General features: G+C 38.6%; 7 protein-coding genes across 13 annotated transcripts; 4 read left to right on the top strand and 3 right to left on the bottom strand.

Moving 5' to 3' along the window:
- Nucleotides 1–3,131: 3,131 nt before the first annotated feature.
- LOC114363234 (acyl-CoA Delta(11) desaturase) lies at nucleotides 3,132–5,683 on the bottom strand. 2 transcript variants are annotated; one of them, XM_028318908.1, is made up of 7 exons: nucleotides 5,599–5,683; nucleotides 5,119–5,347; nucleotides 4,838–4,968; nucleotides 4,397–4,602; nucleotides 3,938–4,123; nucleotides 3,606–3,762; nucleotides 3,132–3,440 (listed from the first exon to the last, which is right to left on the bottom strand). In XM_028318908.1, the coding sequence occupies exons 2-7, from the start codon at nucleotides 5,342–5,344 to the stop codon at nucleotides 3,267–3,269; spliced, it is 1,080 nt and encodes a 359-aa protein (XP_028174709.1). In that variant the 5' UTR covers nucleotides 5,345–5,347; nucleotides 5,599–5,683; the 3' UTR covers nucleotides 3,132–3,266. The 2 variants fall into 2 exon arrangements, with proteins under 2 accessions (XP_028174709.1, XP_028174717.1); XM_028318916.1 differs by lacking the exon at nucleotides 5,599–5,683 and adding an exon at nucleotides 5,516–5,534.
- A 10,976-nt stretch (nucleotides 5,684–16,659) lies between these two features.
- Liprin-gamma (liprin protein kazrin) lies at nucleotides 16,660–127,307 on the top strand. Of its 6 annotated transcripts, none has more exons than XM_028318852.1 (14): nucleotides 16,660–16,825; nucleotides 43,755–43,790; nucleotides 103,684–103,885; nucleotides 106,150–106,417; nucleotides 107,088–107,351; nucleotides 111,510–111,631; nucleotides 113,451–113,616; nucleotides 117,640–117,767; nucleotides 118,030–118,206; nucleotides 121,712–121,853; nucleotides 122,259–122,420; nucleotides 123,826–123,916; nucleotides 126,273–126,460; nucleotides 127,102–127,307. In XM_028318852.1, exons 3-14 carry the CDS (start codon nucleotides 103,850–103,852, stop codon nucleotides 127,305–127,307), a joined length of 1,950 nt encoding a protein of 649 aa, XP_028174653.1. In that variant the 5' UTR covers nucleotides 16,660–16,825; nucleotides 43,755–43,790; nucleotides 103,684–103,849. The 6 variants fall into 6 exon arrangements, with proteins under 6 accessions (XP_028174653.1, XP_028174676.1, XP_028174662.1 ...); XM_028318875.1 differs by having other exon boundaries at nucleotides 103,680–103,885; nucleotides 111,513–111,631; nucleotides 122,277–122,420; XM_028318861.1 differs by having other exon boundaries at nucleotides 103,680–103,885; nucleotides 111,513–111,631.
- Nucleotides 46,988–48,571, top strand: LOC114363226 (uncharacterized). Its single transcript, XM_028318895.1, has 2 exons — nucleotides 46,988–47,901; nucleotides 48,107–48,571. Exons 1-2 carry the CDS (start codon nucleotides 47,128–47,130, stop codon nucleotides 48,560–48,562), a joined length of 1,230 nt encoding a protein of 409 aa, XP_028174696.1. The 5' UTR covers nucleotides 46,988–47,127; the 3' UTR covers nucleotides 48,563–48,571.
- Nucleotides 127,308–129,757: 2,450 nt separating the features above from the next.
- Txl (Thioredoxin-like) lies at nucleotides 129,758–131,800 on the top strand. Its single transcript, XM_028318833.1, has 6 exons — nucleotides 129,758–129,941; nucleotides 130,026–130,182; nucleotides 130,332–130,442; nucleotides 130,532–130,681; nucleotides 130,829–130,962; nucleotides 131,175–131,800. The coding sequence occupies exons 1-6, from the start codon at nucleotides 129,844–129,846 to the stop codon at nucleotides 131,383–131,385; spliced, it is 861 nt and encodes a 286-aa protein (XP_028174634.1). The 5' UTR covers nucleotides 129,758–129,843; the 3' UTR covers nucleotides 131,386–131,800.
- On the bottom strand, nucleotides 131,704–134,599 carry Usp39 (ubiquitin specific protease 39). The gene is made up of 10 exons (XM_028318826.1): nucleotides 134,466–134,599; nucleotides 134,246–134,394; nucleotides 134,027–134,141; nucleotides 133,772–133,947; nucleotides 133,417–133,642; nucleotides 133,136–133,259; nucleotides 132,618–132,777; nucleotides 132,351–132,541; nucleotides 132,093–132,245; nucleotides 131,704–131,957 (listed from the first exon to the last, which is right to left on the bottom strand). Exons 1-10 carry the CDS (start codon nucleotides 134,524–134,526, stop codon nucleotides 131,861–131,863), a joined length of 1,452 nt encoding a protein of 483 aa, XP_028174627.1. The 5' UTR covers nucleotides 134,527–134,599; the 3' UTR covers nucleotides 131,704–131,860.
- Nucleotides 134,600–134,843: 244 nt separating this feature from the next.
- Nucleotides 134,844–197,878, top strand: LOC114363167 (E3 ubiquitin-protein ligase-like protein poe). The gene is made up of 92 exons (XM_028318814.1): nucleotides 134,844–134,991; nucleotides 135,528–135,625; nucleotides 136,094–136,230; nucleotides 136,463–136,583; nucleotides 136,919–137,190; nucleotides 137,448–137,641; nucleotides 138,068–138,203; nucleotides 138,715–138,837; nucleotides 139,331–139,473; nucleotides 139,926–140,127; nucleotides 141,398–141,557; nucleotides 142,130–142,296; nucleotides 142,884–143,049; nucleotides 144,928–145,106; nucleotides 145,573–145,729; nucleotides 146,248–146,351; nucleotides 146,440–146,583; nucleotides 146,757–146,972; nucleotides 147,331–147,518; nucleotides 148,741–148,921; nucleotides 149,179–149,284; nucleotides 149,518–149,671; nucleotides 149,988–150,213; nucleotides 151,925–152,143; nucleotides 153,228–153,398; nucleotides 154,058–154,206; nucleotides 154,288–154,427; nucleotides 154,649–154,850; nucleotides 154,922–154,965; nucleotides 155,463–155,616; nucleotides 156,678–156,842; nucleotides 157,355–157,503; nucleotides 157,578–157,684; nucleotides 157,991–158,205; nucleotides 158,857–159,032; nucleotides 159,958–160,170; nucleotides 160,865–161,029; nucleotides 161,455–161,649; nucleotides 162,908–163,092; nucleotides 163,531–163,692; nucleotides 164,726–164,858; nucleotides 167,493–167,695; nucleotides 168,298–168,531; nucleotides 169,002–169,152; nucleotides 169,433–169,566; nucleotides 169,647–169,802; nucleotides 169,876–169,962; nucleotides 170,075–170,320; nucleotides 171,000–171,180; nucleotides 171,762–171,991; nucleotides 172,409–172,556; nucleotides 172,769–172,930; nucleotides 173,496–173,661; nucleotides 174,245–174,378; nucleotides 174,922–174,993; nucleotides 175,483–175,655; nucleotides 176,156–176,432; nucleotides 176,865–177,053; nucleotides 178,435–178,533; nucleotides 178,794–178,953; nucleotides 179,416–179,578; nucleotides 179,873–180,061; nucleotides 180,521–180,637; nucleotides 180,719–180,822; nucleotides 181,318–181,462; nucleotides 181,785–181,976; nucleotides 183,052–183,226; nucleotides 183,588–183,722; nucleotides 183,979–184,078; nucleotides 184,384–184,603; nucleotides 185,001–185,194; nucleotides 185,365–185,471; nucleotides 185,675–185,835; nucleotides 185,918–186,058; nucleotides 186,199–186,299; nucleotides 186,379–186,488; nucleotides 186,786–186,925; nucleotides 187,246–187,491; nucleotides 188,279–188,428; nucleotides 189,047–189,128; nucleotides 189,210–189,347; nucleotides 189,587–189,784; nucleotides 190,314–190,504; nucleotides 191,031–191,219; nucleotides 191,456–191,624; nucleotides 191,998–192,233; nucleotides 192,827–192,947; nucleotides 193,119–193,393; nucleotides 193,904–194,038; nucleotides 195,608–195,766; nucleotides 196,191–196,373; nucleotides 197,645–197,878. Exons 1-92 carry the CDS (start codon nucleotides 134,870–134,872, stop codon nucleotides 197,861–197,863), a joined length of 15,027 nt encoding a protein of 5,008 aa, XP_028174615.1. The 5' UTR covers nucleotides 134,844–134,869; the 3' UTR covers nucleotides 197,864–197,878.
- A 4,116-nt stretch (nucleotides 197,879–201,994) lies between these two features.
- On the bottom strand, nucleotides 201,995–204,575 carry LOC114363268 (tubulin alpha chain). Its single transcript, XM_028318948.1, has 3 exons — nucleotides 204,453–204,575; nucleotides 203,328–203,550; nucleotides 201,995–203,172 (listed from the first exon to the last, which is right to left on the bottom strand). The coding sequence occupies exons 1-3, from the start codon at nucleotides 204,453–204,455 to the stop codon at nucleotides 202,046–202,048; spliced, it is 1,353 nt and encodes a 450-aa protein (XP_028174749.1). The 5' UTR covers nucleotides 204,456–204,575; the 3' UTR covers nucleotides 201,995–202,045.
- Nucleotides 204,576–248,896: the final 44,321 nt, after the last annotated feature.

Below are 248,896 nucleotides of genomic sequence, written 5' to 3'. Positions count from 1 at the left end.
CTACTACTCTATTATGTAAATTATAACAAAAATGTCAATGTTCAGTTTTAAACTAAAACAAATTAATTTCATTTAAAAAAAGTTTTCACATTGTAATTAACAATATTCTCAAATATATTTTAATTAAGAAAAAAATGAAAATATGAAGGAAACAGGAGCAGCGACATCTAGAGCGTTTTAGGGTAGTTAAAAAGTATTTGAATTTATTCATCGATGTCGCTGTTTGGAAGCAAGTTTCACTTCGATGACCGTTGTATGGAAGTTTCTTCACCCTGCTTTCATTCATTTGACCCACAGAACCACAGATTTGACCACACATTTGGCAACATCACAGATATGGATTAGAGTACATAGATACAGCAAGTTGATCGTCAAAGCGTGCCATTCCGATATGTCCAAATGGACATACATGGTCGAGTGATGTTCATGTAATCCGATTACAACAATCGGTTACGATGATCTTACGAGGACAGTAGTACGAACACGGTAGAAAGAAGAAATTATTTACGGATTGAGAATTGTAATTAACAGCACAAGTAACAAATAATTAATTAGAATAAAGTAGCAGTAGAAGAAGTATAAAAAAGCATTGTTTTTAATACTTATCCTGCGATGTACTCTTAAGAGTTAAAACCATGGTCCCTGTATGTGGTGCACTCATACCGATCCCAAGGAACCGTACTTACTCATAACAATAAGACACACACTGATTTGTAATCGGATTACATGAACATCACTCGACCATGTATGTCCATTTGGACATATCGGAATGGCACGCTTTGACGATCAACTTGCTGTATCTACTCTAATCCATATCTGTGCTTGAAACGCTGGTAGGGTAAAAAAAATAACGAGATTTGACGATTTGTAAGAATTAATTTATTTTAAAAAGGTAAATAAAGATGTTTTTGGTTTTGTATTTAACAAATTATCAGTTTTATCGGAATTAATTAATTTTCGAATCGAGTCGCACGATATCATTCGATGACTTTGCAAATGCAGTACGATGATACGATTACTTTTACGTTGCGGCAATCACTAAAATTCGCTAAAATGACACTAATGACGTTTAAAAAGTGGCACGCTCGGCTTCATACAATTTTTGACACATGCTGCATCTATCCATATCTGTGGGTCTAGACAAAGTGCCATTATAATCGCAAACCAGTCGAAAAGTGGTCGAAAAGCCCCTTTTTTGTATGGAATTTGACGGATTCGATTTTCGATTCGATCAAAAAGTGCGTTTTGTCTAGGGGGGCTGTGGGCAACATCAATCTCTGACAGACCAACACACTGACATTGACGTATAAACATTCGTTTAGAAACTCACCAAACCGATGAATTTCCGTGGAGGGTAGTTAAACGAAAAGTTCCGATTTTTTTATACAAATAATGTGTTTTAGAGTGTAGTGAAGTGAAACAGTAGCGGCGTAAGGGGGGGGCGGTGGGGGCGATCCGCCCCGGGTGCCAAGCATCAGGGGGTGACACAAGTCGCGCAGATTAGTACTCACTGGCACATCTGCATGGCAAATNGTCGCGCAGATTAGTACTCACTGGCACATCTGCATGGCAAATCTGCGGTCTATGTCATGATACGGGGGGTGGGGGGTGTGATTGTCTTTCAATCTTCGAATCGGTAGGTAACCCCAAAATCCTGGGAAGGTAGGTACCAGGGGGTGCCATAGGACTTGTGACGGGGCGGGGGGGGTGTTATCGCCCCGGGTACCAACCCATGCTACGCCGCCACTGAAGTGAAATAGAAGTATTGAAACACTTTGAATTTGAGCGGGTATCGTGTCAACGGTAAATTAATTGACACAAAATAAATCTCAAGAGGTTTGTTGATTGATTGCCACAAAACCAAAGAAGAAGAACTCACCACCATTGTTCTAAATTAACGCTGATTAGGTACCTAAGTAAGGCTTGAAACTACGCTAAGCCGACAAGAAGCCTAAGCCTTATAGTAAGTTTGGTCCAACATGAATTTTATCCAATATCTATTAGCTACTTTAATCAGGTACGTTACTTACGTTATTTTATACGTGTCGCTTAACTTCAAACGGAGGTAACTCCATCTTAATACAAGCTCTTAAATGCTCTATCAGCTCGTGATTGCTCAAATGGACCCACTCACCTTAACAGCCACTTCGGATGCCTCTTCACAGGTAATAGCTGTTGAGTTATGTTTCAACGAGAGTGTAACAGCCTATTTGATACATAAGTAATGCATGGTGCTTACCAAACGCTATAGCACTGAGCGTATGATTGCACTGCATTAATTATACTGGGCTAATGGAGGAGCCATCGATTTTCGCTTATCGTTTACGACGCCGCCAGCTGTGTTCGGCATTGGAAAAAGATTTCCGGGCTTGTTTCAATTTGCTCATTTATTTTTTAAAAGTGGAGTGGACAGACTTGCATTTGGAATAAGTTCTATAAATTCCGATGAGAATAAGTTATAAGTAGTAACCTACTACACATTTATAAACGTTTTTTTTACTACCTGTTTATATGCTTTTCAGGTAATTCAGAGTTAAATTCATCCCATTTTTATACTTCAGTCACTAAGTAATTCGCGAGTTTTTAGCTCTCTATATTCTTTCACAATAATTACCACAAGCAAAATAATAAATAAAAATATCTTCAGCTTGTATTCAGCTGTCCAATTGGAAATTTTGTAATACCTACCTACACTGTTGTCTACATCCAGGCAAACCTCAGGCACAATAATCATATTAAGGGATTTAATTCCCCCGTTTACCGAAGCGACGTATGTTAATTTGGATTTACCCTCTTTACATGCGTGGGTTTAAAGAATACATTTTGTGATGGAGGAAAATCTTATGCCGTGAATCTGAAACCTGTGTGCTTAATATATTTTGTCATTATTATGACTAGGTACCAGTTTTCAGTACCTACCTATCTGGACATTATAATTTTTCCATCACGCTGTATTCTTCTGGAAATTGATATTGTTCTTAGTGCAGGCAAATTGTAATAGTTCAGCTGTTAAATTTTTTCAGTAGAATTATTGAGAATTTTCTCGATAATTTCATGACTGAAAAGTTTTTAATAGGTAGGTAAGCTGTATTTGATGGAGTGGTCGTGTTCATCATTAAAAAAAAAAGAAATAAACATAAAATGAAACCTTTATTTCGAAATAACGATTGCATGAATTCCCTCTAAATCGAATTAATATTTACAAATCTAAAAGTAAGTTAGTAGGTGTACATTTTAGGAGTTATTTCAGACTCTTGTTATAATTCTCATTCTATTTTCTTATCTTCTGGGTTAGTGACCTGCCCGTACTGGGATTTTAGCTTTTCAGTAAACTCTGGGTCGTCCCAGCCCCATAGATAGTGGGTTCCGTCCCCTGTGCGATGCGCGCGTTGCTTGATGATGTCAGGAGATACGCTCTTCAGGTCATAAGCTTGGCCAATCTATAGAAATATGAGAAAGTTTTATGTTTTTATTATGCAATAAAAATATTGAGCAGTGTGATTGTTCATAGGATACAAATGTCTGAAAAACCTTTTTGGTGAAACGCTAATTAGAAAAGCTATTCATGAACTGGGCTACAGGAAAAAGAAGAACGAAGTGCTTACTTTAGCCATAAGGTCAATGAACACGATGGTAGGCGTCAGCATGTTGTACAGAGGGTATTCAGTCGCCCTGTAGTCCCATGGGAACGTGTGGTGGTAGTTGTGGAAACCTTCCACGCAGATCATCCAGGTGCCGATGTTGTCGCGTGGATTCAAAGACCTGACAATACGAAAAAACAATTTGTAGATGTTTTGTAAAACAAATATCTGCAAAGCAAGAAAAAACAAAAGGTGACACATAGTTTGTTACTAGGATATCAGAGTTACCAAAGATAGTTTATAATCTGGCCAACAAAATACTATGAATGTTTTCTCTTTTTCAATGGGAAACGTACTTATCATAAGGCCGGTATCCGAAGGTATGCGCGAAGCTGTTGATGGACCAGACTACGTTGATGCCGCAGGTGTATCGCAGGATGGTGGGCACACAGAAGGAGTTCAGCCAGGTCTCGCCCCAGAAGTACACGGGGATGATCGTCGGCAAAACGAAGCAGAGGATTGGCATCATCTTCATGTAGTGTCTAGGAAAGATATTACAGTAAATTAATTAAGTTGTAGCCTGTGAATTCCTGTTTTAAGCAGCAGTAAAAATGTTTAAAGCATTAGAGTGTCGGGTCACCGGTTGATCGTATTACTGCGCCTTAACTTAACGGGTCGGACACCGGTGACCAGGCACACTATAGGACAATAGAAGATACAACATGCAAGAACACGAGAAGCATCGTTTGCAATAGAATAAGAACAAAAATTTGAAGAAAAAGATACTTGGAATAAAAATAAAGATGTATTATTACTTTTTCTGGAACATCACCACAGGATCGGCATAGAGGTCGGACACATCGATCCTCTTTCCACCCTCAATGACTTCGGGACTCTTCTTGCAGCACAGCCAGCCCATGTGCGAGAAGAACAAGCCTCTCTCTGCATTGTGAGGATCAGCGTCGGTGTCGGCGTACTTGTGGTGAGTGCGGTGGTCTCGTGCCCACTCGAAGATGCAGTCCTGTAATATAACTGATCTTAAAATGATGATCAACTAAGTACTATAGCTTTTTGTTCTGAACTATTCTGACATGGACATCGTTTGTAGATTAGTGACGTAAACTTGCAAAAATAAGAGTGCAGAAAACTTGATGCAATCCTTTCAGAGCCACAACAACTCAGCTATCTATGGAGGGGATCAGCACAACAGTATGAAATTCTAGTGGTGATGATGAAAAGAAGGGTTAGATACTAGCCTGGAATCCCATAGTCTGCCAGATCATAAGAAGGATGCGCAATGGAGTGCGAGCTTTGAAACATCTGTGGGTCCATAGTCGGTGAGATCCAGCGCCAATACCGATTGCACACATGAGATGAACGGCAAATGCTAAAAGAAAGAAAAGGTGTTAAAAATGCTAAGAAGAAAATTAACTTCTTTCATCATTGAATCAAATCTGATAAGAAAGGAAATGGATTTCTTTTTGATTGAGAGGGTAATATGAAGGATTCTCGTGAGAGAAAAGTAACCAAAACTAACCGAAAACATTCGTCTGCCATTTCGCCGACGTGAAGACTAAGTAGAGGCCATACAGTGAGGTGATGTGCAGAAAAAGGAACCATGCAATGTTGCCCCAGACATATTCATACTTCTTCGGAGCCGCCTTCTTTAGAACTGAGACATCTTTGTCGAGCCCCAAGTCAGGTGTCTGCGTGTCGGTTTCGAATAGCACCCCGCTAACGACCGGGTCGACTTGAGGCGGCATAATCTGTAATTCAGGACTATGTTAAGGTTCATCTAAGTAAAGGTTCTATTATTCGTTCTCGTCACGTCACATATTCGTTAATGTCAGAATGTAAGTAGGTAGGTATTTTACATTGTGGATTGTCTGAAAAGTGACTGAAAAATACAATAAAATAAAATCACTTAAAATTACATTTTCGGCTTTTTCAGTTGCGATGTAAGATTACGTCTATTTATAAAAAATAACCCATTTTTCGCTTAAATATTTCTACTTACTTTGCCGGTTGTGCTGTGAACGGACTCCTAACACAGACTAATTTATAATTAAACAATTAAATTTTATTTATACGGTCTCATTACGCGGGTCACGTCACGGGTTAAACAAAATCGGCCATCAATTCCCTATTTCCAAATCATGTTATTGTTTAAATGTTTATTACTTGAAATGCTAATAAGGCTGACTTTGGATTATGTCACAATAAGATCATTTAATTAAAATTATTCGTTTATAAATTACTAGCTTTCTGCCCGCGGCTTCGCCCGCGTGGAATTTTGTCTGTCACAAAAAAACCTTATCGCGCGCGTCCCTGTTTCAAAAACCGGGATAAAAACTATTCTATGTCCTTTCCCGGGACTCCAACTATCTCTATGCCAAATTTCATCAAAATCGCTTCAGTGGTTTAGGCGTGAAAGCGTGACAGACAGAGTTACTTTCGCATATATAATGTTAGTATACTTTATATTAGTATCTTGTTACCACTTTCTAAGAAATAAATGTTTTTGATTTGATTTAGATTTAGATTTGGAAATACTTACCTACCTACAAATGTATCAGTCATTGATTAATACTACCTACATAGTACTAAATTCAAAATCAAAAAATCAAAATCAAAATCCACCACATTATACCTAAGTACCTACTTCTTTATTAAACTTTTCCGAGTTCTTCAGGCCCATTTCAGGTTAAGGCCATGCAGCTGCTCATCGACCACCGAGGCGCCATCTTAAGCAACATCGCTTTATTCATTCATTGTAAAAAACTGAGTGTTGTATGAAAATGTATCAAGGAAATACGAGTCATGAGCACCAGTAGGTAGGTCTACAATATCGCATAAAATTAATTAGAATTTTGTCACAACTATTGTATAGTTACAAGACCCAAATTAAACAATAGGCTTCTAAAATAACTTCGATAACATTATCACCACTCAGCGCACTTTTCTGTGGAGGGGTCATCCCCGCTAAGCGTCCTACTTACCGCCACCCGATTACCAGTATTGTGGTTTAAAATGGCTTCCGATCTGGAAAAACGATTCAATCCGACCACCAATTGAATTCCGCCTTGCCCGCTGGGTGAAATGTAGATTGAATTTGCCTCTCAAATACTCGTAACTGGCCGTCCGATTAACTTTTGCTCTTAACTTATATACTTGGTCAGGGCAACGGCATTTTGGTCAGTCTATATTTGTTTTGAATATACAGAATCACAATACCCTGTACCTAACGCTGTCATCATTTATCTTACAACTGAGTGTACTTAATTTCTTCATATACGTAAGCAAGTGTACCTACCTACCTAATGTTAGGTACCTAAGCTATAAATAAAAAGTGTTTTGTTCCAAAGGTTCAATTTTGTAAAAACTGATTTTCGTCTAAGTGCCTCCTGAAAATGGGGCTCAAACTTAAATCCACTTGACCTTTCGTTCAGAAAGAAATATGGCCGAAGTGGTTGTTATTACATCTTTGTGTACTTTCATCGTCTCAAACAGGGTAAATGTAGTTTACCTTAATGCCTACTCCAGCGGATTATGTGTGTTTGATATGGTTCATAATATAGGTAGTACTTCAGTTTTCAGGTTAATGGATAAAAGGGCCAAACGTAACAAGTTAAACGTGACAAAAATATTTTATAATACCAATATAAATATTTTCTGACTTTCTGAGAATGGAAAGGACGTAAACTTTTCCATTTCCCAGGAATTTTCCCAATGATAAGACACTTTATTCCTCAATGCAGCAACACAGACACAGGTGCTTTGTTTGAGGATTAGATAAGTACTCGTATAATGTCACAATCGTCAGAAATCTTAGAAGTAACATCAAACCCAATATTAGTTGAACTTTTCCGTAATATCGTACCTACCTATAATCTCTCTCTGCAATTCCACCAACTACTTTAGCAAACAAGTCCCTAACTTTTCTATCGACAATGGGGTTCTGATTACGTTGAATTTGCGTCTATAAATTGCGAATCAAGCAATAAAGTCTGTATAGCGAGGTAAATGAACGATTCCTGATTGTTCGTGGGGCTAAAAGAGGGTTACCGTGGGTACTTTCCTCTGTGTCCGGCAGAACTCAATTACGCCGAAGTAAAGGCCGGCCGGAGATCCGAAGAACCACAGGGAAGTCAAAATAGCCAGTTGAATCTTTTAATTACGTAAAAAGTAGTCAAATAAAGAGCCGCACCATATTATAGCCACATCTTGTGGCTTGTACACTTCATCTGTTACGACATTATGATACCATCCTCATCATTTATTGTAGATGGTATTGTCGATCGTACTTACATAAAATTATTTCATACATAGTCTAATTACGTTTACCTATAATCAAAAGGATTGGAGGAGTTAGGTCAGTTAAACTAGTCAATACCAAAAGTGTGTTAAACCATTGATATTTCAACAATTTGTGAAATGTAGCTGCTTTATCTCTCTTGTGCTGTGGATAAAGCCACCGCAAATAGTTCCTAAACTATTAACTTCGATTGTGAGGCATTTCGAGAGGCCCCGGCGATTCGGCCCTCGACTCCGCCGAGTGATTAGTTTTGACACTTCTGAAGTGACAGCTGTTAGCGAAATCGTCCAGATAATAAATACTTAGTTGTCACTGTTATGAATTCTACGAAGAGTCGGCGGTTTCTTAATAAATAATAAGAAAATTAATATAGTAAAACAGCCTTAGAAGATAATGTCCTGCCTTTTAGATTGGCTGGAAAATGTTGTTGAATAAGGATAAGATATCAAAAAACATGCTGTGCAATGATCTTGTTGATTATAGTGAGTTTTAATTAATTTAGACATTAAAACACGCGGCGACCCTTTTATTACTTGTAGGTAAACTAATCTTTATTATTACATAATTACTATAGAGTTATCAACTTAAACGATTGAAGACAACCTTTCGATTTATAGGACCTCACGAAAATACGGTGCAAAGTGTGTTTTCTTCCAGTTTATCAGGTGAAGGCACGGCCGTACCATCCTTTTCTCGAAGCAATTCAGGCCATTTTCGACCGCCTGTAACTTCGTTGTGGATAAAACTAGAAGGCTGAATTTTCATTAGCTATGCAGGCATTGTAAAGACACGGTATATTTAAAATTTCATTCAATTTGAATCAGTAGTTTAAGAATTATAACGGGTCAAAGTTACTTAATTTTGTCACTCACTGACTGACCCACTGACTAAGTCACTGACTCACCCTCCCACTGCGCGATTTTCATATCCGTTTTATCCTTAAAACTCGCTCGGTTGCCCTGTTAATGACACGTAAGTAAATCTAAAAGTTCAAAATTACCTGCACCCTAATGCACCCAGAGAACGTTCACAATGTTGCTGCAAGCGCTTAAAGTTTTAACAATCCGATTACCCCGCTTTAGACTTGCTAATGATTTTAGTTTTACGCAGTTTAGCAGTCCGGGGAAAATGCATTAGGCGGTATAAATTTTCCTTTTGGTCGTCCTAGATGAGGGATATAGGTTCATTAAGGGGTTGAAATATACAAATTACAGATTACAGGGTAATATGGACGGGCTGGAAGACGTAGCGTAGGCAGGCCTCCTACTAGGTGTACCGACGATCTTGCAAAGGTCGCGGGAAGAACCTGGATGCGGGCAGCGCAGGACCGTTCAATATGGAAAGCCTTGTGGGAGGCCTTTGTCCAGCAGTGGACGAAACGAACGAATAGTGATTATATTTTCATTATACATTAGACTATAGGTACATATTACATGGTCATTTTCTAGCGGGCGCTCTCGAATATGTTGGTGTGGAGTGAGTAGCTTTTGGTAGGCTTGGGTTCAACCCCCGTTATGGGTTAGTTGGCATACCTAATTAATTATATACCTATTCAAGTTACAAGCTAAAAATAAATGTGAATATTTTTTTTAAATATACATACAATGCCATTTTGGCAAGTAAATGAAGTTTGCTACAGTTTAAATGATATCAGTACAGTGTTTTTAATTAGAAAGATCTATTTTCACAGATTTCACGTTTATTATACCCGTTGAGTAGGTTTTACTCTATGTATCATCATCATCATTTCAGCCATAAGACGTCCACTGCTGAACATAGGCCTCCCCCAATGATTTCCATCGCCCGGTTGGTAGAGGCCTGCATCAAGCGCCTTCCTGCTACCTCCATAATGTTCATAATGTGTTCATTCTTCTGTTAAATTGATTTGTCCGTTTGCTTTCAAAAGCCTTGTAAATAAGCGATATAAATTACAGGGATGATTTACCTACTAAAAGAAAATCCCGTATTGAATTAAACAATAAAGGTTCTTGCTTTAATAACATCACGGTCTACCTAGATGATGATAAATGAGGAGCGAGTGATTGTGTACCCGCGACCCGCGATTTTATTACAAAGCCTTTTTAAATTCCGCCCGCCCTACTAATCCGGCGACGTTGCGCGGATCTTCTAGATTGGCTTCATAACTTTTTCAAAACAAATTTACATATTTTTGGGGGCGTTATTTATCACTTGAATGTTAAGTACCCGCGGAGTGTATTGGGTTTTGCGCGAAGATTGTGATGTTATGGCAGATTAATTTGATTTCTTTTAAAAAGCTTTTATGTTAACGCAGGTTTTTACGTAAGTGGTTGGTTTTATCCGACTGCCTAAGTCCTACCGTTGTTCGAGTTTAAAGAATTTTTACTTAATATTAAATGTAGGATTATGGTGATGTAATTTCCTTTTTTTTCAAAATTCAAAAGTCAACACGTGGTGTCCTTTGATTTAAACCTTTCCTTTTTGATTGTTAATTATTTAAATGCCAAACGGCTGTCCTCTATTTGCGAAAGAACCTTCCAGTGACTAGATTTACCTTTGAAACGAAATTAAAAATTTGCGGAGTTACTCAGGATCGACACGGCGAGTAAAACAACAAGAACATTGCATTAACAGTTGAATAATTCGAGTCATTCAACAGTGACCTTTAATTTGGAGGTCTGACAGACCGAACACGACATTTAGAATATAAACGGCGTTTTAATAAGTGTTTATCTGGTGAACCGAACTCTTGTTATGGTGTTAACAGATTATTTAGGTAATAGATGCCGCATGGTTCATTTGGCATGGTCAAAATAATTACGCTTTGGAAATCTGTGTGGGTGGGTATTCTTCATACTATAATATGCATACGAATAATATATCGCTTGACGAATAGATAATTAATTAACTAGCTACTAAAAATATAAATACCTACTACATACATAAGTCTTAAGGTAATTTATCGAAAGGTCACAAGATCTTCGTCTGGTTTTGAAAATGCTTCAAACGCTCCGTTCTTTAGAACGAAAGAGGGTCTAGTAGTTGATGCAACCATGTTTTCTAACCAGTTCGTTCGTTTCTGCCGAATGACGTCCATTGCTGGATAAAGGCCTTCCCAAGAATTTCCACGACCGGTGTTTTGGTAACGTTACCAAAATTTTTACCGTAGCGTCTATGCTGTTGAGTTCTCCTCGCGGGTACAAGACCAGCTCGGTCAGCGGTCTACGCAATTGTATTTATGCTAATGAACTTCCCCTATAGCTAACAGTTGTAGTTGTTTCGGCAAGACAATTTGCATGTTTGTCGTCTGTTTCGATCGGCGGAGCGAGATATTTACTTAGCTCTTTGTATTTAACTTTCAACGTATTTTAGTAACTTTTTACTCAATTATGTTTTAATCAAATTATGTTCAATAAACGGTTTTACAAATTGTCACCATTGTAGGAATTTGATTGATTGATTAATTGATCAAGATGTTCATCATTTCAGTAAACAACCTAGCAATACCAATAAAATGGTGACCTGCTTTTTTCAGCAAGCTACTGCCAGACGTGACGACACGTATTCTCCACTCTATATCCACATTGCACGTATTCTCCACTCTATATCCAGGTGGAATAACTTATTTACGTAGGTACAATTGGTTTCGCTGATTACGAGTTCGATTTTTCAGTTTTTCAGTCCATTACAATCAGAATTGAGCATGAAAAGATCTTATCATTGATCCCAGCCTACTCCCTCTTTATCATTCAATGTAACTGTAGCGAGATGGAAAATCAATTCAAAGGAACGTCTACGTCACGGAGTCCAATATCGTGTCTTGTAAGCAACCGCAGTATTAGCTCCATAAATCACCACGAGCAAATTGTTATCGGCGACTCTCGGGCTCACACCCTGACAAATGCACATCGGATGGAGTCTCAGCCAAGGGAGGCCTTTGACTTCCGCCTGAAAGCTTTCGAAGATTACCTACCAATGCGTGACTGAATTCAAAGACACGTTTAGATACTTTTTTGCTACGTCAGCGATATTCGCTTTGCTATTTCCGTTTTTATATTGAACGCCTATCAAGGTAAGTTAGTTGTATGTACAGGTTTTGAAAAGATTTAGGTAAACGTAAGAGATAGGTACTTATGTTTTTCGACGGTTTGGAAGGTGGTGTTTTCTTAAATTGTGTTTGTTAACTTACAATTTACTTTTTACTAAGTAGGTATATGAATGTCATGTCTGTGTGTGGCATTCTCTTCCTATCTTATTGTCATGTTAAAACGGAGTAGCGGACGGATTTATGTTTTTTTTTGCATTAATACACTTAGTTTGTGTACAAGAGAGCTCCATCCATCAATTCCATCAATCTGTCCCACAGGAAAATAAAATATCGTGGGCAGACAGCTAGTAGGTAACAAAGTAGGACATCTCTACATATGCCTAAGAAAGAAGTAAGTAGGCTTATGGTAAGTATAAGCCTTTTTATCTGATTTTAGTAGACTGGCATGAAAGTAAACACGTACTTAATGGCGGCACAGAATTTGGTACTTTTGTTGTGATTCACTCAAAACTTTCATCTGAAACTGTGGCAGTATCCACTTTAGCACAGTTTATAAAGCGTCCCTTCCAAACAAGAATACATCATCGTCCCTTTTACGGGTATACATCAATTTGAGAGTGTTATGAGCCACCGGCTTTTAATTTACATGTAAATAACATGTAAAAAGTTCAGTCATCGACAAAGCTAATAACATTTACTTACCAACATACCAATGAGGCCAATTTGTTTGTGTTTTTTTAAATAAAATTTTACTACTGGTAGTATAGTATTCTACTTTTATTTACAACGCGAACGCCTTGATTCAACATTGTGACAAACTTGATAGGATAAGTTTATCTGATTATCCTCTTAAAACTAAGAAAATAAACTGCAGTGTAAGGATTTTAACTCAATGGTACCTATATACGATATGTAGTAAAACCGATACATAATAATACAAATCCAGTCTTCAGGCTTACATTTGGCAACTGTACTTAATTTACTTTTGGTAAAAAATGTCTTAAACTTATTCGTATCTCCAACACATTTATCAGATCTTAAAGCATTAAAATAGCTTCTCTATTTTAATACTTTAGTCATATAAAACCATCGCGTTGAGACACGTGTTTCTCTTTAACATATTTATCTTTTTCCTAGTCTGTCCATTTGGTCATTAGGTAAGTAATCCTTATTTTACAACGCCATTGTGGTTCCCGAGGTTGTCGATAATCCGCGGGGCGAAGCGCCCGATAAATCTTCATTACGGCAGTCGATACAGAGCATTGGTATTGGCAATGCTTACTAATCGGACTCCGCTGAAGCTATTTTTAATTACATTCGTTAGACAGTACATAAAAATAAAATAAATCAAGGAAGTTGTGAAAATCGTGTAAAGATTAATTCGCAATAAAAAGTAATAACAAAAACAAAATACCTACTAAATTGAGTTCCCAACGTGGTTTCTAAAACTGAAATTATAAATAAGAAGCAGAGTTCCTTAAAATATCTATATTCTAAATATTATAATGTAATTAAGACACCCCTTACCATACTTAGGTGTAATGTGCGTACTTTCCTAACAGCCCAACCAAACTATACCGCAAGAAGTCTGTAGTCTGGGGTGTCTAAGTAGAACTAATTTTGGAAACTACACTACAACTATACAGTACCTAATACGAATCGAACTTGTGAAAAGATAGTGCATTTGTATCGCGGCGCCCCATGTTGACAAAAGTGATCGGTGACGAGGCACTCCGTGTCCCGAGACAGAGGGCGCTGCCTGCCGATCGCTGTCGCATTTTTGTTAATAGGTCCCTATTTTCTTTTTGGCCTTAGTTATAAGCTGTAGCGATTTTATGAGTGTTTTCTTTTTCTTTTAATAAAATCATTTAAACTGACAGAAACATAATTCTAACGCGATAACTTAGTGGTAGTGAAAATTGGAGAAAAGTGCATGATGGGAACGTGGAGCATATTTACAAACTTCTAAGAAACCACCTCGTAAGTTAGGCCACAGAATAATAATGTTAGGCGTCTTAGTTCAAACACATGACATGAAATTATGTGCATATTATTTCGGCTTTTTGCGATCTTTAAATAATTTTACTATAGGCTATCTTGTACATGTATTGTTTATCTTATAGTTTTTATTAAATCAAACAATTTATGATGATGGCAAAAAGTGACTGCGAAAGAGAGAGATAATGGAGTAGTAACATAACATCCTACAAAAAATTATGGAAAAGGGGAACGACTCACGACGAAAAAATCTTGTTTGAGGTTATCAAACAAGATTTTTTCTACTTTTACGGCGCGAATATAAACTGTCAAAATATGTATAAAAATAACAAAAGAAAAGTTTTTCCCTTGCACCAAGCGCCAATGTCCCTCCGCCGAGGGTCAGTGTAACAGCGGGGGCCGGCGACAGCCCCGAATAAAAGGGCCCTGAGAAAACTCGCCCCCTTTGAAGCGTACCTACTCGTACAACCCGACCCCATATATCGCGATTTAGCTGCAACTCTGTTTTGTTTTGTGCCGATAATTCTAGTGTAAGTAGTAAAATGAAAGGATATCTGTAGTATTAGTATCGTCTTCTTGTATCTCTTGAATCGCCTGTTTTCTCCCGGTCAGCTTAAAAGCATGCTTCCCTGCAAACGTTTATGCAGATCGGAATATTTGGTTACGAATTTGTTGAACGGCAAACCTTAACAAACGTTTATTCTGAACCTAATAAACACAGTTTTATAAGTTATGGCCCCTAATTCGATTATTGTTTAGTACATTTAATTTTTTTGTCTCAACTCAGCTTTGTCATTACGTTTTTCCTGTTGCAGATCTATCTGTACTAATGAATAAATATCTAAAAATATTTTATCTGCTAGGTACGAGCTATTAAAACTTTACTTACAGTGTTTATTCCTCAGGCCATTTACATAATATTTTTCCAAGAAACATTTATGATAACCTACAGCTATCGGTAAATAATTATTTACCCCGTATTACCGCATTATTTACCCCATTTTTTTCCGGCGACATGATCTAAAGAAAACTTCTCAGAACCCTTCAATATTATTGCAGCATTTTGCGCTATTTACCCGAGATAAGACGTAATGGTGGACATTATTTTCCTGGAACCATTCTCTAATCTAAACTGAGATAAGAAAATAAAAATAGAAAGGATTGAATTGAATGAAATGAGACAGATTATCGAATTGTAGAGTTGTTAGAAATTAGAAAAGAAGATAATAGGTTCTGAAATAACTGGTTTTCCCAGTATTTTATTTACAGATGGCTGTACTTCAAGCTAATCCATATTAATGTTAATTGGTTGGGATCTATTACAAACTATTTATTCGATACTACAGGTTTATGTGCATGGCTTATAATATTATTCAGTCAATAACTAAAACGAACTCTTATTGGAGAACTCTATAATTTGATTACATAACATTTGATAAAGTAATTAAGTATGCCTAACTTCTGAGCAACTCGTGCGTGTTATAAATTTAATTATGAAATTATTTGATCAGCCTTTACATTTGCGTATCTAATCTAATAGGTACATTGTCATGCTAACTTGAGAAACCTATGCAAAATGCATGTAAAAACGATATTCGCGACTTTCGAAATAAAAAATAAATATCACAATAACATACTCTGTGAATAAAATACTAAACGATCACAACATTCGTCAGTAATCGTATTCGTTGCTTTGTTCGAATCCAAACTCGTAATTGTCAACTTTTTGTCCCTATCACAAACAAAAAACTAACCCAGACGGTCGTTAGATACAATATTTAAATAAGTATTCCTTGTCAGGACTACGGAACCCTAAAAATAATGCAGCTCTACATTCATGAAAATGCTCTAATAACTTCTATTTCCAAATAAAATCGATGTTCTTAGAAATCGGATGGAATATTTTGCATAGCTTCCATGTCACAAATATGCCTGAATGGTTGTCAGAACTAACGACAGTTGTATGACTGGTGACAGCGAACGGATGGGAGCGAACGCGCGCGAGCGTGGGCGAGAGAGGGGAGAGGGGGGCGGGGGCGCTGACGTCACGCGCGCATGAGCAGATCGGGACTCCTTGCGGCACAGAGCACGGGAGAGATATAGAGGCGGAATTTATTAACATAGTTGAATATAAATTGTTGTTTTTAAATAAGAAAAACAAAGGAGTTTAATAACTTTGAAATGTTGATGGTCTTTGTCATACTTTGCTAATTAAAACTATATTTTTAAAGTCCAAATCGGGGTATTGAGCAAAAAAATATGTTGGTAAGTATAACGCTGGGTTGCTTGCACCATCTCATTGTAACTTTAACAAACGTCAATAATATGTCAAACTCCATGCAAAAAGCATCGGTTATCTTCATAGTTACGGTCAAGGTTAGCTGGTGCTACTCAGTCTAATATTATAAAAAGTCGCGTTAAATAAAACAGAAGTATTTATTATATTTATTATAGGTACCTACTTTTTGCGTAATAAAATAAAATAAAATTTTGGTTGTTACAAAAATAAATTTCAATTTCGCCTAGTGCCTCTGTTGCCATTGAAATAATTTTCAGAATCTAGAATACGTAACAAACATTTTAACAAAGTCAAAACATACAATAAAAGACTAGATAATATAGACTGATATTTGCTGTTTGACTTTCAACATTAAAACATAAGATGAAAAATGCATTCCCTGATCCTTCTGTGTCGGCCGGGTGCTCTGTGCAGTGCAATCCGTACGCGCTCTCTCCGAGGCAGCAGTCGACTCGCCGCGCGCGCGCTACGAACGCGTCCGCTACGCCGTAGCCGGCTGCGACTACGTACTACGACACCTGTGACTGTGACCTGGTGACGTGTTGTGAAAATACTACCGTGATTTTTATCTGAACTAGTACTTATACAAGTGGGTGGCAAATAAGGTGGGTGTATAATATAATTATGATCATCAACAGATGCCAACATGCTCTAATGTCAAGGACACGGTTATTGATCAAGCTAAGGACCAAACTACGTGTTTATTGTTTGTTTTGTCACTTCCAGAATTTTACTCCGGTGGCGTGCGTGAAGTGTATTGGTAATTAAATATAAGGTTTTTCCGCGAGGGGAAAGGGAATAGCGTAAGGAATAAGCTCAGTAGGCTCATAGAAAGTAATGCGCGACAAAGGGATGGTTGACGGGGCTCGGAATAATTTATAAGATAAGGTGCCACCTTGCGTTACAAGCCTCATGAATTGGGAATGCGTTCTGAATTTTACTAAAAGTGATCCGGTTTTACGGAAGGTACTTAAAGCCATTTTTGTTTAATGCAGCAACTTCTGGACGCTCAGCATTTTATGGAGCCGATATTAAACGGGAATATTGGATAAGTAAATTATGATGGCGTACCTACTTTCCTTGTAATGAAATTCCTTATTACTTTAATCTGGATATTTTAATTTGTTGGACTGTAAGGCGTCCTTAATGCGAATAATAGGAATCTTTTAGACAATTTCATTTACAATAGGAAATTCTCGCTGGTTTCTGTATTATCAAAAAGCCTATGTGAATACTTTTTAAAAGCTTTATAAATGCTGAGTTAATTAAAACTGAAGTCTGTTAGATGGATAGAAGCATCAAGAACAAGGTGAATCAAAAATACCTGTACAATACTATAACAATGGTTTCTCAAATAATAATCTCTTTTAATTTAGGACAAACCATCTTCAACTTAATAGAGAAACTACTCAAGTTAATATTTTACATTTGAGCTAAATATCTCAGAAGTGTCCATTGTGAGATTGGCATTATCCTCTCTTCTGGTTTATTATCCTCAGTGTTCATAATATTTTACTCCTAGCCTTGTGCTTGGATTACAGCCAAGTTATTCATAAGAACTAGCTGAAACTCCAGTAACTCTTAGTTAATTCTATCATGGCTTTATTATTAAAGTATTTCTGCTCTATCTCTGTTCGCTTGATTAATTTCTTAGTTAAAATGTAGGTAGGTACTTTGTCATATGAAAATTAAAGTCTTTGTTTATATCTTTCATAATTATTCTGATGTTATATAATGTCTACATTCTAATATTTGGTCACTTGAGATTTAGGACGTTTGGAACAAAGAACAGACGGTAATGTGGCAGTTAAAAAATAATAAAACTACCTACGCGTTTCTGATTACTCAGTATTAAACTTAAAAGAAAAAAATATATTGCACCTTATTTTATGGTTTTACTAGAGACCCGCTCCAGCTTCGCATGGGTGCTAAGTATACATAAACCTTCCTCTTGAATCACTCTATTTAAAAAAATCTCATCAAAATCCGTTGAGTACTTTTAAAGATCTAAGCATACGAGTAGGGACAGACAGCGGAAAGCGGCTTTGTTTTATACCATGTAGTGAAAACCGACGTCACAACCGGTTGGTCAAACTTTAAGAGCTACCGTAGACATCTGAAATGACTCTACATGTACTAAACCGTCGACTTCACGTTTCAGGTTGATTTTAAAACTTGTCTGACCAAATTGGGAACTGTCTCATTTAAGAATTACAATTACAGACCTTTGGATTGACAGAACTGAACTTTCTACCCACTCTGTCATAATAAGTAGTAGCTGTGGTAGCTGCTGGACAAAGGTTTCCTTAACGACCGGTCCTACGCGGTGGTGTTGTTCTCATCATCATATAATTTAACTTAACTATATATTTAGCATTGAATTTCGTTCCTGACTGGGAGTTTTGTTCCCGTATTCCCTGCGTATTGAATTATTTACTCTTCATACTGCGTAGGTAGGCGTATAACGTGGTTTCTTACACAAATAGAACGCGTAAGCTCCTTTGTAAAACATCTATTCTGATCCAAGCCATCATTAATACATTATATGTATAGTTTTCAGGCACTTACAGCCTTCAGCTAGGTCTTTCGGACCTGGAACTATGCCAGGGGGCAACGCTCCTGACCCCTTATTATGCATGAAATTCTGTTTTGTCTTGAATATTTCTAGGTATTAACAAATTCTTGTGTTTTGGGGGTATGATTGCGTAATTTTTGGCAGCGGCAATCGTATAAATTAGCATATTTAGGATGTTTTCATTTTTTTACACAGTTTTTTGTGGTTTTGTGTTCTAGAACTAATGGAAAGAGATATCTGCTTTACATGAATTAATTTAGGACTTGTATGTTGAATTTGTTCTATTAATTTGTAGTGTTAAATCTATTATAGGCAAATATTTTGTCCAAAACGAATAAATTAATATTAACGACGCTACAAAACATTTAATTTACATCAGCTGATGAAAACACATTGTCACCATTACAGTGTAAACAAAACCTACTATTGCAAACAATCAGACGTACAAATTAGCATTTCATGATGTAGGATATTCATAAATTACAGGGCTGATGGGAAAACGCAAGGAGCGCAGCTGGAATTACAGTATTACAGTATCACGCACGAGCGTATCGCGCCGTAATTAACTATTTGTACCGTTTGCAATCGCAAAATGTACTTTAAAATAGCACAAATTGGTATTTATAGGACTTACAATGACGTGTTTTATTCGTTGGAGCTGTAAAAGTGTTGTAATAAAAAGCTGCCGGCATCTTACGACCACTGTGTATCTACTAAACTGTCTATAAAATGAAACAAACATGTCACAAGGCAAGTTTTTAGTCTTCTTCTGTCATGTAGGTTAATTGTGATGTCTTAATCAAACTTAATGAGGTGAAGCGTGGGATTATTAATTTTATATTTTCACATTAACATTTATGAGATTGAAATGAAATGAAATGAAAAAATAATCAATAATGCGCCCACATTTTTTTTAGAATTGTGTAGAAACAAAGTTTTTCGCACGTTTTAATGACGAAAAGGCTATGAATACTTAATATCATTTATACCACTTTATACTAACTACATTAGTATATGACGTAATACACTTTGAACTAACCTTTTACTGAGCAATATTCGTTTACCGTCAACTGATTTTTACTCTATTACAACTAAGCTAATAATAACATTGCGAGAGCAACCCTTGCTCGCTTCGGCGGATTATGGGAGAAAATATTAAAAGGTTTAAAAAGGTTACGAGACTACGTAAATACTTAATCTTGACAAATTTATGATAATATAATAAAAACAGTAAATAACTTGAAAAAATCGAACTACTTAATGACTATTATATCTATTTATTAGATCTTGGAGAAATGTGTAGTCGTGTTTTTTCTTAGTTTTGTAACTCTTGAAGATTTACTTAAGGCTATTAAGGCTGAGTTGCACCACCTTGCTTTAACGTTAACCATTGCTTTTATTATGAAGTTTGACGGATTTTTGACGTTTGTCAAAGTAAGATGGTGCAATTCAGCCTAACTCTTTTTCACCCTTACTCATTTTGCCACTTTGTATTTCTGAGTATCGTTGGGAGTGGAAAAATCGAAGAATGATTAGTTAATAGAAAAATATTCATCTCAAGTGTCGAATTTCCCGCTGTTTTGTGTAAGGTAGAAAACGTTTGGACGGAGTTGTCTTCTCGTGGTAGATCCATGCTATCGATTGTATAGCCTTCATTTTGCTTTGACGATGCAATTTGTTCAGTTCCCGCAAACCATATACAATCAATTCGGTTCTGTGGCTTTGTCAAACATAGGCGACATGCATACAAAGCAAAACTAGTAGTTATTGAATTTTATGTAGCCTCGAGAATCCAGCTTTGTTCGATCGACCTACAAACGTCTCTATTATAACTGTAATTTCCTTTTGTGGACAATAATATTGTGGTAATCGCTGTAATAATGTCGTTTTTCATGGGCGTAATACTTAATAATTACATTGTGGGAGTATCTTTAGTAATTCCTGTTAATTACGTGTTCAGAAGTTAACTGATCATAAATTACTGTCGAAATTGTGTTTTACGAACACTTTTCTACTCGTTCGTATTAGTTATTAGGTATGTATATATTTTTAAAATATTTACTTTTACTATTCACCAATCAATATCGAAGTTGGGCCTAGCTGATAACTTCATTGGTTGCTACACTGATTTATAAAGATTACCTAAGATATTGTGTGGTTTTGATACAGCGTTGTAAAAAAATCACTGGGATATATGATTTTTTTCTTTTCAATTCAGCACACGCAGACCTTATTTGTTTTAAATATTAGGACGAAGATCATTTTCCTTTACTATAAGGCCTTTTCGTTGCCCCAGGGCACTTAATTGAAGTGACATTTTTGCGCTATTTTTGCATTACCAAGTTATTAATATTCGTTGTGGGCCGTTCATCGTAATAATTAATGTTCCCGGGGTCTCGTAACGGACAATGCCATTAGAATATTAAGAAATGTTTTTGTTTCAAAGCTCTACCTTTATTTGAAAGCAATTTCATGAGGGCTGTTTGTTTGAATAAGTAAAAAGAGTGACGTCATGAATATTTCACGGCATGCCCCGAAGTTTTTTTAACTTCTTTTCAATTTTGCCAGTGATAATATTTTGGCACGACAATTTGTTTGCAAACGGAACGTTTATTGGAATGTCCAAATTGCTTAAACCCATAGCGCTTAGAGAAATTTTAAAAGTATTCCTTTCCTTTTGATAACAATTTAATAATGCAATTGACTTACCCGTAGTCACGCCCAATCTTTTCTAAATTGGGCTAATTTGATTATAAAGATGCGCGCTTTATCATAAATCATAATTAACAGATCTTGCTTCACGTTAAAATACCTACAAGAAATGATAAGCTGCTATCACGTAAAATTCTTTTTCTACAAGTGTTTTCCACGCCACTGTTATCGGAAAACAAAAAAAAAACTTAATATAAAAATTTCTAGCAATTGCTACTTGTTAAAAGTTACGTTACGAAGCAGTTTTTGGCAGCGATGCAGTTCGACGCTCCAAAACTTTGCACCCGCTTTTCATAACTATTATGAATGAATAAAGTATGAGACTAAAAATGGCTTCTAGCCTTCAGAGTGAACTACGAATGTGGTCTGATTGCCCCAGCTCACGGTCCTAAGGGAAATGTGTTTATCTTTGTACGATATGAACACATCCCCTAACATTTACCTACATAAGATAGGTAGCTACGTAATATTTGTGAGGTAGACCCGTACTCCTGGGAAGGGTATCTTGTTTGCGGGTAATATTCTTTGGATAAAATTTAATATCGGATTAAGTTTTCTAGGTCAACCTTCGCTTTACCTTGCTTCTTGATTATGATTAATGTGTTTCGTCGAGTTCAGTTTTGTGAGATTCCCGAAATTTTCTTTGAGTTATAATGCCCGAGTGGATTTGCTTTTAGTATAACTCGTAATGAAGAAACTTGATGTTTCATACGTTAGTGGTTTGACGGTGTCTCTGGAGTTATACGTGACTGAAGTTTGTTATTGGAATTTTCTGAGGAATTACAAATGCATAACGAGTTCATTGGTGTGGAAATGGATTTTGCGGAGCGGTCCGCGATAGTCGGCGGCTAGACGTATTTGAAATTCCTGAGAAGAACGTGCTCCAATGCTTCAGATATCTAAATCGCTGTCTCCTGGCTGAATGCGAGTCGTTACGCGGAGTGCAGCGCCGCCCTACTGGCCCCGAGACGAACTAAGCCGGCATTATTCTGCAGGTAGGACGTCCACTTAGCGATTTTCCGGTATTTCACACATGAATTTTTGAATGACGAGAGTAACGGGAGTGCTTTATTCCTCGGTCTGCCAAAATCAAACAAAAACTAGAATGCTTTTCGAGTAAAAAAGTGCTGACAGTTTACCTGGCGAAATGGAGTTACGCTAGTTTAATTTTTACCGTTATATTTTTAACGCTTTTTGAGAGTGAACCTAGTTGACTGATAGGTAGTATGTTTTCACTCACATTGGAAATATGTTTCCTGTGTAATCTCTTACCTACCTTCAATAATCCAAATTGATTTATTGTGGTTCATGGTAGAGTCAGATTAACATATAATATTAGGAAATAATCTCAAGGTACACAATAAAATCCATTTGTTCCGAGATACTTGCTTAAGTATTAATTTATCATCCCTAACAGATTTACAATATTGATAGTGAGTCCTATTCAAATATTCCAACATTTCTAAAGACAAGGTCGCGGGCACACGCTGTAATTTTCCAAACAGTGGATACGGGTAAAATTGCACGAACATTTTCTGGGTAATTTTCATAAAGTTTTGAGTTTGTAATTAGCATGCTGAAACTGCTGTATTTCAGTTCGCAGTATCGTGGGGCTGTAAACAATATGTCACGTGAGTTTTCGGGAATTTTGTAGTTCACGGGCTTGTTTTGTCGCCTACCAGTTTGGGAAAACCGCTACCGGATTGAAAAATAAAAACGGAAACGTGATACATGAGTTGGAAAACGCTGCAGCGCTAGATGAAATGTGGAAAATATAGCCAAAAAATTTGCGATGCACGACCAAAACATTTTATGGATTTTAAATATTGAAAAATATCAATTTTATTTTGTGTAACATCTCTGGATTTTACATGTCATTGTAAGTTTTAAAAACATAAAATCTTAACTATATTATTACTTTTTTGCATACCGCCTTTAAAATTTTTAGTCATGCTTGTATTGACATTTATTTTTCTCGTAACTTTACAAACTACGTTTTCATGGAATTTGATATAAAATCAACGAGATAGAAACGCCTTGTAAATTATAGAAACTGAATAATTATTCAATGGTAATTTTTATTAATTATTTGTATTGTCACAAGCATTATTACTCGACCCATTAATCTATAATATAAAAATAAATCCCAAAATTCAACAATTTGTTTTATAATATACAATGGTAAGCGCATAACTCTACAACGCCTGGACCAATTTTACCAATCCTTTTTTTGAAATGTTTGTTGATGTCCAGGGATGGTTTTTACGTCGAGAAAAAATCGAATAATTTTCGGGAAAACTACGGGCGAAGGCGCGGGCGGAAAGCTGGTAGGTATTAAATAAACTAGCACTTTTTAAAAACCAGTAATCGTTATAAATAAATGTGCCAGAACTTTCTGCCTAATTTGCGACTTTTCGGCGGTGTTCCCTTTGAATTTTTACTGAAGCGGAGGCGGAGCGGATATGGAATATTAAACGGGGTCAAGTTCAAGTAGATTGGGCCTGAACAACTCCGACTGAAGGAAATTACATAAATGTATAAGTAGCTAATAATACTATTAACGCTATGAGAAAGAAGGCCTTACTAAGTTAAACAGGGGTTTTCCTAACTAATTAGAAGAACTTTGTTTAGCAAATCTCATTTTACTATCTGTTGAAAATTCTATTTGGGTATTGGACGTATAGAAATACAGACTTTGAGACATTATAAATTATTGAGTTATCAAAAAACGCTTTTTTTTTAGTTGCGTCAATTAGAAGTTTCATCGCAGCATTCGAAGCTGTAATGATATATGACTTGCCCAATGGGCCAGAAGCTGGATACACGCCTTTGCTAACTTCTTTTAGTTAGCTATTTACGTTCAGATAAATAACTTATATGTTGCTGTAAGACCTTTGTTCGTTACTCTACATAATATAGTACCTACCCACAAAGATTCCGTTAATAGGTTATTGCCTAGAATGGCACGTTAATAGGCTGTCACATTATCATTACCGAAAAAATTCACGTCCAATTGAACTAATGTGCCTCCAATAGGTTCCTGGAGGGTGCTTAGTCTCATCGCTCGTAATAAGAGCCGTTCAAATAGATTTGCCATCCATCCCACATCAAACGTCGCCGGAGCGCGAAACTCAACATGTACGAGATTGAATTGCACGATATTATTATGAAAGAAGACGTTTTTGGAAGTCGGAACACACCGAAGAAAAGGCGGAACGTTCAGTTTTTAAAAGTGAGTTTGACGATGCAGCGTCTTTTGTCTTATTTGAGTATGTAATGGAATGAAGAAGTACAAAGCGTCAAGATACCGTGTCACTGAAATCATGTCATGTCGTGGAGATATTGTTTTCGGGTATGATATTATGACAACAGTCTCGGGAATAAGAACATTTTTCGTGAGACCGTGAGTCCGTAGCTACGAATAGTCCGTAATAAAACTACAAAATTATGAATACGCAGTCAAAAAAAGCTCAGTATTAAAATTCAACCGCGAAACTACTGCAATAGTTTAATATCACGACTTAGATAACATAACCCAGTGATTTATAAAGTAAACGAAACAGCAATTGAAACTGTACAATGACACTTACCTATCAAGATCGATACTTATCTCAGAGCGTGGCTTTTCTCCCCTAGCTCAATTTCTTTGTGCGGGTTGACCTTTATACCGGGTAGATAGGGGCTATATATGCGTATCATTGGCTGCAGTGTTGCCATATCAAATGGGTTCGATTTATCTTGGGTGCACAAAGACGGGGTGTGCAGCTAGGGCGACGCAACAGGGCTATTCTGACGTTGTTTACGTAGTTTCGGGTCTACCTGTTACCGTCGCTCATGCCGGCATTTCGCTGTGCGTGAGAGGGATGGCAACATTCGAAACTTTTGCGTTTTTCAGAGTAGCCCCGCAGGCTCGCAAACATGGGGCTCTTGCCCCATTTCCATCTAAACTGATTCGGTATTAGTCCGACCCCATGGTCGATTGAATTGTTGATCCCGGAACACTGTAGGTGTTGCCATTCTGGTCAAGGATTTGAGCATTTATGACCTCGTCAAACTCGATTTTAAAGCACTGTTCGACTTTATGTGACATTGATAGAGTTAAAGTAAATAATTTTCTGGGTTTGGGAATTTCCTTATCTTTGTCTTTATTTTAATCTCAACCATGAACGCATTACAATATTTTGAGTAAGTATGTTTCCCTAATTTAATTCAATATATTATAAACTTATCTATACTTATAATAAATCTGTAGAGAGGTCAATTCTGTACATGAAATATATTTTCAAAATAACTATCAGGGGGTGATTAGTGATCGATATTGATGCCAAAAATGCAATCAGTAAAATTTTTGTCTGTCTGTCTGTCTGTCTGTCTGTCTGTCTGTGTTAGTCTAGATATTAGCACGTCACTACCTTGTTTAATATACCACGCAATCTTGTATACCTACCCATTCTTATGAAACACCATACAAGAATGCATGGTAAATTCAGTGAACTGCTCCTGAATCGAATGTACCTACTACTACTATTTCTATTTATTTATATTAACCGGCAGACAGTGGTGACTGAGTTTGTTGCGGCGCTTCTTCTCAGCACTTGCCAAATGTTGGTCTCGAAGCGCTGGTAGGGTAAAAAGATTATGAGACATGTAGAGGCTCCTTAAGAGCATATTTTATGACGATTTGTAAGAACTATTTATTAGTCTAAACAAATAAAGAAATTTTGACTTTGACTAAAATACGGTTTTCTATTTAACTCCTGTTAGTTGGCTGTTTGGGCTTCATTTCTCTTGTAAAGTTCAACGCGGAAGTTTTAACATGAAACTGGTAAGTTAGTAAACGTTCCAAAAGTGAAGACGCCAGCGAAATTACAGGGCGGAGTTCACAACTTATCCTTAGGCTGGGTTGCACCATCTTACTTTAACCTTAACAAACGTCAAAAATCTATCAAACTCCATATAAAACACACCGGTTATTGTTACAGTTACGGTTAAAGTAAGTTGGTGCAACTCAGGCTCAGAAATGTGGGATTTCATACCAAGGGTATTGACCAAAACGTATTTGACTTAGAGAGGGTTTGGACTCCCTTGTCCAATGTTGATTTGATTATAATTAGATAAAGGAGGGACTGTCCCAGGAGTATTGGAGGAGATCAAGTACAAGATCCGTTTGGCTGATTGTTCATTTCTAATTTAGGATAAGAATTGATGAGCAATTAATATTTATACGTAGAAGCAACACGCGTTAAAATAATTAAGATATTATCTATTGAAAGATCCTCAATTTCTGTAATATTGTTAACGTTATGTTACATTTTAACTGCCTACCTATATTTTATAGGTTACATACGAATAATCTATAATATAGTGATACTACAACTCTAGAGTTCGAGTAGTTAAGCGAGTAGGTACCCTTCATATTCAAATATTCAATTAACACAAACTCAAACAAAAGAAAAACATATTCATACGAAAATGCTAGATCGCTGACTAGAGTAGACCTCATAAGTCGTTCGTTGCTTAAAGAGGTGACCTATCACATATGAAATGAAGAATGGGAGACCATGGGAGGAGTCAGCCTATAAAAGCTTAAATGTGATTTGTTCACCATCTCTCTTTTTCGTACCGGATCCGACAAGGATAGCTGAGGTTTACGAGTCGGCAAGAACTGTAAATCGAGAGGTGCTTTACTGTTCAGTGCACTTGAGGGAGTTCGAGATCCTCGGAGACTCTGCAACAGTTTCTATTGAGTTGATACCGTAATTGACGTTTTTAGTGAAATTATTTTGAGGGATGCGAAGTTTCCTCGGGGAACACAATGGAAGTTCGAATAGGGATTTGTTTTATACTGCAAAACGTATTCTTTCAGCTGCGTTGCGTAAGCTTCGTAGCTTACGTTTGACTTATTCACTTTGATGCGTGGGACTAGAAACTCACAATAAAGTCTTCTTACTTATAGAAACTTTAGTAGGTACGAGGGGCGGCTGAAAATTTCGCGGCCTAAGGTACTTAGCGATGAGTAATTAGCTTGTTACTCATATCACTAGTTGCGACACTCAGTAGTATTATAAAAAGCAATCACTAATTAAGTTTGCACTGATAGTTCAATTTCTATCGAACAAATGACATCACCATGTCCGCCGAATCTGGAGATTTGCGGAATTTCGACACCGCGCGCCGCGGACATAATACCTCGTAAAGAAGGAAAATAGACCGAAAGACATTTTTGAAGAGATGTCATTGGTTCTTCAGGATTCTGGACCTTCATATACTATGGTTAAAAAATGGGCCCGACTATTTCAACACGGACGAGAGACCTGTGAAAACGACCCCCGCCCTGTCACGATACTGAGTGAAGGAAACGTTCAAAAGTCGAAAAAATCGTTCCGCCTAACCAAAGAATTAAATCGTGGCAGATAGCTGAAGAATATTTATTTATGTTCGCGAGGTTATTGTACAGAAATGACGGGGGAAACTGACACGCGGATTGCTCTTTCCGCAAGACAACGCGCCCGTTCACGCCGCACGAGTTGCGAGGCCAAGGCCCTGAAAGACACCGGGTTCTCAGAGATTGAACACCCACCATATAGCCAAGACCTATTACCTAGCGATATTTTCCTGTTTTTCGATTTGAAAAAGGACTTACGGGGCCGGAGATATGCAGATGACAACGAAATTAAAGCTGTGGGTAACAGGCATTGTATGCGAGATTTAAGAAATGTATTTCTTTTGAGGGAGATTATATTACAAAATAAAAAATAGAAACCATATATTTTATTTCATTAAGTACCTTAGGCCGCGAAATTATCAGCCGGCCCTCGTACAAGCATTTAGTGTCTCAATACTGTCAATACGATTTTTGCTAGTTCTTTCTATTAATAAATGTAGTAGGTAGAGGAGGCAGTTCTCAAGACCATCTTGACTTGAAACGGCACTTTTCAGGTAATACTTAAACGTCACTTAAAAGGGGATTTTTTGAGAGAGACTGCTGGATATTTAGGCGCTAAGTGGCCCCGTCTCGTTATTTGAATGGAAATTGAAAAAGTTTTATCCCCGACGGACATAACAAGCGTTTTAAGGTATTTTCAGATTTATTTCATCGAGTTTTGGGAGTTTTATACGCGGGCCAGATGTCAGAACACCTGTTCCTTTAAATGGGAATCTGCAAGCGTAACCGATGCTTTAGCCATCAGTATTTCTTTTAAAAATAAGTAAGGCCATGAGTTAAATGAAAAAAAGAGAACATATCACTCTATTTTTGTTGCAAAATACTCGTAACACCAATATCATTAAATTGATTTTGATATTCCTGCATGAAAATAGATGGTAAAACATGACATATAGCCCCAGTAGTTACAGTACCTACCTACCCAAAGTACCTAAATGTAATTTGGACAATAGTAGATACTCGAACGAATGAATCGAACAACTGAAATAATTGCGACTTCAATTAAATGTTTTCCAAAAACTCACACCCAAACGACTATTTCCAACGTGCTCGTAACGGAATAATCGCCAAAAACGTGATTTTGTTTCATTGTGATTGTATTTAAATTTGCCACCGGCGTGATTGAACAAAGGAGAGGTCAATCGCCAATTAAAATTCTGCCATTGTGTAATGACTCGCATTGTTTTGCGAATCGAAATTGTGTAATGATTTATGAAAAATTCGTTATATTTTAAAGCTGAAAATTATTGAATTTGCAGGTATAACAATGTAAATATCGAAACTGAAAAATACAATGAAAAAACGCACGCAAAATAAACGCGATTAATCTACAAAAACTCGATTTAACGGGAGAGTTTTAACGCAATCCTATAAAAACTTTTTGCGTAACAAGCATTCTGTTTCAAATTTGCAATACGACCGTAAACTCCTATTACCTCGGTAAAAGCCATATTTAAATTTCACTGAATCAAAACGCAAACTTTGTATTTCTCGACAGTTAGAATCTTATTTAAAGAAAAAGTAGTAATTTTTATCCACCATTGGATTATTTCACACCTGTAAGTATATACTTTGACAATTTCACAATGCTTTTAGCTTGATAACCCTCGTCTTTCCTTCATATTTGCGTGATGAAATAAGTAAGAAAAGGTAAGTATAGGGTTGCCCATTCAAATACATTTAATATTGTCTTTACCTAATACTACTTCCAACTTCTTAAGACAATTTTCTTTCAAGATTGTATGTATTTGTTTGAAAGAATGATATGTATATTTGAAAGATATGTATGTATTTACAAAAAAAAAAGTATTTAAGTATGTTTATATTCATTGTCTAGTACCCATAGTACAAGCTTTGCTTAGTTTGGGACTAGAAGCGCAGTGTAAAATGTCCAAGGATATTTATTTATTTATTTATTATTTATTTTATTAAGATCGAAAGTCTATATCACTTGGGAGTAGGTAGGTACTTTAGATATTTTATTATTAAATTATTCAAAATAGATCCCTACGCAACTCACGAGATTAGACGTGAAGAAAAGTAGTAATACATTCTACAGGGTGGAAACGATAAGTGATCTCACTAGATTATTTCTAAACTATACAAGATATCGATAAACTGATTACTGATCCTGAAAGTGCTTCACGAGCTCTTTTAAACGATATCAGTTATAGGTTACAGAATTAACTGGATCCATCCGTAAATTCAATGTTTTCAGCCTCCCTAATAAATGTATGCCACTATGCCAACCACACAATATTAGAAGTGTATTTTTATTTTATTTTAAATAATAAACACTTAAAATTAACTCGTAAATTGCATTCTTATTTAAAATTATTCATGGAAAACATTGGTTTTAGGCTTTACTTGCTAAAATGTTATCAAGACTGTAGCAGTACTAAATGTATGGAAGCTGGAAACATAGAATTTTCGGATAGATCCAGTTTATTTTAGAACTTATTATTGGTACCGTTGGATACAACTCGTGAAGCACTTCCAGGATCAGTAACCAGTTTTTGGATATCTTGTATAGTTTTTTAATATTATGTGGCTTTACTAAATGTATGGAGGCCTGAAACATTGAATTTTCAGATAGATCCAGTTTATTTTGTAACCTATTATTGGTACTATTGGATAGAGCTCGTGAAGCACTTTTAGGAACAGAAACCAGTTTTTGGATATCTTGTATAGTTTAGAAATAATCGAGCGAGATCACTTATCGTTTCCACCCTGTATATTCTCTACATACCTACAATACGTGATACATAAAATAAGAATAAGTTTTCTTTCTTGAAAAAGCATTCCTATGCCGCTTTCTTCTTCATTTCTCTACCAAAGAGAAATGAAGAAGAGAAAAAAACTTGAAAAAATCGAAGGTGGGACTCGAACCCACGACCTTCTTCAGAAGATTATACTTTTATTTCTACTTAATATAAAAGCTACCTTAAAACATTAAATTCCATACCATTCATTCCTAAACCATCGTCCACCGTAGAATTTATAGCCTTTTTTCAATTCGCATCCCAAAACCGCAATCTATTTTTAATTTAAAAGCGACAGCCCTACAAGGAAGGGCTTCGGAAAAAATACGCTTATGTACCCTGTACCCAGCGAGGGTTCATAACTCGTGGGGACAAGGGTAACATTTACTTATCGACGTGGAAAGGTACCATAATACATTTCGCCGGATCGCCCGTGTCGGGACGAGGCACGATTTTCATTTGTTTCTCGTATACCTTCGGTATGATGGTGCGGGGCCATAGGTATAGTAGCAGGGTTGTCTGAAGCTGATGTTATTACTTTATTGGAAATATTTATCAATAAGGATTTATTATTTTTTATATCTTTAAGGAAATTGGATAGTTCTATAATAATTATGAGAGCTTTTAAAGTTTACAGTTTACATACTAGACAGGCAGTGAGTCACGGTCAGGATGCTTATTGCGCTTTGTCGTCTTATTACTGTGACCGTGTAGATAGTAACACGTAAAATAGTTAATTTTACATGAACACATCTTCAATATTACAACAACTTAATAAGCTTAACCACCATTTTGTACCTATATCCATTTCAAGTTACAGTTTTATGATTGAAAAGACATTGTAATTCTTTGAGTTTATAAAGTCGAACAGGCGACAACCCTAGCCATTTCTCGAGGGTATTTGCATGAGGTATTTCGGCGCGCCACTGTTGTTCAATGACCGACGCGCAGGCGGCGCTACATGTTCGCTTGCTACCGTCTGACTTCGAATCTGATGCAGTATTCTAAATATTAATATTCGTACTAGGAGTGCTATAAACAAAGATTTCAATGTAGCCACTAGACAGGGTGTGCTGAATTGAGATGTTAATCAAACGTGAAGAGCAGATGTGCTGCAATTAATAGTCNACAACGAGCATAATGTACAATCAGAAAACAATGATACCTACTTGTCTCTTTTAATGTTATTTTAATGTTTCGTGATTTGAAGTTATTAAATAAAAATAACCGTTGTTTTGATGTCGATTTTTCGGCAAAAAAGAAAAAGATATTTTTAAAATAATCTAACTTAAAAAATCGAACTGCCTAAGGGCCGTGGGTGGGTGACACTATTTCGTAACAACGCCAGATAATTTTAATAACTAATAAAATGAGGTTATTAGATGATCGTCAGTGTAAATTCAAATTATATATTTTGCGAAAATGGGTTTACATCTGCATCAGTAGGTGTTACAATTTTTCAAGAAGGTATCTCCATCTTCCACCTTTAGGCATGCAAAATTATGTAGGTTTACATATGACAATCCATCAATGGCAAGTGACTATCGTCACTGATATACATACACGTCAGAATAATTTACAAAAATAGCAATTTCAGTTACAGTATTTTTTTTTTCAGGAAAAATGTTTCCAGTGGCACAGTTATAGTGCGAGGCAAATTTAAATTTTGTGGCAGCAATTTTTTCGGAATGGCATAATTTTAGTAATACGCTAGCGTGGATGGCACCGCTTCATACATATTAGGGATTTCGCGGTTGCCGCGTTTCGTCGTATTTTTAATATGTAGTGTAAAAGTGGGACACATTTGAATAAATGCGAAATTGGATAGTGTAATCGCTGAATGTGGGAATTGGCGAATGGCTGCGTTTTCAGATGAGACAAACCATTGAGATTAATTTGGTAAAAATAGATTGGATAAAAAAAGACATTCCACTAGATCGTTGTCCTCTATTGTGATTAGTCGTGTCAGTCTTGAATGCGACGAACATCGTTTATGATGTTTCAAATAAAATCATTTTTAAATTCCTCAACTTTCAAACACAAATGATTACATCGTTTAATTTAATGTGATGTAATAAAACATCATTGAGGCTCATTTATTTCATTTAACACGAAATCTCTTAAGAGAAATCGTACAACGTTAATCAAATGACTTTTGAACGTGGAGTTAGCATGATTTATGCAATTATGAGGATAATGGAGTCAACGGGCAATGATATCGGTAATTATGGCGGCTCCTCTTCGGCGCAATTTTGAGTTTCAGAACAGATTTTGTTTGAATTTGATTTTGTAATTAGAGCCCATTCGGGGATATAAGCGGTTTGAAGAGTTATGCGTTATTAGCGAACCTCGTAAGTAAGTATGTAAAGTAAATAGGAAGTTGATAAGACGTTAAGCAGAATTGTGGCATCTTATTTCGAAGAAATACGCGTAGATGTTATTTTGGAACTGAAATTTCATAACAATGACAGTAGATACCTAGTTACTAGGTAACTGTACATACATAATCTTAATAGTTAGGTACCTAAGAAATATCCCTTTGATCAAATAATATATAATTCCGAATTGATTACGGTTGGCGGGGAAATAGGCACTTTGTAACTTCATTAGGCGATATATCGACAAATCAGATTTCCCGCCAGTCAAAAGCAAATTACTCGCACAAAGGGCTTATACCTATCAAACGTACGCGTAATAATAAATGGAGCTTAAAATTGATGTATGATTTATCGAAGCTCGACTGTTTCATAACATTTAGGGAGCTCACAGACGAGCGACAGTATACAGGGTGGAAACGTTAAGTGATCTCACTTGATTATTTCTAAACTATACAACATATCGAAAAACTGATTACTGATTCTGAAAGTGCTTTACAAGCTCTTTCAAACGGTACCAATAATAGGTTACAGAATAAACTGGATCTATTCGAAAATTCAATGTTTCCAGCTTCCATACATTTAGTAAAACCACATAATATAAAAAACTATACAAGATATTCAAAAACTGGTTATTAAACCTGAAAGCGCTTCACGAGCTCTATCCAACGGTACCAATAATAAGGTACAAAATAAACTGGATCCATCCGAAAATTCAATGTTTCCAACTTCCATACATTTAGTACTGCCACAGGCATGGCACTCATGTCTTGATAATATTATAGCAAGTAAAGCCTAATAAAACCAATGTTTTCAAAGAATATTATTTTAAGAATGCAATTTACGAGTTCATATTAAGTGTTTATTATTTAATAAAAAAACTTAATACTTTTAATATTGTTTGGCTGGCATACATTTAGTATGGAGGCTGGAAACATTTAATTTTTGGATAGATCCAGTTAATTTTGTAACCTATTATTGGTACCGTTGGATAGAGCTAGTGAAGCACTTTCAGGATCAGTAACCAGCTTTTGGATATCTTGTATAGTTTAGAAATAATCGAATGAGATCACTTATCGTTTCCACCCTGTATAGGCGACTGCTTGTGAAAGCGATAGGCGCGACGGCCAGCGACTGTCGGCGACAGTCTCCGACTCGTGTTTTTCACTGTCATGACATGTTGACACTCTGTCTATACGTTAGTGAATGTCCGTCTTCGAGAGTCGCGATGCGCGATTGATGACTGTGGGCGACCATCGGCGGTATTCGCATGCGTCGGCGACAGTAGTCTAATTTGAATATCTGTGGTCGACGCAGGGCCGGATCGTGAGTTTAGGAGGCCCTGGGCTAATACTACTTAGGGGCCCACCTACTATACTCCTCCCTCCAATATGGTCGAGTGAAGCGATGGCTGGTTCACTCGTCATGTCTGTGAACAGGCGCTGCTTTCGGGGACTGGTCAATCCAAGTTATTCAAATTTATGTATGCGAGTCATTTCTACTAGTATCTTAATATGTAAGTCTAGATATTAGCACGTCACTTTAATATACCACGCAATCTTGTATACCCATTCTTATAAGATACACCATACAAGAATGCATGGTAAATTCAGTGAACTGCTCCTGAATCGAATGTACCTACTACTACTATTTATATTTATTTATATTAACCGGCAGACAGTGGTGACTGAGTTTGTTGCGGCGCTTCTTCTCAGCACTTGCCAAATGTTGGTCTCGAAGCGCTGGTAGGGTAAAAAGATTATGAGACATGTAGAGGCTCCTTAAGAGCAAAATGACGATTTGTAAGAACTATTTATTAGTCTAAACAAATAAAGAAATTTTGACTTTGACTTTGACTCTTTCGTATTATTGTCTATTGTTGACTTTGACCTGACTTAGCTGGTATCCACGGCATTCGACGGGGCTCTGGGTCGACAGTCGTTGCCGACTTAAGTTGCAAGCAGTCGCCGATATACTGTCGCTCGTCTGCGAGCTCTCTTAGTTGCTAAGGGAAGCGTGTGAAAACACGAGTTTGTTTGAATATAAAATAGAGGCAGGAAATGTCTATACGTCGCGTACACATGTTACAATGGAAATGGAAGCACGACGGTTTTGCGGAAGTGTTTTTCTATTAGCGATAAATTGAATTCTCCAATGAAAGTTTTGTGTTCGTTTTGCCTTGATGGAAATAGTTGGAGAGCTTTAATACGGTAAACGTTAAAGAAAATATTTGTTCTTTTGAAGACTCTTTTAATCAATTTAGTAAAGGCTTTCCTACCTGTTACATAATGGGGCAAAATTATTTACCTCACATGGCTCTGATCATAAATCAGTAGGTTTTGTTTATTCTGATTCTGATTCAGTAAACTCCATGCGTAGATTCAGGCTGTAAATTTGTATAAATGAGGAGGTAGTTACTTAACGATCATAATAACAATGTGGATTAAATTGTATTTTATCTAGAGATTTTTATTCTGTGGTTTTAGCCAACATTAAAAAATATCTTATGAATGGTATCAATTCCATCTCGTTTCTTGAACGAAGCCGGAATTACGGAACATGACAATTCGCACCAATTGGAAGTGGCAGTGCACAGCAAATTGTTTTTATAGCCCGCATCAGCTCGGAACAAGGGTCACTTTGGTACCAAACGATTTGGTATTCTTTGGACGGACGATTTACATTCATGTTTAGGCTGTAAATGAGGAGAAAATCTGAGATAGATAGATAGTCTGTAATTATTGTATTCTACAAAATCTCGCCAAAAGTTCCTTTGTTTTTACACTCCATGTTTTATGAGGTGAGAAATTCAATCTAGAATTGTTTTTTAATTTACGAGTAATTGAGAGAATTGCAAACAAGTTTACAATAAGCTTAAAATGAAACATAAAAATTGCTATTTACAATTAAAAAATATTTAATACCTACTTACGTGGTTACAGTTTTGAAGACATACCTACCTATAGTGTAAGTTACGGTGAGTCAGTGATCCATTCAAAACAATGTCTATGTACGAGTATATTTGTGTCCAACGAATGTTACAAAGCAGTCGAGTACGGTATCTACTTATTTTTCAACCGAATATTGAGTTAATACATCATTTATTTGGGTTAATTGAATCGACTTTCCCGTAGCCACTAAAACGAGCTTGTCACGCTACCAAATGGAATTTCAATCGAAACTAATAGTGTTTTAAAATTACCGTCACATTTCGGTGGTCCCGGAGCCAAACAATCAGTAGCGATTGTGTCTCCATTGACTGGATTGCCGCGATTGTCAGTTAATTTAGCTGGCATCTGTCCTGAGCTCACGGACTTTGGCCACGATCCGGCGCATTTGACAACTTCACACGGATTGGACGTTTATTCGTCTTGTTGATGGAGTGATATTGTTACTGAAACCTGATCGTTTTCTGTCTCATATTTACTGGATATTTCTTGAAGTAATAACTAGTGAGAGTTTTAAAAGGGTTTAGAAATAGATAAAACAATAATAGTACTTTATTGGTGACTTCATAAAAACAGGAGATAATACAAGAAACATAAAGTTAAATACCATTTTTAATTACTTTAGGTCTAGAGTGAGGAAACTTGACTAATGACTTTTTTTGGATTCTGCCTAATCCATTAACACTCGTACCTACCTTTAGAAAAATAAATACTTATACCTAACGCCCCCGTTGATATGCCACCATTTATGGTTCTATCTACCACTGAGCTAATACTGTAAAAATCAGTCGTCGTATTAATTTATGAAAGTAAAACAATATTATCTGAAAAGTTCAATAAGTATGTAGGTAGGTAATGTTTAAAATCTATTAATTAAATTAACATTTCCAATACTATACAAATAAAAGCAATCGAAGGGCCGTGTACTCTTACTTCAATTGATGAGGCGCGCGCAGGATTGCGTATTGTCCGCTAATTCGGCGGACAGTCCGATGGTCCGATCAACGTGACATCAATGGACGCTTTGCTTTGTTCACCCGGTAAACAGGACCACAGAATAAGTACAGGTACAGAAGGATTACTCCGCAAGACGATTTAAATAAATGCGAGTCTTGCTACGACGCGATACAGTGGAATTCAGCTCGCACAGCACTAAGTACCTACAATTTTATTCACCTACAAGTTTTGTCTCTTTCTATCGCGTGCCTCTGAACTCTTCTTACGCTGTTAGGGTTGCTGTCTAGTAGTGTCTAGTAAAAAAATAATTAATCTACTTATTTGTAATGAGGTACGTATGTAGGTAAGTACGCATTGATTATGGAAAACATTTGGAGAGGCCTTTGTCCAGTAGTGGACGCCATTTTTGGCTGAAACGAACGAACGCATTCTGAGCAGTAGTCATGGTAGGTTAGGTTCCTATACTATCCTAAGAATTATTGATGTAGGTACATGGCCAACATACCTTTCAGCATCTTTGGGAAGCGAAAAAAAAGATAAATCCGGTAGATTTATTTTCGAATTTAAACACCCGAACGCCGCATAATAATATTTCATTCTCTTTATGTCCATTTTTAAATAATACTTCGATCATAGAATTAGGTACTACAACGCACGCCAACGTCTTGACGGGCGCGCGCGTGACACTCGACTGATATAATACCCGCCGGCGGGGCGCTTCGCTGTAGGTAATTATCGGATGTACCGCGCGGAGTGAGCCAGGCCTGACAGGACATAATTTGATTGGTGCAATCGATTTCATGAAGAGCATCATGGTATTAAATTGACACGTGTGAATTTTCGTTTTGTATTGAGGTTTTAATGACTCTAAATTCATACTTTGCGGTTTTTAGAAGAAATCATTGAGCTATATAACAATGAACAACAACAAATGTACCTACTCCTAAAACCAACTCTTATCTAATTTCTGTAAGTTTTTACTTAGTTAAATAAATTGTGTTGCGGCAAAGTTAAACTAACAATATTTATTGAAATCCTATTTAAATAACAGGTACCTATTAGATTTACCTTCAAATTGAAAGAAAATCCCTTTTAAGATTTTCGTACGCAACAAATTCAAACGACTCGAGTGTATTCCTCCGCCATTTGCAATAGGGCATTCCACTTTTGAATCGTTTACCTTTTATCGTTTACATTTTAAGCGCCCTCAAGGCAAAGACTAGAGTGGTCTTGTAAGTTATATTTATATTGTCTTTGGTCTTTGATGCCAAATATTTTAAAACAATAATCCGGCCGGGCATTGCAATCGTAGCGAAAGGGTGGTTGCGAGTGCAGAGTAATATTGTGTAGTGCCCACGGCGAGGGTGGGCCCAATCGATACGCACCCCTACTGCACGAGGCCTAATATACCCCTGACACGGTGTGCCGTCTCTAGTGAAATATAGGGTGTCTTTAAAGTGATGTCAAGCGGAGTTAGAGATGGTACGATATTTCAAGTAAAGCCATGGAATTTTTTGTATGTTGTACTTGTACCAAATAACATTATTTTCTTTCTTTATTTGAGTGTAAATACCATTAATGACGCTCTATAATTTTACTAAGGTTTATTAACTTTATAAAATATAAAAATAAGTTTATTTGGTGATATTTAAAATCATTAAATGAAAAAGTAGTATATTTTTTAATTTATTTGGTAAGATTAATGCCCGTTTTCACCATCAAACCCTAATTTTTAAGTGATCCCTATGAAAACAAAATTCCTGTTATGTCTTACCATAGGTTCCACTTAAAAATTAGAGATTGATGGTGAAAACGGGCATAAGACTTTTTTAGAAGTACCTACCTACCGTAAGGTATTTAAAAATTTAATATGATTTAAAAGGGAGTAGGTAATTAAAAAAAACACGCTTTATCATACTTGTCCCGAGCAAAAACAGCAAAAATATATATCTAATTATTTAGCCCTATGCCTGTAGTAATAAGGTGCAATAATGTTGCGATGCCCGCTGCCATTTGTAGAGTCATATTCAATAAATATTTCATCCCTTTTCAAATCTAATGACATAGACATAAGGAAAATCATGTCGTAATGCTTTTGAATTCAACTGCATGGCTTAGTGCAAGACTCGAGTGTTGAATCGTGGGGAAACTAGGTCGTTAGTTATGCGGTAGAAAGGGATTATCTTGGTACAGGGAAGTCGGGTTCTTAATTTGAAAAATAAAAAGTATTTTTCAAACCGCAGTTTCACGCTTGCATTTCGATGTTTTTACAATTCCCAATAATTATATTTTCAGCCAGTACGTGATGTTGTATCGAATATCGGGTTCGCGCTCATTTTTCGTGCAAATTTTTTAGTGAGTTCAGCTGTAATTGAGTCGAAATTTTTCAACCGACTTCAAAAAAGGAGGAGGTTATCAATTCGACCCGTATGTTTTTTTTTTTTTCTATGTTTGTTACGCGATAACTCCGCCAATTATGAACCGATTTGAACAAATCTTTTTTCGGCATATAGGTAATACCTCAAGGGTGGTCCCATTTAAATTTAATAATAGAAAAAATAACCCCCAAGGGTGGAAAATTGGGGATGAACTTTTTTATACGCAATATCTCCGCCGATTATAAATCAATTTGAACGATAATTTTTTTGTTGAATAGGTATTATCAAAAGGGTGGTTTCATGCGAATTTGAAGAAAATATTTCACCCCCAAGGGTGGAAAATTGGGGTTGAACTTTTTTATACGCAATATTTTTAATTTTTAGTTTTTTTTTTGTGTTCACGCATTTGAAGTCGGTTTTATTTTTTTAAAAAGTTATTATTAAAATTTGAATTTGGAAAATCGCCGATTTTTTCTTTTAAATAAAACTCAGTTATACTCGTAAAAGAGGTTTGCTATTAATATTCATCCTATTTATGTCTAAGTAAAAAGCAATCAAATTAAATCTTTATTCAATAGCTTTTTTTTTATGCATAACAAGGCAGGTATTTGACCACAATCGCACCTGATGTTAAGTGGGATGCAGTCTAGGGTGGTACATATCTGCCCTGTAAGTGCTTATTCACTCTCGCCTTGTTTTTATGAACGTTTTCATTTTCAACTTAGTGAATTGAATACTGAGTCCAAAGTCTTTGTAGCCGAATGTTTAAATATAAAGCAGGCTTTTAAAGCTCTCCCCAAAGCTTGAATTCGAAATATACCGGAGTTGCAACGCAGCGACGTAGCAGGGGCAGGCCCAAAGCTCTGAGCGGACTAGACAATCTTATTTGGGAGTCAGTTCAAATTCTAGCATAAGTGCTTGTTTATTAACTTTTTCACGTATTTTAAGAGTATCATATTTTAGCAAGAAACTCTTTGACTAAGTCAGTCTTTATGAATAAAATTAGATTTGTGATCGAATCTTAGCTGCATTTAGAACTACCTATTTTTTCAACAATATGAAATTCCAATTAATTCGCAATAAACCGTTGGACCAAGAAGCGATAGAAAAAAATTTTGGAAAAACTTGTTAAAAAAAAACGATTTAAACATACTCGTTTTCCCAAAGTTGCATACTTGAGAATGAGCCAAACAGCCTTGTTGTTGTAGTTATTATGTACGAGTATATGCAACTAGGTGGACCGACGATCTGGTGAAGGTCGCGGGAGGTGCCTGGATGCGAGCAGCACAGGATAGGTCTTCGTGGAAATCCTTGGGGGAGGCCTTTGTTCAGCAGTGGGCGTCTTTCGGCTGAAACGACGACGACGACGATATGCAACTAGGTTTTAATCTTGTTCAGATTCTTTACGTCTAAAATGTTAGATTGGTATTTATGTACGCAAACAATAATGTCATCTTTAACTCTCTGAGTGGGATTAAGAACAAAACCTTTCCCCTCGTACCTACCGCTCTCGTTTCTACGGCCGCTACCTCTCTTGATTGGTATCTTAATTGTATGAAGATTACAAAAGGCAGGTACTTAGACACGGGGTTGTATTGTCCTTTAGAATTTGCATAGAAGTTGTTATGAGTTTGTCACAAATAGTAACTGCTCACTGAGGTGAAATTTTCTACCATCAGAGACGTCTAAAAATTTATGAAAAGTACGTATAGTATGCACTCTAAGGGCTATTGTACAATACGTTTATTTCAGTGTCGAGGTGCGTTTCATGCGACTGGACGCGCTATGTATCTACTCGATGCTATCGTAATCGTTGTAACTAACTTGTCACGTAACGCTGTGATGGCGCCTGAAAAAAACCCGGTGTGTATGGACCTTAACCCTACGGTGGTCGCGCTCTAAAATATTACGTTAATGGTCGCGCGGATTACATGCGTAAGCCATTTTATGGAGTAAAAAAAGAAGACATATCTTTATAAAAACATGTTTCTTTATTTTTTATATTTATTGTTATGTATTAGTTAATGAAATAATCAAACAAAGAAACGAGCAGTTCTTCTCATATTTCATAAATTAACCAAAACATAAAAATCATCATTTTTTATCAAGAAAATGTCAACTTTGGTAGTTTAGAAATTATCCAGTACTAATTGAACTTATTTATTATTTATATTTTGAACAGGAGATACATGCCATCATGGAATAATAAGGACAAATAAATTTGTTGCACGAATTACAAGTATTTCCAGTACTTTGATTTCGCTTTTTTCCGCAGTAAAAGTAGCGACCTAAAAAACTCCTCTGTGATGGTTCTGAATTAGATGGATAATCACTGGTCTGAGAAACTTGTTCTCTTGTGGAAGAATGTGCACTTCTTCATCAGAAACCGAAGACTCGCCAGAAGATACGCTTTCATTGTCAATTACTTCTAGCCATTCTGCAATTTGTGCTTTTTGTCTATTGTTCATGATTTTTATCTGAAATACAATGATTTTATTGAAAACACAAATGTAAATACATACCTATGCAGTAATTATTTATTACAAAGCATTAATTTACTCTAATAATGCAAAAACAAACATATTAAGTAAAAAAGGTAACTTAAAAAATATTTACGTAATTGGTCGCGCGGATTACACGGGTAGACCATCGGCATTTACGGGGCTCCTGCGACACATCCACAAGCGACCTGGCGCTCACATGTCATTAAGTGTGATCTTCGACTATGCAACTTAAAGTACACGAAGTATCAAAACGATCGCGTTGACCGATTTCAAAATATTCGACAATTTGCACGAGTGGATTACGGGTGTAATCCACGCGACCACTGTAGGGTTAAATGAAGCGTATATAAAAGTGCCGTCTACACATAAATAAGGCTGTTTACTGAACAAATGCAATTCTAAGCTTTGAGGTCTCTTGTTTATTTAGTCAGAGCGCAACATCACAGTCGTTTTGAAAGAAAACCCCCGCAAATGGACTCGAATCGGCCGACGCTCGCATTGGCAAACGTCAAACAATTTATTTTTTTACCCACCTTCCATTTACGGCAACCTTTTTTGTTACTTTTGCGGCAACTCCGCATGCAACGAAAGATAAACGACGTTATACGGAACACTTATTAAAACATTCCTCATTTTATTCTTTGCGCCCCTCCCACGCTCAAAGCGAATTTGGCCTTTTAAAGAAATTTATTAGCGTGATAAAAACGTTTTGGACTTATTAAAAATTTTAACTTAGGAGTTTTCGTAATTGGAAAAGGTAAGATTTTGAATTGAAAAGTAAATAAATAATAAAAGTTCAGCATCAACGTTAAACTGAAAAAGGTTACAAAATATTTTAGTAGCGAGGTGGGTACATCGCTATATTTCTTTGAGTGACTACGGCGATCTTTGATGCTTATTTGTAAGTTTTAAGTTCTTTGTTTCAAGTACGGCTAACGGCATAAAATATCAATACATCTTTAGATAGAAAAAGGTGCACACATGCAAAATCTTATATTGTTGTTGTTGTTTCAGCCAAATGACGTCCACTGCTGGACAAAGGCCTCCCCCAAGGTTTTCCACAATGAACGGTCCTGCGCTGCCCGCATCCAGGCTCTTCCCGCGACCTTTACCAGATCGTCGGTCCACCTAGTAGGAGGCCTGCCCACGCTACGTCTTCCAGCCCGTGGTCTTATATGCGACTGTACAAAAAGGTTTTTCCGTTTTGTTTTTCTGCTTCCCATAAAAAGCAGTTAGGTATTTGAATAAATTAGTGATCATACCTTAACATGTTATTACCGCACATAATGAACTGTGAGCTCTTCCAACTTTCCTTTTACCATAAAAGTTACATAAACCCATATTCTACGTGAAATGTTATCACAAAAGCATTACCTTGCTCTATTGAAAAGATGAAAAAATACTCCGCTAAAAATATTCATTTGACCGCCATTATACGTGAAAAGTTTCGATACTCCCTTTAGTAGGACCCCGGAGTTGCCCTTCGGTATTGTGCTGTAGGGGATACAGATCATGTTTCCCATAATAAGCTGGTAAATCGAGCAGATATTCTCAGTATAGGATGTATTAGGTTACAGAGGTTTAATAGCTACTTAAGTGGGTTTTAAATAATGTTATTGTTTAGTGATGAGCTAAAGACAGCGGTATCATTTTCAGATGTAATAAATGTACCTACTACTTTACAACAAAAGTTATTACACTTGTGGCGTCGACATGATTCAAACTCCTACTGAATTTAATCTTATTTGTAAATATTATAATACCAATAAAAATATTACTCTCGTATTACTCGTATATTCTTTTAGGTACTTTTCATCAAAAACTACAAAGTTTTAGTGTAGAAATTAAATAATTAATTATGTTGTCTCTTATTTACAGAATCCAGAGCTGATAGCAGAACCAGAAACGAATCAGGTATGTAATCAAATAACTTCACCAGTAACTACATAACTTAAAATATAAAGTGTTATTTCTGCAAAGATATACTCACAGCTAAAACGTCATACTTAATCCAATAATACTTAACTATTTTAGAACATTTTGTACCATGTATCACTTAATTTAACTTAAAACTCAAAGATGCTCCCAGCTAAAACGTCATAACCCAAAATATAACGTTTTACGTGCGTTTAAAAAAAAATGTATCCGGGCACCGGCGTCAAGAGCAGTGTCTACGGAAAGTTGATTTCCTGAGTGTCTAGACACGTTCCGAATCACGTTGGCGCTGATATGATTACATTACAGTGTCACTAAACTTGATTTTCGATTGTAGAATGTTTGCAGATTGATGTAGTTACCTGCGGCATAATAATATGAAGAATAGTTTTTAGCTATAAACTTTGTAGAGTGACGACATAGGCAGGATGGTTAAGAGTTTGAGCATGTAAGCAATAGAAAATGGTTTTTCCTATTTGGTTAACCTTGGGTTGTTTCACGTTCCGAATCACGTTGCGCTGATATGATTACAGTGTCACTCAACTGGGTGGTCGATTGTGGAAATCTTTGCAGATTGATATACCTGCGTCATGTGAATTGCTTTTGAGCTGTGAACTTTGTAGAGTGACGTCATAAGCAAGGTTGATTGAAACTTTGAACAGTATGGGGTTACCATTTCGTATTTGTTTTTAGTATTGTAGTATACTACCTATGTACTTTGTTCGACTGTTCAGCAAAATTATTTTAAACTAGCGGCCACCCGCGACTTCGTACGCGTGGATCCCGTTTTACCCCCTTAGGGATGGAGTTTCGTAAAATCCTTTCTTAGCGGACGCCTACGTCATAACATCTACCTGCGTGCCAAATTTCAGCCCGTTCCGTCCAATGTTTTGGGCTGTGCGTTGATAGATCACTATGTCAGTCAGAGTTATATACCTACATATATTTAGATATCTACGTAATAGTAAAATAGTATCTATCTATTCATTTGGTGTGATAAGATTGAAAAAGATTACAGAGTTAATGTTGAAAAGCCAACAGGCGATGTCTACGGAGCTGATTTCCGAACGTCTAGACGGCCCTGCCGAATCTTGTTTAAGGCAGATGTGATTAGGGCGGCGCCCTTCAAAGCACATTTGATGTTTTTATTTACACCTAAATTACATTCGGCTTTGACGATGGAATCCGTGTAAAATAAAGTAAGGTCAACCTGATGTGATGTCGATAATACCTGTTTATCCCTAAAAACCTAAAATAAGTACTATAATCATTGATCACAAACTTAATATTCCAGTCTGAACATTTTGCAACAAACTTGTTCACAAACTGTTTCGCATGTTTGAATGGTAAATAATTCAAATCGCCAAAGGCGTATGGCGAATATTGCAGGACAAACAAACAATCCCGTTGTCAAAGCGCAGACAGTGTACAGCCTACTCGATTAGCTGTACTTGTATTGTTAGTCGAACTAAACAAAAGGCCTTTCTAAACAAAGGAGCCGTTGTTTACTTGTTTGTATCGGATTTCCTTAAGATATAAAAACAAATGAAGGTTTTCTTTCCTTAGCCTTTAGACCCCTTCAAAGTTGTGTATTTTGCTGGCCCCGGAATGAAAACTAACCTAATGTCCGAAATTGTAGGTACGTAAGATTTCAAAAACAAAATACAATAAGGTTACTATCATTCTCTTGTTCGTTACGTATCAGATTTCACATATTATTGTGCAATGCCTAGAATATAAAAGATATTCTAAATGTTTAAATGCTGTCTGAATGCTTAGGTCTAGACAAACTAAATCTAGTAGGTCTATTAGCCTAATTGTAGCAAATTACGGGAATGCCTTTGAAACATCCTTCAACTAACTTCTAACAACACGAAAATACCGACTGAAATTCATAATAACGTACGCCGTCTTACATTTTAGCACCAGACTTGGGAATTTTTCAAATTACTTTGAGGCGAAACAAACAAGTAAACAACGTTTGTAACAAAAATACAATATCTTTTTCGTAAAATACTTTAGCATTTCTTTTATTCCAATAGCTGTGAAAACCTAAAACGCAACGTGCATGAAAAGAACCATTCAGCGTTGCACTTTCCCGAATAGGTACGGTGAGAATACGTGTGCCGTTCCACAATGGAATTATTGATCATACTCCCTCATTTCAACGGTCAGCCAGCTTCAATAGCCTGCATATTCCAAGATTAGACTCAATGCCCAGAAGGACTATGACAATGGCATACAAAGCGGCGCTGAATGCATAAACCGGTCATGCCACATTATGTGTATTCTACGTACCTATTATTTGCTGGTGACGTGCTCTTGTGACTCCATTCGAACTCGAGTACCATTCGATTCAAAACAATCGAGACAATTCTTCGATCATTTGTTGGATCTCTGAATTACATTACACAGAATCTGAAACTGATAATACCTACTCAAATTAAAATTCGTATCGTGTTTAGTTTTCTCGTCTAGTTAACTAAAATCGGTTTAAATTATATGCTCTCTGGAATAGTCTCGCTATCTTGCTTAGGTATTTTCTGCAATATTTTAGTTTCAAAGTTCCTAAACTAATCGGCCTCTAGGGGAACAAGACGGATAGGTCTGGTAATTTAGTTTTCTGACTAGCAAGAAGATTTGTCAGCATTATCTTCTCGATTCGTGCTTTTGCTCGTTATTTAATTTGTTTCTTGAAATATTATCTAAAAATGTAACTTTATTATTTTTTCTTCATTTCCAAAATCAATCTTGTTTCTCATCACTCTTTTATCTTTTAATAGTGTGTGAGAATTTTTCTCGATTATTGTAATCGAATATATCGTGTATGAAAACGGTTTCCCTGGTACATCACTATTACGTCTGCAGAGTGGCAGGACGAGCATTGAGGACGTTACAAAAGGTATTGTCATCGTGGCAAGACTAGTTTATCTTATATCTATTTGTGAGCGGTTCCGCGCTGATACCACGCACGTATCTCTTTACATCAAGACACAATCGCTGATAGTGGTGCAACAATGACGAATCTTAGCTCTTACACAATTGAAATTGTCAAAATAAGTATAGCGTAGTCAGCGTGATTCGAGAATTGGTTGTTATTGATGTGTGTACTTTTTCGCAATGGGTTATACCTATTGTCGGTATATTTAAGAGTAGATATTACTTGATGAATACTACTCTGCGAGATGAACAATCCTGAGATATTCTGAATGAGATAAAATCAATCTATCACGTATTACAGATATGGAGGCCTTTATCAATAGCTTCCTATCCGCTCAGTAGTTCTCAAGATTGATTAAAGTGCACACGTGTTAAGATGCCACACAGAAAGATCTCTCGTGGTCCACCGGAACTTATGATGATCTTATTTGAAGTAGCCAACAACATTCAGATAAAAGATATTGAGTATGTTCTTGAGTTTGGCTGTGACGAAGTTGACTGCTATTACGGCGGTCTTTACAAAGTGACCATAACAGGATACAGAAATGGATGCAAAGTTAAGAAGAAATATATCATAAAGTGGCATTCTGATCCAAAAAAACGAAATGCATTCCGTAAAGCACATAAACGTGAGTTTTTATTCTATCAAAAAATCATCCCAGCCTATCTCGAAATTCAAAACCGTTTCAAAGTCATTGAGGGACTAAAGACAAAATTTCCGAATTGTGATTTCGCTTGCTGTGACAAAGGAAGAGAGGCCATTGTAGTTTCGGATCCACAAGGATACATGGTTCACGATAGATTTCAAAAGTTATCACTGGACCACGTTTCACTCGCGGTGAAAAATTTAGCGAAACTGCATGCTCTGTCTTTTGTGCTGGAAAAATCTCAACCAGAGGAGTTTGAGCAAATAAAAAAGGCATGTTATTTCGACGTGCAGTATGCAGATGTAGAGCTCATGCCAAAGTCATTGTTCTCATATTACGAGGCTTCAGTGAACGTTGTTAAAGATGCATCAGCGAAGAAGAAGCTGCAAGATAATACATCAAACGTACTTAGAATTTTGCATAAATGTGCAATGCCGGATACAAAATATAGTACCATTTGTCATGGCGACTGTTGGAATAATAACATTCTCTACAAATATCAGGTAAACAGTTAAAAACAAGCATTTCACATTCACTTAAAGCGATTGTTTAAATGTAGCATTAATAAAAGCTTCATTATTAATAAAATTTATATAAATGGTTGAGTAATTTTAACCAGTAAACGGAGAGATAAAATTTAACATTTGCGTTAAAACAATTACGGCTGCGGACTGGAAACAAAAATATAATATTAAATTCTCTTTACAGAAATGCAGGCCGGTGGATGTAATGTTTATCGACTGCCAACTGCTCAGATACGCATCACCCGTCACTGATATATCGTACTATTTGTACATGACTACAGACCACGAATTCCGCTCAAAATATTATGACCACGTTCTCTCTTTGTATTACTGGACATTATCGGCGGTGCTGCGACAATGTGATTTGGACATTAATGAAATCTACCCAGAGAGCATTTTCCAACAGCATCTGAAAGATTACTCGGTGTTTGGTTTGATAGAAGCTTTGATATCAATGAAGATAATTACGGCAGAAATAGAGGACGCGCACAAGATGACAGAGGTGAAATACGAACTGACCGAAGAAGGATCGCGCGAGAGTAAATTGCAGAATAGTTCGCTATACGAGCAGCGAGTGAACGGTGTTGTCAATGATTTCTTTTCGAGAAACTATTCCTTGGATGCTGTTCTTAGTAAATGATAACGAGGATCTCATTGGTTTTATTAATGGTGACTCTACGTTTGGCTGGCAACAGATTATGAAATTTAAACCGTTGACGGTTATAGTAGCAGCTATGGCAGTCTTTAAGTAGGTCCAATGTTACCATGACTAGAATAGCATAATCTAGCAGAAAAACGCTAATTCCCAAACATGGAGTAATTCTTTTGAAAACATCGTGATTAAACTTGAATCGTGAATTAACGAACTAGGTTAATGCAATATATGGCATCAAATTGCCATGAAGCTCATTAATGTGTGTTTCATCGTTATTATCATAACGAGCGCAACCCAGAGTGGCAATTTAGTTGAGAATTTAATCATGCTGAATCAATTCTAAAATTAAGTGACTGTAAATTGGTGCTAAATTGTTAGGTAAATTATTATTTGAAATTGACTTGACTTTGACCGGGCCGTGTTTCGGCCATAAATAAACCGTTTAATATTCCGCGGAAAAACTCTCCCTTGTAACATCAGTCGTCCCTGGGAAGAAATTAATTCTTCGTCGCTGCAGTTAATTGTCTGTAACAAAGGTTCTCTGAATCTCGGATGGAACGGATGAAAATCTTTGTAGGGCTGGAATTAATGGCCACGGAGCAGATGCCACTGTTCTACACTTTTTGTTGTTGTTCGGATTAACAGAAATTTAATATTTTCACGCTGAGCACGAAGTATTTTCATTATCTTTAGTCTGACAAGTTCAAAGGAGTCAGTATATTGTTGAATATTATTAGTGAGCTTATGAAGGAAAGTTATTAGGCTACAATTTTTAATCAACGTCGTGCCGGCGGCGAGTTCCTTGTAAATTATAATGACGTCCCCGAGCGAATTGCAGAGCCTGATACGAGACGGCCCCTTGCAGAGAGCTGTATGGCATTATCTATGAAAATTCCATTCTATGCACAAACTACGGAGTCAGAACTAAGACCTCATTGAACCCAATTTGTATACATCTCCTCTGGAGAAGGATTTCTTATTTTATTTTAGAGTTGTATAATTCGCAAAAAGACAAGATCTTATGTTTAGTCATAAAGGCATTTAAAGAATAAGTATGTCATAAAAGATGAAAAATCTTATATTTATTATTATTTCTACCAAAACAACAATTTTGTTTTAAAGATGTCAGTTTGCGTAGTGTAACCGACTTATCTGTTTTTATCTTAAAGTCTGCAAGCGAGATAAAATGGAAAAATACCATGGGATCAAAATCACGTGCTCCATCATAGCGTTAAAAAGATTGATCGAGATTTGAATGATGATCTAAGGTACTTGATACAAATAAGGCCTACGTTCTAATAAGGCCTATACATCAGAAAACACAGATAAACAAATCCAACCGGGATAATACTTCAAGGACACGTACTCATATGCCCTACAACCCGGTAGAGTGCAAGAGCGTCCCGATCCACGATCCCAGCACCAATTGGCACGCGTTCTTCTAAGGTGGTGGGTGATTTCGTGCTCTCTTATAAAAATCTGGCGATTTCATCTTAAATTTTCGGTAAAATAACGCTGTTTTAGATTAAGCTTTTCTTAGTAATGGTTTCTAAATATTTCTTACTAGCTAATAATTACCTTAATTTGTACTACTGGCTATAGATGTATTATTTGTAAATTTTTAAAGACAACAAGAGCGAAATATCTAATAAGGCCTAGGCCTTATTTCAGCATGGTAGGCCATATTGGATACTTATGTCAACACCTGATTACGGACAAATTCATTAAACTAAATGAGTCAAAGAGTAACTAAATATTTATTTAATAAGAATGTTACTAACAGCACAGAAAATAAAAAGAAAACAGAGTAAAAAAAAATACTAAACCTGTAAAAAAAAAGAAACAAAATACAAAACCAATAAAAAATAAGAATAAAAAGCCGTATGTATAATTCTAAAGAATTAAAGCTGATATTATCATGCCTGTCTCAAAGACAATGTAGCAGATATGCTACCATAAAGGACTGCTTTTGCTGGTATCATACAGATTGTGTAGGAGTTCGTACAGATGATTCAGAAGCCTTTTTATGCCCTGGTTCTAACAAAAATTGAGATCTCATTTTGTTTACAAAAAATCAAGACTAAATGATGTTCCTAAACTGATTTATTTAAAAGGTTTTATATGTAGGCCTTATTCGAACACGGTGTTTTAATAAGCCCTATACAAAAAAATAATATTGTTTGTTTTGATTTTTTTTTTGATAATTTAAGTAAGGAATCATTACTTTGTTACTATGAGTATTTAATTATATCTATAATTTATGTATTATTCTTAATAAGTGGAATTTAAGTTTATCTAGAGATATACAGTATATTTCTGTTTACTTGGTATGTAAAATTTTGATAACGCAAACAAATCGACGTGTTTAATGTTATAAGACCGCATTTTGCTTAATACAACCTCAATTTTAAGGTCTACAGGCATTTGAATCATATAGGCCTTATTCCGTGTAGGTGATTTAATAAAGCCAAAATCAGTGGTTTCGTAATTTGCTTATTTTGAATAGATTTAGTTAAAAATTGTGTTATTTTTTGTAATATTGCTAAAATTAAAGGATGTAAGAAGTTAATTAACCTTGTTTTTGTTGCCTGGCGTTAATATTTATTGAAATATAAGCATTTAAAGTTAGGTAGGCCTTATTTGTATCAAGTACCTTATTATACACTAGAGAACTGTCAAAAATACAATAGGTAGGTACTATCGGAATACCTAATACTTACCTACACCAAATCCGTGCCTTGAAGATAGTAACTAAGTACATTTACTTAAAGATTTGTTTAGGAAAGAATTGGTTTTATAATAAGTAGGTCTATCAAGAGAGAATGATAAAGTAGAGATAAAAAATACATTCTAAAAGAGAAAATTGAGGTTGTTGTGGCTTTTAGACTTTTCCGTAGAAAATATCAACAATATAGTTCAATGTGATCTTACATTTGATGTAGATTAGCAAACAGCAACAAGCAAATTCTAAGAAAAATCTTGTTACGCAGGTAAATGGTTTCTTATTTACTTAGTACTAAACATATTTTAAAGGTTCGTGTATTCCTGACGGTACCATAACCCACGTCAACGTCAGCCGTCAAGGCTCCAAACGTATATGAAATGGCCCAGAATATCGTATACAGTGTCTTCATTCCGATAATGTTGCTTATTTCTTTTTGGAAATAAAGATTTTATTTGGTTAGGCGCACATACAATCTAGAATCTGGATGGAGAAATACAACCGGTGTCACAGACTACTTAACAGCGTGTATTAAATATTGAGCAAGCGAACTACACCTAAACAAGTTAGTTTAGTTTTCTGGGAAATTGTGAACTAAAAGGCCGGCTAGCTCAGCGCGGAGAATAAATAATCATGAACGTAAATAGAACCCTTTGATTGTAGGTCATATAATTTGGAAAAATATAAAGTCTCTATTATTCTACTACTTAGGGTTAGGGCGCAAATCTTTATGTTTGACATCACTAGATTTGAATTTGAAATATAATTTTTCTTTACACTTGAAGACCCATTACTATTGGGTACACACAGTCCTAATTAGTATAAGTTTGCAAATACAATGTTTGATCTCCTATTATCACAAATATAATACATACGGAAGACTATTCATGTTTCAGATTATTTATCTATAAGTACCACTCCCAAAGCCCCAATCAACAACACACTACGGTCAATGCAGTATTTCGAATCATTAATCTTTTTAAACTTCAGTCGGAGTTAATGATTGCAGCAGCATTGTCACCTTTTACCAATTTCAACATAAAATGGAACTGAATTTTATTTTAAAAGCCGTGGGACGAAATATCAACTATACAAAAATATTATTCATCATCATCATCAACAGCCCTTTACAGTCCACTGCTGGACTATGAGCCTCCTCCACTATGGTGGAGGGATTTGCCATAATCTCCACGCTTGGCAGGCGGGTTGGAGATCGCAGTTTAAAAGATTGATGTTTTTCAGAGAGCGCTGCTGCCCATTCTCTGTTTGTTGTGTAGAATACATTTGTCACCAACCCCTACTCTTCCCGCGGGTGTCGTAAGAGGCGACTTAGGGACTACACAACAAAAATATTATTACAGTAGTATAATTTTTTTATTATTATGGAATGGTTTCCTTTTTTAGCATTTTTTGTCGAATGGATTGAAATTTTAATAAAACCACTCTTTCAAAAATGAGAGTTGAATCTTTATCGTAATAAAAACCGAATGAATACCTTCAAAGATACAAAAAAAAACATTGTACAATCATGTAAAAATCACAAATTTTGTAGCTTAAAAATTTTGATTGATACTTACTACAGTGACGTCATATCTATTCAGTTTGAAACCTTGCAACAAAAATGTAGTTCCACCGCAGAATAATAATGTACTGTTTCACCAAGTTTGTTTTTTACCCCAGTCGAATGTTTGCTTATCAACTGTATGTATAAATAACCCTTAATCACCGCGCGGAGGCTTCGTGTAATTGAAAACAGCTCGGTCTATTTTAGTGCTACCGTAACGGGTCGATATAAAACTTTGCTCTGAGCGGATTAGCGGTCACCATTGAGCGGTAGGAACTAAACAGGATGTGGATATTAGCAAACGAAGTTTTTGGCTCCATAAGCAAATTGCAAATGCTGGTAGAACATGATTATGTATTAAGCTGTGTTTAGGTACATGTAGAGACATAAGTACATTAATATAGGTTAGTGATATATTTTTGATGTTGTAAACTAAAAAACTGAAAAGTTTCACCGAATTCTGTATATTATTATGCGTGGAGAATTACGAAATACACATCCTCACTAAATTATTAGCCATAAACATAAGTTACATTATCCACAATGAATAATAATAATTACCTACTTATATTCATTAATTTAGATAACATATCTATTAGTGATTTGATTGTTTTACTTTCCTCGACTATTTCATAATAAGCTTTCTGTTCAAAATACCGCAAGTACAGCACGTCACAAAATTAAAACTTCAGGTGTAAACCCAGCAATCCGAAGGCGAATTAACATCTACACAATGGCGCCGGTAGTGGGGCAAGCGGGCGCTTTCGACCCCTTTGTCCCCAACTAAAGGGTTAAGTTAAACACTCGTCCTAACCCTCCGCGAACATATGTTCCACAATATTTTCTACACATTGTTTTATAAACGTTCCGACACTAAAAGTACGAGTAGCGTGTCTGTCTACCCTTCATATACGTGAAATCTATCTATAGGTATGCAATAAAACAGTTGAAAGTGTGGGAAGTGTTGGTGGTATTAACACCTTGTGAGGGAAGTCCAAAAAGGTTTACAAAAATACAGTTTTTAGTTTAAGGCTTGATAGCAGTCTCACTTAATTTAAAATCGGAGTATTTTTTTTTATGCATAACATGGCAGTTATTTGACCACAATCGCAACTGATGCAGTCTAGGATGGTACATAAAATATCTGCCCTGTATATTTTGATTAATCTTAACCTTTTACAAAGGAAAGGAAGGTGTTGTTAGATTGGTTTTGGTCTTGAACTAATGTAATTATGGAATTTGGTGGTTTTACTCTGGAAAAGGTTTCCACGTAGAGTTTTGGGTCATCTATTTGCGTGTTAATTTGATGCATGCATAATATTGGTGAATATTGTTTACGCTTCTTATTTCTAAATCTGATACTTGTTTTGTTTTTATGAAACGTGACATGCTTCCTTCTTTATTTTTAACTATGAACAAAATCACTCTTTAGACAGGCTCATTGTATATAACATTGAGTTTAAAATAACATAGACGGCACTAATCGTAAACTGAATTGGTTGTAGTTGGACGAAGTTGGGCCCTCAGGCTTAGACCTTAGATACAGCGGCCTAGCACCTTGCGCCGTCAAGGATTACGCTTACTTCATTTCACGGGTCACAGAGCATCGGCACACAATCTTAATTATACCCTAAGTCTAACGTTTAAGGTTTAAATAGAAATAGCGAATCGAAGGAGACTACAAGGCAAGCGATTAGCCGGTAATCTTTACTCAGATTACACACTGCATAGGGATTAATTGTCAGTAAAGTCTATTAAAGCTGATTTGACTGTGTAACTGTTAACAATAATGTAGAGCTGTACAACAATACTATGTTTTTATAATATCTGGCAGTAGCATTCATTAAATCTTCCTGCCTGCAGTTGTTTGGGCACGCAGGGCACCACATTACACTGATTGTAGCAAGATTTTTGGGCTGACACTATGTAGGTTTGTGGTCGACATGACAAGAAGAAAATATCTGACAGCTATAATAAAGTAATAGGGTCCCGTTTTTACCCTTTGGGTACGGAACCCTAATTATGCATCGTTGCGCTAACGTTAACAAATGTCTAAACAAAGACGTTTTGTAATTAACGTGGAATTTAACTTAGGCTGCGATGCACCATCTTATTTTAACCGTAACATTAACAATAACCGGTACTTTTTGTACGGAGTTTGACAGATTTTTGACGTTTGTCAAAGTTAAAGTAACATGGCGCAACCCACCAATACTGCAACTGAAAATTACCCGTATATTCCACCTAGAAAAAATAAGTCAGTCGAAGTTTTAAAGTCGATTGTAGAAAAAAACTATCCTAACCTTAGCTTACATGTACTCGTATGTACCTACTTATAAGCTTTGATATAAGTACCCCATAGAAATTTTATCATGCGTCCCTTGAGAATTTTTTATTAATATTCCTGGAATAAAATACCTTTCCCGATTTTTGGAAGCAATGGCCTTTTTATTGCGAAGGAAAGTTTTGAAATCGGATCAGTAGTTTTCGGGATCATCTTTATCCAGTATGAATGTACACAGAAAAACAAATAATTCGAAGAAAGGGTCGTTGTTTTTGAAGTGAATACCTACTTGTGAGAACTCTGCATATTTAATAAAATATTAATGTTAAGTATTTATTGATTTTTGTGTATTAAGCAAATGGAGTCGTGGTTGATTAGTTTTATTTTCCCAGTGTTCAAATTCGGTTTGTATTTGAAACTACGTTTCAATTCAATACACAAACATTATATATTTGTAGCTGCTACGAGCTACGACTACGAGCTTTTAGCGTAGTACGAGTGATACAAGAACAATACTTCAAGCTATTATAGTAGCTTATACAGTTGTATTAGGTGCTATATTGCAACAGCAGTTTATTGTGCTGTCGACTGGATATTGTGTGATACGTATTTCCAGTAACCAATATCGTCAATATGATTACGCAATCACCTAAGTAGGCTTTGCTATATTATGTGCAATGTAATTCAAACGTAATTACTCGCATAGACCACGGTAATACTATCATACAGTATTGTAACTTCATACAAACGGACGAAACTCGAGCTTTCCTTCGAAATTCAAATCTCGGTATGCGCTCGACATGCAAAAGTCGGGGGTGTCGCGAATGTGCCACAGTAATAAACGGACGATGTGTTTTTTTAAACATAGTGGTTTTTTTTATAAAAATAATTACAAGTACCTATTTATACAGGGTGCATGTTAGGTAAATGGATTTATAACTCAACACTAGCCCATGTTAACATTTATGAATGAAAATAGTATGGTGAAGTCAGTGAATATCATTTTATTTTTATTATCATTCAAAATAAATATCATGATAACAATTTCCTGACTTCACCATTGTAAGCATTTTACTGTGAAACAGATGTTAATTGGAAATTAAAATGTATATTGTTGTTTTAATAATTAAATGCGGGTAAGCGAAATAATAAGAAAAAAAAAGAAAAATTACAATCACAAAATACATTACAAAACTAGATAGAAGAAATTCAAGAAGGCAGATGTAATGAAAACAGGTTGCGCAGGTGGGCAGCCCTATCGCATGTTGTCAAACGGTGACGTACCGCGCGGCTGTTGACATTTATTTCAAAAATATGACCGAGTTGGAATACTGTATAGATAGTATTACCGTGCATAGACCCAGTTCCTCGTTATATCATAGATGTACTATACTACTCGTATCTGACTTATATTTAAATTAGTAAACAGTTAAAAACATTAATTAATAATTAGTTAAGAGGAGCATGTTTAACACTAGCTATTTAGACCTAAGGCTTGCTATAATTTACATATGGTAAAATCGTTAAAAGAAATAATTTAATCTAAGCATTTTGCATTTTTAAAGCAGATAATGTAGTCCTGAAACCATTTTAATAAAGTTGCTTACTTGGCTTTTCATTTCAAACGGCACTAAAGTTAAATTGAATTCTCACAAAAGGTACAACAACTGCATTCTTACTGAATTTATTAGTTTCGGTGCCGCCCCAAGTGTTTCGTCTAAAACTAAGAAATATAGTGACGGTAGCCGCGAATAAAATAAAAGGGATGAACCGGCAGGAGTGACTAAGAGGTAAGAGGTAGCTGAGACCTCCCTCCTCGGACTAAATCTAATTTTTTCGCCGTTAATGTTCGCTTTTCCCGCCTTTCTGATAGGGCTACCACCGTCTTTTGGCTTTTGCTTTATTTTGTAAGTAAAGTATAATCCTTTTAGAATGATTTTTAATATGATATTGAAGGAACAGTAATAACGCGTAAGGTAATACACAATGGTATGTTAGTTTAATAACGTAGCGACTTTTGCGACTTTAGTCATTTTGTAATTAAGATAGTATGATAGAGAGTCGTTGAAGTATTAGGTTTAGGGTTAGGAACGGTTTAGTAACGTTTTATATAAGAAACAAATATACAAAATGTAGAGATGGCAGGGCGAAACAATGAATGCTAGAAGAACTAACTTATGCTGAGCGGTTGACGTTCATTTTTCTGTTTTATTTTCATAGGTAAATGATAGATTTTTGTTATAAAATTGAGACGATTCTATAAATCTGGTTGATACACTGTCAGCAAAGAAGGTTTTATGAGTTATTCGGAGGAACGATCCCGACGCACTTCTCTCTTTGCAAATATTCAAAAGAGAAAAATGTTGAACAAATTGCCATTTAAACGAAGTAGTTTGGAGAATAAGATTCGCTTTTTTGGTCAATACACTCACAAAATGAATCAGTGAACCATGTAAAAATATTTTTAAGACAAACAAATTAGAGTTTCGGGCTTCCATTTAATAATAAAATATGCATGGCCCCTAATTCTCGTTGTATTGGTTATTTTGGCTTATTTTAATGTTATAATTGAATTATTTGCTAGGTTTTTTAATAACAAATCTGATGTTATTGGTATAATAAACGATATATTGATGCAAAAGCTTCTAAGAACACACTGTGTTGTACACACTTACACCGTATTCACAAACAATACTATGAGGTCTCACAGTGCGCGTGGACGCACAGGGTGATACACGAACCAATCACAGAGCTCAATTCAACGCTGTGCGTTCGATTTGCTGCTTCACTTAAGCAAGCATCGTTTGTGAATACGGGCGTAAAACTTAATTCTTGACTGATTCGTGCTGCATTTTCTTTCAAATTCAACGATGGTGGATTACGAAGTTAATATCCTTGGTGTGGCCGTAGACAAGGTGCCTCAGCGCAAATCGCTTTTAGATTGGAACGAGAAATGAGATGTTTATTGTCTTTCCTCTTATAGTCGTGAATTACTGGCGGAAGGTTAAAGCAGTTTACGGGGTGAGCGAAAGCGCTCTTTGATAGTTATCGAGAGATACATCTACCCATGTATAGTCGAACACATCAGACTATACATTTTTGTAGTAAAATCGCTCGTATCACAATGGGGTAAGACGCTGCTGTGTTTAAATTGATGTGCTTCTACATAGCACGTGGTGAATTTTTGTAGAGTAGTTAGGTAGGTACCCGTGTGCCAGGAAAAGTTTTTATAGGTTGAACATTTATCATGAATTTTATTTATTAGTTTTTTGTTTTGGAAATTATGCGTTTCGGAAAAATAAAAGCAAATGCAATAGGTGAATATTTTATAAAACTCACGGTATTATGTGGTCGTTCGAATACATACTATAAGTTATATTCTACACGTTGTCTCCATGCATCCTTTACGGTGACATTAACTTATCTGTAAAAGTACTTTTTGAAGGAAATATTTAAGACAATATTTCTGTTAAGAAAAAAAAATGTAAATGTGACTTGATGACTTAAAAACACACAGCATATAAACGCTAACAATCTAAGCTAAAAACTGAAACTTATTATTACTACAACTCAAAAACACTAAGCCCATAAACCAAGCTGTAAATGACTAAATTATGTTAGTTTAGGGTTCTATCTACCGGGTGATTGAACTATACTTTGCAATCTGGTCCCCGGTCAGACGCTCCTGAATAATTACTGATACTGCGGGGCTATGGGGCTCGGGGCGTGCTATTGTTATGATGTTTCAATCGGTAGAATCAATTATGGGGGAATCTAATATAAGTAGTATTAAATTTGAGTTTATTTATGAGGTTCTGATTCGTTTGGTAGGTAAATTAGGTACTAAAGAGTTATGACACGTTGCATTTCAGATAAAGTAAGTATAATCCGGGCCTATTCAAGGCGAGAGTGAATAGGCACTTACACTTACAGGGCAGATTATGTACCATCCTAGACTGCATATCACTTAACGCCAAGTGTGATTGCGGTTAAATACCTGCCTTGTTATGCATAAACAAAAAGTATTAATTAGTTTCTTTTGCTATAATCTCGATGGTGCATATCGAAGCACACTGGTTTTGCCAATGTCGAGCGTTTAAAGGCATACAATGGAGTTACAAGTTAGAGTTCGAAGAAGCAAGTATTAAATAAAAATAAGCATTTTTATGCATCCACATAATTAACTCTTCACATGAATATAACAGTTATTAATTTTAGACCAACTGAAATTATGCAAAGTGATAAAATGCTCATGAAAATTTGTATGCGAACTGTCGCCTAACACGCTATATTTACTTTGGGAAGTGTTAGCTTTAAATTTCAGCAAAAAAGCGTAGTCAGGCTAAACGTGGCGTGACATTACGACATCCGAAAGGCTTTAAAATACATCTGCTGAAACTGAAACTACATTTACCCTTTATTTTATCCCAATGTTTGCGTTTCATAGATTTGATTTGAAAAAGAAGGCTGTTCACAAAATTTTAAGTGTCAATTCTGATTTTATGATAGCTTTATACGAGCAACATCATGTTTAAATGTCGTAGTCGTGAGTCGGGTCGTGAGGGTTATAGTTATTTAAGGGTCAAAATTAAGGTCAATAGAGGGCTCGCTCCTAGCTAATATAAAGTGTTGCTATAGTAAAGAAGCAAATTGTATTAATTAAGTGTTAAATGTGTCTTAGTACATTAGTCTAACCCAAAACACAGTAGTATTCTTAACTCGCAGTCCTAGTATACAGTCGCAGTAGTTTCCTATATCTGCTAAATAATTTCATAAATACCTACCTGAAAAAATAACTAGACGCTTCATTAAGCTCTTCTATTTTCACCTTTTACTAGATCCTCAAAGTGAATGTAACGGAAAATGCGAGCTTCAGACATGCAAATGTAAATGAAATATAAAGCCGACTTCATACGCTAATGTACAAACGACAGCACGTTAGACTACCCATTTCTATTGCAAATTCACTTATATTACAACTGAGTAAGACAAGTATAGTTCAACGTGCCGTCATCTGTAGTCTAGAAATAAAATTCTATAGTGCGCTTATACTTAGTTACTGGAGAATTAAATGTTACTTCAAGTCTAGCTGTAATGTCGGGGATTATTAGAAGGCTAAAATATCATTACACGAACGATCCGCTCGTTTTACAAAAGCCGTGGTTATTACGTGCTCGACACGTTTGCTTGGTTTTCCGTTGCACTGTAGTTGTACTGCCTGGAGAATTCCAATTCAAAAGTATAGAATTTAGTTTTACAAATTAATGAATTTTTAGGTACTTTTTAGGTACTACTTAGTTGAATTTATATTCTTAGATATTATTAAATACTTAGTAATAGCCACGTCTCTACATACGAGTAAGATGTATATAAAAGTGTCTACTTGCTCAATCACTCTTATTCGTTTCGTTCTAACACATTTGCAACATTATGTACGACATGATTATGCTTTTAAATGAGATAGAAATGCAAATGATGTATTTAGTTTTTTGTTTCATTTTAGTCTCAGTCTCTTAATTTTGAGGTCTAATAACTCGTATATTCTAAATGCTGTACCTATTCGTTATTTAATTTTTATATCGTAACTAGCTTTCTGCCCGCGGCTTCGCCCGCGTGGAATTTTGTCTGTCACAGAAAAACATTATCGCGCGCGTCCCTGTTTCAAAAACCGGGATAAAAACTATCCTATGTTCTTTCCCGGGACTCAAACTATCTCTATGCCAAATTTCATCAAAATCGGTTGCGAGGTTTAAGCGGGAAAGCGTAACAGACAGACAGACAGACAGACAGACAGACAGACAGACAGACAGACAGACAGACAGACAGACAGAGTTACTTTCGCATTTATAATATTTATAATATTATAATATATAATTATATTAGTTGGGATTACGATTCATATGATACACAGACACAGCAAGTGTAAACGCTAAAGACAGATCCAAGCCCCATCCGCCTGCTAAGTCAACACACACCTAATGATTTGTTTGATGGTGAATATTTGCGCGATTATGCTGCGGTGCGAGGCTACGGCAAACACGCTCGCAGTCCGTCTGCTACGTTCATACGTTGTTACTTAGTTTATTTTGATTCATTTGCTCCTCCAATAGATAGGTATAGCTATTATTAGTAGGTATAGTAAAGTTCAGTTTTTGTTTTTGATTTGGAATTGGAATGTCTTGATTACTCTCATGCATTAGAAGAGGAGCTTAGGTAAGGAGTGTTTATACAATCTATGATGGAAAAGCTCGCTTAAAAGAGGCGTAAAGCCTTGCAGACTTTGGGAATCCTTTCTTAGCGGATGCCTGCGTTGATAGATCACTATGTCAGTCAGTCAGTCAGTCAGTCAGTCACCTTTGAGTTTTATATATTTAGATATTACACTGAGCGCTGGATATACTTTATGGATTTATAATAAGGTCAAGGACACAATCGTATTTGATTCGAATTTCGAGCTCCAGTTTATCATTCCATGTGTGCATACCCTACAGCCTTGGACGAATTCGTCCAAGCCTACAGCTCATTGAATATCCAGCAAGGCCTTCCCACCGCATGGGATGATTATTTCCCATCACGTACGATCTGGCCGCGGTATTGATTCTGCGGTCGGTCAATTAAATGCTTTGTGTGCTTTGCTGTTGATAGAAGTCATTTTGCGACCTTTTTGTACAGTTTGGATTTTCTTTGGCTGTTTTGTATTCTATGTTTGGTCTGCTAGATATTTTGCGGTGATAGAATGTGATGTCTCTATTTATTTTTGATGGAACCCTATTTTATTGATGTCAGGATTTTCTTCTATTTGTGCTGCTAAATAGAATACTATAGAATAGCAATTTCATGAATAAAAGAATGGTGTCAAAAAAATTACAGTATACGAGACTATTCCCACCTCTCGTTCCCACCTGTGTAGCCAGTATCTACAGCTTGAACGCCAATAAATACCCAACCAGTGAAGGTCAAGCTTGTCCCGGAGGAAAGTTAAACTATCATTGGACCCGCAAAGAAATTAAATTAAAATCAGAAGAACATAGGAGGAGTTCGAAGTTAAGGTTCGACTTCCCTCCTTTGCAAAGCGTATACTTACACCATCACATTACGAGTACTTTTGCTAAAGATAAATGCGACTCTTCAAACAGACTTTAACTTTCTGTCACAACTACTTATTCAGACATCGCTCGACATTCTTAATCGACTAGACGAGCGCATAAGAACTCACGTGTTTCCTCAATAAATTACCCGAGGTAAGGGCTCCGATGGACTGGGCGTGCGAGTCATCCATCACTGCATGCAAAGCGATGCTTGCGTGCCAATAACTAAACTGCCTACTATAGGCGAGTGGGGAAGTATTACCACACGATTTCGTGCGAGCTCAAAATAGATATCGACATTTTCTTTTCGAATGGAGTTTCCTGGCTCATATCTACTTCGCCGCTCATGCATGAAGAGGAGATAAGCATTATGTACTTTAACGAGTATTTACTTTAATCTGTATGTTTTTGTACAGAAAGGAAACATTATAAATATTTTTACATCATTACATCAATATAATCTACATATTATCTGCTTGTCAGAATTTTGATCATAGGACTTTGTAGCTGACTGCTGCCGGTTGGTTTTTGGTTTTAAGTTTGAAACTGCCTGAAAAAGTATAGGTACAATTTCACTCAGAAATGGAGTTCCAGTCTTCGAAGCTTGAACTTATTTTGATCATTCGGTCCAATAAATCACTTTTTTTTTATTAAAGCTTTGATTAACATGAAAACTGTTCCGTTTTCAAAATTATAATAGCGAACGGAGATTAATTAATTTGGTTCCAGCACAAATGTTGGTTTTAAATTCTGTTGACAAAACAAGGCGAGTTAAAAAAGAGGAAAACTGATGAAATGCGTTGAATAGCGCCCGCGGCGTGGCCCAACTCTAATTAAATTTTAGCAAATGCGCTTGCATGAAAAATTTTCGTATACCTTTGGAATTCGTTTGTTGACTGCATTTGGGAGGGAGCTCGCCGTAAGTGGAGTGCTCTTAAATAGGTTTAGGGATTTAATAATTCATTTTAGGGGCTTTTGCAGCGCTGTGATAACTTTTTATGGTATTATGCTCGTATTTTCCATCAAAGGGGCATTATTCAGCTGTTTTTATGCGCTGGTTGGACGTATTTTTCCCTATTCTCAAAATAATTGGAGAATCTATAAATTCCAATTTGGGAAAATCTGAACTAAGTCAGTTTTATTTACTCTATTGAAATTATGTTTTTCCTTATAGCTAATTTGGTACTAAATGTGTAAATAAAAAGAGAGTGCCTACGTGAAGTGTAAACGAATCGTATTTGTTCTCTTGCTTTGAGCTCTTTATATCCCTCGAGGATATGAGTTTCTTTGAAACGTTCTGTAATTACACGAGGAAAGCCACAGGCAAATTCAAACAAATGAGCATGGCAAGGAAAAAGGCTAAGATCAACACAATCCCTCTTTGACGACTATAAAAATAACGTTTTCTGTTATGAAAACAAAATTTAAATTGGAAATCCTGTTGTGTAACGCAAAATAAAAGTCGTTGGAACGACATTATAATAATTGATTTTGAGTTGACCGCGTTTTGCGGAAGGGGCGGTACTAGAGTCTATAAGAATGGAAAGAAGCCACTCTAAGTAGGGAAGTAGAATTTATCGTTAAAGCCCTTCTAAAATGAGAAATAAACGAATATTTTGGGACTAGCTTGAGGGTGTGTACATTTGACAAAATATTACTATTTATGATTACGATATATTTTATAATTCACGGATATTTGGAAGAGCATGTCCTTTAACGATTTATGTTATGTTAAAAACGTATAATGTTTGAATGGGCGAGTCATGCATGCACTATGGTGGCATGGTTCGGATATTTCGTTGCTATTCAGGTTTAAAACATTATTAAAAGTGACCCACCCTCTCGTGCTCTTAAATCCGTAGCTGTATTATGTCGCGAGAGAGACAACTACAACGCTCTACATGACTTTAGGCAAATTTCATGATGCAGATCATAAATTTGAGTAGGTTGGCCAAATAGATACTTTATGATACTATACCATTGGAGTTTTATTATGTTTTGCCCCGTATCTCGTAAATTTTTACCCGAAAATGGGGTCAGTTTGCCTAACCGACATTTACTGAAAGGAAAATATTCCTAGTTTTTATTTTAGCTCAGCCGAGGATTTACGCCTCACATTTTGGCTGGAGTCAAGGGCGGTGGCCCATTCGTAATATAATTACTGCTGAGTGCTTCCTTACATAAATAAGTCTTTGTTATTTTTCCAGATTTGCGTCCTTATTTTGCGCCTGTCAACAGCCCAAGTTTTAACATGGTTGTCTAATTAGAACTTGTTTATAATTAAATTTTCGCCTGGAGGTCTTTGGACTGGCTTATGGTAGTGACCACTTTAAGTTTCATAAGAGCAATTTTTAATGTATAAATTAATCGTTTAAGTAGGAATCATGAACAATTCAATTCACTTAGTTAGGGTACGACTTATTTGAATCTTTCACAGGCTCACAAAGGTACTCGGAATTAATAATTTATTTCACCAAAGGAGTTGGGTGTGAGGAAATTTGGAAGTTGTTCATTTCAACCGCGACGCGCTAATTCCAACATTCCCAAATTCCAACTCGCAACTTCTAACTCAAGCGAAATCGTAAATTAAGTGCGTAGTTACATAATAACACTTGTGTAATGAGAGAAATTCTATTAGCAAATACGACGTTTTAATTTTAATTCAATCCGTCGTTCCATTTTCCCCGAGTTATAATTTAATGTGCGGACAAGAGAGAAATCCATAAAATCTAATGCGAAAATTCCAGGGCGCGATGAGCCTTTCAAGATTTATATTAGTACTTAAACGACTGTGGTAGTGCCTGTTTAAGCTTTATTACTTTTCTCGGATTGAAATATAGGAATACCTTGCAGGTATTGGAGGAAACGGGATCATTTTGAGAGTTTTTCTGTAATAACATCGAAATTGACAGCTTTATTGCGCAGTTTGGCTAACTGATTAAGGGAAAAGGAGGAAAATCCTTTTTCCAAAGAAAACACATAATTTACGAGTTGCTGCAAGAACTTCAGTGGCAAATTATTTCTTTCAGAGGCTTCTAAATCCAATATTAATTCCATTAATAACGAGAGCTCTTGTTTGATTTTTTTACACTTTGGTAATAAGTATTTGATACTGACATGGCTAATGAATAACAAGGACTGAAAACGAAATGTTTGAAAGTATGGAATATTTACTGTTTTCTCAAGACCAGAGCAAAAACTTTACATTACCTCACCACCTCACCGAGCAGAATTACTGTCGTGAAATAATGTCAGTATATTACCTACTATACCCAGCAATATTTCTCACGTTTTATTCACCGTCAGCAAATGGCCTGCAGCCTCGCCTCCAAGCCCTGCCTTTCATTAGTGCAATGCCATCTACAATCTAAAGACAATAGTCACGCCCTGTTCTCGCACTTCGGAATGCAAATTCTGTTTCGTGCAAACCTCCGATATTGCAAGCCATTGGGGTTGGTACAGCCGACAGCACATCAGAATATTCATTTTTGTCGCAATATAGTCTGTATTACAATGAGATAAGACACCACTGTGTTTAGTTTAATGTGTTGTACGTACCTATAAGCTGTGACAATGCGGCGAAGAAACGGCCATTATGAGGGCTTGGAAGGCTTCATTAGATCGTTTGATAGTATAATTCAGTTGATATTTCTTGGGGAAAAACAAAAGCACAGATTTTAGTCTAATGTTTGTATTTAAGAGCAATTTTAAATCTCTATTCATAAGGTAGCGAACATGTTGCAGAACTGAGCTTCGCTACATACTAAAACAGTTTGTTTCATATAAATTACAACAGAGGAGATGTTAACAAGACGTTCAAAGCGGAATTTCCAACACTCTGAGACTTAATGGAACAAAATGAAAGGATCATTTCGACGTACACCTTTCCTCATTCCATTAGCACACGTCCTGGAGCATAGTACGAGTTATAAGACATTGAAAACAAGCTATGTACTGTGTAAGAAATTGTTTACTTCAAATCCTGTCTTTATTACAAGTGAATATGTTTCATAACAGCGTGTTTTGCTGTTGATATAGTTGCAAAAGTTGTGCGCTGCAACATCAGTTTAGTCTGTAAAACAACAGGCAAAAACTATGTACGTGACTTAGCGAGGGGAGTTCCTAAAGTAACGTTATTATGGAGGAAAAATGACGTTATTTGTATTTTGTGCTCATTATTTGTGTGAGGCTGTGTTACGTTTTAATACATTGTTTTTACTTTTCGAGGATCCTTTATAATTGCGTCAGCCCCATTAAATGTGTGTTTGGGTTTTCAGCAAAGGTCTCGTTATGTTCTGCAAATATTGTTTATTGCTTTGAGCTTTGAAGTTTTGAATAAAAAGTTTAATACTTTTGGTTTCACCCACCCTTGACAAAACAGATGTACGTTTTATTTAAAGTATTTAAAAAAAGAAAAAGTATTCCTTTTAAAGAGATACCAGGCTCGGAGCATACATTTATTATTTAGAAAATTGTTTGCCGATAGAAAAGGTTGTTTGCACGAAGACTCTTATAAATATTTTTCACAGAAATACAATTCAGTTTACTTTTCGTTATAACTAACTCCCTAGCGGTCTTTCAGCGTAAGTGGCACTTAAATATAGGTTTGCTGCAGATACAACTGATAGATAGGCGATATCGGGGTGGGTACTCTTAGTAATTGCTTAGGATTATACAATTTTACATTACGGCCCGGTACTTGTTAATAGGATGGTTTTATTATTAATTTCTACCGAAAGTTTCTGACTGAATGTGTCCTTGGAACGTACTTCACAGTCGAAATCACCTAATTACAAAATTACGAGTTTCCTCAAATAACCTACATTTGGAACTTTGGACGCTTGTGTAAGATTACTAACTTAAATAGAATATTATAATTTCTGAAATAAGGTTTTCGATAAAGCTCTCTGAATCATTTATTTGCCGTTGAAAGATTTTAGGCACGAGCCTCGAGCAAAGCTTTAGTGGCAGCCGAACAAATGGCAGTGTTGCCAGCAATCATGTCAAAAGGGTAATTTGTTTGACATGACAGCGGAGCCATTATGATGAGCGCGACAATATTAAAAGTAAGTTATGATAATGCCTACAGGGGTGCCCCCCAAGGGTCTTACTAGTCTAAAAAGTTATGAGTAAAATAGAAACAAATAAAAGGTTTCCTTATTTCATTTTGTATAAATTTTTGGCTGCTTAAAATAAATAACTACCAATATTGAAACTCGCCTATTTTTAGTTAGCTAAAAGTAACATGTTTTGTATGAAAATATTTTAAATATACGTTTTTTTTTTGTTTCAGGTACTAAGTAGTAAGGTGATCATGACAAAAGAAATTTTCAGTACCTCTAGTAGGAAAAACTTTCGAGTTCGTTTCGTTGCGTATTCAAAGTGTCATCGAAAAATTTTGTATGAAAAATTAAACAGCGCCCCCTAGGGCGGCTATAATATATATAATTTCATACAAAATTTTTCGATGACACTTTGAATACGCAACGAAACGAACTCGAAAGTTTTTCCTACTAGAGGTACAGAACGTTTTGAATAAGCGATCGGTGGGAAGATAAACCGAACACTATTCAGGCAGATATTTACTACAGTTCTAAATAACGTAAACGATTGCGTTTACTTGTCTAATTGATATAATTCAGGCAAAGCAAGCGATTTAATCGTAATCGCAGAATATATTTGTCCGATGTAATTGTTTCGAAGGCTGTATTTACAATCTATTTAAACGGAGTAGGAGCTACATTGGCTTGCGGCACCTGCATGATTAATCAGTGTGTGTAGTGTACTAGTGTTCATGGAACGTTGGGCCTTCCACTAGTGATGTGACACTAGTATTTGCGTTAGGAACTAATGAAATAAATACAATAGGTACGGAATGTGGTACCATAACCAATGTATTTTTCTCTTGTTATGAGGAAAACATGTAGGTGTAGGTAGGTACAGAGATAAGTTTAACACGAATCTATAAGGTACGAATATTAGCACACATTTTCACATAGCGAGGAAGCCATAAGGAATGGTTAATAAAACGTTTTCAAAAGATAGCCAACATTGATTTCACAAAATTATTGCTTTTGGCAAAAATACGAGTAAAATAATTTAAGCGAGCTTTTCACATTATTCTTATGTTGAAAATTTTCAGTGCAAGTTCGTTCTTGATTCAAGCAAATTACCCAACACAACACGTATCGATTGGCCACCGATGTTAACGCTGGCTGGCGATGGACTTGTTATATTTTCTATGGGGTTGACAGCCGATGGTTTCGGTATACTTTGTGTACATTGCCCCTTTGATTGACGCCATTACAAACCTTTGACGTCAAGCAAAAGTCACTTAATTTCTCATTAGAGTAATAAATGAAAAGATATTGTAGCAATTGCAAAAATCGGTAGGTCTTGTGTTCATTTATTACTTACATTTCAAATGTAGCTATTACACGCTAGTTCCTAAAATTAACCATTTCTGACATAATTTACCTAAATCGATAAATAACAAACGGAATAGTAATCGATTCAATCACTGCGCAACGTTACTGCCTAATTGTAGGATGGATTGGCAAAGTCAATGTTGGGCGTCTGACACCACAGCCGGCCTGGCATGCTGCGGTTCAATGAACTTAGATTTGTGCCTTTTGGCCGGCAGGTGTTTGCGCACTGCACTGGCCATGAGGAATAGATGTTGATGTTTCAAATAGGTTTCAACTGTTTTAATAGTTAAACGGATTGGGAATGCATTAAAAAGGGAAAAATATTTTCAGCTCATATTTAAATATGATCAGTTCCTAAAACCACTTATTTAATAAGAGCTCATTGATTTTACCATCATCATCATTTCAGCTATAAAATGTCGCCAATGATTTCCTCCTTTCTTTCACTAAAGTAATAACAAACAAACACAACGAACTTTTCGGAAAATAGAAAATGAAAATTCATCTAATAAGAATGAGTAATTGATTCAATCTGCGAATGGCCCTTACGAGGGCTGCACTAAAAGTATCGGGAATGTAATATTTCCACTGTTCCAGTCATATTAAAATCTATTTAATTGCAAACTCCAGGGTTTTAAAAATCGTATACCATTTATTTATTTAAAAAAAGATTCTCGGTCGTATCACAAGGTCTTGTCAAACTTGTTTAGTCGTTGAGAAAATGGAATTGACTCGAGAAAATTCAAGAGCGATGATTTATTATGACTTTTGAAGTGGTTTAACACAAAAACAGTGTGTTGACCGGATGATTTCTGTATTTGGTAATGAAGCCCCATCCAAAACCACAATTTATCGCTGGTTTCCTGAATTTCAACGTGGACGTGTCAAGTTCAGTGATGATCCCCACAAGGTCGTCCAAAAACTGCAGTCACCTAAGAAAACGTTGATGCTGTGCGTAAGCTGATTGAAGAAGATCGACATGTGATATACCGCGAAATTCAGGCAACTTTAGACATTGGCATGAGTCAAATACAAATAATCTTGCATGAACAATTAGGTGTAAAAAAGTTGTTTTCCCGATGGATACCGCATTCGCTCTGTGAAGAGCAAAAAGCGGCTCGCGTTACTTGGTGCGTCAGAACTCTCGGGAGATTACATGCAGGATCCTCAAATGCTGTATACAACATCGTATCAGGTGACGAATCATGGATATACGCGTACGAACCCGAAACAAAAAACCAGTCACGAGTTTGGGTGTTCGAAAATGAATTAAAGCCAACAAAAATTGTTCGTTCACGGAGTGTTGCAAAAAAAATGGTGGCCACGTTTGTCTCCAAAACCGGCCATGTTGCGACTATTCCTCTTGGGGGACAAAGAACGGTTAATGCAGATTAGTATGCTAGCATTTGTTTGCCACAGGTCGTTTCTGAACTCCGTAAAGAGAACTGCAACCGCCGCATCATCCTCCATCACGACAATGCGAGTTCTCACACCGCGCACTGAACAAAAGAGTTTTTAGAGCAAGAAAACATAGAATTATTAGTCCATCCGCCGTACAGCCCCGACCTAAGACCTAATGATTTCTATACTTTCCCTAAAATAAAGAATAAATTGCGTGGTCAGAGATTTTCATCACCTGAAGAAGCTGTGGAAGCCTACAAAACAGCCATTTTGGAGACCCAAACTTCCGAATGCAATGGTTGCTTCAATGATTGGTTTCGTGTATGGAAAAATGTGTCAAATTTCGCGGAGAATACTTTAAAAAGCAATAAATACATTTTTAAATAGTAATGTTGTTTCACTTCCTTGATTCCCGAAATTTTCAGTGCCGCCCTCGTAATTGCTGTATTTTTATCATAAGTCTTATAAAATTTTGCATATTATAACCGCCGTGTTCACTGAAATTGCCATTTAGTAAAGTATAGCAAAAGCTTTAGGAGGAATCTTTTTCATTTAAATTATACTTTTATGGTGATAAACAAGCGTTCCCGGTAACTGATTAAAATATTATATTTGCCTTCATTAAACAAAAATATAAGTACGTAAAGTTTCAGGGTTTCTGTTTGAGTTTGAAGATATTTTAGTCATGACTAAACCTTTTTTGGAAGGCAAATGCAGTAATATGTAGGTTGCTATTCGGATATTTTCCGGAAAATGGCGGGAAAGTCCACAATTGATTGGGAGACAGTCGCGCGATGATGTCTGCGCGGAACGGAACGTGGCCTGACTGCTGATTATCTGTGCCTCTCGAGGGAAGGGAGTGTATCGGGAATAGTAACGCGCCATAAATTATTGTCATGGTGTGTTCTAATTTTGAAATGATATTCGCTATTTGAATGTGCCCTTGACGTCATTCTAGCGAATATGACACCCACCAACATTAATTATCTTACTTCTTGAAAGTAGCCGCTAGCGAGCACACCTAATAATAAACTCATGGTAAGCACACAGTAAATAAAACTTTCGGTAAAATCGGAAAAATCGAATTTTAAATTCGTATATCTTGTAATTATTAGCGGATAATAAACCCCAGCAAAAAAGCTTTACCTACTCAAATCGTATAGGTATCGTAGGTCGGTTACATGGTTATTCATTAACGTACAGTAAAGTATAAATACAGAGTGGTAAAAACCTCAAGGAATGTAGCGTGTGAATACTGTAAAGTAGGGCTGTCAAAATTAGGTTAGAAGTTTAAAAAGTCCGTGCATAAGAATTGGGTAATTCAGACCAAGTGATACTTTATTAATGAGGGCTATCGTTTTTATACTTAATAGTTGGCACCCCTGGCGATTGACAGGACCTTACTCTACAGTGGTGCTAACTGGTGAGCGCTAAAACGATAGCCCTCATTGTTATGGCCTAAACGTAATTCCCAATGGTTAAATCGTACAATATAACATTGATACTTAGCACGTCACTTGTTTGATATTGATTTCGAAGATTCTTGAAGAAGAGTTAACTTCACTATTCCACTGAGGGTTATACAACCACAATACATGCCAGCAAAATATTTCTCAGGGTTGAGAACTAGTTTATTTTCAAAGGTGAATGTTGCCCTAGAAATACACAATAGCACTCGATAAAAGGCAAAGTATCTTTCCATCAAAAAGGCAGCAGCCCTGATATGGTATGTTGTTGGCACGTACCGCCTCCATATGAGGCGGCCTCATTGAATATTTTCAGCTAACTTTTAAAGTGCTTGTTGAATACTGAAAAGGTCACAGACGTCCGGAGATTATGGAAATTTCAGTATACGAGTACGCTAGTCCACTCCGGATTTTTATAGATATTTTTGGATGGCGTCGCTATTGCATCCTTTTTGTAGAGCAGAGCTTTAAGACTAGGCATAATTTGTAGGCAAACATTCGAAATGTCAGATCATGAACGTAACAAAAAATACGTAGATCATAAAGTTAAAAACATTTTACAACTTCTATTATTTATTTCTTATCACACTAGTCGTTTATTGAATTATGTATAATAAAAGTTGGTATGTGGTCTTATTGCTATAGACTGACTACATTGCTAATAAGCTAATGTGAATTACTGCTACCTTGAAGTTCTTTCAAAACACAGATTGAAATTAACTAGAACTATTATGATATTACATGCCATTACCAATCTGCCAACAAATGGTGTCACGATGGCATCAAAATCACGATTGTAACGTTTGTCAGCTATGTACGTCACACAACACAATGAACCCCCTGAACCCCCCTCTACAGATGAGTAATCATGTTATTTTCAATTAGAAACCAAGAATCCTTGGGAGAAATGCTCTCAGTCGCCGAGATTAAATGAATTAAGTGGATTACCTGATGCGAAGGTTACCCTGCAGGTATCCGATCGATCGCTCTTCAGTCCGAGTCAAGGATCCGAGTAAGAAGCAGAGGTAGCAATTAAAAACTTTTCTAAAGCAAAAACAAACGGGGAAACAAAACAAAAGTTCGAGAGGTCTTTGATTAAAGACGACAGTAAAATTGTTGAAGCCATCTTGTTCCTTATTCAGCAGAGGTAGCCTAAATAATATGGAACATCACGACTTTGCGGCCATTGTCTCATGTTTTTCGAATTAAATCAGTTGAGAATAATCCTTTGGAGTGTCTATTAAAAGTTCTCTAAACAATCGTTGTTCCGACGAGAACAAATGGTGTAGGTAGCTTAACTTTCTGAGATACGCTTGTTATTTACTGCTGAAGTGAGCTTAGCGATGTTCGTAGACAGTTAGGAATGGGTTATGGTTTAAGCGGCATGTTAACTCGCGTTCATTTCTCAGATGTTAGTGCAGTAGAGTAGTTAACTTGGAAATGTAACTGACCACCTTGGTAATAATGGTCACTTTGGGCTTGGTTAGTTAAAAATATTACAGTGAGCTAGTTTCAAACTGAATGTCGTAACAAAACTTCGTGAATCGCCCTATTGCGGAACAAAGTTTTTACAGTTTCGATGCAAAGTGTCATCTTTGTCTTAGCGGCAGTTCCGGCGTCATTTTGTTCCCGAAAAGGCGTCGTAAAGGCATTTCAGTTCTGCATTATCATAATATTAGTTAAGAATTCCGTGTGAGAGGGTGTTATTTTTGGGAGTTTGACGCGTTTTCAACGTGGGGGGCGACTTGTAAACACATTGGCCTGATTTAAAGTATACTTGAGTGGAGTAAGTTGGGAACTTCTATAACCGGTGCGAATTGTGAAAGACGAGCGAAGTTCGAGGCGTGAGCGCGAGGATACTCGATTTCGAGTTTGTTATTCGCATTCGTTACACTCGTTACGATTATTATATTATTATGGGGATGTTGATTTACAGCTTGGGAACGTCTTCGAGTTGCTAAAGTTTTATGGTGATGGCTTCACACCTATCTTGAGATGATTTAAGCCAGGCGGGCTAGTTTTGGATATAGAAACTCTTTTTTTTTACTGGGGCCCATTAACAAGAAATGTTTTCAAGTTTTTCATTTCTATTCGATTAAGAACGTCTTAATACGCAAATTACTCTTCGTGTGCGAGTCCGACTCTCAAGTCTCAAAAATTCCAACCGCCCGCAATTGACGGGCCCTTTAATATTCAGAATTGTAAATGAGTGCACCAGATAAGTACATATAGGTAGACTTACATCAACGAAATCTCATTTGGGAGCCTCGATGTCAGGGGCTTAGGCAAATCTCCCCGTGTCGACGGATTATTGATGTCGACGAGCCACCAACACGTCTTTAGATTGCAGCTCCCATTGGGTCCTGTATAATTCTGATTAAACTGTGATGATATAAGTACAATGGCTGGAATTATAAGTTTGCCAACCTGAATTGGGTATAATCTATGGGTAGTGTCTATTCATATTAACAAGAACAATAGTACCTCATAATAGCACATTACGCGATATATCCAGGGGATATTATGCATTAGTTTATGTCATAAGTTTCCATTGAGTGCAATGAAATCATGATTTGATTGCTTGAGTAACGAGTAAAACATATTTGGTAGGTAACTTAGCCAGTTTACTTAACCAGCATTTACATATGTTGTTTAAAATTAACAAAGAAACTTATTGAACAATGACCAAAGTAAACGTCTGAATATTAGACAAAAGTAAATGCATATTGCAAATCCCCGGGAACACGGTGTAAAAAAGCCCATAAGGAAAATAACGCTTCGAATGATTTAAAAGAAGACGAGTTTGTTGCCCAATCTGTGAGTGCCTTTACATCACAATTATGGGACGACAATTCAGTAATGGAATCCTATTGTTAAACCATGTCCCCAGATTAATATTGACATGTCTTAATGAAACCCCATTATTAAAGAAGTCTCGAAAGATCCATATTATATTATGTCCGTATGCTTGTTAAAAATGACAAATGATAGAAGTTGCGTTCAGCAGAAAATCGTTTCGAAAATCTGAAAAGACAAAATGATCAAAAACTTCGAAATCAGCATATTGGCTATTCAGATTTTGTATTATTATTTGTGACATAAAATAAGAAAACATTTTTCTGGATTTGTGAAAAATGCAGAGTGCAGACTCATGAGAATTCAGATTTGAAAGTCTAGTAGTTTCTTTTGAAGGCTTAAACTAAAAGTATTAGCTTTGAACAGAGAAATGCTCAAACAGATAACTAAGCAAATAAGATAAGATAATTCAAGGAGCTGCATGATTCGGTTATACGACAAAGGCTATGAACGGGATGGAACTTTACTTCAATTTAAACGTAAATCCATTTATTATGGAAGACTGATTTAGAGAAATGCGTCTTAACTGACCGCTAAGTCATTTTGCGTTAAGTTTTATCCTATACTACATTTTTCATCTTCTTTTATTCTTTTGATGACTCTAGGTTAGTTTATGTCTTCTATGTTTATAAAAAATTACTTTCATTTGATAAAGCTTTATTTTTATATTATTCAGATCATTGAAGTTCAACTAGCGAGCAAAACTTTGACCATAATGTCAGAAAAAAATGTCGCTTCCTTACTTAGTACCTACCTACTAATAACGTACGGCGAAGATTGCAAGTGGTGTTTTAATAAGATATTGATGTCAAATATTCAAGATATTGGAGTTTCTAAACGAACGTTGATAGCCTGGCAGAGTTTGATACGAACTTCGGATATTCAAAGTGATGATGCGAGGAATTTTCCGGGTTGATATACCATTTCGGTTGATTGACACAAGTTCTTCGAAGTTCTCGCGCCCTCTGGAACTCGGTAGACTAGTGTAATATAACTTTTGGGTCACGAGCTCCGGATTCCGACCCGAATAAAGTTGTATCAGTTGTATCGTCAAATATATGAGATATCAGCGAACATTTGGAGAATTTGAGGATGGCAAATTGTATTTATGGCCGTATAAGCCGTACCTTTGTCAACCATTCAAAATAATTGAACCCACTTGAAGAAAATAAATTAGTCCTTTATACTCGTACTTTCAATTCGAGGATAGGCTAGTTTATAGATTGGATCGTAAATAAAATAGACAAAGATAGTTTGAATACCTACAATATTAGCAAGATCTTTCTTTTACTTTAGTTACCTACTTGAATTTTGAAATAATTTCGGATATTTCCCTTATTGGACATTAACACCATTAATGTAAAACACAGATATATTTATTCATGCTTCATCTAGTCGAGACAAGAGTCTCTGAGAATATTCAACGGTGGCATATTTTTCCTTTAAACGATAACCTTAATACGGAACCATTTAGTTTTTTTCCACAGCATTAGTTACGTGCAAAAGTTGTGATCCGATTTCCTCAGAAGTTATCTGTTACTTGTTTTGGCAGGGCTCCCAATCGACGCCAGATGGTGATATAACTCGAGGCAAGTTTCTTTCAACTATCTTCGTTTTCGCGATGAAATTTCAACACCTCCATTCTAGCGTTTAAGGTTTTAATTACTGGGTATGAGAGGACGTAATAACATGAAATATAGCGTTTTCATAAACGCTGCTCCAAAAATAAAATAAAAATACAGCTTCACAAACTTCCAGCTCGTTAACTTGTATAGAAAAATAAATAAGCCACTGAAATTGTAACTAAAAATTTAGAATCGTACTTCAAAGAGTATCTAATTAACAAGTTCCTAATTGGAAGTCTGCTTTGTAGAAACTTCAACTAAAAATAAAAGTCCATAAGTCCGGCTACACTGGTAACAACATAAACTTTTCATTTTCTCATTTACGATTGCATTCCCTGGAATGGCTTTTCATTTTCATATTTTTACTGTTAATGTGTGGAAAATTAAATATCAAAATAAAGCGGAGTAATTCTGCACATTTTACACAGGATTTTCATAAAAAGTTTGAGTACAACAATTTCCGTAATAAAAATACCAACTCAATTGAGAACCAGCACCTCCTTTTGTTCAAGTCGGTTAAAAAAACCTACATAAAAAATCAAAAGTAGGTAGTAGGTACCTAATATTATTTTTGTGTTGTTAAAGTGCTGTCTACAATATTCCGAGTCTATTGAATGGAGATAAAAAAGTTACAATTATTGAAGACAGTTGATATAATGAAATCTGATCATAAAATCACGATTTGACGTTCTCTATATCGTAGCGCTACAGTATATTGGTCGTAATGCATTTAATCAATCAGGATACTTCTCTAAAGTCTGTATGGATGGTCTGACTGATAATTTAATCCTGCAATAAATCCACATTGACGCAGGGGCGGGAGCTATATACCCTCGGTTCGAGATTGAGGACATCATCATTTTTTATGTGATCAGAGACAATAAATCTGTGATTATAACAACGTTGGGTGTTAATGAAAATGTTGAATAACATTTTTCACATTTTCATTTGCTCTTAAAGTAGTAAGGTTGTGGATTTTAATGCGGTAAGTTAAGATTTATTTTCACAGATAACATAAACCTACCTCATACTCGTATCAAAAGACAAAACTATCTCTTATTACGATTTTTACATGTCATTTGAAAATTCATTACCATTGTCATAAATTATTCTGTGAGCATTTTAGTTGTATCGTTTTCGTAACATATCTACTTTTTATTATTTAATAGAAAAACTTATTAAATAAACGTCGGCTGTTTTGACACTAATTTGATACGTCCTCTGAGGCGTCCTTCATTCATATCATACATATTGAAGTGAAAAGGTTACATAATTGGATTACACATTTGAAAGTATAATATGTTATAACGAGTTAAGTTTTGACGTTTGATTTACATCGTAGAAGTAAAACTAAGCTAATTCATTATTCCCTAGCGTCCAAAACTTCAGCCAATGAATATTCTGTGAGTTAATATTGTGCGATATAAAACTAGTACAGTTATGTTATACGGTTATGTTAATGGGTAACTTATTAGGTAATAAGATCAGTTCAGAAATTACACCTACAATTTCATAAAGTCTAATGGCGTATTCTAACTCTAGAATATAATTATTACTATTACAATTTTTACATGCTCTCAGATCGAATCAGAAATGAGGAAATCCGTAAACGAATTAAAGTTGCTGACATAGCCCGACGGATTAGGAAGCTGAAGTGGCAATGGGCAGGGCACATAGTACGCAGAACTGACGGCCGATGGGGCAGCAAGGTTCTGGAATGGAAGCCGCGTACCGGAAAACGCAGCATGACGCGACGACATCGTAAAGGTAGCAGGGAAGCGCTGGACGCAGGTCGCCACCAATTGATCAACGTAGAAAGCATTGAGGGAGCCATATGTTCAGCAGTGCAGTGGACGTCCTATGGCTGAAATGATGATGATGATAATTATTACAGTTCAGAACAATTTTGCTACGAAATTGAATTAAAAGCCATAAGACACACAATAATCCGTAACTACTGTGCCTAGACAATATTACATTCGATATCGACTATACATGGCGATAACTTCACAATATTTGCGATTTATTTGTTGATCTGTTCACAATATTCATGGTTATAATATTATATGGATCACTGTTTGTTCCATTCCACAAGTATTATAACGGAACACGTATCTAATTCGATTTTTATTAGTATATACGTGATACAAATAATATAAATAATTTATTCAATCCAGTCAGTCTAGTCAGTTTATTGCATAAAAATCTGTCTGGGTTATTCTTATCCTTCGATTGTGGTATGAATATTGAATTACCGGGATAAATATAGGCACATTATTCGCCAAACTTAAGTACCACCTACTACACGTAGAGTTAAGGTAGATATTGTTATGGGGGAAATTATGTCAAGCTCGGGTAACGAGACACTTGCTTTCCCTGGAAGTGAATGTTTCTTGGAAAATTTGCCACGTCATTTTATGTAGCGAATTAGGACCATAATAGCATGTGTAAATATTTCCTCGTAGTGTTACAATAACTGTTATTTTAGCTTAACTGCTTTGTGAAGTTCTGTTGTTGTTGTTGTTGATGTTAATGTACTATGGGCCATAGTTTCAGCTACCCATTTCCGCTCATATCGTCTCGTTCTATCGCAAAGAATCACCATTTGATGAGAGCGAGAGAAAAAAAATGGAAATTGGTATTGTTAGGAAACTGTGGCCCACTCTACTGTTCTGTTTCGTGTTCTTTATTCAGAACACAAAAATTGAAATTATCTATAATGTTATTCCATTATCTTCCCTACGACGCCCCTCTATCAAACGTCATTTTCTCTAACAAGCTTTTAAAAGCTTAATAAGGCGTCAGCTTCCATCTTCCGCTGCGATGAACGGTGAGGAGTTTATACAAACTGGTGTTTTGTTTGATGTCACAATATTTTAGTGCACATCTGACGCTTTTGTCGGAAAATAGTACCTATTCCAATTAGATAAGATGCCACATTGTGTTTGCGGCGTCATCCTTACCACCTAAATACTGAGCGTTGCTGACATTGTCGGGCGTTTCTAAAAATAATGTGATAAATCTTAGTTAGTGAAGGAGGGTATATCTACCCCAGTGTCGCTTCCATCTTAATTTGCGTCTGCGTCCCCTGGCCTCGCATTTATGAATGAAAGATGGAGTGTTTGCGCCACTGGTCTGTTTCTTTGGAAGCTTTGAAGGGAAAATTGCTTCAACATTAACATTTGCGGGAAAATACGAGCAGACTTTGTATGTGGTGGAAGGTTAAAGTTAAAAATAGCAGGAACTGCTTTTATAGTAACTTAAACTGTAGACATTTTAGCGAGGGCTTATTTTCATTTTCAATAAGACTACTTACTTAATTGTGTAAAACACACATGTTTTGCATAACAGTTTAGAGAAAATATTGAAATGATGATCAAAATCATGGATATTTTTTGACCAATTCAGAAAATCATCAAAGAATTGTCAGTGAGAGTTTTTGATTGAAGTCGCCTGGCTCCAAAAAAGTTAAACGATTTCTATGCATATGACATAGTTAACTGAACATTCGTTTGAAAATTTCAGTAGCATGAGCAGAAACAAAAATACACGTAGCGTCCACAGGAAAAAAATAAGTATATAATAATATTTTGTTGCAAAATTTTTGTGGCATGAGCTAAAAACTAGGCTCAACAGGGAAAAAAGGTTAGGCACATTTTCAGTGTCACATCTCTTCCATAAATTTACGACGATGTGTATTCCCAGGGCCTCTTCACCTTGTAGTTTGTGCTATGAATGGAAGATGAAGTGTTTGCAGTGCTGGCCTCTTCCAGAGTGCTTGCTAAACGGACCGGTGCAGTGATTGTGCATAGATTTTCAAAGCTATTGGACAAGGGATGGTATGGCGTAGTGTTCGACTTCGATGGCTGCATTATAATGTGTGGATATCAAAGATGTTGAAATGAAAGTAGCTAACATCTTAGACAAAGTTGCATTAAAGTGTTTGAGCAGTGGTTTTATAAAATGGGATAAGTAGTGAGAAAGATTTAAGCTTTTGTTTCTAGTGGATGTTTATTCGTCATCCCTTCAAACTTACACAATATTATGATGTATGACAATGTTTTAGTTAATTTAGATAATGTTCATAGTCTACAGCCCGGAATATAGGTACTTTCAAAGTAGGGTACTTTGACTAATAATGTCGTTAAGGCTACTTGAGACTCTATCATCAATCACGTCTAAAATGCTACTAAAATAGTTCATCCAGTGTTTAACCGCAGACGGAACTTAATCCTCAAGGAATCGCATATTAATCAAACTAACCATTTGTTTTGGAGCAGATGGTTCATGTGCAGGTAGGGACAATATCAAGTAGGTAACTGACTAATTCATTCAATTGTCCTTACCTTAGTTGTAATAAGAATGATTTTACAACAAAAATATATTTTGATTTGTATTTCGACTGTACAAAGACGCCACTCTTGTGGCGGAGTTTTGGGCTGACGCTGTGTAGGTTTGTTGTCGACACGACAAGAAGAAGAAGACATGTTTTAGACATCTTTGAACTAGGAGAGAGATAGTGAAAACAGTTTTCTTAAGTGAACTTTATAGTCAACTTTTCTGAAGGATAGTAATTGAATACCTGCATTTAAATGGACGGCAGCGTTTGTTTCTAAAAAAAAAAAAACTGCCATAATATTCTTCTCGTAGATCTATTCTACGAAAATTTTCCGCCAGAATATGGTTTTGTAAGTCTTTTTCGCTACAATTCGACTACTATTTTCCTCACAATCCTTTTTATTTTTAAACGGGATATTTTAGGCATACCTTTGATAATAATTAAAGGTTTGAAGGTCATACTCACCGAGTCTTAACCTTTGATATCGGTAAATCTATGCTGACCTATTAATAACTGCTTTAATAAACAAACACGTGACCCAGCTGGGACGCCCACGGTTGTTTGGTATTTTCTTTAGAATTTGGAAAAGCTGTCTTAATTTAGGTGTTAGATCTTACTTCAGAAGTATTTTTTGTTATTAACTGACAGGCATAGCTATACCTATCGATCAATACGGATAACTATTCTTTACATTGTCCTAATAAATGTCTTAAATAGGTCTAACTCCAACCAGTTGGGTACAGGGAAGACCGAGTTGGTTGCCTACAACTGACCTCATACAGGAACCCCTTGATATACTTACTCCCTGTAGTCAATAGAATAATGGGGAAAATATTAAATAAGCAATATGTTTTGTCTATTCGTATATAACTTTAACTATTTACAGGGAAATGTAAACCTAGTTCTTGCAACTCACGAAGGCGAGTGAGCTTTACTGGTATATGTACCTTCTTAAAATTAAACGTAATCAATCAGGAGACTTGAAGGAGTCCAACTGTAAACAACTTCTGCTTTTTAACATTCAAATTACATGTTTGTCTTATACAGTCTTACACGCTTATTCCGCAGTGAGAACTTAAAGTGAATACTGAATTTAACCACTTTGTGTGACAAGCTATCCCTCAAAGAGCATGAACAATTTAGTTAATCCGGTAACACCCGCGGCCCCAATCCTCGGGGTGGTATACTAAATTTATTGGTTTAATGTAATTAAACGCGAGAAAAATCTCGTTACATTGTGAGGTGCTTGGGGGAATCTGACCTACGTTTTAACAACAGTACCTAATAAGATTAAACAGGAATAAACTACGAGGATGAAACATTCATTTGGTATTGTTATCCGAATGGCAACATTTTTTGGTATCTTTGTAATGCTTTAAAATGAGTTATCGCGTGTTTTTTTTGTTTTTGGTACCTACTTGCTTGTAAGTTTACTTAATTTGAACCTTATGTAACTAGTAATTTTTACTATTTAGATTGGAAAGAGTACTTAAATCATCATTATCAAAGGCTACGATATTTTAGTTAGATTGAAACTAACTTAAACAACCGGAATAGCTGAAAGTATCGTTCCATTTATGTTTACTGTTGGAAGCTCAAAGTCGATTCTAGTAATAAACTAACCAAATTCAATATTGATGTTTATGCCCCCAAATTAAATGATCAGCATCAAATTAACGAGTCGGGCGCCTGACATCGTATTGGTTAACGATCCCGCCGGCTTGGGTTGTCGCTAGGGTTGCCGAGTCCAAAAACACAAAACGCTTACTTTGCCTAAGGGTTAATCCGACCATATTTATGTTAGCCACTTGCCACAGGCCCTGCAGCTGCAGCAACATAAAAAGCCTAACAAAAGCCGGACAGGCCAGACGAGTGAATATTTGGCCGGACACGTCCGTAAAAGCCAAAAATGTCCAGCTAAAGCCGGACACCTGTCAACCCTAGTTGTCGCAATAAGAGTATTTTCAATTAATTGATACAAACAGATTTGTAATTTTCTCCAGGCACAATTATTGCCAATGTAAAGTGTTTAGGGGCTTTAATTAAATGCGGGAGACGGGGGCTCTGATTAAAAGACGGTGGAGTGCGGCCTGAACTAGCACTCGAGGATTCCGTATTGAAGTGTTGTGATTAAAGTTTGAAATATTCGTTTTTATTACGTTAAGTATTTAGTAATTACAGCATTTACCAAGTCAAGAATATTATTCCAAGAAAACCTTTTTGGATTATACCTCAGAATTGGTAAAAACGAAAAGATTAAACCGGGTAATATATCAGCTAATGCATGCCCATAACTTTTTAACCTTCATCCTACTATTTTGATATAGAACTTACTACATGATAGATCTAATATTAAACATTATTATGTGTTAATATTTGAAGCACGTGACCAGTATATCTGGAAACGTGTAATAAACTTTTATGTGTGACTCTGCACACATGCATAAACAGCACATCAAACAGCTCCCCGTTTTCTCATTTCTAGGCACGTGCGTATCTCTAAAAAGGGAATTTAGAGTGCCGAGGTAGGGCCGCGACGCACCTGTCGGCTCAAGTGGTTGTACTATTGCTCAATTCAACCGTTTCGCTTTTTGCTTTTTGTTTCTCTCTAATTTTGTCCCAACCTCTTGTACAAACTGGCATAAAGGACAGGGTTCTCGGAAATTGTAGGCTCGAGAATAAACGGCGTGCCATTTCGGGGACCCTATGTTTGGTTTGAAAATGTTCGTCATTTTATTTTCGACGAAGACGAAGATTTAATGTAAGATGAATGGAGCCGGGGTTTATTGCAGCGTTATTCGCATAACTCCATCCTTTATTGTTGCTTTGTTTCAGGAATTCATTATCCCAAATTTCGTGTAAGTATTGGGTTAAGAATCTGCGCGTTTTGTTTGAATCTTCGTTGTTTAATATTACTATTCACGTTTCATGATTACGAAGCGAATATTCTGATTCTTACTCTACAAATTCTGCCGACATAAGCGAAGAGAAAGATGAAAAAGAAAAGAGCATTACACATACAATCGATAATGTAAAACCGCTTAAATAAATTCATTACTCCAAATCGAATTCCCACGTGGGGTTTCCGCGGAATATTAAAAGGCCCTCAAGTGAACTAAGTCGGATCATTTCTCGCCGAATTCCCGTCACGTTATAACACTGACGGACAAATGAGGGACGTATGACGCTGTACGTGAGCCGTCATTACGTAAATTCACAGCGTTTTATTTTATTTTTCACGTGACTTCCTCGACGGTTATGATGATAATAGAAGTATTTACACGAGACCTTTTTTACGGGCAGAGAAAATTTCGAACAATGTTTTACTGTTGTCGGGTGTTAAAAGCCGTATTGTGTGAAAGGTTCGCATCTCACGGTGCTCTATTGAATCGAGACGTAAAAGTGGAATTTACGGCGCGTAAATTTACGGTTTTTCGGGATTAGTATTATGCTTCGAGCACAGTTGGGTAGTCATCATCATAAATGGAAGCGCGATGTGCGGCCTCGATCTGCGTAAAATGTTACGGTGCCTATTGCTTTGCAAGGTGGTGTATAATATTGATTGGAAGCTACGTCGTACGTAATAAATTATTACTTTTGCATAAAAATTTTGTTTGTTCATAAAATACGTTACTATTTATTTTATTTGCGGAAATTTTGTTCTGATGTGGGACACATATCTTTTCCTAGTAAAACTTACATGCATCGGAAATGTCTAACTTGAGAAATAAAAGCTTTCTTACTCGTAATTGAATTTTACGAGTTAGAAATTGCATCTTTTTAATGTAACGTATAAAATTTTAGACATGGAAAATGTAACAATGAAGCCGTGGTTTGTTTCTTTCTCTCTCTTGCATAGCGATTAAAAGTCACGCTGCAAAGCACAACAATATGCGCATAAATCTTGCCGCGACAAAGCGAAATCAACATAAAACCCGACCATTCAAATTCTTTATTTGTATGGGGGCACAAACACACGTTCCAACTACCTATACCTAGGTATATGTAATGTAGCTGCCCTAAAACGACTATGGGACAACGTGTATCGACTGTTCGGTGAGAAGTGGTGCAAGATATATTTTTTTATTACGAAATAAAACATTGTCATGACAATATTTTTAGTAAATAAGTGCGAACTAAACACGTAAAGATGGATGCAGGACGCTACCAACCGGGCGATGTGGAAGTCATTGGAGGACTACTATGTTCAGCAGTGGACGTCCTCGGTGTGGCTGAAATGATGATAATGATTATGAAACATGTAAAGTCCATGTACTTTTAGGTACTGATATTATGCTGAAAATATTATTTTCATAATGTCATTTTGGTTGGGTTACAAATTCCCCATTCAGTCATTATAAATGGGCTTCATAATATCAAAGGAGAGCACCTGACGGCTTTACATTGGAAATTAACATCTTCTATATTGGATGGACTAACTTTGTACCTACATGCCATGGAAATTACTGCGCACGTAATAACTTGAAGAGCTGTCAGTAAGTGGATTACATCAAGTTTGTTACCTCGTCTCGTTATAGAACCGTTTTCACGTGGTCAGTGAGACGTCAGACTGGTGGTGAATTGATTTTCCTCTTTGGTGAGAGGATGGAGATTGTTTTGAGGCCCGTGTTAAGCTGGCAACAGAAAGAACAAGTTTGAAAAATATGAAAAATATGTCTGTTATACAGTGTGAGTCACGTTAAAGTGTACATATGAAAATAGATGAAACTAGACCTATTTTTATCGACAAAAAAGAGGTCAAAAATTTTTTGAATTTTTTTATAGAATTTTTTTTCTTCCAATTACTTGTTGTAAAGAAAACGTAATAACTTTTAAACTAAGCGGTATATCCTGATAAAATAAAAACAGTAATAATGCAAAATAACAGGCGATACTAAAATAATACATAAAATACACAAAAAATGCCAACAAATAATAAAAAATGATACTTTTTGAAAAAAATCTGCTTAAAAATTCGTGTTTTTTTGGTTATTTGATAAATTTCTCCAAAAAATGCCCCTATAACCGGTAGTTTTTATTACTTTCTATTATTCTCTATCGTATTATCTTTGTAAAACCAAAAATCGCATGTCTCTATCCCTATCACAACATTTGCTATGAACGTTTGAACAAAGGCCTGCCACAACATTATTCTCCGCTACAGGTAGAGACAATTTTAATTTTAACTAAAATGCTTATTTTACTTCGAAATCTTTTGTTTTTATTTAAAATCTAACTTGTCTTTATCAAAATTACCAATCTAGAGCCATTTTCAGTTTTGTTGTTAACGAAGCGTTGAATGGCGCGCCCGGAGAGGCTTAGTTCAAACGATCATTGCAAACGTTGTGATAGGGATAGAGACATGCGATTTTTGGTTTTACGAAGGTAATACGATAGAGAATAATACAAAGTAATAAAAAGTACCGGTTATAGGGGCATTTTTTGGAGAAATTTATCAGATAACCAAAAAAACACGAATTTTTAAGCAGATTTTTTTCAAAAAGTATATTTTTTTATTATTTGTTGGCCTTTTTTGTGTATTTTATGTATTTTTTTAGTATTGCCTGTTGTTTAGCATTATTACTGTTTTTATTTTATCAGGATATACCGCTTAGTTTAAAAGTTATGACGTTTTCTTTACAATAAGTAATTGGAAGAAAAAAAATTCTATAAAAAATTAAAAAAAAATCTCAAAAAATTTTAGACCTCTTTTTTGTCGATAAAAATGGGTTTAGTTTCATCTATTTTCATATGTACACTTTAACGTGACTCACACTGTATAGTTATTGTTAGGAAACTCGTAAACGGCAATTTTTAAGGCTGAGTTGCACCACCTAATTAAGACCGTAAAGATGATAACCGGTGTTTGTATGGAGTTTGACATATTTTTGACGTTTGTCAAAGTTAAAGTTAGATGGTGCAACCCAGTCTAAGAGTACAAAATATAAACCTGGAGATATCATCATATCAAAGAACTGATTGAAAAGTTTTTCAGAATTCAAAATAGTTTCAGAGTATTGCTATAAAAGCATGTGTATCAGTACCTAAAGCAACTTCAAATCACGTAAACAATTCGCACGAAAATCATGGCAACGCATTATTAGTCTTCTTTAAATGGGTGTTAGTTTGTCTTAAAACCTTCGCGGTTGGATTTTCTTTCTCGCTATCAACTAAGGCTGGGTTGCACCATCTTGCTTTAACTTTGACAAACGTCAAAAATCTGTCCAAGTCCATACAAAAAACACCGGTTATCGTTATAGTTACGGTCAAATTTAGGTGGTGCAACTCAGCCTAAATAAATTGTTTATTACTTTCTCACGATATCTCAGTTCGGCACAGCCTATTTAGCAGTCCAAAAATAATTACTCCGACGGCAATCCCCACCGAATTCGTATTGGAAATTCGCCCACCTATTGCATAGACGATGTTAATTTCCTATGTAAGCCGCACCCACGGCAAGTGCTCTGCCGAACTATAGTTAGCGCGGTGACTCGAGTGCAATACATCAAACACGGAGTAATTAACAATCTAATATTAATCCCGCGAGTTGGAGCTGTAGGGATGCACAGGTTGACTGGCTTTTGTTTATGTTGTAGGAGCAAAAAGGTTCATGGAGGATTAATCATGTTACAAAGACATGTTATAGATTATAAAGAAGCAATACATGTTGTGTTGCTTTTATAATCGCGAAATTATTCTGAAACGTGTTATTAATCTGTTTACCTACTCGTAGGTATACTCCAATCATGAGTGATTTCTTGTAAATCTACGTTTCATTTAGAGCTATCCACTCTTATTAATTTACCGGTAAACTTATCTCGGGAAACATTAAGGGCTTTTAATTTTATACGATCTCTCTAGTAGGTGGCTGGGTCCTCCAAACGGTCTCAAGCACCCATCGAGTTGTCGGCAGTTTATTTCGCCGACTGTACTTACCTGTATTCGAAGCACCCACCGCTATTCATTAATGAAAATATTTAACGGCTCTGTCAAAAACACGGGCCGATGTGAAGCGATAGTTAAATTAGGCTCCGTTTTTAGATTTTTTATATTCTATGATTGGTTCGTTACGAGCACACTGAAAATTATTTAGGAATCTCTGAATCGGTTTGTTTTTTATAGTTATTTTTTTCTTTAACCCATTTTAGTACGTTGGAAGATCTTCATAAGTAAGTTAACTAGGAAAGTTGAATCTACATATGTACAAAAACATCATAACGAGCGCAAAATCGGTTGCCCTTTTACTTTGTTTTTTAAAAACCGTTTTTCAAAAGTAAAAAGACTTGGTCCCTGTATAAATGTTCATAATTTTCGTGTAGCCTTTTAAATTCATAGATCTATAACGATTCCGCGAGCGCTTCTCTAGTCATAGCGTTCTCTCTCGTAAAATTGGGATTGCGCATTGTTTTGTTTTTTCCACCTGAACAGTGTTTATTGAGCAACGGTCCAATCACGCGTCCATCACGTATGCAAATGGAATGGAATCCTCGGGAGTTCACGACCTCGCCGCTTGAACTTTGTCAATTACGCTTTAAATACCCCGTAACTTCAGAGCGATGTAATTATAAATGAAAGGTGAAGGACTTTGACCGCTGTGTTTTATTGAAGGGTGGTTTTAACCGCGACTCAGTAGGTATGTAGCCTTAGGTCGGTTACACAGGTAGTTTTAAAGAATTCTATGATTACATACACTAAGGGTGGGTTGCACCATCTTACTTTAACTTTGACAAACGTCAAAATCTGTCAAACTCCATACAAATTGCACCAGTTATCGTTAAATTTACTGTCAAAGTTGAGTGGTGCAACTCAGCCTAAAAATTGAACTCATATATTTTGTTATTTCCAAAACAAGTAATCTACTTCGGTTATGAGAGGATTTGTTGAAAGATAAAATCATTTCTATAGCAATTATATGTATAACTAGCGGCCGCCCGCGACTTCGTACGCGTGGATCCCGTTTTACCCCTTCATCTATCTTACCCGGTTTAGATTTTTTCATATAAATGTTTTTTCCCGCTAACTCCCGTTCCCGTGGGAATTTTGCAATATCCTGTTGTAACTAAGCTTTAAGTTTACTAAGGTACCTACCTGCATGCCAATTGCCAAATTTCAAGCGTCTATCTTACGCGGTTTAGATTTTTTCATACAAATGTTTTTTCCCGCTAACTCCCGTTCTCGTGGGAATTTTGCAATATCCTATTGTAACTAAGCTTTAAGTTTACTAAGGTACATGCATGCCAAATTTCAAGCGTCTAACTTAAGCGGTTTAGATTTTTCATACAAAAGGATTTTCCCGCTAAATCCCATTCCCGTGGGAATTTCTGGAATTCCTTGTTGTAACTAAGCTTTAAGTTTACTAAGGTACCTACATGCCAAATTTCAAGCGTCTAACTTAAGCGGTTTAGATTTTTCATACAAAAGGATTTTCCCGCTAATTCCCGTTCCCGTGGGAATTCCTAAGTGTACTATAACCTGCCCAGGAGTATGAAGAATAATTTTACCAAGTTTCGTTAAAATCCGTCCAGTAGTTTTTGTTTCTATAAGGAACAGACAGACAGACAGACAGACAAAAATTTTACTGATTGCATTTTTGGCATCAGTATCGATCACTAATCACCCCCTGATAGCTATTTTGAAAATATATTTCATGTACAGAATTGACCTCTCTACAGATTTATTATAAGTATAGATAATAAATTCTTATTACAGTTTCTATCTCAAAGAAATGTTGCAATGTTGCAAACCACTTTTGAAGCTTTGCAGATCCTGAATTTTTTCCACATTAATTGTTGTGGCATGTTGTAACAGTATGTAGATAGGTAGCAATTTCCTATCGATTAAACGTTCCAACACTGAATATCTAACATTCAGCCCTTCAAAATACTCTTCAGAAACATTTCAAATTCCACGCTAGATCGGTCTTTCCATCGTGTCCACAATAACGTGTCGCAATTTCACGTAGCTGCGATTTTTAGCAGCTTCGGATGCCGCCCGGCATCGCTAACCCCGTGTTACGTCACTTCGGAGATCACGGCTTCAAACATGACACGGAGCAAAAATGAAATGGTTAGTTTTGTAAGAAAACTGAAAATACTTAGTATTTTGTTGTTTTTGAATGATCAATAATAAGGACGTGAATTGTGAAAATGCCAAACAACACAAGAATAACTCGTTCTGTCTTTCGAAGCGTATTAAATTAAATTAAAAATGATTCAACAGATTTCATTATTTAGAAATTTTTCAATTTGCTCTATAAATATTTGTTTTTGGTAGTCAATATTAAATAACTGGAAGATTGTTTGTGTAATAAAGCTCAAAGTTGCACAGCGTGCTATGGAGAGGGCTATGCTTGGTGTTTCTTTGCGAGATCGAATCAGAAATGAGGAGATCCGTAAACGAACCAAAGTCGCTGACATAGCCCGACGTATTAGCAAGCTGAAGTGGCAATGGGCAGGGCACATAGTACGCAGAACTGACGGCCGATGGGGCAGAAAGGTTCTGGAATGGAGGCCGCGTACCGGAAAACGCAGCGTGAGACGTCCACCTACAAGGTGGACCGACGACATCGTAAAGGTAGCAGGGAAGCGCTGGACGCAGGCCGCTACCAATCGATCAACATGGAAAGCATTGGGGGAGGCCTATGTTCAGCAGTGGACGTCCTGTGGCTGAAATGATAATGATGAGTCAATAGTATAACGAAAGCACACTTTCAAGCATTTTATTATATGCCTAAGATGAAGACTGAATATAAATGCCTTTCCTTCAATTTGCCACCTCCATTAAGCCCGCGAAATCTCTTAGCTTGCATAAATCTGAATAACTTTCCATTACCTCTATCCGCCTCGTGAATTATATTGTTTTCCTGTTGTACCTACACGCAAAATAAACCGTAGGCGGCGAGCTAACGAAGTAAATAATCTGCAGTAATGAAGTCCCACATCGCTTGGAGGATATTCTTAAGGAAGCTTTACTGTTCATTATCCGTGTGAAAACTGTAATTTTCTCGGGTAAGACCAAACTGAGAAAAATGAATACCTCAGAAGATTTATCCCGCCCGGCGAAAGAAAGAAATGCTTGCAAGGTATCTCGACTCGCTACGGAAATATTATACTTCAGTAATGATAACAAAACGTACGGAAAATAATGAGAGAATGTATTTGTAAATTATCTGGGTACATTGCTCATTCCGCAGTTGTAAATTCTTTTCTGCAACTTGGTGTGGTAATAAATAGAGCTTCATTTATACTTCGTCGCTGCATCCTCGAGATTTTCATATTTACCAGGTAGTCCACTTCTCATTGTACTAGGCATCGAACATTTTAGAGCATACAATACAAAAAAGTACTTGTTATGACTCGATATCCGGCGGTAGTGGGGCACGCTTACGTCACACCCCTCCAACCGTCGAGTCGTCATTCGCTTCGATAGTGCGGGCATCGTAACATCGAAATTTCTCGTTCGTGCCGCAAAAATAAAANGGAGGGGTGTGACGTAAGCGTGTCCCACTACCGCCGGATATCGAGTCATAACAAGTACTTTTTTGTATTGTATGCTCTAAAATGTTCGATGCCTAGTACAATGAGAAGTGGACTACCTGGTAAATATGAAAATCTCTTCGGATGCAGCGACTCGTATAATTACGGTCAAACTTCACTTAAGGTAAGTTTGTTTAACCATAAATTATTTAAGAATTTTCAGACGGTATTTTTATCTTGCCCTCTGAAATACGGTTGGTTCTTTAAACACAATTTCGAGAAAATAAAATCTCGAGTTTTTCTTTAAACTTCTAAATTACAAAGTACAGAGAGAGAGAAAGAGAGAGAGCGCAGTCCTGATGATTTTATAATGTTGCTCTTGAATATCGAGTTTAAAAAAAGTAAATCAGTGACAAAATAGCATTAGATAGCCCAGTGTTTAAAACTCTATGTGCTGTCCCCCCTGCCTGTAGCGAGCTGACGCACAAACGTTACGTGAGAAAACTCAGATTGCCTGTCTTAGGCTTGGGCTACATAAACTTTGGGGCGACAAAACTCTCCTCGCTAGGGACGTATGATTTCAATAGATACGCGACTAAAAGGAATATGACATGTAGACAGCGGCTATGTAGGTATCTTCAAATGTAAGAATCGATCCAAAACACAGACGAACTAATAATAAACATTTCACCTCGATGCGCAATTATTTCGAACACCGTATTACCCACAGGTCATGCCCGCTCGTTACGGGGTCGGAACCACATACACGCCCTTGTTACCCCGGTGGAAACGCTAACGAGGGGATCGGAAAACCATCGGCTCATCGGAAAACAATCTAAAAAAAAAGACAATCGCTGAAAACAAAAGTTTCGTCAAAACTTACTGGTCGATGGGAACGCAGACAGCCTTGGAAAGAGTTTCAATTTGAGGCTCTCGCTCAAATTTGAGTTTCGACGAGTTTATTTTAGAGCGATCGGCAGTTTTACTGTTTGAATGCTTTTAGTCTGACGAATAGCGTTCCGATATAAGACACGTGTGATGTATGTTTTACAATTTCTCATATTATCATTTTCGGTTATTTCTTATAAAGATTTTTTATAATAATAAACCTTACTGAAAAACAATTCGAGAATTTAATTTGAGCAACTTACGCCATAATATACCCAATCTAAGGAAAATATGTTACATTTATACCTAAACGTGCGTGAAGTAAATTGATACATGTAATTGTGCGGCGCACATGTAGTAACTACATGGAATTAATTGCAATCGTGTTTCAAAATAATTCGCCTCCCTTGCTCTTATTACACGGTTTAATTAAAAAGCTCAAGGCAGGCAAGCACCGGCAATAGAACACACACCCTTCAGGCTAGAGCGGTTAGTTCGCCGCGGGTTGGTTGGGGGAAGTCAAAACAATAAGCCGAGGTTCCGACGTGTGAGTATGCTCATGCTCCCTTGTTGGCTGTTCCGATGTTTGTTAGTTCTGCATTATAACAACAACACATTGATGTTGGTTTTGCATTCTCGCCTTTTGGGGAAACGTATCGATGCTGTTATCATTTTCATAGCCTGTTTCTTTTCGTATATACTTTAAGCTTTACTAAAAGGCATAAGCAATCACAGCCACCTGGCTGTTTAACAGTTATAGCAAAGCAAAATACTGCCTTAAATTAAAAATAATCTGTACAAAAATTATATATCTCTATACATTTTAGTCAACATTTTTGCCTTCAGTCGATCTGTCTGCGACTTATTTGATTTGTCTACGTCTGGGCTGAAACTTAATTAAAAGTCCCAACTCAATTTCAGCATGAAAATGAGGTTTGGTGGATATGCGTAGGTATTTTATACATCCAAGTCTAACATAAAGAAACAAAATACGATCTAAAAACAAAACACTAACGCATTCAACACGCTGACCACGTCTCAATTCGTTCAATCGTTGCATCGTAGACGTGACCTCGTAACATAGTGCAACAATTTTTCTTTTCGACACGCCATTCTTTCCGCGAGATGGGAATCCCCTCGTCTCGACACAAACGAGGTGTCCCGTCAAGTCGCCCGGACCGTGCCGGTCGTGTCACTTGCCGTTATTATAGGCAGCGCTTGCGTAACTTATACCCGACGGGTTTCTCGGTTATGTTGGTTTTTTCTCGATTTCTGTTTGTATTTTAATTTGGAAAGTGCATTGGAAGATATTTCCAGTCGTGTGCACCTTTTTTGTTGTAAAATGCATTCCAAAAGTATTGTGACGCAGTTTGTAGATTACATCCGCAGCGCAATGAAAATCTACCTGTGACTGTATTGTTTTAATAGGTAATATACTCGTATAATTGCCTAAATTGTACAATATATGCAGTTTTTAGAATAGTAGGATATACTTAACCACTGTGTACCTAGTATAGTGTAGACAGGAAAAACCAGCAAAGTCACGGGGAGAAGCTAGTGTTTTAAATTGATAAATATTTCCAGCAAATCAAACGAATCTTCTAAGTCCTTCAATTATTCTCTTTCAGTAAAGTAAGCAGTTTCTATTTCAATCAACAATGTGAATGAAAACTACACCGGGCGAGTACAATTTTCTTTCATGAACCCGGCGCCTTGGAAAATCGCCCACTTACTTAAACATTGTTTCCGTGGGCTTTGCTTTTATAAGGTTTCTGCGTCTCGGTACTTGAAACAGATTAAGTTTGAACAAACAAATTGGTATTTTATGTTGTTTTCCTCTTTATTGTTTGTCGTTTGTAGCGTAGGTAGGTAAAAGCGGCTTATAAATACAAACTGTCTACTCAAAGGCACAGCTCGTAGTAGCAAAATATAATTTTAGTAGTTTTGAGACACTAATTAGGTAGAGCTTTAAAATTTTAAATTAACAAAAAATACTGAATGTAGATTTTAAAAACAAAGCAGCAAATAAGTATTTCATTCTATGTGCATATTAATTAAGGGCATTTTCCTATTTTTTTTTAACATCTCTGACACAAGGTGAGTATATAAATCTCATACAAAGACTGACTTTCCACGCCGTCGGGCTGGTGCCGAGGTGATAAAACGTGTAATATTATGAGACAGATTACCTACTTACATCGTCACACGTTGCCTTAGGGACTCGAATTTCAAAACGATTTTCTTTATGAGAACCATTAAACATCCTGATTTTCACGGTTTTCCTGTTCCCGTTTTGAATTTCGTATTACCATAAGATTAAAGAACAGTGTGCCTACCATGAGTTTACGTTAGGTGTGCTCGCTAGCGACTGCGTAAAAATATGACATTTAAATGTATGACATATTGTGCAGCGCCCCTAGCGGCTACTTTCAAGAAATAAAATCTTCATATAATTTTTTGACGTATTCGCTAGCGAGCTCACCTAACGTAAACTCATGGTAGGCACACTGGTATACCCAACCTTAATGTATTAAAATTAATTTTACTGTATTATTAATTTAAGATGGACCAATTTATCATAATACTGGCCATCGTGCACTCTTTTAAAAAAAGTGGGATCGCTCATTTAGAAGAATTTGAATTTTAAAATGCGTTCGTTTATTTAAAAAAGAACGTGAATCGCGTGACACACAAAAATCGAATCTTAGAACACTTCCCAAATCTGTCATTAAAAAATCTGTGACTTATTTGATATAGGTATTGGCACCACATTTTAACAATGATTAATGCTTTCGGCGTAACAGTTGCCCAGCCCATTACCATCACTCAGAAAGTTTCTTTAATTACCAAGAGTTTTTATGTCCTTATTCATGAACCGAACTTTGCATTTCAGCGAAAAGGATGTTTTGAATCCAGACTATTTGCATAATGTTAGTCCACTTACTTTAGATTGCGGAGAATCATAAAATCGAACCGAACGACTCTCTTTATTATTAATAAAGTAGATGAAACAACTATTTTATGGTGGCTTTTGATCAGAGCGGAAAGTAAATGAAACGGAAAGCTATTATAAATTTTATGGTTGCTATAAATTTATTTTTAAACGAAAATAGTGAAAAAGTATGTTCAAATTAAGTGAAAGTCAACAAAACTTAAGCTTTAAAATATGAACTGAACTGCGTACTTACAAAAAGATACAAAAACACTTATGATGATATAACAGCGTACTAAAGTCCCCTCGTAGAGTAAGAACGTAAAGAGATACGTATATTTTATTTATTTTAACATGGGTTTTAGTTATTAAAAAAGACTTCAAACAAAATCAGTGCGACAGCGTTTTGCGGCGGCACGGAAGTTGTAGAGACAAGCCCGTATCTAGTTAGCGGGTTGCTGAAACACGGGTCGCTGCGTGGATAGCGCGCGGAACTTGGCCCAACTTCTGCCGGGAACCTGGAGTATTTTACCTCCACATCGATGCTTGAGAAGTAATGCACGGAGTTTCAAAGGGTAGCTGAAATCACGGTACTTGATGTACTCGTAGGTGTTGTTGGTAAATAGTTTTCCACGTGTATTATAATTTACTGTGTTGAAAATTATAACAATGATAGGTTCGAAATTTATGGCTACAAATAATTTGACACAAAATACACAACACAAAATGACTTCAGAGTGCTTTTACTAAAAAATCTATGACGGCTTAAGTAGACATTATAAAAAGTAGGTATCAAGTTTTTGCGTAAATAGTAAAATTTTACTATTTGGACAGAACTGTAATAGTGAGTCTAGTCTCAAGCGTAGATTTAATTTTATCATCGTTTCTAAGTACGGCCCCAAAAATCAAAAGTAATATAATTTTGCTTATATTTCTCTCGCTCTTTTGAAGTATATTTCCAAGAATATTCAGAAAATTCATACCGTCTTTTCAGTCACGATTCTTATTCTTGCCATGAAAACCCATTCCCTGAAACTAGTTCAGGGGTATGAAAATAAGTCACGTACATCGTCGCAAATTAAATTCTCCTACTGTTTATAAGACCGCGTTATTGGTTGCATGTTTATTTGCTTAGTTATTACGTTATTAGTATTCTAGCGCGCAACAATACCTATCTCCATAATGGAATAGCTTGGGTTATAACAGCGTTATTTCATGAATTCTTTTCTACATATTTATTATTAAGGTGCCTTCGCCAAATGACGTTGTGCTCTCTTGCCTTGTCTTTGCTTATCTTCCTTAAAGTAACTAACAAAAAAAATAACTTGCCTAAAATTAGTCTTTGCAGTAAGTAACAAGGAATTCAAGGAAATAAAACTTCTTTTCATTATCCAAATCACATTTTGTATTATGAAATAGGTATTGCAGTTAAGCACCTTACATGAAATCAACGCCTATAACAATAAGAAGGATTTTACTTGAATGAGTATTAAAAGGTTTCAAATCGAAACAAAACACTGTCGAAATATTGTTTACATGGTATTTTAAATTCAGATCCAAAATGGCCAGCCCTATAGAAAAGTCCGGAAAGTATTCTAAACAATACTTTTTAAAAATTATTTCAATTGGATGACCTATCATAAAAATAAAACAAAACACATTCGCAATAACGCTCGGTATTCCAAATTCAAAACCAAAGCAGTCCAATTAAAAGCTCTGGAAATCTGATCATTCCGGGTGAGTTAATAGCGTAGAATAGCCCTCCAGGTTGATCTCAAATGCGCTCATGTTTACATAGTTCATTAGCAACGTAACCCCTCTTTACGGGACCTGTCGAACGCATCCTCCAAGTTAAGAGAGTGTAATCCGGGATAATTAAAAACAAACTCGCGAATACAAGACACTCACGACTTTCACGGCTGTTTAAACTCGCAACTTTGTACAAGTATACACAGCCTGAACACGAATTAACTCAACCGGGGATTTTGTTCAACGAGTTCAGATTTCGACGAAATTAATTTTATCTTGTTACTGCTTTAGTATAATTAAGTGTTAGTAAAGATAGGCTATCATAAGATGTACCTATCTAAGTTTAAATGTTCACAGAGAAGAGCATAGAATGCTCTGAAGTAAAAATAAAGCTTAGTGTTTGTCAATCCGAAATATTAGGGCCTAATATTCTTTATTATTACATTAAAAATATTCAGTCTGATGTTGTCCGTAGCTACAGTTACACATTTTATTTTACACAAAATGTCAGTGTAAAACCTTTTATATTTTATCATAACATACTTAATCATAAAAACAAAATCGTCCATAACACCGAACACGACAACACATAAACAATAATCTCTGTGCGAAACAGAATATTAGAGGGGAAAATAATGTTTGTTGAAATAGTTAACTGTTTAGGTTTAAACTTTGTCTATTTATGAGGCCGTTACGGGAGGCCTGTGTTGGAAAGTCGCAAGTTATGCCGTAAATATAGTCCTGCTCCTCCTAAGGGATAATTCTCGTCACCTGTGTTCCCTTTGTTCCCGGGATGAGCTATTGATTTACTACGTGGCTTAAAGACTTAAAGACTTTTCAATTGATCGTTTACTCAAAATAGAAACGCCGATTTACATAGCCATACCTAGTTACAAAGTTTACGTTTGCATTCAATTTGCCTGAAAAAAAATTGGAATAACTTGTTAGTGAAAATTACAAAAGAGGATTAAACCAACGACAAACACAATCACCATTTAATTTAAAAAGAAAAAAACTAACACGTTGCACTGGATTGTTTCTATTGACAAAAAAGTGTTGCATTTTTTTTACAAAAAATGAAAATAGTTCCCGCCAAAAATCTGGAAAAATAGCACGTGAAATTCCTGGGCATTGTAATATTGTGTGTGTGGTTTTGGCTGAAGTAACTGAAAATTCAAAGCATTTTAATACCATCAAGTTGGTAAGCAATTTGAAATACATAATACATAATTGTTTATTTAGGAGGTTAGGTTAGTTAGTTACTCTATGGCCGCGTGGGTGTAGGGTATAAAATATCGACCACGTTTTAATTAAACCTGAACTACCTACGATATCTTGTAATACCGACCCGAGGAGCAATTACGATGAAATTACAGTTGAAGTTTAGTCGGAAATCCAATTCAAATTATGAGGTCGATAGTGTATAAAACATGGGTCATGGAATAATTTTAACTGATGTTACTTGTATCATCAACTTATTACCAAAAAACTTTTACCGTGTCCCAGTACATGATACCACCTTTAAGTTATTATTACATGACTATGAACAGTCACAAGCGTTTATTTGACATGGCCCAATAGCATCAACACCGCGACGGCTTAATGCCCTCCGTATTTTGATCAATTACGCTAGGCTGACCCAAAAGAGAGCAAAGCAAACTTTCTGACAAGCACTCAAGGCCAAGCCTTTATTCCCCTGCCCCTTTGAAACATACCTGGGTATACGAAAGGCGATGTGACGTTTAAAAATTGGTTCAATGTTACTGAACCGAGGCTCTACGGAGCCTCGAGACCTTTTTATGCAAATCTTGAAGGATGTGCCGGGGTTTTTAATGAAACTGCGCAATTACTTTGATGAATACTGCATTCGTGACGTGACGACCCTCAAGGAGGAGGGTAAATCTAAATTAAACGTCAGCTACATTGATTTAAATTGTAGAGGCGTTATCGCGTAGATTAAAGGAAGGTATGAAAAAGACAATTTCCTAAATAGAGTGTAAAGGACAGATTGGTATTCAGACCATCTTTTTGGTGTTGAAGCCAAGGAAAATTTTAACTGGAAAATTAAAGATTTTCCTACTTTTCTTAGAAGGTATACAACCTACATAATACACGAATACAGAACGATTTAACTAAATGACGAAAAATTTTTCATTACAATTTAATTCTTTTTAACGAATTTACTACACTTTAGCTGCTTTAGGGGGACGAAAAATTAAGATCGCTTCCTTTATCAGATACTTTACTCAGACGAAATTTTTCAATTTTGACGTCCGGATTAAATTAATCTGATTTGATTGTTTCTTACAGAATCCTTTTCGCTCGAAAAGTATATCAAGCTACCGGCACCACTCAGCGAAATCAAGTGGATAGAGTTAAAAAAAAGAACCGAAACGCTCTAGACGCAATCTAATAAAAAAGTAGATGAGTCTTCCTTACGCAGTTGGAATTTTAATCAATTTTGCGGCCAATAACTGGAGCGAGAGCTCAACGAGCCGCCTTCGCAAATTACCGCTTTAGACCCTCTCCCGGGCTATATTCGTCAGGATAACAGCCTTAATTTAAAAAAGAAACTTGGTAAATCTTCTTCCTGAAGTGTGGTGCAGCATAGTTATTAGGGCTCTGTTTCTGGTGAGGGCCAAGCAGAACTATAGGTAGGTGTCTATACCTAGTTGACTTCTATAAGTAACTTAAAATTACGTATATTGATAACTTACTTAATTAATTTATTTAATGTCTTATTTTCTAACTACTACTTTAAGGAATAAGATATTTTAGAACAAGTTTATTTTGATCCCGCATAGAAAAAACTAGGTCAGTTTTGATAATAATTGTACATTATGCAAACAAAAAATAACATAATAATATCGTTTTACAATTTTAAACCAAAATGAAAACCAAATGGAACAAATCCGTTTAAAATTCTGCACGTTGAAGTTCCTTCCGATATTTGCATCGCGGTAAAATTGTTTTGCAGTTTGTTGAATGTTTTTGTCCGTTGTAATTGCATCAGCTGGCCGACCGAAGCATGTACTTACGTCATTGCAAACAGCTGGGGAATTCAATAAACAACTATTTTCATTGTGCCAGGATTTTCTCACTGCAATATTTTCGCTTAGAAAACCGTGCAATTGTGTTTCGCCGATCGGGATCGCAATCGTGATCGGAATGTCGGCCTTTGCTGGCAACATCGTAAAAATACATTAATTCAAAACCATTTTCTTACCCTCACGGTCCAAGGCACATCATCAAAGACTAGCGTCTTAAATGTAGTTGTAAGGTCTTATTTTGCAACAAAAAATTATAGTGGCTACCGTAAAATCAAAGGAAACACATAATTCATTGCGGCACTAAAATATCAACGTGTTTTTAAACACAACTCCACTTGCAGGACGAAAATTTTAGAGCAAATTGATACGTACTGTTTTTGCACCCCTGTGTGCTTACCTAATTCATTGGATAGGCGATATAACTTAGGATCAAATTGCTTTCTCAACAATTAATGTTAATCTAAACTTCATAGTTTCCAACTACGAGCCTTTGAAATGGCTATTCAATATCAGCTGAATACGATAGTGAGGTCCACTTAATTTGGACTCCTTTTAGTTTGCCTCCTTATATTCAAAATATTTTCATTAGTAAGTACAATAATGAAACGACACGATTTTCCATCAGGGAAGATTGAGGAAAAGCTTAGTCTTTACCTATTTTTATCACAATTTATGATGTATTTAAGTAGGTCGAGTATAAATAAGCATAATCCGATTTTGCTCAATTATTGAATCCTTATGATGTGGGTTTGAATACTTTGAATCCAGAAACGTAACAACGCCTGCTTGTGGTTTGTATCGCTTTTGACAGTGATCATTGTGCAAATATTAGGTGTAACAAGGATATCTTTACTTAGTCTATCATCTTGCTTTTGACATTAAATATTGTGAAAACATTATGTTAAGGATGTCCTCGGTAAATAATGAATGAAAAAGAAGGATAGTATTTATAAAAGACAAGGGTCGCTAGAAGAGTCGCCCGCGGCACCCTACTAACGAGTTTCGCAAGTTCCTGCTCTTTACCTTATTACCACTTAGCAGGCAATCAAGGAGCCTGTAATTTTTTTATAGTTAGAAGCTGTAATTAGCAGGGTTAACTTAACAAGCTGTAATTTTCTTTGCCGGCAGGATAGGGGTAGGTACCCCTTTGCGTACAAACGACATCACTTCGGGACAAATAAGGTGTCTTATGTACAAAAAATAAGGGATATATTACCCAAAAAAAATTGTCTGGTATGATTTTGATTGTGATTTTGTTGTTTCGAACAGTGAATACGTTATACGATCAACTTCCACAGCTTTGCTTTAAAATGATGGAAATGGAATATTTTGGTCGGTTTCCTATAAGTACAAGTAAATAATATTATAAAATATTGAAGCATTCATTTGCTTCAAAACACTCAGTAAGTATAAGCACTGAAAAGCACTCTATTGGTTATAATTACCGTATAACAAATAAAATATAGATAATAATAACGCATTGCAGATAAAATATGGCTTCAATGGTGCTCTCTAATTAATGACTACATAAAAGCAAAAAGCAGTAGGTACGCCCACGTCGCATTCAATGTAGCTTTTCTTGATTTATGAAGAATCGAAGTACATAACTAACTACTACAACTTAATAAGGGGTGGATAAAGTAAACAAGGAATCCTTTTACATTCACATAGTGAGTTCGGATTGAGGTTAATTGATTAATTCAATTCAGTTGAAGCTTAAAAACAAATTAGTTTTTGAATAACTATAAGTAATTAGAATTTTAGTTGAATTCAATAACTTTTTAGTCAACTCAATTACCGAAACGAAAAGGATGACATACGAGTATTTAACTCCGAATTGCTATTATTGCGTTTTGACAACTTATATAAAGTACCTATACCAAGTAAATGTATTTCCTTTCTTTCCAATTTATGATGTTCGTTTATCTCACACAAATTATAAATTGTAAGTTGTTCTCAAAACATACTGCCTGCCATGTTTTTATTTTATTTAACAGAAAAATATATTATGCTACTTTTTCCATTATGACTATTTAGCGCTGTTTAAAACACGGGAAAAGTTCTTATTCATAAAATTTTTAGGCGCGCTCGTACCAAATAGCAATTTTTGTAAAACCGTGGCAACACGTAGCTACGTACTAGTATCTATTCAGCGAGTGTCGACTGTTGACCTACTTCAGGCTTCGTAGGCTATCAAGTACGAAGTTTTCAATATTCATCATAGTAATTATGCCGAGTGACTTTAGTAGTATGCGGAAATAGATTCTGGATACTAAATTACTTCGATAATGATGGGGGTTTGGATAAAGTTCTCTAAAACTAATAGTACTATACTTTTATATTAGTGTTCTTAATATGTTATTTGGGTATCACAATCAAAGTACTTTATCATAATAACTAGCGGCCGCCCGCGACTTCGTACGCGTGGACCTCGTTTTACTCCATTAGGGGTGGAGTTTCGTAAAATCCGCTCTTAGCATCTATAGCGCATACATTTTAAATTTCAACTCTCTTTCTTTAAACACATAGGACTTTCATAACATAAACTTCCAACCCTCCTTTTATCTCCTTAGCCCCCGTGGTTGATTTCTAATGATACATTTTCAGTATATTATGTACCACCACCACCACCACCATTTCAGCCATAGGACGTCCACTGCTGAACAAAGGCCTCCCCCAATGCTTTCCATGTTGATCGATTGGAAGCGGCCTGCGTCCAGCGCTTCCCTGCTACCATTACGATGTCGTCGGTCCACCTTGTAGGTGGTAGTCCCAAGCTACGTTTTCCGGTACGCGGCCTCCATCCCAGAACCATTCTGTCCCATCGGCCATCAGTTCTGCGTACTATGTGCCCTGCCCATTGCCACTTCAGCTTGCTAATCCGTTGGGCTATGTCAGCGACTTTGGTTCGTTTACGGATCTCCACATTTCTGATTCGATCTCGCAAAGAAACACCAAGCATAGCCCTCTCCATAGCACGCTGTGCAACTGAGCTTCTGTATAAGGTCCTATTTAACTACAATCGCCCACGCGCCCATCCCATTTGTCCGCCGCTGAACCGTACCCTAATATTCATCTCGGTAGATGGCGGCACATAGTAAGAATTTGCAAGGAAGTTTGTAAAAAGTCACTAATTAACACTTTGACTTGCTCGTTTAAACACAGTGAATGATTCAAATAGGTACATACAGTGAATGGTTCAATTACATAAAATATCTTTATTTATTAAATTTTCAATATTATTTACGAACAGCGCTATTCATAGTACATGTAACATTAAGTTACTAATTTACTAATGATGTCGATAGATGGCGTTTGACAGCTTTGCCTTCATGAATATTTACGTACCTCAAAAATGTTTGTCAGGCGCAAGAAGATTTTAAGCAATGACGATAGATGGCGCTTTTCCACGTCTTATGAAAATCCCAAATATTTTACGGGACCCTATTGTTTTCCAAAATAAAATTTAGCCTATGTTACTCGTGAGTTATGTAGCTTTCGAATGGTGAAAGAATTTTTAAAATCGGTCCAGTAGTTTTTGAGCCTATCCATTACAACTAAACAAACAAACAAAGTTTTCCTCTTTATAATATTAGTGTAGATTATAATTTCATACTATGTAACAGTTGTTTCCTGCCTTCACATTATAACTGTCGCGTTTCTGACGCCCTAATGTGAAGGCGCTCTTAGACTGTGCCTAATAAATAAACTTCAAAACTATTTCCCAAAAAACTGATGGAAAATCATTTCCACATATGCACAAAGTCGCAGGAAACGTATATCTTTAGGTTTCTCTGAGATTAAAAGAAAGAACAAAAACTCCCAAGGCTGAGGAATGGAATATCCGTCTCTTGAATTATTAGGATCTACTTAATAATTTGACGAATCATCTACTTAAATTGGTCTGAAACTTTCACAGCAACTAATGAAAAAGTTTCAGGCGATGGAATCGATAATACAGTGACGAGGTTGAACGGAGAACGCTAAGTAGGATTTGAGAATAAAATGTATTTGTTCTTTCTTTCATTAAATAATATTTTACATAATTATCTTGACATTGTTCTCGTGAGTGTGAGTTTTTATAATAAATCTTCATACGCCAAACTACCAACCAAAGCTTGAGGAAAACCAATAAAAGAAACCGAAACTAAACCTATTCACTCAACACATAAGTTCTTAAGGATTTACACACAAAAGAGGAGGATATTTTGACAACACAATATCTTTTGTTTCAGACAGTCACCGAGCAATAAATTCGGCACGTCCGAGAGCGGAGGGAGAGTGGGGCAAAGTGGAATAGTTGCAATAGTTCCCAAGTTTGGAGGCACGAGTGGCAGGTGTCACGGGGACCATGGGCCGGGGGGGTGGCGGGGGATAGCATGCCAGCGCCTGCCACGGCCGCCTGATGGCGCTAGTGCGCCGCATACTAGGTGACGCCCAGGTAAGATCACATCGGTACTGATGATCTGATCTTAAGTGAAGTGTAACTCGTGTACTATCTGTATATCCAACTAAACAATGTAGCTCTAATGTGATTGTAATAGACGTTATTTAGCAGCAGATATCATAAGAGTTCTTTCAAATTTCAAACTAGACGTTTTGAGCTAGATGGTTGTCATGCGAATGCAAGTCTGCACACTTACTGTTGGTACTCGTCAATTTGATTCCAACGCAATATCATAAAGTTTTCCGTGTGCGGCCTCACAAACGGATTATAATCCGTCTCAAAACGAACGTCTAAGGCCTGATTCGACCAAACTTTTATCCGAGAATAACTCTTGGTATAACTGGCACATTGACAGTTTGACTTCGATTTATTTTGAGAATAATATTTACTCTTGTTTGGTCGAATCCACTCTAATTTGAAAGAGCCGTATGTAGGAATCTGATGTGCTGTTGACTGTACCTACATACATCGATCACAAGTAATCTTACATTTTACACATCACATACCTACCTACATAATAATTTTATTATAGTTGAAAATAATTCAAAGCATTTTGTATATGCGATGAAAAAACAAAGTATTATTTGTGTTACACAAATAATACTTTGTATTTTCATCGCAAACTTCAGCATTACATAACGGAATAGGCAGGTATATGGAATGTTTTGGCAAGTTATGAAAAACATGATTTAACTTTAAAACTCAACTGTCAACTTTTGTTGGGTTATTTGATTTGGCAAAATTATAAACACGCAACGGATATAGTGTAGGTACATTCGCGAGTATTGGTGTTACATATTCGTCAACATGAACTTTGGAAAATTATCGTAGACTTATAAGGTGTATAACACTTCAATTTGACCATAAAAACGTAATTGCATATTATTAGGCACGAATATTTTTATTATAGCAATTTTATTAGTACATTGCAATTGGCAAAAGCAATTTTCGAGTCCCATGGATCAGAATTAACGACACCATAAACCAAATCCATTATGATATGAGGTTATTTTTATGAATTGCACCTTTATGGTGGTTTAAATAAATATTATGGTTAGTTAATTCCAAATTGATAAGTCGCGTGTGCTGTGGCGTAATACAGTCCAATCGTTAACATAAGTGGATCACTTAATCGTCGGTTTACGTTAAACCCTGGGTTAAACTGACGCTGCATACGTGATAGGTAGACGCATGATCACGCGATCCAATAGCAATTAAAAAGTTTAGCATTGCACATCAGATCAAAAACGCATTTTAGATGATTACGGTGTTTGCAGGGTTCTAAAATGGGGCTATTAAACTTAAAGGGTCTCCTGTAAAGTGTGTTGAGGGTTGCTCACCTATTAGTGATCTGTCTAGTTAAAACGAGTTTTAGTTGTAAAGTGTGACATTAAAATAATTTTAATTTGTAGAAGACTAGATATCTCGTAGCACATATTATTAGAGATATTGATCATTCAAAAATAGTGGTCAGATATAAATTTACCTAAGGAATTTTTTTAAAGAAAAGTTTAATTAAACTTGTCATTTATTTTAAAATGCTCTTTTAGATGTACGGTAGGCTCTTAATTGAGCCCTGAACGACGATTACGTCAAGCGGCAGGTGGATTAACTAAATAGCAGCATTGCTTAGATTAATAGAAGCAGATAAAACTTGGTCGGATCGCTGTAATATAACACCACTGTTAACCCAAGGGCGTGTTGAATAGGCCTCCAACTTGAATCTATATTTCGTCCTATAAATTGGCTAACAAAGGGACTCTGTTCTGGGATTAACTATTTCAATATTTAGAGCCATCGGCATTATGATTTAGGTCGGGATTAAGTTCATTGTTTACGTCGGGGAGAATTTATAAACACATTAATTTACTATAAGGGACTTTTCAACTTTGAATGACAAAATCAGATATATTATTTCAAAAATAATTTTATTCTCACTCATGATAATTTTAAAGCAGTGAGGATAAAGTGGTATGACTATAATAGGTCGTCTGTCCTCTAGGTGACTGTATGTATTTGCAATTTGCACAACAAGCAAATATAAATTGATGACCTTCTATCATTAATGTTAGAATGTATCAATCAGCGTCTCCCAAATATAAAGACCGCCATATCTACTCGTATTCATAATGATGACCACGACCACTTTGACAAGAGTGTTCCGACTGAGAAGAAGAAGAATCTACTCGTTAACTATACCTATCTATGTATTTGCAATTTTTGCTAAGACAATAGTTTTAAATATTATCTTTATCCAGGCGAAACTCCGTAAAATGGTGGATGAGCAAGTGTCAGTGGGAGCGAGGGTCGAGGCGGACTCGGAGCCGGAGCCCGCTGATCCCCTAATCACGCCGGCCAGCTCGGCGCTCGGCCCCGACCTGGATCCCCGCCCGATCCCCCCCGAGCGTCGGCTGCTCATCGGGACCCTGGACAAACGGAACGGGTCGCTCAACGGGGACAAAGATGGCACGCTTAATAGAACCACCAGGCTGTCCATCAGAAATGGGAAAGACAATCCTTTCATAGGTAAGCTAATATGATATAATATGAAGAACCTACTTACAGTCAAGACAAATCTTAAATTCTAATCACTTCAAAATTATAAACTTACTTAGGTAAAATGTATTATAGCTACTTAATAGATTCGAGTCTGTGAATGATGAAATTACAATATTTTAAGAGATTTACATTTAGCGTCGTTTTAGCTAAGTTCTTTGCTATTCAATTCATAATAATATTGAAATCCCTAGCTTTGCATTTAATATCTCAAGAAGTAATAATTCATAGTAGGTAAATATAAAACTCTGAAGCAGAATAGTGTTGGGTACCCGCTGAGTCTCTGTCCTAACTTAAAGTCTGCCCTTCTCAAGGGATTCCATTTAGGTCCCACCTACGAACACTCAACATGAAAAAAAAAACTCGACTCATCGTCTATCTATTGCCAAGCCGAGTGTGTTGTCGAAAAGAGATTTGTAAAGGGAAAGATAACCCTTTTATGGGAAAATTAGAATAAGAATGGTTAGATTTATGCAGGGTCGCGGGAGGTAAACTTTTGTTAACATAAAAGAGTGTAAGCCCCTAAGAAAAATAGTCTTACTTCGATCTTTTTTCCATACCTACTCGTTATAGAAAATATCTATTAGATATTTATGAGTACTTTGTACTACATATTAATTTGTTAATTAATTCAATACAGATTTCCCAACTGACGACGACAATAAAGAGAACCAAGCCAATGGTAAACTTGAATCCCCAGTCAAGTGGTCGACCCAAAATGGCAGCGACAGTGGGACCTACGCCGAGATTGGCACCGGAGGAACCAGTAACACCAGCGAGAGGAATGTCCTGGATCCGGCAGACAGCTCGGAGGAAGAAGTCCCTCTGCCTGATGCGACTTCTCCGGGCAGGAGTAGCGATGGACCGGAGCCTCGAGCTGATATCACTGCAACCCTCGATGGAGGTAACTATTTTATTTTATTTTATAAATTGAGGTTCAATCATACAAATGAGTTAAGGGCCATAGAAATGAACTCAATTTTTTTTTTGCGTTTAAAGATGTGTTGCCAATTTTTCACCTATTTGTAAATTAATCTAAAATGACAATTTCAGTAGGTAGGGTTAATAGGACTAACAAAAATGCCTTCTTTCTACTATGATGCACCTAGCATGACTATAAGAATCGATTGGTATTATGAACTTACAAATCACTAGGTATGACCTGACTGAATAATTTGGATCTAGCGTGTGATTTTGCTACGATATACCATTAAACCACTAGCAAGCTAGCGTGTCACTGTAGTATTTGAGAAATCCATTCTAATTTATTTGATTTGATCCGATAAAGAATCTTTATGAATAATCAAAAAACTGATGACTAATGTGAGCTTATTCCTTCGGCTGAACGATGATAAATAATACCTATTCCGTGCACCGAATGCTCAGGCAGAATTTCTAAAGCTATCAATCAAACTGACGTCTGATAAAGAAACGGTTGTACGGCATGAACAGTTCAGGAACGATACCACAGGCTTATCAAGGAATAAACAAAAGTAAGCACAGGAGTAGATAAAGTTTGCGTTTGTGTTTATCTTCCAGTCTGTAATCCAGGAGATAATAGTTCGTAACTAGTCGAGACGGCATGTTTGTTTTGCTGATGAAGTTCAGAGCTAGTTGGATATTCTTCAACGTTGCTTGGAGCTGAAATTTGTTATGAGGGCTCTTTATAAAAGTCGGGTTCGAGACGCCTCGCCCGGATAAGCTATGCTTTAAGGTCAGCTTTAAGAACTTGCGGCGTACTTATTTGTTCGCTGAATAAACTGAAGTAAATAATATCCAATACCTAGAGTATCTATTGAATCGAATAGTAAGCTAGCGAAACGAGTGAACTTGAAAAATCGTGATTTCGAATGGGATTAAGTCAATACCCAGGCACTCTACATATTTGATAGATATCAAACAATGAAATTGTTCAACTTCTCGATTGAATAAATTCTGTGTTTCATTGAAAACCAGTTTCCATTTAGGTTTATAAGTTAAGAAATCTTAAAAACTTCCCTCGTTCGCATTATACTCTAGGTAGCGACTTTTTAATGACTTTGATCCATTAACCTGATTAGCCTGGAAGCGAGATTCGCGAATGCAGGCAATAGGTACTAATGCTACGATTTCAAAAAGAGCATTACAATTACGAAAGCAGTTTTCATTTAAATGTCAAAGGATTTGGTTTTAAGTCTTAGCTTGGATAATAAGCGTTTTTTTTTTTTGCTTACCTATACACTAATTACCTGACACTTTTGTCTTTAAACTCTACTAAGGTCCAAAATATTACAGTAATAAATACGAATACAATTTGCATTAGTTCTACCCTATATTAAATTTAGTTCAAGGTTACGCTCTTTAAAAACTGTGGGCTTGTAACGTACGAAACAAAACCGTACGCGGGTCTCTTATTAAGAGCGACAGTGTCTCGGTTCTGTGAATAGCTGCTGAATGAATCCACTGTCTGTCCTCCGTAGATCCCTTTGGTTTCTCGCTAATGAGCCAGCAGCCGTGGGAATAAGCTCATTTACCAAATAACTGCACAACCCAACTCCGCCAGAAAGAACTTTCAGCTTTTGTAATTTGTCATTTAATTATTCCCAAAACCTTTTAATTAGGGCTTNTTAAAAGACTTATTTATTTAATTTTTCAATGCTTAAGTGTCCATTAGAATGAAAGGGTGCTTAATGTATTAAAAAAAATAGAAAATAATTATGATGGGTTAATGTTTTTGGGCGGTTTTTTAGGCGGTTTCTGACAATGTCCTTTATTTCAAAAGTTCGGTAATTGATCGTAAGTCATCGTTAGCACTCAATGAATACTCCAACGCTTATTATCATCGAATAATGAAATCAGTACGTTGTTAATCATTTGTAACAAACCAGAGGAATCAATATTATCCACATGTTAGTCTATTTGGACATTATCATTAATAGGACAAAGGAGATTCGCAATTTGTCTGCGGCCGAACGAAATAGGTCGACTCTCCATAATGCGTTCCGCACATTGAACGCCTGTTTTCCTCCGCTTCGATAATTTGTCACAAGCCTTATTTCCCTTTTCGTGGCTCGAGTGCCAGTTTATTGATGTGGGTTTGCACTCGGCGTCTGATGTCCGAGATTGGAGGCAAGAATAATTACCGCGTAGAGATATTGTTTGTGGAAGTCGATACGTCTTTCCCAAACCGGAGCCCGATAAATTAGGCTTCGCACACACCTGCGACTAACGCGTGTAACACACGAGCAATCGATTTGTCTGGACCGGACCGGCTTTCGTGACTGGCGCAACTTTTCGCGTTATTACGATGTTTACGTCGCTATAACCAATTCCGTTTATATGACTGCGGCGGCACCCGCACTTTACTAAACTTTTCATATTATAGGGCAGATAATACGGGTTGTAGCCCTTGAATGTTAAATAGAACATAATTAGGGAAAAGCTATTAGAAAAACAAATTTGACGATATTATTTTCAGCATTAAATAGGTTTCGTCGAAAATTAATGTTTCCAAGAATTTAGGTAAGAAGGAGGATGTTTTTCCAACTAGTTACTTAAATGTCTCCAACATTATTAATTACAGTTTCTTAGTAATCAGATTTTAAAATGCTTGCCTACGGAATATCGTGGTTTTATAATTATTTGACAAACGTGATTTATTTGTTAATCTTGACTTGGCCTAGCGTTTCCCGCAATTAAAATAAGACATTTTATACATTAATCGACAGCGCAAGGTGGATGAGAAATAAAAGTAAACATAAATAAATAAATTCTAGAAAACAATACATAATATTTTATGCATTTGACTATAGGGGACTCTTATGAGCTTTTTATACCTGCCAGTGATAGGTAGGTATCTTTGTTTGCCTACGCTAGTAAATAATAATGGTTCTTACAAATGACAGAGTCGCTAAACTAAATTTTACGTATTCAAAAATATAATCACTTTCTAAGAACTGAAAGAATCTAATTAAGGAAAATAAATTGTGTAAAAAGTCTTGCCTCGAAAAATGGTCTTTGGTGATTGAAATAAAATGATGAATTATGTATTTTATACTATGTTGTATTAAAATTGAAGACAGTTATTAATCACTGCTTTAATCTGTTGGGAAACATTCGTCAATTTATCAAGAGAAAAGTAGATAATATACCTTTCGGTTAAGATAAAGACGCTGTGGTGCTCTTGTTCCAGAATTAAATATAACTTTTGATTTTTGTTTGGTTCTGATAGTGTTTATTTGGTTCATAAATAAGAAATTACTGCTTTTTTTCAAACCGTTCCCGTAAGTAATTCAATAGATTCAATAGCAATACTTTTTGAAAAATTGTTTCCAACAGTGAAACTTGAGCATGAAATGAATCCATAAAGAACAAAATTGTCGAAATTCGTGTGAATATTCTAACTACATATTCGTCTCCACAAATCTAAACCAATAAACAGTAAGATCGTGTTCTCAAGGATATGGCAGTTCTTTACGATCTGATTTCAATCGTAACAGCTTTTCCATTGGGTCTCCTATTCAAGTGTGACGTAGGTCTAACGTTCTGTTTTCCCGCATGTAAAATATGTCTTTTCGGGCAGAGGTCTTGTCCTTTTCTACTTGTAACGGGTGCCAATATACTTTGTAATGATATGGATTTTATTTTTGTATGTTTCATGAACATGTATTTTCATTTTCTATGGTTTGGTTTAGAACTTTAGACATATCACCACCAGAAAATACAAATTAAGACCACAATATAGTAGTTAGTCATTAATTGAATGAATACACAGAAATGTTCTAAATAAATTTTAATTTATTATCAGTTTATTATTAAAACTTCAAAAACATCGATAGCCTCAGGTAGGGAGAGGTCCCACGATCCTCAGCTTGCCTTATTTCATTACTTACCAGTAATTTCATACATATTTATACTTTTTCTACGATTGGGTACTATTCTTTATTGAAGAGAAGATCACTGGCTCTAAACGTCATGATACGCACAAGATAACGTCAGCATTTTTTCCAAGCGATAACACTGCCATAAAAACGTTCTCAAAATGCTCACCGTTCTTCGTATTAAAAATGTTATCATTACTTAGAAGCAGCGTCCCCTGGCGGCCGGTCGGACAGGTCCCGGCAGGAGGAGGTCCCGGCGTCCCCTGGGATGCTCACCGCGGCGCAGTTGGCCAGGAGGCTGAGGCTGGAAAACGAACGGTTGCAGGTATGATCTATTAATTATTTTTATTTTAGGAAGATTGATTGTGTTCTGTAAATAATATTCTGGTAAGTGGAATAAAGAGGGAGTTACGTAACACAACTTAAAAGGGGGGTGCCAGAACAGTAACTGTATAATATTTATTTGAATTTTTTAAAGTTTGGGTCCATTATGAGTGATCTAGACTTGTGTTATAGAGTTTTTCCGGGAAATTATAATAGTAATTTATTAGTTGTATCAATTCTTTATGAAAATAGGTACTAATTGTTATTGAATTCCAATGTTTGAATTTTATCGCAAAATAGGTAATAAGTTTTTCAGTAGAATGCTTAATGAAAACAATGTTTATAATGACAAAACTATAAGATCAGTGGAAATACTGAGCATTATTTATTGGGGTTTTTACAAACAATACCGCTGTCAATTTTGCACTTAAACTGAACAAGTTAAGGGTCATATTTGGCCTAATACACTATGTTTCAAGTAGTACAACGATTAAGAATGTGCATTTACAATTAAATCCACCCAAGTTAAGTTCGCAGCGTGATGGATGGCCACCAACTGACACCGGTCGATAGTAACTCGTTGATGTATGCGTGTCGATTCAATATTATCATACTCGAATCAATTAGCCAGTGCACTGCCGGCTTACACTGTCTGTCAATTACGCAAATCATAAATCAATTAGTATTAAATCGGTTTATTGAATGCATCGGTGGATTAAAGTTGCATGATGAATTTGGGGAATTAAAAATGCATTCAGCTGTGTTGCTGGGAAATGAAGTTAGGTTTATAATAATAATATAATTTAACGGTATATTACGCTATTTTATCAATTATCTCTTAAGACATAAACCATCCTTCTGGCGCAGTCGGGTAAAAAGATTATGAACCTTATTAAAAAAAAGTCCAAAAACAGCGAAACATTTTTGCTTAGACAGATATCTGTTTAAGAGTTAAAAACCTCCCTGAAGTATGAAATTATAAAAGTCATCAAACATATACGAGTATGTTTTAGCCAACCTGATCCTTATTAAGAATCACAGGATATTTATGTACGTGGAAAATGTTAATGTACCTAATGCAGATTTTGCACTTTTATAACCAAAGGAAAGGCACTATGATTTATGAAACCTTTTATTCGATTAGCGCAGCTTAAAAGCATTATCCTTTATTAATTAAAAACGATGTTATCGCCTTCGTGTGATAAAAGAAAAATTAATGGGTTGCCTTTTACTCACTTTTCTATGTCCATGGTTATCTCGCTCTATCTACATTCATTAATTTTCTCGTGCATGTTAGATTAGGGTTGCCATTCTTTTGCTAATTAATGTAAGCTCAGTTTGTGTAATAATTAAAATATTAAAACATGTTCCTGGAAAATTTAAATCTGTATAGCCATCATGAATAGCTAGCATGATGAATATTTTAATATTCGAGAATATTATTCAAATATTTCCAAATAAATTTTCAGTGAAATTGTTATTGAAACTGAATTTCGTGATAACATAATAATATTATTCGTTTATATTCGTTGTCTGCTACCCATAGTACCTACCTTTCTGAATGGCGCTGTGTTGTCATAGGAATATGACTTATTATTTACATGGAAAAAACACAAATAAATGGTACTACTTCTGTTTTAATGTTAGAATGTCATCTGTAATTTATTGATTATGGGCCGGTTTCTGAATTGCGATTTCTTCCTTGAGTAGAAGATGAGCACACTGAAGCTGGAAATCTGAATTCAGAAACCGGGCCTCTATTAGTTAGCGTACCTACTATGGTTTCACATGTGTTTTCAATCTTTATTTTTCATTCCCAGGCCGAACTGACAAGAGTGAGACGTCTCCTCGTGGCAGCCGCTGAAAGGGGCGAAGCTGGTACGGCCCTAATCGAGAGGGCCAAGGGCGACGGGGGCCAGGAGGAACCGGCGCTGGACCCTCAGCAGCTTGAAAAGGAACTGCTACTGGCGAGAGAAGCTGTCAATTGTGAGTGGGACTTATTTATTTAAAGGCTGAACTCATAAGAGTGAGACGTCTTCTGGTGGCAGCCGCTGAAAGGGGCGAAGCTAGTACGGCCCTGATAGAGAGGGCCAAGGGCGACGGGGGCAAGGAGGAACCAGCGCTGGAGAAGGAACTGCTGCTGGCGAGAGAAGCTGTCAATTGTGAGTTGGACTTATTTATTTAAAGGTTGAACACAAGATTCCACAGCGTTAAGCTCAAAGTGCCGTTATCCGTACGTAATTTAAATTATTTTTGGATAAGATACTACTTACTGTAGGGAAGATTAACAGTTAGCAGTGGTCTAAATTTTTAGCGGCGTATTCCTTTCAGACCAATGCCCATTAAAATTGTTATTACTTCTAAAGGGATTCATTCAGATGGACATTATTTACACAGAAGAATTTCTTAATTCAATTCCTTCACTGTGTAATTTCCTGAAACTACCATAGCAATGAAATGTCGTCTCCGTAATGTTATTAATGTAGCGCGGTTAATGTGTTCAATGTCTTGGCCAGCTGTAGGTTCCGGGAACTGCAATCTCACGGCAGCTAATCTAATTCTGCCTAGGTATAGGTATACCCCTACCTCCTTACGTTCTGACTAATGGTGCTGAGATAAACGAGGTCTAGAGCTCCGTATTTTCTAAAGTTGGATAGTATTTTTCGTCCAAATAAATCAGATGCCTAAACAGTTATGCAGCAATAAAAGCGCTACTCTTGCTAACGACACCAAACTTTTACGGTTCGTCCATAATTCCAATATTGAAGAATGGCCCATTTATGGATCTGGCAATAATCCGAACCGATCCCATAAAAGTGGCCAATTTGTAGAGTGCCGCTCATAATATCGGAAGGAGTAGTAAGCCGACGTTTTGATAAACTATAGTCATAATATTTGGCGGAATACCTGCGGGTTTAGGAGGCAGGTCACGTGCTGTCAGCCACGGTTGTGTAACTCCCGCTGACATTTCCACTAATGTCATTACCCCGACGAAAACTGGAGGCGGCGTCGTGCCCGCAACTTTGTTTGTTTACGGTTACCGAGCAAGCGAAATGCTGAAACAATTCGAAATAAGAAGGCAAGATATGGGTTTACTTATCATATAAGTTGTAAGACACGTGTTTAGATTAAGGATGATCCACAGATTGTTCGAAATATCATATAAATTGCATACATAAATAACATACTTACCTATAGTATTTAAATAATAACAAACATAAATAGACTTGTTCGTACTCGTAACTAACCTTTTCTCTCAATGACATTCAAATCAACCATCAACTAGGCGACCGTTTAGTGAAAGTCAATACTTCCTAGGTATTCCTTAGGCATTCATCAGAACATACAATTTAAGTTACCATTGCTAGTTTACCGTAAGCATAGCCTATTTCATTTAAAATTCTGAAGGCTATAATGTAGCGGTATTAAGCAAACTTTTAAGTTCTCAGAAACTGTGCTGCTAAAATGTTTATGAGTTAACTGAAATTCGACGAACTCACTGCACATGTTCTTAATTTGTAGCAATTTGTTTGAACTTCAGTTTCACTCAATACCTAGGTTTTAAACGCTGTGCTGCTTTTGCATTTTAATTTTTCAAAGCGAACTTGAGAACTGTTTCTGCACCGTGATGCTCCTCGTTCCTTTGACAGTCGATATTCTGCTGTTTTTTTAAATTCTCGTACAAGAATTCCACAATATTCGCTAGAGTCCTAGAGTTGTTCCCAAATTGTGGCGTGAACAGATGAAACAGGTATTTAATGCGTAAATTAATTCCTATTACCTTTTAAGATTATAACCGAAGATAGGTTTACTATGACATAGGCATAGTAAGGCATAGGACAGGACAGGTTAACGCCAGAACGCTGTCAGATGCATTCAATGAAACACCGATCAAAGGCCGTCGGGGCACTAAGCCTCATAATCGCTTGGTACATCACCCGGTAGCACATGCTTTATTACTCTGCTCTGCCATGCACATGCATTGTATCAAGAAACCAATTTATATTGTCATAGATGTCATATTTGCTCATCACGATACATTGGAGAAGTTGGGAAAAATATCTTAAAATCATCTAAATAGGCATTATCAACAGAACTATCTATCAACTATTAAATTATTAACATGAAAAATGTGAAATTATGTTTGAGAGAAAATGCAATGGATATGTAACATTCGCACATTTTTTTTATAGAAGTTTAAGATCAGTTTAAAATATAATGTTCAAATAACAACCCGAAAACCTACAGAACCGACATAAAGTCCACCAATTTTTATACATAAACGCAACCAAATAAATATTTTTTCTTTCTTTCTTTCATTGAGAGGTTTTGGAACGTTTTCCGGGTATTCTAAATTCCATCGATATCTATATTCCTGTTACTTTGTGTGCAAAAGCAATTCAGAGAGAGTTCTATTCCGTTATTTTCATATCAGTCGGTTCAAATGCACTTGCGCGACTCACATCTGCATAGGGGGCGAGCGACAAAGTGCAGGCGAAGAGACCGGATCGTGGAGATTGAAAGCTGTACAAAATAACACGACAATGTGGACTTAGAGCTAGTTTTTTTTTATAATATTCTACACTTGTTATAGACATAAAATTCTATTGTGCTTTACGCGATAACTCCGCCAATTATGAACGGATTTTCAAAATTCTTTTTTTGTTCGATAGGGTACACTTCTGAGGTGGTCCCATTGTCACCAAGTCAGGATCTGATGATGGGATCCTAGGGAAATCGAGAGCAACCCTCAAATTTTATAGGCACGTATATCGTTTTTCAAACTTTTTCTTAAGTTATTCATATATTTGCTCCTGGAAATCATCATCTCATATTGATGAGCTGATGATAGAAGGTAAAACTCCTTAATGCTTAGGAGTTGGAGGATAATTCTTTAAATATTATAAGTACAAATAGACCAACAGTTGTATTCTTTCATGTTTTTAAGGTGGGCTGACGGTTTAAGGTCTTTTTAGGTTTCCTATATGGTAACCTGTATTTTGTAGGGAATATTATTTTACACTAGACATGAAGAGTATGGTCTCAATGTACTGCCTACCTTCAGTGGTAACATCAAGGTAATAATTAGTTAACTAAAAAGCAATAAATAAGTAAAATTTTATAAAAAAAAAATAAAACCGACTCCAAAAAACCTACATTAAAAAGTAGAAAAATAATTACTAATAACCTACTTATTTATTAGGAAGAATTAATATTTATGTAGGTATACCATGATTGATACTTTTGGAGTCGGTGCAGGCAAACTTTACATGTTTCATAATCTTGGCACCGACTCCAGAAGTATCAATAATGGTATACCTACATAAATATTAATTCTTCCTAATAAATAAGTAGGTTATTAGTAATTATTTTTCTACTTTTTAATGTAGGTTTTTTGGAGTCTGTTTTATTTTTTTTATGGTTCCAGTCTATTAAATTAAAATTTTACTTAGCTACTGAAAAACTTACTTAGACAAAGTCAAATAACTAAATCAATAGTGGTTTCTAACATAATACCCCGACCTCAAATACGGCACGAGTAAAGCTCCAACTAATGTATTTCAACGTGCCTTCAATTCCAAATTCAATATGACCCGTATCCATTAGCGGGCACTGGCTCTAAGTCTACACCGTGCTGTGTACACAGAAACGCTTTTCCTTTATAAACTTACTTTGATTCGAGCTGCGACGGATCGCATCGAGTCCCGCGAAAGCAAACGTTAACCCATTTCGAATTGCATCAACAGTTTATGTCTTTGAAATGCCTTTTACAGATGAAAAATAGTGTTGGAAATGTTTCATAAAATGTTTAAAATACTTATTTCTTTTAATGAATGCAATGGTAATGCAAACATACCAGAATGTTGTTTTAACGATTGTGTATTAGTACAGGCTTTTTAATCGACTTCAAAAAACGGAGAAGGTTCTCAATTCCGATTTCCATATTTTTTTTCTACAACAAGTAATATGCTGTTATAAATGCTAATTAGGTAATATCCTTTGTTACAGCTCTGAAGGCAGACAAAAAACGATTAAAAGCAGAGAAATTTGATTTATTAAATCAAATGAAACAGCTGTATGCAACGTTAGAAGACAAAGAAAAGGAATTACGAGATTTTATACGAAACTACGAACAGGTGAGTGGCAATTAACAAAGCAAAGTTTCCATTCGTCGTTAAGCTTCATATCATTGAAATTTGACTTCACTACTAACCATTCATAGAACAATAGCTTCTGAACAATTAAGTACTTATACTTCACCGATACTGTTTTGTTTCAAATGAACTTTTAATAACTTCAAGGCAATCGATAGTAAATAAAGTACTCGAGAATGTACCTACAAGTAAATAAGATATAATCGATTCAAAAATATGTAGTTACGAGTGTTGTTTTTTGTAGATGCGTTCTCGAGGCGGTGCGTCATCAGCTCTGGGAGCTGAGCGAGCGGAGCGCGAGCGCGAACGAGCGGCATTGTTGCGCCACGCTCGCGACGAAGCTGAACGCTCGCTGCAGCTCGCCGCCGCTCTCAGCGCTCGCGACACTCAGCTGCGACATGCCAGGGAGCAGCTGTTTGAGGTAAGTGATATATTTATTCTTCAGTAAGCGGAAAATGTATGTTATGTAACTTGAAATACAAAAAGTATGTAAATGAGCCATATCGTGGAGACGGTGAGTGTAGGTGAAATCCTACATTTGCCTAAGTAAATTAGAGAACCTCGTCCACCTGCAGTGGAGACAAAATGACCTTATGATGAAGATAATGATAACCTACTTCAATTTACAATATTAGGTATAATGATTCAGAAACACATGTGTTCTATCTGAATCTAAAACAACAAAGCTTTACTGCGACATAGTTTTTATAAGAGCTGATGTCTGTTGTTAAGTTACTAATACTTACCACAAAAGTTAAAAAAATGTTAAGTGATCTAGTTATTTCACTAGTTTATGAATTATTTATCACGGCATACCACAAGTGTGACGAATGAGCCAACCGCCCTTTCGCTCAACCTTACTTAGGGGTATAATGTGCTATTTTTAAAAGTTTCTTTAAAACTTTCGTACTTAACGTAGCGTGAAAATAAAGTTTTGAGTTTTATCGCAGAAAGTGAATAGTAACTGCGGTTATTTTTACATATTTTATGTAAGTTTAGGACATTAGCAACTATACTTTAAAGAAATTGTAATTGTTCAACGCCTATAATGCCTACTTATTTAGATATTCCCCTAGGAATTGCTTGTACCTATGATTTAAAATAACCAGGGTGGAAAAGGTTAAAACTTATTGTGTATGTATTTCACACCTTAAAAAGCAATAGTTACTACTGGTTCATACTTACTAACGAAGAATTAGAATTGGGAAGAAACAAATAACTTTCAGTGCCTCTATAAAGATGGATGTTCAAACTCGAGTAGCCCTCGATGAAAATCATTGTTAATTATAATTGATTGATTGGTCGATCGGAGCAATCTGCGAAGTATATAAGCAAAGCTGTATCGGGGCAGTTTATGATGAATAGGCGGCTCTGCGGGGCAGGTTTCATCCATCACCGTACTCGGTGAATTTCGTGTTAATTACCATTTCAAATACCTCCTTCTGGGTCCGAATTGCGAGGAAAATTAAACACAACTGGGTCCACTAACGCTGAAACGGAATCGCTTTGATGGAGGTAACATCATTTCGGAGTGGTTATCTCTGGGTTGTGAAGGTAAACACGTGACCGGCCATGGACTGGAGGTATGTGAAAATTGCTAAAAGGTGTGAGCGTGACGTGTCAGTTGTTAACGGTAGAGGGTCGGATTTTTTAGAAAGTAAAGAAATGCATTTCATTGTTCATAGAGAACCAATAGGTTATGTAAGGTAACCAGTAGTTGCCATGAGTGGAAAAAACTGTGCGATTCATTACAAATCTTTCTCTACCACAGTTCACAGTAACATAACCTAAGTACTCCATCTATGTTTGCCAAATGTTTCGATTAACATAGTGCCAAGTGAAATTGTTGCCAATATCCGCCTGATCGACGATGTAGCCATAAAAATGCCAAAACCTATATTTGATTTATAGGCTTGTGATATTAGTCTAGAAATACTCGTATCTTATACCTAAACGTCCCTCGCTTACAAACTAAGCTCGTTAATAAGATTAGGAGAACGTTGCGTTCGCTCCAACTTGTATTCAAGTTCCAACTGACATTACGGATGACAGTTGTAAATAAGTATGAGAAATAGTGCAACTATGAGTGGAAACATTTATCCCATTTACATTCATAAACGATGTAGCGTGTAATAGTGTAAAATACACTGAACGGCAATGAAAACGGGACGGTTAGTAAATCTTCAATGTCATCAAAAATACTTTATTTTTCATGAAGCTAAATAACGAAATCAAGCTTTTTATTTTCAATAGATGTAAAATAAATAAAAATGCGTGATTACAGTCCTCTCAACTTAAGCTGAGAATTGCATTTGTGTGAGTGCACACCGATAGTTTAGAGTGGCAATCGGCTTGAAGCGCGGTGCGTCCCGCGCATGGTTTATTATAGCAAGCGGCCTGAAGCGCGGCGCGTCCGCCACGCACCGCTTCCTTGTCGCTCACATACTTCACTTCACCCCCGGTACTGGTAGCAGATACGTGTAATTTTATGTAATTGTGTTCCAAATATTAGTGAAATGGCTCCTACTGTAAGTGAATTTCCTGTACGAAATCCATTAAGCAGCCAAGTGAAAGAAATTTTATGCAAATTGAATACGTATTTTAAAGGTGTGAACGAAAAGTTTTTAGTCTGTTTTTATTTTGTAATTTTATAAAGTTTGTCTTTTTGTTGTATTTTGTAAGGCTGGCTGGACGCCCTCTCTATAAACCGTGCTCGCAGAATATCAGCGTCGAGGTACTTCGTGCCTTGGCATATGCTGAGCGAGTACCTGTTTTTATTTATTTATTTATTTAAAAGGATGTGTCAAGTGTCGTTACATCGGCCCAATTGGTAGCAAGTGTTTTATAGACTTCCTTTTTATAAAACATTAATTTTATTTGTATGTGTTTTACTAACGGTACTTTTGGCGATCACTCACACAAATGCAATTCTCAGCTTAAGTTGATAGGACTGTACTCCAGTATGTTTTGAGTCATAAAGCTAGGTCAGATACTTTTGAAGATATTATAGAGGATTTTCTAACCGAACCTTTTTATTTGTGGACCAGTATAATTGATTGAGTGATTATTATAATTGTAATTGCAAGTGGATTTGTACATTATATTGCAATATACACCTCGAAACCATTAAATCCGTTTATTAGCGCAAAGCTCATTACGCTTATATTAGGCTCGTTAAAGCGGCGTGTCCCCGTTGAGAGGCCAAATCCTGTCCAAATTAAACCCCAATCCAAATTAATTGAATCATGAAACGGGTCGGAAATCAATAATACGGAATAATGCCTAATAATAATTGGATGAGACCATAATGTTTGCTGAGCTTTTGCAGCCATTTGCGTTAGCAAGGACTCTTACTCGTTCCTTCTTGAAAACATTATCTTGAGAGTTTTCAATTTTTATTTTTATTCACGATGCTCTTTTGTTTCACTTTTTCTTTTTATTTTATGAAGTTTAGCACTCTTTTGTTTTATATTTTAACTCTTTCTTTGATTAAACATGAAGTTAGCGTACCTACCTTTTAAAGTGGAATATTGTTATGCTTCTCCAATAGAACCTTTGTGTAAATTGAATCTGTTGTACCTATATTGCCAAACACCCAATTTCGTTGTGGGACAATGAGATTTTAATTGAAAAGCCTTTCAACAAAATGGCTATCGCAGTCACAATTTTCAAACTAGAATTTTAGAAATGTTATGTTCCACCGAGTTTGTTATTTTTTAGGTTTATTGTGACGTTTATATTAGCGCAAGTATAAAAAATATATTTTATATTATACTTACTTTAAGGTGAGTATAAACTAGAGCATTATTTGTAACAGAACAACGAACCGCTCTATGATAGGATCTAGTGGAAAATAGCTTTTACCTGTATTGTACCATTTGGTGTGTAACCTAGAGTGTTATTTATTTCTTTTGGTTTTTTACCAGGCTCGAAGACAGCTCCAAGCTGCCGGTTGTCTATCAGAGGGAGAGAGCGTCGCCTCTCTCGGCATAGGTCCTCCAATGATGCTGGGACCTTCGGGGATGATCGGCGATAGGGGCAGCTGCAGTGCCGACTCTGGTGTTAGAGGTAGTAAGAGTAATCTTTTTTTTTTTCATCATAACTGTGATTTATTGTTTGCACAAAGCCATTTTACTATAAGACACCCATCATGCATCGCTTTTCAATCTAATAAGTAATAATAGTAGGTACAGATTTGTAATCATCACTGGTAAATTCTCCTCTTTTTCATACTTCTTTTTCACTGCCGTCGGACAAATCAGCAACTTTAAGTTAAGAATATTTTGTTATTGAAAGTTTTGATAAACAACAAATGTTGTCATTGCAGCGCACCAAATGTACGTCACGATGAGTTGTTTTATTGTTGACACTGGTTTTTGCACAATGATGGATGATTTATAAGTGAAGCAGGCCCATGTCCAGCGGCGGGTAGACTCTCGAGCTGCAGATAACACTTCGTAGAGTATACTTTAGTGAGCCCTTACTTGTCAGTAACAGGTAGCAGCGACGGTGGCGCCACCTCCGTCTGCGGCGGGAACCTGTCAGACTCCACGGCCGAAGGCGCTCCTCCGACCATAGATGCGTACGACACCGATGCCATTTCTTTGGTCTCGTCTGCTCACCACATATACCAACGTAAGGCCTAACTTCTAGTGAATTTTGAATTTCAGTGATAATATTGATGTCTAGTTACCTATAAAAACTAACAAGTAACAATATACGTACCTAATCGTTTTCAATAGCACAGGTAAATAAAAGTTGCTCACACACGAAGATCCTTGGTAATGTGTCGGCACCTATGCCACCTGCGAGACATTGATAAATCGTTCGAACAGTCATTCATCAAACTCTAATGAGACCTTTTAAAGTCAACGAGATAGGAAAAGATTATCGATTTTCCATACAACGCGCAAGCAGGAGAAGTTTTATTCCTTTTATTCATCGTGCTTTACGTTTATTTTAATTACCGTAACAGCATTTTATTCTCGCAATTGAGAACGCAATACAGACAGCACTTGTGTTAATTTGATGGATTCGAGTAAAGCCCACTTGACTCGAGAGCCATAATATCATTACACCGCGCCGAGTGCATTGTCACTATATTCGATTCTCCGATTCATTTCAACGAAACGATATTCGCCCAACCGTAAAACAAGTCCTCGAAAAATCCCAGTGTTTTAACAGGCTCATCAAACAAATCGTTATTTGCCCTCAAATAAACATGAAACGAAATTATTTCGGAGCCTTGCTAACGACGAAGCAATTTTTCCGTGAGCACTTTGCGAGAATCGTATCTATTTGATTATTAGAGAGTTCATCGAGCCACTGTTATCAAAGGGCGTTTTAAGGCAAAAATGCGGTGGAAATCCGCTTACGAGACAACCGTTTTATTACAGAGAAAGCCTTACTTAACGATGAGATTGGGTCGTTTATATGGCGAGCGATGACATCGCTAGATAAGTGCCCCGTACGCGATATTTATTGTATGTGACATATAAAGTGTTTTTGTTACTGTATTTTTCAACGCGTAAAAATAAGCCAGTGGCTTTTATGGTCTGTGGGCTACGAAAGTAGGACAATAGATTTTATTTTCTGATAAAAGCTTTTGTATGAACGTTTTATAACATTTCCTACTGCCAATAAAGTTCAAAATACCATACCTAAAAGCGATAATATTTGGTGGGTTCAGCTTTTTATGTATTTTGAATTAAAATGAGAGTTATGTCTATCAGAGATCTACTTACATTATATTAAAAGGAATACTTAACATTCATCCCTGTCTATTAAACTTTTCGTCTACTAATGCTTGAGATAGATTTTGAGATCTCTCATTCTAGTATAATAACAATAATAATTCAATTATTTTTATCTCTCCTGTGGATAAGCACGGCGCGGAGGCTGGTCCTTTTGGAAGGCGTTCGTGGGGATACAGATCCAACACGAAGAGGCTATTATTATTATTATTAAATTAATTATTAGGTACTATATCCAATATGCCAAATTTTTTATTTTTATAATACGTAATAACTTATTTTGTCAGTGAGCACCCCTCGGGATTGCAGCCCTACTCTCTCGCCACACAACAGTGCGTCTCCGTTCACGCGCTCCATCGATGCTGGGTCTCTCTCCAGGTAAGTTTACGTAATTAATTTATTGACTTTAGTTTAAAATAAAAGGTGTTCTCTCAAACTCTGAATACAGTGGAAAAACAAACGAAAAACCAGCCAGTAGGTATACTATAGATGAACTTTCAACGAACTCAGTTAAATTTCGTATTATGTATAAGGATTGTAAATTACTTAGAGTAATTTACCGGAATCATTGTTCAGTGTAAGCTGGAACTCCACAGAATTACTGACGTTCCGAGAATTTCCAAAATCACGTTTATTCTCTTCCCAATGGTTATACATCCATTATTTTAAATTATGAATACATTGTAATTAAAAGCAACGGTCGCTGTGTGTACTTATACTTTTCCATTCGTTAACGTTGGAAGTAATTATTAATATTGGCTTCCCATTTCTCGTGTAACGGAATTATTTTATCGTAAATGTTTTATCTCTGTTCCCGTTATACCTTGTTAAAATCTCCGTTATTAATTACAGTTTTACGAAAAGTCGTGAGTTGTACATTCACTGGTTTAAAGTTCGGTTCTTCTTCTTCCTCGGTCCCTCACTAATGAGGATCGCGACAACATTATAGTGTTCCTCTACAGACTGCGATCATAAGCTATGTGCACGAAAGATTGGTTAGATAGGTCTGTTTTCGTCAGTCGTCTTTGCTAAAAGCTAAGGAACACCTTCTGAGGACATATTTAGATGAGTGACCATCACAACTGCCCTGACCCGATTGCTGACATTTATTAGAAAGGATGATCATAATCTATAATTGCTATGGAAAGGACGAAAAGTGGGTCATGATTGAATTATCTTGTCAAACGTTTCAGGGTAGATTGATAACTTGACTGTAATCGAGTTTGGTAATACGCCTCCATCTATCTTAATTGGTCATCTGTATGGACGCACTAAACTATTCTAGAGCTTCAGTAGACTCCAGCTAAGAGCCGAGGTGTCATTTATAGTAGAGACGAGAATTTTAAGGATCGCGCGCACATGTGACTTTTGTTACCGTGACTGTTTCGTCACTCGCATAGAGATGTATAGTTCCAAAATACTGGACTGTCCTGTCGATGACATTGACAGTGGGGCGCCACCGTCAATACTGGATCGCTGGTTCAGATTTTTGCCATGTTGGAAACCATATAGTTGAACGATGGTAGCGCCCCCCTGTCATTGAGTTTGGTGGGTCAGTTCAGCGTGGGTCATCTATATGGAGGTGACAAAAAAGTTTCTGTCACTGTCACGTCGCTACGTGCGCGCGCACTTCCGTATATTATATCTCCATGGACTTGATATGAGTGACGAAACGAGCCCTTACCTTTACTTTGTTGCTTTAATAAACGATAATACTTTTAAAGCCACATCCCTTTTAGGGTATCTCGCCGCAACTACATTAACATGTAGATAACCTAGGTATTATTGTGATAATAAAGTTAACTTTATTTTAATTTGATGTGTTCTTAGAAATTCTGTACTTAAACAAAATACCTGCCTTCATTGTTATTTTTATCATCAGAGAGGCTTACAGGCTTATACAGGTGCTTTAAATATCCAATTTACAGGCACGAACTCTAGAGAGTAGGGTTTATTGTGTAGGTTGAACATACTCGTTACATTTAATGCCTTTTATGACTCCCAGGCAGACTTAAAATATTTTACAGAATGATAACGGCTGTTATGTACCTCTAAATAAATAATTTGAAATTTTTAGTGAACTACTATATTTTTGTAGTTAAAGAGACTTTCAGTAATACTGGATTTAACATTACATAATTAAAATGCAATTAACATTGAAAACCATTAAAACAAATTATTGTTTTATCAAGCTGATATTGAGCTTTTGCATGTTATTTAATCCAACTAGTGATGGGAAGTTAACACGATAACTGCATGTCATGTGTGCAATTGGATAGCAAACACGGTTAAAAGCCAATGAGTTTTGTTGCGAAATGCCCAACATAGCTTGTCCACTGTATTTCCCTAGCATTCATTAACTGTTATTGTATGATTTCCCTTTCATCATTTATAAATTATAACTTAACCTCAGTTGCTATGACAGCCTCTACGTGATAAAAGAAAATGGTGAATCCATATTACGCAAAAGGTCTTTGAACTCCTTTTCATAATTCTGGAATGAAAGTAACAGATAGCTTAATCAGAAGCAAAAACTTGTCGTAAAATAAAAAAGTAAGTACCTCTGTAGAAAAAATCCATCATAGATCCGTAATAAACATGCAGGTTTGTAACAAGTGAGCTCTAAACCTCTGGTGTCAGACTATGGTGAAATCGTTGACACGATGTCTTTGGTTACGTACTGGGATGACCAGTTAAAATGGCGGTGCAACTTAAGCTAAAGCGTGTTGTGCAGGTCAGTTGAGCAGCTGTCAAGCCCTGGTGAATGCGAGGCGGCTCTAGTGGGGGGCATGAGGACGCGGGCCGGAGGGGGCAAGGGGGGCCGCGGTCGTGGGTCCGCTTGGGGGTCCATCTCGCGAGTCTTCGCGCGAAGCAGGCATCGCACCAAGTCCGGCAGTGCGGCTGTCAGCGGCCATGAAAGTGGTGAGTGGCGTTAACTTTATGTTGAAGATGTTCTTCTGGAATATTATGTTAATGATTAAACATTTGCCGACTAATAATATTTTTTCTAGCAGTTTTATAATGTAGACAAATAACTAATTTATTTTCTTCTGTAAAGTCATTGTAATAATTAGGTATTATTGAGTCGCATAAAGAGCACAGCTTTTGAAACCCAGCTACTCATAGGCATACTTTTATAACAATGGCTACATCTAAGCAAAATATCGCCCTAGCACGACATTTGTAACAGCTAAAATAATAAATTGTAACTTTAATTACCTAGCCTCTAAAACATTAATTTGCCTCTAAACGAGACTAAGTAGATATCACAGTTGGCGTTGGTATAAACCGCGTGAACCAGCAAACTGGATAGTCTACAAGAGTTCACATTAAAAAGTGGCAATGATGCTCAATTTCAAGTACAGATTTTGATTTACAATGTCACTGGATAAGGGCGCGCAAGCCATAGAAAAAACAAATATTTTTAAATTTAGAACACCTAAAATTCGAATCTCAAATTCTCCAACTGAGCCGGTCTATGCCAGCACTGGCAGCATAGCGCGCCACAAGAAAGAAGATTTTGAATTTAGAATAGGACGATTCGAATTTCAATTTTCCAACAGAGCCGGTCTACGCCGGCACTGGCAGCACAGCGCGCGCTTGGTCGCCGCTCGGCAGCGAGGCAGCGCTCCGGGAGGCAGCTTCGCTTCCTCTATCTCGATGGAGGGCGCCAGCCATCATCGCCTGGCTGGAACTGGCGCTGGGCATGCCGCAGTATGCTGCTGCGGTCGCTGATAACGTCAAGAGCGGGAAGGTGAGTCCTTTATAATGATGATGTACCTACAATATTTTACTTTTAATGTTAAGAACTTTATACCCGGCAATCAAATGTGACTTTAAATCTATTGTGTCTCCTCTGTGAACAATAAAGTAATTTTGTGTATTATGATAAGATGAATATCATTATGTATAGAAAGGTTGTGAATTAGTCAGTGTTGCTTATGACATAAATTAATTATTGTATTACTGAATAATGTATTAAAATATGTATAAAATGTATGAATAAAACGACTTTCTTTTAGCTGTCAAAGTGAAGAAGTAAAATTTATTTTGTTTTAGAAGAAAAAGTAAAAAACACTAAAAACTCTTTTGTTGGTTCTCAACATAGTCCGCGCGCGGAATGCGACACGCATTACAATTAAATTAATAGATATGAATTAAACAAATAATAACATTATAATGAAGAGAATACCCTCTTGCAATAAATTTTTGAAATCAAATAAGAAAGATAACATTTCAATTATAATCAAGACATTTTATGAAACCTACATTTTAACAATCTCTGAAAAATGTAGGTACCGGTCTATGTATAACATTATATTTTCGAATTGTATCAGAACTAACACATAAGCAATTAGAACAAACACAAAAACACACTTAACATTCATATCGAAAATTAATAAGCTAATATGAATAACACTAAACTTGGTTCTAGTTTCCTCACTTGTATAAAATAAAAAGATAATAAATGTAAAAGCAATTAATTTACATAAAGACGAGACTCATTTTGGCCTGGAGTACAACTATGGTCATTTATTAGCGTACAGTGGATCAGAGTCACTTAGACCCAGTCCTTGAAACAATGTATGAAAAGTTTTTGTATTATAATATGTCTTGTCTTGGCTCCCTGAGTCTACAGTCTTGAAGACATGAGGCATTTTTGTCATATTTTGCATTTGTGTATATTTAGTGGGAAACACAATTTTTGTATTACTATTTGTATGAGTATGTACAGTTTCAAATTCACATAAATGATTATTTACAGAGTTAGATGCATGCAATGAATTAATATTATGTACAGGTTTTGATTGTTGAAATGAATTATTATGTATTAAAGAATTATGCGAATTCTCTTTGCATACGGAACATCTAAAATTATATCTACATTTTTGTGCATGCTTATTTAAACATATTTTACACNCGCGCGCTGCTCATAAGTTTCTTTAACTTAATTCAAATTACTAAAGACTTAAATACAATCAAAATATATCTGCGTACAAAATAATAAATGATTATTGGAAAATAAGTGCTTTATTTATTTACTAGACCCCATAGGTCTTTTCGTTTACGCGCGACCGCTGCCGTTACAAAAGACCGCGCGCCCGCTTGAAGGGTAAACGAACTAAAGTCATAGCCCGACGGATTAGCAAGCTGAAGTGGCAATGGGCAGGGCACATAGTGCCTACGCAGAACTGACGGCCGATGGGGCAGCAAGAGTGGAGGCCACGTACCGGAAAACACAGCGTGGGACGTTTACCCACAAGGTGATCCGACGACATCATAAAGGTAGCAGAAAGGCGCTGGACGCAGGCCGCTACCGAGCCTATGTTCAGCAGTGGACGTCATATGGCTGAGATGATGATGATGATGAACGAGTTACAAAGAGAAAACCTCGTCCTACAATATTGAATTAGCGCTGGTCAAATAAAATTGATATTATCATTTCCCCTGAATAAATATTTAGAGCAATTGTTGAGAATGGCACCAAATAACAATGACTAAGTACTGGGTGAACAATAAGTAAAGATTCATTAAGTAAATAATTATAGATAGCATCGAGATAAGAGAAGAGAGATAAATAAGTAGGTATGAAGAATATTTTAAACCAAGGGTTTACTGGAAGAAAATGTCATTATGGCATTAAGTTCGCCTTTTATACCCTGTTATTATTATGAGTAATTTAGGATCGGGAATGAACTATTTCATTACTTATTTTTAGTTTGTTTAGTTCCAAGTGTAAAATTTTAATTACCCTCAGACAGCAGATAGACCACTGAACACCATCCGCCGAATCTTATTCTGCGAATCAGAATAGATTTATCTTGTAATAAAAGCAATTTCGCCTTGCATGCTGAATAAACAGCTGCATGACCTATTCAATTACCCGGCATCTGTGTGGGACTGGAGGATGCAAATACATGCACACAGCAGACACAGATATACAATAAGTACTCTACTGTTGCACACTGCACAGGGGTAGGGGTCAGCGTGCGTCCATTCCATTGGTACCTAGGACGCATGCGCAAAAGGTAAAATCACCTGTATCCCACAAGTAAGAGCCTGTTGAAATGAAACGAAGACCCCTGCCAAGGAAAACTCGAAAGGAGAGGAACAGTATGTTGATTTTTTACACTCTATTGCTTAGAATTGACGCCTTTCCTAAAATCAACCCAAAAATCTGTACGCAATTTATAATCTGTTTCATCATCTGTCAAGTTGTCAACCATTTTGAAGTCTGTATCATTCTCGGTTGTTGTCATTTTCGTTTCGGTTTCTGAATTATTTTCAATTTATTCTCAGAAATAATGGGACTAGTCACAGCTATTGAAAATGAAGCCCATTTTCAATCGGAAATGGCTAATGCCGGGACAAAACTAGTTGTCGTGGATTTTACAGCGTCTTGGTAAGTTAACCTGCCCACGTTCAAAACCATCGAGTCATCGTCGGAGTTTTTGAATTTTCTAAGTTTTGTATGGTGTTTCGATAGGTGTGCACCATGCCAGCGGATTGCGCCCTTCTTCGAGCAGCTCCCAGCGAAGTTTCCAAGAGCCGTGTTCCTAAAAGTTGATGTAGACAGATGTGCGGAAACCGCTAGTGCTCAAGGCGTCAGTGCGATGCCTACGTTCGTGTTCTATAGAAACAGAGTATGTTGTTATTACTACAAATTCAATAATTGTAGTTAAAACCTTTTTAAAAATCTGTAAAACCGAAGTTGACCCTTTTGAGTATGTAGATAAATAGTATTTTTTTATCCAATAAGATACTCATTAGAATAAAATTGTGCCTATTCCAGACAAAGATTGACCGGCTACAAGGTGCTGACCCCGGGACTTTAGAAAATAAAGTTAGGCAATATTATGGAACGGAGACTGATGGTGAAGAAGACAATGCGGTTGCCGGTCATGTAAGTATTCCGTCTAATAACTGTGTAAATCTATAATAACTGATAATAATTTCTAAATGTTATGTTAATTTATTTACTTTCTTCACCAGATGGACCTTGGAACATTTATAACCAAGAGCGAGTGTGAGTGCTTGAACGAAGCGGACGACCATCCGCTAGCGCATGCCCTCACCAGCGGAGGTGGCTACTTGGCCAGTGACTGTGATGAGCAGCTAATAATCAACATTTCTTTTAATCAGGTCAGTTTTATTTAAACATATTTTTAAGAATATTCCTTTATTACTAAAGACTTTATAGCAAACTGTGTAAAGAGTATTTTAACCAATCAAGTACCAACAAAATGGGACATAGTTCAGTTATTGATGTGCTGTCTTATTCTTTTTCAGTTGGTGAAACTTCACTCTCTAAAGATCAAAGGCCCAGCAGACAAGGGGCCCAAGACTGTAAAACTTTTCATCAACCAGCCCAGGACACTGGACTTCGACCAGGCTTCTGGAAATTCATCTGTGCAAGATTTGGAGTAAGTCCCTAATTTATGTTTTTAGATATCACTATGTTCTATCTTTTACATTGTATGTGGCTCATCACATGTAATTGCTTTGAAATCAGCCACAACTTGTGATTGAATGAGTTTTCAGTTTCATTCATAGTTCAACTCTTTATTAAATATTCTAGTGCATAACACTAAACTGCATCTTCTTCAATCTTTCTAAATATTATTTTCTTTTACAGGTTTACTCCAAGCGACTTGGAAGGAAACCCAGTGCCTCTCAAGTTTGTGAAGTTCCAGAACGTCCAGAACATTCAACTGTTTATCAAGGATAACCAGTCTGGAGGAGATGTGTCACAAATAGACCATCTCGCATTCTACGGCTCACCAATCTCAACCACAAATATGGGAGAGTTCAAACGCGTGGCGGGCAAGAAAGGAGAGAGCCACTAGCTCAACTAAGTGTTAACATAGATAGTTCAGTCACTCTTACTTGAATGTCCCTGCAGTGTCTATGAAATCGTGCTTGCTCGTCAAATGAATAATCATGTCAATGTAATGCATACCCCATTCCCTTTAGTGTAATAGTCGTCAAACCTGTGACTGAACTGTTTATATTGCATTTTCTTTTTATAAGTGATGTAAATTGAATTTGAATCATTTTCCAAACTGTGTCAATGCATAGTAAATTTTATATTGTAATTTTATCTAATATATTTCTCATATTTATAAAATATGATATGATATTGTCATAATTATTAGTTCGTTATAAGTGTAAAGGTCCATTCCAAAGGCCACAGTTTGTTAAATGAAATTCAGTAATATCTGTAATTTGTATATTCAATAAATAAAAATGGTAATAGCGACATTATATCATTTTATTTATCACTTTACTCTTACAATACATTAACATTAAAATGCACACTATTCAGTCCTGCTTTAACTCATATATTTGGATGTACGCTTCTGTAAGTGTAATCATTTGTGGAAGTATACTGGTAACATGCAAATCTTGCATTTCATACCTGAAACAATAATAATACACTATTTATTGACACTACAATTTTCAATAATGGCTTTGGGAGTAATAGGGAGTTCTTATCCCACAGAGCAAATAATATCAATGTTATCTTGAATATACTTTGATGCTAAAATATTACCATTGCTGGGTAGGTTTGTGAAGAACATGAGCCCTGTATGTGCCTTTCTCTGGCGATCCATCGTGTACAATGTTGCCAACCAGCTCATATGTTGTCTTTCCGTTATGTTTCGCCTTCACTTCGGGCGTCAGAATGTCGCCGAAATCAACGTTTCTGAAAGTCGGAATATACAATGCTTACTTCAAAGTTAACTTATGTGTTTCACATACACACAGATGGTATAATTTTTTTTCTGATTAGAAAAACATGTAAACTCACTTTACTGGAAAATTCACAACAGTTGGGTTCTTTTCTACGAAGAAAGTGTTTTTCGTAAACCTCTTTATGTACAGTATCAAATACGGCGGGAGTTGCGTTATTTCAAAACGTTTTAAGAAATTCTCCTTGTATGTTTTGTATTCCTTTGATGACTGCCCATTGAACTTTGAAAGCAATTGATACAGGTTTACCTGAAAACAGAGCCCATTTATAGTCATCATTTACATATAAATAGAAAAAGATAATAATGTGACTCAATGTATTTACTTGAGGAATGATGTTTTCTCTGAACTCATCTGTGAAGAGAGGAGTTGGCGGTAAGTCGCATGTCAGGTACAGGAATGGCGACTCGGTAATCATTTCACTATACTCTTCACTACTCAGGTCTACTTTGGCAGCATCATCAGCATCGGGAGGCGGTAATTTTCTGAAAAAAGCAAAATCAAATTTATTTCAAAGTACCTACATAAAAGTTGTATTGGCTTAGACCAGTGGTTCTTAACCTTTAAGTGACGATGGACCATTTTACCAAATTTCTGTCTTGTCAGGGACCACTTTGTTTTTTCAAAATCCTATGAACGGGGAGGTCGATTTGTCGCCCACTGTGCGCCGTTTGCGTTGTGTTGACTCGACTCATCACGTCACGTCACTTGTTTATTACGATGTCTTCGCGGACTACTTGGAATGCCTCCAGGGACCACCAGTGGTCCGCGGACCACCGGTTAAGAACCACTGGCTTAGACATATCTTATTAGATTAAAGAAAACAAACCAAAGATTTCATACCTTGTGTATATTCTCATGTGCCCAAGGAATGATTTGTAGATTATTGAGCTGTTGGCTTTCTTTGTTCCATTCAATGCCATGTGCAATGTGTTGAGAAACCAGGACAAGAAGTCGATAGGATCACCTGTGAAATTAAAAAGAGAAAGACAACAAAGTAAAATTAGCATTGATCAAAACTAAGAAAGAAAATTGAAAGAAGTCTTGTTTTACTTCAACAAATACAGGTGCATTTGATCAGTAAACATCTTTTACTGTTAATAAAAAATGTCCATATTTCTTACTTTGTTTTATAAACTGAAACCTTTTCTTCGACCACAACACAACAGCCTGTAACATCTCATGAGGGGACACATGAGCTTTGAAAGCTCGAGGGTTCCACAGCTTCCTGAGCAGCTCTCCAAACCGCTGCACCAGCAAGAACATGGAGTCACCAGGAGGCCTCTTTACGTTCGCGTAGTTCTCTTCACGCAAAAAGTAGTTTCTGAGAGGTCGTACTTGGGACAGGCACTGGAACATTTAGAATAATTAGTCCACTTTTCTTAGCTTTAAATAAACATACTGGCTGAAATCATTTGGTAAATAAATATAATATCAACTTGATCTAGTTGATTGAAAACAATATTTAGTCTGGCTTACCTGTAAAATGACATTGCAGTAATCATTGGCCTTTATGTTGTTGAGGCCTACAATGCCCGGCATGTACATAGTGCCGTCGATGGCTCTTGACATCTTAGTGTCCGTATCTAACTGCCTGATCTGCTCAGTACTGAAGATTGGGTTCAGAACATATTTTATGTCATTGAGCGATGAATCTGTAAATGGATAGAAAATCATTGCATTAAAAATATATTAACTGCATCATTCCATTATCGCATCATACAATTAACTTACCAATAACCTCATAGTTGTCAGGAAGACAATAAAACTTCAGAGTGTGTAAATTGAGAAATACATGATGGCCATCAGCCACGGAATGGGTGTAGGCATGAGTATTCGTACCTCGACCCTAGAAAAACAAAAATAGAAAACATAAAGGTCAGTTTTCACGTAATATTGAGATTCTTATAGGGTGTAATATCGAGTTTAAAGCTTAATAAATAGAGTATTTACCTGAAAATACTTCCCACAAACAAGGCAAGCATAAACATTGATCCTAGTCAATGAAACAGAACATAGCTTCTCAAAATCAAAATCTAGGACATGTCTATTGATTGTATCTAAATAGGGGCACTGTATGTGCAATGTTTTCGCTGATGGTCCTGAAAAATAGAAGCATTGTAGCAAGGTACATAACAACAGGTTATAATGGTAACAGTAGTGCAAGAAATACCGTTTGAATCTGTGCCATTTTCAGTGGATAATTTTCGCTTTTTGGGTGGGTCTTGAGACATTTTAGCAATTTTATTGGAAGCAATTCAGAAATATTAAGAATTTTTAGGACGCGATGCAGAAAGGAAACAGCAACAATATGTCAAAATTGACATTGACGTTTTTTCTTTTAAAAAAGACATTCTGGTAGCTGAGCCAGAGAGGACTAGAGGAGAGAAATACCGGCGCCATTCACCCCATTCATTCATTCCATTTCCACCATCGCCATCACGACGCGACACTCCCTAGGGAAAATTACCAGTTTTACCACTTTTACCAGTGCTGCCACAACACAAAAAAATTGACAGCGACTGTTGATTTGACATTTCTCGCTAGTCATCAAAAAAAATCATTATTCTCCCGAAAATGGCCGCTTCAGGAGGAAATATTGAATGGTCGACTACTGTAAAACCAATTTTAACAGCTCTCTACGGGCCATTTTTTGACAAAAATGACGCCGTGGAGATAATACAAGCTATCCTCAAGAGGTCAGTTTCTATAATTTTCCTGTATTTTGTTTAAATATTAGTGCAAAGTGATTCATAAAGGAGTCCTTGTCAGCGGCCTAGTTATTTATTTTTGTTTTTACCCTAAAATATTTTTGTGTAATCGTACTATAACAATGCAATATATTTCCCAAAATATGTACATGGTTTGCAATATTTTGCTTAGCTGTAAACTGCGTATATACCCAACCACAATGTAATGGGAATCCCCTTAGAAATCTTTCTGGAATTAGCTTTTAAAAATTACTTTCAATAGATCTGCTTTACCAAAATTAATTGACAAATCGTTCTACCCTCACATTTCAATTCATGTTGTTAAAAGGTGCACGAGGAGTTTATTTTCATGTACCCTCCAAAATTATGTAGAATAGAAGTCAGTTAATTTAATTTACATGACTTGCTCTTTCATTTCTCAAAATCTCAACGACTTACCCTATCATTCCTCAAAATCTCGACTTCAATATGGATTGTATGGGCACTTATATCCTAAATAATGTGTTTAAATGTTTTTTCCACAGTGAAACTGAATTCCAAAACCATGAAGACATCTACGACTTGTTCTACACATGCTTTGCCTGCCTCTCTTCACATTTCATCAGTGTTAATGCAGCCAATTGTAAGTATTATGTTTATTAATTATTAATAACTAACACACCTAGAATTGTGTTTAAAATTAGTATTGTAAGATGTTTTTTTCCAACATGAGTCATATTGGAAATTTCACAATATTTAACCTTTTACATGCTTTATCATGGATCCAGATGAGACTTGATTATTTTAAGATTGTCTGGAACTTCACCATTTGATCAGTGCATAGAAGAGTAACAAACATCCATCTTCACAACTTTCACATTTTATAATACATATTGATGGATAGTAGGACTACACTGTTGATATGTGTATGACTATGTGTGACATATTAAATCAATATTTGCAATTTATCTGACAAGTTCTATTAGGGTCTTTATCAGCAAGTGGTGAAATAAGCCCTTTGCTATGTATCCTTATTTAAAAATTGTGCTTGTATACACTTCAACAATGTTTTGTATGACTTTGATAATAATAAGTTTTGTATTTGTGTTAGTACCAACAGATCAGCTGAATACAGCCAGAGATGCATTCAGGGTGGTCTTACGACAGATCCTCAAGAAGCTCTCTGAGGCCGGATTGAACTGTGACGATACAGCAACTACTGCTGCACCTAATATTTCCATTAAACAGGTTCGTTTAACATTTATATTCAGTTCCACTGATAAAGAAAAAAAAACTTAATAGAACGCTATGTGACTTACCGTTGAGCCTCAAGCCATAACATTTTTATTGTGTCTTGTATCTCATTACTTAAAAGATAACATTTATAGTGTTTGTTATTAGTTAAGTTCATAAAAAATGGTATAACTATAACTCCTATTGCTATTTTTCAATATTAACAGAAAAAAATCATTATTTACAGCTGCTTCTGCCAATCGTAGGACTATGTGGCATTGAAGGAGGGGGTTACCCTCAAGCAGACCTAGTAATATTGACATCTCTACTAAAGAGTGCAAAACTTCCAGCTCATGTTAATGTACCAGGTAATAGATAGTTTTGGATTAATTCATTAGCTGATTTCAGGTATTACCTATTAATGCAGATAATATGCCAATGATAGTTATGAACAGTTTCTATTGACTACAGACTAATTTATAAGTCAGATCTTGTAAATTTTTGAATAGTCAATAGTTTGAAACTTATTACTGTAAATATTTAGTTAATTTGTTCAGTGATTTAAAATTGATTTCAATTTGCAATGAAAGATTTTCTTTATTCTTATCACCTAGGGAGTTGCCATTTAGGCTACTGACATGCCATTGCTTTTGTGTTTGTATTAGTCTATTTGTATTTGTACTACCCTCTCATTACATTGTAGACTCCCAAACGACGAAATCCTCGGTAATTCCGAGCCCGATCACATCATTGGCGTCTCAAGCCACGACAACTGAGAAGCAGCCGCCATCGAATGCCCAGAGGCGTTCTGACGCGTTGCTAGAACAACTGACGACCCCGCTGCGTAACCCTGTGGGTTCGGTGGCGACACCGCAGGCGCCGTCGGCTACGGCCGTCCTGTCGCCGGGAAGTAAAGACAGCTTGGAGAGCGCTAAGGATGGGAATAACACACAACATGCCCTTATTGATATGAAGGTTAGTCAAAATGAATAATGAGTTTTAGTTTTTACATTAACCCCTCTTAAGTTTTTACCCCTCTTAAGAGCACAATTTTTATTGAAATACATTGTATAGACTGTAGCATGTAGTTGTATAGTTAGTACAGTTAAACTTTCTGATGTCAGGCAAGTTTTCTGATTTGGTTGTATACAAAAAAAATAACTGGTTTGACTATGTCCCAATTCTTCTTGCCTTCATCTAGAGCAGTTCTTTATCGGTTCTTTTATCTCCAGAAATGGGTAGCCTCAACATGCAGCTCGCTACTGATGGAGTTACGCGCCGGCTCCGTGTTGNTGATGGAGGGACGCGCCGGCTCCGTGTTACTGAATGTGAGCGCGTCGCTGCCGTGCCTGCAGCGCTACCTGGACCGCTGGCAGAGCGCCAAGGAGACCGCTATGGCGCCCCAGTTCAACTCCGACGCGTCGCTGTGAGTAGTGTTGTGTTGATGGGTCACTAGCGGCTCCCTACTGATGGAGTCGCGCCGGCTCCGTGTTGCTGAATGTGAGCGCGTCGCTGCCGTGCCTGCAGCGCTACCTGAACCGCTGGCAGAGCGCCAAGGAGACCGCTATGGCGCCCCAGTTCAACTCCGACGCGTCGCTGTGAGTAGTGTTGACAGTGTTGTGTTGATGCGTCACTAATGGAGCTACGTCCCGGCTCCGTGTTGCTGAATGTGAGCACGTCGCTGCCATCACTTTAGTCTTATTTTGTGAACTTGCTTATGATGTCATCATAGCTTTAGTCATTCCGTGTTGTTTTCAACAACATACCGCCAAATTCAAAATATCTATCCAACTATTCTTAATTAAATTTCTTTGTTAAACAAAACGTCTTAAACTTTATTTTTTCGCACCAGGCTCCATTTCCTCGTGAACGAAGTACACGTATGCCGGCTGGCGTTGTCTCTGCCGTGCCTTGAGCCGCTTACATCTGACCGCATCGCTACGCTGAGTGACGTCAGCGCAGCCTGGCTGCTGTGTGCCACTGCCCAGGTAAGGCTCTGATAAGTACAATGCAGTTTATAACTTGTAGGTTTACTTACACCCGTAAAAAACGATGCTTACTTAAGTGAAGCAGCAACGCTATGCGAAGTCGAACGCACAGCGTTGAATAGAGCTCTGTGATTGGTTAGGGTGTGTCACTCTGCCATTCAAGTTTTGTCTATGAATAGGTTTTTGGGACCCTGTGCGCCCACGCGCTGTGAGACCTCATAGTAATGTTTGTGAATACGGGTAGATAATTAGCCATTATTAGGCCATTTAGTCTCCACTGCAGAAGGATGACCCAATTTACCAAAAGCAAAATATATAGGATTTGGCTTACATTCCTGCTGACTAGAGTTAGGGAGGTCTGATAATAAGCCATAACTACGAAATACTATCTACCTTCGCTGTGTAACATAATGTTCCAATTGGAACTGAGCTAGTTTTTTTTGTAGCTTGCAAAAACCTAAATAAAAGAACTTGTTGTTGCTATCATTCCTCTTATTTTGTTTTCAAACAGGCTTCCCTTCATCCAAAAGACGAAGAAAGTGAACAACAAACGGCGACATTGGTTGAGAGCGCACTCAGCCTCTATAACTCTGTTGGAGAGATATTCAAGCAATCCACTCGCGCTGGAGGATACGTAAGTTCTTTATTCTTTTGTTTATCCACATATACCAATACATTACTTTGTAAATTTTGCCCGCGACTCCGCCTGCGTGAAATTCAATTTGTCACTGAAAAAATGACTTGACACTTATCGTGGTAATTTAGCTAAAGAATTCGCTTAAACACATTCAATATGTTATTGTTCATAAGTATAAACAACAATATACCTTCTGTACATTTTCATCAAAATCCCTTCAGTAGTTTTAGAATGAAAGAGTAACAAACGATAATCGATCCAACTATCCTAAGAAACTTTTAGTAGGATATTTATTTTATTTATTTATTTTTATTTTATTTATTAGGACAACCAACAAGACAAACACGCATACATGAAATTACTATAACTAATAGTGCTTAAAACTAAGTGCTGTCTTAATTAAAGGCTGCCACGGCATGCAATGTATTAAATTTAATTTAGTAGGATTCGTATATCTAGGTTTTTCACTGCTACTTTTTTTTGTTATTAGGTATACCAAAATCATCTCATGATCGGTGGGTGGGTGTTGCTTTGTGGGCTTCACCACGCGCTGGCAGGCGCCCCTTGCCCTACGACCGCGCCTGGAAAGAGCCCCGCTAAGGTTCCTTCGAGGCCCTACAATCTGACTAAAATGTAAGTTATTGATAAGCGTGTTGAATGTTGATATCAAAATGTCTATTTTTTTTTTTTTTTTTTTTTTTTTATCCACAACGAGGAAGCTCTTGGCCTGTATCTCACCTGATGGTAAGTGACGATCAGGCCGAAGGTGGAAGCGAGCTTTTGTAAGATTTACTCTCGCTAGAAACTGTGTTTGGCCAGCGTAGCGTGGCACGTCCTTGCACAAAGTAGAGAGATGACCCCATGAAGGTTGCAGGATGGCGCTGGATACAGGTCGCTATCAACCGGCCAATCTGGATATCATTGTGGGAGGCCTGTGTTCAGCAATGGACGTCTTATCGCTGAAATGATGATGATGAATTTGTGTCGATCTGTTACTATTTTGTCTAATATTGCAGATTTATCTAAATCAATAGTATTGGTTGGGTTGCTGTAGATTTTAAAGACCTTATACGTTCATTATTCAGGCAACAAGGTCTCGGCGTGGTGTGGGTGGCCCTCGGCGGCAAGTGCCTCTCGTGGGTCGGCGCCTTACTATCTGACGCGCGGCTGGAAGCATTGAGCAGCGGCGACGGCTCGCAGGCCACTCCCGCGCCGCTGCACATCCTGGCGCAGCACACGGCGCACCAACGGGAGCTGCGGCTCGCTTCTGCCGCGCCGCTGCATCAGGTGAGACTGGCTGGAGGCGCCTTACTATCTGACGCGCGCCTCGAAGCGTTGAGCAGCGGCGACGGCTCGCAGGCCACTCCCGCGCCGCTGCACATCCTGGCGCAGCACACGGCGCACCAACGGGAGCTGCGGCTCGCTTCTGCCGCGCCGCTGCATCAGGTGAGACTGGCTGGAGGCGCCTTACTATCTGACGCGCGCCTCGAAGCGTTGAGCAGCGGCGACGGCTCGCAGGCCACTCCCGCGCCGCTGCACATCCTGGCGCAGCACACGGCGCACCAACGGGAGCTGCGGCTCGCTTCTGCCGCGCCGCTGCATCAGGTGAGACTGGCTGGAGGCGCCTTACTATCTGACGCGCGCCTCGAAGCGTTGAGCAGCGGCGACGGCTCGCAGGCCACTCCCGCGCCGCTGCACATCCTGGCGCAGCACACGGCGCACCAACGGGAGCTGCGGCTCGCTTCTGCCGCGCCGCTGCATCAGGTGAGACTGGCTGGAGGCGCCTTACTATCTGACGCGCGCCTCGAAGCGTTGAGCAGCGGCGACGGCTCGCAGGCCACTCCCGCGCCGCTGCACATCCTGGCGCAGCACACGGCGCACCAACGGGAGCTGCGGCTCGCTTCTGCCGCGCCGCTGCATCAGGTGAGACTGGCTGGAGGCGCCTTACTATCTGACGCGCGCCTCGAAGCGTTGAGCAGCGGCGACGGCTCGCAGGCCACTCCCGCGCCGCTGCACATCCTGGCGCAGCACACGGCGCACCAACGGGAGCTGCGGCTCGCTTCTGCCGCGCCGCTGCATCAGGTGAGACTGGCTGGATATCTGGCGGGGAGCGATTTGCTGTCTGCCAGGGGGCGCCTTGCTGTCTGGGAAGATAAAGGGGGAAGGACTGACTTACTCTTATAGATGAATCTTCATTCAGTGCCCATACGCAATGTTTATGCCTATCACATGTGCCAAGTTTGCACATATGTGTGTACAGATCTTTGCATAGTTAGACATACATTTCGTAAATATTTTTGGAACATTTTTTACAAATACAGCACATTATAAACTAGTAAATAGTATCTAAATATTTGCAAATAATGTAGGAGTATTTATAATTTGCATCCTTTGATACACGCCAAAAATCTCACATTAAAATGGCATAAGAATAAGAAATATTTGCACAAATATTTACGCAAACGTCTTGGCATTAGCTTCGACCAGCATTACCATATTTTCATTTGAAGCAATTGAAGAATTTCCATTTCTAATACAATACTTTATTGTCCAACAGTTGTTAGTGGCCCTGGGCGTAGTGTGCTACCGCAAGGCCACGAATCTGAAGCGAGCGGTGGTGCAGAAGCAACACCAGGACGCCGACCCCGACCGTTCCGACTCCACCGTATACTTCCAGGACATGATACTTTGCTCGGAGGATTCTGAGACAGATGACGGTTAGTGCATCTTTGATAAGTTATTTGATTTTTAGTACACATAACTGACAGTCGCGTATTATAATCGGTAAAACGCAGCGTGTGACGTACAAGGTAGACCAACCACCTCATAAAGTTAGCAGGAAGGCGCTGGATGCAAGTCGCTACCAACCGTTTAATATGGAAATCATTGGGGGAGGCCTATTTTCAGCAGTGGTAGTCCTTTGGCTGAAATGATGATGATCAATGGTAGTTTTAAAAATACATTTTAATAACACTTTCACTTTTTACGAACATTAAAATTGGATTCAATGTCAACCACAGAGGCTTTTCATTGAAAAAAAATAATATTTAGACCAATCACTGGACAGAATTTATGATTGAGTCTATCTGGGATTGAATCGAGTTTAGGAGTTTAGAGCGTTGTTTTGCAATACGGATCTCAGTCTCCTTCGTTAGTTCGTTCGTTTCAGTCGAAAAGACGTCCACTGCTGGGCAAAGTCTCAGTCTCCTAATCTCCTTTTATTCATTGAAGAGACAAAACGACGCCTGATAATTTAAAATTTTGACAATTTTCTTTCTTGTATCAACAGACAGCGAACCCCTCTTCGGGTTATGGTTCGAATCGACCCTGGTGGCGCCAGATATTACTGACAATAGCGGACTAGTCCGCGCTGCCGCCAGCGACAGTCAAGATGCGAGCGACACGCCCGCGCGCGCTCACCAGGCCATAGTGCCGGATAAAGCTGAGCCGTATTCCGTGAGTAATAAATTCAAATTTCCTGCACCTGATGTCGTGCCCTGAGTGCCCAAGCAACTGCACTCAGGAGGATTTGATGAGTGCTGCTGACAACGCCACTCTTGTGGCGGAGTTTTTGGCTGACACTGTGTAGGTTTGTTGTCGACACGAAAAGAAGAAGAATTCAAATAGTTTATTCAGTACATAGGCCCTTTCCAGGGCACTTATACACGTCCCAAATATAGCTTACCCTACCACCACTTCGGGACAACATATGGGCTGGTGCTGAGAAGCAGTGGCGGAAGAAACTCAGTCACCTTTGTCAGTATATCAATAAGTTTTATTACTGTTCGGGAGTAGTATTGTTGGAATCGACATTCGTGGCGCTCGACACGGTCAAAAGCTGACTAGTCCGCGCCAGAGGGTTTTGTGCTCGTACACTTTCAACCAGATTCTGGTAATCTTCATAAATCGGTCGTATTATCCAATATGAAAATATTTTCGCTTAGAATCTTTAACAGCCTCACGGCATGTCTGTTTCTGTCGCTCGCTCAATTTATTCTTAGTTTAGTGCCTATTTTTAATTGGGTATTCGATGTTTGTTCCAGTACATAACACTGGCTACTGAAGTATTCACCCTGCTCACTGAGGAGATCATCAGCGAGGGCGCAGAGCGTCTCGGCTCGGGCTCACTACAATTACACGAAGCGCACCAGGCGTTGCTAGCCGCCCTCGCCAAGGATCTGGACCGGGAGACCGCGAGGACTGATACCGGTATGTTATGTGACGTCACAAGCCCGTAGGCAGCTAGTGTTCACTCTGCTCACTGAGGAGATCATTAGCGAGGGCGCAGAGCGTCTCGGCTCCGGCTCGCTGCAGCTACACGAAGCGCACCAGGCGCTACTGGCTGCGCTCGCGAAAGATCTGGACCGAGAGACCGCGAGGACCGATACCGGTATGTTCTGTGACGTCGCAAGCCCGTAGGCAGCTAGTGTTCACTCTGCTCACTGAGGAGATCAACAGTGAAGGCTCAGAGCGTCTCAGCTCAGGCTCGCTGCAGCTACACAAAGCGCCTGGCCGCGCTCGCCAAGGACCTGAACCGAGAGACCGCGAGGACCGACACCGGTATGTATTATGACGTCACAAGTGCGTAGGCAGCTAGTGTTCACTGCTCACTGAGGAGATCAACAGTGAAGGCTCAGAGCGTCTCGGCTCGGGCTCGTTGCAGCTACACGAAGCGCATCAGGCGCTACTGGCTGCGCTCGCGAAAGATCTGGACCGAGAGACAGCGAGGACTGACACCGGTATGTTATATGACGTCATTAGTGCATAGGCAGCGACAGTTTTCACCCTGCTTACTGAGGAGATCATCAGTGAGGGCGCAGAGCGTCTCGGATCGGTCTCGCTGCAGCTACACGAAGCGCATCAGGCGCTACTGGCTGCGCTCGCGAAAGATCTGGACCGAGAGACCGCGAGGACCGATACCGGTATGTTCTGTGACGTCGCAAGCCCGTAGGCAGCTAGTGTTCACTCTGCTCACTGAGGAGATCAACAGTGAAGGCTCAGAGCGTCTTAGCTTAGGCTCGCTGCAGCTACACAAAGCGCCTGGCCGCGCTCGCCAAGGACCTGGACCGAGAGACCGCGAGGACCGATACCGGTATGTTCTGTGACGTCACAAGTGCGTGGTCAGCTAGTGTTCACTCTGCTCACTGAGGAGATCATTAGCGAGGGCGCAGAGCGTCTCGGCTCGGGCTCGCTGCAGCTACACGAAGCGCATCAGGCGCTACTGGCCGCGCTCGCTAAAGACCTGGACCGGGAGACCGCGAGGACTGACACCGGTATGTTATATGACGTCATTAGTGCGTGGTCAGCTAGTGTTCACTCTGCTCACTGAGGAGATCATCAGTGAGGGCGCAGAGCGTCTCGGCTCAGGCTTGCTGCAGCTACACGAAGCGCATCAGGCGCTACTGGCCGCGCTCGCGAAAGACCTGGACCGAGAGACCGCGAGGACTGATACCGGTATGTTATAATAATATGACGTCATTAGTGCATAGGCAGCGACAGTTTTCACCCTGCTTACTGAGGAGATCATCAGTGAGGGCGCAGAGCGTCTCGGCTCCGGCTCGCTACAGCTACACGAAGCGCATCAGGCGCTACTGGCCGCGCTTGCTAAAGACCTGGACCGGGAGACAGCGAGGACCGATACCGGTATGTTCTGTGACGTCACAAGTGCGTGGTCAGCGAGGGCTTAGTAGTTAGGGCTGACAACTGCACGGGAAAGGTTTGGGTTGCGATCCTACAGCGCCTATTCAGTCCTGTAATTTTCGTGATAACTACAGTTCTACACCGTTTATATGAAACCCTTATTGAGATGAAGACTGAGATGAAGCACGTCTAATTTTATTCCCAGTTCCCCTCATTCGACCAATGAATCTCACTGAGTGAGTAATTGTCATATGTTAAACCATGGGTGTACCCAGCTCTTATAGCGCTTACCGACGTATGTAGCAGTAAAGTTTCCTAAATTGGTTGTCTACATAGTTTATACGCTGTATTGTTTTCCTTGTAAAATAAAATAAAATAAGCGTATATGTTAAGCTATTGAATAGAACAATTATTATTTGTACATGATTATCTTATTATTCCCACCAGGCACAATCTCATCCTGCTTCGGCGCGCGTCTAGGCGGCCTCTACGGCTCGTTCAGTGCCTCGCTAGTTCGCTACCTGCACAATCTAACAGGCGCTCCCGCATTTGCCTCGCTGCAGCCGGCATTACACCAGCAACTGGTCGCTGTCGGCTCTGACCGCACCAATATGACTCCGCTACAGGTAAACTAATAATGATTTTGGTTTTAATTCTCTCTGACTTAAATTAACCTACTTCTCAATCCTTGCGATTAAAAAAAGACTTGCAACTTAGGACACCAATGTCTAACGGCAATATTTATTTACTAAACTAGCTTTAGAACAGTTATCAACAAGATTGCTACCATGTACCTACCTTTTACGAGCCTCCGATATTTCGGCAAAATAAAAAGGTACATGGTAGCAATCCCTTTGATTACTATTTTAATGTTAGTAAAACTTTAAAACAAAATTCTCAACTTCCATTGACAGGGAAGTAGATTAGGGAATACCTACTTATGTCTGACGTCATACAAAATCTGCTTTATCAGCTATTATTGGTTAGCATTAAATGGTTGCCAGTCTTTTTGTCTCCGTTAAGCTGGCTAACAAGGCGTTACAAGCCTATCGCAGAATTTTCCAATTCAGTCTTTATTCCCTTTGTGTTTAGGTTGGACCTCGCGTGGTGAAGTTACTGGGAGGCATGGTCCTCAGCAAAGCGGCTGCCGAACGCGAGAATAGCATCCTAGCTATGTGGCACAAGATCGTCAACACGCTGCAGGAGTGCGCGCTCCAACCGCTGCCTTCACAGGACCACGATTATGAAGGTATGATCGCCTTGAAACACATTTAGCCTAGGCGCAGACTTTAAGTTAGCCGATAGTTGGGCCCGATTTTAATTTATGAAGAATCGGCCAAATCAAATCGGTGTGCGCACTTCCATACATGCCCATACTGATTAACTGCCCGACTAGACTATCGGCCGACAAAATATCGGTGGTCCGCGCCTAGGCTAAGACACCCCGCAAACTACAGAACTTTATTCGGCCGATAGTTGTATAAAGAATCGGCTGATAACAAATCGGTATAAACTATGCGCACTTTCATACATGTTCATACCGATTGACAGCCGGGGCCAGTAGTGGTTTCTTAGTGTTATAATATTAGTTCCACTGCATAGGCTTTCCACTCATTGGGCCAACGATCTGGTTAGCGTCCCAGTACCTGAATATGGGCAGGGCAGGACCGGTCCTTGAGCCGTTGTCTAGCAGTGGACGGCATTAAGTTGAAAGACCGAGTATTAGTTATTTTACTATTTTATTAATTTCACTATTTTATATTGCAGATCTGAATGTGGAGCACGCCCAACTGTTGGTGTACTTATTCCATTCGTTGACGCTCATGCAAAAGAAGTCTGTCCTACTTATGACGTCTAACGCTATTATCAAGGTATGAATGACCTGTTCTTACACATTTTTCTTTGATTACAAATTATTATTAATTTAAGCATGTTTTTTACTTTCTTCTTTCTGTTCAGGTGGTAGAAACTTTGTCGATAAGCGATAGAAGACGAGCGACGAACTTGGCGCCTCACCAGTTGATGCTGACCACGAGACTGATGCTTCTCTTGGAGTATCTTATGAGACACTTGTACGATGCACCTCAAACTCTGCTGCAACAGGTATAAAGATGAAAATGCTATACCACTTATCCATGACTCAGAAGAAACGAAATAGTTTCTTAGACAAAGTCCTAACTTCGTGTAACCTTACAGATCGAGTGGAACACCTTATGACGTTCAAAATAAACCAAATTATTTCTTAGACAAAGTCCTAACTTCGTGTAACCTTACAGATCGAATGGAACCTTGTCATAGCGCCCGGACTCGCTCAGCCTTCGAACGATCCGAACACAAATGGTGCCAGGGTGATGACAGAAAATGGACAGATGAAAGCGCGCATCTACTGCGAAGTGCCGTACATCGAGCAAGCTTACAGAGAACTTTCGCAAGACGAAAGCTCGATGAGACCCAAGTTCTACGCTCTGACTAATGCAGAGATCAACAACCAGGTAAGCCAGTTGTAAAAATCGAGAATGGAACCTACAGTCTGTTGCATACTAAATTCCAGTGAGGACAATCGCTTTTGCATCACTAGGTTAAAGCCACTGGTGAAACAAAGGTCTTGCAGTTACTCGCAACTAGTAAGCTCAAATTGGCTAGCTCAAATTTTTATTTATTTAAGGATAGTACACAGCACAATATCAATTTAGGTTATGAAATGTTTTAGTAATTTTTAAGACAGTTGTTGTGAATCGAAGTGAAAAAAACAATTTCATAGCCTAGGAAAGATACTGTAAGTTCCTAAATCTGAGTTTACTGGCACTTCACCGTCCCTCACCGAGATTTAACCACAACTTAAACTTGCAGGAGAACCCCAAATTCGACGGACTAGCATGCAACTTCGTGCTAGGCACACCGCACAAGCTGAAGTATCCTCTACTGCTGGACGCTTTGCTGGCTCTACTGAACTCGTCGTGTGTTTGTGACAACCCGCTGTACCAAACAGCGCCGGCTGCCCTGGCCGCCGCTCATTACTGCTTCCAGACTGCTTGGAGGTTGGTAACGTTTTATAATATTTTACAATTCTTCCCGAATGTACGCGAACGTCTAACTAGGCGATGGTTAGAAATCGACCATTGCTCGTCGCAGTTCCTCACGGGACATGGCAACTTTAAACATAAACTTCACGAATTCAAACTAGTTCCGTCTCCTTTTTGCGAGTGTTCCACTGATGATGTCAGTCATGAGCAGTCTGCCCATCATATCTTGTGGGAGTGTGATCTTTGGAAACATGAACGTGATATAATGCTTAATTCAATACAACATACATCTGTTTCCGCAATTTATTACACCGATCTTGTCGCGACAAGGAAAAATTTCCGTGCTTTTAAGCGATTTTGTGAAAAATATTATTGGCAGGTAGTTGCTAATTGCTCATAAGATAGGCCCCCTTAATTTAATTTATTGTCCGTGGTGCATAATCTTTTTCTTAAAGGTTTTAAACCTTTGTTTGTCACCTGTCAGCCGCTTTGCAATGGAGGGAAGTCGAACCTTAATTTCGAACTCCTCCTATGTTCTTCTGATTAATTTCGTTGCGGGTCCAATGACAGTTTAACTTTCCCCCGGGACAAACTTGACCTTCATTGGTTGGGTTTTTGTGGCGGTCAAGCTGTAGATCCTGGCTACACAGGAGTTGCAGTGGTGGGAACGAGAGGTGGGAATAGTCCCGAATATTTTCACTTTATTTAAAAAAGCCGTGCTATGTGACTAATGAAGCACCATCTCTTCTGATTTATGACCTTTTTATGGACATCACCTTTTTGTAGGAAACAAGCGCAAATGTGCATCGTGGTTATAAATCACGGCAAAGTCGTTGTATAAAGATCATAACGGAACATTCAGAAAAAGTATACAAGGCGACTAAATCTCGGGTAGCTCCCCAAGTAACATTTCAGATATTACACCTGACTACGAACAGAATCTAGTTTTTTTGTATTTATGATTATTATTTTCGACATTTACGAAGATCAGAATAAATAGTTAGAGTAGGCGCACACCGTTGATTTTTCGTCGGCCGATGGTTTAGTCGGGCAGTTGATCAGTATGGGCATGTATGGGAGTGCGCACACTACGCCGATTCGATTTGGCCGATTCTTCATACAAATTAAAATCGGGCACAACTATCGGCCAACTAAAAATCAACGGTGTGCGCCTGCTCTTAAGATCGTGGAATTCTAATTCTATCAAGTAGTAAATACCTACCTACTTTCACCACAGGCTAGTTATCAGCATGCCGCCGGCCACTCCTCACATGGATAAGCTTCAAGCTGGCACGACAGCTGATCTTCCGTCGCCGCTGCCTTTGCACGCAGTCATCTGGGCGCCGCGCGCAGATAATAAAAAGGTCTTCAACCCCTGGCTGAAGGACGCGCTCGTCAAACAGGGAATGTACACACAGGTAAGATATTGTTTAAGTAACTGGAACGAAATAATACATAATAAAGTCTGAAAAGTTGCGTACTAATGTTTTGCACTGAAGTGCACTGACTCACGAGTTATGAACTAGCTATAGACGGAATTTGAATCTTGGCCTTGCTATGGCTATAGCCGGAATGTAAAGCTAATGTACCATAGCTTCATCACTTAATATCGATTTATTCTTTGGCAAAGAAATGTATGATCAAGACAAGAATTAAAATTGTTTATTTGTTACAGTATGCTGAAAACTTGCTTGCCGGCGTAAGCGCGTCTTGTGACAATATGAAATACACCGCGTGGCTCGCATCAGAATCTATCAAACACTTGAAAGCGAATATTACTAGTAAGTCAACTTTATTATACAACTATATCATCTTTCAGAAACGTCACTTATAATTATCATTTAAAATATATCCTTAGTTAAAACCTAAATCATGTCAGTATCTTTACCCTTTAACAGTCCTAACTAATCCAATTTTACATTGTTTTGGACTCTAATACAAGCGAATAAGGTTCAAAATATGGTGGGAATTCCCACAGTCGTATAAAGGATTAAAAAGAGATTGATTTTTATAGCAAGCGGACTTCCTTCGCTCTTGGACGTGATATCGTGCGACTCGGCACTCGTGCGGCTGAAGATGTGTCTTGCTGACACCACGGCTGCGACTGACGCCGCTCAGTTCATGCCAGACTTACTCGATCTTATGGACACGATGATAGAATGCTGCCGGTAAGTCATACATGTCAATTCTTGTGTTGTTTTGTTAGAAACGTTGCGTAAAATGCTAATAAGGTCGTGATCGTGACTGCTTCAAAATAATACTGAAATCTTAAGCTTGAATTGAGTTTTAAGCTGATATTGTATATTATTATGCAACATTTAAAATATGATTTTGTATAGTTACTAATCGGTGTATTTCAACAACACCGTCATCCGACATCGAGAAAAAAATCGCGACAGCTACCAGCGAGAGTTAACTCGCTAGAGTTACAGTAATGCGGATAGAATTTGTTCCCCAACATTAAAGTCTCAATTCATTTAACAGCGTTAGCGCCTCAGCGGATCTAGAAGGCGCTCCCGAATCCAGCAGCCAGGCGTTCTCGCCGGTGTGGCACGCGATACTCAAAGTCTGCGGCGGCTGGGGCGGCTGGAGCGAAGCCGACGGCGGCGGGCCTCCTTTGTCCGCGTGGTTACGTGCTGACTTTTCACGCCAGGCGGCCACTGCGCTCGACCACATGTCGTCACCTCCACCGCTAGCTTGCATCAACTTGGTGAGTCACTGAGACTAGCCTAAGCTTCGCTAGGGCGGCTGATACGAGGCAGATGGTGGCGGGCCTCCCCTGTCCGCGTGGCTACGAGCCGACCTGTCGCGCCAGGCGGCCACAGCGCTCGACCACATGTCGTCTCCACCACCGCTGGCTTGCATCAACTTGGTGAGTCACTGATACTAGCATGAGCTCGGCTAGGGCGGCTGAAACGAGGCAGATGGTGGCGGGCCTCCATTGTCCGCGTGGTTACGTGCTGACTTCTCGCGCCAGGCGGCCACAGCGCTCGACCACATGTCATCACCTCCACCGCTAGCTTGCATCAACTTGGTGAGTCACTGATACTACCATGAGCTCGGCTAGGGCGGCTGAAATGAGGCAGATGGTGGCGGTTCTCCACTGTCCGCGTGGCTACGTGCTGACTTTTCACGCCAGGCGGCCACAACGCTCGACCACATGTCGTCGCCCCCACCGCTGGCCTGTATCAACTTGGTGAGTCACTGATACTACCATGAGCTCGGCTAGGGCAGGTGAAACGAGGCAGACGGTGGCGGTCCACCACGCCGCCGCTTGCTTGCATCTACTACTTTTATACTGCGATTCAGAATCACTCGTCACGTAGTCTCCAGAATCACCGATCACAGATTTGTCCGGTTATTTGAGACTTTCCCCGCCAGGAGGAGGGGCCACTAAAACCCGAAGGAGTCCTCCGGAATCCAATGTAACGAGCTGCGAATTATTGTCTTAATTTAAACATCGTCCACGGTTTCGTCTCAGGCTATGACTTGCTCTCGAGTGAGACACTCCGGTCTTGAGGAGACTCAATCCCCTCCTCCACTTGTTTTTATAGAGGTTTTCTCCTCGATCCACTATACAGGGTGGAAACGATAAGTGATCTCACTCGATTATTTCTAAATTATACAAGATATCAAAAAACTAGTTACTGATCCTGAAAGTGCTTCATGAGTTCTATCAAATGGTATTGATAATAGGTTACAGAACAAACTGGATCTATCCGAAAATTCAATGTTTCCAGCTTCCATACATTTGGTAAAGTCACATTATTTTAAAAACTACACATGATATCGTAAAACTGATTACTGATTCCAAAAGTGCTGCACAAGCTCTGAGCTTGTGCTTTACTTGCTATAATATTGTCAAGAGATGAGTGTCCTGACTGTGGTAGTACTAAATGTATGGAAGAAGGAAACATTGAATTTTTGGATAGATCCCGTTTATTCTGTAACCTAATCAATACAATACAATATTAGGTTACAGAATAAAAAAAACAATGTTTCCTTCTTCCATACATTTAGTACTACCACAGTCATGACACTCATCTCTTGACAATATTATAGCAAGTAAAGCCTAAAACTAATGTTTTCCATGAATAATTTTAATGGAGGTATACAATTTACGAGTTTATTTTAGGAGTTTATTATTCAATAAAAAAATTACACTTCTAATATTGTGTGTCTGGCATACATTTAGTATGGAAGCTGGAAACATTGAATTTTTTAGACAGATCCAGTTTATTTTGTTACCTATTATTGGTACCGTTTGAAAGAGCTCATGAAGCACTTTCAGGATCAGTAACCAGTTTTTCAATATTTTGTATAGTTTAGAAATAATCGAGTGAGATCACTTAACGTTTCCACCATGTATAGGCCTTGTGTCACCCGTTTACCTATTTATTATCAACATTTTTATTCCACAGGCATTCTACGCGTCGCACATCATCCCATCAGAAAGCGCAGTTCTAAACCTGGTCTCCTCCCACTGCGAGCTGATCAGCGCCAACAGCAAGTACTCCATCGGGCCGTCGCTGATGATGCTGGCCTACTCCGCCGCGAAGCTCCTGGAGGTGGGCGCCGGCCGGCTGGCCGAGAGCCCGGAGCTGACGCAGAAGACGCTGGACCTGATCATACCGGCGCTGGTGAGTGCCTGTTGTATGTCAGTTTAACAGAGATCAGATACAAAGACACCTGGTCTCTCCCACTGCGAGCTGATCAGCGCCAACAGCAAGTACTCCATCGGGCCGTCGCTGATGATGCTGGCCTACTCCGCCGCGAAGCTCCTGGAGGTGGGCGCCGGCCGGCTGGCCGAGAGCCCGGAGCTGACGCAGAAGACGCTGGACCTGATCATACCGGCGCTGGTGAGTGCCTGTTGTATGTCAGTTTAACAGAGATCAGATACAAAGACACCTGGTCTCTCCCACTGCGAGCTGATCAGCGCCAACAGCAAGTACTCCATCGGGCCGTCGCTGATGATGCTGGCCTACTCCGCCGCGAAGCTCCTGGAGGTGGGCGCCGGCCGGCTGGCCGAGAGCCCGGAGCTGACGCAGAAGACGCTGGACCTGATCATACCGGCGCTGGTGAGTGCCTGTTGTATGTCAGTTTAACAGAGATCAGATACAAAGACACCTGGTCTCTCCCACTGCGAGCTGATCAGCGCCAACAGCAAGTACTCCATCGGGCCGTCGCTGATGATGCTGGCCTACTCCGCCGCGAAGCTCCTGGAGGTGGGCGCCGGCCGGCTGGCCGAGAGCCCGGAGCTGACGCAGAAGACGCTGGACCTGATCATACCGGCGCTGGTGAGTATATTATTTCAGAGATTATCAGGTGTTAGCACTTGGTATGCACTTGACACAAGCTGAAATGAGGACCTTTTTGCTGCTGCAACGCCGCCTTAGATTTTTCTGTTCTGTTTGGTTGGTGGTAGGGCTTGTTCTAAGTCCGTCTGGCTAACTCTTACCTAGTCTGTCGCCATAACAACAATGTTAACAGCATTGTTGTGTTCCGGCAGTTAGAGGTAAGATAGCCAGTTCCTCCGTGGTTGATGAGGATTTCGGTTCGAATAATACATTTCTTCATAATCTTCACTAATTTAACCTATTATATTGATATTTGCAGAACTGTTTTGTAAAAAGAAATTGTCACTTTGATTGTTCAGAATTAATGTTCCTGCGTGTCTTACAATTCATATCAAGACTTCAATCTAAAATGATCTTTATGTCGTAGACGGACGGCCGCCTGCACTTCATGACCGGCCCCCTATCCGTGACGCTGAACACGCTGGTGCCGGTAGCGCAGCGGGCCCAGCAGCTGATACACGAGCACGTGCTCAAGGTCACGTACTCGGTGCTCGTCGAACATCTACAGCCGGCCAATGAGCGCACCTTGAGGCATATAGTAAGACAGCTCTGAAAATTAGCGTTTGGCTGAAAATAGCCCTAGTAAGAAAAATGGCGTCCTTTTAGCGAAAACTGCCAAAAAAAAAAGTATGGGAAACGTCACTTTTGAAGTAAGCAAACGTGTCCTCGCCGAAAACATGCTAAAGTTTTCGGTGGTTGCCATGGCGATCGCCATTTTGCTAACAATTTCTAAACAAGCGCTATTTTCGGCCAAATGCCCCCATTATTAAACTACTTGTCACATAATTTTGTCCTTTAAACTATCAACTAGCTGTCCCCCGACAGACGTTATCCTGTCTTATGAATGTTTAATATTTTCCGCGCAACTTTCGTTTTTCTTTTACATGAATCTTCTTCTGACAATAACAAACAGAACAAAAAAGAATTAGATAAATCTGTTCAGCCGTTCACGCGTGATGCGATGACCAAGGGAAATGGGCAAACATTTTTCTATAATAGATGAGTAATGAATAATAAAAGATTAAATTATACTGAAGAATACATCAATGAGGAGTGACTTGATATATTGAGACCGCAAAGCAATATGCCCGAGCTAACTAAAAATTCCGCTTTATTCATCAAAATAATCCAGACATCTTATGGGATGTCTTTGTGACGTCACTTAACCTTAGTTATTAACTATCATATTTATGTCAGGTTAAATACTGGGAGAAAGTTCTGGATCGCCCATACGGAAGACTGGCTTACGAGAACGTGTTTGCTGAAAATACTCCATTTTTCTTGGGGAAGGTTCTACTGTCCGCACCCAACTGCAGAAAATTTGTTTCAGCTGATAGAGTTATCAAGTAAGTTCATGTTTTTATATTGTTTTATTTTCGCCAATTTATTTTTGGATTTCTTTTAAAGACAAGTGTTTATTATCCCAGGCTCTTCGTCAAGATCTTCAATGGATGTGAGAGCAATGAGCTTAACAGCGCTCTCTGCATATCCGTGTGCAAATTCATCGGCGTGGCAGACCAAATGAGTCTGTCCAGTCTTCTGTCTTACATCTGCTTGAGAGCTCCTAGTAAGTATTGAAATATTTTGCCTAAAGCGGTCTCTTTATGAACTTTGTCTTATGCCCTTTTTCAACCATCAATCCCTAATTTTAAGTGACATAACAGGAATTTTGTTGTCAAAGGGGTCATTTCAAAATTGGGGTTTGATGGTAAAAACAGGTATAAGTAAAAAAATTCTTTGATCATGCTGTAACCTACTCGAATGCCAAACTCACCTCGAACGACGTAGTTTTCATCCCAGTTAACGACACGCCGACGGAGACGGAACTACTGACGCCCACATCGTCAGCGCCAGAAGCGGGAGGCAACCCTGCTTCGCTTGCGCTGCGGAACGCGCTTCGAAGCGTCTTCCGGACCGACAGCTCGGCGACGCAACGCAACGACACGCCCGCGCAACGCAACGACCCGGACTTGCCTGTGTTTGATACGCCGTAGGTTGACTTTCATAAACCAATCAAATTTTCACAAAATTTCAGTTTAATCAATGTAAAATGTTTTGCAGATCCCCAGCGCCACGTGCACAATCAGATACGGCTCAACAGTCAGGTAAATGAAAGTTTTATATAGATCGTTTACACATAAACCAGACACTACCGACTTCGTTAAATGTACAGTCGATAGTCCATCAGACTTTATATTTTTGTTGCTAAATAAAACCAATTACAAATTCATAAGATGACGCAGTATTTAGCTTGACTTGCTTTCGACTGAGGTCGTGCATGTTTTGTCATTATTTTTCTACATTTAAACGATTTAGGCCCGATTCGACCAAAATTGTATCCGAATAACTCCCGGTCTGGTACATTGTCAGTTTCAGTATGACAAATATGTCAAAACTGACGATTTATTCTGAGATCAATATTTACTCTTGTTTGGTCGAATCCACCCTTATGTAAATAGCAGTTCCCCATAAAATTGTTTAGTCCTTCACCCTATAATTACCCATTGAGACCTGTAAAGTTTACCTTTTCCTCTCTAAATATTTCACAGTAAAATAGCCTTTATTTGCTTCCATCTGATCCTATTTTCGTTTGTCGATGTAGAAAGCTGCAGCTGGTCAGATGGCAGCAAGGAGAGCGCCGCGGCCGCGCCGGCCGCCGCTCCGCCTACTGACAACTCTCCGTCGCCATTGTCTGACGCAACAGATAATAACGCCGCACTGCTCTCGGCTCTGTGCAAACACATTGTGCAGCACTGGTAAGTTTTCGAATTCAATTTAGCTATCACGTGTTACTACTTTTCACAAAAATGAGGCTCCGTGTTCAAAAATATCATCATCATTTCAGCCATAGGACGTCCATTGCTGAACATAGGGAGCCAATGATTTCTGCAATGGCCGGTTGGTGGCAGCCTGCAAACATCGCCTTCCTGCTACCTTTATGAGGTCGTTTTCCATCCACCTTGTGGTTGGATGTCCTAAGCTGTGTTTTCCGGTACGTGGCCTCGATAGCCTTGATGTGTATATTGATCATCTTAGGTGAAAAAGACTATATGTTAAGCGATATGCTTGTAGTTCCTATGTTGTATTTCTTTTTTTTTTAATTGTTGTAGGTCGTAGTTCAAATGTCGAAGGGCTAAAATGTAGGGGCTGTGTGTCTTGTGTGCCTCTACAGTAGTTGATGTTGGATGTTGTTGTAGTTTGTACCTATATAATTGTATCTACGTCACGGAACTGTCCGATTCCGTAGAGAGCGCGGAGCGTTTATTACACTGAATTATATCTAAAGTATAAAAATTAAGTAAAACGAACAGAAAGTAGGTTGCGCGCGCTGACGCTGTCAGCACATTTACTGAACAACTTATATGCCATGTACTTGCTCGTACACGTTGCATTCGTGAAATCAATATTTTTTCAAACGGTAGATATTTTATACAGGTGCTGACGCATGCGCACTCATTCTTGTTAGTGCATAACTTAAATGTTACATGTGTTAAGTCACACTCAAGCTTTTGGTATACTTTTTACCCTTAAATCCTCGTGCCAAAAAGTGTTATAATTTTTTTTTAAAGATTAGCAGTAATTTGTATTGCACAAATGACTAATAGTCCCGTTAGCCCCTCGTGATAAGCTAAGCATGCTTGTGTTACGAGTGGGCTCACCACAATAGTCGAGGGGCGGTAGGACTCGCACCCGCGTTCTTCGGATCTCTATCGGCTAGTGCAACCCCTTTACCGTTCGGTTATCGTGGCTTTTAAAGTCGTATCAGGATCCTCGTGCCAATCTTATCAATATTGAACCGTAATATTTGTTACTACAGTAGTGAGGAAGTAAGTGAGCGTGTGCTGTCGACGCTGATCGTGGTGTGCGGCGAGAGCGCGTGCTCGCCTCTGCTCCTCCGAGAGATGTGCCGCCTGGCCGACGCACATTCCGGCGCCGATCACCGCCAGCTGTTCCCGGCTGCAGTGGCCTGGCTCGCCACCTGGTGAGTGCGCGTTTAAATATATNAAATATATCACTAAAACATACTTATTTAATTCTTAGCGTTAAGAGTTGCATATCAAAAACTAAATTCTAAGTTGTAAATTGTAATTTGAAAAAATGGAACTGCTCAAGGCAAGCGAAAGAAAGGTCGTGGGTTCGATTTTTTTAAGTTACATATTTATAATTTACAAGATAAAAACGTCATCTGGTAACTTTAAGAAACCACTGCAAAAGCTACTTCTTTATTACTTTATTTATTCTATTAGTTTTGACTAGAATTGACTTCTTTTGTTGATGTCTATTGAAATCAATAAAAGAGATACTGATACTTATCTATATCTACTCGATACTTCATCGATACATCAATATGTAATAAGGAGGAAAATAGATCCTTATTGGTACTGGATTCCTGCTACATTGATTGAGATGAAGATATAGCATTCTGTATTTATTTTAAAATATAAGTTTTTACTTGTTTCTTTTGCGACCACTTACCAGATGTTTTTTTTTCAGTGTTGAAACCCTGAGTAACCATGAAGTACTAGAGAAATTGGAAGAAGGACAGGTAGACGGCAACTTGGCGCCGGCGATTGAGTCTGCGTGCGTTCTGCTGTCGTATCTCACCGACGCTTTACACGCCATCAACACAACGCAGCCTCACAGTTAGTAAACTTATGTTATTGTAACAGTTAATAAAATTAATGAAGATTCAAATAAACGTGATGTTACTTTTTAGCATGGCGTTCTGTCAGTCCGACGTGGGAATCCCCTTCAGACTTAGGATTCGACTTGGACTACACGGATGAACAACAAGACGACGACGACACAAGCGCTGACGATTCTGTAAGTTTGTCCAATTTTCTTTTAGCTTATGCTCCTTTGTTGTAAGGTTATTCTTGACCGTGTACCGAGCGTTTAGATCATAACAAATTAATAACATCAACGCAGTTTGCTGCGCACGCGCCGTTGCATAAATATTACATGACTAGCGGCTGCCCGCGACTTCGAACGCGTGGACCTCGTTTAATTACTAATAATGTTGTAGTCAGTAGTTTTTGCGTGAAAGAGTAACAAACATCCAGACATCCACACAAACTTTCGCACTTATAATACCTATTAGTAAGATGTTCTTCTTTTGTTTTGTTTTAGGACGAAGACGCAATGCTTCAGTACAAGCTCTGCACTTTCACGGTGACCCAGCGCGAATTCATGAACCAACATTGGTACCACTGCCACACTTGCAAGATGGTGGACGGAGTCGGCGTTTGTACCGTGTGCGCTCGCGTCTGCCACCGCGGCCATGACGTGTCATACGCCAAGTTCGGCAACTTCTTCTGTGACTGTGGCGCCAAGCCCGACTCAAGGTGAGAATGGCATCTAGTGTGTATAAATTAAAACTTTAGAACATGTTTCGTGACACCCAAAGTTACCAAAAAGTTCCCAACGTGTCTTTATTACGATTGGAATAAGGTCATGTTGTCAACTTTTTGGCCACTTTAGGTGTCCCTATTTGACGCTGACGCTGACTGTACTTTTTACATAGATTTTTATGTTATACTAATAATTTCGATTCTGAGTTGTGAGAACGTAATAGCTAGCTACATTTTTTGATTTGATTGATTTAGTGCCATCCACGAAGATACGCCCCACCATTCATCCTAATCGTTTATAGTTTATGTATGCATGTTTGAGTGTTATCGGTACTCACTTATCCATGAGCGACCAAAAATTGGTGGGGCGCGTCTTCGTGGATGGCACTTCTTTGTGATCTTGTTTGTGAATGGATGGCACTGCTCAGTTTACTCTTGTTTTTATTTTTTTTTCTTCTTCCATTATTATGTGCCACTGTCATGTCTATGTAATTGCCTGTATTTGTGTGATGTCCATTGTAATAAATGTATCTTTCTTTCTTTCTTTCACTATCTATAATCGTGAATATTGAGACCCAAATCTGAGCGAATCCATACAAGGTCGCAGGAAGAACTACTAAGTAATCAATTTTGTTTGTTGTTCAGCTGCCAAGCTTTAGTGAAGCGCTCCGTGGCGCTAGGCGGCGCTCGCGGCGCAGCTAGCGGCGCCGGAGCAGAGGAAGCGGCGCCTGCGCCATCGCTACGGCGTCGCCCTTCAAGCCCCGCCCCCGCCGCCCTGCTGGCCCCGCCCAGGCGCCCGGTGCTCGCTACCAACATACAAGGTAAGTGAAGCGCTCCGTGGCGCTAGGCGGCGCTCGCGGCGCAGGTAGCGGCGCCGGCGCAGAGGAAGCGGCGCCCGCGCCCTCGCTGCGGCGCCGGCCGTCAAGCCCCGCCCCCGCCGCCTTGCTGGCCCCGCCCAGGCGCCCGGTGCTCGCTACCAACATACAAGGTTAGTGCAGCGCTCCGTGGCGCTAAGCGGCGCTCGCGGCGCAGCTAGCGGCGCCGAAGCAGAGGAGGCGGCGCCCGCGCCCTCGCTGCGGCGTCGCCCTTCAAGCCCCGCCCCCGCCGCATTACTGGCTACCAACATACAAGGTTAGTGAAGCGCTCCGTGGCGCTAAGCGGCGCTCGCGGCGCAGGTAGCGGCGCCGGAGCAGAGGAGGCGGCGCCCGCGCCATCGCTACGCCGACGCCCATCAAGCCCCGCCCCCGCCGCCTTGCTGGCCCCGCCCAGGCGCCCGGTGCTCGCTACCAACATACAACAAAATAATTTTATAAAATCCGATTTGTATGAAAAATTAAATAATTAAAATGAAGATATCAAATTTCTGACTTCACCACACCATTTATATGACCATGTTAACATGGGCTAGTGTCGGCTCATATACCCATTTACCTAACACCCTGTATATTAGCCTATACTGTGCCTGTCTATAATGTAACAGATAATTTTTAAGATCTATGTTTTCAAATATCTAAACGCAAAAATTAGCTTATTTAGAGAAGAGCCAGATGGAATCGATATTCTTGTCAAAGTCTTTACTCAAAATCTCTTCGCATAGCGATCCACTGGTTTATTCCACCACACGTGAACACAGAGCAGTTTTGTATTTAGATAATTGATTTCATTTGTGCAAATGTTCTTTAGTATAATAAAATAACGCAGACATCTCAGTATTGGACATAATTTAATATGTTGGTTATCTCCCAGGATGCCGTTCATACCTAGTGAACTACGGCGGCTGGGGCATATGCCTCGAGCGCGTCAAGCGCTTGCTAGAAGCGCTGTGCGGGCCAGTACGAGCCGCGTGCGAGCGCGCCGCGCCCACCGGCGCCCACGGACGCGCCCAGCGCGCGCTGGCGCAGCTGCACTTGGGCGAGAAGAAGTTCACGCACACTGACAGCCTGATGCTGCCTACGCTGGGTATGTGGATTGTAGTCTATTGCTATTTATTTATTTATAAGTTATAAGTTATAAGCTATGAGTTATAAGTGCTACGAAATTTTAAGGCTGAGTGCGCGTATATCTCAAAACTGGGCCCCGATTGCGCTAATTTGTAATGTCCATTTATTCGCGTTTCATCTTCAGTTAAAGCCCGGTCCGTGAGCACGTAGAATTTTGTCCAATGACCCCTAGCTACCCATCCCTATCGCTCGCGCGTAATTATATTGCTATCGCGACTGTGCGACTGGCACCTGCAGTGAGTGTGCGAGCGCGATAGCAACATAATTACGCGCGAGCGATAAGGATGGGTAGCTAGGGGTCATTGGACAAAATTCTACGTGCTCACGGACCAGACTATACACTCTCCATTTCATTCCAGCTGATGTGCAATTCGGTATCGCGGTAAAGTTCACGCGCCTTTTGTAAAGTAAAATTACTAAAACACTGCTAAATGTTTGGGAAGCGTTTGACTCGCGTTTGAGAGAAAGTAGCTGTCAAAACGACACCGCGATACGGATTTGTGAAAAAGCTGATTATCGTTCGTCGTCCAGTCGCGTTGCAGTTGAAATATTTTAGCGCAATCGGGGCCCTCGTACATCGTTATTGGTAACTTTAAATGGTGATGTTGCTTGTGTTTTTCTTCTACCTAATATTTCGAATTACTTCCACACAGGCTCGCAAGAGGGCGCGTTCGAGAACGTGCGCATGTCGTACACAGGCGAGAACGGCCAGACCATCCGCCAGCTCATGTCCACGCACAAGCTGCGGCGCGTGGCCATGTGCTGCCTCGCGTCGCCGCAGGGCCGCCGCCAGCACCTCGCCGTGTCGCACGAGAAGGGTATGACGTCATCGTCAGCATGTACACAGGCGAGAGCGGCCAGACCATCCGCCAGCTCATGTCCACGCACAAGCTGCGGCGCGTGGCCATGTACCAACGCGCTACAGTAGCGCGACTGCATCGCTACAAAAAGTCGCCGTGGGCTAGGGCTCTAAAACATAAACTCTCTTTTTGGATGTAAAAAAAAAGTATTTTTGATGTCCTCGTATCACCCTGGGTTGGAACCATATCACCTAGGTGAAATGATTTGACTAAAGCAGTCGCCTTTGTTCATCCAAGAATTGATTCACCCATGACCCAGGTGAACAAATGCGGGGTGAAATGGTTCCGAAGTGAGAGGATACTAAAAATTCCAACTTCTTCACTCAGGTGTTAGTGAAAAGATTTTCTTTTTTTCGTGTTCTCACATACCCTTTTTCTTATAGGAAAAATTACAGTGCTCCAACTGTCAGCGCTGCTGAAGCAAGCTGACTCGTCGAAGCACAAGCTGACGCTGACGCGTCTGTCGTCAGCTCCGATCCCGTTCACGGTGCTCAGCCTGAGCGGCAACCCTTGGAACGAGGACCTGCTGGCTGTCTGCGGCCTGAAGGAGTGCCACGTGCTCACTTTCAACAGCGGCGGTGAGTGACACTTGAGAATATAGTACTCTGTTGGTGATGCTGAAGCAAGCTGACTCGTCGAAACACAAGCTGACGCTGATGCGGCTGTCGTCCGCTCCGATTCCGTTCACGGTGCTCAGCCTGAGCGGCAATCCTTGGAACGAGGACCTGCTGGCTGTCTGCGGCCTGAAGGAGTGCCACGTGCTCACTTTCAACAGTGGTGGTGAGTGACACTTGAGAATATAGTACTCTGTTGGTGATGCTGAAGCAAGCTGACTCGTCAGAGCACAAGCTGACGTTGACGCGGCTGTCGTCCGCTCCGATCCCGTTCACGGTGCTCAGCCTGAGCGGCAACCCTTGGAACGAGGACCTGCTGGCTGTCTGCGGCCTGAAGGAGTGCCACGTGCTCACTTTCAACAGCGGCGGTGAGTGACTCTTGAGAATATACTGCTCTGTAGGTGATGCTGAAGCAAGCTGACTCTTCGAAACACAAGCTGACGCTGACGCGGCTGTCATCCGCTCCGATCCCGTTCACGGTGCTCAGCCTGAGCGGCAACCCTTGGAACGAGGACCTGCTGGCTGTCTGCGGCCTGAAGGAGTGCCACGTGCTCACTTTCAACAGCGGCGGTGAGTGACACTTGAGAATATACTGCTCTGTTGGTGATGCTGAAGCAAGCTGACTCGTCGAAGCACAAGCTGACGCTGACGCGGCTGTCGTCCGCTCCGATCCCGTTCACGGTGCTCAGCCTGAGCGGCAACCCTTGGAACGAGGACCTACTGGCTGTCTGCGGTCTGAAGGAGTGCCACGTGCTCACTTTCAACAGCGGTGGTGAGTGACACTTGAGAATATTTATTTATTTATAACAACATTTCACTGTCATTACAGGAGATCCCATTGCGACAGTGATATAAGCGCAGTGCTCTGTCGGCGGTGCTTAGGCTGACTCATCGAAACACAAGCTGACGCAGACGCGGCTGTTGTCCGCGCCATAGGTTCTGTCTTCATTCAACTAAGCAAAAGCCTCGAATGTATGGCTGACATTCAATCGAATTTTGGGCTACGTTCGTTGATACACCCCAATCTCATGACATGTGATTTAAAATTATTTTCTTTTCAAAACTCAAATACCAACATTTCTAATCTGCTTTCAATTAGTAATTTTTGCAATAAATTTTTATACGAAACTTGCACCTCCTATGATCGTTTATTCTAGGCTTGTCTCAAAGTCAATAAAATAGCTTAAATGGACTTCTAAAGCATCAAAACTTCTTCAATTAGGTGCCGTAGCAGACCACCTAGTATTGAACACAGCTTTGGAAGGCAACAACTACGTGATCAAGGCGATCTGGCTGCCCGGCTCGCAGACGCAGCTGGCCCTCGTGACGTCAGACTTCGTCAAGATATTCGACCTCAGCAAGGACCTGAACAACCCCATGCACCACTTCTTGGTGCCTAGTGGAAAGGTCAGTAATGCAAATCTCTGTGGAATATTTTGACATTTAGATTGTTTTTTTTATTCGAACAACTTCCGATTTATATTTTTAGTTGATTTTAATTCAATAAATAGTATATTTAGTTTAGGGAATTCATAAAATTCATTTATTTTTGCAAATAGGCTTTAAAAAAGCGCTTTTACACGTCCCAATATTAACCCTACCACTGCTTCGGGACAATAAATGGGCCAGTGAAAAAGTGACTATAACTTCAGAGCTATTAATGCTTGTCAAAAGTGCCAAATGTTACCTAAATTGAATAAAGATTTTTCATTTTCATTGAAGCTACATTTAATGCTCACTAATCGACGCACCAACTGTTCAGCGCAAATGGACTCATTGTCCTCATTGATTCATCTAATATCAACCATAAGGCATTTTACATAGAGATTAATGTTTTGTCTCCAGGTGCGCGACGTGACGTTCGTGAATCAGGACGGCATTATGCACATGCTGTGCATGAGCTCAGCAGGGCATATTTACTGGCAGCCCATGAGCGAGGAGTCGCGCGCCACGCTCGGCACCTTCTACGTCACCAACACGCTGGAAGTTCTTCACCCAGAAATACAGGTGAGATGCGATGAGATACAGATGTGACGTACAAGTACAGTGCCACAGAAAATTGCAATTTTTCACCAATTAACACTACATAAAATGCCTCAAGATTTACCTTGGTGTGATGGTCGTAATAAATTTTACACAAAACCGTTTGAAGGTGTTCGATGTCTTTAGTCAACATTATTTGTAAGTGTTGGGCACTAGTAAGTACTAAGTAAAATTATAGTAGGTAAAATAATAACTATGTGTTACGGTTACGTAATATCTAAGACCCGCCATACACGGACAGCTTGAACCTGTCGACTGCACAGTGAACTGCAGAGTTCTATGGACGCACATGCACGAACCGCTCGAGCAGTTGCGACTGATTCGGGCGGTCGACAGCTAGAAGCTGTCGACCCTGACTGCTTTAAAGCGGTCTGTGTATTGCCGGCCTAAGTGGAATGTCCTAGAGACATGTCTCGCAACACGTAAATGCGTCGCAATATAATTATTGTGCATGGCTCTAGGCAAAATTACAAGGTGATAGGAAATTGTTATCCCACTGGGGGACTGTTTATCAACGTGTATCCTAGGCTTAAAGGCTTCAGCAGACCAAACGCGGGGCAGTAGCAGCGCAGTTTGAATGCGGGCCCGCGCAAGTTGTAATTTGAGAAACTCTTTGAAGTGTGTCACACCAAATTTGAACGCGGGCCCGCGCTCCAACCGCTCTGCGCCGCGCCGCACTGCAACTGCCGAACGACAAACCAGGCGGCGCGGGAGCGGGACAGAAGCGGCGCGAGCGCGGGCCCGCGCTGTTGTATTACTATGGCGGCCATATTAGCATGACACCGGCGGTAGGGCGGTAGCAGCGCGTTGAAAGCCGTTTTCTTATTAAATTTTTTGACAAACGCCCGCGTTCCAAGTTGCAACTGCTTTGAAACTGCCGCTGCCTTCAGTGTGCCTACTGCCGCGCTGCAACTGACCCGCACTGCTTCTGACCCGCGTTTGGTCTGTGGAAGCCTTAAGTCTAACCACTGTCTTTAATATAATGTCTTATTTATAGGATGTCGCCGGATTGGTGGGAGGCGGCGGGGTTTCCATCTACTACTCGCACACTTTGAAGATGCTCTTCTTCTCGTACGCTCAAGGCAAGAGCTTTCTGGCTCCTCTGAACACGGTCGAAGACAGCGTCAAAGGTAAGATCAATCTACTACAGCATAACGTCGCGTCCGTCTTGTTTTTATGAACCATATTTCGTCTAGCTAGGCTATATGCCTAGTTCCTAAACAAAGCCGTAGGATGTTTAGTTGTCTCCTTTATACCTTACTCGCCACAAGAACGCTTTGGCCGATTGTCAATAGAATGTCGAAAACTAAATGTAACAAACTCATTATTGTTCGGGAAGCGGAACTTGTTTATTTGTTTACATATAGTCTAAGATCCCGCTATACAAGGACCTTCACCGAGATGCTTATTTGATGAAACATATTTTATATTCAATTTAACATGTCAATAATTATATTGCTTAAGGGTTGCCTAATAAATTTCAGTCCAGGATATGATTAATTAATCATTAAAAAAAGTTTTATTTTTAAATATTTCATCGGTTTGATTATTAAACAAACTCCATACCAATCGAAAGTATGAAGCCCATAGAATATGCAAACGTTAGGTTGCCTATTCTTTTCCAGTCATAACTCTCGGGTTGCCAGGTATAAACAGGTAAATTGATAGAGCATTTTGCATCGGTCTGATAATTTAATCAAATATAAATGAAAATAAAGATTATTTCATTATGAACACGGTGGTATAGGGTTGCCTGCGAAAAATCAGTCCTGAATGACGGTTGTCGAATTTTGTAAAGTGAAATTAAAACTGAAAGGTGACATTTTTCGAGTAGTTGGCAACATTTGGGAAAGACGAGTTGTATGAGGCGTTTGTGTGTCTTGTCAAGAGGTGTCGCTTGGGTGAAGAAATTTCTCCAGTGTTGCCATGCTTTCGGAGATTTGGTCCAAAAATGTCGAAAGTGGAAATAACGACTTCCGGTCAAAAATTTGGATGACGCCTCCTGCAAAAGGGTCGTACAAATGACATTTGACCATTTTCATCTCGATCACCTGGCAACACTTGCAGCTATGGGGAAAAGTATTTTTTTTCGACATGGGTGTCTTTAAAGTTAAGGACGGACAGAAGGAGATATGGCAGAAAAAATCCAAAAATGGGGTTTGGTCGGTTATACGACCCAGATTATGGGAAAAATCTGAAAATTCAGAAAATCAAGATGGCGACCGAGTGAGCGGTCATTTTGTAAAAAGTTTCAGATTTCTGATTTTTCAAATGCATTTTTTGGTCAGTTGGCAACATTTGGGAAACTCGAGTTGTATAGAGCGATTACGTAGTTTGCTAAGGAGTATCGTTTGGAAAAACAACATTTTCCAGTGTTGCCATACTTTGAAAGATTTGGTCAAAACATGTAAAAAATGGAAATAACGACTTTTGGTCCAAAATTTGGATGACGCCTCCTGCAAATAGGTCAAACTAATGACATTTGACTATTTTTATCTCGATTACCTGGCAACACTGGCAGTTACGGGGCCACAAAATTTTGGGACTTGGGTGGTTTTAAGGAATTGTTTCACGGGATTGGTTTAAGTTAGAAAAAAAGTAAAAATGGGTTTCGGCGCGGAAAATGGTCTAGATTAAGCGAAAAATGCAATAAGTATGGCAACACTGGAAAATGTTGTTTTTCCAAACGATACTCCTTAGCAAACTACGTAATCGCTCTATACAACTCGAGTTTCCCAAATGTTGCCAACTGCCAAAAAAATGCATTTGAAAAATCAGAAATTTGAAACTTTTCACAAAATGGCCGCTCACTCGGTCGCCATCTTGATTTTCTGAATTTTCGGATTTTTCCCATAATTTGGGTCGTATAACCGACCAAACCCCATTTTGGATTTTTTCTGCCATGTCTCCTTCTGTCCGTCCTTAACTTTAAAGACACCCATGTCGAAAAAAAATACTTTTCCCCATAGCTGCAAGTGTTGCCAGGTAATCGAGATGAAAATGGTCAAATGTCATTTGTACGACCCTTTTGCAGGAGGCGTCATCCAAAATTTTGACCGGAAGTCGTTATTTCCACTTTCGACATTTTTGGACCAAATCTCCGAAAGCATGGCAACACTGGAGAAATTTCTTCACGCAAGCGACACCTCTTGACAAGACACACAACACTGGAGAAATTTCTTCACCCAAGCGACACCTCTTGACAAGACACACAAACGCCTCATACAACTCGTCTTTCCCAAATGTTGCCAACTACTCGAAAAATGTCACCTTTCAGTTTTAATTTCACTTTACAAAATTCGACAACCGTCATTCAGGACTGATTTTTCGCAGGCAACCCTATACCACCGTGTTCATAATGAAATAATCTTTATTTTCATTTATATTTGATTAAATTATCAGACCGATGCAAAATGCTCTATCAATTTACCTGTTTATACCTGGCAACCCGAGAGTTATGACTGGAAAAGAATAGGCAACCTAACGTTTGCATATTCTATGGGCTTCATACTTTCGATTGGTATGGAGTTTGTTTAATAATCAAACCGATGAAATATTTAAAAATAAAACTTTTTTTAATGATTAATTAATCATATCCTGGACTGAAATTTATTAGGCAACCCTTAAGCAATATAATTATTGACATGTTAAATTGAATATAAAATATGTTTCATCAAATAAGCATCTCGGTGAAGGTCGTTGTATAGCGGGATCTTATACTAATAATTTCGTTCATGTTTTTCAATGTATTACACCGTCCACAGGCACAGCAATGATAACGCTATCAGCGTTAGCGACACAGAAAGAAGGTGGCGGCCGCGGCGGCAAGCAGGGCGGCGTGCAATCCCTCTGCCAGTGGGCCGAGGTGCCCGGCCACCCTGGGCTCGTCACCGCCGTCATGCAGGCCTCCAACAACCCCGTCGTGCTCATGCTCACGCCCAACAACATCTACGTGCAGGAGATCAAGGTGCGTCCACGCTGGTAGCGTCGGCAACACTCGTAGGGCTTCAGAAGGTGACGAATGCGGCGGCAAGCAGGGCCTGCATCCCTCTGCCAGTGGGCCGAGGTGCCCGGCCACCCTGGGCTCGTCACCGCCGTCATGCAGGCCTCCAACAACCCCGTCGTGCTCATGCTCACGCCCAACAACATCTACGTGCAGGAGATCAAGGTACGTCCACACTTGTACTGTCAGCGACACAACTGTCTCGGCCGAGAAGCATTGTGTGATAGAGCTCCAGAGGGTGACGATTGCAGCAGCAAGTAGAGCGTTCAGACCGAATTAGCATCGGCGTAGTCTTTCAGTTGTAGGACTTAGGAGCATATTTTTGTTTTTAATTATGTCCCTTATCATTTCATCCGCGTTGACCTTCCAATGGACATAGGTAGTCCCTTCCTCAATACACGCCTTAAAGCCTACCGGAAGCTCATACTAAACTCGCACCCATCATGTGCCTCTGCTCTAATTTTTTGTCACATTAATCAAGTTTATGACGACGTAGACGTGAAGACCTCCTTACAGTATTTCCCTCTTCATTTTACTAAGTTTTAACCCACATATTTTTACCTCAGGTTGTGCCAGCCAAAGCCAAGATAACCGACATGGTCGCGGTCCGCCACTGGTGCGGCGGCGGCGGCGAGCAGAAGAGCACGCTGATCCTTCTCTGCGAGGACGGTAGCTTGCGAATGTACGCCGCGAGCGGCGAACATACCGGCTATTGGCTCGCGCCCGCTATACAGCCGACGCACGCGCCTAGGAGGCGTCCGCGACTGCTCACACACCATGCCAAGGGCAAGGCGCAACAGGTAAGGTCGATTCTGAATTGTCAAGTGGCAAAAATCGGAAATAGTAGCCCAGTATTGATAGTAACGCCCTCCTGTAAATGTCATAACTAAAGCTGAGTTGCACCATCTTATTTTGACTTTAACAAACGTCAGAAATTTGTCAAACTCCATACAAAAACACCGATTATTGTCATAGTTACGGTCAAAGTAAGTTAACAATCGCAGCTTAGTGCAGCAAATCAAACTAACAGTTCATTGTTGTCCAATGTGGCAAAAATCTGAACTAATATACGAATATTGATAGTAGCGCCCTCCTGTTAAATGGCATATCTGGAACTCTTCAGTCCAACCAAGTTATAATATATTGTTTGAAGTCACCTCGAGATAGCTTGCGATGCGACTAAAATTAGCTAAAAATATTTGTGTCCTTCATTTCTCAAATGAATTGTTACTGTAATCCTCATTTCTACAATAATCCTTATCTTTATCAGGCCACCACAAAATCGAACTCAAACGGCACGCCACAGTTCCCGATCGACTTCTTCGAGCATTGCGTAGCGATGACCGACATCGAGTTCGGCGGTAATGACCTCTTGCAGGTGTACAACACCGCCCAAATCAAACACCGGCTGAACACTACCGGTACGTTGGCCTTTTGAAAAGGTTTTTTTCCTCTCAGACGATATATGACTGCTTCGAATTTCGAGTTAACACCGCGAATTTCGCCGATAAGTTAATAGATGTAAGATAGATAGGTAGTGTGGACACGCGCTTTACTTCGCTTCGAGGAGAATCGCCTCATCTGACATCATTTATCTCATGCCCGAAGCGTTATACAGTTTGAACACTAAGTGTCGTCCTATCTACATTACTCGGGTAACTTGAAACAAGAACGTATTATCAACCAGTTATGTGGTTTCAGGCTTATACGTCGTATCAACTAAAATGAGTGGCTTCACCATGGAGGTGGTAAACTCGGATCCCAACATGGTGATTTGCGGTATAAGAGTGTTGCTTGGAAGCCAAGACGTAGCCCGCACTCCTTCTTATGTTGAAGTAAGTTTTAATTATTTGTTGTTATGTGGATAATTTTTATGCCATTTGAAAAGATAACTTATATGTTTTTATTATTGTAGATTTATGGCAGAACGGTGCAGACCATAGTGGTCCGTAACCGCTGGTTTGATATTCCTCTAACGCGCGAGGAATCCCTGAACTCGGACAAAAAGTTGACCATAAACTTTGGACCATCCCAAGACCCCGACGGAGTCACTATGGTAGATTCTGTGAAGGTATGTTTCAAACTTATATTCTAGTTTGTAAAATCACTATAACCTATTTTAATGACTTTTCTATTCGTTTTAGGTTTACGGCAAAAACAAAGAACAATTCGGATGGCCCGAAGAAAACGAAGATCCTTCCGCGTGTCCATCATCTAGCAAGGTGGCTACTGTAAGTTTCTATAACTTACACTTGTAATAAATATCATTTTATTAAAATTGATATCACTATCATACACAAAATAAGTATTGGGTAGTAGAAAATAACGCAATCCTTTCACCAGGAGGCCGAAGGAAGCAACGGCGCTTGGAAGCCGAGTTCCCTCGAGCGTTTGGCGTGCGCAGCGCTTGAAGCGCTTGAGTTAGGCGCTGGAGCTAACTCGAACCCCGCCAACCCGCCCGTGGTAATGGTAGACGGCGGCGGTGAAGCCGCTAAGAACTTACTATGCGCGCCCGCTAGTGCGCATTTGCATGCGCGTGTTCAGTGCTTGCTGAGAGCGCTGCATCACAACTACTATCATCAATACAAGGTGAATATTGCTTATTTATGGTCTAGTCTTTAGAACCTTTCAGTGAAATGACATTCATAGATAATAAACAGCCAAAAGGAACTCTGGGAATTTCGTGTGCATATTAAAATTGTTTGATTAAATTATTTTTACACCCCAAAATCACTGAACCAATGTTATATTTATCTTTTGATAAAGACATAGATTGGATTTAGGACATACTATGTAACTTTAGGCGGGCCTCCTACTAGGTGCACCGACGATCTGGTAAAGGTCGCGGGAGGAGACTGGATGCGGGCACCGTTCATTGTGGAAAACCTTGTGACATGCAATAAAATAATTTGAATTTGAACCTTGGAGGAATCTTTCGTCCAGCAGTGGACGTCATTTGGCTGAAACGAACGAACGAACGATGCAACTTTTTGTCTTGAATGTCAATGAGGGCTATCGTTTTAGCGCTCACCAGTTAGCGCCACTGTAGAGTAAGGTCCTGTCACTTGCTAGTAGCGAAGACAGTGGCACCAACTGGTGAGCGCGAAAGTGGTAGGAGGACTATCGCATTTGCACTCATCAAGATGGCGCCACTGTAGAGTAAGGTCCTGCCAATCGCCAGGGGTGCCAACTGTTAAGTATAAAAACGATAGCCCTCATTGTGTTTCTGTCTTGGCACGATTAACTTTAACCGTCATTTGTTTTTCAGGACCAAGCGATTCTGAAGTACGTGTGCACGTCTCTGAAGGAGCTACGAGACACGGCCGACGCGCGTAACATCGACCCCGAGGCGTACTTCCGGCTGGTGCTACTAGCGCGCGGCGTGGCCGTGGCGCGCCCGCACAACCTCGTCACCTTCACGGCGCCCGCGCCGCCGCGTCCGGCCAATGGTGAGTGCCTTTCCATTGACGCTCGTATTCACAAACATTATTATGAGGTCTCGCAGTACACGTGGATGCACAGGGTGACACCTGAACCAATCACAAAGCTCTATTCAACGCTGTGCGTTCGATTAGCTGCTTCACTTAAGCAAGCATCGTTTGTGAATACGAGTGCGAGTCATTTTAGTGCCTATGCTAAAACACGCGCGGGTTCATGAATGCGAGTGCATACGCAGCGTCCACTTGCCGCTAGTATGGAAATCTGTCTCACGCGTCCGCGCCACAGGCCTCAGCACTGCTCATAAAGATTCGCGTGCGTGCACCCGCGTGAGCTTCATTTAACATGGATTGTAACCTTGGTAAAAGGCATAAAAGTTAGATGGAGTACATGCGAACAACGATCCTTCGTCATCCCACCAATAGCGACCAAAAAGAACACATCATCACTTTTCTTCCAAAAATTACAAATCTGCAATTCCCTACCACGCACTGTAGGTATGCGAAGACCATGTTTTTTTATTCTTTATCCTGGCTAAGCAGCGCAACTCAACCCATAATTCGTTACTTCTTCATCTATATTTCGTTTGCAGGCGACTGGTCAATATTCTGGCGGCTGGATCAGCTCCAACAGCAGCAACAGGACGAGCGCGAGCCGCATCTATGCGCTCTACTTACCACCGTACTCTGGCGGTTAGCTGGCTGCAAGAGTGGCGCTGGCCCGCCCGGCATCCTGCAGTATGGGCTGAGACACGCTGAGCACACGTTGCACGCGTTAGCAGACACCGTGCACGCGTTCCAGTTACACGCTGACCAGGAATGCGTGAGTATACCCCAGTAATATTGGTAAAGCGACTGTGCGACGGGCGCCCGCAAGGAAGGAATTAAGGATGGGTAGCTTGGGGTCATTGGACAGAATTCTACGTGCTCGCAGACCAGACTATAGTCCTGGCCCTAAAGGAGCGGGGATAGGTGACCGGCTGCAAGAACGGCGCGGTTAGTCATCTGTCGTCAGTTACATGCCGACCCTGAATGTGTGAGTGTTTATATTAGCTGTCTTGGACCTAGAGGGTAAGGGTAGAAACTTGAGCGAACTAGAGTGGAACCGGCTGCAAGAGCTTTCGTAAATGACAATAGCTAGCCCATTCAACAATACAGACAATCTTTTGTATGACACTAAAAATTGCCCTCTTTATTATCCTTACGCACAAGTAATGATCTCATTATTGTCTCCCTACAGGTTGAATTCGGGAATCAAATCTATCTATCCCTGTTATTGGCTGAAGATCAAAGCATAAGCTTCGGCGCCAAGGCCGCACTCATGAGAGTTCTGCGACCGCGTGTCAAGAGGCGTCGCGTATACATCCCATCGCCACCTAATACACCTGGTATGTATCTCGAGTACACAATGACACCTAAATCTAACATTTTCTCTCAGAAGGTTTGGTTAAGAATATAAGAGAAAATAAAGTACAAAATATGCCGAAGTTTCAATGATAAATCTGATGATTTGTGTTGGGTAGGGCCACGCCTGTAAATTCGTGATCTCCTTGCTTGCTGCAATAAAACTAAGACAGTAAATTACATAATTACTTATTAGGTGCTGGGTCATCAGTAACCACAGCTCAGCCGACCAGTTCCATAACCGAGGCGGTGGTCTCCGAAACAGACTTCAGCACGAACCGCGACGAACAACAAGAGAACCAGTTTATGGAAGTAGACGATTCGCTGGAACCGATGGTGTTGCTTGCACCTGATGGTGGTAAGTTATCTACTCTAATACTTTTTTAAGAAATTAACTTCTTCCTTATCGAATAATTATATTAAGTTCTACGACTTGAGTGCCTAAATAAGGATAGAAAAGATAAAAAATAATAGATCAACTGTTTTAAAGCCTTGAACTGAAGGCTTTTATGCAATACTCGACTACAATCATCGTTTTTTGGTTTTATCCTGCGTGAATTTCAAATTGTTTTCAGTCAAACAAGGATGCGCTCCATATTAACATCGACTATTTTATACAGCAAATGTATCGTGCAAAATCGATAAATTGCCTCGATAAAAGTTGATCGTGGTGCGCATCCTAGGCCTACTCCAAGTTAAAACTGATGCTACGATCAAAGCCCACCGCCAACCTTGGTTCTTCCTGCCTCACGGCGTACATACCGAATCTCGGGAGAGCGCGCTGGTACTTGCTTTAGCCTCCTTTCCCCGGGCGCTTTTCTTAACTCCTTGCAAATTTCTCTGATCCATTTCCATTTTCATAGTCAATTCTCCTATCCTCACGAAGTATGTCCAAGACTAAATGATTTCTAATAATTCGTTAGGCCTAGAAGCGTTACTGGACATTCCGCCCGACGCGGACGACGAGACAATGGTGGAACTGGCCATTGCGTTGTCGCTGCAAGAGCAGCCGCGACGCGCTGCGCCTGCGCCGACCGCGCCGCCGCCGCCCGCCCCTGCCTTTGGAGATGCTACGCATTCTCCGGCTGGGTATGTAGAAATATATTAATGCATAAAAAGTAATTTCGTATGAAAAAATTGCTTTACATTTCAGGATAATAATGTACAGTGCTATACTTTACAATATGACATTTGTATTCATTACAATATTTCAAAGTGAGCGAAGATTGATTTGTAAACGAATAGAATAGACTCATATAAATTATATTCAGCTAAATAAAACCTTAGTTACTAAGTTTGTTGGTTTGAGAAGAAACATCATTTTTGTGTTAGTGAAATTACTCGAAAAAGATTGAGAAACTTTATTTTATTATGTAAGTTTTGAATCTAGAAAATCTGTCACCACCCACTTCTACACAATCAGCTAAATAAAACCTTAGTTACTAAGTTTGTTGGTTTGAGAAGAAACATAATTTTTGTGTTAGTGAAATTACTCGAAAAAGATTGAGAAACTTTATTTTATTATGTAAGTTTTGAATCTAGAAAATCTGTCACCACCCACTTCTACACAAAAGCCATTCATCCTCTGTTAAAAACAATCTTTGTCTTCAATCATTTCTTATCTTTTATTCTGGCTGCACTGGCTACAAATCTAAAGCCCCAATTGATACAGGTCCGACGACGAAGGCAGCACGGCGGCGACGGACGGCAGTACGCTCCGCACTTCGCCCGCGGAAGCCCCGGGCTCCGCCGGTTCCGAAAGCAACGACAGCATTGGCGGCGTCTCTGGACGCAGCAGCGCTTATGGTGAGTACTCCTGATTTATCAAATAGGTCTTTTATTTAGGGAATAATTTGATCGCAATAGTGTTATGCTGAATGTATACTTTTGTCAAAGTCTCGTCCAAGAGCTCTCGCCCAGACTCGCCCGAATGTCTCGCGAGACAGCCCCAAATGTGAACACGGGAGCGAGAGCGTGTGAGTGATAGCGAGACACCTCGAGTGGTAGCGAGAGCTACCCTGTACACTCTCGCACTCGGCCTGTCTCATAGACTTCCAGCTACCTATTTTCGGTCATGTCATCTCATTCTATCGCAAAGAATCGCCGTTTGATGAAAGCGAGAGAAAAAAACGACAATGGGTAGCTGGAAGTTGGAACCCACTGTACAGCTGACATTATGTTAGCTTTGTGGCATATCTGACATGCCCGATACGTAAGACTAGAGGCTCTCGCACGATCTGGGCTTATGCCATTGAAAATCTGCAAATGATACGCCTTTAGTTTTTTGCTTATATGGATAGTTCGCCTAGCGATTATGTTTCTAGAAGTAAAGAGAATGTTGTATTGTAGGAGAGATGTCAGCCCCGCCCACGGGGTCGATGCCCGCTTCGAATGTCATCGCCGCGCCTGTTGCCATCACAGGCTAGTATACTTTGAGAGAATGCGTATACTATAGTGCCTTTGTAGTAGGATAAGTATATTCATTGCATGGTCCGTATTCATTTTACTGCATGACATGACATACTAATAATTATATTTCATTGCAATATTTTTCACCTTTTAAATGTTTTGTTGTAAAAACATACGGGTCGAATTGAGAACCTCCTCCTTTTTTTGAAGTCGGTTGAAAATGACATAGCACGTCACTTGAAACTCCTAAACCTCATAACTCTAGCAAGTCTAAAAACTAGTATTACAAAAAATCTTCTGAAACTTAATAAAGTCAGAAAACACTAACTACACTGCCACTAATTAATGATAAGAAATAGAAACAGTGATAATGTATGCTTCATATTATGTTCTTCTTGTACATTCAGTACATTTAACCCGCTGAAATGCACGCTTCGCTTATTTCAAGGACTAAAAGAGATATTGAAAGTTCCATTTATAACTTTTTCGTACCTCCCACAGCCGGCCCATCCACGTCATCGTCCCAACCAGTGGCATCGACGTCCCGCGCAAGCGAGGCAGAGAATGAGACGCGCAAGCTTCATGCCTTACGTCTTTCGCTACTGTCGGCCGCTCTCGACGCGCTGCCTACGCTTAGGACGCTGCCTGGTGTCCGAGCCATACCTTTCGTACAGGTATGTGAATGGAGTGTTTATCTTTTCAAAACATGTGATCCTTATAGTGGTCGTGACTTTTCCAGTCTATTGACAGTCGCTAGAGTTCGTAGTGGTAGCAGGCCTGTTTATCTCCGCGAGTTTACATCGAAAACAAAACACGCACGGTGGCCTTGACTCTTGAGACAGGCTAAATTACACCATATTGTTAATGACATTGAGCATACATTTTTTTAAATACCTTCGCGAAGTAAAACTTCTGTACGTAGTACTTATTATTATTCTGTGGTGGTAGTGTGGGCGTGACCTGATTTGGGGCGGAGACTATTTACCACGTCGGACCACGCCCATTCCTGCTGTGGGTCAAATACAAGATGAATAAGAAAGATTTTGCTTCAAATGTCATGTTTTCGCATCCTTCACAAAACTATTAAACGTCCAATTATGCCCAGATTGTTTGTATAAGGACTTCTTCCCCTCGTGCCTGCACTAGATTATTCATCGTGTAATGTTTCGTACAGGTGGTCCTCATGTTAGCTGGAGACCTCGATTCCAGCGTCGAAGGCGACCGTGCCGTTTTAGAACGCCTACTGGAACTTCTAGTAGCCGAACTAGACATTCAAAACGATGACGCAACTCCTGCCGAAGAGCGAACTGACAGACGCGAGCTTCAACTGGCGATTATGCGCCTTGAGCTGTTGGTGTCAGAGTTGGATATGCAAGGCGAGGAGACTACGCCTCCTGTGCATGAGCGCACGAATAGGCGGGAGTTGCAGTTAGTCATCATGCGACTACTCAGTGAGTTTAATTTTTTATCAATTTGTTTGTTAACCATCTTGAATACTTTCGAGTCGACTCTGAAATTCTGTATCTTAACTTTTTACTTGGTTAAGTACAGGATAGCTGTCTTCTAATCCACTACGAATTTAGCAGGAACCTAAACAATATTAAAATTAAACTGTTAAATATCTTGCAGTAATAGGAAGGAAATTCGCCAATCGCACAGTTGTTTTCTTTGTTGCACGGTGCCATCTATGGTCTCAAAATAAGAGAAACGTGTAGGTACTCCCGCGATCTCTTACGAGTCCAATTCTCAATCACCAAATCGTCATCCACCAACCGGCTTTTGTGGAAATCATTGGGCGAGGCCTATGTTCAGCAGTGGACGTCCTATGGCTGAAATGATGAAATCGTCGTCTATTTATAAATCTTGACCGTATCTCATCGTAGGCGTCCTCATGGCCCGCTGGAAGACGTCAGCCACGGGCGGGCCGGCGACTCGCGCTGAAGTCACTGGCGGCGCCTGCGCAGCGCACGTCTCGCGCTTGGCAGCGGCGGCTTTAGTCCGAGCCGGCGCCCCCCACCACTGCTATCGAGTGCTGTCTGCGCTACTGCCTTACTGGAAGGAGAAGACGTCCAGTGAGTGTCGATATTATTTGTTAATAACACTGACAATAACCACTTTTGTATTTGACACTAACGTGATTATTATATTTGCCATATTTGAGTGTGGACGACGGCACATCAAGAAAGATACTATTTCTATTTATGTGGGGAGATATGGCTAGTTTGGTGACTGATGTGTAGTCGTGCAAGCTCATTAAGGTTGCATGTTGCCTTATTTATTCTTTATTAATTGCTACTAACATCAATATGCTATACAATTATTAACATATCCATAATAATGAAATGTAGCATGCTTCTGAATGCATTCTGAATTTTCTTCCTCTTGACGCGTCGATGAAATTATCTTTAATAATAATCACATACTTTTACTAACTCATCCACATTTGGACTCCCTTGTACCGGAGATCCTGAGTTCGATTCTCAGGTTTCACATCGATAAGATATTATGGGCTTAAATCATCATGTTTGTCCAAAAAGCAGTATGCGTCTGAGAGCACGCTAAGCAGTCGAGGGAAAAACAACGCCTAGCTTTTGCACTAAAACTTTTTGGGATAAAGTAGAATGTAGAAAGTTGACATTTGTTACGTCTGGCTTGCTACACTTGGCTATCGATATTGTTCCGATTCCAAGCTTAGTTACAAATAAAGCTTTCTTGCACTAAGCCATTACTGTGCCTCCGCCAGAGCCCAAGGTCTCGCAGTGGAAGGACATTTTGACTCGTTTGATATTGTAGTGGCAGACTTGAAAATATGTAGACTACAGATTCAGGTTGGTTGTTTGAAGCATAATTATATTATTCACGTCTGGTTACACTGGGTACAATGTATGCGAGTGTGGTGTTCCTACGGGTTCATTTATCTGACTCCGTGTGTATAGCAGTTAGTCGAAAAGCTGTCCGAGTGGTGGACCTTTGGTAGATTCCCAATTAACATAATTTAGTTTAACTCCATCGACACGATAAGAAGTAGAAGTATCATACAACTTTATTTTTGTTATTTGGTTTCACATTTTTCCTCATTTCCTTTCTTTTATTTGAGCTTCGTTCTCATAAATTTCTATTTTCGGAAATACTGCCGGCAATATTTCCACCTAAATTTCCAATATACCCAATATTTCCGGGAACCGCACATCTTTAGCCAGCCAGCAGCGCGCTGCGCAGGCGCCCGCGGCGGCGCCATACCACAACAGCGCGGCATACAGGCTGTTCGCCTCGTGGGTTCCGTTCTGGAAGGAGGAGACTGTCAGTGAGTATCCATTGACAGCTCTTGTTTGACGATCAAAAATTTGATTTCTCATCGGTGTTCATCCTTCGACATTTATCCTTTTTATCCGTATCAAACTTGCTATCTATCCATCAGTTACGTAGAATTTCAATCAGTTTTTCCTTTACCAGGTACTGGAACTACACCAACTGGTCAGCAGCTTTTGAAGCCACTGCCGCCTCAGCCGTTACCAGACATGCAGCCTTTCTTCGTGAAGGAATATGTTAAAAGTAAGTTAAACACTATGCCATAAAAATCATAATCTTTTCACCATTACGTAATTTCAGCCACAGGAACTCCAATGCTGAACGTAGGCCCAATGATTTCCAGATTGACTGTTTGGAAGTGGCCCGCATCTAGCGCAATCCTGTAACTTTATAAGGTATCTGTCCATCTTTTAAATGTCTGCTGCGCTGCGGTTTATGCGGTCTATATTTGATGCTTGTAGCACTCTGTCACAGTTATTTTAAAGGTCATATTTGCACACCAGGCCACGCCCTCGACGTGTTCGACAACTACCCGCAGCTGCTGATGGAGATGGCGCTGCGGCTGCCGTGTCAGATCCACAAGCACTGCGACCCGGCGCACTTCGACGCGCGCTGGCGCACGCTGCTCTGCGAGTATATGATGAACCAGCAGACTCCGCTCAGGTTAGTTACAATAGAATATCTGATTTGGGTTATTCCACTCGTCTCCATTGATATGTCACATTAATGGAGGATTGAGTTGAACTCAATGGAGATTAGTGAAAGAAAAGTCAATTTGGACAAGTGAAATAACTGATACTGATTCGGTAATTTATCTAATGTTATTGTTTAGAGTAGGCGCACACCGTTGATTTTTAGTTGGCCGATAGTTGTGCCTGATTTTAATTTGTACGAAGAATCGGCCAAATCGAATCGGCGTAGTGTGAGCACTCCCATACATGGCCCATACTGATTAACTGCCCGACTAAACTATCGGCCGACGAAAAATCAACGGTGTGCGCCTACTCTTAATGTGATTATTGAATAGGTACCGTGCCTATACACAAGCCTATCTCTGAAATCTAATTCATTATTATATGTTATTGTTGCTGTTAATTTTACTAAATGAAATAAAATTATCTGCAGGAAGCAAGTCCGCAAACTCCTCTTACTTCTCTGCGGCACGCGCGAGCGCTACCGGCAGCTGCGCGACGTGCACGCGTTGGATACGCACCTGAACGCGGCGCGCGCGCTGCTCACCACCGACCCGGCCTACGACAAGCTGGTGCAGCTCATGGAGCACCTCAAGGTACGAGCCTGGACCTTATGACCAGTGACATAAGGACGCAAGTCGCTACCGGCAGCTGCGCGACTATACAAAGACACAAGGCAAACTGCTCCTGCTGCTCTGCGGCACGCGCGAGCGCTACCGTAAGCTGCGCGTGCGCTGCTCACCATTGATTTGACCTACGACAAGCTGGTACAGCTCATGGTGCATCTAAAGTTACAGGAAGTTGGTGACACAAATTGCCAATAATGATTTCAGACACAATCCAAGAAATGGTGTACTTTTATTTTCAAAACTCCCATTTGTTTTGTTCAGGCTTGCGCCGAAATCGTCAGCGCCCGCACTGGCAACTGGCAACACACGTGCGCGGTGGAACGCCGCGAAGCTCTGGCATGGCTCGTGACGGTGGCCCGTCGCGTGCACCCGCACGTCGCGCCCACAGTGCTTCAGCTGCTGCAAGCCGCTCTGTGCGCGCCGCCGCACCACCAGCGCCAGGAACCCAAGGTGAGATCACTAGCTGTGTGTCTATGGGCGACGGTAATCACTTACCATCAGGTGATCCGTCTGCTCGTTTGCCTCCTGTCACATAAAAAACTAGCTGGCTTTGCTAGGCATAGGCATGGAGGAGCGACGGGAAGCCCTTGGGTGTAACCCCTTTCACCCACACACCAAAGATAACAATATCACAAATGACCAAACATTAACAACATAACTTAAGATTGTTTGAAGAAGACCATCGTCATCATCAGGCCATTTAATGTCCACTGCTGGAGAATTGACGATTTGGCCAGACCTGATGTTCGCATATTTCCCCATTTGTCGCCTCTTACGACATCCAAGAAATAGAGTTGGTCTTATTCTACTGTGCTGGAACCACACGGTTTTGAAGAAGGTTTAATAATGCTTATGAACCATGCATAGATACGCAAATGGAGCGAGATTAATAAATTGTATTCTTTACAGCCATCATCCGACGTCCCTGAACGTGAACGTAGTGCCGACAGTGACGCCTATGTATCTGACGGATCCAAGTTCCAAGAACAGAGAGTGCCTGCTTTGGTGCAACAAATACTCAAACAGGTATGAATCAATATCGTAACGTTAGTCACTTGTTTTTGTGTTTTTGATTGAGCGGTATATTTAAAACGGTTTTGTTTTTAGGTGTCACAAGACGAATTGAGAATGTTCGTGAAGGCATTCTTGTTGGAGACCAATTCAACAGCCGTGCGCTGGCAAGCACACGCTTTACTCCTGGCTATTTATAAGTAAGTAATTCAGAAATCATATCAATTAATCACACTTTAAATGAGATAACAACTAGTAGGAAGATAGGCATAGCTTTTTGGGCGTGTCCTTTAGGCACATTTTTCTTTTTATTTTAATCCATAAAGATATAGAGAGGTGCCAACTAATGTGCTGAGTTCGAAACTCAGTGTCGCATTAGAAATTCACACAAACAAAGTAATCAAAATATGAGCTAATTATCCACTGCGGTACACTCCACGTACGAATAATCTTTAGTACTACGCAAGCAATGTAAACTGTTTACATTATGACGTCGCTGCTGTCATCATTGCTTTCACGAGAAATGTGTTCTGTTTTTGGGCCTAATTCTGCAACACCGGCCTCGCCCCCTTGACGCATCTCCCTTTATAGAATGACCGCTTAAATGAGTCCTCGCCTGCGGAACGTTTACCGTTAACTATAGTGTCTGTGTTTAAATCGTATAATATTAATCTCTCTTTGTTTGTGTTGACCAGCAACTCGTCGCAGCCGGAGCAGGCGACCCTGGTATCCCTGCTGTGGGGCATCTGGCCCACGCTGCCGCAGTACGGGCGCAAGGCGGCCCAGTTCGTGGACCTGCTGGGATACTTCACGCTCAAGACGCCCAACATCGATACTGAGGTAAGTGTATAGTGACGTCCAATTTAGACAACTTGTAAATAAAGATTATTATTATCAATTGAGACACGTCACTATGTTTCGGAATGAAGAAGCTATTCAAGATCTTTTGAGGAAGAATCATGCATAAAATTTACAAAACGTATGCGCATACGCATGTAGTGCCCATGCCCTGCTATGATGTTTAGGTTGAGTGCCGTAAATTGGCTATACGTCGCCACAATAATCCTAAGGATATTCTATATTATGAAAAACGAGACTGAGGGTCATCGTTTAGGTTCTTTTCAAAACTATTCTATGATTAATAAACTTCCCAACATCGCAGAAATACGTCGGCAGCGCTGTAGAGTTGCTCCGCAACCAGAACCTTCTGCTCTCATCGCACGGCAACGCCGCGTTATATGCCGCACTGGGCGCCTACGTGGAACTGGACGGATACTACCTCGAGTCGGAGCCGTGTCTCGTGTGCAACAACCCGGAGTTGCCCATGGCCACCATCAAGCTGCCCACTATTAAGGTTGGTGGCGCTTTTCATGGCCATTTCTCATATCAACCATTTCTTTTTTCTTTTCCTTTTTTTTGCTAAGGGCTCTTCTAATTAGACGTTTCAGGCAGGACGTCAATCGACCGTTTGCACGACTATAGTTCCAAAATACTGAACTGTCCTATCCATGACATTGACAGTGGGGCGCCACCATCCATACCGGATCGCTGCTTCCAATTTTTCCATTTTGGAAACCATACAGTTGAACGATGGTAGCGCCCCCCTGTCATTGAGTTTTGTGGGACAGTTCAGCGTGGTTCATCTATGCTCTAACATATTTATACCAACACAGTTGTCATTTAATTCAAATGTAAATTAATCGTCTGGCTTAAAACGTCGTATTCAAAAAGTCCCAAGTACTGCTTCTTCAGCTTCATAACGTTTATTTGCATCGGTATTATTATTTTCGTGTGTAACAAGTGCAACTATGAAATAAACTTACGTTACCTTATCCTAAGTAATCCTAACGTACTCCAAAAATATCTACAACTGTTTTTAACTTTCCTAAACCACCTTTTCCATCTCCTGCCTATTCCCTACAAATCGACTTCGTAGATCGACTCTTAAGTTCACGACCACGATGCAGATCGTCAAGTTGTTTGCAGAAGCTGCTGCAACGCAGTAGCATAGAATCGCGTACTTACCACTAAAATGTCTACAATTTCCACATACATAAAATATACTTTCTTCTATGGCTGCACAAAGCGACCGCACAAGACCTAATCGGTACAACGGTTCGCAAAACGACTCGAAGTTCACGACAACGACGCAGATCGTGAAGCTGCTCACATAACTTCTATACTTCCTTGTCTATTTCATCTCATTCTTGCACCCCACCCTGCCAATGCACCTATAAAGCTCCCACATAAGAGCTAATGGGTACAACTGTTCGCAGATCGACTCGAAGTTCACGACAACGACGCAGATCGTGAAGCTGGTCACATAACTTCTATAGTTCCTTATCTATTTCACCTCATTCTTGCACCCCACCCTGCCAATGGCCCTATAAAGCTGCCACATAAGAGCTAATGTGTACAACGGTTCGCAGATCGACTCGAAGTTCACGACAACGACGCAGATCGTTAAGCTGGTCAACAGCCACATGATCAGCCGCATCAGCCTGCGCATCGGCGACATCAAACGCAACAAGATGGTGCGCACGATCAACTTCTATTACAACAACCGGACAGTGCAGGCTGTGCAGGAACTCAAGAATAAACCGGGTGAGTGTGAGATTTATTTATTTATTCAATACGTGACATAAAATATCATGTTTTTATCTCAAAAGAGGGTCGGTAGATGCGATTTAAAACTAAACGGGCTTGCCCAGAAGATGCATCGTGCTTTGAAGTCATTGCAGCACTGCATATTGTATCTTATCCAAGTTAACTTTTAATGTAAGTTAACCGTCTAAAACCAAAATGCAGAATCTTTTTACGTGCCAGTATAAGCAATGACTCAAAACCAAAATGTCAAAGACGTTGCGAAATTGTTACTCGTGATGTATCTCATTTATGAGCTAACGATAATTTGATATTTTTTATGATTAAATCTTTCAAATAACTAACACAAGACCTTTTACAGGCATGTGGCACAAAGCAAAGCGCGTGCAACTCCAGTCTGGCCAATCAGAGGTGCGCGTTGACTTCCCGCTTCCTATTGTGGCCTGCAACCTCATGATGGAGTACGCCGAGTTCTACGAAAACCAGCAGGCCACAGGTAAGTAACAGTGGTAAAATGAAAAATTCGTACTTATTCGATGCTTTGAGGCAACAATAGAACTAAAGGTTTAAGTTATTTTTTTATTTATTTATAGGCACAACCACAGAACACAACAGTTTAAAAATACTATTACTGAAATCACTCCTAATACGATCGTATAATTTTGAAGTCGAACGTACATTATAACTTATATTGATGTGTAATTTCACGAATCATAGTAAGTAGCCTACAAAAATAATTTCTTTTCTCTTAGGTGAATCGCTGCAATGCCCACGATGCTCGCAATCCGTGCCAGCCAATCCCGGCGTGTGCGCCAACTGTGGCGAGAACGTCTTCCAATGCCACAAGTGCAGGTAAGTCTCTCTCTCTTCTGGCTTGAAATAAACCGTTTCTCTTTGCAATATAATAAGGTACAGACCACTTACACAAATATAAAATGTATAATTTTGTCTTGTTAGTCCAAAGTTTTTAGATTTATTTCACACTTATTTTGCCTGGTCTTAAACCTTCACTAAAATATCACCGCCATGCGCGGCCAGTTTATTTTTGAAATTTTGAATCTACATATCTTTTGCTGTCACTTTCTCGCTTTATGTTTTGGAGAGTAGCCTTTCTGCCTCAATTACAAGGTAAATAAAAAGCTGTTACTAATTTCCAGGGCCATAAACTACGACGAAAAGGATCCGTTCCTCTGCCATGCTTGTGGCTTCTGCAAATACGCCAAGTTTGACTATACGCTGACGGCGCGGCCGTGCTGCGCTGTGGACACCATCGAGAATGATGAAGAACGCAAGAAGATGGTGCAGACCATTGGCGCTCTGCTGGATAAAGCAGATCGCGTGTACAGGCAGCTTACGGCCAACAAGCCCGTGCTGGAGGTAAGCAGTTAAACTGTAGTTTTAAATAACTTGGCGAAGATTATACTTTGTGAGCGTGGGTTGGGCATACTGGGCTTACCCAGACCTTTCCGCCGTGTCATACAAATGTCAGATGTCTAGCACGCATACGCCACTCAACATAGCTGAAAATCTTTTGGATAGATAGATAATAGGAACTTCTGAGTTCTTTGTAAAGACATGTTATCCAAAAGTAGGACCATTTAAAATTAAGTCAGTCAGTGTTCTGGTATGAGAGAATAATCTAACTGGCAAGTCAAAGGAGGCTCTTTTTTCTAGTTGCAGCTTAAAAGTTGGCAGCAACTTTTTGGATCTGAAATAACATCCAAAGTTTCCCAAGCTTATTATAACACATTATTTATTTTACTTTCTTCCACAGTCCTTACTCCACAAGATCAGCGAACACCGTCTAGAAGGCCGCTCCGGTGATGAGAATAGCAACGCAAGCAACACGTCGTTCAGCGGAGCGCAGATCAACCGCGTCATACAGACTCTTGCGCACAAGTACTGTGTCGATAGCAAAGGACACTTCGAGGACCTCTCCAAGATCATACAGAAAGTGCTGGCTTGCAGGTGAGAATCGGAAAATTCGTAGTCGTATAATTCTTCATTATTGAAAACCGTGTTTCACAATCTTCTATTTCTCCCCATGTTCGACTTTTCTCAGTATAGGAAAAGTACATGCAATCAAAATGATGTTCAATCAATCCTTAAAAATGTAACGATATTATATTTTGTTTTAGGAAAGAACTAGTCTCGTTTGACCGGTCCCAAAGCGAGCAACTCAAAGGCGATACTTTGCCAGTCTATGCTGGCTTAGTGCAGAACTACGACGGGGACCTTGCCAAAGGTAAGATTTACCTTTCCGACATTTTCTACCACTCAATCGATATACTGGTTGTGTCATTCCTATGAAAGCTAAAAGGTTACAGAAAATAATAATTCTATGTTTTTCTTTTTTATTCGATATTAATTTGTTTTTGAGTCATTGTATTCTTATTTTTTTTTATCATCTTTTTATTCGTTATTCATTTCTTTTCTTTATCTTTACAGAATCCGGCGGAGGTTGCTACGGATGTTCGCTGGCATGTGCCGAACAATGTCTGACGTTGTTGCGAGCGCTAGCTTCTCAAGCGGAACACCGCACTCGCCTTTGCCGCTTTGGCCTAGTGCAAGAACTGGTCCAGCATAACTTGCATCGTGGAACTCCCCAGGTATTAAATAAAATAAAAAAGTATTTTAAGTTGTCAGACTTCTTTTTAAAAACTTTTTTTACTGAGTTGATTTTTTTTATAGTGTCAGGAAGAGGTCCGTGCACTGATCTGTCTGGTGACCCGAGACAATTTGCCGGCGACAGAACAACTTTGCAACTTGCTGACTCAGCGAATCACGCTATCGCTAATGGGCCACGCTGCATCGCAAGATCATAACAACTCGGTAAGTTTACCTTATTGGCAAAGCAGTAAGATCGTAGCAAAATAACTGTAGTTATTACTAGTATGAAATGACAGTCGTATCATATTTGGCAAAATTTAAAGAAAAATTATTCAGTGGCTAACAGTTTGTACTTTTTATAGGTGCGCCCATTGGTTCTTTTACTGGGGTCACTCGTAAAAGTTCAAGATTCCGTTGAGTGTTGGGAGGCGAGACTACGCTGTATCGTCAAGCTCTGGGTTTGGTGAGTAAAACATCTTTCCAGGGTAGATAAGTCAATAAAACCAGAGTCTTTGAAACTAATTCTTTATTCAATGTTATAGGTGTTGCCCTCATCTGACTGAAGTGGCTGGCATCGCTCCTGCGGCAAATGCAATCCTGAAGTCCGATGTTCTGGCCGGATTGCCTGGCATCAACACATCTTCACCGAACTGTAAGTCCTCCTATCCACATTGCAAAATTCTGAAAATTCAATTTACAAAATTCTGAAAATTCAATTTGCAAAATTCTGAAAATTTAATTTTAGGCGGGTTTTAGAATCAATATGTATGTAATTGAAGGGAACGTTCCTGAGTGACGCTGATCGCTCGGCGCCGACGCTTCATACATTACGGCTGTCAGCGCTGACGGTCAGCGTGCGTCAGCGTGACTCTAAAACTAGCTTTATTCGTATAGTAACTGAGTGGTTTTCCGTGTCAACTATTGCTAAGTAGTACTTATCTCGGTACAGCCCACCAGTTCGCGCTACAACAAGTGGGCCTGCCCTGCATGCGGTATATGCACCAACTGATGGCACCACCGCCCGCCGCCGCCGCTGCCGCCGCCGACGCCGCCGAACCTCCGAAGGAGGAACAACCTGACGTGGTAAAGGTATACCTAGTAATAATGCATGCATATCACTTCAGGCTGATTGGTCAACCGTTGGATATCTTTTGTCTGAAGAACAAAATTTTCATTTTGACATATTTCCCATACAGAAACTATCAATAGGCCAATTTTATTCCTTAGTTAAAAGTCATTCGATGATTGAAAAATCTGCCCTTAAGTAATTAATTTCGACTCATTTATTTTCAACAATAACTGCATAAACATACAGTTTATTAACAAAAACAAGAGAGCATCGCTTAAATCGTTCGCCGCGCTCTTTCTGAATTTTAAATGTTGTGATTACATTGGTACATTTATTCCAGGGCTTCAACCTCCTAGAGCTGGCGCGCAACATGAAGCTCAGCAAGAAGTCGCCACCACCGCCGGCGCCGACTGGCATGTTACCCGCTGGGAACGTCGTTGTGGACTTAGCAGCGTGGTTGGCAGGCCGCGTGCCGCACCGCTACTGGCGGCGCCTAGGCCGGGCTGCCACCGCGCCGCCTGATACTGAGTTGCCGCCACGGGACGCGCATCTAGCAAGGAAATACCTGCTTCGCTGGCGTGAGAGGGTATGTACGACATAATAGATCTTCAAATTACAGCTCTCCGTTCGCAGTAGTGGCTAAGACATCTGGACACGAGTGCTTGTATTGACGTCACAGTAGATTAAGATACCACGCGCTGCCGGCACCGTTGTGTTAGACTGGCGCCGTCTGGGCCGCGCTATCGCCGCGCCACCTGACACTGAGTTGCCGCCGCGTGACGCGCATCTAGCAAGGAAATACCTGCTTCGCTGGCGTGAGAGGGTATGTACGACATGATAGATCTTCAAATTACAGCTCTCCGTTCGCAGTAGTGGCTAAGACATCTGGACACGAGTGCTTGTATTGACGTCACAGTAGATTAAGATACCCCGCGCTGAAACGTGGTGGTAAATTGGCGCCGACTGGGTTGCGCTACCGCCGCGCCCTCTGACACCGAGTTGCCGCCGCGGGACGCGCATCTAGCAAGGAAATACCTGCTTCGCTGGCGTGAGAGGGTATGTACGACGTAATAGATCTTCAAATTACAGCTCTCCGTTCGCAATAGTGGCTAAGAAATCTGGACTCGAGTGCTTGTATTGACGTCACAGTAGATTAAGATACCACGCGCTGCCGGCAACGTTGTGTTAGACTGGCGCCGTCTGGGCCGCGCTATCGCCGCGCCATTCACGGGAAAAGTGGGGGTGATCCTATTTTATTCTACTGGAATCACTGCTAGACATAACTCTGCCGCTGACCAAGCTATACAAATGTTTTAGTTTGGGACTACAGTTTATATATGTTTACGAATATTTATTTATTTAATATCTTACAGACACTGCTATCGCACGGTATGCGGCCACTAGCGCTGGAAGACGGCGGCTGGCTGCGGCCCGTGATGTTCGACCCAAGCTCCCGCATCGCGCGCGACACCGCCTGCCAGATGGTGCGCTCGCTTTGCGACACCTACGAGAGGACTAAAGCTGTAAGTGCTAGTCTTATCTCGGCTAAAAGAACCCGAACAAATTAATAAATAAGACGTATCTACATGCCAATGAAATATACTGGTCACCACAAAAATCGGCCCACCTACGTTTTACAGGAAAACTCGTTTCTACTTTTAATTTCTTAATAAACGATTTAAACGATTAACATATACAATAAATGTGACTTGAAAAAAGACCTCACTTTGGGCTCACCTCTGGGATAAATTAGACCAATTTTTATGGTTATAAAACCAAATAATAATCTCACGTGTCCTCCTTAACAGATGGATAGCGATTAATCCCAACTTAACAGTTTTATAGCCATAAAAGTTGGCTCAAGCGTAACTACCTATTTTTTGAAGAAGTGACTCTGGATTCTTCTACAGACACATTTTTGGGGTAAAAACCTTTCCTTTAATGAAATGAAGTTTAGAACTAGGATTTTAAATGGTGCCAATATTAGTGGGAAGTGGGGATGCATACGTTTGAAAGTGCTTGTCGCGGAAGGGTCGATTTTTGTGATGACCAGTGTAGATAGTTACTATAGCTTTTCAAGTAGCGCCTTTAGCTTTTAAAGTTTCTTGTCGCAGATGTGTTCATTGGCTATTTTTCCACAGGTTCTCATCTTACTGACAAGCTTCTTGCCTGAAGTTGGAAGCGCTGGAGAAGCTAGCGAACAATTCTTACAACTTTACCAAAGTGAGTGCATCACATTATTTTATTAGATTTTATTCAGCTTTGAAATTGAGACTAATTTGAAAATATTTGTTGTGGTATCAGGTCTGGCTTCTGAGGCGCCATGGAAACAGTTCCTGGCTCTACGCGGAGTATTGCAGCAGATTGCAGACTTAATGACCAAGGAGATCGAACAACTGCATCGCCTTGAAGAGACTACTCTCACCTCTGACTTGGCGCAAGGTAAGAACCGTTTATTTTAGAACAATTTTTACGATAAATAAGTTAGGTATACTTTAACTTTGAAGCCAAAATGTCTGTTTTCGTTAACATAGTAAGAGATTTTGTAAAATTCTGATGATTTTTGATAAGATGAAGACTCCATGATATCTGACCGCACAAAGCTGTGGTCAGTCTACAAAAGACTCATTAGAGCTTTACTTAGTCTACAGTTAGATTGGATCTGTATATTTTCTCCACAGGTTACGCCCTAAAGCGTCTGACAGAACTGCTAGCCATGTTCTTGGAACAAAGCGGGGCGCGCCGCACATACAAAGGCCGCCTAGTGGGTGCCGTGTTGGGCGGCTACCTGTCTCTACGTAGGCTGGTGGTGCAACGAACTCGCCTCACTGATGATACACAGGAGAAACTGCTTGAGTTGCTGGAGGAGATGACCACAGGTACTGATGCTATACCTACCCCATTTTTATCTTGCATGCATTTTCCTGGAATGAAGATTTAGTGTGGGCAGACCTCCCACTATGTGGACCGACGTTCTGTGCGGGAAACATTTTACAGCCTTACTCCAGCAGTGGACATCACAGTGACCAACTAGCCCAGAAAAGAATGGGATTACTCATAGCGGGGCACATAGCTCGTAGAGACGATGGCCGTTGGGGCAGGAAAGTTCTCGAGTGGCGACCACGGGCTGGAAGACAACATAAGCAGGCCTCCTACTAGGTGGACCGACGATCTGGTAAAGGTCGCGGGAAGAGCCTGGATGCGGGCAGCGCAGGACCGTTCATTGTGGAAAACCTTGGGAGAGGCCTTTGTCCAGCAGTGGACGTCATTTGGCTAAGACGAACGAACCTATTTGCTATCTACAGACAAGATAAAATACTAAAATAATAGGACAATAACTATATGTAACTACATGACTGTTAAACTTTGAATAATATGACAATGCTCACGTTTTATTTCCATCCACAGGTACAGAGGCAGAAACAGCGGAATTTATGTCGGTCTGCATTGAAACCGTTCAGAAGTACCCGCTGCACGACTACCGCACGCCGGTGTTCATCTTCGAGCGGCTGTGCTCCATCATCTACCCCGAGGAGAATGACGTCGGAGAATTCTTCCTAACGCTAGAAAAAGATCCGCAACAGGAGGACTTCTTGCAGGTAAGAGACTTACAAGAAGAAGATTTACTTCCAATCCTGGCACAGAAACAGAAACAGCTGAATACAATGGAGATGGAGAAAGATCAGCAGCAGTCCTGAATCTTGCCGGTAGGAGTCTGTGACGAGAAGACAGTTTATTTCCAATCTAGAAGCAGAGATGGTATGCATCGAGACGTGGCAAGCGTTGAAGCCCACAACATGCGCCATTTTATCCAGTCTTGACACATCTTAACTTCTATTGGCGACCTTTCACAAGTCATCAACCCACTCTAAGACTCCTATGCCCGTTTTCACCATCAATCCCTAATTTTTAAGTGACCCCTATGGTAACACATAACAGGAATTTTGTTTTCATAGAGGTCCCTTAAAAATTAGGGATTGATTGTGAAAACGGGCAATAACCACCTAAACTAGTATGCTGGTAGAGTCGCTGGATAAATTCCTACCAAAAAGGTTCATACTACTGAACCTTTGGACTACCCAAGATACTCAATGTTAAACTAAATAACTTTTGTTTATTCACCAGGGTCGCATGTTAGGCAACCCGTACTCGTCCCTCGAGCCGGGAATGGGCCCGCTTATGCGTGACGTGAAGAACAAAATCTGTACTGACTGCGAGCTCGTGGCTTTGCTGGAGGATGACAACGGAATGGAGCTACTCGTCTGCAACAAGATCATGTCGTTAGATCTGCCCGTCAAGGAGGTGTACAAGAAGGTAAGAAAAATCAGGACTAATGTCACCTCTCTTTCCCTTGCTTGCTGTCTTGGAATTATGTTAATATCAAATTTGATCTAGAGAGAGACTTCTTTCTGCATAAAATTGAACAAGTGGAAAGATTTAGAGTTGAGAAGATTCAAATTAGTTCGTTGTTGCTATTTAAAATCTTGGTTTAAATTATTTCTTTAGGGATTTAATTGTTGAAGATACTTATTAACCGTCTCATTTTTTAGGTGTGGTGTACTTCCGGAGAAGGTGTCGACGCAATGCGGGTAGTGTACCGAATGCGAGGGCTCTTGGGCGACGCGACAGAAGAGTTTGTGGAGACGCTCAGCCAGACTAATGCAGAGGCTGTGGACGATGAACAAGTGTACCGCATGGCGAATGTGCTGGCTGACTGCGGTAAGTGATAGCGAATAGAATAGCAATTTATAATACAATGAATTCCAGCATTATCAGCCTATCAGCAATACACTACTGGACTTACGCCTCCCCTGAATACGAGCTATTTTATTGTTGCCCTGTTATTAGCTTGTCCCATCACTCGCATCTAATTCTGTCAGCGACTTTCGCAAATCATCAATCAAGAATAGATTTGAGAGTCAAATTCTAGTTTTCTCAAGAGCGGCCGCTCAATAAACCTTTATACTTATAAGGCAAAGAGTACCTCAACGAGTAGTTGGTAAAGCTAGAAGGTTCTCCAATGAGCCGTGTGGTGCCCAACAATTATTATTAACACTCTTCCTCAACAAAACTGATTGTATATTTCAAACAGGCGGTCTAGAAGTAATGCTGCAGCGCCTAGCCGCCATCCAACGCGTAGGCGCGGCCCGCTCACTATGCTCCACATTACTCCGCCTACTGTCTCTCTGCGCGCGCGTGCGCCGCTGCGTGCGCGTGCTAACGCGTGCCGAGACGCGCGCGCTGCCAGTGTTATTGCACGCGCTGCATCTGGCCGCTGACGAGGAGAAGGACATGCCGAGGGCACATCTAGTCTACCAGTTGCTGGAGGTACGTTGATAGTCAGCTTATTATAGACCCACTACACTGAAGTTCACTGAACTGTCCCACCAAACTAATGAGGGCTATCGTTTTTATACTTAACAGTTGGCACCCCTGGCGATTGACAGGACCTAACTCTACAGTGGCGCCATCTTGATGAGTGCAAATGCGATAGTCTTCCTACCACTTTAGCGCTCACCAGTTGGTGCCACTGTCTTCGCTACTAGCAAGTGACAGGACCTTACTCTACAGTGGCGCTAACTGGTGAGCGCTAAAACGATAGCCCTCATTGACAGGAGGGTGCCACCATCGTTCAACTGTATAGTTTCCAACGTGGCAAAAATCTGTATTGACGGTGGCGTCCCCCTGGCAATAATTAGCCGATAGCTTCATTGGTTAGATTTCATTTTCCACCTACGTGATAATGTTAACTAAGCGAAGATGTTGGGGGTTCGCTTGAACACTGCTTCTATTCTATTCTGGATGATATAAATACTTGCGTCATAATATGCACATAGTGCAGTAACAAAGTTCACAAACTATAAATGTAGGTTCATGATAAAAGAAGTTTTCGCGATCGTAAATTAACATGTTTGTTACAGATTATGGAGCGCATTCTATCTGTAGCAGCCAGCGAAAGCTTGGAGTCATTCCTGCAGTTCTCCCTGACTTTCGGAGGTCCAGAATACGTCCAAGCTCTCCTCAACTGCACTGAGTGTCCAGGTAATTAAAAAGAAATGTTATATTCGAGAATAAAATATCATTATCAAAATACTAACTTTCTATTATTCGTGAGTGAAAATAATTATGATCGATATACTTTATTTACATGATACTTTAGTTCTTTATTAACTACTGTAAAGGATTTTCATGAAAACATTATTTTAAATATAGGTATTCGAAGCAACTCAGTCGCGCTCGGTCACCTGACGCGCGTTCTCGCTGCGCTGGTATACGGCAACGATCTCAAGATGGCGATGCTAGTCGATCACTTCAAGCCGGTACTGGACTTCGACCGGCTGGACTCGGAACAATGGACCGAAGAGGAGTTCCGAATGGAACTGTTCTGTGTACTGTGCGCTAACATCGAGAGGAACTCCATTGGCGGTACCCTCAAGGATTACCTGATATCGCTGGGCGTGGTCCGCGATGCGCTGGAGTATATTGTGGTGAGTGGACTGGTTTATGTAGAGCTGATTGAATTAAGCGCTGGTCCAATGACGGTTTTCGCGTATGAAAGATCCGCTAGATGGCAGGACGTGGATGTGGGGTCTGACTGCTGCGTGATTGGTGGATTTTGACATTATCTGTTAATGTCATGTCAAAAATAACCAATCATGCAGCATTTGGACCTCGCGTCTACGTATTGCCATCTGGCGGATTTTTCATACGCGAAAACCCTCATTAGGTAAACCTCCACTAGTTTAATTGGCGGTCAATCTGTAAATATTGTCTACCTATGGTTAAGTAAACAACAAAGTCTTCCAGTTTAAGGATATTTGTTAAATACAGTTCAATACACAACCGCATATGGGGGCGCCCGCGTGAGTTTTTGCGGGGGCCCTAATATTTTGTCAAAGTTCAATACTTTTTCAACAATTTCTGGAATCATTCAGCTTCGTATATTCCTAGCAATGTGAATGTTATCTTTTCAAGACTTGAAATCTTTTCTTATGCAGAAACATGCCCCGTGTGTCAAGCCTACTTTGGTGTGCACGGACTCAGACGAGCTAAAGGAGTTCATCAGCCGGCCGGCCCTTAAATACATCCTCCGGTTCCTCACTGGACTCGCTGCCGACCATGAGCCTACTCAGGTAAGATTCATCCCACCAAAAACATTCTGTAAAAACTAGCCAAGTCTCGATGGTGCTGCTTGTTTATCTCTAAAAAGTAATGAAATCTAGACAAAGTCGTGCCAAGTCTATAATGGTTCCTTACTGCGATTTCTTTATTATTATAGTTAATGTTGTGTGACTTGGCCGTTGAAGGGTGACAAAACCAGGTGCTCCATGATATCGTTGCACCAATCTGTCGCCAGAACCGCTACCCATTGACAATGGAAAATTGCCACTTGGAAAACGTTGATTCAACTATAACCAGTCAATTGTAGGTTTAATAAAGCTGCGTATTTCAATAATACTTATGTATGATTATCTTAATAAAGATTGTTCAACGGCCAAGTCACACAACATTAACTATAATAATAAAGAAATCGCAGTAAGGAACCATTATAGACTTGGCACGACTTTGTCTAGATTTCATTACTTTTTAGAGATAAACAAGCAGCACCATCGAGACTTGGCTAGTTTTTACAGAATGTTTTTGGTGGGATTTCACTTCTTTTTGTAGAAAGTGGCGACATTTTTTTACGATATTAAACGCAAATAAACTCAACGACCAAATGTACCAACATGATGCAATAAACATATATGACTATGACTATGACTATGACCTTTAAAATGGACAACGAATCAGAATTGTTTTAATAACATAACCTTAGCGAACCTTACAATATAATAAACGAAATCAACGAAATGCAAATTACACAACATTCAACTTAATCGACGACTTTCTCTAGAAAGGAAAAAAATCTGGACACCGATTGCTAGTGCTAGCGCCATCTAGCGGTGAGCGATACAGGCGAACACCACGGTGCCGGAGTAGTAATTGTTGATTATGAATGTGATGTTACTCCAGATCTTCGATTTTCCTAGTTTTTATAGTTTTCCCTTTATGTGGCCATTAAACCCTAACTCTGTATGTACCAAATTTCAGCTCTCTGAGTTTATGGGAAGTACTAGTTCTATTTTGATGATCATCAGTGAGTGAGTGTCGTAAATGCGAAACTTTGCTTTCGCATAACTTCGGAACTAAATGACCTACAGACTTGAAATTTTGGATTTTAAGTATGTGATTATAGCTTACTAGATGACGAAAATTTCTGCGTTCTGGTCTTATCCAGAGGGTCTCAAATAGGGGTCTGAAAATGCGGCGAAATGGTTCCAGTAAAGGATGGTACGGCAGTGTTTGCTTCGCGCTCGACTTGGCGGGGGCACTGCCGTGCCCCCAGATTCTAAGATTAGGTAGCATAGTCATTTGAATTTTGATTGAATTTGGGAATAGTCCCGTATAGTCATTTGATATCAGAACCCATACATACATGTGGGTGCGTGAAACGGAACGCAAAAGAACGAGTGAAAGGGAATGATTGAGTGAGTGAGTAAGAAAGGTGATTTTGGAGAAGACAAAAATAGAGGACTTTTCTTGTGGTTTATCCCGGAAAATTACAAATAAAGCTGGATAAATACTACCGCATTTCAATTCCTACATACATTTGAGTACTCCTCAAGCTAATATTGTTATGTTTTATTCTATTATGACAGATGTTGGTATGCGAGAAAGTGATCCCAATAGTCCACCGTTTGGAGCAAGTCTCATCAGGAGAACACGTGGGGTCACTGGCCGAGAACCTCCTGGAAGCGCTGCGATCTCAACCACAGTGTGCTGCGAAGGTGCAAGAAGTCCGAGACTTCACTAGACAGGTGAACTTTTGAATTTTTTATATGATTTTTGTTAATTTTTACGCGGTGTACTAAATCACGCAAAACGCTCGTCGCTGACTTAGGTACATTGTTAAGTTGCGCCGTATATTGGCCTGTAGATCGCAAGCAAGAAATATCATTGGTTTGATCGCGATTGTCATGCCGCTCTTCGTTGACATAGGACACGAGACACCGCGTTATTGTGGAGGCGCTTTAAGGTTCGGTCAAACCAACGCAATCACACGCGATCGGCCGGCGTACAGCGATGGCGATCAAACTTAAATGCATTGATCGCCATCGCTGCACGCCGGCTGATCGCGTGTGATCGGGTTGATTAGGCTAAGCTGTTTTGCAGGATTTTATACTACTATAGGAATACTTTCTTATGTTTTATTAAACTGGTAAATTTTGTCCCATTGAACAGGAAAAAAAGCGTCTCGCCATGGCCGTGCGAGAGAGACAGCTGGGCGCGCTAGGGATGCGCAGCAACGAGCGCGGACAAGTGACGGCGCAGTGCTCGCTCACGCAGCAGGTGGCCGACCTGGCCGAGGAGGCGGGCGCCGTGTGCTGCATCTGCCGCGAGGGCTACAAGTACCAGCCGACCAAGGTCAGGGCTAGCGGGGCTATTAGTTAAGTGTTCTTACACATAAACAGCAATTTGCTGTCGACGCATGTAACTGCAGTTGACGTCAGAAGGCGACGGCTAGCTGTCGACATGCCGCCGCCGTGCTGTCGACGCGTTCGCGGCTGCCACCGGCAGGTGGCGACAGCTAACCGCCTCCGCCATTTTGAAGGTCAACTGTCAGTAGTCCAGGAGCAAACATACCTTAATGTCGTCGACGACGACGGAGTAAAAGCAACAACAGTGTTTCTTCAATGAAATGAAATCCATTTTCAACTGGCTCCTGTACAAAGACGTACGCCGACACGGTCGTCGCAGCAAGCTGTCGACACGTCAACGGCAGACGTCGACGTGTCGACAGCTTGCTGCGGGCACGTCGACGGCTAGCTGCCGACAAGTGACAGCGACTGCGGTCGCTTTTGCTGTCGTCAATGTGCTGCTCGTGTGTAAGAGCTCTAAGAGAAGCGTCTCGCCATGGCGGTGCGAGAGACCTGGCCGAGGAGGCGGGCGCCGTGTGCTGCATCTGCCGCGAGGGCTACAAGTACCAGCCGACCAATGTCAGGGCTAGCGGGGCTATTAGTCTTAAGAAGCGTGTCGCCATGGCGGTGCGAGAGACACCTGGCCGAAGAGGCGGGCGCCGTGTGCTGCATCTGCCGCGAGGGCTACAAGTACCAGCCGACCAATGTCAGGGCTAGCGGGGCTATTAGTCTTAAGAAGCGTGTCGCCATGGCGGTGCGAGAGACACCTGGCCGAAGAGGCGGGCGCCGTGTGCTGCATCTGCCGCGAGGGCTACAAGTACCAGCCGACCAATTCAGGGGCTAACGGCATTTCATTCTTTTCAGCCTAGTGCCGTCCACTGATGGAAAAACACCTCCCTCATGGTTTCCACAACCGTTTAGGCGCGATTGGTCCAATTCGCAATTGGTCCAATCGTGAAAAATTTACAAATTCGCGATTAGTCACATTCGCAATTTGTCCAATTCGCTTTTTTCTGCATATAGTAGTAAAAGTTGATTAACCTCCTTATTTTTTTTAATTTTGGATATCCTTTTATTTTGGACCAATTACGAAAATCCTCTCTAATTTACCAGAGGCAAACGATGGATTTGGCGTACACTCCCTACACTAACCAGATGGATTTGGGAGGCCTGATGTTTGTATAATTTCTCCCTTACGACATCCACTTGAAGAATGGAGCTAGTCCTATTCTATTACCCCCACTATTAATATTATAACAAAGTGTTTTCTTTACACAGGTGCTAGGCATCTACACGTTCACCAAGCGCTGCCCCGTGGAAGAATACGAGGTGCGCGCACGCAAGACGCTCGGCTACACCACCGTGTCGCACTACAACATCGTGCACGTCGAGTGCCACATGGCTGCCGTGAGGCTGGCGCGCGCTAGGTATGTCAAAACTTGGCATTTTAACTTGATAATACGGTTGTACACTTGTTTTCAGATTTTCCAATTCTAGAGTCCTATGTGACGTAGTAGTAAGACAATATATAAAGCAATGTATCTAATATTTGAGAGATCAGTAATAAATCATATTCAATACGAGTAACATCTTTAATTAGCCTCGTCCCGTCCTTACATGTTATAATCACAAGCAAATATATAATTAGACTCGAAAAAAATTTTTTTTTTTTTTCCTTTTGGAAGGGCATGTGACGTAGTAGTAAGACAATATATAAAGCAATGTATCTAATATTTGAGAGATCAGTAATAAATCATATTCAATACGAGTAACATCTTTAATTAGCCTCGTCCCGTCCTTACATGGCGACCCAGCCATTTTAAGGTTCGGTGTCGGGTTCGGACTTTTTAGTACGCGCGTGATTAAGTGCAAAAATGACAGACGAACATTTTATCGCCGATAGTGGTAACTACAAGTTGCATCATAAAAACTTTTTAAAACTTTAAAATGGGTTCTTCGTCGTCAAAAGAAGAGGTGGTTATCGCGCAAAACGCGGCAGGCGGCAGTAATAGCGCCGACATCCAACAGCTACACCAAAATGTTTCGTTGACAAACATCATATTGGGCACCATATTGGTTATGCTGATCATCGGGGCTATCGGCGGTCTATACAAATTATACAAAAAGTGCCACCGAGGGTGGATTCAACAAGAGATAGCAAGAAGTGCCTTCAGGCGGTCTAACAACAGGCGCGAAGCACGCGCTCCTAAGGACATCGTCGACGTGTAGAAGCAACAGCAGTGCAGCCAAGCAGAGGAGACCTAGGAGTGGCCCGTAACCGGAACTTATTTCGTGAATAGTGAATGAGTTCAAGTGAAATTAAAGTGAAATAATAAGTGCCAACTTCGTGAATATTAAAATATGGACAGACAGGTTTAATTAATACGTAAACTAATTAATATTATGTCATTAGATATCTTAGGGATACATAAAGAAATTAAGAGTATAAAGACAAATTTATCCAAGTTGAGTATAGCTAGAAGAACGAAAGAATTGTTAAAACAAAAATATTTAGACACACTTGACTTGTATTCTCAATATGTACTAAGTCGTGAAAAGTTGGATTCTAGTATTAAAGAAGGAAATATAAATATAGAAGAAGCTAAATTAATTTTGGATCTTTGTGAGGAGATAGAAACCTACTATAATTACATATTGAAATTTTGTTTCGAGGCTCATCCGGACTTATCACCAGTAACCATGGCTTCATTTGATGTGAAAACTGCAACTTCTCTCATCCCTGTAATGACAGGAGAGGAGGAGGTAACTAAAAATTTGATAGACACAATCGATTTTTATGGTCAAACTTTAAGTACAGAACACGAACAATTTTTTATTAATTTTGTTTTGAAAACACGTTTAACAGAGAGCGCAAAATTGCGTTTAAAAAATAAATATGAGTCTATTAAGGCATTAATTACGGATATGAGAATTCATCTTCTTACTAAACAATCTGCGACGGCTTTACAATTAGAGTTGATGAAGGCGAAACAAGGGTCACAAAACATCGATAAATTTGGTAAGAAAATTGAAGATTTATTTGTTAAATTGACGATTTCTCAAGCAGACGGTAACGATAGAGCGTATTCCGTGCTTAAACCTTTAAATGAAAAACTTGCTATACAACGTTTCACTGAAGGTTTGAGAAATAGTCGATTGAGCACCATTTTAGCGGCCCGGAATTATAGCGAATTGAAAGACGTAATAAGAGCGGCAAAGGACGAGTCATCTATGCAAGGTGAAAATAATTTCAATTCAGGTGAAATATTTTCAAGCCAGCATAAACAGCGGGGAAACAATAGAGGTCAGTATTACAGAGGTCAAGGACGAAATTTCAGAAATAACCAACAATCTCGCGGTTTTTCGCGTGGTTTTTCTCGCGGTTTTTCTCGTGGAGAATCGCGCGGCCGCGTATGGAATTCACAAGGACGAGGACGTGGACGGAGTTTTGGACATACAAATCGAGGATATTACAATAACAGGTATAAAAATAATATACATATTATGAACCAGGAACAGGACCAGCAGGAGAGACAGGAAGTTAGAACCGAAAATGTCGAGAATTCCACACATAGCTTGAATTTTTTTCGAGTCTAATTATATATTTGCTTGTGATTATAACAATTCGGTAGAACTTTCGATAAACAGCTCCAAATATAGATGGTTGGTGGATACCGGCGCCACTCTGTCGGCTGTGAAATATGAAACGGTGCATCAACTTAATATTCCGATACATAATGAGCGCATAAACATAAAAGGTATTGGCGGCGCATTATACACAGAAGGCTATGTTTACATTCCATTTACTATTTGTGGCAAAGAAATAAATCATAAGTTTTATGTNTAGCACACACACCTACAAATTTATGTAATCGTTGAAGCTTTGTATAAGTTTATATAATTTTAAAATAAAAATGCCAATGTTTATGGCGTCCAATGTGACGCTCTTTTAAAAAAGTGGCCTCCGCAGAATAACAGCGTCCTGTTCTGGGTCTACCTCAGAGCAGGACACAATGCTGAGCGGATGCCATTTTGGTCCACAAATGTGCAAGTACTGTAAACTGTTTACTGTAATAATTTAATATGTTGGGCCAAATAAAATATTTTCTTTCTTTCTTTCAAATTGTTCTGCATGATCTTTCTGTGTATGGTATTTGTTGGTAATAATGTGACATAGTTATTTAATGTTATCATGTAGGTACTGTGACGTAGTAGTAAGACAATATATAAAGCAATGTATCTAATATTTGAGAGATCAGTAATAAATCATATTCAATACGAGTAACATCTTTAATTAGCCTCGTCCCGTCCTTACATGGCGACCCAGCCATTTTAAGGTTCGGTGTCGGGTTCGGACTTTTTAGTACGCGCGTGATTAAGTGCAAATATGACGGACGAACATTTTATCGCCGATAGTGGTAACTACAAGTTGCATCATAAAAACTTTTTAAAACTTTAAAATGGGTTCTTATGGTTCTTGGTGGTTTNTAAGTTTTATGTACTTAGGAATCTTCCATGCAAACAAGACGGAATATTAGGTCAGGATTTTTTAGTCAAATATAATTGCGTCATAAATTATGAATCTAATCAATTAACTATAAACCATTTAGGACTTCAATTTAACCTATCCTTAAACATGGGAAAATTTGGATTCAATAATTATGTTAAAATACCTCCGAGATGTGAAAAGATATTTGAAATTAATTTTGGTATGAATGAGGATTGCGTGATTTTACCGAAAGAACTATGCGAGGGAGTATTTATAGCTGGAAGTGTCTGTCAACCCAAAAATGGTAAAGTTTTAATTCAACTTTTAAATACACGCGATACAGAAGTTGGACTCAGTTATTTTAAACCCGATTTCGAAAAATTATCAGAGTATCAAATTTGTAGTTTTGATAAACAAGAATGCGATGGCGAAAGAGTACGTAAATTATTACCACTTTTAAAACTAAATCATTTAAATGAAGAGGAACACATTTCTATTCAAAATATCTGTGCAAAATATGCAGACGTATTCTTTGTACCAGGAGACAGATTGGGCACATGTAACCTTTATGAACAAAATATTCAGTTAAAACCAAATTCAGAACCAGTTTATATTAAACAATACAGATTACCTTTTTCACAACGAGACGAGATGGAAACACAAGTTAAAAATATGCTATCTAACGATATAATTGAACCAGCAAAAAGTGAGTGGTCTAGTCCAGTGTTATTGGTTCCAAAGAAATCGGAAAATAATATCAAAAAATGGCGGTTAGTAATTGATTTTAGAAAATTAAATGATCGTATCATGGACGATAAGTTCCCTCTTCCAAATATAACAGACATACTAGACTCTCTTTCTGGCTCTATGTATTTTACTCAATTAGATTTGACCCAAGCATATTTTCAGATTTTCGTTGCATTGCCTAATTAATTTTATACTAATTAGGTAAAAAAAAAACTAATAAAATTCTTTTCAGAATATAAACTGTCTATTCAAAGGTGTGTATGAATTTAGAGGTGTTGTGTGTTGTTATCTAGCTAGCCTTTTCTGTTTTAAAATTGGGTATGTAATGTAGGTATTCATAGAGAAAAATCAAACGAAAGAAGTCAACATAATTTTCTTTTTATTTCATTTCACCGGAATGTATCGGTGTGAGCGAGCCGGAAGGAAAATAAATAATCATCGGCTTAGTACTCTTCGGCGCCTTCGCCCTCTCCCTCGGCGGAGTCCATGCCGACCTCTTCATAGTCCTTCTCGAGAGCCGCCAGGTCCTCGCGGGCCTCGGAGAACTCGCCCTCCTCCATACCCTCACCCACGTACCAGTGGACGAAGGCGCGCTTGGCGTACATCAGGTCGAACTTGTGGTCCAGACGCGCCCACGCCTCGGCGATGGCGGTGGTGTTGGACAACATGCACACGGCACGCTGCACCTTGGCCAAGTCGCCTCCCGGCACGACGGTCGGGGGCTGGTAGTTGATGCCGACCTTGAAACCGGTGGGGCACCAGTCCACGAACTGGATGGTGCGCTTGGTCTTGATGGTGGCAATGGCCGCGTTCACGTCCTTCGGCACCACGTCACCCCGGTACAGCATGCAGCACGCCATGTACTTGCCGTGGCGCGGGTCGCACTTCACCATCTGGTTGGCGGGCTCGAAGCACGCGTTGGTGATCTCCGCCACGGACAGCTGCTCGTGGTAGGCCTTCTCGGCGGAAATGACAGGCGCGTAGGTCACGAGCGGGAAGTGGATGCGCGGGTAGGGCACCAAGTTGGTCTGGAACTCGGTCAAGTCGACGTTGAGGGCGCCGTCGAAACGCAGCGAGGCCGTGATGGAGGATACGATCTGGCCGATCAGGCGATTGAGGTTGGTGTAGGTCGGGCGCTCGATGTCGAGGTTGCGGCGGCAGATGTCGTAGATGGCCTCGTTGTCGACCATGAAGGCGCAGTCGGAGTGCTCGAGAGTCGTGTGCGTGGTCAGGATGGAGTTGTAGGGCTCCACGACGGCGGTGGACACCTGCGGCGCGGGGTAGATGGCGAACTCCAGCTTGGACTTCTTGCCGTAGTCCACGGAGAGGCGCTCCATGAGCAGAGAGGTGAAACCGGAGCCGGTGCCGCCTCCGAACGAGTGGAAGATGAGGAAGCCCTGGAGTCCCGTGCACTGGTCGGCCAGCTTGCGGATGCGGTCCAGCACCAGGTCTACGATCTCCTTGCCGATGGTGTAGTGGCCTCGCGCATAGTTGTTGGCCGCGTCCTCCTTACCAGTGATAAGTTGTTCTGGATGAAACAACTGTCTGTATGTGCCGGTGCGGACCTCATCTGCAGGCAAAAGAAACAATGTTCAGTATTTTGAAGCTAATCCTTTAGTTATTTAAGTAAAAGTTAGGTGAACTTCAATTTCAAATTAGGACTTCTTGCTCTGGTCCCGTTCAATTGTATGCAAGTAGAATCTGTAAATTTTGAAAGATACTAACCTACTACTGTAGGTTCCAAGTCCACAAACACTGCTCTGGGCACATGTTTGCCCGCCCCGGTCTCGCTGAAGAAGGTGTTGAATGAATCGTCTCCGCCTCCGATGGTCTTGTCAGTGGGCATCTGGCCATCGGGCTGGATGCCGTGCTCAAGGCAGTAGAGCTCCCAGCAGGCATTTCCGATCTGGACTCCGGCTTGGCCAACGTGTACTGAGATGCACTCACGCTGTTGAAAGAAAAATGAATTGAAAAAATCTGTTTTTTCTTCGAAGATATGATCATGGTATTTTATGCTCGATCGTCCGTATTGTTAATTCTAGCTTTAAATGCTAAGTACCTAAATGAATTTGATTCAAGTCAGGCGTTAAGTAGAATGTCAGGGATAGGTAAGTAGTACACAGCCAATGTACCTACATTGAGACTTTCATGGCATGACAGGCCACTTTTTCTATGGAGAAAGGTGAAAGTAGGTACCCAGGTAGGTACATTGCTCGTACCTACAGTGAGAACTGGGGCGCCGTCAATCAATGTTCATTGTAGAACCGTAAAGAAAAAACTTTCATTGAATTCGAAACGTCGCTAAGCGACAGAGGATACTCACAAAAGTGCGCAACCTTGAATGAGGTCAGCGGACACGTCACTTGATAAATCAATACGAAAACAAGATCGGTGAAGTCATACGCCCATTTTAGAGCTAAATTGTGAAGTTATTCAGTGAAAAATGGTGAAAAGTATAAGGAATTGTTGGGAAAATCTATTGAAGTTAGGCGTGGCACCCGGCATGGCAGTCTCGATCGGCTAACGGTCAATTTGTTCGGTACTGGGGTACTGTTATCAGCTTAATAACTACCGTTATCGCGAACTAACTGAAAACAACGCTGTAGCATTTGTTTCTTCTATGAAGACAATACGAAAGTTATTGAAAAATTGAAAATCGAATCGTGAAATGATAACCCGGCCAAAAGAAAAATGCCGCTGAACAAATGGATAAAGTAGTCAAATGCAGACATTTCACCGCGGTCGGGTTGTAAGCCGACAAAATGGTGGCGTGACCACCCGGCGTTTTTACATGAAAATAACTTCTAGAAAAGCACTGATAAATACTAAAAGAAATATTAAAACACTTACCATGTTGAATAGAGTTTTGTAGACTTAACGTACAAAATAAATTACTTAAATAATGTCAGTTAGTCGTTCAGCGCGACCGGTTAAGAGGCTTGCCGAACGTGGAGTAACAAGAAAATTTCCGTTAAAATCGCTTTTATAGGGCCGGCATCACGGGGGAGCGACGCCGCGGATGGCGCTTTCTGATTGGTCGATTCGACTGCCGCATGGGTGGATCCACCAATAAGGTCACAGCTGCATTATATCACCATTGCGGGAATATGTGGGTTGGTGATTCATTCAAGTTAATTCACCTTTAGTGTTGTTGCGATGTCGATATTTATCGAAACTTAATCGCTGGCATTATTTTGACTAGATAATGTATTTTAAATAGATTTCTACGTAACACATTATAAATATTATTAAGTAAATATTATTGTTAATATTAACATTCTCTTTACTAACTTTTCTTCTTAATTTTAAAGATTTTTTTACAATGTAAATTATCAAAAAAATAAATTATAAAAAAATACTTAAAAATAGTTATTCAGTAGCAGTAAGTAAATATTTTATTCAATAGACTAACATGCAGAAGAATGGTTGATTCATCATAAACAATCTACAGATAGATAAATGCTATTAAAAATATGCAATTCTTAAAGACGTNGTATACAGCATTCACTACACCATCGGGTCAATATCAGATGACACGTATGCCCATGGGTTTGAAAACGAGTCCAAGTTCTTTCTCTAGAATGATGACTGTAGCGATGTCAGGATTAAATTATGAAAAATGTTTTGTTTATTTAGATAATTTGATATGTTTTGGTAGAAGTTTACAAATTCACAACAAAAACTTAATATCTATTTTAGAAAGATTGCGGAACGTAAATCTAAAATTAAATCCAGATAAATGTGACTTCCTTAGAAAAGAAATTCTGTATTTAGGACACGTCGTATCGGCTAATGGCATTCAACCTGATCCAGAAAAAATAAAAACTTTACAAGAATACCCTACGCCAAGTAATTCAGACGAAGTTAAACGTTTTGTAGCGTTTTCCAATTATTACCGAAAATTTATTCCAAATTTCGCTAAAATTTGTATTCCATTAAATAGTTTATGCCGAAAAAATGTTAATTTTGAGTGGAGCGATGAATGTCAACAATCTTTTTTAATTCTGAAAAATGCACTTACAAACCCACCAGTTTTACAGTATCCTAATTTCGATAAAGAAAACACATTTATTTTGCAAACGGACGCATCAGGGTACGCGATAGGATCGGTGTTATGTAACAGCGACCGGAGACCAGTTGCCTACGCAAGCCGCAGTCTAAATAAGGCAGAGCGTAGATACCCCACTATCGAAAAAGAATTATTGGCCATTGTGTGGTCCGTAAAATATTTTAGGCCATATCTTTACGGAAGGAAATTCATAATAGAGACAGATCATCGACCTTTAGTTTATTTATACAATTTGACAGACCCTTCCAGTAGATTGTTAAAATTTCGCTTATTATTAGACGAGTATGATTTTACAGTGATATATGTAAAAGGACGCGACAATGTAGCTGCAGATGCATTGTCACGTATAGAATTGAAAAGTGACGAATTAAAGGCTATGAACGAACACATTATATCAGTACTGACAAGGGCGCAAAGACAAAAACTTGATAGTACAACAACTTTGAGTAATACTCCGGTACCTAACATTACACAAGACACTTGGCCTGATCACCCAAGAGTCGTGGAAATGCTTAAGTTACCGAAGGAATACACAGAGTTAATTTTTGCGAATGAAGAAGAATGGAAAAATATTAGTAAAAATGTGACACACCAGAGTGGAGATTTTGCTTATTCATCGTATGAGCGTATATTATATGTGAAACTGTTTACCCAATCGCAGCGTACACGAGCTGTCTCTGTGAGGGAAATGGAATCATTTTGTACGTCTCTGAATATTGACACCTTACATGTAATAATTAACGACAGAAATTGTCTAATAATAAAAGAGCTAGCAAAGTTAATAAATGAATTGCCTAAGTGGTCCGGACCCCGCTTATGCGTAATAAAAGGTGTCAAAAGAATAACTGACAATGATACTAAAAAAGTAATTTTAAATGACTATCATATTCTTCCCACAAGCGGACATGCTGGGATAAGACGAATGTCTAATAATATTCGTAAGAAATATTTTTGGACAGGATTAGAAAAGGACATAACTAATTTTGTGAAAAAATGCGACCAGTGTCAACGACATAAGTATTTAAAAACAATTAAAGAACCTATGGTAATCACTAACTGTGGTTCATCGGCGTTTGATCGTGTTTATTTAGATTTAGTAGGCCCGTTAATTAGAGATAATAATTATAGCTACATTTTAACGCTCCAGTGCGACTTGACCAAATACGTCGAGGCGTATCCGATAGCGAACAAGGAGGCGCTCAGCGTAGCAACGGCGTTAGTCAACAACTTTATACTCAGGTATGGAATTCCACGTGAAATCATTACAGACAGGGGCACCGAATTTGTTAATGCAACATTAGAACAGGTTTGTAAAATCTTAAATATTAATCACTTACAATCTACCGCTTTTCATCACCAAACTTTAGGTTCATTAGAAAACAGTCATAAACATTTAACTTTTTACTTAAGAATGCAAATAAATAACACTATAAATCAGGAGTGGAGCTCATGGTTACCATTTTGGTGTTTTTCATATAATACTACTGTTCATTCCGAAACAAAANACTAACCACAAAACAACACGCATTTTTATCCTATTCCATTCAAAAAGTATTTTGTTTGTCTATAAATAAAAAAAAATTACAATCACAATACTAGATAGAAATTCTAAGTAGACAGATGTAATTAGAATGGGTACTGTAGGTGAGCAGCCCTATCGCATGTTGTCATACCGTGACGTACCGCGGGGCTGTTGACATTTATTTCAAAAATATGGCCGAGTTGGAATACTGTATAGATAGTATTACCGTGACATGGGTATACAATCCAGTGGCGGCGTAGCATGGCTTGTGTGACGTAGTAGTAAGACAATATATAAAGCAATGTATCTAATATTTGAGAGTTCAGTAATAAATCATATTCAATACGAGTAACATCTTTAATTAGCCTCGTCCCGTCCTTACATGGCGACCCTGCCATTTTAAGGTTCGGTGTCGGGTTCGGACTTTTTAGTACGCGCGTGATTAAGTGCAAAAATGACATTTAAATTATTACATTATAATTACATTTAAAAATTANAAACAAAATTTACACCTTACGAATTGGTATTTGGCAAATTATGTAACATACCTACAAACCTAACGAATACTTTAGATCCTATTTACAATTTCAATAGTTATCCAATAGAACTTAAGTACCGAATTCAAAGGTCGCAGCTGGAAGCTAAAAATAATCTATGTACTAGTAAAATATTAAGAAAAAATAAATATGATAATTATATTAATCCTATTGTTTACAAAAGTGGCGATCTACTATTAGTAAAAAATGAAAATTGTAATAAACTAGACCCATTGTATTTAGGTCCATTTACTGTAGTAAAGGATGTATCGCCTAATGTAATTATTTTAGTTAATGGTAAAGAGAAAATTATACATAAGAATAGAACACGACTTTATACAGTATGACTATGTAATGGTAGATAATTACTATTGACTGTCTAATACTAGATTACTCTTCAAGGCTGCGCAGCTGTCTATTGTTATTTTAAAGTAAAATGTGTATTCAATTTTATTTTAATGAATTTTATATGACGTATTATATATAAAAAAAAAAATGTGTCTATAACTCAACATTTTTTTTTTCCTTTTGGAAGGGCATGTGACGTAGTAGTAAGACAATATATAAAGCAATGTATCTAATATTTGAGAGATCAGTAATAAATCATATTCAATACGAGTAACATCTTTAATTAGCCTCGTCCCGTCCTTACAGTACCTACCTACTCAATATTATTCTAGACGTATACAAAGTACGTATTAGGTAGGTAGGATAGTCATTGCTAACAGAAAATTTATTGTCAGATGCCCTATTTCCTACAGACATTACACATAATGTATTTCGCCGTTCCTTCAGCGTTTTCGCCGATAGAGGAGAGAAAAAAATCTATTTTCAGTTCACGAAGAAATAATAAAAAATGTATTAGTGGCACAGATGCGTCCGATGAGACGGGGCAAGTGTGGAAATGTATGTAAATGCGCAATGCGTCATACTACACAGTATACTCATGAATTATGGAGACCTCCAGGGCACCAGGGCTACCAGTGCCTGTCAATGTAGCTTCGAGATCGTAGTCGCTTCGCTACGTCTTAGTTACGTACCTACTTACCTACATTGTGTAAACGCTTTTTATCGAATCTAAATAAAGATATAATTAATGCTATAAGTATTCACTAGCTAGAGTCACAGTTTCTTTAAAGTTTTCCATTTTGATAATCGTACAGACTCCAAATCTTTATACCTAAATCACTGAAGATTCTTTAAATGACTGAAACTGAAATTAGTAAGTACTTGGGGTAAGTATGACGTCTGTGTAGATTTTGTTTAAAAATATAGGTATTCTAATATTAGAGCAGTACTCTAGACTCTGCTCTTTTTGCAAAAGTGAGATTTTTGAAGCAACGCTCTGATTGAGGTCATAACGTCGTTGTGTATCAATCAGTATAAACGGTCAACCCAAATTGGCTCTCTTGTTTATAGCCAGGCATTAATGTAGGTACCTTTCTCATCAAATGTTGACAAAGGTAGACAACCCTGTCTATGCAAGCAGAGTCTATGCAGACGACGTCATTACAAACGGCTTTGAGCGCGCCGACGGTTTGATAGGTTTATGGGAAACGTTCATAGTAAACAGTCATTTGTTGTGGTATACTTACTAAAGACGAAATAAAGGAGGTAGAAGATTTTAACTGGATCAAGCGAAATGTGGACAATAAAGCCATAAAGCCTAGATCTATTCAAACTTTTGCAATAACTCGTAACAAACAATCTCTTTATTTTTCTTTTTTATCCGACTGCTCCGTAGGAGGGGTATTTACACTCATTTCGACAAATTAATAAAACAATAATTAAAGTATTTAATACTGTAAACCTTTTGGCTTTTTTTACATTCAAATATTTTATACATAAATGGTGATACCCAACAAGGGATCCTTTACACGTCTGATAGTTTGACAATAAATGCCTGAAAATGGAGTCAACATAAGTTTACTTGATATGAAATTCCGAAATGAGTGAACACCCTCGGGCATACCCAAACTTGTTCCGACTAATGTGAGCTAGCTGAATGTTCCGAACTGTCGAAGTTGCTTCCAGCGTATTTGGTACACGATGGCTTTTGCAATGAAGCTATTAGGTTCCTGAAAGTTGGTACGTTTCAGCTCAGGACTGTCTCATTTCCAATCAGGTGTCTGGAATAGAATTCATTTGTTTATATTTGGCCTATGAAGAAAAGTTCTTGGAGACCATTTGATGAAAAGCGCACCAAAGGGTAGTATTGTTGACTATCGTATAAGCTTTGTTATTTTGTGAATCCGAGTTGGTCGAGATTGTTAATTTTGGTTCCAATTAGATATGCTTTAACTCTAAGCAAAAAACGACTCTGGTTGGACTCTCGTTTAAATTGACGGAAATGACATTTTAAACCAATGTTTGTCGCGGGTTTAACTTTTATAAAAAGGCCCATTGCATTTATCACCATCCCCAAAACATCATTTAAAAATTCTGCCGTTCGTGCTTATGTGATCAAAATATTCCGAATGTTCCATTAAAAGGTAGGAACGAAAAATAAGCGATGAAAAACTTTACCGACGGCAAAATAATGACCATTCTAACCCAGGAAGTTTAATCCTGTCTTGAACCAAGTTATGTCCTAAGTTTCGCTTTTTGCCTTTCGTACTGACAGTCCACAGTCCACACGATCCCGGCCATCCGTCTGACTCTGAGGGGTTATTGCACCGTGACTCACTACGCAACCCGCCACATCGATTCTGTTCGCTAGTTTACCTAAAATCGCACCTAAGACAGAGTACAGTCGGCGTCAAATAGTTCGCGACACCCAAAGTGACCAAGAAAGACAGACAAAACCTTATTCATACGTAACAAAGACGTTGTGGACTTTTTGGCTACTTTGGGTGTCACGATCTATTTGACGCTGACTGTACGAGTGTAAGGAGAAATACTATTCTGGACTTATGACTCAAAATGTAGGGTGATAGATGACTGCCTACGGTAAGTTATTATGAGTATATGAGTAACGTTACAAGAAAGATAAAAAGGTAGTGTAACATGTGGTGAGACGCAATAAGCGCTGAAGTGTAATTCCCGATTGGGCATCACGAACTTTCTAAATCATTTCTGACAAACGAGAGACGCGTTTCCAGCGCCAATTCGTGCCATCAAGTGTTCAATTGATCAATAAAGCTGATTGGTAAGAGCTGGAAGTAATCAATCCAATACAGTTTTCTTTTTAATTTGTCCTCGCGTTAATTACGTTACAGAAAATGAATGATTAAAGACTTGCTTTTTAACTAAAACGTTAGTATATGAAAACGTTTCAAAGCTTACCACAGAAAAGAAGCTTTACCTATATTTGGTAATATAAAATGAGCCCAAGACATTCTTTAAAAGTTCTATTAAAGGTGAAAACTTTAACGAAGCTGTATAACAACGTACTCTGACCTCACAATTAACTTTGTAGACAAGTGTTTCTAAAACAGTCTCTATTGTTTTCACGACACATTTTCAGAGCTGTGCTAAATTAAAACGTCATCTCATGGCTGTAAAGGTCATGGATATAGCACAATCAAAATCTAGTCTTCCAAAATTTATTTTACCGTTTTATTACGTAAAACATTCTAGAATATACAATGTATTTTCTCTAGAAATGCAGATAATATTTTAGGGGGAGATTTTATGGTAAGAGAAACATGAGTGGTAATTAAGAATATCCACATTCAAGGCTAGTTTTAATGAACAACTTGCAAGGTAGCCCATATTTTCCAGAGCAAAGGCTTACATGTGTAAGATGGCATGTATTATTGTATGTCATTCCGAGTTTAACAAGCTAAACATGTCGAGCATGGCAATGAGGATCATTTCGATTTTTAGCTGTGAATGCAGATTTATAGGGCTAAGAAATCCTTAATACACAGTCCAAAAATTTTTGTTCTACGACAAAAATTGACGAAGTTATGGCCAAATTACTAAAAAAGTTCACTGACCGCCCAGCGCGGGACCGTTGACGTCACTGTATCCGATCCGAACGCTGCCGGCGTACTGCGTGGATAGAAAATATTTTTTTCTAGCCAAACTATCAGTTTGAGAGAAAAACTTGTAATGACATATATTCATCAGAATAAAGTAAGCTATCGATAGGTAATTTTAAAAATAGAAATTGTGAAAAATAACGCAAAAAATCCATACGCTCATACGATTCAATGGAACGCAGAGACGCGATTGGGGTCTCCGCGGTGGTATATTTGGCGATTTATTCAAATAAAGTGTTCATAAGTGTTGTTAGAGTCATATCTTCTTCCAAGTAAAATATAAAAATGTATAAGTATTAATTTATTTACTTCTAACAATAAGGTATAGCTGAGGCAGATACACTCTGCCTAGGCTACAAGACATTTCTATGCAGATCATTTCGATGTACACGCAATACCTGCCTGTTATTTAGTTTTTCTGAGTTAAACCTACGTACCTACCTATCTATTCGCCGTTCCCATGGGCGGACCAGCTGCTGCAGGAAAGGACAGCTGCTCCCTCCTGGAAATCTATTTAATCTTAGCCTAGAAGCTGGGTATGACTCCCCCGCCCCCCTCCTCTCCCAACCGCGTCTCCGCATTGCATCGAATCCTATGAAAATGTGGTTTTTGGACATAGCGATACTTAATTTTCACAATTTTTATTTTTTAAAATTACTGGTCGATAGGTTACTTTATTTTGATGAATAAATGTTATTAAAAGTTTTTTTCTAAAACTGATGGTTTAGCTGGAAAAAAATATTTTCCATCCCAATAGTACGCCGGCTGCGCTCGATTCGGATATAATGACGTCACGCGACCCTGCGTACGTTGACTTTTAGCGGCAAAAACGGCCTATGTTTATTACTTAATATCTTCGTAAGTAATGGTCCGATTTGGATAATTCAAAAAGATATATCTTTCTTATGTCTTAAAGATTAACGTAGATACTAGTTTTATTGAATTTTCTACAACAGTACTGATCCTCATTAGGCAACAGGACTAGCGTGTTTCGTGCTTAGTACGTTTACAAATACCTAATTAACTCTACAAAGGAGTGCCTGGTAACTTAGTAATAAACACGGTCTAAAATGCATAGAACTCCAAAATGAAGCCTATTTGTTGAAAGGTAGGGGTCAGGATAACCTGGATAATACGAAAAAGTGTAATCAAACGTAGACATTGCTAGTTTGTGTCGGTAAGAGGGCCGAGTACTCTTCGATGAAACTATGCTTTATGTTTATTGCTTGAACTAAATAGGTGACAGTTCAATAGACTCTAGCTAAGATAAGATCAGCCCCCCTAGACAAAACGCACTTTTTGATCGAATCGAAAATCGAATCCGTCAAAACTCCATACAAAAAAGGGGCTTTTCGACCACTTTTCGACTGGTTTGCGATTATAATTTGAACTTTGTCTAGACCCACAGGAGAAGATAGACAAAAATATTTTGAAATTATTGTAGAACTGTCTGCTAGTTTCAGTTCGATAACTGCTGGCCACCAAACAGAATATTTAAGTTCATTATTAATTCAGCAGTAATTTTATCGACCTATATCGTTTCGACGCTATCATAGCATATTAAAGGGATCCGAAAACTCGTCGTTCATTAAAAATTTAACTAGCCACGTGACCTCTCTTTTGTAGGGCACGCTAAAGAACGAAATCCAAAGATGGCGGGAAACGCATGGCGCATGCGTACGGGGAACAGCTGGCTCCTACCAGCCATGTTGGAATTTGTATTTTCAAGTATCATTCGATTTTTGAATTCGCGAATCAAATAAGTATTCCTAAATTTAATTTGTTTTTGTTAATAAACGACTAATGTACAAGAAAACCAAAGTTAGTACGAGTAAAAGGGGTTGAAAATGATACTATCCATAGAGTAAATACTCAAGGTTAACAAAGAGGTGGCGCCACTGTTGATAGAGCTGTCAAAATTACTACGAAATATGAGTAGAGGCACTTTTTAAGCTTACACAAAGAAACCCTTTAAATGTTGAATGAAAAACATTAAGGATCCATTTAAAAATCGTGACAATCGTGGAAAATAATTTGAAGGCACTTTTATTTCCGAAAATATTCAAGGCAGAACGTAATTTTGACCAAGAATATAAAACGGAATTAAATTAACAATGTTATCGGCAATTCAGAGCCTTAGGTCACTAAACTTAATTAATATACACTTTTAATCTGATCTCGTGTTAAAGAAGTTAATAAATAAGGCTATAGAAATAATTGCGTGTGAATGTAACATTGCAGCCGCGATTTATAGCCTCGTTCTTTGCTTTTTGTTTTCTAATTACCTAATAAAACATTATCTACAAGTTAGAACATAAAATAGTAAACATGCACAAACTTTATGCCTCTTTTTGGGGTATAAGAAATAGGGTAAGTTCTTACTACTAGGTCTCAAGTATGTAGAAAATACTACCTTTCGAATACATTTTCAGTATTTTTACAGACCAGGCTGGTTCTAATAAGCTTATTGTAGCTTTCTTATTCCTTTTCAGCTTTAGACTACGATGTTTTAGAATGTAACTGAAAGGAAACTACATACCTATATCATGAACCTTGAAAGTGTGACATGCACGAGAGATACATAAACATGACTGGAGGATTTTTTATAATATGAAAGCGCATAGTCTTTTCTTAAGTCTCTTTTAATTTTAATTCACTACCGGGCTACTCTTCATCCAACTCTAGACAGATAGATATTATGAGAGGACTAAGAAAAATCCTATAGCCTCCAGACATCTGATGGACCTGGGCGATTAACCTCCAATAGTCTTAAAGTAGGTACTCACGGGTGGCTGCTATGAGTTCGTCGGATCTGCCTTCTTCAAGGCCTGGCTCCTCTTCTCCGCGAACTCAGCACTCAATCTATGCGCCTTCAAAGTGTTAGGCTTCGACATAGTACCACTATCACTAACCCAAAATCACACAAATACCAATTGACTTACGAAAATAAACACTATAGCTTACACTTAAAGCTTACAAAATATTCGTTGTAACACTATAATGATATCACAAAACGCTCTCTGTATAAAGCGATGCTCTCTTATCTAGAACACAAATAAATTAATAAATAGCTCCTATTGATCAAAGTATCACTTGTGTGGCAGGTCCGAGGTCTGTTTTCTATGATGAATGCGGTTTTCTAACTGTTACACACTAGGGTTTTAGTTTTTATGTTTACAGACGGATTTGGGTTACTTTTTGTTTTATATTTTACAGTTTATTCGAGGAGAAATTGTTATGTATATACAGGTAGCGAGCTGAAGTTGGTACGCATAGCTTGGGTGACTGCTGTGAAGTTGCTGCCGGCCGTACGCATGCGTGGAAGGGTGAATTAAGAAGGGCGAACTTGCCTATTGTCGGCGACCAGACATGTGATGGAAAAAATCGTATAAAACTAACAAAAAGGTCAATCGTTTGTATTACAATGCGGTAGGGTCGAGGTTTGTTTGTAAAGGAGTCCTTTTGATCAAGGACCTTTGTACTTTTGTACCTGAGGGCCATAATCCAGAGGCTATTATGTCATCGTTCTGGTAAAACACGATAAACGTGTGACCGTTGCTTATTTTTATCTTTACATGGAGCAGTAAAGATGTAACACTATTTCCATAAAGGACTTTGGTACAAACAAAGAATCGTGAGATTTTGTATACATACCTACATGTTCTGATTTTGGGAAATCTTAGGCATAGTACTTCGTCTAAGTAAGTAGGTTTAAGTCAGTGTAATCACTGACTGTAATAATGTTTTAAAAAAATTGGAAAGAGAATCTAACAAGAGAGCTTATGTCGTGCCTGTGAGTATCTACAAACGTTTTCCTATGAAAAAACTGAAATACCATTATTCCTTGGGTATTATGGTTGTATTACGCCTTGTCTATAATTGTTTGAAAGAAAAAGACAGTGAAACGTTTCTCTTTGCTAAGTTCATTGTATCTTCCAAATAACGTGGAGTTAGTTAGAAAGCTCGCCTGAACAGCAAACAGGCTAATACCAATCAGCTTAGTTTAGCAAAACAAGCAAAAAATCCGGAATGAGTCATAATCCTGCAATTGCGAAAATCGATAGAGGCATCCCGAGCGGTGCACTTGTGTGCACTGCTCTCGTACGACTGAGGAGCGATAGCAAACAAAGTTATGAAACGGTTATTAAAAAACATGATTTTGTTTGCTCAAAATGTTTGTCTGCCTCTCTCGGAGAATCTGATGGAGTTCTGATAGCTGAATATAGAGCTTATGAAAATTACCCAATAGGCCACTTTGATATTTAGACTGGCTATGTGTTTTCATACAACTGGGTTAAATGTAGCAATCTTTTTAATTAGATCTAGAAAACTGCGTTAATCTTTTAGAAACAAAGGCATTACAAAATTACTTTTTACCGTGTCCTTTGTAAAGTGCTTAAGATAGCCTTTTAGACAGATTTAGATAGAAGATAACTTAGGTAGACTAAGTAAGCAGGTAATTAAGGGATTGTGAATATTTATTTTCACGCAGTTTTTGGGGAAAGCAATTAAAATCTTTGGGCTTATTTCGTTTCTGTGCCACAAACACAAACGAATTATAATTAGCTTCACACAAATCGCACGATCAGCTTGTCGAACCAACTGATCTTTAAAACTTATTTTCGTAAATTCTAATGATTATTTTGCTATCGCTACACCCACCCCATAATTTCGATCCCCATCTCAGTTGTCAGCGTGTATTCTAACAAATGTTCTCAAATGAGGGTGCTTTATGACCCCTCTGACGCCGCGAAAACGTTACTGACCGAATTTGAATGGCGGGGCTTTGATGTAATTTAAATGAAATGGTGCCATTTTTCATTTTTTTCATTTTTATGCTAACACAAAAATATACTTTAGAATTATGTATTACCATTTTCATCAATTTAAATGTTAAAATCTGAAAATAAATATTTTCAGAGTTTACCTATTCAAAACATTGTTATTTATAACAATTGTTTAGGTACTTAGCGGTTAGAAAGGTGAGACTCAGTTTAATGCTGAACTTTTCTTGAAAAACGCAGTTTTCAGGCTTAGATTAGTGTTAATTACTTACCCAATCATTGCAACTGAGTATAATTTTGCAATTTCTGCATAGGTAATCTTGCACTGAATAATAAATGAACACAATTTTGAAAAACGGATATCTCTACTGAATAGTGATAAATTGTTAAGAAATAAAATATTGTAAAAATGTATAAGTAAAGCTCACTGAATTATCATAAACACCAGCTCTACCACCTATACAAAACTAGTACCGCCATCTATGGAGGGGTTGCATCAACGTTGATTACAGTTTCAGTCGCGTTTTTACGCTAAAAGTTCGTATACTATCAAACTGATACTGGAACTACATTATTGTATCAGTGTTATTTAATATTAAGGTTATTAGTCTTTAGACTCCATTGTTTGTTTTATAATTAACAACTACTAGATGCACTACACAGTGGCGTAGCGTGGCTTTTCGCCGCCCGGGGCCGTCCGGAAATCCGCCGCCCTTTATTTTAATTGTAAATATTTTAAAGTTTAAATATTATATTAAATGGACTTCAGGTACACTATATTCACCTTATTTGTTGAAAGTCAAAATAAACTACCACGCACTGCTTCAGAAGGAAAATACATTAAAGAGAAGCAATTGCTTGAAACCCACAGGAAGTTTGATTTTTTTAAATAGCTCAGCTTGATTATGTAACATTAGGTGTATAACAATAATAACAAGTACCTATTAAAGTATTTATTTGTCAATTGAGAGTAAATATTATCTTAAATTATACAGTGTGAGTCACGTTAAAGTGTACATATGAAAATAGATGAAACTAGACCTATTTTTATCGACAAAAAGAGGTCAAAAAATTTTTGAGATTTTTTTTTAAATTTTTATAGAATTTTTTTTCTTCCAATTACTTATTGTAAAGAAAACGTAATAACTTTTAAACTAAGCGGTATATCCTGATAAAATAAAAACAGTAATAATGCTAAATAACAGGCAATACTAAAACAATACAAAAAATACACAAAAATGCCAACAAATAATAAAAAAATATGCTTTTTGAAAAAAATCTGCTTAAAAATTCGNTCTTGATTACTTTTGTTATAGACCGAAATTAAAAAAGTGGTTTGAAAAATGTATAATATGTATCGAAGCTATTTTTTAAAATAATTTGTTTGAATTCATTAGATATTTGCAGCAAGTTACAGATTTAATTACTGCTAAAAGTTAACATTTTAGCTAATTTTGAATTTCGAACTTGCAGAATATAATAAATACACGGTTTTAAAAGTAGCTTAGATATGGCTTTAACTATTTACAAACCACTTTTTTATTTCGGTTTGTAACAAGAGAAAACACGAAAGATTATCTGTGGCGCAAGTTTTAGAGGGGTAAGTAAGATCCTTAAATATTTTTGTTACTATTACTTAAAAAAATAGATTACAAATGTACTCTTCCTGCTTTTTTCAAAGCAAAATCTCTTACACAATCGTCGATATCAAATTGTATCTCATTTTCAATTGCCAGTATAGCTACATTTGTTAGTCTCAACGTAGACATAGTCGACCTTTTTTTTTCTTGTTCATGCAATGTTTTTTTTCTTATCCGCCGCCCCCTTTAATATGCCGCCCGGGGCCATGGCCCCCCCTGCCCCCCCCAAGCTACGCCACTGGCACTACAGCGCCAATCAAAATGCCCTCTCCATACTACGGTTATATCGTACGAATTGCTGTTAGACCCTTGCATTGTTAAGTATGTATCTGTCCATATATCATTACTCTCCACCCCATACAGACTGCAAGAGAACAGTAATTAAAATGCCCTAACGATGTAATTAAAGCCGTTTTAATGCACTGAACTGTAATCCACTGGCGGCCGTACTTAATTAATTAGATGGCTTATTAATTAATTTATTGGGAAACTTTAAATGCGTATTGCGACGGAAAGCCACTGCATTAATTAATAAAATTAGTCTTGAATGTTGATGATTTTCTTGACTGTAAAATATGAATATTTATGTAATGACTTTTGTAAAAATAATACTTTATTAATAGTAGCGTTCTTCTAAGACTTCAGAGTGCACTGCTGTCCATTAAACTTTGAACTTTTTTCATTTATAATAAGATCGAAAACCAATGAAATCTTCTAACATGCTGTGCTGTGCCCTGTATGTAACACCGTTGTGACATTTTTTTTTGTATTGTACACAGTTTTGGCAATAAAGATTATTCTATTCTATTCTATAAAGTGTTAAATAATGTTTACGAGTCATGCCAAAAAGTACCTTTAGTAATTGTATAGTTTCATTTCTAAAACTAATGGACCCATGTTTTGACGACGGTATGTTCAGAGACCTCCAGATTATTAATGGTTCGTTTTTGCTGACCTCTCTGACTTGCACAATACAGGCCCTATTCAGCGTGAGGAGGCTTTTGTGAAAAACAGCTTTCGCGAAAAACAAGTTTGGGATTACTCAGGGTACGTGATTGGGGTCGATGATTTTTGAAAATCACTTTTATTTACAGTGTTTTGATTTTCCTCTCTTTTTTAGAACCATGCAATTCATGTCAATGTAGTTAAGTGTTTTTTTATAAAGATTCGCGAAATCGGCGACAAAATATGGTGATTTAATAAAGTTGTATACTGAAAAAATAAAAAAATAAAATGTATCTAACATTACAAAATTATGGTAGTGTCTGCATAATAAATATGTAAGAAAATCTAATATTAAAAATGAAATTACCTTATCTTCCGCTTCTTCGGCTCGGCCTTCTGCCTCCAGAACCCGTTGCTCGAGCTCTGAGAGCTGGAACAAAGAAAAACAACATAATTTAGTATAGTAATACTAGAAACTTAACTTAGATTTAAAACGGGACTGGCAGCGCCATCTCTAGCTTACTCAGTACAAAAACTTGCAGCGCTGAAAAGTACAGTGTAGAGTCTACACGGACCATTTTCCGCGTGCTCGGGCGAGCATTTAATTCAGCAACCACCCAACAGATGGCGTTGTCACGACGCGCATACTTTATTGAACCACGTGGTTACTTTGCAGGGGTAGCTAACTATAGGCACTGTTGTATATCGAGCTATTTATCAGAGAGGCTGTAGCCTGTAGAAAAGGTATTATTGTTATGTAAGAGAGAGTATTCGTGCGGTTTCTGAGGCGCGGGGAGGCGAATCGGTTCGTGAAAGGGTGTATGCTACTTGCAAATGTTATAGCTGTGATATATGTGCGTGAAAACAGGACTTAGATTGTATTGAAGGTTTATTTCTGTGAGGCGCCGGGATTATTTTCGCCTTTCGTAGCCCTTATGAGTTGTAACTTTAGGGAGGTTTTTATTTGTTAGCTTTGAAATGAAACAAATTAATAGGCAGTAAACATACTTTGTTCATAATTTCTTCATCCATGATTCAATACAACGGGGTGAATGAGTCATTTCAATAATTTCAGAGTGTGGTATATTGTGCTGTCATTTCATTTTCCCCAACGTAGATTCTCTACTAAAATTATGACTCTACCTATTGCTGAAAACTGCATCAAAATCTGTTGCGTAGTTTAAAAGAGCTACTAGCGTACAGGCAGCAGATGACTTTATTTTATTTTTACTACATATTTTAATCATTTTATGAACTATTGTTTTCTTTAATTTCTTGACATATCTCTTAAAAATACTTAAGTTGTAAGTAAAAATTAATATTACCATTCATTTGTCTTTATATCCTCAAGCCTAAGCCATGAGCTTGAACAGTCGTACCGTCAGTTTATTGAATTGTGCCTCGCATGGCGGCTCAAAATTCGTTCCATTTAAAATACACAAAGCGAATCTTTCAAGACGGAGTAAAACGTTGTATTTGATTTATTGCATATCCGACGTTCTCCTTTGACATTCGACGCTGAATTTCTATACGGGTAATGTAAAATACACAAAGGTTTCTGCTTTGCTCCGTTCGTTAGTGGAAAGATGGAAGAGAAATGTAGAATGTGGAGATATTGCATTTTTGTTTTCCAATTGCTTTATAGTTGGATACGTGATACTAACATTGTAGAGTCGACAGCACATCAGACTACGTAATGGTTGCAAACTATTACAACTAGATACATAAGATGATACCTTGATGTGCCTTCGTCTGTGCTAATATATTTTTAGGTTAGTAATAAAAACAATTAGAAGGTAGGAATTTCAACGAGTATAATTGCGTCATCATCAGGTCATTTCGGCAGGAGTATGAATCTCACTAATTTATCAAATTTTACACTACTGGTCAAACTCGCCTACTGGTCAAGTCACCTTTTTCGACGACATCCACGGAAGAAGCAAGAGCAGTCATTCTTCTTTGTCGAAACCACACGGCTGAATTTTACAAAAAACATAAAATAACAAAACCATTGAACTTTTCCAGAGGCCGTATTCTATGTAACTCGACCGTTAAAAGTCCAACAAAAAGCTGGGGAATGTAACAGATCTGGTTTCAAACGAAAAAATGTGTTTGAGAACGTTGAGATTTTTATTTAACCCCTTTAGTCGAATTGCGAAGATGCCTTTAAGGCTGATAAGCCGAGATACTGGGACCCTTGTGTTGGATACCGACCAAGAATATACAAATATGTATAAGAAAATTGCTGTGAAACATGGGGTTGTTCACCAACATTCAATTGACGTACTTTTAATGAGCTGCCAAAACGCAATAACCTATCTCTAAGATTTGAATACCAATAGAAAGCTGTCGAATGATTAATAGGTCATTTTAATAACTAGAATTCAAGGCAAAGAAAAATCAGGATATTCTTTTCAGGGCTATTCTAAGCCTTAGAGTTAATAGTTTATGGTCTCAACTACCGAATTATTTGGGTAAATGATTAGTGTGTTGAAAATAATATCGAATAAGTAGGCCAATTTTAATTTTTGCCACAAATATTACCTGATTCAAAATTGAATTACATTTACGGGGTTTTAGCTACATGCTTTATAATATTATCGTGGACAGTAAAATAACAAGACAGATTCTTCATTAGCCCAAGATTAGGTACCTATAGTGGGCAATTTCATTAACCCCAGACGGATCACAGTGCATCGACCGCGATTGTATCCTGAGCAATCAATTAACGGGTTGATAGAGCCCTCAAAGGGAACGTCAATACGAGATACACCTACGTAATTATGATGCCTATCTCATCTTACGGACCACGTCGATACGGGGATTTCGCTTTGAAGGGTTAAGTTTGATACCGTCAAACATTTTGAAATAAGCTCTACAACATCTTTAATAAACAATTTTGAGATACTAAAACATATTCATAATATTAGTTTATTAGCGCCAGACAAACATCAAATGTATCTATAAAAGGGTCTTTATGATAATTTTGGTGATTATAAAAAAAAAAAACTTAAAAAACTGATTTAATTTTTGCAAGTTTATAAGCTTTTAAAAAGCACTTCTACATAAGCCATAGGAGGAAACAAAATCTGTGCTTAGTAATAGAACCATTCTGATAACTATAATAGGTAATTTCTTTCATAACATACAATAATGGACAATGTCATAGACGTGACTATCGCAATGTTATGTAGTTAGAAAATAATCACCTCATTTGAAGAATTTCTGCTATCGTATTTAATATGCAAATAACTAAGAAGAGATCTAGATAATAAATCTATAACGTTTACGAGCTGCTAGACTAGGCGTCGCACGTGACTTCGCCCTTCACATATCACCGCCAAATCGTCCTGATGGCACCAAGAAAAACCACATAACAAGACCTCTTTTAGACATTCAGTTAAGACATTTTCCTTGCCAGTTGAAGGGTCTTTTTATATTGGACACATGCGTTGACAACTCCAATTGCTTTGATCCTCGAAGCACTTACATCCTTTAGGTTTTGTTACAACTTGAAAGCTCATGTTACATCGGTCGGCGTATTTACAGCACCAACATTTGGGTCAGTGACAATTTTCGAGTGTGATGGCACTTTTATTGATATCTGTTGGTTTAGCGAATGTTGTAACGTTTACTGCTTTATTACGAGCTGGCTTGAGTTATCTTTTACTTGCATACGTAGGTTATTAATTTTACAGATTCAAACGTAAACATAATCTCGTTGCAAAGCCCTTTAATTGCTAAACTCTAGTTTAATGGAATATTTTATTAATGTCAGGGATTAATTTCCTCAAAATCGAGATATTGTAAAGGGAAATTAGGATGAGCATGACGACAGAGGCAGTTTATTAGGTCACTGGGACGGAGTGAACTTTGACGTCACATTACAATTTTATCCTCCTTAACAGAAGATTAAAAGGTGGTAACCAATTAAAAAGAAATTGACTTATAATATTGGCAACAGGATAAAAAGTAATTGTACGTGTTTATTTTGGAAGACAAACAACATAATCATACAAAACATAGATAACCATCTATTCTGCCAGGCTACATAGAGACATAAATATTTTGTTTTAATAAAATAAATAGGTATACATAAATATTTTGTTTTAATACGTAAGGCGACAATCAAAAGTCATTTCATGTTACCGTGGAAAAAAGGATGATAGCTATTAAAAAGAAAATGTAGTTCAATGGTAATTGTAATAAAATAGCAGCTAATGTATTGAACTTCAACTAGTTCAATAGTTCAATACTTTAAAATCTACTTAAAAATAATTTCTCACTTCCCTTGAATAGCACTTTCAACACGACATCAAAGCTCTATCTTGTAACGAAAGCTCAAAGTTCTTTGAGGCTTCTAAATTCCTTTGACAGAACTTATGCCCGAGTGAAGCTTCTATCGGCGGGCAGCTTAAATCTTTGCTCGCTGGTGCATCAAATCATAAGATACAGTCCACCAAAAGCTGCATTCGATTTCACATCTTCTTTCTTTCATATTAGGACTATATTGAAGTGGGGCAGATTGTATGTGTTGCGATACAAAATATATGAAAAGCAAATATTTGGATGGCGTCGAGTGCATGCACCAGACGTTTGATTTATCTTGAAAGGTTTTGAACTGGATGGTATTGGTTTAAGATTTAAAATAACTCAGAATTCAAAGATTTTAGTTTACGTGTTTTGAATTTGTGTAAAATATAAACCTTTTGATCTGCAAGAACTGTGACTACTTTACATGTACACTTAACTTCAGGGTGTAACCATCGAAGGTTATCTAAGTATTTTAAGATAAGTAGGTAAATCCAAATCTATTACCAGACAGAATGTTATGTAAATAACGCATTTAATCCTAAGTAAGATACTGAAATGTGAAGTAAAACACAGTGAAATACAAAGTACAGATATACCTAACCACTGAAACTGCATTCAGTTATTGTAATTTTAATTCGTTGCACCTACTGTCTGTCACTTACAGGGCAGATATGGCATTCTAGACACAGGTGTGATTGTGTTCAAATATCTGCCTTGTTCTGCATAAAAGAATGGGGTACCTCAATCCACTGTGAAAGTCCATTCAAACGCTATCATTTCACAATTCTGCTACCTCCAACTTCAGACAGAACACTGAACACAAATCATCCAAAGACACTCCAGTGTTCGCCATCGAGTCCCCGATACCGTAATATACCATAAAGGCTGATTCGCACATATCAGTGAAGTCACAGTTCAGGCTCAGTACCGGCACAGTGCGAAATATTCTTTCATACAGTTTCTATGAACGCATCCCCACTTGTCAGTGTCAGTGACGACACAGTGCTCTCAGTGTCCGTGCCGACACCGGCAATCACGGACGTATTCGTTGAGGACCATATTTTTTGTCGGATCACGGACGCCGCCGCGGCATCAAAAACAAAATAACTTACTTCATAGTTTCTGAACAAGAATATTGAAACAGCTCTCTGACATTTTAAAATATTCAAAATATTTCACTGACGCAACACTGTAGCACTGATACTGAACTGAGCGGACACTGTGACGGAACTGTGGCTTCACTGATATGTGTGAATCGAGCTTGATCCAGCAGACCGTACGTCGACTCAATCCATTTCGATTTTCTACACGGTGGCCCGGCTTAAGATTTCATCGGATGGGTTTTGCCACACGCTTGCAATAGGTGTGACCAATTTGTTTCTTATTCAGTGAACGTGTACAATACTTGATAGAATTGGCTGATAATCTACAGTATTCTCTCCTTAGTTACTCGGTTATACTTATAATTGAAGAGATAGGAAGTTCTATAATGAAAAATGTGGAGAATAAGGTAGGTTAGGGATTAAGGCATATATTGGCAAAAATCTTTATAACAAGAGCAGTAGATTTCTTTTCGGAAAAATACGTACAATTTCAAGATTATAATTTTTCAGTCACCTATTCGTAGTGAATCTTTTTGTACGACTATTGTATGACTACCTATGTAAATATATATTGTGAGTTTTGCAATATTAAATATAGAGTTGGATCAATAAATAAAGCTTTAACTTCTGGAGAGATACGAAGTAAGTAGGTAGTAAATGTTTAGCATTTTTAAATTAAATTACCTGCCTTAAATACCTACTATTGTCGCTAGAATGATGATTAGGTAACTAAGAAATAAGAATCAGTTTTTACTCACAGCCGCAAGAGCTCTACAACCAGCGATTTGCTATCAAATACAAACAGCTATTTGAATCAAATTCAAACAGCTATTTGAATCAAATTCAAAAGGCTAGTCTATGTCAAGTGAACCTACAATAACCGCTTGTTCGTTCATGCCTCCAATACTGTGATTCGAAACCGCAGTCCCCGAAGCGAGCGGACTCAATCCGTAGCTATTTTCCGCACGATGTCTGTTCAAAGACCGCATGGATAGCTGGATTTCAGGCTTGCTATATACAATACAGGTACAGAGGACAGTACTTCAAGCTAAACGCTACGAGTATTATAATACAGTTGTCATAGGTGCGATTTTACAATAAAATGTAGAGTCAAAAGTGCCGAGTTGATGAGTTAGAAACTGATCGGTCTAAAAATTACCCTTAGGTACTTTGTAGTTGTGTGAACGGAGATTCCAACACTTTCAGTGTTAGCCATGTATGATGAAACGAGAAAAATCTATAAATAAATATAGGAATGTGAAGATTTAGGTTTCGCTTCTATTTCTAGATTTGTAACATCAAACGCGAAACCACTCCACTCGGAAAACACAGTGAGATCACAGCCTACCTGCATTATCAATCCGAATAATTCACCTATCAATAGTCACCAGTTGGTCAAATTCCATAATCACCCCCATAATGTCACCCTCAGGACTGGGCAGTGGCGATAAAGTAATTATCACACGCAATTACACCCGAGCGTCAATCATGCCTTCCTAACTCAATAATGCAAATGTTACCATAAATGTATGGTGCTTTATGAAATGCAGTAATCGTTATCTCAAACAAAATAGTAGGTAGGTATATCTAAACTTTTTAAAGAAAAACTTGCAGGACAGAAATTAAAAAGAAAAATTATGATTTATGTTAATATTACAATTATAGAAAGAAAGAAAGATACATTTATTGCAATGGACATCACAAAATACAAAAGAGGTAAATAAAAAAAAAAGCAAACAAAGGTAGCACATAAAACATACAATGGAAGAGTAGTATAGTGGTATAAGTAAACTGAGCAGTGCCACCCTGTCACACAGAGATGCCCATCGCAATGGGACCCCACTCAGCATATGCCGGGGCCCACGGCGAGGAAGGCCACGACCCTGGTTTTCAGTGTGCCACATATAGCGTGGTCACGAATAGGTCCACATTTCATAAAGATAAGTAAGCTATTTTATACTAACAGAAGTCAATTTCCATAAATTATTTTATCAATTCCGCAAACACTATCTCAAAATACATTTAAGATGAGCAGCGCAGCGTTCTCCCAAACAATATTAACTCCCATCTCCCGTTTATTTCTCCGCAATAATCTTAACAATAACATTACCAAGATGTCCGCTCCTCTCGACTGCCGGACAACGAATGGCTGTAAAGGCGCAACGCGACTGGCGCGCTCAAATATTAACAAACTACCCTCCTTTATGGCGATTTAAATGTGGCCGGCCATCGCAAGGATCCCTACACTTTCGGTTTATGTCTCCCGCTTTGATTTTAGTACGATCTTGCGGCGTTGTCTCTGTTTAACGATATTTGTGGAGTGGTTTGGTTTAGTGCAGTTCGTATTTATTTGTCGAGTGCGGTTTTATACCGCTTGTATGTGCTCTACTTTTAACCACATCGGTTCATTGAATTGGCCGTGCTGTTATTTTAAAGCGATTCATTTTAAGAGACAAAGTGTAGGTAGAGATTAAATTTTCAGATTAAATGGACTTTTTAGGGTTCCGTAGCCAAAATGGCAAAAACGGAACCCTTATAGTTTCGTCATGTCCGTCTGTCCGTCTGTCCGTCTGTCCGTCTGTCCGTCTGTCCGTCTGTCCGTCTGTCCGTCTGTCACAGCCGATTTACTCGGAAACTATAAGTACTACAGTGATGAAATTTGATGGGAATATGTGTTGTATGAACCGCTACAAAATTATGACACTAAATAGTAAAAAAAAGAATTGGGGGTGGGGCCCCCCATACATGTAACTGAGGGATGAAAATTTTTTTTCGATGTACATACCCGTGTGGGGTATCAATGGAAAGGTCTTTTAAAATGATATAAAGTTTTCTAAAAAACATTTTTCTTAAAGTGAACGGTTTTTGAGATATCAGCTCTCAAAGTCGTAAAAAGTATGTCCCCCCCCCTCTATTTTTATAACTACGGGGTATAAAATTCTAAAAAAAATAGAGGTGATGCATGCTAATTAACTCTTTCAACGATTTTTGGTTTGATCAAAGTATCTCTTATAGTTTTTGAGATAGGTTGATTTAACTGTTGCTGCTACGGAACCCTTTGTGCGCGAGCCCGACTCGCACTTGGCCGGTTTTTTCTAATGTTTTAAGTCAATAAAGAATTAATATACGCTTGAAATTAATGTAAAAGACTTTTAATAATGCCTTAGATGATTTCAGTAATCGTGCGATTGAAATTGTTAAAATAGCTTAATTGTAAAGTAGCTAAAATATTAAAGAACAAAAGTTAACAAAGTTCTCTATTAATTTCCCAAAAGTTACCGCAGCGTTGCATAGAGTAGATACCGTAAATGCAGGTAAACTTGGTAACAACTCTAATTACTGCAAAATAGTATACCACACATAGCACCACACCAGCACATTCCACCTCCCTCAGTTCACACTGTTGGCTCTGGATTCTTGACAGTCGCAGCGCTGTTCACAAAGCGAATTCCGTAAAAGGCAGCGCTTCCCAAACTGTTTGTTTCAAACCCCAAGACCCCATCTAAATTGAAGCAATAAAATTTGTTTCAATCCACGATTTCGAGTAGCCAGTCACCAATTTAAGCGCTTGCTTTTGTCTTTGATTTCATTGTGTGACCGCAGCTCAATTCCCAGGTGAAGCGAGCGCTACTTTGCGTTGTAGGTAGCTTAACGCCTAATAGGCATCCAGAGAGGCTGTTTTTTTATGTGACAGGAGGCAAACGAGCAGAAAGATCACCTAATGGTAAATGATCACCTAACGGTTAATAGAACGATAACCGGTGATTTTTGTATGGAATTTGACAGTTTTTTGACGTTTGTTAAAGTTAAAGTAAGATGGTGCAACCTAGCCATAATGTTTCTTAACACCTATTGGGCGTCCAAAAAGTTTGAGAATCAACGACTACAAGCAGCCAGCCACCAAGCGCTTGCTTTTGTCTCTAATTTTATTATGTGACCACGGCTCATTTCCTAGGTGAAGCGGGCGCTACTTAGCGACTTTATTGAGTTAGCTGCACCGGCTCGGGTTACGTTTTGAGCACCCCAATTTTGTTATTTTTGAAGTTTCGAGAAATGGAAGAATGGAATTTCTTTGTGTTTTGGATGAAAATATTATGACTCGTGACTTTAAAAACAGTAAATGTTACTACTTCTTGTTAGCAATTAACAAATTGCAATAATGCTTTATTGCTTCAAGAAGGAACTTTGCAATTTTAATACATTTATAGGTTTCAATAAAGTAACTTCTAAATAAAATTGTATTGTACCTTCTATTGTCTTAGGTGACTAACATTTCTAGCAACACTTTTTTAATGATACTGATATTTTGACGCAGCTGCATGCATCATCATCACGGGTTATCTGAAGCGAATGCGGTTTGGTATACATTTATTGGTAGACATATCAGCCTAACTAAGGTCTTATATTAGGCTCCTGTATTATTAATACTTTTAGGTGTGGATCCGGATTAAGAAATTACATTAATTATAAATTCCTTATTCCATTTATAACAGAAGCCCCTTTCTGTTTCCACTGTGGTTATACGAAAAATATGTTTTTCTTCGCCAAGGGAAAGCTGACTAATGAATGGAGTTAGTCGCGCAAACAAGGAAACAACTTTCATATTTTTGAGTTCCCCGGAAATCTTATTTGCCAACCTGCTAACGGAGACTGACCTTTTTTTAAAGGTTCAATTACTACGGAAAATTTTCATTCATTAAGTATAACCAAACGAGTTTGTAAAAGGTGTTTCGTCGTTTTAAAAGAAAAAGAAAATGGTTCTTCATAACCTAAGAACGTTATTTAATTCGTCTCCGCAACAAATGGTAGAATAAGTATAAAATTATAGGAAGTTTTTCTTAATTTCCAACTCTGCCATCTTATTTATTTTATAGCACACTTAACGCCCTCTACACACCTATAACAATACGATAATTAAGCGATACACTAGTGTTATGTTATCTGTGGCGGTACGAAGCTATCGGGCATTATTGGTCAGCTACATAGAGCAAAATATATGACAAGTGGGAAATGTCACAGTTCGCGGGGTTAGCTACTGCAATATATGACAAGTGATAACCCTGTGCAATGTCACATCAATCATACGTAGGCTTGTGAGCAGCGCGTGTTGACATCGCGCGGCCGCATCCACGGCCTGGACACCTGTCTACGTGACATTAACAAATTGTCTGGGTATTAAATTGTGTTTATTCTGTATGCATATTTCTGCAGTTTAATGTTATATTGTTTCAGTCACGGATGGGCTTTCGACTAGCTTATGCCCGCTTCACCCGGGAACATTAGATTGTCACAGAGAGATTGATTTGACTCTTATCAATGTAATTTGGCCAGTTACTCAATATGGTTGTAAATTACAGATGATATTTTATTCTCATGTACAGTCGCGGAATGAAAAGGTTCGTCACCTTAGTGTCGGTTTTCGCTTGCACTAGGTACTGTAAGAATCAAACCTGCCAACATAACAGTGCAAGAAACAGTGCTGCTAACATTAAAATAAATATGACGTTTGCTAACGAATAAGGTTTTGCTTGTTTATTTTTCTATCCCATCAGTGCAATGCAATGATGACATTGACCAATTGACAATAGTTATTTTTATTTAATAGAAATAATAATGGCAGGTTGAACCAACAAGAAGGTTTTAGTTTACAATCATAATAATCTTCTTGACAAGATAAATCGTCAAACAACTTTGATCTGAATAATTTTGAACTTTACTGACGAATAGTTAACCCTTAACTGGTATCGTGGGGGCCGCGCGGCCCCCACGCATGACGTTTTCTTTGATTTCTAAGAAGCTACGCATCGTGGGCAGCCAAAATTTTTTGTATTCTCATTTCGGCGTTACTCGCGTCTGATGCAGGCGTTTCAGCACTGCATCATTCACCAGGACGAAGATATGTACGTGTTGGGGTCCGCGCGGCCCCCACAATACCAGTTACGTTAGTTTTTTTTTCATGGTAATTTTTATTTGTTTTTTATTTTTTTGCAGTATTGGTGGTTTATAAGTGATAAAACAATAGAATATACCTAGAACGAAGTTTTTGATTCCAAATTAGTGATTAGTAGCATGTCAGAAGAAGGATATAGTGACAATAAAATTATAGGTCATTGTGAAGACCCAATAACCAATATTCGGTCGATAATGAGGATATTGATTCTGATTTTCAAGTTTTTTCTTCAGAGAGTGAAAATGAAGATGTTGTAGGACCTAGTCAATCCGGCTACCATGAAAAAATAAATACAAGTGGTCTGAAAATCCACCAGCACCTGCTAATGTTTGTCAACATAATATTTATGTTTTTATTTTTATAAAATACTTATTATTTTTATTTAATATTACATTAAAACGTTATTTATTATTAAGTTCACATTATTATGGATTAATTAAAATAATAATATTTTTGGTTATGACTTTCTAAACGGTAGGTTTCATAGATATTTGTAACGTTAAAAAAATATTAGGTAAAAAGTTGTTACTATTATGTAATGTCTTGAAGTATATAAGTAAGAAGATTTAATACAATAAAAACTAAATGATTACATAGAACAAGCATGATATATATCATTTATGAGCATTTATTTAAGTATATAGGTAAAAAATGCTTGCTAGAAGCAAACATAGTATGGGGGCCGCGCGGCCCCCACGATACCAGTTACGTATGTTCATTTTACGATACCAGTTAAGGGTTAAAGATTATTTTCTCTAACTCGAGATTATTCTGTAACATAGTTTCAAAAGGTAACATGTGCTCGCGATTCGTTGAAGGAATCAATTTGAAAACTGACGAACCTTTTCATTCCGTGACTGTACAACAAGCATTTATACTGCAGAGTTTAACCATAATTCTGCTGCTTCAGAAAATGTTTCACCAACACAAAAATTCGTAAAGAAACTTAATCGCGCAAATTAAGCATTATAAACTTGTCAAAACTTTAATTAATCATTGCATAAAGCGCAACTTGAGAAGGGCAACCCTGCGCAGTTTCGGCGAACATCAATCAACTAAGCGCTTATAGGGTAACCAGGATCACAATTCGGTCACCCGGTCATAAAATGTTTAAAACCCTTTATTTCTGTAGAAATGGGGTGTCGAGTTAAAATAAAACAAGTCGATAAAAATAGTCGCTCTACTTGTTTACATTACGTAAAAACTATATTCCAATAAGTATGTGATATGCCCCCGTACCGGCTGTACAAGTAGAGAAAGAATGCATTTTTACCCAACTGCGCCAGAAGGAGGGTTATTAATTAATTAATTAATATTTTGTACAAATGGAATATCCGGATGTAATTTGGGACCGGTTAGAACTTACCGGACAAAGCCAGTTTTATCCGGTCAGATGGCAACCCTAATCGCACAGCAATATGGCGCTGACATAAGTGTTGTCCACTCTGCTCCGCAGCCCTTGCATTTGTTCCGTACAGTCGACAGCATATACTAGTAATACATGTCATTTTTGTTGCAAAATTGCATGTATTACAACCACGCAAGATTGCTGTGAAAATAGCTTGCCAATGCTTTGGCAGTATTACTGTGAGTAATTTTACAAAAAAATCCGTCCCACTAACTAGCAAGCTCAAATGAAGAAAATGTACTTACATCTTGGTAGTATGTAGGTACACCTATAGGTATCTAAACACTATGGATCTTGTTATTATGTATATCTGTTGAAGTGTTAACTGAATTATTAACTGAAACTTTACAATGAATAAAAAATAATCATTCAATGTCCGGCTAAAAATGCGCATATATTCTCTTAATTCAAATGTTTTGCAGCATCTGGCAGGATTGTAGTCCGCGAAACTAACCTGTGACTGATAAACAAATATTATTATGTTCCTATTGTTATCGTTTAAAGACCAGCCATTTTCCCGTCACTAGCAACTAGACCAGCTGCGCTAGCGCCATCTTTAAATGATTGATCAAAGCCGCAGGGCTGCCTCCGTTGATTTGCGATTCAAATCCGATTAATGGTTTATTCAGCAACTACCCGCGATTGTTAACGTTACGAGATAACAGACTCGGTTAATTTTGATTTAACTGGTCTCTGTCTGGTGCAAGTGTAATAGTATTTGAATTGAAGTCTGTGGTGAATCGAAATGGCTTTGGAACTATTGCAGCTTTCAATGTTTTAGTACTGTGACTGTCTCTAATATTTATTTCTTTTTGAATGGGTTGAAGGAAAAGTAGGTTTGACAATGACAGAGACAATGACATTCAACGAGTTAAAAATTCAACTTACTATAACGATAAGGAAAATGATCTATACCTATCATTATAGGCATTCATAAAAAATCGTATATCTACGATATTTTAGGAAGTATTAGTATATTATTAGTATGATGAAATGTGTGGCCTAGAGTACTCAAACACACATTCCTAGTTAAATCTGACACACCTACATTTAGTTTTAGTCAAGTTAGATTTAACGACCCCGCGTCTGCTCCTAAGTTGTAAATGAAAAGGTAAGGTTAGCAAATAGTTTGTTTTAATAGTTCTGGTTTATAGTTTTAGTTTTGTAGCGCTGTAAAACATGTTTAGAGAGAAAGTTTACACGAATAAAACCGTATCCTTCAGCACCAAGATTTACCTTTATCTTTGTTTGTGTTTTATGTAAGTTTTACGGGTATGTTTTAGATACGTGAGTTCAAGTATTTGTATTGTGGAAAGTTTGTTACACTACAGTTCTATAATACGAATAAAACTCGAAATACTCAACACCAACACATCTCACTTTGGAAAGGCTTAAGTCCAGCAGTGGGATACCAATGCCTGATAGATGTTGATGTTAGCATAACAATATGATGATAATACGATTATAATTTTTTTGCATAGTAATATATCTAAATCGGCTCCAGAACTCATGCATTCAAAGCGGCCACTGTGGGCACACTGTTCCGGCAATGTCACGTGCGCAGCTTTTACACAAATTCACGAGCCGAGCGATTGATTAACAAGATCAAGTCAGTAACATAACAGCTTTATTTGTTAGATAGCATTTTCTGTCAGTTAGCAATCTGAAACTTGATCAGTTTATGCCGGTGAAAATGACCTCTAAAATACCCATTTTCTCTCGTCGCCAGCCCTAAGCGTGGCCCACGGAAGGCGTCGGGCTTTTAATAAATTATTCCCAAAGCCTGCTGCAGTTTAGCTTCCACCCATTACGGGCAGATCCGTTCGACAACTGATTCCGGAGCGTTGGGAGATGTGACAGGATCTGACCTTTAGCTTAGTAATGGAAGGACTAAAATCATGGACAAAGCTAAATATAAAGCGTTATTTCGCGCTGAATCTTCGCAGTAGGTCAATGTTGTAGAATAGATATGAGTGTGAGAATTTATCACTCTATAAATCGATCAACTGTAGAGATGGCACAAAGTCTCACCAAGTTGGTGGAGGGTGAGCCACTGTCAACAAGAAAGAAGAAGACGGAAGGCATTATAGCTGAGCTTCGTTCGTTCGTTTCAGCTAAATGACGTCCACTGCTGGGACAACAGCGGGAGGCCTTTTAAGGAGGCCTAACGATTTCTATAACGGCTCTTCCCGCTTAAAGAGCTTACATTTTCGAAACTGTGGTAATATGCAGTGATTTTATAAGTACTGTTAATTATGAAAAATCTAAAACGTTAAAATAACGGTATCGTTGTGGCCAATGAGATGCTGTCATAGTGACATTGACAATACGTCAATGTCACACGAGAATAAAACGTCAGAATAGAGAGACGCGCGGAGACGACTCCGCGCGCTTTTGTGCTAAGTGATGAATTGTAATTAAAATAAGGCAATATAATGTGAAAGTTAAGTATCCAGTGTTTTATTTATGAGAATAGATCGACCGACCTTTAATAGTACCTACAGCGTGTTCTAAAACAATAATCAGATAAATTAATTTACAACTACGATTTTTGCTTTAATTCATTCTTAAATGCATATAAAACAAAGAAGTCATTCGTTTAATCAATATGCACATCATTTTTAATTTCTTTTGTAAAAGTATAAAATGCATGAAGCCAATCTAAAAAACCTGCTCCGGTCCTGTGCGACTGCCAATCAACTGAACTGTCAATCTACAAATGTATATGACGGACATTTTCAGCGATCTAGAAAGGGTGAAATTGAAAAGGCAAAAAATTTTACAGTTCCGTACATCTCTTTACTTGTTCTTGTTGCTATTTTAACGTTAGTTGATCACAATGACATGTTACAAATAAAATACAATACGAATACACTAATGTATATTAAACACTGATAATCTCTATATTTTTTGTTTGAATTTATCTTAAAAGTGAAAAAACTGTTAAAATAAATAAAAAATAACACGAGAAAAGATGAAAAAGTGCACAGATTAGTAGTGGCCCCTTTGTAGAATTAGAAATGTAACCTCCTCACAGCATAACATTCACGAACCACAAAGAAAACTACACCTCGTATTCGTACTCAAATTGCAACGAAAATGCATGCAAGTGGAGTTCTACTAAAAATATGCTAATGCATTTTGGTCCTGAAAATGAGAATCTATATGATTCACCAACAGTTTTCTCCATTTAACTAAATGCACGTCCCTTTGAGAAACTTTTCAGAGCACTTTAGGAGCGTTCCATTGCGGTGAGACGCAGTCAGATAATGTAAAAGCCTTCAAGCGTGATTCTGTCTAAGTTTGTAGGGTCTGTAATAGTTGTCAGAATTCTTGATTTTAGTCAACTTTCTCTGCAGTTTCTCTGGCGTTATCTTGGCTCTTCGAAGGAATACTTGTTTTTAGTTTTGTTTCAAACGTTGACATTGATGGTCGCCCGCGCTAACAAAGTACCTAACTATTTCTATTTTTATCTTGATTCACTGTAAGTAGGTAGGAGTGAATTAGTTGAAAATAACATAGGGAAGAAAATGTATAAGCTAATCGTTCAATTAAAATGGCATAAAATCGCATTATGTGCAAGTTTACCATATGTTATAAGTTATGTCATTGGTCTTCTTTACATAGCTTTTAGATAAACGAGTAAGCACTAAAGTACTAAATGCTGTAAGTATTAATAAAAACCTTATTAGGGAATCTAAAGTACACCAAAACTACACACAAACACACCAAAAAGACCAAATAGCGCTATGTGGCGCATCAAAAACATATTAGTAAAATCGCAAACGGTTTTCAGATTTCACCGCGGATCCCTAACTCCTAAACCGAAGTCACATCTAACCGCCAATCACCGGAGTGGGTGATCCATCAACTGGCAACTCCTGGCTAAAACCAATTAAAATAACTTTTGCGCATCTGCTGTGTGTCATAGTCCCTATGATCGATGGCGGTCGTTAGTTTTTAAGTTTTCACTGGAAAATGATTAATTAGTAATTGAATTACATAGTTTTATGAATGGATGTTTGCTGTTTTGTGACGTTACTCGAGTTGAGGGTATTCGGAATTGATTTTAGTTAATTAGGAGATAAGTTACCTTAACAATTGAGTAGGTATCAATAATAATATTTTGATATGTAACAATGCAATGCTACTTGCATAATAAAATAAATAACTTTTATTTTGCAATAAACATGTGATGTAGACATGTAGGTATGAACCGAAGGTGAGAATATTTATTTGAACGAACTAAAAAATAGAATGTGTGTAAGAAATGAATCTCTAATCCTACCATTTTTCATTTAACCGCCTCTGTGGTCTAGTGGTAAGACCACCTTCTTCAGACGCAGAGGTCCCGGGTTCGATTCCCAGTGGGGGCAGATTTTTCTGTTCGGTTTGGTTGGTGGTAGGGCTTGTTCTAAGTCCGCCTGGCTAGCTACCACCATCTTACCTAAGTCTGTCGCCATAACAACAATGTTAACAGCATTGTTGTGTTCCGGCAGTTAGAGGTAAGATAGCCAGTTCCTCCGTGGTTGAGGATTCCGGGTGAAGCTCGCTTCCACCTTCGGCCTGATCATCACTTACCATCAGGTGAGATACAGGCCAAGAGCTTCCTCGTTGTGGATAAAAAAAAAAAAAAAAATTTTTTTTCCCAATGAAAAATGTCTTTTATAATGTGAATAGGTATTGCTTTCATAAAAAGCTTAGACAGAAAACCAAATTCATACTAAATGACCTTCCTCAAAGTGTATTCAATAACGCTAAGCTTCCGCTCACACAGAAAAGCTTTCCGTTATCTACTGAGAGCTTTTAATGGGAAATTTAAACGCGTCGTGGACTTCATTAGGTCGTAACAGAGACTCGTCAGGACCACAAAGTAGATAGGAGCAGAAGACAATCTACATACTGAAACAATAAATTGTATAACATGCTTTGTACTATGTTATGTTATGGTTGTATCCCTTTTTTGTGCACTATATGTATAAAATAAATAAATAAAAGAAAGCAAACTGCGCTCGGGCAACGCACACATAGACATTGCCCAGTGGCCACGGATATGACACGCGCGTAGTGTCACAAAACAAACCAGTCTAAACCAGTGCGAGCGCAAATGATGCCTGCTTGAGACGCATTTACTAAGGCGAGTGAGCATTACATGTGTGGTGGCTCGCTACTGTTCATTTTCACAAGTTTTGATAGACATTACACTATCGTTATGTGCATGTACACGTACACACACAAGTAAAGCTCACTCGCCTTCGTGAGTTGCAAGAACTAGGTAAAATAAGACACGGGTCCGGACGACGCCGCCATCCAGTCTGCTTGTGACCGCGGCTGCAGCATAGCAGCCGCAACGTCAAGCCGTGAGTACATAATGTAACTCATTAATAAACGTCGCGTTAATACCCGTCTTTATTTTAGTTAAAATGGAACGCGAAAGTTTAAAATCTTAAAGGAACTAGGTATACATACAGGATTGTCTTCTGTTACTGTCTGTTTTGTGTCAGGACCGCGTTTTCGCTTGCTTAGCCTTATTTCCTCTTCGGAGTAGACAATGGGGTGCTTACCGTATTGTTCGTTCGTTAGGTATTACATCAGCGAGACGACATGATGGACAATTTGGTTATGTTAATGTATTTAGCATTGTTCGTTTTAACTTAATAAAACATATCCTTTAAATTTAAGGGCAGCATATAAATAATACATACTCTCGCATTAGAATGCCATAATCACTGGCATTCATAAGTTGATACCTACTACAAATAAATTGCACCAATAGTCCAGTCAATAAATGCTTTAACGACGGTGTAGAGAGAAATCCCTGGAACACAATTTCTGACCTTGGGACTTTATTTAGACTAGTTAGGAGGAGAACATAGTAAAAGTCCCCGCCCTTAGCCCTTGAGCCGGCCGGGAGAGGGGGGTTTAAAGGTACCACTTTTCGGTTTTTCACTTAATCCTCGGAAACTGTGCGTCCTAGTGACATGACTACTATGAACCAAAAAAAGCTTATTCAATTTGCTACAGGTGAGACAGTCAAGTTTTTCTATATCTTGTATAGTTTTCGCGGCATCTGCTCTAGAAGGTCTGTAATATTGGAAATTTTAATTTTGTCTTACATGTTCCCATCAGGAGAAAATCGACTAAATCAACATTAAGCAAACATTATAGACATGGGGGAGCATGTTAAGCCTAGTTCCAGGGAGGGGACTGCATCGTGCGTACATTTAGACGAACTAATTGGTGCCACTTTTGACTCCTCATCACTCAAAAAGCACTGTGCATTAACACTTCAAATAAGGCTCATGTGTTGAGACTTGCAAGATAAACATTAGCTTCAAATTTCATAAATATACCTCAAACGGTTCTTTAGGTATTGACGTTCAAAAATCGACATTTAGGACACTAAAATCTATCTATCACCTGTGAAAGATAAATTTTCCTGGTTTTTTATTTGTTCCTTTGTATTTACACAACTACCTATCTGGATGCCAAATTTGAACCTTCAAGGTCATCTGGAAGTGGTTAGAATTTGGTCTTATAGGTCAGCCATGTAGATTTTTAGACGTCAATACCTAAAGAACCGTTTGAGGTATATTTATGAAATTTGAAGCTGATGTTTATCTTGCAAGTCTCAACACATGAGCCAAATTTGAAGTGTTAATGAACAGTACTTTTTGAGTGATGAGGAGTCAAAAGTGGCTCCAATTAGTTCGTCTAAATGTACGCACGATGCAGTCCCTCCCTGGAACTAGGCTTAACATGCTCCCGCATGTCTATAATGTTTGCTTAATGTTGATTTAGTCGATTTTCTCTTGATGGGAACATGTAAGACAAAATTAAAATTTCCAATATTACAGACTTTCTAGAGCAGATGCCGCGAAAACTATACAAGATATACAAAAACTTGACTGTCTCACCTATAGCAAATTGAATAAGCTTTTTTTGGTTCATAGTAGCCATGTCACTAGGACGCATAGTTTCCGAGGATTAAGCGAAAAACCGAAAAGTGGTACCTTTAAACCCCCCTCTCCCCGCCGGCTCAAGGGCTAAGGGCGGGGACTTTTGCTATGTTCACCTCCTAACTAGTCTAAATAAAGTCCCGAAGTCAGAACTTGTGTTCCACGGATTTCCATCTATAATGCTTTATTGACTGGACTACAAATCTTCTAATGAAGTTAGGGGTTTCAAATAAAAAAGTTAGTTCATTATTATCACTATCATAAATTGATTTAATGAATATCTTATAGTCAGCTTGGTGCGGATTATCAATTAAGCATAGCGTACGAGTATTATAGGCTCATTGTTGTAGTACAAAAAATAAATTCATCAATTTTATTACTGAATTCTGATAGCCAATGCAACTTTCTACTCATATCTGAAAGCGCTTCGTGATTTACATTCTTATTTGACCAAGACAGCGCAGTGGCGTGCTGTCGCGCTCAGAAAGACCAGGGTTCAATTTCCGGTGGTGCCTGCTTCAATTGAAGTTGAATTTTTATTTCAACCCCGGACCGTCCGTCCCTGCATTCGAGGGTTGTGTTTAAGCAGTACCCGCGACGATTTATTCAGCAGGACATATCCCGTTGTTCTTCCGTTTTTTTGTTCACGGTATTTAGGGATGTTTCATGGTATTTTCGGGTACGCTTTAGAGTAGGCGCACACCGTTGATTTTTCGTCGGCCGATAGTTTAGTCGGGCAGTTGATCAGTATGGGCATGTATGGGAGTGCGCACACTACGCCGATTCGATTTGGCCGATTCTTCATACAAATTAAAATCGGGCACAACTATTGGCCAACTAAAAATCAACGGTGTGCCGCCTACTCTTACGTAACTTTGTTTAGTTACGGAGATCTTTTTATTTCTAAATATTTGTCATAAATACAAGGCACTTAATTGACAAGACGGTTCCAAGCGCTATTAGGCTGATCTTGCTAGATTATTTGTCATTTCAAGACATTTTTACATAGATAAACTTGCTGCTCTTTGGGAATTTAACAACATTATGACCTTTATAGCAATCTCAGTGAAGTTTGCAAGAAGTTAGGTAAGATACTTAAAATTATTTTATTTCAATTTAATGCTATTGGACCTCCCTATTCAATAAAAACTACACCGCTTCATTGTTTAAAAATCTCCATTGAATTTTCAATAAAACGTGTTAGCTAACGTTTATTTAAACACGCAGTCAATTGTTTCCATCAATTCAGTCACAAAAACGGCATTGTCCGATTGTAATTAATATGTGAACGGGCACATCACTGGCTGTTTAAATAATTGTCCGGTATCCTTTGTGTCCCGGCGTCATTTGTCAGGCGCATCGGCCATTTTGGCGGCACTTTTCAAGTTTGCCGGCGGCCATGTTTTTTCTTGTGTTAATTAGGACCGCACCTATGGTTGGGTAATTTGAATATGCATTACAAGTGGTGGTTTGGTAGGGAAATGATACATTGGGATTACTAATGTTTGGCCAAAAAACGTTTCCCAAATTATCACATCGCAAACAACTTTTCGCAAATTTTCATTTGGCAAATTCTCATTTGGCAAAACAACTTATAGCAAACTTTTAATTCGCAAATGCCGTTTTTGGCATATTATTGTTTAGCAAATTATTGTTTGGCAAAGTATGTTTTGGCAAATGTTTCATTTGGCAAAAATATTTCACGATACACTATTTACAAAAGAATTTGATTGGTGCTTAGAATGGAGTACAAATTAACAAGTGGTTATTATTTTGTTTAGTGGGTAGTTAATATAAAATTTGTTCTATATAAATTTTTAATATTTCATTCTTTTTATCGAAATTCCCAAATGATTCATTAACAATAGAGGTGATTCTAGCGCTCGGCGGCCGCTGCCGCGGCACGCTTCGCTCGCCTTCGCGCGTTAAGGGTCACTGTTCTAACCTAACCTAACCTACTATTTTCTGCAATACCTACTTTCTGCAACCATACTATTTTCTGCAATCTCTTTGTTTTACATAACATTCTTGTGAAAACCATGATCATCTGCCTCTGCCTTATGGTTTGATTTGTGGGTAAGTATGTGAAGTGTCGATTTGACCAAACAAATTATTTGGGATATAATATTTGGCAAAATAAAACATTTGCTATATAAACATTTGCCAAGTAAAATTTGGCCAAATGATAATTTGTCCAAATGAATTAGTTGCGAAAAGTACAGTTGCTAAAAGTTCATTTGGGAAATGAAACTTTGGCGATAAGTTGTTTGCGAAGTGAAATTTGGCGAAAAGTAATTTGGCCAAACGGAAGGATACCGATACATTGGTGTAATTACTGGTGTTTTAAAAGCGTTGTTAATTATTTCTGATTATTTGATTATTATCTAAGTGTGGAAATTTAAATGCCTAAGTAAATTAAGAAGAATGAATTTTCGTCAAACCCAACTTATAATCGAAATCCTATTGAACATCAGGGTTGTTATAGTGAGAACATTTCTAAAGTCCAACGTTGAAATATTATCAAAGTTGTTAATCCATGTACTTTAATTTATGTCTAATATTATAAAGCTGAAGAGTTTGTTTGTTTTTTTAATATCAGGAACTACTGGTCCGATTTGAAAAAATATTTTTTTTGTGTCTGATAGTCCACTTAATCGAGAAAGGCTTTACCTACAGGCGATAGGGGCGGAGCAGTAAAGATAAATGTTGCAAAAACGGGAAATATTCAAACTATTTTCACACGTACAAAGTCGCGGGCTCAGCTAGTATTAGATATGAATATTAAATGTATGGACTACGTTATAAAACAACAAAGCCCCATACTACAAAAGCATGTTCTAACCCACTTTCCAGCCCACCAGGCTTAGTACACACATATCTCATTTGGCTACACGCTAATAAACATGTGTTCCGTACGGTTGAAGTGTTCCGTACAAGGTTGAAGTGTTCCAAGTGTTCCATCCCCGGCTCGCAGCGCCCCTGTAATATGAATTAGTTAAAAGTAGGCCAAACTGACGCGTGGGTAGGACAGTCAGGTGGGGAAATATGTTTAGCATTCATAAAGGCAGAGTTATCCACTGAAAATAGAGTTAGGGATGAAAATATAGTTAGAGATATTAGAAACGTAGCTTAGAGGATTAAATACTTGTCAGTCTATTTAACTTTGAAATTAATTAAATTTGTAAATTTTATTCCGTCAAATGTATGATATTGTGTTTCTTTCTTTCTTTCTAATTAAAAGAAATGCATGCTGCTTAAAAAAATACCAATTGAAATGTCAGTAAAATATAAAATAGTTCACTTCCTTGAACTGTCAAATGAATGAAATTTCATCTAAGAAGTATACCTAAGACTCATATTTACCTTAGACTTCGCACCGGTTAATCGAAACAAAATTACAAAATTTCGATGTTTTGTGATTGATTGATTTTCAAAATTACAAAATGTTGACAAACTAGGTAATGCCGTTAACATTTTGAGAAGTCCGTATGAGTGAAGTTTAAATTAAATTTTAGGTAAAGTTTTAATGAAATTTCGATGTTAATCCAATAGGTGCTGTTTTTGAGCAATGGTCTCCTCACCGAAAATGTATTATATCGGACGCCTGTTCAGTTCTAAACCTAAATCCAAAAAGGTCCTAATCCCTATCTTAATTTAGTACAATTTCATTAGAATTTTCTAGTCGACTGTACCTTTTTAACATAATATAGAGTAACACCAAACAAGCTTGTCAGTTACGTCATCATTTATCGCGGAGAGGAAAACGCTTACAATCTTTTCATTCGTGAAAGAAATGTTCAACTGCTGTCATATTTTTTGGTAAATGTCTGCTTGCTCGCCATTTATTTTTAAACTTTTGATTTATTGCCCACACCTATTCTGCAGCTTTGTTTTTAGCACTAATATGACATGATTAGTCTAGGTAATTTTATTTTACAAGCTTTTAAAATTCTTTAATGATTTCAATCAAAAATAGTGAAACTTTGAAACATATCTTTCATGATATTTCCGGTTAGCTTTCATATTTCCATTTAGGTGAGTTAGCTATTCAGTAGTTCAGTTCTTTAGTGTGTATAGCTTCTAATAAATAGTGCCAGTAGTTACTTAATTCATCATTTCCTCGAAAAGCTTTTCTTGTTTTTCCAAGACGTTACGATTTAGCCTGAACCGATGCGATTTTTAAACGCGATGGAGGCGTGACTCGATTGTCCGTGACAAACGACCGTCGATGACGTCATGGACTGTAACAGTGGCGTCAACCCACCGCTGGGGCTGGGACCCTAATAAATACACGCCCATTTACGACGATGGCACATTCGGACGGAAACGCGCCGGGACATATGAGGCCCCGTCGATAACGGTGATGGAATGGGACAATAATCAGTTTGGAGAGGATTTGTGAAGATTTTATGGAACTTGTGGGATCACAATGTACGCTGTTCTGTTCATGATTTTCAGATAATTTGGAGCAGTTCAAGGAATTTACTGCTAAGGGCAAAATAGACTCGCTTCTAAACATAATCTGATTCTGAAGCTAAATATATTCTACCCAGTAGCGCAGAATAATAATGTGCCAGTAGTAGTATGAAAATAGCTCAAGTGCCGACATCGGACTGCTGATTCGAGGGTCGGTAGTTCCATCTTTGTTTACCATTCCTAATATTTAGTAAAACTGAAAATGTTAGTGCCTAAAAAGGCTTTTAAAATCAAATAAAACAAAGTTTGTCAATAAGTATCATACGACTGCCTATCTTATGTCATTATTACACACTGTAAAACCCTGGTTTTCCTAAATAAATAAATAAATAGACTTTACAAAAATGTTTCCTCACCGATAAGAATTTTCATATAAAAATAAAGCGAAGCACTCACGACAACCTATTTCCAGCCCGTAACAGCCGCTGTCTTGACTCTGACAAAACATTTCAGCATTTCTTATTTACGTGCACAGCCGAGGGCGCGAAAGCACACCGTGAGTTCTTAGCTTAACACGATTGACGAACTCAAGCTTGCAACAAAGTTATCTCGACGCTTTTAAGGTTATAATAATAAGGTTTAAAATTGCTAGTTACTCCGCGGAGTAGTACCGTAAATCTGAAAGTTGGCCCATCATGCGGCCACTCAGAGGCGCACCTGTGCTCGGTTCACATCTCATCTCAACACTTAGTGTCTAGTACTTGTACAGTGGGGGAAAGATGTTTAAGTATATTCTTAAAGGTGAAGACGGTGAGCTGTATTTGAAAGTTATTGCTTGTTGCATAATACGGACCAGTTTTATCAATTTCTGATAGTTTCAGATACTGTATCTTGCATTTATCTCTGTCTAATAAGAATATGACTTAGAAACTTACTATTGACGATCTATCCGAGACCTGTAAAGTTGTAGTTAAGCTGTAAGATAAGTTCCTGATAGGCTATTATCATGGATTTTATAAGCAAAGTGGCGAAACAGACCCTTATTTTACTTAGATTGGGATAACAAACAATTTTGCAAATACAACTGCTGCATACATAAGTTAAACTTACATAAAGATTTGCTGAAGTGGCAATGGGCAGGGCACATAGTACGCAGAACTGACGGCCGATGGGGCAGCGAGGTTCTGGAATGGAGGCCGCATACCGGAAAACGCAGCGTGAGACGTCCACTTACGAGGTGGACCGACGACATCGTAAAGGTAGCAGGGAAGCGCTGGACGCAGGCCGCTAGTCGCTACCAATCGATCAACATGGAAAGCATTGGGGGAGGCCGGAGGCCTATGTTCAGCAGTGGACGTGAAATGATGATGATGATGATGATGACATAAAGACTATTTCAAATGCCGCATCAATATACATAAACATGGCATAACAGTAACTCACAAAACATCGATTTTTGTATTAAATGTAAGATCACTTGTATTTATTTTACAAAGACAAAAAGAAATGGGAAACTCAGATAAGCAAGAGAGCAGAGTCAGCCAATAGCAAATTAGCATAGTCATCAGGGATTTGACGTCGCCAAAACGAGATACTTTGATCGACTTCAAAGGCTGAATAAACGACTTGGCCATAGCTAGGGGAGATACGCCAGTCCATTGCAATCTTAAGATGGACTGTATTCATAAGAACATATTATGTAAATTATAAACGAAGTATTCGTAAAAATTGTAATAGTGTAAAATAATATGAAAAATCAAAATTAAAATTATTATGCAGCTGTACTCGTCAACTTCTAACATCGAATCTCAAGAACTCACATCAAGACAGCAAGCTGCTGCTGCTGTAGACGGTACTTACACTTGTTTAAAAAATATATATTTACCTACTAACCCGGTATAAAGAAACCTACAGAAATCAGAGAGATAATTAAAGTATTTGAAGTCTAACTACAAAATACACAGTTAGCATAAAAGTTTCATAATAACTCAATTCGCTTCACGATTTGCTCTAAATATTTCGCAGCACATTCCTACTTGTTGCATCAAGTGAAAACGATGAATTCTAGATTTCTTTTTGAAACCCGAAAATAATCGGTGTAAAACCTTCTTTTTGTTGAAGTCGGTTCATGAGTGACGGTTCTAATTTAGTTGTGAGTTTCCAACAGTAATGTAAATAGGCAGTTTATTTTTGCCTTTGAACACACGGCCCATTGGCGTGGGTTCCCATACTCATCAGCGCATGAAATGAGTTATGAGCCGAATCAACGAAGTGGTGAGTTGAACATGAGGGTAGGTGGGCAAATTAACTGCTACGGCGTAGTATGGCCGTGTAGCTGAGAAAGTCTAATACTATCCGATAAGTTTGCCGCTGGCGATATGACGTCACTCGAAGAAAAGCGTCTATAACTTTAACAAACTATATTTAAAATATTTTTTATTTATTATTATTGATAAAAATTGTGTATTTGCGTAAAATATGACACATTAATTGCGTTTAATCACTAACTATTGCGTTTAATCGCGGTTGGGGGAGGGCAACCTTACTGGCAAACTTAGCGCGAACGTAATTATTATTAACGGGATTTCTACCATGTACCTTAATTTCGAGTTTCCGATATTTCGGCACTGTTGCAAGCGCCATGGCCACGGAGTAACTGAGGAAACTGGTGAGATGTTATGGGCAGAAATATCGGTCTACCTAACTGTGAAAGTCGCTATTCAACAAAAAGCGTAGCGTTCGTAGTCGCCTACAACAATGACTACTGACTACGAGATTCGTAGCATTCGTAGAATTCGTAGCATGTTTTGAAGTACATACTTACATACGTATGAAGTACATTATATATTTGTAGCACAAAGTTACAGCCAGTACTTTATACTTTGACATGTCAAAATAACAATATTTTTACATAAGTAAAAAAATATGTGTTCTATCGTTGTAATAACATTATTTATAAGTTTGAGTTTATTCTCATATTGAAATTAAATCTTAATACCTAGGAGTACACCTATATCTATCTGTTAGGGTAGTTATTATGTTAGACGGACAGACCTTTTAGTTTATTCACGATCTTGCAGTTTCGCTAATTAAATGTAAATTATTAATCTTAGCTAGGTCTCACATGCAGTCAAAGTGTTCATATTTATTATTTATCTAATCACCTAGATTAGTTTGAGGCTATGCCCGCGGCTTCACTCGCGTGAAATTTATTTTGTCACAGATGGTCATAAATTATAGCCTATATGTTATTCTGGGCTATAAACAATATTACTGTAAAGTTTCATCAACATTTGTTCAGTAGTTTTTGCGTGAAAGAGTAACAAACATCCATCCAGCATCCAGACATGCAGACATCCAAACTTTTGCATTTATAATATTAGTAGGATATTTAAATTTAGTCAAAACTTTGGAAGGGTTACAATTCAATAAATTGAAACAACATTAACCCTTTCCCTGTCGAACCTTCGGGCTTTCTTTTCCGATCATAAGATCGCGTTACCATATCCGATTTGGGGGGTTGAGATAAATTTTTAACAAGGTTGATTTTCAAGACTGAGGGATCGAGTCGCCGGCGCCTTTGATGTTATGATTGGGTTCGTTTTGAGGGACGATAATAAAAATATGCCTATCGCTGGGAGGTTTTGACAGGATGTTTTCGAAGTGTTTTGACGGTGGATTAATCTTGTATCCGATGGTGGATATTGGATGTTTGTGGTTGTTTCCAATTATGTAGAGGCAACTTTTGGGTTGTTTTGGGTTATAATAATATTTTTCTTTACCTGCACAAGTCACAGTTAGGCTAAGATGCACCTTTACTTTAATCCTGACATGTATGGAGTTTGAGAGACTTTTGACGTTGTTATAGTTCGTTCGTTCGTTTCAGCCAAATGACGTCCACTGCTGGACAAAGGCCTCCTCCAGTAGTTGTTATAGTTAATTTAGAGTTTTTATAGAGGCGGTCAAGCTCAAGAACTGGGCTGTGAAAAAAATCCAGCAGTGGGAAAAAGTGCTACACAAGTATAATTATATTTTAAGGGCACATTATTAATTCATGACAAAAATGCCAAATATATGTTTTTGTTAGTGTCCGACCGAATATGGATTTTCAGCCGAAAACGGAAACGAAAACGAAGCTTCGGCTGCAGTCTCATTTTCGGCCGAAAACGAAAACGAAAACGAAAATGACCTTCAACTCTCAAAAGACAATGCCGGAAATTGGCGTCTTTTTTTTTTCGCGCGGCCATCGACCAAACTTTGTTTTTTGATTACAAAATAGTGTAACAAACCAAACTTACTATGACATGTATACCTCTAAACTCAGTCTGAACTGAGTTACGAGCATTACAAGTTTGATGATTTTCATACTAGATTTGCTTTTTGCGCGCAAAGTTTTGTAAGAAATTGCAACAAAATAGTGAGATTGTATGTGTAAACAAACAATACCATCCATTAAAGGCTCCAGACATCAGTATGGAGCAGAATCAGCGCAATAAAAAAATAGCGCAATATTTTGTTGCAATTTCTTACAAAACTTGCGCACAAAAAGCAAATCTTGTATGAATAATCATCAAACTTCTAATGCTCGTAACTCAGTTCAGACTGAGTTTAGAGGTATACATGTCATAGTAAGTTTGGTTTGTTACACTATTTTGTAATCAAAAAACAAAGTTTGGTCGATGGCCGCGCGAAAAAAAAATACTAGATTTGCTTTTTGCGCGCAAAGTTTTGTAAGAAATTGCAACAAAATAGTGAGATTGTATGTGTAAACAAACAATACCATCCATTAAAGGCTCCAGACATCAGTATGGAGCAGAATCAGCGCAATAAAAAAATAGCGCAACATTTTGTTGCAATTTCTTACAAAACTTGCGCACAAAAAGCAAATCTAGTATGAAAATCATCAAACTTCTAATGCTCGTAACTCAGTTCAGACTGAGTTTAAAGGTATACATGTCATAGTAAGTTTGGTTTATTACACTATTTTGTAATCAAAAAACAAAGTATGGTCGATGGCCGCGCGAAAAAAAAAAGACGCCACTTTCCATACAAAATCTGGCATTGCCATTTCAATCTGAAATTATGTAAAAACTTTGAAAACCGTTAATGTTTTGACCAAAAACATAGATGTTTGACAGTTGTTTTTGATAAGGATTGATTAAAGAAAACCGGCATTAAAACACAAAAAATTGAATTATGAATTCTTAGTAGAATATTATTTCCGGTGTATATTGAAATATTGGGAAGTGAAGAAGAAATAAAGGGTGTCCAGTAGGAATTTTACAACTTCAAAAATGATTCATACAAATAAATTAATGATTTTTTATTATTTATTACTAATGCAAACTGGAGTTTAACAATGCGGATTTTTTTTTTATAGGCAATGTCTTTTAAATGATGCCCGTTTTACTATAGGCACTCTCACAGCCGGACCCTTACATTCACAACTATGCGAGAGCAAATCGCGCTAATAATTTTCCTGCAACTTCACGGCGGATATTTTCTTACAGAACCTGAATTACTTAAGGATTGTTTTGCTGTAAACTTTTGACTTGAGATATCCCCACAAGAAAAAGTCGCATGGTGTGAGATCTGATGACCGAGGCGGCTAGAAAAAATAGTCCTCAGTGTCTCCATCGAGGTACTCTCCGTGTGTGGTGAG

The sequence above is a fragment of the Ostrinia furnacalis genome, unplaced genomic scaffold (assembly GCF_004193835.3).
Source record: "Ostrinia furnacalis isolate ACB-3 unplaced genomic scaffold, ASM419383v2 OfSCF0397, whole genome shotgun sequence".
NCBI classification, from domain to species: domain Eukaryota; kingdom Metazoa; phylum Arthropoda; class Insecta; order Lepidoptera; family Crambidae; genus Ostrinia; species Ostrinia furnacalis.
This window is presented reverse-complemented; position numbering and strand designations above follow the sequence as displayed.

Coding starts and splice junctions, on each gene's coding strand:
- LOC114363234 (XM_028318908.1), bottom strand. CDS start 5,344: ATGCCGCCTCAAGTCGACCCGGTCGTTAGCGGGGTGCTATTCGAAACC. Junction 4,969..5,118: donor ATGGCAGACGAATGTTTTCG/GTTAGTTTTGGT, acceptor TCTTTCTTTTAG/CATTTGCCGTTCATCTCATG. Junction 4,603..4,837: donor GGCAGACTATGGGATTCCAG/GCTAGTATCTAA, acceptor GTTATATTACAG/GACTGCATCTTCGAGTGGGC.
- LOC114363226 (XM_028318895.1), top strand. CDS start 47,128: ATGCCACACAGAAAGATCTCTCGTGGTCCACCGGAACTTATGATGATC. Junction 47,902..48,106: donor ACATTCTCTACAAATATCAG/GTAAACAGTTAA, acceptor TTCTCTTTACAG/AAATGCAGGCCGGTGGATGT.
- Liprin-gamma (XM_028318852.1), top strand. CDS start 103,850: ATGGCGCTAGTGCGCCGCATACTAGGTGACGCCCAG. Junction 113,617..117,639: donor GGCGAGAGAAGCTGTCAATT/GTGAGTGGGACT, acceptor CCTTTGTTACAG/CTCTGAAGGCAGACAAAAAA. Junction 122,421..123,825: donor TGCTCACCACATATACCAAC/GTAAGGCCTAAC, acceptor TTATTTTGTCAG/TGAGCACCCCTCGGGATTGC.
- Txl (XM_028318833.1), top strand. CDS start 129,844: ATGGGACTAGTCACAGCTATTGAAAATGAAGCCCATTTTCAATCGGAA. Junction 130,443..130,531: donor ACAATGCGGTTGCCGGTCAT/GTAAGTATTCCG, acceptor TTTCTTCACCAG/ATGGACCTTGGAACATTTAT. Junction 130,963..131,174: donor TCATCTGTGCAAGATTTGGA/GTAAGTCCCTAA, acceptor TTTCTTTTACAG/GTTTACTCCAAGCGACTTGG.
- Usp39 (XM_028318826.1), bottom strand. CDS start 134,526: ATGTCTCAAGACCCACCCAAAAAGCGAAAATTATCCACTGAAAATGGC. Junction 134,142..134,245: donor TTTGTGGGAAGTATTTTCAG/GTAAATACTCTA, acceptor TTGTTTTTCTAG/GGTCGAGGTACGAATACTCA. Junction 133,643..133,771: donor ACTGCAATGTCATTTTACAG/GTAAGCCAGACT, acceptor TAAATGTTCCAG/TGCCTGTCCCAAGTACGACC.
- LOC114363268 (XM_028318948.1), bottom strand. Junction 203,173..203,327: donor CTTGGAACCTACAGTAGTAG/GTTAGTATCTTT, acceptor TTTTGCCTGCAG/ATGAGGTCCGCACCGGCACA.